This window comes from Lonchura striata, chromosome 23 (genome assembly GCF_046129695.1).
Source record: "Lonchura striata isolate bLonStr1 chromosome 23, bLonStr1.mat, whole genome shotgun sequence".
Taxonomy (NCBI): domain Eukaryota; kingdom Metazoa; phylum Chordata; class Aves; order Passeriformes; family Estrildidae; genus Lonchura; species Lonchura striata.
The window spans coordinates 1,037,127-1,261,762 of record NC_134625.1 but is presented as its reverse complement, the minus strand read 5'-3'; the positions used below and the strand labels follow the sequence as shown (position 1 = coordinate 1,261,762).

The window sequence follows — 224,636 nt, the reverse complement described above, 5'->3', positions numbered from 1 at the left end:
TTTGAAAATCCAATAGAGGGACTCTACAACATAACAAAACAAAAGCCATGTTTTTGCCAAAAAGAACTCTATGAAACCAACAATTAACACATCTATAAATAAAGTCAGAAGATTGTAGGTTCCACCAATGAACAAGGAACACCAGGCATGACCCGCGATTTCTCTCTTCGGCTCACGTCTGTGTACTTGCTTCTATGGTCTTGGAGTCATCAACACATTATTGGGAGTGATATGGTTTGATGTTTTGTGCAGGGACCCACTTAATTCCTGCACCTGTAGAGACAGAAGCATACCCTTTGCCCCAAATGATTAATCGAAAAGGACCTTCAATTTGTCCCGTCTCAGGGTTTCTAATTAAAACAAGGGGATTTTCTTTCCATTTCGCCTGTGTGTTATTTGAAAAATGCCTACAAATTGGAGGATCGGGTTCTGCAAGAGAGCTGTTTAAGAAATTAAAAACATATAAAACTTTGTTCAACCTCATCTGTGGTGTGGCCTCTATTCCCCCCTTTTGTTGATCATGAATGCGTTTTAATGTCTGATGTGCCCTCTCAACAATTGCTTGACCTGTGGGAGAATGAGGAATACCAAAGATGTGGTGAACACCCCAATCTTTTAAAAATGTGGTTAATTTTTGAGATATATATGCAGGACCATTATTGGTTTTTATTTCTTGGGGCACACCCAGCGAAGCAAAAGCTTGCAAAAAATTGCGACAGGCCTGATTACCTGTTTCACCTGTGTGAAGAGAAGCAAAAACTGCACCACAGAACATGTCCACTGAAACATTAATATTTTTAAATTTACCAAAAGAAGGATATTTAGTGATATCCATTTGCCATAACTGCAGGCTTTGCAAGCCTCGCGGGTTGACCACTCCTGTAGAAACAGGAGGCTGCACAAGCTGACAGTCAGGACAAGCACTAATGATAGCCTTAGCCTAACTTTTGGAAATTTGAAACATTTGCACAATTGCTTGCGCATTTTGGTGAAAAAAGGCATGACTCAATTTTGCTTGATCAAAAATGTTTGGTAGAGTGTTTGAAATAACCATTGTCAACTTGTCAGCTCTCACGTTTCCTTCCACTTGAAATCCAGGAAGCGAAGAATGAGTCTAATGTGAGAAACAAAATATGAATTATTTCTGTATTGCAAAGTTGTATAAAGACATGAAAGCCAACTATATAAAGTATCAGTACTAACATCCTTTAAAACTGATCCTTCTATTCTTTTAACCACATTAGCAACATAAGCAGAATCTGTAATTAAATTAAAAGGTTGTGGAAAGAGCTGAAAAGCCCAAACCAGAGCAGCAAGTTCAACAATCTGAGGAGATCCTTCTACTATTTGGACATCTGATTCCCAAGATTTAGTTGTTTGGTTCAACCAAGTTACAACTGATTTGTGACTTTTGCCAAATCCATCAGTGAAGAGAGTTATTGCATTTAAAGGTTCTTCACTTAACATAGGTTTTTCTCTAAAATTCAATTTTGCTTGCAATAATTGGTGAGCTGGGTAATGAACAGAACAAATACCTGGGAAATTTAATAATGCATATTGCAAATCATCAGAATTTTGCATTGCCCAATCAAGATAATCTTTTTTCAATGGTTAATAGATAACTGCAAATTCTTGACCTGCTAAAGTTAGCAATCTTGTTCTGGCCTTAATTACAATTTGTGCTATCATCTCTAAAATTGTAAAAATAGTAAACCTGTTGGGAAGAAAAACCCATTCTATTATCAACAAAGGATCTCTTTCAGAAGGATCCCATTCGAAAATGATACCACAAAATTGCAATTTTTTCTCCTAAAATGGCAAAAAGGAAAGGCTTTTCTGGAACACAGTGATGAGCTTGTCGTCTTTGGAGAGCTTCCACGACCTTGTCAAGACTGCATGAGCTTCAGGTGTTAGAGTTCTAGGAGAGTTGATGTCGCAGCTTCCTCTCAGTAAATCAAAAAGTGGACCCAGTTCATTGCTGGCAATTCCCAAAACTGTTGTAACCCAATTGATTTCTCCCAGAAGTTGTTGTAAATCTTGTAGATTGTTGACACTGGTCCAGAGCTGTATCCTTTGAGGTGTAATGGTTTTTTCAGTCATCTTTCATCTCAGATACTTCCAGGGTGGAACTTCTTGGATTTTGGTTATAGAAATTTCTTGGATTTTGGTTATAGAAATTTCAAGTCCAGTGTTTTGGATTTCAGTAACAGCACTAGCACGACTTTGCTCCATCTCTGTCAGTGTTGGAGCTGCGATGAGCAAATCATCCACAGAACTGGAGACAAAACTTGTGCAGCAAAATATTGGCAAATTATAGGTGAATTCTTCATTCCTTGAGGCAATGATTTCCAGTGGTATCTCTGCATAGGTTCTCTTCTACTGATGACTGGAACTGAAAAGGCAAATCTTGGAGTATCATTGTGATGAAGTGGGATGTGGAAAAAACAGTCCTTTAAATCAATGACAACAAGTGGCCAGTGTTTTGGGATCATAGATAAAGAAGGAAGTCTAGGTTGAAGAGGTCTCATGTCTTCAATCACTTCACTGATCTTTCTCAGGTCATGAAGCAACCTGCAGGAGTCCGATGTCTTCTTGTAGACGATGAATACTGGTGAATTCCAGGGACTGTTCGTGGCTGTGATGTGACCTTGCTGTAATTGTTCCTTTACCAATCTTTTAAGGATATTTAATTTTTTCTCTGTTAAAAGCCATTGATCAATCCATATAAGATGATCAGCTTTCCAGTTCAGTTTTAAAGTGGCAGGTTTTGATGTGGTTTCCATCACAGGCCTACTTCCAGTTTTGCTCCCCACTGGGACAGGATATCTCTCCCCCAGACAGTGAGAGGCTTCTGAACAACAAAAGTGATGCAGGTGGTGAGGGAAGACAAGCACACGAATTATCCATGGGTACAGTTACTGACACCAGTCTATCAGCATGAGCATTGCCTTCCCTTAAACCTTCCATCCACTTATGACTCTTGATGCGAAAAACCACATATGGAGCAGTTCTTTGTCTGATGGCAGACTGCAATTGTGCGAAAAGTGTGTTCAAGAGCTGGTTTTGCACTTCCCACAGCAATGCATCTTCAATGTGTTGCACTACTCCAACTGCATACAAGGAATCAGATACATTTATGGGGTCATGCATCCATCAACAAAATGCTCACACAATAGCTGAAAGTTCCAATGTCTGCAGAGTGTCTGAGGCCTGTCCTTCTATTAAGATGTGATTCCATTTTCCTTGTTCATTCCAGGTGAGGGCAGATTTTTGAAGTTTGCAGCCAGCATCCATGGATATGGTGACAACATTAGTCAGTGGTGTTTCACTATATTTTGGCCATGACAGCCATGTCTGTGAGGACATCCAGCGCAAAATGGGTGAAGACAGCGGAGACAATTGAATTTTTGCACCAGATTCTAAAATGCTGGCCTGCAATTCAGGAGAGTGTTGTAAAAACCAGTCCAGATCAGTCTGTTTTATTGGGACAAAGATTCTTTGTGGTTCTTCTCCAGTGACCTGTACCATGCGTTTCCGACCTTTTCGAATTAACAGTGCAAGTACATCTATACGTGGCTGAACAGAATTACAAGGCTGCATAGATCCAAACACCCATTCTAACACCTTTACATCCTGCTTATTTTCCCCTTTTTCTTTTAACTGCTGAGTGAGAACACCTAAAAGGTTCTTCGGATGGGACAGAACAATAATGTCTATGGGCAATTCAAGGTCTCATTGACCAACAACTCGCTGGGCAACAGAGGCAGCAATATCCATCACAATTGTTTGCTGCCTGTCAGTCAACTGAATGGGTGTAGCAGAATCTTGTGCCTTTCAGCAATGGTCATAATTCATGGAGATCATAATTAGTAATGCCAACAACCGGGCGGAGCCACTGAATGTCCCCCATAAATCGCTGTTTAGCATGTAAGTTTTGCAAGTCAAGGTGCAATGTTGTCTTTTGAGGGCGGATGTGTGTGTCAGAGATTGTCCAGCCGAGGTATTTCCACGGTGCAGATCGCTGAATCTTTTCTGGGGCAACACGCAAGTTGTGACTTTGCAACTGTGTAAAAATAAAGGCCTCTTGCTGGGCAGTAAATGGGACTTCCTGTGCAAACAAGGTGTCATCCATATAATGGTATATCAGCACGTCAGGATAAGAAGCACAAATGGGCAGCAGGGCAACAACTACAAACAGCTGGCACAGTGTAGGGCTGTTCTTCATGCCCTGCAGCAAGACCACCTACTCATATTGACTTGCTGGTGCTTCGCAATTCAAGGAGGGCAAAGTAAATGCAAATCGCCTAGTGTAATTTGAGTGAATGTTGATTGTAAAAAATCAGTCCTTTAGGTTCCATCCCACCGGTAACATAGCTGGGTTTGGGAGGCCAGGCTGCAGTGCTCCCATCGCTTCCATCTGAGTATTGACTGCTCACAAATCATGAAGCAAATGGAACTTCCCCGAATTTTTTCCTAATAACAAATATTGGAGTATTCCAGGGACTCATAGAGGTCTTGATGTGCCCTTGATGTAGCTGCTCAGCAATGAGAGCATGAGCTTGTTGCAGGGTTTCTCTTTTTAGCGGCCACTGCTCGATCCATACAGGGTCATTGGATCTCCAGGTTAAGGGGATCGGAAAAGCCCAAGTAGTGACCGCCACTAAAAATGATCCTTCGTCATGAGGCAAGCACCCAATTGCATGAGGATGTCACGGCCAATTAATGCTTCAACCTTGGGTGGGAATGACATGATGGTGACAATTGTACACATGTCTGACAATCCAATGACAGACAGATCTTATCCTTGCTCCAATAGACTGAGGCTGAACCTCCTATCCCCTCTACTCCAGTAAGCACTGGAAGTAGAGGCCAGCTGGCGGGCCATTGGTCTCTACTGATAATAGTGATGTTGGCTCTAGTATCGAGGAGTGCAGTCAGCTGCAGCCTTTGCTGGCCATTTTCCAAAAGAACAGGAGCTTTTGGTCATTCTTCCATAGGCAGACAAAGGAGAGCCATGCTGTAGAAAATAACAGGCTCCAGCATGGTGTAGATGAATTGAGGCAAGAGATCTCTGAAGTTTGCTCTTGGGGGATCAGGTTTATTGCGGATGCAGAAGGGTCCTGCCTCATGCTGCCAGATGCAGCACGTGGCAGGGCTTAAGAGGGTGGGGGGAGAGGAGAGACAAAAGGATGCTCTAGGAGAGGGGAAGCTCCAAGAGGCGGGAGTAGGTTCCAAGAGAGCATGTGGCCCCTCGAAGCCCCCTTTTCAAGGAGTTTCAAGGTGGGTTGGAACAAGGCTCAGGCCAATGGGTGTTGAAAATAGCAGGCTCCAGAACGGTGTAGATGAATGGAGGCAGAGATCTCTGAAGTTTGCTCTTGAGGAAAGAGGTTTACTGGGGGTGCAGAAAGGTCCTGCCTTGTGCTCCGAGACGCAGCACGTGGCCAGGCTTGAGAGGGTGGGGGAGGGGAGAGACAAAAGGATGCTCTAGGAGAGGGGAAGCTCCAAGAAGAGGGAGGAGGTTCCAAGAGGGGAGGAAGTTCCAAGAGCCCACGTGGCCCCTCGAAGCCTCCTTATAAAGGGTCTTCAAGGTGGGTTGGAACAAAGCATGGGCCAATGGGGTTACAGACACTTGATGTTTTAGGAGAGGGATAGAGGTGCGGGATGAACCATACATCTTTTGGGGGGTGAGATGGAACAGTCCATTTCACCCCAGGACCCATCTGAAGGCAGGGGTGCCATCCGGCTACCTGGGAGAACTGTTCTCATCCTGGCTGTATTATTTATGAATAATCATATTTGTCCATCCTTCCCAACAAATGGGGTTACAGGTACTTGATGTTTTAGGGGAGGGTACAGGTGCGGGGTGAACCATACATCTTTTGGGGGATGAGATAGAACAGTCCACTTGACCCCAGGACCCATCTGTAGGCAGAGGCGTTGTCCGGCCAGCTGGGAGAACCATTCTCATCCTGGCTGCGTTATCTATGAATAATCATATTTATCTATCTTCTGCAACACCATGCCTCCTGTAGATCCGAAGCCATCTGGTCCCCTTCACCACTGCATAACGGACGAGGCAGCCTCTGTCAGCTGCAACGTAGGCACCAGCTGGGTGATTTTGCTGCCAGCAGGGATAATCAGTGGCGGATAAAATGTCATAGCAACAATAAGGATCTTGCTTGTAAAATCATCATCAATGATGCCACGCAGCACAAAAAGGCCTCTCAAACCCGCTGACGAATGTCCTAAAAGAGGGGCACCACAAGATTTGTCTTTGTGCATCATTGGTTCTTTGATCCCAGTAGGGATCTTTACTGGCTTCATATCGATCAGGGTAATGTCTATTGTGGTTGCCAAGTCCAGGCCGAGCCTTCCGCTTGTGGATGGCTGGAGGGAGCTGGCTGGCTGTAGCTGTTTGGGGCATTCCACATGGGAGTCACCATTGGGGTCCTTGCGCTGTGACTCTTCGTGCTCCATGTCATGTTTCCCAATCGCCTACAGGCTTCAGTGGAGTGGGAGTTCATGGAGCACTTGCTACACCACACTGTTCCTTCTCTGCAGTTGTGATGAAAATGTCCCATTTTCCCGCATTGGAAACACTTTGGATGAGGTTGTTGCTTAGGCTTATTTATTTGTTGCAATGGAGTCAGAGCAGCAAAGACTTGCGTTTGGGCATGCACTAAATCTTTCCCTACATTCCTGAGTGCTTCAACTAATATTTCCTGGGAACCTGCAGGAACCCTGACATTCTCTCTAGCATTTCTTCTACTGTTGTGTCAATACTCATTGTAGAAAGAATACTTCTGGTAGAGGCATTACAATTTTCTAAAACACATTGTTGTAATAGGTCTCCCTTCATAAAGTCTTGTACATTGGCTTGGCTAATAGCTTCAGTTACCTTATCAAGAAAGGCAGTGAAGGACTCCTCCCTTCCTTGCTTAATAGACATGTAAGATGGAGACACTGGTGCTCTAACCCTGAGTACTGCCTCTTTAGCCAAGTGTATGGTGGTCTTTAATACTTTGGCCGCTACTTGTGCCTGCATTTTGATTGTGGCAAACGGCCCAGTACCCATTAACTGTTCAATTGTCACCCCATTTAAAGGATCATTTTGCTGTCGTGGAGTCACAGCAAAACAATCAATTCATGCCAGTGGGCTTGCCACAGCATCAACTGAGACTGCGTCATAATCATTCTCATTATACCCTTAATATCTTCTGGAAGAAGCAAACCTGAGCCCCATATGTAGTTAAGCATTTGCTTTGCAGGCTCCCTGTGTAACCCACAATCATTAACTGTTACTCTCAATTGTGAAAGAAGTTTCCAATCCAAAGGATGATAGGTAGCTGTCATCCCCACTACTGCATTTGGTGTATAAGTAACAGTGAAAGCCTGAAAATCTATGTCAGTAATAGCAGAGCATATGTCATAATCCTTATTACTTATTGCTTCTTTTTGGATACTTAACCAATCTATCCTCTGTATTGCCGGCAATCTTTTGGGATGTCCTTGCTTAGAAGGAGCACCAGCAGCTGTTATTAGGACTTCTTCTTGGTGGTACTGAATAGCCTCATCCTCCAGTTGCTCTCCCTCACTTTCCAGGAGTCCCTCATCACCTGTTACTGACTGTTCATTCCCAGGGAGGGGATTTGTGGCCAACCAAGCAGGACTAAAAGCAGGATTAAAAGCAGGGGGAGCAGTAGGTTGTATGTCACTTGGTTTGCTCCCTATCTCAATAATACTTCCTACTGGAGGACTGGGATTATAATCGGCTCCTAAAGAGTGCATTCCTGGTTTGCTACTGACTCCCTCCAAAGTGGCAGTTTCTGCCTGATACCTTTGCAAACAATTTATGACTGATCGCCAAGACCTCATTAGCTTTCGGGCAGCCTTATCATCATCAATAACCTTAAACCAAAGAATGTTTCCCAACTCACACCACTGCCTCTCGTCAAAAAGACCCCCCAAGGCTTTAAACAAGCCCTGAGCCCACCCATAGGTGTACAAAGCAGGTGGATCTTTATTAAGATCTATATCAGTTGTTTCATGCTTCTTTAAGAAACTGGTAAATAATTGAAGAGTTACTTCGCTTTCCATTATTAATCTATCCCTTAAGTGCAGCCTTTGTACCTTGCAAGCCAGCAGCTCTCCCTGGACAGAGAGTTTCACTCTGACTTAGGGGTGAGATGACTCCTTATGCCAGCATTGAGTCAACTTTCAGCCTGCTGATCTCTGCATTCTTTGGCGCTAGTCCGGTCTCACCACCTTAGGTATGAAAGAGGCTGGGGTCCCTGTTCGGGCGCCAGGTGATGCAGGCAGTGAGGGAAGACAAGCACACAATCAATATGATTGATAAGCAAGCTTCAATTTATTCAAAGATTCTGTCAGATTATAAAGGGTTTTATACAGGCATCTCCTCACCAACAAGCTGTCATTGATTATTGCATAAAGGTCATAGTTGCATATTTCTCCTACTTGCAGTTACAGCTGCAGCCAAGTTCCTCATCTCTCAGCTCGGTACATCTCATTTTGCTGGGTACATCTTGTTTCACATCCTGTTCTTGTATAACTCATATCTCAAGGATAGGCTGTCCTTGTTATCTGTACATGCCAATGTGTGCTGTTCCCAGGCCATGCACAGTGTAATGTTCCCAGGCCAGGCACAGTGTACTGTTCCCAGGCTAGGCACAGTGTACTGCTCCCAGGCCAGGCAGAGTGCTGTTCCCAGGCCTTGCACAGTGCCTGGTTCTGGGGCCTTAAACAGGGGATACTGGAACAGCTGCTCCATTGACCCATGGCCCTGCCCTGCAGCCATTCCCCAACACAAAAGAACGCACTGTTGCTGTTTTTCCTTCAGGACCTGTAATGTTAATCATGGATGCACTTTGCAAACACACAGTAGCACCTCCAATCCCTGTGAGGGAACCTGTAGGAGCTACCAAATCCCAGTCATTGGGCCAAAATATGTGAGAAATTACAGTGGCATCTGCACCAGCATCCAGCATACCTGTAATAGAAATTGTTTTACCATGATGAGTCAGGCTACAAGTCAATTTTGGTTGGCCGAGGCCCAGACATTGTACCCAAAAGACCTCAGGACCTGAGGTACTAAATGGCACAGACATAACTGAATTCTCTGGAAAGTTGTTTTGCTTGGGTGTATTAATGGGTAAAAGAAATGCAATGGCTATAGGGGTTTTTGGTGGTATAACCATAGGAACATTAAGTGCAAGAGATAAAATTACTAGCTCCTCGTTACAATTTATTGAAACAACAGTTGGAAGGCCTGAAAGTCCAAAAATTTTGTTGCTGACTTTGCCTAGAATCAAAAAATCTTGTCTTCATTGAAAAAAATTTATAATCCTAGTAGAAATACTTTCATAACAAAAAATATTTAAAAAGTGTATAAATTTTTAAGAGGCCAATTCGAACCTTGTACCTGAGAGTATTGAACTGGGACCATTTGAGGAATGGTTGACTGAGAGATAAATGACTGAGGTACCAATACCATTTGACTGGGTAATTGACTGTAAGGAGGAACCACCACTTGTGTCGAAGTACGGTGGTAATCCACACTCTTTTTTGAGTTTAACAGCAAAGGCCTGCCATCAATGTCAAATTGAGAGTGACAGTATTTAGCAACATGCTTCCCTTTCTGACATTGAGGGCAAATAGAAAGTTGTTTAGGTTGGATTGTTTTTGTAGGACAATCCTTTCTCATATGTCCTGGTTTACCACAAGCAAAGCAACAAGTCTTTTTATCAGTCTAACTGTACAGTACCAACAGATTTTTCAAAAATTTTTGGTTGTGTTTCTAGGGCTTTTTTTGGGTTTTCCATTTGTTGTCCCAAATTTTCTCCTAAAGCTTTTGCCAAATTATCCCCCAGTGTTTTTCCTAACTTTTCTTGAGATTCTGTAATTTGCTTTCCAAAAGCATTAACTTGCACATTAGCAAGATGTTGTGGAGAAGTGAGCTTACTGCAAGCTGTTAGCATCTGTGTCACAGTTGGAGGCTGATCAGGTAAAGTTAAAATAATTTTTCCACATTCTTCATTAGCATTGGCAAAAGCAAGGTTTTGGATAATACAGGAGTGAGCATGTTCTTCTGGACATTGTTTTTCAACAACTTGGGTAATCTATCTAAGAAAGAGCCAAAATATTCCAATTCAACTTGTCTTATAGTAGTAGAATCATTTACATGGGTACCAGCTGGCTCAACTGAAAACAAAGCTTTTCTAGCAGCATTCTTTAATATCTATGAGCACAGGCTGAGGCAATTCCACTGCTTGATTTTCTGGTCTATGGAAAGGTGGATCACCTGCTAGTTGGGCAATATGTATGCTCTCATAAGGAGAGTTTTCATATTTTTCAACCAACTTATTGAGAAGGTTTTTCCATAGTAATTCCCATAAAAGATATTGTGAAGTGGTTAAGATCAGGGAAGCCACATTTCGACAATCAGCAGGGACTAAGCCATAAAAATTAAATATACTTTTCAACACATTGTTAAAATAAGGAGAAAAGAACCCTCTGTCTTTCAAAGCCTGACGGAGTTCTTTTATATCATGGTGAGAAAGAGTTTCATATAGTGGGTTTATATCATCACGACCATACCTTACAGGTAAGGCAAGGAGTTGTTTATTTGAATCCAAATTTTTTTTCTAAATTTTGACTAATATTAGACCAATTAGGTAGTTGCAGTGGAAGGTTTACCTCTGATTTAGACCATGTTTTGTTCTTCCCTCTCATCACTCCTGTGTCTGACCCAGAAGAACAGGTAGTGTTGTTACAACAATCAGCTGTCCCAGGAACCCTGCCAAGGAGATCCAAGTTCTTAGTGTCGCAGTAGCATCAGGCCTCCCCGGGAGCCCTGCCAGGAAGGGTGGAGAAGGAGAGCTCCACATTTCCACCCTCGCCCCCCCTAGTGGAGGTAGCGGCCACGGAATGTGTTGTATCAGTTGCAGAAAGAAAGCCAGAGCCTGCTAAATGATGTCTCAATTCACTAAATTGGATCCTTTTAGATTCATACAAATTGGGCTGCTCTCGAGCTGCAGATCCCAAATTTGTATTTGTGACATTTTCCAATGAACTGTTACAGGTTCCACACCGTATCCCCACCCGCGGGGATGCAGCTGGAAAAGTCTCAGTTTCAAACTGCAATCTTGGCATGCTTTCCCCCCCACCCCACCCCCCGCCAACAGCGAATGAGACAGGCTTCAAGGTTTCCAAACGATCTGTCTGTATCTCCACAGAAACTTTCCTGAGCTCTCCCACCACCACCCCATCCATCTCTCTGGGCAAAACCATCCCTGCCCTGTCCAGCCCCTGGCTGCAGCCCGTCACCTCCGTCCACCCCCCTGCCAGCTCCCCCGCAAGCAGAGCCAAATCCCAAGCCTCCCCTCTAGCTACAACCAGAGGCTGAGGGGTTACAAGCGGTGAAAACCCCGGAAGGGGCTTGGGGGGAAAATTAACACGAAAAGAAGTCTCCAAACTGCAAAGCAATCTGTCCACCTGAGCCCAATCTGAGGAAGTAACTCTTGGGAAGGGGAAACTGTGGCAGGGATGACTCCACAGGCCCCTGGCCAGGCAGAGCGGATCCAGAGCCCCCCTCGGCAAACCCTGCCTGCAACACTTCCGAACAAGACCCGGCCGCAGCTTGCTCGGAAGAGAAGCAGGGCACAGAAACAGCAGCCCCTGTTTTGCAAAGCTTCCCCAAACTCTCACCTCCCGGACCCATCAGAATCCCAGACTCCCCAGAACATGATTGTGGACCCCCCAGATTCTCAGAACACAACAAAAATCCCAAACGCTTTCCCAGGTGTCCCGGGGCTGGATGATTTCACGGAGGGATGGGAGGACGCCCGGTGGCAGCATCAGTGACGCAGGGGATTCCAGAACAAACAGAGGACACTACTGAAGCTGGAAGCTGATCAGATTCCCCCTTCCCGGAGTTCAGGGTGTTGCTCACATTGCCTGGGGAAACCCTGGACATGCCAGGAGAAGGGAAGGAGCCCCTAACAAAACCCGACACACCCCCAGAGGAGGACGAAGACCCAGAACCACTCGGAATTAAAGTCTCTGAACCAGGTGTCCTGTTTTGGTGCTCAAGAAAGTCTCTGCCATGATCATTCGGTTTAAAACTTTCCATTAAAGCTCTGCAGACAGGCATTAGTAGTTTGACCAAAATCTCTTATTTTTTAAGAGAGACCAGATTGTAAATTTTCCAGTTTATCTGGTCCCAAAAATCAAAGGTAAAAGCAGACTTCAAGTCTATATTTTGATATATTTTGATATATTTTGATATATTAACCTTTACCCAGGTTAATAAGTCTTTTAGTTCATGTTTTGAGATATCTGAGCGTCCTTTAGCATGTAAAATTTTCTCAAGCTGGTAAAAGATGTCCCATTCTGTTTTAGATAGAAGAATTCCCATCACGTTGCCCAGGAGCCCCTAAAATTGCTACTTAGTACTTAGAAGGATATCAGCTACAGACGACGAAGGGGATGAACCATTCCTCCTATTAACAACCTGGGCCTCTGGCAACCAAGTAATCCACAATCTTATTTTTTATTCCACTAGTCTAACTGTCGTCCTCACAGAAGAGCACCATTTATCACTGGCCGGGGGCTATGTACAAGTCACAAACGGGACGGGACTGCTGAGGAACACGACTCGAGCTGTTTATTTTTTAGCATCAGTCTCATTACTTGCCTATGACAATGGGAAGATGCCAGCAGCTCACATCCCACGCAGCAGACCAAGAATTTAATGTTACAACTTACTTTAAAAGCTTTTTGACCAATCACGCAAAGCAAAAGTATATTGACAGTAGTTCTATTCAATCACTATAAATACAGTAGCTTTGGTTAAAACAATGCTCGCTTATTTCAAATACAATACTTGCTTGTAAGCCTCAAGATACAATGCACAGAGCTCCATTATTAAGCTTACATCTTCCTAATATCTCACCAGATATACTTTTCTGCAACTTAGGGAGTTATTTTACCCAAGCGTTAATACAGAGACCATTGATCTATTTGTCCTTTCTTTTTACTTCTCGTATAATTTTTCTGCTGACAACTCTTATAGCTACTGCTTAGCTCTAATCACCATCCTGCTGTCTCTGAGGCATGCCTTTTGCAACGTGCCCAAAACCCTCTGATTTTAAGGAATCCCACAGAAGGCTCCAGGCACTGCATCACCACCTGCTTGAGCTCATCATGGGCACCTTTAATCTCTTCCATGGGCCAGGGCTCAACGATCAAAACCACACTTCACACAAGTGTTGCTCTGCACATCAGAGACAAGTAAGGCTGGTAAAATCAATCCACCCACGTTCCATCCACTTGTTCCTGTGTACATCACAGTCCTGATGCACTGATGTTCATCACTCTGCCCTTGCAGGAGGGCTACAAACAGCTTCAGGAGAAGGGAGACAAACTGGCACAACACTTCCACTGCTCAGCATTCCCAAAGACCCCTCTCAAACCACCTGTTTCCTCACCAGACAGCTACACTGCTCCTCTTGAAGCACTTTTTCTTTAAAATCACTTTTTCTGTTGAAATGCAGCTCTCTACATGATGCAAGTCTTCCCCCAGCCAACCCCCCACTGTGCTCTGAATAATTTAATTTTAAGTATCTTATTGCCATGAAACTGCTGATATTTTCCCAAACTACTTCATCACATCTTTGCTGGGATCAGCCCTGTTGCTGTCATGCTGGCATGGTAGCGTGGAGGAAGGTTTTAGAAAGGCCTTGGGAATGGTAAACTGAGGAAAAGGATACATTCATGTATGCCCCATTGTTTTAGGAAGGCCTTGGGAATGGTAAACTGAGGAAAAGGATACATTCATGTATGCCCCATTGTATTAGAAAGGCCTTGGGAATGGTAAACTGAGGTAAAAGATACATTTATGTATGCTCCACTGTTTCAGGAAAGTCCCGCTTTAGCATTCCTCTGTAGACCCCCTTCTCCCCACCCCTGAGCAGTTCCCATTGGACCTGGCCCCTGGGGTGGTTCTGATGTACCTTAGCTGAACACTGTCTCTATTGTTTAAGACCTTATCTCTTAATTTTGCTGTATAAAACTGTATCTGGGCAATAGCCCAGGGCCTTTGGTCCCTGCAACGCTTCAGGCAATACAATCTATCTGGACAAGCATACCATTGGTCTCTCTTGGTCTCTTTATCTCGAATCCTAGCGGCGACTGAGGCAGCGCCGCAGCTCGGACCGTGCTAACCCCCACGCTGCCTGGTGAGCCCAGGGCAGCGGGACCACGGAAAACCCCGGCCCCAAGAGGGGACAGCTAGCCGGAGGGTCCCGGGGGGCCGGGGAGGGGCGGGGGACAGCGGCGAGAAACCCCCGAGAGCAAAGTGGCGGTCGAAAGAGAAGCAACAAGTGGCGCACCAACGTTGGGCTTTGCACTGGTCTGAGCAAGCCTGCCGCAGCCGTCGTGGACAGTGCACTGGCTAGGAGCTTTTCCAGACACTTTGCAGTGTCACCGCGAGCAACAGAGCGGAGAGCGGTGCAAATAAACCTCCACGCAGGCTGTCAGCTGTGCGGGGAGAAGCTCTGGGATCACGCTGGTGGTGGGGCATTTGCCTCTCCACACAGCCCAGCGGGACTGTTGCCGTGGAGACAGACACCGATTTATGTCCGGCGAGGTCTTCACGGGTCGGACGGCACCTCTCCACACCCGGGAGACCGCCCGGGGTTCGGGAACCGTTGCTGCAGTGGTGTCTAAGGGACGGCGGTGGGTGAGTTTCAGTACTGGGGGGCAGGGGCCCGGCCAGGAGACATCGGCTCCTGTGTGCCCATGGGGGGACACGCCAGCACGCAGGCGTGACGGGAGTCTCCGTCGTAGCTTTAGAACTTTGGGGTTTGCTGCAGTAATTGGTTGAGATTTGCTGTGAAGCCAGCCATGGGTGTTAGGCTGACTAAACAGCAGAAAGAGATTTATAAACAAGTTCAGGAGCCCCTGCAGAGTGCAGGTGTCAAATTTCCTAAGAGCCTTGTGAAAGAGTTTGTCAGATGGTTATCAGTAAGTTTTCCGGAGGTAACAGAGCAAGAAGTGAGAGAAAGATGATTTTGGAAGCGTGTGGGTGCAGTGCTGAGTGAAAGGACAAAGGCAGGAGATCCCTCAGTGAAAGAAGGTTTTATGAGAATGTTTTTGGTCGTTTACGATGTTGTGAAAGAGAGTGCAGACACTCAGGGTACCCGGGGAGCAGAAAAGAGCCCCGTCGCGTCCCCTGTGTCCCCCCGCGTCCCCTGTGGTGAGAAAACTAACCGTGCAGATGTAGATTTAGTTTCTAACCCTTCTCCGCCTCCTGCTTTTGCTCCCGCAGCTGAAAATCCATGCTTTGCACCCCCCATTCCCCCCCCCGTGCAGCCCCCACAAGATGGAGGCAGCCATGTGGTTTTCCCTTCTCTATCCCAGCATTACCTGCTCCCTGTGCCAGCCCAGAACACATCCCCAGCCCTCGCATTCCTCCCTCCGCCCGTCCCCGATCCCAACCCCTCCTCCCTTGCGGCGATCCAGCCTACATTCCAGCCCCCGGTCCAGCCCTCAGCTCCTCCTCTCGCAGTTCCATCACCACCCCCTGCTCCTGCCCCTGCCCCGCTCCACATGGCCCCGCCGGCTGCGGCCACTCCCACACAAGCTGGCCCTCCTCCCTCTCCCTCTCCCGGTCTCCCTGGCAATGGCAGCACCGAGACTGTCAGCGCGGAGAACCAGGAAGCAGTCAGAGAAACCAACCCTGCGTTCCTGGCCCCTGTGATTTATAATACCAGGGGACAGAACGCCAAATGGGAGCCCCTTTCGTATGATAGTATTAGGGAACTTTGCAAAATGAAGCGTGAGTTTGGGGAAAGAAGTGAATTTTTAAAGAGCATTTTAAAAGCTACTCTATGCTCCAAGACATTTGTCCCCGCTGATTTGAGGCGTCTTTTCAGTTGCTTGCTCCCTCAGTCTGAGTTTAGATTGTGGGAAAGAACGTGGAAAAGACTTGCAGCAGATCTCCTCCCTGAGATTCTGCAAAGTCCAAGCCATTCCACAGATATAGAGGATGAGGAAATCACTTTAGAACATCTAGTGGGTGAAGGTGATTGGAGCCAAGCTGAAAAGCAAGCAGCAGGCATTCCCAGAGCAGTGTTGGACCTGTCCAGGGATGCAGCAGAACGTGCATTTTTTAATATGCCTTCTAAAGAACCTATTGTCTCTTATATCACCTTGAAGCAGTGTGTTTCAGAACCATTCATGGATTTTGTGAATCGAGTGCAAGCCTCTGTGGAAAAAAGGGTGCAAAATCCAGAGCTCCAAGACCAACTTACATTAGAACTTGTCACCACAAATGCAAATGAAGTCTGTCAGCGAGTCATCCTATCTCTTCCATCATTGCCTCCCCCCACACTCGATCAGCTCATCGAGGAGTGCACCAGGAAAGCTTTGCTGGTGACAGAGGACTCAGTGATAAAACCACGGGAAAGGGTGGCTGCTGCAGTAGCAGCAACCCCGAGGACTCCAGGGTTTGCAGGGCCTCCTCAACAAGGGGGGAAAGTGGGAGGGTGGGGAATCCTTTTCCTTTATACTGGCAGAGCAAATTGTATCTTTTTCAGAGTTAGTTCACTTTATTGTATGATTTTATCTCTCTTTCAGACTAGCAGAATGTCAATTTCCACATTCCTGCTCATCGTTTGGTTCCAGGGAATGGCCATCTACCCTTCCACGGTGGATGCATGGATTGTTCCACAGCCCAAGAAAAATGTGTGGGTCACGCTAGCCCAAGCCTTGCAACAGGATCATATGTGTTTGTCCACTGCCTCAGCACAAAATCCAATGTCCACATGTTTAATAGGGGTTCCAAGTAAGGAGGATGAGTTTCCAATTGATCTGGTCCGTTTGCAAAAGCAGGTGAACGAAGATAAAATACCTAAAGGTGCAGGACAAGTTAAAGCACAAGTGCCAAATCCCCTCATTTTGTGGCAAGGGTGGGTTTCACATTTGCCCACTGCTGAGGGAGAGCCCCAGGAATTAGAACTCCTAGGCTCTGCAAAAGCTGAATTTTGCATTCAATTTGATTTTTCCCCAACCAAAGAAGTAAAATTATATGAGCATGTCAAAGAGTACAAGGTAGAATTCAGAGCAGGTCAATGGTGCACAGCTGTCTACAAGCTGAAATTTACATCCACCACTGATTTCCATCCACGCAAGCTGGACAAGGGAATGTTTCTTATCTGTGGGGACAGAGCGTACCCAGGAATCCCCTCTCGTCTTATTGGAGGTCCATGCACTTTTGGGCATCTGACCCTTGCTTCCCCCAACATGACCCAAATTCCAATTGGGCAAGCAAAAAGTGGGAAAAAATTTACTAAGCAGAGTGCAAGTCAATTTGATGAACATTGTAATGCAGAAATTTATCATTGGGCAAAATCCAAAAGAGTTGCCGTCTCTGTGTTTTTACCATGGGTTGCGGCAGCCAAAGTATTGAGTGAATTAGGCAATCTCGAATGCTGGGTGACAAAGCAAGCAAATTTAACATCAGCAGCCCTGAGTGACCTCCTAGAAGACGAGAAAATAACCAGAAAGGCTACCCTCCAAAATAGGGCAGCTATTGATTTCCTGGTGTTGGCACATGGTCATGGATGTAAAGAACTTGATGGGTTGTGTTGTTTTGATCTGTCATCTAAAGGTCAGAGTGTCCACTCATCCATTCAGGAAATGAGAAGCCTCATTGGAAATGTGAAGCAAGAAAATGAGGATTGGTTTAAAAATCTGTTCAAAGACTGGGACCTTTCTGGGTGGGCAGTGTCTCTTTTAAAAGACATCTTTTACTTTCTAGTTGCACTATTTTTAGTTCTGTTAGCATTCGGGATTCTGAAGCGAATCGTCTCCAAGGTTATCACCTCGAAGCCAAAGGCTTCCGCACTGGTTTTCATCGCTGCTGCCGCCACGGAAAGTTATTGGTGGGAAGATGACAAGCAGAAAGACACTGCAGTTTAAGAGCCACAGTTTTACCTTCTCCCAAGGCACCGTTCATCTTATTAATTGAAAAGTGGGGAATTGTTGCTGTCATGCTGGCATGGTAGCGTGGAGGAAGGTTTTAGAAAGGCCTTGGGAATGGTAAACTGAGGAAAAGGATACATTCATGTATGCCCCATTGTATTAGAAAGGCCTTGGGAATGGTAAACTGAGGTAAAAGATACATTTATGTATGCTCCACTGTTTCAGGAAAGTCCCGCTTCAGCATTCCTCTGTAGACCCCCTTCTCCCCACCCCTGAGCAGTTCCCATTGGACCTGGCCCCTGGGGTGGTTCTGATGTGCCTTAGCTGAACACTGTCTCTATTGTTTAAGACCTTATCTCTTAATTTTGCTGTATAAAACTGTATCTGGGCAATAGCCCAGGGCCTTTGGTCCCTGCAATGCTTCAGGCAATACAATCTCTCTGGACAAGCATACCATTGGTCTCTCTTGGTCTCTTTATCTCGAATCCTAGCGGCGACTGAGGCAGCACCGCAGCTCGGACCGTGCTAACCCACACGCTGCCTGGTGAGCCCAGGGCAGCGGGACCGCGGAAAACCCCGGCCCCGAGAGGGGACAGCTAGCCGGAGGGTCCCGGGGGGCTGGGGAGGGGTGGGGGACAGCGGCGAGAAACCCCCGAGAGCAAAGTGGCGGTCGAAAGAGAAGCAACACAGCCCCTCTGCTTGCACAGCTGATACCAGGCACACCTGGCACATGCCTTAGCATCCATCTTCAAGCAGTTAAGTTTCAGCATGACTTTTCAGAAGCTGTGGTCAAAATCCATCCTAAAGAATTAATCCCAAGTGCTTGGCAGTCTGTGCCAAAGCACAGAACTAATAGACTTTGATTCCAGCCTGATACATTTATTTTGCAGGACTAATAGAATTTATCAAAGGAAAAATCTGATACCCAAATTCAATTCTGGACTTCAGTCTGCAGCCTCTGTAATTTGTTTCACTTGCAGGTCACCCTACCTGAGGGTGCAGTTCAAGAATGGCATTGGGCTACAGATATGCTTTGGCATAATTTAAATTAAGTTCAGTTTAAAATCAAAACTCTTTCCCAAGTAGTTGTGACAAGCCAACAGATGGCATTTTCTAGGACAGCATCTGCTCTTTCCTCAGTGTCTGAATAATTTAGCCAGAATATGGAGGTTCCAGTGGAACCAAGGAGCCCATGTTTAATGAGAAACAGGACACGCAAGTGCTTCCTGTTCCAAATTGCTAAACCTTTTTGTATCCTCCTCTCCCTCTCTTCCCCCAGACCTATTGGGAACTGCACAGATCAATATGGAGGAAAATTAATTATGTCTATGGACCTCTAAAATGACATTCAAGTGACAATGACTCTTACAACATTTCGCTGAGATGAGCGAGTAGGAATATGTGCTTGAGGTCACACCTCAAAGGAGAATATCAGAACTCAAAATGTCCTTCAGACATTTTTGGATGTTCCAGGTCCAGGTCAGAAGCATTTGAGACCCTGGCAGGCAGCTGGAAACAGCTGTGATTTTGGGTTTGAGGCATGGAATGATTTACCAACCTTGCAGGAAGAACAAGAAGTCACAAAAGTTTAGTTATTATAGTAGAAGTAGTCACAAAGTAAAGGGAAGAATTTTTGAGTGCTGTACAGGGGGGTTTTAAGTCTTGTACAGGGGGGGTTTGATTTTGTACATGGGGATCAGAAGTTTTAAGATGGAGGGATCTGAGCCTGCCCTGTCCTCCCTCTTTCTTCTTCCTCACCTCCATGTTCTTGGTGATGTTGGCACTCACAGATTAGTTTAGAGTAGAAAGGCACCATTTAATATAGGTAATGGGCATTGGGGAAAAACTGTAAACATGTAACACGTAATGTACATATAAAAGATAGAAAATCACCATTTAATATAGGTAATGGGCATTGGGAAAAACTGTAAACATGTAACATGTAATGTACCATATAAAAGAGAGCAGCAGCCCTGGGCGGGGAGAGAAGAAGCAGTCGGGAGTCAGAGAGGATGTCAGGGTGTGTGTGTGCCTCTGCCTGAGCTGTGAGCAAACCACAGCAGCTCAAGAAGAAAATCTTTTAGATAACTTGCAATAAACTACCTTGAGACTGAACAACAGAGACTACTGAGCTTTTTTTTTTGAAAGCACGGGTTGGAGGAGAGATTTTTCCACCACATGGAGCCACCCACAACCTAGGGTGAGCTCCAGCAGAATAGAGAAGAATCCTGGGACCAGAAATAGCTTTGGTTTAAATCTCTCTTCCAGAACACCTAAAATTAAACAGTTATTTCTCCCTATAAAACAGCAGAAGCAGCGATACAGTGAGCGTTGACCTTAATTAGGTGATTCCTGCCCTGGGCTCTATGACTTTAATTATTTCAGATCTGGCCATCCACCAGAAGCAACCACAGAAACTGTGTCACTGTGAGGTCTTTTTCCATGCCCTCGCACCTAGCAATTCAAAGATTTCCTGCTGCCCCTCTGCCCAGCTCCATTTCTGAGGCATGTGGATGTCACAGGCTTTGAGCACACAAGGGTCTCTGTGGCTCTCAAGGAAGTGCAGGTGGATGGCCAGGCACAGAACAGCTCGTCACCGCAAAGAGCCTTGCCTCTGCTTGCTCCCACAGGCTGTGCCAGCAGCCACCTGCATCCTGGGAATGGGGAGAACCATCTGCAGGATCTTCCACAAGCAGCCAGAGGCAGGCCCAGCCCCAGCTCTCCCTGACCTTTACTCCAGCAACTGCTTTAACGCTACTCAGGATCCAACCACTGGTTTAGCATCCTGCCTCCTCCTTTCCACAAAGGTCATCAAGATCCAGAAATACCACAAAAGACTCCAGGCATGGTTATATGTCAATACCTGTACAGTCTTTCTCACTGTCAGGGAAAGGCTTTGTGAGTTCGGCAGGACACAGTGGGAGGAGGGGGAATTACAGCGAGCCCATGAATAAACAGAAGAAGCAATCTGGAAGTTAAAGTGTTTATTGATGTGTTTAAACTTTGTACATTCCCCACAGACCACACTAAGGAGTTTGCAGGTAAATCTGTGCATAGTGGGAAGAAACACAGAAAGGGAAGAAAAAATAAAGTCACAGGAAAAATAGAAAAAATACACCACAGGTTACCAGAACCCCCAGATTTAAAAAAGCCATGAGCATTAACACCAACTATACAAGCATTACAAAGACATGATGATGGTGAGTGGAACAACGCCCCTTTTGGTCTTCTTGGGGCCTATGCATCCTATTTCCCTTAAAGTAGGCAGCATCCCTTTCCCAATATGTCACTCTCTTCCCTTCTCAGCTAAGAGACCTCTCTGTGTTTGTCAACTCCCAAGGTCCCAGTTATTGCAGTGATTTGTCATTTCTGGCCCCACATCACCCAGGGAGATGCAAAGGCTCAAAAACCTGCAGCTCTTAACTACTTACCATATTGGTAAGCCATGAGAGCTGGGGAAATTAGAAAGTAGTAGCAAGAGGGGGCTGTTAATGTCAGGTGAGTACTGAAGGAAACTGGCTGAGAACAGAGGATTTCAATTCAATACCAGAACTTCCAACTCTAGAGCAGAACTGAATTTTGAAAGGGAATGTGCAGACCCCAAGTATGCACAAACCATGTTCTAACATTCTACTAGAATAACTATAAACAGAGATGCTAGAAGCCTTTTAACTCCTTGCCTCCAGGGAGTCTTGATTCCTAGAGCCCAAGCTGCTAAGCAGCAGGGTGCACACCACTGGCATATGAAAATGGGCTTTTTTCCTTTTTTTTTCTATTTTTCGGTTTTTTGTCTCATTATAAGGAATTTTGTTAAGATACCATTCCCAATTGCTTCCTTGCTTGTGCTGTAATAGCTCCTATCCCTAAATTAATCTCTTTGCAACTTCCAGTGAAATTCACTTAAAAAAAAAAAAAAAAAGGAAAAAAGAATAATGCTTTATATACAAAAGCCAAAATGACCAAAGAGCCACAACTGTCTCCTTTTTTTGAAGATGGACTGGTACAAATGACCCTCAATATACAGGTGGTCTATCAGAAATAAAAATCAACATTTTCCATTTTTATATATATAGAGCTTGTATCAGACAACAGTACAACAGAACTGGTATTTTTCAGATTATTAAAAAAAAAAAACTACATCTCAGTCAAATATCTGCAATAGATCCATTTTTCCCATTTAAGGAGATTTATATATCATATTGTTATATTATAATTTCTTCACCCATTTTAAAGAATGGAAATTGCAACTCTACAGTAGTAATAATAGTCTTAATGATCCAGGAGTTCTGAATGTAAGATGAAGTCCTCTTGAAGCAACTGTTGGTCAGTAGCTGATCTGAAACACTGGACTACTTTGGCCCTCTGCCCCGCACCTTTTCCCATCGGGGCTACTCCATCTTCATCTCTTTTATATCTGCATCTGCTCCAGGTATTTGTAAGTAGGATTCTCATAGCCATGGTTTTGCATCTTGCTCAGATGCCGCTCCTCAGGGGTGAGCATCGGGTCAACCTTTGAAAAAAACACATTATACTGGTCAAGGAGACACTTCCAGGATTGATTCCATAGAACAGGAGGCAACAGACAAACACTGAATGAATACCATGGTGAGCAGTAAATGGACAAAAGGGTAAACCACAAAAGGGGATTTTGATAGAATTGCTGGTTCAGGAGCTGATGCTGCCCCACCCAATCCCCTGTGGGGATGTTCTCACAAATCTGTCATTGCTCAGCCAACACTGCAAATCAGGAACCCACTTCTCTCATTGAAGAGGCTGTTATGATCTCCTGCATGGGTGGGGCAAAGGGAAAAGCAGCTTTATCTGGGCTCCATTAAGTTGTCATAGAAATGCGCAAGGAAGAAGGAACTGCTCTTCAGCATTTTGTCAATCGCAAGGATTCTAAATTGTCAATTAGCCAGGAGGACAAATTGCTATGGACTGACTGACTGCCCTGCTTAGGATACTGTCTGAAAAGCTGATTTACTGCTAAATGCAACCCTGAGCCAACCAGGGAAGCCTAAGTGAATCCTAGTGATAAGCAAATGCAACTCTGGAGTGGCAGGTGCCAGCACAGCACATTTGAGACTAGCACCTGCACACTGAGGAACAAGTGATGATGGTGTCAGCAGGGACAGAGTTAATTCCTACCCAGCCAGAAGCAGAAGTTCTCCATGGCCTAGCAGCTCCTGCCATTCTCTACCCCCACACACTTGTGATTCAACACTGACTATTTTCATCCTCATTTATGGAGCGAGCTGTTTCTCACCTCCACAATTCCATGGCTGATGGTCCCATACTGCCTCTTCCTCAGCATCACCAAGCTGATGACTATAACAGTAGCTATGGCAACAGCAATCACCAACAACCCAATAAGGGCACTGCTGCTGAAGCCAAAGTCATCACGGAGGGAGTTGTCATTATCCTGGAGGGGAGAAAACAGAGCAGGTTGAGGAAGAGCAATAAGGGAGATGCACTGCTGAACACAAACCTAAACCATGGCCACTAGAAAGGTCTTTGACCATCTGTGGCATTGAGATATGACTGATTATACACTAGACAGTGTATATATATCATCCTTAAGTATTCCCCCCCTAAATATTACACCTCTAAATACTCCATCAAAAGGATAACCAACGCAAAATTTTTTCCCCACTTAGTAGCTCTGGACAGACACTGGCCCACATCACTTCTCTATCCCACTTTTGCAGTAGGAGTCAAATTAATATATAATGTGTGTTCACTGTTTACATCTTTATGCAGAATGGCTGTACTGTGTTTCACTCTGCATGAGCCCCCAGGCATCCAGGCACCAAACCCCCAATTCAGTAAAAGTGGTCATAAAAATTCCAGCATTAGGAATTTGCCAGTCCCTGGATTCAGCAGCCACAAACGTACCGGCTCATCCACCAGCCCTCCGACACGCTCTGCGTTGAAAATCATCTCCTTCACATCAAGGGTTTCATCAATTACCTAAAAACAGCCACAAAAGCGTTTTATGGAAGGATCCATACAAAACAAGAAGAAGAAGGAAGACAGACAAGAGACCTTTAATGAACACTAGCAAAGGCTCAGAACCACTTACCATCTCCCCTCTGCTCTCAACAGCATGGAATGTTCTCCAACTCTTACACAGCCAGCAGAGATAGTATTACAGCTAGTTATTTCCAGGCTATCGCAAAATAAAGCCCCAAAGAAAAAAAAAAAAAATAGGTGCTAACTTTGGACCCAGCATTTCTGTTATGTAAGATTTAACCTGTGGCTTTAAAAAAGTATTGAAAGGAAATTCAAAAGCTGACTTTTAAATTTTTTTAAACCCATGGAACTGAGGCAAAGTGGCTGTTACTAGAACCTAGAGAATTCTTAACACTCTGGATAGAGACAACTTCTGCTGGGTTGCTCACCATCAGAGGAAGGTGAGGCCTCCCTTGCCATGAAAAAAAAAAAGTGGGAACACAGACAGAACCCACCAGCATTCGGTGTGTTCAGACAGGGAGCTACTTAATGAAAATAAAGGGACATCAAAGGGTCTCTGCTTGGGAAAAGCATTCCTAAATCAGAGAGTTCTCAGAATCAGACTGCCAAAGATCTGAAGCTCCTTCTTATCCCTTCCCACCCTTCTGATGCTAATCAGTATTAAGAGCCTACAACAGTCATCAAACTGACTCCCCCACACCATATGGATAATGAATATGCTGACATTCTGTGAGCTGGAAAGAGACATGGAAACAAGCCACTGCTATTAATTAGTGTCCACAGCAGGTTTAGCTTCACAAAATAAAGTTGGAGAGCTCACCACATTTTCATCCACCTTGTTCTTGCTGTTAATCACTTTTTCTTCAGCACCAATCAGCCCGTCCAGCTCAGTCATGCCAGAACCTGCACCAAAAGAGCAAGGAGAGCCCATCAGCCCTTAGGAACATTTTGGAAGGGTCTACCTACTCTGTGTAGAGCTGCCATGGATGGTGTGTTTAACTGCACAGTCCGCTGAGTATTAACCTATCCTCATACTGCTGTGTCAGATGGCAGCTAACAAGCTACAGTGACAAGTGATTAGGAGGGCTGTTAATGAGGGGAAATGAGGTGGCAATGAGAGGAGCAGACAGGACCTCATCACCAAAATCAGACTGAGGTGTCAATTCAGGCAAACTGCAGTTAAGTGCTTCTGTTAGATGGCCCCAGACAAGGCGTAACACACAGCGAGTGTAGTAACGGCTGCAGGTGGCACCCCAGGTCACCAACACCCCTCTGCAGCTGTGGACAGGAGTGGACACACATTAGTCTGCCAAGAGCCAGCACACAGGGAATGCTTTCAGCATTGCCCATTCTGCTGGAATCAGACACATCAGCAAGTTCCTCGGGAATGGGAATTCCAAGGTCACCCAGCATGGCTCTGTAATGAACTGTTGTTCCACACCTGGCACAAGCCCAAAAACAATAAATCCCAGGAACAAGGGAGGAGCACAGAACTACACCAGCCTTTGTACCAGAACACTACTACCCCATTTCCAGGCTGCAACCAGCACTGGCTCAAGAGAAGAATATCAATTTAACAGAAGGCTGTGCATAAATTGTTTTGATTCAAAGCACTTATAAATAGATCAGATCAGTAAGAGAGTCTGATGCAAACTGCCCTGACACAATATGGCATGTTAGGAGAACACCAGTGTTCCACTGGCGGTGGGAACAATGTAATCATCTGTGACACACTAGTGCAAAGGCAGGACAGTGAGGCCTCGAACCTGCAGTGGATCTTTCCAATGACGCAAGGGAAATTCCACTACAGCACTTCAGGCTTTGTTGGTGACTGCAAATCCCTCCCTCTGCACAAACTGCTGAGCTTGCAAGGTGCTCAAGACATGTCAACTGCTGCTGGAATTGGCAGCATTTTCTCTGATGAGATGCAAGGACAGGCTACATGGCTTCAAGGCAAGTTTTTACAGTGACAAGTTTGTATTGCCTGAAAACGCCATAGAAATATTTCACTATGAAGCATTTCAGGTTTTAGTGCATCACGTTTTCCTTCGGAGGCAGTAATCAGATTCCAAGCACAGCCAAGATTGCCAGTCTGACTTCTCTCCACTGTCAAAGCAGGCTATGTTATTATGGAAGTCAATGATTGGGATTTTAAGGAGAAACCAGCCACAAATAGTTTGTACAGAACTACTGTAACAACTTTTGACCTATGGTTGCTTTATTCCAGTCTCAGGAGCCAACCCAGTCTCCAGGGCTGAAAGTTCAGCTGCTGCACTGAGCTCTGCTATTTGTCTCAGTGTGCAGTACCAAGTAACAGACCCAATCCTATGTAGCTCAAAGGCTACAAAGTTTATATTGTATACCTCACAGGGAAAAAAACCCAAAAACACACACCTGCACAAAATCCCCTTCCCCCCCCCCCCCCCCCCCCCAATACTCCCTCAAAGCCCTTAAGCAATTCAATGAAAAGGGAAGGGAGAGGAGGAACAAATGTAGGACAATTGCTGTCCCCAGGTCATCAGAGACTCTTACATTTACCCAGACAGGTAGAACTAGCACAAATTTATCATCCGCAAGGCAACATAGCAGTTGTCCAAAAATTTAATAAATAAAATATCAAACTAAAATCTGTCCCAATTCTTCCCAGAGCAGCCAGCACACTGTACACTGTTCCACACCAGGGATGAAGGTGACTTAGATTTGCAGAGAAATGTGGATGATGAGAGTAGTTTCAAGCTATTTGGCCTGCACTGTGTTACAAAACCATGTGTGACCACATGAAACAGTTATTAGCAAAATCTTTTGCTCTCCTTTGAGATCTACACAATATATTTGGAACCAAATGCAGATTAAAACACTGGGTTTACTCCACACACAGCTCATGCAGCACTACTCTGCAAAAGCCTCCCTTCTCTACTGATCTTTCCCTGATTCCATATCACTAAGAGACATTAAGTCTAATATTTCTATACTGCTCTTAAAGCTGCTTTTTAGCCAGACACTGAGCTACTGCAGAATTAATCCTGAGTTAAAGGAGAAATGGAAAACCACACACACTTTGCTTGGTATGGAGAGATGCTACATGTGGGAAGGTGATGCTGAGGAAAGCACAAAGATGGAGGAGGAATCTCCTGATTTATCTGTCCCATACTAGCTGCACTCCATAAGGACATTTAGATTGGAAACAGCCTGTGTCCTGAAAAATACTCATTTCTTGTGTCATGGGGCATCAAGGACAGGTTCCACAGGAGGCAGAAGAACCTCTGGACAGCAGGGTTTAATCTGAGAAGTGTCACAAATGAAGAGATTCAAAGCACCACTGCAGACGATGGCTAAGGCCCACCTTCCCCAAGGGCTAAGAGCCACTCCAGGCACTCCGAGACACTTGTGAGCCCATCAGGGAGGAACACACACACAATTGGATGCTCAGGCTTGCTGCCTTCTTAACACTAGGCCTAAACAAGCAAAACTGAACGTGACTGATCTAAGTGAAAGCAGGGAAATGAAAGTCAAGGTGAGTATGGAAATAAAATGAAGCTATTTCACACTGAGAAGGTAGGAGAGCAATCAAAAGCACTGTGAGGGAGCAGCTTAGAACCAACCTTTTTTCATTGGATGGTACAAATCCGGCTGAGGATCTAGCAGGAGGGAAAACAAAAACAAAAATAGCAGAGAAAGGAGATTAAGAGAGAAAGAAAAAAAGGCTTGTGCATGATTTCTGACTCAGACCCTGGGAAAAGCTTTTAGTCTACAGCTTTAGTCTCAGGACTCTGTTCAAGCATTTTTAAAATAAATACACGTGCACACACCAGCTGTCAACATCCAATGATACAAAAAATATATACTTTTTTTTTAAAAAAGGGAATTCCTTCAGCCCTTCAACAGGTCACAGCACAAAGATTTAACATTACACTAAAATGTTTTTGTTAAAGACTGAAAATTAATTCCAGAGTCAAGATGCATTGTAAAAACATTTGCTGCAAAATGAAAAGAGAGGACAACTTCACAAAGAGAAGAGTCAGAAAATCATTAGAACAGATCAGCAGACATTACTCACAGCACTGTGAGGGATCCTGTCAGGATGACTGCTTTACTCTACATCACCCAAAGGGATGGAGCTTTATCTATTCCAGCTGAGCCTACTGTCTTAAGGAAAATCACCAGTGAACCTAGTGTTCAGTTCCACATACCTTCACTTTCAGGCAAGGCTGGGAAGGTTTTCACCTGGAACGGGTGGAAAGGTTTGCCATCCAAGGGAATTTCTTCACTCTCCTCAGAGCTCACTCTGACATCCACCTGGGACTCAGAAATGGAGGCTGTGAACTGATCCATGTCTGCACGCTGCTCCTGAAGCAGCTCATCTGAAAGGAATGAAGAGAATTATTACACAGGCTGCAGGAAACCTGGCAGCGACAGAGGTGCAGATGGTTTGAACCAGGCTGAGGCAAGACTGCAGGAGAACACTGCTCTCAGGGCTGCTAGGTTATTTTATCTTGCCTATTTCATCTGGAATTCTCAGTAAAGGCGCTGGTTAGAAATGCATTCAAATAAGGGCCAAGAGGTTTGATGTGGCAAGAGGTTTTGGCAAGATGAGACTAACCTATAAGGGGAGAAAGCATCTGGGGTTTTTTTTATGGATCTTTTTCATCTCCCTTAGAGAGACAGCTTTGATATTCTGAACATTGCTGACTTTTTTTTTAAACGGACAGTGAAAATTCTTGGAACAAGCTATTCTGACTGGCTATTTTGTAACATCCAGACAGTATCTTTCCTGAGCTCAATCCCAAGTGCTTGTTGTCCACCCCCTCAAAGGAGAGAGCAATCTTTTGGGAGCTCATTTGATATAAAAACTTGGAAGTCTTAACACAGCAGCATAGGGGCTGGCATACACACTCACCAATCTCATCCTGGATTTCTTCAGCCACATATGGTACCTTGTAGAGCAGAGACAAGCTTTGATTCATCCGTTCCTCAATTACATGAAGATGTGTCATCACCTGCAGATGTAAAAGAGTGTGTTGGAATAAGCAAAAACTGTCCATCACTTCACAGTACCAGTTCTTTCCTTGTGCAATAAAATATCTATTACTGGTGGATCTGCCATGGCAGGCAATAGGAGACACAGATCCACCCAGTCCAATTCTCTGACAGATGCTCTCACACTTCACTGGAACTGGCCATCTGCAGACTGTTCTCTCAGGAGTTTGGGAAATGGTGGGAGTAAGAGAGGATTCAACTGACTCTCACTTTAATCAGCTCTCCACTGCAAACACTAAAATGCCACCAAAGCTGGTATTTCCCATATGCCCAACACAGTCATAATTCATCTGCAGCAGCTTTATTAAATGGATTATCATTCCCGACTGCTAGAAAAGGTATAGGCAAAAGAAGAAGACAGGATATTTTATCAGCTCTGGTTTCAGAACAAAGGTGCCTTTCAAACCAACTGTGGCATTACATTTGTCCTACACCCACACTCATTGGCAGCAGTGTTCTCCCTTCCTTTGAGAAATATATTCAAGCTCTGGGTAAACTCAAATCACTCCTCCCAAGCACATTAAATACAGCGGTGAAGTCAGGCCTGACCTAAAGAGGGTGTTGCAAAATCAGGGATCAAGGAGAGCAAGGAAAACATTTATATAGATGGCCAAACATTGTAAAAAGCTAAGCTGTCAGATGGACCTATTTCACAGTCTGATGCGTGCCTGACCTTTAAGAGCAGGGATGAAAACAATTTAATTTTGCATGTGGCAGCTTGTCAATCCAAGAAATTGACTAAGGAGCTTAAAAGTGCATGTGAAAAGTAAAGGGAATGGAAATTGAACTGTACCAACCACATCCCTCACATGTTGATTTGTTGACACTGCAGCCTTCAGGATGAATTAAGAACTGTTAAGGTTTAGCTTAAGAACACAGTCCACACACTCTCTCCTAGGCTGTGACAGCAGCAGAACAAAGCACTGGGCTGGGCTGTGCTTGACATGCCTCTGAAAACGTGACCACAAATTCCACACAGAAAGCCAAGCATCATCATAACCACCACAGTTGCCACCACTCCTTTTGGGCATGTGCAGCTTAACAAGAATCCCACAGGCAGTGGGAGACCAGGAGACATGACGTGAATGTGCACTGCCATACCCAGAAATAAGGTGGAACCCATGAAGTCTGCCACCTCCCAGTGTGAGGTTTGCTTCTGGCACCACTCTGTCCTTCACCAGAAGTGACAGTAACAGGCTCCAGACCCTGTCCTACCTTTAACCCAGGATATTTCCATCTCCTGGTTATAAAGTTTTAATGTATTTTTTCCTCAGTGCCTAATTCTTCCTCTTGGCAGCACTAGATGTGTTCCACAGCACTGTCTCCCTGCAGCTCTCCATTCTTTCTTCTTCTTGCTTGTCTTTTGGGCATTGCAGAATTCAAAGACACTACAAAACAGCACACTATCCACAAACTGGGACTATGAAAACATTGCTAATGCTGCAAAAGGACAGTGGGTTCTCTCTGAATCTAAGAAAATGCACATCATTCCAAAGAGATTTTTCAGTGTTAACAGACTATTCTTGATCTGAATTTTGAATCAGACTTACAGCACATATTTTACTATTTTAAAACAAGTGAAAACAAGTACCAGTATAATTCCAGAGACTTCCAGAGTATCTGCAAATACTCATACAAAGACAAAAGACAGGTCTGAAGTAACATATTCACATACACAATCCAGCAGAAGGAAACAAATTTTCTGGCTGTTCAGAAGTAAAACACAGTGTAATGGTGTAGTGGGCTTAGTGCTGGTAAAATGCCAGCACATCCACTAGAATTACTCATTTTCTGCTTTGACAGTAAGGACTAGGAGGAGAGCAAAGCTGGCTCAGAAGTTTAAAAACTTGATTAACAGAATTAAAAGAAAAAATAATAAAAAATCAGAATAAACCTTCAGAACACTTCTCTGTCCCCCAGCTTTTCTTTCTTTTTCCCACTGACAATGTAAAGAGATCAATTTGGTAATTCCAGTTAGTTTACCACTTTAGGGTAATCTTTCTTTAGTCTACTTCGGGAGAGGAGTCTCTCCTGCCATGCCATGGAGACTTTTCCAGAAGAAACAGTTCTCTTGTGGTTTTAATTTTCATGAATAGCACCTTCCCAGAAATCTGCAATCATGAAGTCCCTCCCACGTTTTGGTAGTTTTCCCACAACTACCACCACGGGTCATTCCAGCTTACTGGGGTGCAATTCTGAGGATGAGCTGTTCTAGTACAGAAACGAAAGTTCTCCTCTTTTATCTCTGAGAACAGAGGTTTTCTTCTTCCATCCCTGGAGCAAGGTTTTTCATCTCTCTCATTTCTCTCTGTTCAAGCTTCTCATTGGATCACAGCTATTTCAACATCTGCTTGTGTCAACACAGGTGCCTCTGCTCATGGTCATGGTTAGAACGCTACCCAGATCCCCCAATGCATTCCATGAGTTACAGGGGAAAAAAAAGTCTGATGTACCAATTATATCCTCACCATAGCCTTACAAGAGAATTTCAGCCCAAGACTAAGGCATCTCCTCATTCTTCTCCCATCCGGGATTTGGCTCTTTCTTCACTGACCTCGATGTCTCCATGTTGCTTCCTTTACATGTCTTCACCCTTTCCTCTTCTCTCACTCAAGAGAGGATTGATGTCTGCAGATTTCATCTGTGCACTAACAAGAGTTAATCTCTCGTCCGGGCCTGCGGACAACTGTGTGATCTCTGCCGGGCAGGGCCGCTCTGTTTTCTGGCCCCTGCCGGGACAGTTCCAGCCACGGGACGCTTCCTGTGCGGGGCTGCAGGGCCGGCTCTGCTCTCAACTGCACCATTTGCCGCCGTGCCTGCAGAACGGCTCGGCGGCTCACGGCCGGAGCAGGGCCTGGCTTTGCCCTGGCCAAAGCCAAACGCAGCCGGCCTGACCCATCAGCCCTGGCTGGAACTCGACATGGCAGAATCTCAGCCGAGTCACAGGCTGAGCTGGCCGGGCTGCGCAGCGGAGCGAGCCCGGCCAGTGTCCAGTCACCTGTTCAAAAACCAGAAACAAGAGAGCTTTTCCTAGGGTTTGTTCATTTTTAAATGTGATTTCACAGAGGCATGTTCAGCTCTCTTAAGTGGTTTAACAGGGTGTCAGTGTTCAAAACTAGCCAGCTGATTGGTTCTGTCAGGTCAAGAGAAGCTGTTAGCTGTCCACACTGAGAATCACTGCTGTAACTAATGGATTTTCTCTTACAAATTGTACAACATAAAACCATCAAAACCAGACTTTCTGATAAAGCTAACAACACTGACCAGGTACTTGGAAAAGATTATGATTTATGCTTTGGACATCAGGCAGTAATGCTGCAGAGGCATAAGAGAATTCCCACAAACCCCAAACACAGGCAGTATGAAGACCAAGCGTAAGGAAGGAAACATGTAGACACTTGGAAGAAGTGAGAAAGCCTGCTCAAGAAAACCAAGTCCCCAGAAAATAAATTTCAGGGGTGCTTGATAAAAGGAAATACAGAACTGATACTGACCTAGGTCTAAGCCCCTCAACTTGTCAGTGTGAACAACAAGCTATAAAACAGAACTTCAATTTTTAACACTGAGTCAGGCACTAAGGAAAACCACACAGCAAGCATGTTTGGTGACAGAAGTAAGCACAGGAGACAGGGAGAGCTCCACAAGGATGAAGTTGCTGTAGTACCCAGCAACACACAGCTTCCACAACCTCCGACAACCCCAGGGCTGCCTTGACAGAAACCCCTTCATACCTGGGATTTCATCTGCGCAGCCTTCTCCGGATCCACGGCCAGGACGTGCTGGTAGTGGCGGATGGTGTGCAGCCTGTCCTTGTTCTCGGCACGGACATAGCGCTTCAGGGCCTGCAGGATGCGGTGGGGCTGCAGGATAGGAGCAGGGAATACGTCAAACCACTGGTGTCAACCCAAACCCGCAGCTGAAAACAGCACTTCAGGTGCGAGCCTACTTTGGTGCTGGATAGATCTATCACCTGCACTTACTCCCTGGACATTTTTTTTTTTAATTAAGTCTGTTTGATTCAGAACACTTAATTTTAAGTCTGTATGACTCAGAACACCACACTTTATGAACTGTGCCTTATGGACACCAAACAATGCAGAGTTTTTTTTCCTCAGGCAGGAAGGAATGGGAGTCAATTACAGACCCACTGCTAAGTCTGTAGCACCAACTTCGACAATGAAGAAGCTTTCCTAGGAACCAATTCCAAGTTTCTCCAAGTCACAGGCAATCTTCTCATCAAGGCATTCCCACCTGCCATCCTACCCAATTCTATCCTACTGGAAAACCGTGTTGAGAAGAAACTCACACGTGGTGGGTCAGCCTGCAGGGCAGCCAGGTAGTTCTCCAGGGCGATGCGACGGCGATCATTCAGCATGGCTTCCACTCGAGCCAAGTGAGTCTCCACCAGCTGCTGCTTCTCACTCGCTGCTTCTTTCTCCAGAGATTTCACCATGGCCTGGAAGTGCTAGAACAAAGAAAAATCTGTATGAAATGCACTGTGTGATCACTGTGTGATCAACACCATCTGAAACTCCTCAGAACTAATAAAGACTGTAAAACTCCATATCCAACCAATATACAGTTAGGAGAGAAAGGCATGGAAAAATGATGATGCAGATTTCATCTCTGCAAATTCAGTAGTGATAATCTGCCTTCCAAACTTCCTTCACAAGCCATTTCAAAGGTCTGAAGAGTGAAAAGGACCTTGCACATAAACACCATGCTGGGGATGGGAGATCCAGGCCATGCTGAAGAACTGACACAATATTAATTCTTTCTTTCAGTCCAGCAATATGAAAACAGGATTGATCCCTTCAGCCTGGAGCCATTAATTTGAACTTGCAGAAGTTTACAAAGGTATTGCATAGCAAATTTTCCATCAACATGCCTTCAGTTCAAATCTCTCTGTATTCTTTTACAAAGGTCATAACCCTCATTTGCAAACCAACCAGAATAGTCCACTAAATGTTATGTTTCAACAGAAATAATGACAAACTTTAGCATTTGCACACAGTTCCAAACAGTAACTTGTATTAAAAAATGCGGAGAGAAAACTGTGTCCAGGAAAAAATCCAAAGTGGGCTTAAAAGCTGGAGTAAATCACTTTGTTGCATATTGGTTAGAGAGAAATGCACAGAGCTGTCACTGCCAGAAGAGCCTTCCCCTAATGATCCTACACTGCAATCTCTCATTAACTTCACAGTCCAACTGAACTCTCCTCATAAGGCACAAGATTATTATTTTGGCAGCAAATCAGCTTTATCTGCTGTCTAAGCGGTTTTCACTAAGTCTGGTCAAGCAGGAAATGCATGCCAAGAGATCCAGAGCTGACTATGAACCAGGCTCTGAGGCCAGTATTAGTGGAAAACAGGCCAAAGGTCTGAAATTACAATTTGGCTCTACTGTTGCTACGCTTGAGGAGATCACTTTCTACTAGTGTGTGTAGGAAAGGACCTGGCATGTAATCAGATCATCTCCAGTTTTAAGAACAAAGCAAACAATTGAATCAAACCTTCTTTAAAAGGCAGCTGTTGACAGAGCAGGAAGGCTGTTATTGCATCTCAGTTGTCTTTTAGCTGTGAATATTGCCATGTCTCCCTGTAACTTTCCTCTTTAGGTCCTTCCACTCTTACCTGGATCAGAGTTTGCCTTTCTGCCTTGGGGAGATTAACAGCCTGGTGCTCTGCTTCCTCCCACTCCTTTTTCACCTGGACAGGAAAAGGACAAAACACATGAACAAGGTACAAATTTACATCTTACCTTTATGAGCTGATTTGCCTTCACAGGCAGATCCTAGCACAGCCTGGCTGGGTTTTGAAGGCACGAAAGAGCTATTGTGGGGTTTAAGCCTAGCACTTAATCCCTCTGAGTAACCAGCCAAGCTTCACAGAATCCCAGGTTTTAGGCTGGAAGGGACATTCAAGATGAGCTGGAAGGCTTATCTTGTTCCATGGGCAGGGACACCCTCTACTAAACCAGATGGCTCCAAGCTCTGTCCAACCTGGCCTTAAACATTTCCAGGTATGGGGAATCCACAACCTCTCCAGGCAACCTGTGCCAGGGCTTCAGAATCCACTGAGTTGTCGTCCTGTTTTTTTGAGAGTTTTAAAGTTCTTCTAAAAGTTTCTTATGCCTTCTGATGTTTACATATTTCTACTGAATCTTCTCACACTGTTCATGTAAATAATGATTGTTTTGCATTCTTCTTTGTGCATGGAGAGAATTGATGGACTGTTGGTTTGACCAGTGTACTTGGAGAGGTGGCAACTTCACCCTCCAATCCACAGTCACTTTTGGTATTCTATATATAGTGGAGTCAGAAAATAAAGTTTGCTTTTCCGTTCTTTGTTTCCCTCTTTTGCATCTAATGTCCGTGTGTGAGTTATTTCGTGTTGCACTGTGACACTGAGTAAAGAATTTCTTCCTAGTATCTAATGTAATTTCTCTCTCCCAACACTGGAGAAATATAAATCTGATTCCCATGGTGTGGTCATACTGAAAGAAACACACAGAAGACTGGAAACTGGAAAGCAAGTCACTTCAACAATATTTCCAGTAAAACAGGGGCAGCAACCCAACACATGAACAACCACACATCACGAAGTCTGAAGGCTGATACTCACCCGGTCCATGCGGTTGTGGTGCCTGACCTCCAGCTGCTCCTTGGCCTTCTGGAAGCGGGCATGCTCATTGTCATCAGCAGGGGTTTCAAAGTAGACATCCACATCATCAGTTGGCACTGGATGAAGAGGGAAGGGTAAGCAGAGTGTCAGAAACCCACAATCCTGGATTGCAGAGAGCAGTGACAGGAATATCCATGCCTGCCTAATTAATAGTCTGGCAAGCTGAGTCTACTAAACCACCACCTTCCAGATTCCACTTTTGGAATCTTTACAGTGCCAATTTTCTGTCCAACATCAGCTCCATCAGCCCAAATGGCAGCGATGACCACAGCTCCCAGCACTGTTTGGCCCATGCCGTACTGAGGTGAGCAGCACTCAGCTCCAGAAACACAGTGCCTGGTGTAACAGGATACTTTTCCCTTCCACATTGGCTTTGGATGGTTTAAGTGACATTCTGTGCATTAGCTGTTCACTGACAAGCTGGCTCCAGACATCATTAATATGATTAGGGAGTTTGACAATAAATCTACACAAAACCAGTCTTTTACACTTCAAATCTACCTTCCCTACCAGATGCACCATACAAGACTTACAGGCAATGATATTAGACAAGACAGCAACAGAAGGAGACTAAGTGTGACAAAGTGACTTGTCCAATACACTGGATGGTTTGTAACTTCAAGACATCCAAATTCAACAAGGGGAAAAACAAAGTTTCAGAACTGATAAAATTCAAGCATCTACAGAATCCACATCAGGGGCTCTGTATTCCATATACTGTAGTTCAGGAAGTGCTGAAAGTGTTCCTGTGCTATGGTTTTAGGAACTACACATCCCAGAGCCTTTCTGAAAGATCTGTGGCAAACATGATGCACTCCATTGTTACCCTTTGCCTGAGGGAAGGCACAAAGGGATAGTTAAGGCAACCTGTCATCCATATTAGTTATTTGGGTAGAAAAACCTCCAACATGTCATTAAAAGACAGCATGCTTCAGAAAAAAATTACCTGGCACTTCACCATGAACACTGGGTAAGAGTTCAGCATGCACGGCACTCACCAACCTTCCCTCTAACTAGGGGGAAACAATGACAATATACAACACAGGCACTATTGTTGCGTGCAAGGGACAATGTCATATACGTCCCATATTCTGGCCCTGCTTCTGACATTTCTGAACCAGGCTTGGAAACAGAGAACTCTTCCCGGCCCCAAATCCTTCTGTAACAGGACAATCTTTTATACAAAAAGCTCCTGACATCCACATCTTTTCTTTCACTGCCTCAGTTAGATCAGCCCAATCTAAACCACTTGCATGAAGCACATTTTGTAAACAGGATTATGGCTGTATAGTCAGGCTGCCAAGCCCCAGATAACACAAAAAGCCTTTCAAAAGCTTTAATGGTAGCTGAAGTGGAAGTGCTGGAGTTCAACAATAAGATTAATAAGGAGGTTAAAATGTTTTTTGTAGTTTTATCATCTGACATAAAAGCCAGTTGAAACTGGTGCCAAAAACCTTAAGCACTCAAAAACACAGGGATTTAGTTGTGATTTGTATTTCATACCAAGCTGAAAATGGGAATCTGAATTCTATACTACTGGTCTGGTATTTTCCAAAATTAAAATAGCAAGAAAATGCCTGCTACCACGAGAACAGTAGTCTCCTTTTCAGGACCTACTGTCAAACATGTGCATGGTAACATGACTGGGGAAAGTAAGGGCTTCCTTACATATATTTGTATTAAAAAGCCAGTTAGGCAAGAGGTCAGAGACAGGCCCTGGTCCCCGTTACAGATCTGGAAGAGGACAGCTGAGCCCTGAGCAAGAGCTGCAAGTCACCAGGAAACACAGCCAGCATATGGCGAGGGGCACTTTCCCAAGGTACAATCACCCTATGGACCTCAGAAAGTGGAGACAGGAGACTGCTGCAAAGGGACAGACACCAGAACCAAAGGAATAAACTACAGATGGGTCCTCTATTGCCCAAGGGAAGGAGGAGACACCACACGCCAGACAGACAGTGGCCAGCTGCAAAAGGCCAGTGGGAGGCAGGACTTACTCATCTTTTTACACACAGCCATACAATACTCCTCTGACTCAAAATTGTTCCTGTTGCCTCCGCAGCCTCCATATATAAAGCGAATGCATTTTCTCTTGTTAGGATCGAAGTACCAACGAGGCATCACAGCCCGGCAGGGCCCTGTCATGGCCTCCTGGGAGCAGACAGCTGTGTGGAGATGGGTGAGAACATGAGCTGGTGAGGAGCACAGGCCTTGCCAAGTGATTTATATGATGCAGAGGTGGCTCTACTTCACCCCTTCCTCTGAGGCACCGGCCTCAGCATTGCTGCTGCACCAACCCAAGGGCTTCTGTCAGTTTTGGGGGGGTTTAACATTGCAATGCATCCATCACAAGCTGGTCAAGGAGATGTCTGCACATGGTGCTTCAGAGATAGTGACACAGCTCACTCTGTCTCTACATGGAGCTCTCATCCATGAGAGGTTTCTCCATGAGCCAGAGGCTGGGACAACAGGAATCTGTTCTGCTGATGCCACAGGATTATGCCCCAGCTGCCCCAGTGGGAGACCCTCCACTCTATAAAACCAGCAGCATGAAAAGCCCATCAATTACAGCTGCTTAAAGCATCAAAGAATGTCCAGATCACTGCACTCTGCCTGGACTGACACTCCACATCTTACAGGGCAGGTGTAGGATAAGTGGAAAAGCAGGCTAAACAAAGGGATTGATCTCCATGCCAGCCTCAGACACTGAGGTTTTAAGGTTTGAAACATCTATGCACCAAATATTAAAACTCATGGTAGTTCAGGGAAAAAAGACTGTATACCCCCAAAACAGACACCCCGATCATATTCCTCCAAGCCTCTGACGAAATCTGCAGATCTGCAGCAGCCCTGTACACATAAGAGCTAAGCCTTGTTTCAGCAAGGAAAATTATCTGCAGCATGCTGGCATTTTACCAAAAAGACGCAAGATGCTAGCAATGATTCAGTGATCTGTAGCTAATTGAATTTCATTCCCTCTCTGCTCCTCCCTCCTCTGCAGACACTTCTACATGCAAAGTGTAGGACATCACATAATGCTGAGGCATCACACCATGAGCCCACTGCAAAGGCACCTACCACTCAACAAAAGCTACCACCAGCACAGTAGGTTAGACTACTGCCGAAAGCCTGTCTCAACACATTATAAAGTTGGGGCGCTTATGCTGGCTGACTTTCTTTTGTGGAAGAGAAGTGTTTTGCAAAGGCAGCACCAAGGATGTTCCTCACCCTTAAATGACCAGAAGGCACATCTGCAGAGTATGGCCCACCACTTTCAGTTTCCTCATTTTAAGCTGGTATAAACCACTAGATTTTAAATTTACAGTGCACCCCAAATATCCCTTTAAGATTTTCCAAAATTTGCAGATATGGCTTTTCTGACTCATCACTACACCTTCATCAGATGCTTATTCAACATGCCAGACACTGGGTTTCCCACCAGCAGAACTGCTGTTTATCTGGAAACATATGGCCCATGCTCTAGAGTTAATTTCAACACTTGAAAAAAGCATCATCAGCTTTCCTCTGTTTGCTAACTTATCTGGCAAATAAAACTTCCAAGTGGCACTTATTGACTTGCTCAAAACACCATCACTAACTGATAGCCAACAGGAATGATCTCAAGGGAGCAGGAAGCCTGTGGACTGGAATGTGTCTTACATTTCATGTCACTGCTCACTTCTTTTTCAGCCATAGCCTTGTCACTGCTGGGCTCTGTGGGGGTCTCTTCATTGTAGTCGTCAACCTTGTAGCTGTCATAGTAGTAATCGCGGTCTTCCACCACGTCCTCCTCCTCCTCTTCCCCTTCATCATCCTCATCTTCCTCCACAGCTGTTTCTGTGAAGTCTTCTACACCTGCCTCTGTAGGGAACTCACTAGAGGGACACAGATAAATTACGGAGTGAGGGTAAGGCTAATCATTTGGATGTACCAGAATAATGATTCTTTCCATCTGTTCTAGAAACATCAGAAATGGGAAAAATAAGTTTACTAACTATTAGTTAGCCCATCCCTCGCAGCAAAGGGACATCCCTCATTACAGACACTCCTGCTGCTGCAGGCAGAGTTCCTCCATTGCTCTGGCTTCATGTGGCCTCTTTCCATTTTTCAGTAAGTGAAAATCTAACCTTGAGTCAGGCTTCTACTGTAGAACCCCAGAATGGTTTGGGTTGGGAAGGACCTTTAAGCCCATCTTGTGCCACCCCCTTCTCTGGACAGGGACACCTTCCACTATCCCAGGCTGCCCCAAGACCCATTCAACCTGGCCTTGGACACTTCCAGGGATGGGGCAGCCACAGTTGCTCTAGGCAGCCTGTGCAGGGGCCTCACCATCCTCACAGGGAAGAATTCCTTCCCAATATCCCATCTAACCTTCTCCCTCTGGCAGGGTGAAACCATGCCCCCTTGTCCTGCCTCAGCAGGCCCTTGTCCAAAGACCCTCTCCAGCATTCTTGTAGTCTGTTTAAGAATTGGAAGGGGCTCTAAGGTCTCCCTGGAGCCTTCTCTTTTTGAGGCTGAATGACCTCAACTCTCTGCAGGTATGAAAGGAGAGGGGGTGTTTAGCTTCTCCAGTGAAAGTGGGACTGCAAAGTCATTTGGCCTATTCAGGCTTAGGATACTTCTTTAGGAAACACAGAAGCACAGAAATCTGCTCAATCCTCACTACAAGGGAAGTGCTGTGTGAAATATTCCCAAGCAGCAGCTTCATGTGCAAAGCTGTCAACATCTACACCAGTAAGAACTCTACCTCTTGTAAAGGTCATAGTCTTCATCCTCATCCTCTTCCTCTTTGGACACAGCCTCATCCACAACCTTAGTCTGAGGACAGCACACATATTCTGTTCCATGGAACTGGTCCACTCCACAGGGCAGCAGCATCCCATAGCTGTGCAGGATCATCCCTTCTGTCAGACAGGCCTGAAAGGGGAGCCCATTCACATCAGTTCAGCATCATGATCTTCCTTCGGATAATGCTCAAGTTTGCCTATCAGAGACCTCAAGAATGGTTTAAGTTTTACAGCACAAACAACAGCAACATACAACCTAAGTCTGAACATCAAAGGAGAGGGATTTGAAACTTGTAGCATTAAAAAAAAACAAACACAAAAGTCCCAGATGCAGAAACACCCAGTACTTCCTGGTGTTAACATTTCACATCCCAGCCCCAACAACTGCTGGTTTGTCAACCTGGCAAAGTTCAGAAAAAAAACCTAAATATTTTGTGTCGACTCAAGGAAGAACACCTGAAAGATCCAGAAAGGGTGGTTTTTTTTTTTCTGGGCTTGCCATTTCATTAAACGTTATCTATTAAACTCTACATTGGAGCAAGTGAATAGTCGCTCAAATGGACTTTGTGTCAAGATTATTTTACCATGCTTTTTTTTTTGATTAAAATCAATCAGATAATTCAAGAAAAAGTCAAATGTAAACTACACTTAAACATTATGTCTATCCACTTCTCTTAAGCTAAGGAAATACTTGGCTTAGAGTTGCCTGGTAAAGAATGAAGAAAAGCTTTATTATACCCATCAGAACCCTTTTGTGCTTTGCTTTGTTACAGCACTGATTTTAAATGAACCAAATATTGCTGGAAAAGTTCTCCAACTACATTTAAAGTAAATGATTTTTCAATTTTCTAGACATTAACAAGTTTACCCTCAATTAAAAGACAATTCCTCTAGTACAGCTTTATTTAGATGTATTTTTGCTCACATGATTTTAAAGAAAAAGGAATTTTCAGTGGAGCATTCTTAACCTCTTCTGGTTAACAACTGGTCTTTGTGTTGCTGATTCTACAATTGTTGTTTCTACAAAATGGAAAATATGCACATTCTGTCATCATCTTGTTTTTATTGCCCCAGCTTCAAATGGGAGTGCAGAGCTTTCGCAACAGTTTAGCTAGCCAGATCAAAAAACCACAAATCCAACCCCCAAAACCAGGGGCTTGATTTATTCTGAGAATATAATTAATCTCTTACGTAAAATCTCCACTAATCAGTCCCAACAAAACTCAGATTGCTCCCAGGCAAGCCCTCCCGACCAAATCCCCAGCAGCAGAAGGTACATTAAAGCAAAATGTGCAAGAAAAATAGGAACTATCTTATGCCCACTGTATCTCCCCGAGGAAAAAAAAAAACAAAAAAAAAAAGAAAAAGGGATGAACCATTGGTTAAAGCAGTATCCCAGAGAGCTGATTTCAATTCCTACCTCTGTGATATGGATAAGCTATGTAGGACAGCTTTGCTACACAGGTTTTTTAAGTCACTTGAATATTTTTAAATTTTTATTTCCTTGCTGTCTGCCTCAGTTCGTTGACTGGAACAGGGAACAGCAATACAGAGAGAAACACTGCTATGCTCCAATACTACAAATATCCAAGTGGACAGATCCAGAGTAAACATTCCGGTCCCAGTGGCTCCATTACCTCCTTTGCCACAGTGCGCCAGTGCTGGTGGCTTTCACACACATCCATGCGCTCCTTGTGGAAGAACCGGCATTTCTCAGGCACCAGCAGGACGTCACTTACAAACTCACCCACTGAAAAACACAATGGCCACAGTTGATGTTTGCCCAGCTTCCAACAGCACATAAAGCCTCCCAGAACTCCAAAGTGCACTCGGTGCAGGTGTGTAGCAGTTTTAATTGAACAAGACAGAAATAACAATTTAGGCGTAGCCATTTTGGTTCGCCAAGTTTCTTGGCCAATGCACCTATTAATGGGGTCTGGGGGGCCAAACCCCAGTGCACACACTAGAATTACTTACTCATTTTCTGCTTTGAAAGTAAGGACTAGGAGGAGAGCAAAGCTGGCTCAGAAGTTTAAAAACTTGATTAACAGAATTAAAAGAAAAAATAATAAAAAATCAGAATAAACCTTCAGAACACTTCTCTGTCCCCCAGCTTTTCTTTCTTTTTCCCACTGACAATGTAAAGAGATCAATTTGGTAATTCCAGTTAGTTTACCACTTTAGGGTAATCTTTCTTTAGTCTACTTCGGGAGAGGAGTCTCTCCTGCCGTGCCATGGAGACTTTTCCAGAAGAAACAGTTCTCTTGTGGTTTTAATTTTCATGAATAGCACCTTCCCAGAAATCTGCAATCATGAAGTCCCTCCCACGTTTTGGTAGTTTTCCCACAACTACCACCACGGGTCATTCCAGCTTACTGGGGTGCAATTCTGAGGATGAGCTGTTCTAGTACAGAAACGAAAGTTCTCCTCTTTTATCTCTGAGAACAGAGGTTTTCTTCTTCCATCCCTGGAGCAAGGTTTTTCATCTCTCTCATTTCTCTCTGTTCAAGCTTCTCATTGGATCACAGCTATTTCAACATCTGCTTGTGTCAACACAGGTGCCTCTGCTCATGGTCATGGTTAGAACGCTACCCAGATCCCCCAATGCATTCCATGAGTTACAGGGGAAAAAAAAGTCTGATGTACCAATTATATCCTCACCATAGCCTTACAAGAGAATTTCAGCCCAAGACTAAGGCATCTCCTCATTCTTCTCCCATCCGGGATTTGGCTCTTTCTTCACTGACCTCGATGTCTCCATGTTGCTTCCTTTACATGTCTTCACCCTTTCCTCTTCTCTCACTCAAGAGAGGATTGATGTCTGCAGATTTCATCTGTGCACTAACAAGAGTTAATCTCTCGTCCGGGCCTGCGGACAACTGTGTGATCTCTGCCGGGCAGGGCCGCTCTGTTTTCTGGCCCCTGCCGGGACAGTTCCAGCCACGGGACGCTTCCTGTGCGGGGCTGCAGGGCCGGCTCTGCTCTCAACTGCACCATTTGCCGCCGTGCCTGCAGAACGGCTCGGCGGCTCACGGCCGGAGCAGGGCCTGGCTTTGCCCTGGCCAAAGCCAAACGCAGCCGGCCTGACCCATCAGCCCTGGCTGGAACTCGACATGGCAGAATCTCAGCCGAGTCACAGGCTGAGCTGGCCGGGCTGCGCAGCGGAGCGAGCCCGGCCAGTGTCCAGTCACCTGTTCAAAAACCAGAAACAAGAGAGCTTTTCCTAGGGTTTGTTCATTTTTAAATGTGATTTCACAGAGGCATGTTCAGCTCTCTTAAGTGGTTTAACAGGGTGTCAGTGTTCAAAACTAGCCAGCTGATTGGTTCTGTCAGGTCAAGAGAAGCTGTTAGCTGTCCACACTGAGAATCACTGCTGCAGCTTATGGATTTTTCCATAACTAAAAACCAAACTACCTTAAACCACTACAATGTGCTTTGAGGGTTTGGTATATTCATAAGGGAGATAAGTCACATCAGCTCTAAAAATTATTTCTGATAATCTAAAGAAAAATAGGGTCTCAGAATCCAAGGTAAAACAATGAGCATTGGGTAATCCTGCTGACCCCAAAAGCTGAACTGAATGCAGAGTTTACAGTGCAAGTTCATAAATAGTTGTTCTTTCATGAAAGGATTGACTGAAGTGATTTCAGCCAAATCTTTGAGAAGACTGTGTCTGCACTAAGAAGTTTCAGATTACTGAATCACATATTTGGTATGATGCAGCTCATTTGAGAAGTTCCTGCATGCTGTCTGCTGCTGTAACAGCCTGAAAATGTTTATATGCTGAGTGTTATCTAGGTTTTCACTATTTGAGCAAGTCTTGTTTGGTTGGGGGTTTTTTTGGCTTTTTTTCCCCCAGTGGTTTAATTCATGATCAACCACAGCAGATTCACTGCCCTAACCAAAACACAGACAGCTGGAAAATAAAAACTATACAGCCTAAATATCAGAGTACAGTCAGAGTCAGCAAATACACTGCATTCCAGTATCTAGGTAACCACAAGCTAACTAGCATGAGGAAGCTTTGGCACAATCCTTGTGCCAAACCCAGATTTTTGCTTTTGAGGAAGATGGGAGAGAGAGAATCTCTCTGCTGTACAAACTCTACTTTAGTTGGACTTAAAAGCTATTTAGCCTAAATTTCCATCATCATTCAGCTTGGTACCAACACATATGAATTACAGATCAGAACTAAATGAGCATCACATCCTGTTCTTACCCAAGAAGTCCCATCAAACACTGCCACTGGAATCCAAACATGAAATTTTCTCCAAGCTGAGGTTTTTCTTTCTTGCAGATTCAAATGCTGCATTTGGTAATTTTAAAATAAGGAGAGAGCTAGATACTCTGAGAAGACCAGGAAAAGATCTTTAGCCCAAGCATTTCAAAGCAGCATTCCCTACACATATGATCAACAGCTTTAGGAGCTGTTTGTTAAAATTGGAGAAAAACTTTCAAGTCAAAGACTTTTCCTCATAGAGTCTCCACAAAGCAGAATTCTTTGTCGAACCAAACCTTCACACCATCTTTTCAAAATATATTTTAAATATTGTTTGCATGACCAATTTTTTTTTTTTGCAGGTCCTTACTGTTGATACTAAATGATCAAGGATACATCTACAAAGTACAGTGAAGTTAAATAGTTTGGCATTAGATTACCTGATAATTGAAGACAATGAAATCAAATTACCTTCATCATCCCTTTGCAATTGCTTACATTTTAAACTAAAAGAGAAATTGTATTTTCCTCATTTTCTCGCGTCAAAATAGGCCAGTTAGATTTTTTAGTTAATAATCTTTCATTCTACTCAGGAAAGGTTTAAATGCTTCTGGTAACAAAAGTAAAACTGAGCAAACTTTAAAACCAAGGGACTCTAGTTCTGGGGGATGAAGGCAGAAGATTCATGGGTTCTTCTCTTCACCTTTGAACTGCAAAGGAGTTTTCCTTGGTGGGGAAGGGGCAGGGAAGATTAAACAGGGTATGGAGACAGAATACTACCTTAAGGTGCCCTGTGTATTATTGCATCAAGGAAAACACAACTAAGAAAGGAAACAAAATCCCAGTTTGACTATAATCATCCATTTACAACAAGCAATTTGCTGAAGACAGAGATTTTATAGACATATGGACTCCAGACTTGCAGCTTGGATCTGAAAACCAAAGCTGCCTCACAGGCTGGGGCCTGCAAGTCATGAACACTGTGAGATACACTAACAAAAAATAATAAATATATTTTAAATATATTTATAATATATACAAATAAATAAATAGTTTAATGCTAATCAAATTTTAGGGCAGTGTTAAAAGCAGTGTCAGTAAAATCAGTTTATTTTTCAGCTGGAGAATGGGGGGAATGATTATTTCTAAAAGAGATGACTCCTTATAAATCCAGGGATCTTCCTTTCATCCTTATTTCCATCAAAAGTTCTCCTTATGATCAGGAGATGATCATAAGGAGATCCCAGTTGGGCTTGGTTGTTTCCCAAACTTGAGTTTCCGCATCTATACAGACAAGCACCTTTCTCCCAGGATGTGTTAGCAATAAATTTTATGTTTAATGAAGTGCTTTATGATTGTCTCACAGAAGGCATTACATAAAGAACAAAGCACAGACATGGTTCTGCTGCTTTGCTGGTATTATCCCCTGTCAAATCACATGGTAACCCAAGATAAAGACACAAATTATGAAAACTGGTTTCTACTGAATGCTCCCAGCAATCAGACTCTCCCAAGACCTCTTACAACTCTTTTCCAGCAGATAACTGAAAACAAAGTCAGCCAGCTGAGACTAAGCTCACTCCTAAGAAGACACAGTGCATTGGGAAAGCACAGTGTCATGCACAACCCACAGGTCAAAAAAGTACAAGTTAACCCGTTAAAAATGCTGCATAATTCCAATGAGTGGGGACATTCTGGAACGCACCATTAAATCCATCACAGTTTATCTCATATTCTTTCACAATTCAAAATGGGGACAGGGGATACAGCTGTAAGAAAAAGAGCCCTTTGAAACAGCAAAGTTTAAATATAGCCATTGAAATAAAATAGAGATCTCTTGCCAAGACCAAGCAGGAAGCCTGAGCACACTGAACATTTAAATCTCCAAGGCAACAAAATATTAAAGCTTCACAAAAATAGGATCAAAGTATTAAATCTCAGTGTCTTTGTGGCACTCAGATACAATAGCCTTCAGGTTTTTATGGCATTTGCAGAGAGAATGGGGATTTGTTTTTCATGCCAGGCACCATTATTCTACCACAGCTGTTACCAAGCTGTCGATCTGCTCCAGGAAGGCAAAGTTCCATCTTGTAGAAAGAAAAACATTTCAGAAAGAGAAACAGCAGAAGTAGTGGAAATGACAACCTGATACAAGACAAGTCTAACAAACTGAGTTCCTCTCTGAAAGAATCCAGGAGGCAACTCCTTGCTTCTCCCACAGGAATGCACAGCACACCCACAGCACACACTCACCCAGGCACTTGTACGGCACGACGATGTGAGTGTGGTCCTTGCACTGCTTCTTCCCATGCTTGCACCAGCTGTCAATGCTGACAGGCTGGTTGGCTTCTACCACGTTGGTGATCTGAAGGTCTGGGTACATCTGGGGAACAGCACAGATAGACAAGTTTCTCTCCAGAAAGGACAGAGAATGTGCACAGCAGCTCCTACCAGAGTAGTGAGGCTGATTCTCTCCACAGGAACAAGTTGGAGTTTGCACATGGACACACACTCTGCTCCGGATCAAGCTCAGGACAGCTGGAGACATAAAAAAGCTCCAGCTGTCTGTCACACAGGGCTTCAGAAATCGATGTGCCACTGCTTTGAGGCAGGAGAAAGCCAGGTCAGGGCAAGAGTCCTCACTGGCACTAAATGGAGAGGTCTGGATTTGCACAGCACTGGGGGAGGAACATTTGGATATTTGGGTTTGGAGGAGATGTAGCTGTTTATTTCTTTCTGAAGCAGCACAATACCCCCTGGAACAGCAAGCACCAACAAACAGAATTTAGTAACATCTTCAGCCTCTCTCATCACTTGTCAAGTTATGCACCCACCTACTCAGGTTTCCTCATGCCTGGTCCATTTATGATGTATTAATTAGATCCTTATGCCCTAGTCAAGTTCTCAAGTCCAGACAATGACTTACATATAGGCTTCTACCACATGAAAAAAATGCAGCCCCAAATATATCAGCCTTGTAAAACAGTTTAAAAACCTTTCCCCTCCAGACATGGTACATTCCTTTGCTTTCCCATTAAAAAAAATACATTCCTTGTGGTATTTTATGTGCCTGCCACCTCAGAGGAGCAATTAAAGGCACTGGACAAGACCAGTATGTTACAGTGTATCTGGAACACAGTAGAAGATGATTATATCTTTTTCAATAAAGTCTAAAAAGCTCAAAAACACTGACAAAATTTTATTAAAATATTTTTCTAACATTCTGCCTGATCTAAACACATCACTAAGAACAGCATAGTCACATTCTAACTAGAATAGGTGTCAGGTTCCATTTTATACAACAGAAAGCAGATACTGGTTAACCAGCTCAGGGCAGAACATTGGGGTAAAGCCCTGCAAACAGATAAAGATACCTCTGACTTATAGACCAAGGACCTTCTGTGGTAGTGTGAGCTGATCTGAGGTAGCTTCTAAATCCCACTGCAGTGTCCTCCCTGTCCTTCCTGGACAATAACACAGCAGGCCAATGCAGAGAATTGCACTAGGCAAAAGCAAGCGCATCTCCTACAGGGTTAATTTGCTACTGAGCAGCTAAATTGGAATCCAATTCCTTCACAGCAGTGAAGATTCAGAATTATACCAAAAATCTCACCTCCTGGCAGTACTGCAGAATCTCCTCCTTTCTTCCAAAGCAGCTCTTGGTCCCAGAAGTGTCAGGCTCCCATTTCCCAGTCTGGATGTTCACATGCATATTTAGCTTCCCGCAGAACATGGCGATTTGAGGTTCTGCCACTGCAAACCCTGTCCCAGCATTGGCTGCAAGGGCCTGTGAAGACAAAACAAAAAAGAAACACCTTGATTGCATTATCTGATCAAAGACTGAACAACTCAAACAACTAGAAACCCTCTGGAATCTTCTCAGACAGCTCCTGCTTGATTCAGAATTATCAATGGAGGAAACTATTTTGCAATGACATTCCTTGAGATGGTGAGCCCACCCCAAGTTTTCACCTGCAAGGCTTTTTTTTCCCCCCCAAACCCTGCTTTTATAATTGAAACAACAGCTTACCAAAACCAAGAGTAATTCCCACTAAAAGGCTACATGGACTAAAACAGATGTCTGAAAAACTGACCAAATAACTAATACTAGTAACTTCTGGCAGAAGGACCTCTGTGAGGTTACAAACAAGCAGGTATTACTACTAATAATAAAATAACTGCGTCCCACTGCAAGAATTTTGCCTTTTTGATTTTTTGCTCAAACATACAAATAAAGATAATTTCTACTGAATCAAAAAAAACCAGCTGTGACAACCAGCTTCTCAAAGTGTCGTGTCCCATTGAGTGCACTCTTATGGGGAGCTGTTTCAGATGTGTATTCTGTGCACTTCCCAGACTGCACCAACAGACAAGAACCTGACAGTCCAGGCCCACATTTGGGTCAAACTGCAGACTTGTCAATGATAACAAGGTCAGAGCCCCTTTCTCAAATCTTGCTGGCTGATTGAAAGAGGAAAAGAAGAGTAAATTCAATTGCAGACTCTTTTTTTTCTGAGAAGACCAAGTGGATACTGGGAGCTGAACATGCTCTCCTTAACTACTAGCCGCTGTAAAACAGAAAGAGGCATAAGGCAAAAAACCAGATGAACCCCAAAGCTCTTTAAGGTGTTTAGGGGGAATGGAATCCATTTCAACTTCTCCAGATAGAAAGAGCAATGCACAGAGTCTGCTGGCCTTAAGCTGCTTTGCAGGCAACACTACTCTGGGCTACCAGTCCTGCCTTCATATTTAACTTTGTGCACTGAAAAATGCATGAATTACTGTGGGCATTTGTGGTGCGTTTTGCTTTGAATCCATGTTCGCCCCCTGTCCTCCTCCCTAATCCCCTCCCTTTCCCAGTTGCCAATTTTCCCAAGCCCTTCCCTAACCACCTCCCTTCCAAGTTGCCAATCCTCCCTATCCCTATCCCTTTCTCCAGAGAGTTCTGTGTCTGTCTTGTTGCCCTCGACACCCCATTTGTTACTGTGTATTATCCCCCCCTCCCGTTTTCCCTGATAGGCTCATGAGCTATTTGCCCCACTTTATACTCCTCTCTTACCATATCCTCATTAATTCACTTTCCTACACCCTCCTCCTGAGTTACTGTATAAAAACTTCTGTTCAGCCCCCCGCCCCCAGCCTTGTCTGGGAGCCCAGGGGTAAATCCGTTTGGTTGTACCCGAGCCCCGTGTGCTCGCTGTGTGTCCCTGCCGGTAACTGGGATTGCAGCGCTCGCAGGGAACAGCCGCGCGCCCGCCACAGCCGCCCCGCACCAGGCACTGTTCCCTCCCACCTCCCTGCAGACCCCCATCAACTCACATCAATAGCTGTATGCTTAAAGGAAATAAAGGAGTAAAAAGTAGACTTCAACTGGACAACTTCTTTGTGCAGCTCTTAGTTACAGGATATTAGGAAAAAACTCTTCTTAAAATTATTACATTTAGCTCTTTTCCCTCATCCCTCTATCACTCTGCCTGGAGATAAGACATTTCAACACTCAAAAGGTCAAGGATTGTTTAGAGCTGAACAGAAGATTAGTGCTTGGGGGAGAAAACAACCTGAGGCACAAAAGCATAAATTCAAGTATTAACTGCAGAAAAATTATCCCCTGAGTTTTATGCACTATTCACCCCTGCATCATTTAAGAGAAAGTCTTATACAGTGTTACAGGGTTTCTACTTACTCTGACCCTTCCAACCAACACATACTCATGACAGGATGTTTTAGCACAGACCACAAAGTAATGGAACACCAAACTACATGTAAGAAATAGCAGCACTGATGTCCCAGTATCAAAATGCTGCCAAATTCACACATATTTTCAAGTTTACTGTGGGTATGTTTGTTGTACTCTGTTGTAAGGATAAAAGAGTCATGTAGTCCTGTACCTCCAGGAACTCTGAGGAATAGACTGAGGTTGGTAATATGGTACAGTAACTTGGCTCTTGCAGAAATCAAGCCTTTAATAAACATCTTACAACTGCACAGACCGAACCTGTGACAGGCCTTGCACCACCCTCCTCCCTGATGTCTTTTCAGAAGAAAGAAGCAAATGTACAATGATCCTTCAGAACCCCCTAAACACGCACAAACTTCTTAAGAGGCCATTTTTATCTCTCTCCAAACAAACACCACTTTGGTACCAACAATCATTTTCCAGAGACTACAGGACCTAACATGCAGGAAACAATCCTCAAAACAATTTTGTTTTGAAGACAACATCACAACCACATCCAAGTTCCACCCCTGGAAAAAAAAACTGAAAAGAAATGCAAGATCAAGAACCCAGAAAGCATTAACCCCTTGTAAGAATACAGGGCATCAAAAGAGAATAAATGTATGTGCTATGATGGCACTGCTGACGCCTGAAATCTGACTCTACAATAAAGGGAGCAGGAGAGGTGCAGGATCCATTGAGAGGCAGAAACGTCCATAAGTAATCCATTCATCACATTTCTTGCATGAGCAAAACGCCTGTTCAAACACATACCAACCTCCTGAAATCATGACTACCCCCTATTTACATACTGATTCGAGCCAGTGTTTGTTTTTGCTGCCTCTCCAGCTTGCTCACTGCAAAGGTATCATTCCTCCTTCTTGGATTGCTCACATAGCTTGCATATCAGTCGAGTGCTGTTGCCGTAGCTACCAGAACATGCTAAGTCCCAATTCACAGCTGAACAAATGAGACTAATTACATGCTTGATTTCATCACTTTTAATCAACCTGCAGTTCTCTTGAACTGTGCTGCTGGGCGAGTTAATGAAGTTTGAGATACCCGAGTTGATTCTTTAACGCCAGGACCTGCAAGGCAAGATTTCTGAGCAATGGACTTAAATTTTTCCTCCACTGGCAATCCACTCCAGCCCTCAATCATATCAGTTATTTAATTCAGTACTTTAATCTCATTTTAGCTGTAACAGGAATACAGCACCTCAAGCTTCATGGAGGCCACACTGACACTTAAATAGGGAAAAAGGTCACCTTTTGGGACCAAGTAACTTTCTGATGTTTCCTACAATTGCCTTCAGTGTGTGAGAACTGGAAACAGATCCCTCAGCTACACTCAAGCAAAAGGAAGGCTGCAGAACATGTAAACAGGCATGAAGCTTGGGATAAAGCCATGTCCTTAGTTAAGCTCTTTAGTACATCAGAGAATCCACCCATTCCACATTGCAAAGGGATGAACAAACCGACAGCACATTTTTCTCTGGGAATTTCCCAGCCATAAATGGAAGCAGCTGCTTCTTTTAGTGCTGGGAAGCAACTTTCAATCCCTTAAATAAGCAGCCTGACAGATCGGGAGGGGCAACACACACGATGGAAGAAAGTTCATCCAGTCGTGTATATCCTTGCTGAGCATTATTTGGGAAAAGACTGTTCCATAAGCCATTACTTTCCTCACTGGAACTTATATTTATTTACAAGATGTTTTGGGAGAAACTGGGTTCTGCCTTTTGGCATAATTCTGTAATCCAGTTTGCTTTCCAAGACCAAAGATGTTTTTCATTCCATAAACACATACATCTCTGGCCAGTTAATGTCAGTTAAATTCCTCACCCTGCCAGCCAGTGCCTGATTTATGGTCCCGAAACACAGGAATTCAAGCCTTTAAATCTTCTTCTGTGATGAAAGTGTCTGCCCAAGTATCCTGGATTTTATTTACTACTGGCCTCTTCAGTGTGTGGAAAAGGATTTGACTTGTAAGCATTACCCACCTGAAGGCCTGGGCACCAGGTGCTAAAAAGGGAAAATCTGTTCTTCCTACAAGTACCCCCATCCCAAAGAAGGGACACAAGGCTAGAGACTTTAGTAAGATAAAAAATGTTTTACATCTACCCCTGAAACACAAGCAGTACTGGTTTGCAGTTCTGGTTTATAAAGACAAACATGAAAATGACATCCATGTCCCTTGCCTTTTATTGCCAGAATCTGTTAAACATCATCACAACATAACTCATTTCACATACTGTCCATACAGCTCCCTATGGAATGCTACTCTGGAAAATCTTTCTGCATGCTGATGGGGACTTGAGAATTGAAGGGTGATTGGAACTTTTCTCTTGTGAAGAGAAGATGTTAACTGTAATTCACAGAAATGAGTTCCTGAGAACTTAAGCTTTCCTTAATAGCACAACGGTATCTGCAAAATGTCATATTTAACTGAATTTTTCATTTTCAGTGAGGTCAAACATGACTGAAGCCTCATCCAGCTGATCAGAGTCTCATCCATCTAATCAGATTAGCCAGAATAAACCTTTATTCCAACAAAACCACAGTGGATGGGAGCTTGAGAAGCATGGAGAGCCTGCAAAGAGAACCCACACCACCCATAGTTTCCATGAGGCTTCCTCTGCAGCAACACAAGAGTAGCTCTCTGCATAAACCCGTGGAAGATTAAGCTGTTTTAAGACTGACACTCTAGCCACTAGAATTTATGAGCTGCTGAAGAAAGCTCCGATAGAGAATCTCATTGACTTGGTGGCCAGAGAACAGATTACTGGCTGCTGAGGGCATACCCTACCTTAACTGACAAGGCAGGGCTCTTTGTAGGATTCTCTACAGGTCAGATCAGAATTCCTGCTCTTGAGAGTTGTATGTATTCCACAACCAGTTGTTGCTGCACTGACCAAAAAAAAAAAAAAAAAAAAACAAAAAACCAAACAAACAAAAACCCCAAAACAAAACACCAAACAAACAAACAAAAAACCAGCCAGGCAGCACTTGGAAACATTATTTGTGCTGTTGTTTTTAATTAAGTGAAAGCCCTTGAAAGCAATATGGTTATTAAATCATGGTCCACATGAACCACAACCTGAGGGACTTCAGAACTGGCTGTTCAGCACTGTCCTTATTCAGATATATCATGCTGCCCACCTTAAACTAAAGGAAGAACTTTTCCTGGTTTTTTTGTTTGTTTTGTTTAATTATATTTCCTACTCTATCTGAGCAACTCTGCAAATCTCCCTATGTCAGTGCAATACTCACAGATATGGAGGATATAAATTGAACACTTTCAAGACCACTGAGGATCTCTAACAGCTCCTTTGACACAAAAATAAGCCCTGTTACCTTACCAGCCGTCCTGTGAACACAATCCTCCATGGCTGCTGCTTTTGAATGTGTGAAAATTCTAATGTTTTGCCCTTTCTGAGCTGAAAAATTGGTGTGAATGTTTGTACAGGAACTCAACTGCTTCAACTGCACCCCCCATATTAGTGCTGCCTCCAGCTGATGTTCATAGGCCTTTTTCCTTCCAGAGGAAGGAGAGGCCAGTCCTTGGCAAAATGAAAATGAAGGAGAGCCATAGTCACAAACTAAAGCTATTGGGAGGAGAACAGCCAAGCTGGCATTGTAAAGCCCAGTCTTCCTGGATCACAACATGCCACAGAGCCTGTAAGTCTAACATTCATTGCCATGAATCTCACCTGGGAATTAATAGTAAGTCAGTATTCAGGAAACTAACACTTCAACTAAAAAGTGAGGGAAGTTGGCAGAAAGACTTTACACACAAGAACTTCCAGACAGAATATTTAAAATTCCCCTGTTTTGGATTCATAACTTGTAAATGCAAGCAGAGCTCTCAATTCATGCTTCAAATAGTGTTTCATGCATTGTTTTCCTTAGCTCCTCTTCCTGCTTTTATTCAGCAGATAGGTGGCTTGAACCCAGGAAGGCTAATGAATGCCTGATACAGCAGGCAGTAAATCTACAGACTAGCAGCTCATCCTAGCTTTATTGCTTTATTTTTTTTTAAATTGCTGATAATTACAATAATGCACATGGGCAGGGATCCAAGACAGGAAGAATTACTGTCTGCAGGCAAATCTGGTGTGAGCTGATAATACCAGCCTGGGTTTGGTTTTGAATTTAAATGGCAGAAATCTCACTAAAGCAGTCTTTGGCTTGCTTTAACTTGCTGGAAGGGGTGGAGTTCTCATCTGCTTATCCTTTATTGACTTTTGTGGTGGACGAGTCTGCACCAGCAGAGAACTGGGAGCCAAGGCAGGAGCTGCAGTGGTACCTGAGGTGCAGTTTATATTTAGATGCCTGTGTTTATGGCCAACATGAAGCCTTGAACACTCAGAAGTTCAGTCACAATAATCCATGTACTTCCATTGTGCAACCACAGGATTACAAAGACCTGCTGCAGCCTGAAGCATTCCTTACTAATTTGCACATTCCACTGATTTTCTACAAGGAAAAGATGAGATTTCCAAGTACTTTCAACTCATAGACAGCCGTTTTGCCCTTGGAATTTGTACTTAGGAGGTATCAGGTTATTTCCCCCTCCCCCTCTGGTTTATCATGCTCGATAAGGGCCCTACATGAATCAAACAGCACATAATCTGCATCTGAGACATTTGCACTGTGAACTGCTGCATTCAATAGGGAGTGCCACACTGCAGACAGTGCTAGGCCGGGGGAGAGGTGATCAAATCCAGGAAAACCACTCAGCACTGCCTCAGCTTCCTGAAGTTGTGTAACACGGTTGCCTTTGGCATCCTCTTTTCTATTCCTGGAGAGACAAAGTTCATAACAACTCCATTGGAACATTCCCTGAACAAACGTTACTGTACCCAGAACTGTGTCCTTTGAAAAACATCAATTTCAGGGCCTCAAGCTTTCAAAAGTACAGCTTGGGTGTAATGGCTGTGACTGGAACAGTTTAACACAAAGCCTCCTTAAAAATAAGGGCAAGGGAAGAGGAAAGAACAAACACTGATAATCCTCACACAGCTCACAGGTAAATCCAAATACGTTTCATCAGCCAAGTCCCCTTCCACGTGTCACAAGGATTTCAGGGACAATTTCCAAGCTGTGTCAGACAGACACACTCATGACCATTTCCCTCCTCTTGCAGCAGAACACTGCCATGGCGCTATTTTGAAGTCCCCTTTTTACAGCGCCACCTTAAGTCCTACCCCAGCCTATTTTATCACCAGACTAAAATGAGGCACAAAGTCAAGTGACTTGCCTGAGGTCAGCCAGCAGCAAGCTCAGCTCGGTTAAACGCAGTCTCCTCCTCCTCGCTCCAATCTGTGTCATCACTCTGTCCTGCATGGCCCGACTAATTACCACTCTCCCACATTAATTATTTGGGCATCTGAGGCACAGAGACCTAAGATGCCCTGCTAGTCAGCAAGTGAAAGCTTGAGAGCAAGTTAATGTTTTCACATTCACTAATATTCTACTGAAAAAATGGCCATAGGACAGTTTTGCCTTCCTGGACTACCAGAACAGAGATCCAAACCGAAGCCCAAGGACAGCAGCTATGGCTTAATGGTACTTGAAAAGTTTAACTCTCAGGTCTTTTGTTTCTGAGATGATTGTTAGTATGAGCCATACTGGTGATACCATAAAGGCATCATTGAAAGCAGCACGTGTGAAGGAGTACTGAAAGATGCTATTTTGTAACTTCTCCATGGTTTGATAGGAGAGTTCATGCCATCTTAAGGCACTTGAGTGACTCAAGAATTAGGGAATATAATCACTGTAGTTATCAGGATAGACATTCCATAATACACAGGAAAGTACATTCAGAAAATCTTACATCACTGCAAAGCAATTTGTTCAAGGCAAAAGTAACCCCTGGATGAAAACGCATCACAAGTCACACATCCACATGAGTTCTCCACTAACTTCCCTAGCGGCAAAAGCTGGCAGGAAAGGAGACAGAATAATTTAACATCAGGCAGAGAAAAATAAACCCCTTACTACTGATTCAAAGTGATTTAGCATTCCAGGAGGGAACAACCCAAAATTTCTTCCTCAAAACAGCACAAACATTTGTTCTACAGATCTTGTGAAGCTCTGGCAGTTGTGCAAAAGAGCCACTGCAGGAACCTGTGGCTCCTCACTCCATCTATTTGTCTAACCACTTGCTGACTGCAGATAAAAAGGCTGCACAGCACAGACTGCACTGCTATCTAAAACACAATGATCCAAAAGGCAAGCAGGAAACTGAAGGGTGTATTTTAACAGAGAATTTGAAGTGGCAAGGAAAAATTCCTGAGAGGAAAAAAAAGCAAGATAAAAAAAGGATAACAAGCAGAAATGTGGTTTGCAATGCAGTCTGAGCTTGGTTCAAGTATCCATCCCCTTATAGCTGTTTTTCAGCATCACAGATTGATTATTTATGTGCACAGACTGCATGTGTTTTCAAACATGATAAAATACTTGGAATTTTCAAGCCCTGCAATTAGGCTATAAAGCAACTTCCTGACAGCACACAGGAATGATTCAACAGGTCCTGCTCTGACTATGCTGGAGCTGAGGGTCATGCCTATTGCTTTCCACCTCTAAATTCACAATCTTTTGTTAAAAAAAAACCCCAAAACTCAACCCAATTAATTGGTAATTCTGTCCTCCAAACAATACAGATGAAACTTCAAATCTCAGAGGAAACCATGAGGTTTTTAATTCTTGGCTTTCCTAACCATGCTAATGACCACCTTTTCAAAATTGGAAACCTCTAAAATACAGGGCTGCTTTTATCCTTGCTGCTTCTCCCTGAGCTCCGCCAAGCTTATGCTGATCGAGAACAAAAATTAGGAAGTTACCAAAAATTATGGAATAGCCTTATTGTTTCTAGAATAAAAACTCTTCAACTTTAAGTCCATCCAAAAGCACATGTTACTTCTACAAATTTCAAGTCTATGAAAACAGTCAGCAGTAAGTATCTGTTACTGAGAATAGGCAGCAACTCTAGGTCTTAGTAAATATATTTAAAAATAATGGAAATTGGGATTTTAAACCATTTTCCCATACACCTCATCCTGTTACTTAGTCAAAGTTGTTATGGAGCATCTTTCAGGCAGCAGCTTACATGACTGCTCACATACAAAACAAAATCTTTTAAGAACCTTTATTTAATGTCTAGGTATGCAGAAATCAGTGCTTTTAAGAGATTCCTATATTGGCGCTGTAAGTTTGTTCAGCTCTGGAAAACAGAGCTTTTTTTTTCCTTAAAGAAAACTTCAATGTGAACACTGTGCAAAAAAGTTTAGTTTACAGTTAGCTACTGATTAGGAAAAGTTCCTACCACTCACACACACAGCCAACCAGTCCTCAAAAGATCCTGTGACTATCAGCAGAATTCAGGCTCAAATCTCCCAATTTATCTTCTTCCAAAGCAATGATGAAAAGTAGACTTCCATCCATTTTCAAACACCTGGACTGAGCAGTCTGACACATGAGAAGTCAAATGACAAAAAGCGTTTTGAAGTACCCCCAAAATTTGTCAGCAGCAGGGTCACAGAAAGTAAGGGACCTCAGAAATGGCTTAATGTATTTCCATTTTTTCCACTCTTCAAAAGCAATACTTAGTAATTTAGCAGCATTTTATTTCTGAAGCACTAATTCATCAGCTGGGGTTTAACAGTCACAGCACCACTCCACAGCTAGGCTTGCACACAAGCTCTAATGGACATATTAACCAGCTCCTTCACAGGAAGCAGCAGAGCTCTACTTAGAACAGCTGCCTAATACTATTAGAAAATTAAGTGGTAATTTATAGAACAGACTCAAGCTGGCTGTGCTGAGATGCCCGTTACTGATTTTGCTGATCCAGAAAGTAAAACTAGCTCCACAGAAGCAAGCCTAGAACCTCCAATATTTCAGGGCTATCACTGCAAAATATTTACCTGGCTTTTCATGTTGAACACCTGAATTTCTTATGCTGAATTTTATAGCTCTTCACTCTACTGAGCTGTATCAGTTTGTGTAGCACTGCATGGAAATAAACAAAATGAGAGAGGTGATTTTTATCTTTGATAAAATGAGATTTTAAATTCTTAATAGTCTCTCCTAGGTTTCAGTGGGAAGCATGACCCCTCTGTACACTGATAATTATTTCCTTGATGTTTCTTTATTCATTTTCTGAAAAATTTCAGGGTAGGGGAGAGAACACAATTCTTTTCAGTCAGCTTAGCTGAAATACAATTGACCATAAGATTAGTGGAAGAATTTACATGCTGCAGCTGCACCCACCAGATGGGCAGGTTCTTGATGAGTTTTAAGTAATTTGACATGTCACTGAGGGCTTCTAAGCACAGAAGAATCAGTTGCTGAAAGCTTTATTGCAAAGGTGGAAGCAAAAACTGCCTGTTCTGCAACAGCAAGGAAAATCACTCTCTGAAAAAGAGCAGACAGAACAGTTTTAGACAATCTTGTTATGCCTTAAAGAGGCACTATCCACTGAGAATTTTCATTACTTCAACTGATTTTCCTCTTCAAGGTCTCTGAATGTACTAGTATTTCTTAATTTGTTTTTTAAACCCTTTTCCCAGGCTGTCCATCATAGCAGCTTTTTTTGTAATATATAGACCAGCTGGAGGAACTGTAAAGAAAACTCTAAAGATACGTTATTTTGAACACAAGCATTTCAAACAATTCTTTATCTTCCTGCTTAGAAAAGACTCAGGCAGGGAAAGAAGTCACTGTTGACTTTTACTTAGAGATGCTTTTCTTTCTCCTGCTCAGATGATCTTGGAGACACGCTTGAATGAGAAAGAAATAAATGGTCAGCCTTCCAAACAAGTTTTGCTTTCCTTGACCCCACAAGCAGACGAGGGCTGTGATGAAAATGCTGACTTAACATGCAAATCCAATCACTGGGACAGTGGTTGGAGGGTAGATTGATCTGCCTACTCATGCAATTGGCCACTCACCATTTTCCTAGCCATGGGCTCAGTCATTTCAATAGTACCTTCTCAAAGTCAAAGGACAAAAATGGTGCATGAAGCTCTAACCCTGGCGGGTGGTGGTTTTATATTTCACTGGTTGACTCCAGGCATGCCCCACTAGGGTGTTTTTTTAAATTCAGAAACCCAGCTATGCACACATCTCAGCTACAAATATTAACTCTGCCAGAATCTGGCAAATACTTTATGTGGATTAGCCCCACAGAAACTACTCATATGTTTCAAACCATAGAGAGCAGCACACAAGAAAGCTATGCTAAAATTATCACCTGATATGCAATAGCATGAGACAGCCAGAAGCATACCTCTTTCTAGTATTATTACTTTGGACATCTTATAAAAGAAAATCCTTGAAAGCCCAAGTGAGTTCCATGCTTTAATTATCCTGGATGCTACCTCTCCCTGCACAACTCACAGCCAGCCTGGACAGCAGTGGGACTAGTACTACATGGATTTGTGTTATGAGGCTAGGAACATTCTGAGAAAATTGCACTAAGAACTTTTGTATCTCATTGTAGTACTTGTTGTAGGAGGAAAACTGGTTTGGTAACCAGCACAAAATGGATTTGTGGGTGTCAAGGCTGCATGGCAACTCTACAGTCCAGACGACAAAGGCAAATGGATCAACTCTTCAGTCACAGTCATACAATTGCACTAGAGGCTGTCTGTATTTTCATAGTTATAAGTGTCAATTAGAGGTTCTAAATGTTAACCCAGAGAGGTGGGAATAAATAAGAACAGTCCTCTGATTTGGGTTGTTCCCAAAGTTAATTCACTGCAGGAAGCATCCTAACAATAGTGCCAAACACACCATTTTAAGTGGCACTCCGGAGTCAAGGTGGGGCAGACAGGACCAACTATCCACTTAAACATAGAGGAGAAAAATGAGAGCAAGAAAGTGTCTCTACAGACAGCACTAGGCAAAGCATTTCCATACACAAACTAAGCCCTGGTTTCATCCTTCTGTGATACAAGCATTTCAAGTCTGGCTCAAGTTAAAGACGTTCCCATCCTGATGCATTCCAACAGATTGCATCACTCCAGCACGTTCAGTCTCTCTGTTTTGTACCTTACAGATATTTGGTGTATTCAGCAGCTTAATGACTATTTTAATCCTCTTCATCAGTGAAAAGCATCATGCTGGACATGTTGTAAGTAGACACTGTGAAATGGATGCTACTCAGAGATCTACCTGAAGAGCCACTCCAAGGCACAGCAGTCATTCCAAGGCAAATACTACAAAACAAAAATGAATCTCTGCTTTTAAACAGTAAAAATCAGCCATCTTTTATGGCCTGAGACACAGTTTAGAGCAGGTCAGAAGCATCCTCTTAAAAAAAGACAAAAGACTCTCAGTGGCAATGCATCTCCAAGTCAACACCAAGGAAAGAGCTGCTGAAAGTTTAGCACATTAAACCTTATTTAATGCTGCTGCCAGCTGTGGCTAAATGTTTGTTACGCCCCAGTTTTAAGATAAAAATAAGAATCACAGCCTAATAAATAAAAAAAACCAGAAAATTATGAGTAAAGCTATCAGCCACTTAGTGAGAAATAATGTTTCAAATTTTTGCAAAAATCTTTAAAGACGGTGACATAAAGCTTGAAAGGCCAAATTGAAATCAAGAACAACAAAGCAAATACAGTTAAAATCATCTTTGCTTTTGCCTAGAGCAAAGGCCATTTAGGGTCTTGGAAATGGGTGCTCCTCATGTCTCTTCTTGCAGCCCAGAATCTTCCCGGCTTCTCCATAATATTCTTCCTTAGAGCACCCAGTTTAGCAGGTTGCACACACACCACTAAAAGTATGACAGTGGCCAGTTCAGAACAGCACTGCTCCTGAAATCTATCAGCATCTATTACAAAAGGACTACAATGCTGCATTCTGCTCAGGGCCCTGCAGTGAGAGAATTAACATGCTGTAGATGCTCTGTGGAAAGCCTCTCATATAGTTATATTTTGAAAAGTATTCTCCTCATCACACTAAGACCCATGTGAAGCAAGTTGCAAAAGCTTGCTCAGTAGAATTGAGCACGACAAATCCATCCAAATCCAAGAATTTCAGCCGCAGCTTCATAATGCCTTTTGTCTGTACTGTGGATTTTACATTTTAGCAAATTTGAAAGAAGATTTCCTGTCATTTAAAAGACCTACTACGTGAGGAATCCAGCTGTTCTAGTTCCTCTTCCTAGCAGGCAGGATGCAAAGGGAAGGAACTGTTCTGCAGGGAGAGATCAGCTGGTTTATGTTTATTTCTTTGACTCTTAACCTGAGAAACAAAGATATACCCTGCAGCAAGACACAAGGATTTGAAATTAAAAACACTGCATAAAACACAGCCCTATGGATTACCCACAGGTAATAGGTTTCAGCTCTTGTCATAAGTGCAAGTTCTTATTCACAAACTCAAATGTGTACACCATGAAAAAAAGACAAAAAGTGCATAAGTGCATAGGCAGGAGGAGAGGGATGGAACAGTGACAAGCTGTGATCCAGCCCATAAAGACAGCTGTAGACAAGGCAGGCATACAGCAGTGCAAACCCTTTCACTCCATCCAGCCTTTGCTCTGGCAGGTCATTCATCTCTGCCTCAGCTACTGGGAAATTGCTTCCGAGAAAGTGGCTGTGCCCACCTACTGACTGGCTTTGTTGCAGGGCAAGTATTGATACAATTTGAACAAGACAGCATTTATCAGGAGTGACAGGGGCAGGAATATGCTTTTTCCCCCCCTTCTTTCCCCAGTCTTTTGCAGTGACACAATGCTCTGTCCTAAGCCCAAACTTCACACACACAAAGGAGCACCACAACTTTATTCTGTGACCCCCTCAAGAATTCCCTGAGCCACTCCTGGGATCTGGGTCTTGCCCACCCATGCCCAAAGGCCAAGCTCTAATACATCAATACAATGCAAATGCAAAATCTCCATTTTTTTGGCTGGTTACCAAGGGAAAACCTTCTCCACCACCTGACATTTCCAGCACTGAGGCTCTACTCAAAGCCTCTGGAAATGAAGTGCTTATTGAAACCTTGCAACTCAAACTACTTGGAGGCACTTAAATCTTATCCCAAGTCCAAATGGGAGCTGCAGGCATCCTGCTCCATTCAAGAGTAATAATCGTTTTCCATGATAACATGCACCCTCAACAATTTCTCAGTCTCTTTTTTTTTTCCTAGCAGGCAGCACACTTCAGTCCATGCACAAACACTGCTGTAACCGTGCATTTCAGATTTCATTTTTGACCAAGGCTGATAAGGCAGGCTCTGTGCTCTGCTTGGATCCTGACACCATTTCATTCTTCTTTAGGGTTTCTAAACATTTTTGTGATCTTGCAGCATAAAACAAAACACCTATCAACTTCAATTTCTTCAGTGAGGGCTTTGATAAATTATGCAGAGAAAGACACATTCAAATGCCAATACACTCTCTGGAAACATCAACCACAGGTTTGAATCAACATTTTGCATTTAATCTTTGAGAAGAATACTTATGAGATTAAAGGAAATCTGCCCCTCTCTATTTCAGGCCACAATTACTGTAAAATGGCCAGTGTAAGAAATCAAACAATGCTTGGTATTAGTTAATTATCCTAATTCACACAGATTCCTCTAGGACCATTTTTGGCAAGTTACTAGGCCTTATATGAATGACAGAAGATTAAATGCCGATTAAAAAAACAACTAAACTTAGACCTGGCAATGTGTCACGTCAAATCCAAAACCATATAGAGAATTTGGTCATTAAAAACTTTATGCTAGAGGGTACTGTACATCTAAGCAGAGACTAGCTTCTGTTGTAAATATGCAATCCAAATCCACTTGGAATCTAACAGGAGTGCATAATATTTATTGTAACAGATGGTATGGGTAAGATTTTTCTTTTTGTTGCTGTCATTTCACACCATGCAGTGACATCATAACTAGTGAGATTCACCAACACAAAATCCAAAAGAAAAGGAACAAAGCTTTTGGCAGGGAGCTGGAGCTAAAAATAACATAAGAGCCTTTAAAGAAAACCCCAAAGATTAAAAACGCAAATGTCTGGCTTTTGATTTAAACATCTCAGCACTGAAATTAGCATAAGACAACTCCTACTACCTAAACCTCTGTTTCAGCTCTGCAACATCATCACCAGATGAAGATTTTTGAGTTCACCTCACTGGCTCCATCTGGAGCTTTGTGGTTATGGGTTCAAGAACTGAAACACAACATCACGAGAAAACACAAGCCCTGCTATAGTAGAGCATTAAAAGAATAATATTTTCACTAATGCAAGAATTGAGAGAAATGAATCCCCCAACCCTCACCTCAGAACAGCTCACACATGTGAAAATATAACATAACCAGAAAACATTTGTTGGAGGACAAGACCTAAATGAGAACAGGAACTTTCAGCGTTAAACACTGCATTTATTTAAACATGAAGTCATCCATAAGGAGATGGTAATTAGCTACTTTTAAATAGAAACTTCGTTGAGTATCAGGCGGCTGTTAGAGTCAAGTAAAGCATGGCCTCAGCCAGCTTGTTGTACCTATGTCTGCCTGTCCCTGTCCTTGACCTGGATCAAAATACACTCTCCACTACTGTAATTTTGTTAGAGAGAAGCTTACTGTATGAAATTACCTAAATGCATCCCTGTCACAGAGCCAGAGCCTGGGATCTGACTGCTGAGGCATGTTTATCATCTGCTGCACCTCAGCACAATATGACAGGTTGGTGACACTGCCAACAGCTGTAACACATCAGTGACTCAATGCCTCACCCCAAAGCTTCTCCAGCACAACTGGGAACCAAAGCACAGCTCCCACCATCCGTGGGTTTTGTTGGGGATTTTTTTCAGGTTGCATGTAAGCTCTACTGACAATTTTAATGCCCTTCATACTTGGTAGTTTGAAAAACTTGAGCTCAAAATCATCATTTGATAATGATTTTCCATTAGTCTCAATGCATCCAAGCCAAACAATTATTGACTTGTCTCTTCCATAAGCTTCTCTGAAGCTCACATACTGCATGGAATAACAACTTCAGACTCTGCTTCATCAACTGAAGGCCTTGTCTAGCCACAGCTTTCTACCCACAGCTCACCTGTGCAGGAAATCTTGGCACTAGAAATAACTGGTGAGACTTTTGAAGGTCCAGAGGAGGAATCCCCCAAGAAAGCACTGGCAAAGATTAGACTAAGCTCTGTAAGCAGCCAACGATCACTGATCTGCAGGTTGAGAATTAAGAATTCCCTCAAACCACTGCTAACAGATGTTACTACACAGCCCAACACAGTCATCTTGAAAAAATAATCAGAAAAAAACCAGCTCAAATGAAGACACTATCCTTGCAGTAAACACACCAACATCAGGATAGCCCAGCTGCACCAGTCCTCACAGACTACTGGGCCAGTCTTGCCAGGAGAAATCTCTAAATCAGATGAAATGTACATGAACCAGGCGTGCCTGTAGTAGAGAACAAAAGGCTTTCTGGACTATGCCTCACCCATCACTGAGCTTCCCTCAGGAAACAGTGCCAACATGTGATTTGACTTCCCACTGTCGCTAGCGAAAATGGAAAGTGAAATAAATCACCAAATTCCACAGAGAGCAGCAGCATTTGACTGTGTATACTAATTGAGAGTGACTAGGAGGCTACTGAAAATATAAACTAAAATGAAGGTCTGCAATACATTCATTTGTATAAGAGCATTACCACAGCAGGCAAACACAACAACACAGAGTTAGAACTCAATTTGGTACATCTACAGGTTGATCTTTCAAGAATAAGGAGTACATCCTTTTCCCCACTGGCTGTATACAAAACATCCCTGTAATACCTCCAAATGGAAAGCTGGTAAGCAGCTTAGCCACATGTGCTCCTGATCAGGTGGACACCTGATTACATAAAGCCAAGCAGGCTGGGTTTGGCTGCTAGAGACATTAGTTTAACATCATTTGCAGACCATTGGTGTATTGATCATTCATCTCAGGTTGTAACTTAAAACTCCAGCAAATGCACAAAAAGACAAAATTTTGTGTTTTAAACATCAATCCTTCAGAGCAAGCATTAGAACCTATGGACATTTAAAAACCAGGCTAAAAGGTGGACTGCACTTCTGTAATCTTTGGTATGTACATTTTCCATGTTCTCACATAAGGTAGCATAGCATAGAGAATGCTCAATCACAAATATATATTTAACTCCAACTGAGAAGGCAGATGGAGGCAGAAGTAGTAAATCTAGTGCTGAACAAGTTTAAAAAAAGTGTCATTCACAATCTAGATCTCCATGTGAAAAGTGTGTGTGTGCATGTATATGTATCTCCCTGCTTACAGTTCCAGGTGAATTAAAAGAAGTCAAATCTAGTTAAGAAATTACTCTTGAAGAAAATCCCAGCCAAATTCTGTCTCCCAAAACACACTTTAGCGTGTGCAATGCCCCTCAGGAGTAAGAGTGCTGCTCCTACAGCACCAACCACTTGACCCATATAAGTAACAGTATTAACAGGCTAAAGTTACTTCTGTCCGATTGTATCTGAGGAAGAGCCATCAACCTCTCCAAAACAGAAAAAACATATAATTTTGGTTAATTCAAATTTATTCTACTCACATCTTCCTTATTACTGTTTTGTAACTCACACTAGTAAGCACACTAACTATGTAACTACATAGTGAAAAATTGTAAAAGTTTGCACAGTGTTGTCAACCCATTTCTCCCCACAAACCTGAGTCTTATTGGCACCTATAGGAAAAAGCTGAAAAGGAAAATACCCAAAAGCAAATGATAACATAAATATAGTTAATGCACAGTCAGAGTCCTAAACACCCCATTTAAGATACCCAGCAAGTAAAACATGTGGGAGGAGATGCCATTTCCCTGTGACAAACGCACTGCAAGTAGAGAAAGCAGAACATGCGCATAGTGGATGCAGACAACAGTTTTGGGAAGAAAAAAAAAAAGAAAAAAAAAAAAAAAAGGGCAATCTTGCAGTTTCAAGTACAGTTCTGAATTAGGAGCCTCACCATAAAAGTTTCTAGGCCATTGTGAGTATTCAAAGCCTTCCAATTAAGAGCAAGTATCTTAAATTAACACCATGTTTCAGAGGCACTGACTGCCTGAACTTAAAAACAATGGCACCAAGTTTTACTGCACAGAAGAAGCATAAGAGCAAGAGTCTGTTAAAGAGCAGAATGTAAAATGCCCAAGTGTAAAAAAACAGCAGGAAAAGCTTTGTCTTCTAAGAAGAAATAGACGGGGATATGTTGCATTGCTCTCCGGCAATGGTTGTTCCCTCCACACTGGGACCTGATAGTAAGATCCCCTCCTTCCTGCCCCAGTGGGGTTGGTGGAGGACCAAAGAGCTGTTCTGAGCCTAGATAAGGCTCTGTCCCTTCCTGGTTCTCTATCTTTTTGCCTTCATCTCATGGAATAAACAGCTTAACCACATTGGGGGAATTGAAGCTTCTTTAGAATCTTTGCCCAGCTCCTGATCTGACTCCTCTCAAGGCCCCTGTATATCTGGGCTAGCCTGGTAATTTGGGGATGCAAGGTATAAGCACATCAGTGATAGTGTATTTCTCTTCTATTTTCAGCTGAGGAACAAGGTTTTGGCTTAAGTGTAGAAGCAGAGGCTGCAGTCAAGGTGACTTACACTTCCAAGATAGAGCCCATATGCCTCCAAGACACACACAGGGAAAAGCAATGGCAGAATTTTACAAGGCACATCTAGAGAGAAGAACAACTCGAGTAGAGCACACAGAACTACATTAATCCTTCCCTGCACTCCCAGGTGCTGGGGGAGAAGCAGTGTGTAATCATAATACAGCTAAAGCCACCCACAGAACAGTTTTTGACTAACTTGCAGGTGATGCAACGACCACATTAACAGAAAAGTCATTCAATCCCTGGTAGAGCTATTAATGCCTAAATAACATTTAATAGAGGTGATAATTATTTCACAGGTGAAACAAGGAGAGCTGAAGGCATCCTCCAAACACGAGCACTTACCATCATGTGCCATCCTACAATGCAGCAGAAAATCCAGAGCCTCCCCGCAGTATCAGATTTGCTTTATTTCCATATCTTTGCTTCAGAGGACCTTTTATTGAAGCATAGAAGAGGCACTGCATATAATCACCTTCATAGGAAGCTGTATTTCCTAATACCAGGAAGCAAAGTTTTAGGAACTGAGCGCAAACTAAAGGCCACAGGCTCAAGACTGGAATTTTCCTGAGCTGTTTTTGCTCAGGACTCAAACACCAAAGTAGAAACTTCCCTAGATGGAATTCTTTGTTCGATGCTGCAGGCAATTAGAAGTCCCCAAGGTCTGCAGAAATGGTACAAGGCTGATATTTTTGTCAGGGAGAATTTAAGCAATTCAAATAACAAGACAAAAATAATAGCATGAAATTCTGCTGCAAAACACAGGGTTTTTTTTTCCCCCTTCCCCCAAATTCTAGTGACTCAAACAGGCAGGTAACACATGTAAGCATCCAAGAGAGCTTTGGAAAAATACCAAACATTATTTTAAAAAAGTAATATCAAGTCTGCATTGCCTTTGATTTGATTACACAAAAAGGTCAAGTAATAAAAAAAACTTTGCACCTTTAAAGGTCTTGAAGGCATAGCAGAAGTAGTTTATCATTGGAATACAGATCTAACTAGCATAGATTTATTTTCTTTTTCCAGTTGATATCAGTGTCCTGTTTGAGGTTCTTGGGGACTTCACATGCAAAACTAGCAAAATTCAGAAAGAAACACATTAGTTGCTAGGATCTATGATTTCTCTAAACTCTTCTATTCATATTCATTTGGAAGAGAGACTATCAGAGGTTATCAGCCATCCCCCACACTATCATCTGAAAGAGAAACCGACTGTCACCAGCACCAACCCTTGGGAACACCCTAGTCAAGAGTTCAGATACAATAATCTAAGAGAAAAAAATAAAGTGCCACTCCCCTTGCTCTGCGCAGGACAGAAAGAAAAACAGATTGTAGTTGATAAGATGATTACTGGGTGTTCCAGGGACAGGGAATGGGAGCTAAGATCAAGAGACAGAAAATCCACCTAATGGGACCATGCCAATCAACCTGAACTAATAACTGCAGATGTTACATGTTTTCCATAACTTTCAAATGACATCTTATTTAAAAAAACCAACTGCTTGCATATTTTTCATCACATTATCTGAAAAAAATCCAGTAATGACCACAGTGTAAGACCCAGAACAAAACCATTTACTTCCTAAACTCTGCATTGAGAACAGTTCTTGAGCAAATCTGACAGCAATAAAGACTTGAGAGCTGCAGTTCCCCCACCGACAAGACAATGGGAAAGGATGCAGCAAAAGTAAGGATTAAAATGCCACAGTTGACCTTTTACGCCAGCAGATGAAAGTGGCTATCATGCCTTCAGAGGATGCAAACTGAATTGCAGAAACATTTTCATTTTAATTCTTCTCTAAAAGGTCAGTGACCCCCCTCTTTCCGGGGCTGCTAGCCCCTCCTGGAGTGTCAACTTGTGACACAACTGCTCTCCCTCCATGCCAGTCCTGGCATGGACAAAACCCGGGTTGTTTCATCACACAGACACCAGGCTTTGGAATAAAATGACACCTAGATTTGTTTTCCAAGCTGATTTGTCATAGCACATGTCCTTAAGCATCAGATTCCAGAAGGGATGTGCATAGCAGCCAAAATTTGTCTCGGATGTAAGAGAGGAAGTGACTTACAGCTGGAGGAGTTGCCAAACAGGTGCAAGAGATTGGATGTAGCATCAGACAGTCCCCTGCCACCAAGGTAATGCCAAAGAACCTGATTTGGGCATTAGTTCCATGCCCTCAGAGCAGCTCCACCATCCTTCCTGAAAGATAACCTCCCCACGAGTTGTTCCACAAATAGTTATCAACCATGTTCCATTGACTTACAGAAATTTAACAGAAGGATTGGTACAAAATATGTGGAATACTATTCCTCTATAGCAACCAAACAAGCAGAAATCATGGACTAGACCAATTTCATACAACACATATTAAAAATATCCAAGTTGACTGCCAGCTAGGAATTACCACCAGCTTAGAGCTTTGGATTTTTTCATCATACTGAGGTAGATGTTCTGCTTAACCAAGCTTGCTAAAATTTACTGTAAAGTTTCAAATCAAGTCATTCACAAACAGCCACAAGCCTTTTCTTTATCCAGCCCTAAAGAACCCAGAATGTCCACAACTCTGATGCAGCTGTTTTGCATTTCCAAACTACATTCAGGTGTAGATTATTAAACTCTGTTTACCTGCCATTTCTGAAGCTCAGCACACATTTAGTTCCTTGTTTTGCTCCTTCCCTCTAATAAGAGAAGTTATAATATCAAGGTTTTAAACCCACAAGATTTTCTCCTACTCATCTTGTGGTTTGGACAGTGAGGTTACACCGAGCCTTTGGATTTAGAATAAAGCTGGAATTTCCTCTGTCCATTTTTTTTTCATATATGCAAATACAATACGTGTTTCATACATACAAAAGTAATGTATACTCGTTTATGTGTGCCTGCATGTGTATTTATACGTACACACACATACAAGCACAGACTCCTACGGGCATCTAAGCCATTTCTATATGAAATGAATAGCCTTTACACTTGGCTGAAGCATCTTCCCCGAAAGCCGAAGTACCAGTTCCAACCAAAAGATTTATTTTGGATCCACCAATAACCAAATGCATTCGTTTTAACCGAGGTTTTTCTCTAGGGAATGGCCATCTAACAGTCTTCAATGCTTCTAGACCCATCTGAAGCTAGCCGCTCCTGTTCCCGTGCCAAGAATGCCGAGGTCACGTCCCCGAAAAAGCAGCCTCGAGCATCCCGGTGAGACGGAGCTTCCCGTCCAGATGAGCGGCCTGAGGCATACGGCTTTCCCGAAAACACCGGTAAAACACGAACTCACCATCCGAGAAGGTCTCAAAGACGCTGGACAATATCCAAGGTGGCTCCACACCAGCCGAGATACCCCAAATCCCGCTTACGTCCCGCCTACGCATCGGGTACCCCGGGGCAGCCCTACCTGCCCGCCCCCGCACCCCTCACACACCTCGATGTAGCCGGCGAGCGCGGCCGCGGGCCTGAGGAGCGCCAGGAGGAGCAGCAGCGCCGAGCCCATTGCCGCCGCCATCAGCCGCCACCGCCCGTGCGCAACTGCGGCCGCTGCGCCCTGCGAGGACCCGCCCCGCCAGGCCACGCCCCCCCGGAGTGGCAGCCGCGCGCGCCAATCCAGAGGCCGCAGGTAGCCGCGCCCCCGCAACCACACCAGCCAATGGGACGAGGCGCATGGCGGGCGGAGCCGCCCCCAGCGGGAAATGGCGGCCGGGGCTGACGGGAGCCGCGCGGGGACAGCCGGGGCCGGGGCGAGGCTGCTCTTCGCCGCCTCAGGCCGCTACCGAAACCCGGCCCGCGGTGAAACTCCGCACAGCGGGCACCGGAAAAGGCTGTGGCCTCTATGGCCGTTTGCAGGCTAAACACTTCACCTCACCACTGCGGCGAGCAGGAACGTTCTGGGGAAATAAAAGTCTAATGAGACGTTTTCCTCATGTAAAAATAAAACTATGTTTCCCACTCAAAAAAACATCTCGAAATCTATCCCAGATTTCTCAAAGCTCTTAAGCCATGTGCAAGCATCAAGTTCCCAGCCATTTGGGTTTCATAATAAAACTCAACGCATACGTCCTTCTTTATTTTTGTTTTTTCCTTAAAAAGATACTGAACGATAAGAATGATAATCACTAGTGGCTTCATCCTGCTGCCAACACCGGGTGCTCACCTGACGCTTCTTGGAAGATATCGTATGTACTGCCACACAAGCAGCTCTGTAAAAACAGCACAGTTCTCCATAAACTTTAAATAACATGTACGTATTTAATAAAAAAACAGACACATCACCACCACCATCTTCAGTTTGTGTTTCTGTTGAACCAGAGCACAGCAGCAGTTCCTTCCAGTGCAGATGTTCTGCCACTGCTATTTCAGGACACCTTTCTGGCTTTAAAAACAGGTTTTTGGGTCAGATTTGCATTGAGGGTATTTTAATTTCACCATGTTACTTAAAAAATGGAAATTTTAAATAATTATAATTTCAAAATAAGCAAACCCTTCAGGAACAAAGGTGTACCAAGTGCAGTTGCTGATACCACAAGACCTTACACACCTGTGCAGAGCATTTATCAGCTCCTTTTTAGTACTTGCCTTGGTTTTCCCTATGGAAATGTAGGTCAGTGCAGGGATGACAAATGCCCACCTTGAAGACTCAACTGCTAAAGATCCCACTGGTTTCAAGAACACGATTATCTTTAAAAATACCAATATATTTTAGACTTCTTGGATTTTTTTCATACTGACATGCAGTGAATCCATTTGCATTAAGTAAGAAAGGCAGTATCATGGAATCACAGAATAGCTTGGGTTGGAAAAGCTCATCTTGTTCCACGCCCCTGCCATGGGCAGGGACAGCTTCCACTAGACAAAGATAGAATATCCTATACATTCCATATATTTGCTTTCATTTTTGTGTGAAGATATGTGAGGTGCTTAAATGAGATGGAAAAAGATCTTAGCACAAAATGTCAGTTACAAAACATTTCCATTCTAAACTTCTATATTCTCTACTGGCTCTTACAAGTGCTGTTTTCTGAAATAGTAATATTGCTGAAAGGTTGCAGATGGGATGAATCTGTACAACAGATCAATAAGCAGCCCAGTTTTAATTAAAATTGCTGTCTGGTCCACTGGCCACTTATTATAGTCTCTTTCTTACACTATTTGAAAACCCTTAAATCTCTTTTACTGCAGTCCTCTGGCATATATAATTCTCTTTTTAGCCTGCCCAAGTTCAGTTGAAAAACGGAGTAACAAGTTGCTTTTGAAAACTGACACATTTTAATATAAGTATTTTAATGTGCAATATAAATACAGGAGTATTTATAACTCCTGTTATACAGGAGTATAACAAGACATTCTGAGTTAAGCTTTCCTCTTTATTTAAAAAGGAGGTATTTTTTTCCTCCCCAGTCCAAAATGTACAAGTTCTTTATAAATCTTTGGGATGGGACTTTCATTTGAGGTTGAATTTATGTAGACTTTAAAGTGTTACATAAATTAATTTTTTTTTAATATTTACATAGTTCTTGGTGAGAATTTATGTTCACAGCGCTGATTCCAACAGTGTGATCCTTGTTTTTCTGAAAAACTTTAAATCTGATGACTCCTGGGGAAGTCTTTCTGATAAGTATGAGGTACAACCTTAGCTGCATTCTCACCTGTTCCTAGTCCTGCACTGTAGATACACCAGGGTGTAAGAGGTGAAGTCCTGCAGCAAAGCTACAACACAAAATATTAATTTCAAAAGCAAGGCCATCAGTGCTCAGTTCACTATCTAAGAAGCAAGTGAGAAATCAAAGTTTGAAGAATAACACATTCCCCTTCATGCAGAGACCAGTCCTACCCGGACAAAAAGTCCCCAGAAAAAAAGGTTTAATCTCCAGACCTTGGTCATTCCTTGGTGTTGATCAGGAGCTCTACATGTAAATAAATTATATGACTGCAGGATGGCAGGGAGAGAGATTGAGATAAGAGTCTCCAGCAAGATGCAAATGCAATTCCATCAGTTGGAAAAAACCCAAAGGCTTTCAAGCATGGAAAGTCTTTGGGGGTGGCTTTTTTCAGGTGCCTCCTGTCCACACTTGTCACTGCAGGCATGGTGACACAATGGCCATGTTTAATTCAGTGCACAGGTCTATTTCAGGTGAGCACTGGTTCTTGTCTGTTGCCTGTGACAACAGCACCAATTTGAATCAATGCTGCAAGACTGCAGCATTCACTAAGACACCTCTCCTGCTGTAAAACCTGTTAGGTAGGTGACAGCTTACATTTACTTCCAAGAATCCCATTTTACCCAAGTTCTGAAGCTCTTAGTGCCCTTTTCCAGGACATCTGTGCTAATGAAGCACTGAGAATCTCATCCTTACCTTTGGCTGCCAATGTTTATTCTGTAAGAAATGTTTCAAGTGAACATCTCTGCCCCTTTTCACTTGCAAGAACAAGATTGTGTAAACAAAAAGCACATATTTATGACTGCAAAATTGCGCTCTGAAAGAGTAATGTCAAATTCATGATAAAAAGAGCAAACAAAAATCATCAAGGAATGCATCTGTACCATTAAAGTCTCTCATTAAAGCAGCCACTTGAGCAAACTGATACATTGAGATCCTTTCAGTTCCCAGAGAATGAGTTCAGGAGAAGTGAGGAAATCTTTGAAGAGTCCCACCATTTTCTTAAATTCCTGAAATTAAAGTGTAAAATTAGTACAATTAACCAGTGAATTGTAATCCTATACAGCTCAACTTGATTGAAGATTTAAATGGGGATCTCATCATTTGTACTAGTTCTGTGTGACAGGTAGAGCTTGCAGAGGTAGAATTAAGTCAATCTGGGTTTTAGGAGGTAGAATGCAAACTGAAGTTAGAAACAACTAAAAAATATGTTGGGATTAAGTAAAGAACTCCCTATTGCTAATTATTGGCGTATCATCATCATACTCCACTATTACTACTGCTGAACACAATTCAACAATATAAAAAATACTAAACAGTGCTTCTAGGAAAAATACAGTGCACAAAGGATGTCCACCTAACTGCCCCAACTCATCTGGAGCCATCCTGCCCTTCAGACAAGACCTCTACCTATCATCAAGGCTGTGTACAGGGCAGAAAGCAATGCAAAACTGTTATGAGCCAACTCAAACTTGATCCAACATCCAGCTATTTAAGTGCTTGGGGAAGTATTATTTCTTCAGACTCATAAATAACATCTGAAGGTTGCCAGCCTCATCTGGAATTAGACATCTGTATTTGGCTGCAGCACTTCTATGTGGAAGCCCAGGGTTCCTGCAGCCTTGCAGCTCAGCCTTCCATCTGTGACTCAAAATGACAACACACTGGGCACAAGATGAAGGGAAGTCCAGCAGCAGTGAGATGAAGGAAACTGCTAAAGAAACTGGGCTTAAGATATACAGTGAGAAGATGCTCCATAGAAAGATGGTAACAAAAAATGCAGAAACCCTGAGAGGCAGACAGGAGCTTAAAAATAAAAAGGTGATTTCTAGGGGAATACAGTGAAGTTTAGAAGAGTGACAGGCTGGAGAATAACTAAGAACAGATGCATACCATAAAAACAGGGATAAATAGAATAACTGCAGATATGAGAAAAACAGCACAGAAATCTGTGAAAAGAAGTGACAGTAAATGGTGATTGACAGCAAGCCTTTTTTTCTGCTCAGAAACTTCTTTAAAAGGGGTTTGCAGGGAAGGGAGAAAATCTACCCTTCATTATACCTATAAACCCTTAACTCTTGATGGCCATTTTCCCACTGCTCTGGTCCATGCCTGAAACAGTGCTATTCATCTGGCTTCCACTGAGATGTCTGAAGTGGACAGATCTGCACAGTAGTTTGTGCTGTATTCACCTCAAACAGCACAATCCTTGCCTACAGCATTTAAGGAAACAAGCCTGGCATTACTCCTGTAACTGAAAACTTCAAAATTACCCTTCTCTTAGGTTTGAAGATATTATAGCTTTGCTGAAGAACCAGCACAGGAAGGTTCAATTGCATTGGAAAATGAAAAACGCATCAATCCAAGATACTTAAGGGCAGCACAAGAGAGTGGATGCTAATGAAAGATGCTGCTCCTTCAACACTCTGCATATGAATCTCAGCATCCAGAAAATGTGCTAAACCTATGATCTCCTCTCATTTCTAGATGGGGGGCAAAACCAATGGTAAACTTAATCAGACAATTTGTTTTTCTGAAGACTATCCAAGGCAAAAGTAACATCTGAGAGACACAAGGAATCCATTTTAGAATAGATCTGCACGTATGCAGGATTGACTTCCCAGGAAAAGAAATTACTTCTGATATATAATCCAATAGAATAACGAGCCCGCACTCAGACTCAGGATCCCAAATGCAGAAATAGCAGAGACCAACCACCTTTTTAGCTCATACACAAACTGGGAATTTATGCTGCTCATTTTCTCTCTCCAGATGGATCCAAGGCTTTAAGCACTGGCAGGACCTCAATGCAGAGCAATGCCTGATGCTTCTCCAAGGAACTGAACACAAATATTGAACCTGACACAGAGAAGTCAAAAGATTGAGGGTCTAGAGGTTTACAAGTAAAGGCCCAGTGAAGACATGGTGGGAAGAGAGGAAAGAGAAGCTTGCTTTGCAGAAAATATTCAGTGAACTCTCATCCTCTTGCTCAGTGAGACGTATCTTCCTGCAATGGCATCCTGTCTCCTTTATCTCTTCTAGTCCACTGTGAAGGCTGAAGCGATGTTTAACCTCTGAAGATGGCAGAATCAGTCGTTCATGAATCAAGGCAACCAAACCATTCCAATTTAAATAAGTTGAGCCCCACAGCTGTGGTAGAGAAGCCATCTGAAAGGAAAAAAGCCCACAATTAAAAAGAATCCATCAACAACTGATATTGGCTCATTATGGTGCTGAGATTTCTCCTGTTGTCCTCGGATGTTTCCTCCCTCACCCTTCCCCTGTTTGCCTGTCTCAGTCATTTCAGCAGTGTGAAAAGTTGTTCATTTTACAGAGGTCTTTAATGATAAAGATGAAAATTCAAATATGCTATAATTAGCTGCAGTTCCACATAAGTCAGTATTATTGCAGTTTTTATATTAGATCCTAATTTGTCCCACAAATGATTGTGTCAAATATTACAGCAGAATGATTTATAACATCAGACATAATGGAAAGATTAAGCATTGATACAGGAGACTTGCTTGAGAAGAATAATTTTAACTTCTTTTCACTCATATTTTATTTTTGTCCTCTACTGTAAAATAAACCTGAAATTTAAAATAAAAATGGCTTATGTTACTGGCAAGCAATGGAAGAGATCTGATTCATGATTTAATTCTTTATTCAGTATTCATTGGTAGATTAAAAGCCAAATCATCATAACAAATGGCACAGCAATGAACAACATGGAATGTAAAAACCTCAGGACTTGTCCTGCTGAATAAATGTAGAATTATTTGCATCTTTGAAGATAAGTGTAATTTAACAACAAAGAATTGATTCCTCCCTCTGCAATCAGGTCTGATTCAGCATCTGTTCATTCTATCAGGCATCACAGAATTGCCTGTGCTAACAAGCTGTTCCGCGACACACCAAAGTCACCTTTTGTTTCACCCCCAATCACTTGTTTGAGCATTTACTCAGTTTGCAAGAACAGGGTGTATGAGGAACGTATGACACAGGAACAGGCAACAAGGAATTTTAAATGTCTAAGAGACACATCATGTCTGATAATACAAATTACGGGGAACTGCAGCTTTCCATCAGCTGCATGGTATCTTTAAGTGCTTTTTTTCCTGTTGCACTTAAAACCAGAATAACTCCAAAAATGCCCTCCTTACTTTAATTTGGTAGCAGCACAGAAAGCTGCAGTTTGCATCATTCTATTTAAACAAATATTAAGACATTTCCCATCACAATCATCATTGGGGCCTCACAGTTCTCAAACACCAAGTCATCCTTCTTATTTCAACACAGGAATATTGACTTTAGGTGCTAGAAATGCACACGTGGAGACACAGGACCTGCAGCTTTGCCTGTGGCACTATCACCAGACCCAACATTGGGAAGGAGCTGTAGGGTCTTTTCTCAGCAGCAGCCTGGTCTTAGCAACTGCAAGTTGGAGGAAAATCACTGGGCTACAGGAATCCCAGGCACAGGAATTAATATTTACAGACCTTGCTCTACAGGTTTTTTATTTCAGTGCCACAAATACACCCAGAGATCTACAGCACTATTGAGTTACACGCTCATTCAAGAGAGAGGCTTCATATTGTGCTCCAGGGTTTTTATAACCTTTGAAGCGGAGTTCTTTGGAGGGCCACAAGAAATGAGATGTAGCAGTACTTTGGCAGGTTTTAAACTCCTAAGGCAGCAAGAAGTTTGAATATAGGTTCTCTTGGTGATAAGAAATAAAGGAATACATGTATTTGAGGTCAGTGTCAGTTGCATAAAGGCAAAGAGCAGGACACAGCTGAAAGGAACTAGGATATGTAAGTAAAAGCTGAATCCCAGTGTCTCCAAGGGAAGGAGGGGACTGCCTACAACTTCCACCCCAATCCTATGGCCTGAGGGGGAGAACAGCCTCTTTCTGAATCACATTTTTTCAGAAGATGAGTCAGCTCCCGAGAGATCTTTAGCGAAATCCCTGTCCTGCAATTTTCAAATAGTCTTTTCCCATATCTTGCAAGAGGCTGAATTTGAAATGGCTCCTTTTATTTTACCATTATTTTCCCTCATAGAAGAGAGAACAGCCTGTGTCTTTTGCCATTGCAGCTTGCCAAGGCCTGAAGATCCTTTTTCTCCCCCAACATTAAAGACATTTTGCCCCACAATAATGAAAAACACCATTTTGAAGGAGAGCTTCACATTGATATCAGCATATTCAGCATTTTTGGAAGCAAATTACAAGGCTTTCTCCAACTCTAGGCTTTCCTGCTTTGTCCCAGTCACTTGGTTGACTCCCCAAGGTCTCCACCAAAATGTAGCTCATTGGCTAAGTTACAGAAAAGGAGTCTTAAGTAGAGCACTCTATTGAGGTTTGAGTTTTCACTTTAAAATGCAAATGGCTGGTCGTTAATTCCCCTTTGGGATTTAAGAGCTGAATTTAAAATGGGAAATGATGATACAACAATATATATCAGAAAGTACTGCAGTGTGAGAATGAAATCTTCGCCACATGAATGCAGATTCTTAGGGTCAGCAGACATCTTCATTTATCTGTATTTTAATAGTTTCCCTCAAAACTGCTTTTGGCTAAATTCTTCCTCAGCATACTACTTGGTACACTCTCAGTGGACAATTTTAAGGGCAAAATTTGACCATATTTTCTATTTTCTAAAATCTCATAGATCAGCATATTTAAACACATCAATATTTTACTGGGTATGATAATACCCTCATTTCTGTTAAGATATCTAACAAGACCTTTTCCATACTTACTGAAAATATAGCTGGATGACAGGCCCATTTGCCAATTCTTTGTCAACTGGGAAGGCTAAAAAGCAACAACAACAAAAAAAAATAGCCGCTTAACATCTCCCTTTCTTTTTCACAACTACCATTTTACTTCTAATGGGGGGGAAATAAGCATCTCTAATTATGTTCTTAGATCAATTTATGCTTAAACACATATACACATACAGACACACTTCTGCAACCTTACAGGGACCTGGGGATGAAAGTGTTATAACTGTCGTTAAAATTCAGAGTATTTCCCTCCTTGAGTGATTAGGCCTTAAGTAACTCAACCAGATTCCTTCTATTTGTTCTGTCTTCTGGAATATATATCTTTACATAATGCTTCAAAAGAATCACTACTATGCACACAGACACTGGCAAAAACAAATCCACCAGTTTTCATAAGCTTTATCTCAGCAAAGGATGGAACTGCATCAGCATGAGATAAAAACTACATATCACAGCTGGCTACTGCAAAGTTCCTGGTCTAAGTTTAGAAGGGTGTAAACCTGGGATCAAGCTGATAAACTAGAAATTATTTGTATTTGGATATGCTTCCTTTGGCACATGGATGCAGAATTGTGGCCAGGAAGCACATGTGGGGGGTAAAAGGGGAGCAGACCTCAAGCCAGGCATTCCCCTGGCCATCACCATGTGCTGATCCAGCATTAGCTGGATCATCTAGAAAAAGCACAGGGGTAGATCTCTTGGCAGGGTCAGTAATTAAATATTTGTACCACCTCAAAAAAACAATGACTTATACAAGCCTTATTTCAAGCTTTCCCTCTGTCTGTACAAGAATGTATGAAATAGTAAAAACTTTTGGTTTTGCCCTTCTTTTTGTTTCCATGTTTTTCTTGCACATTGCAAGCTGTCCGAGTTCTCCGGGCTACCTTCTCTTTTTTTCTTTTTTTTTTTTTTTAATTAGACTGACTTCAGTCAAACCCTAGATCTGAAAGTCCCCAAACAATCAACAAAGAATGTATTTCAGTGTGGTAAATTTGAGAAGTCACAATAAGGGCTGTGGTATGGTACCATGATATCACCCACAGAGGACTGATACTTCACTGTGAATGGAAAGAGCATCTGGCACGGGGCAGGAAACGATTTACCAAAGGAGCATCCAAGAAGTACAGCAATGAAAAATAAGATTCAAATGAGTTTATGGATATGTAAGTTGTTGTCTTTGTTGGGAAGATGTTTCTTTAAAGTCAGGGAAGGAAAAATATTGCACATTATGTCTTTTTTCCACCTTCAACTCCAGTGTTTGCCAATAGCTTTTTAACAATTGCACGATTCACTATTGAGTATTCCACACTGAGAGAAGCCAGCATTCTGTACAGCACAGGGCTCTTTCAGTCCTTTTTATTTCATATTTCTGTTATCAACCAACATGTCAGCTGTGAAATAAAACCTGGAGAAAAACTTTGAAAGGAGATAAATTCCCAGCAGGTGTCACAGAAACAGTGAATTGACATTTAGTCTTAATTACACCTTCTGTGGGATTTTGCAGTGTTGCAGTTGCTCTATACTAAATTAAATAATATTATTTTAAAATGCTTTTTTCTACATTGAAAGAGAAAGTGAACAGGTAAAAATAAAACTAGGTAAGTGATGGGGAAAAAAGAAAAACAGGCATCACCAGCACTGTTCCTACAAGTTCTGCAGGGAATTAATGAGAAAATAGCAGAGAAGGGGAGCCAGGCAGTGCTAAGATGAATACAGCAAATCACAGAATCCCAGAATAATTTGGATTGGAAGGGACCTCAAAGGCCATCTCATTCCACCCCTTCCATGGGCAGGGACACCTTCCACTAGACCAGGTTGCTCCATGCCCCATCCAACATGGCTGTGAACATTTCCAGAGATGGGTCAGCCACAGATTATCTTCTCTGCACCTTTACAACCTTTTGAGGTTGAGGAGAACTACTAAGATGTGAAGCAGCTCATTCAACATTTAGGGTATTCTCAGGTGAAACAGAACTCGTCATGGAGATGAATTCAGCCCATATCAAGCTGATCCAAGTAGTGAAAAATGACCCTGTCATCTTAGGCCTATTCCTGTTCTTTGCCTTCCTGAATACCTCAGCAACTATAAGAATACCTTTCAAGATAATCTTATCACAGTGGCAAAGACATTTCAGTGTAAAAATGAGCTTCTGAGGGGCTGGGCCTGCAAGATGGCAAGTCTCTTGATTAAAAATACTCAACATTTGCTTTGAGAAATGCCATTGCTATTACCATGCCCTATTACTCAGGCAAACTCACTAAGCAGCAGATTTTCAAAATCAGGGATCAAAATCTTGGCTCTTTTGATAAACTTGAAGATTCCAGATCCTAACTGAGCTCCCAGTGGGGTGTACTGGCTTTAGAGACAGTCTTCCCAAGCAAACAGATTTAAGAGCCCTGGGAAATACCAGTTGTACTTTAACAGCAAAACTCTGGAGACAAGTCTCCAGGGGGATCCCTGCAAAATGAAGGCAGAGCAAACCTGACATGATGCACACTAGCACTATCAGCTGGAACTGCAGCAAATATTTTATTGTGAATTGCAGCCTCATGCTCAGGCAAGCAAATCTGGAATTCTTCCACTATGTGCAGGCTGGGGTTACAGGAGTTCAAAGCAACAGTTTACAGTTCCATAATAACAGGGAAATGCAAAGTCCTCTCATAACTTAATAATGTACATCTGCTGCTTTGAAAAAAAACACCTTTGTTTTGGGTCAGGCTTGCCAGGTGCCTCGACACACCTGAGTACATAACATCTGGGTTATCACCAGAACTTTGACAATTAGGATTATTTCCTGAAAAAAGACTGGCTCAAAAGGTTATGTTCTGTTCACAAAAAGATTTTGGGGAAGCAAATTTGTTATTTCTTCCCAGGCTACAGTATCTGCATCCTTCCTCCAGTGTTGTTTCACTGAAGAACAGCAGAAGTCCTACCAGCATTCCCTGCTCTGGGCAGCGTTGTGTTTTTCCCCTGAACAGCACATTCTTATGCTTTTCCTGTCTGTGTGACTACAGAAGTTTCTTACTTGTAGACATCTGCACACAGGCAGAGGCTGCAGCTTCAATCTTAATGGCTGTCTGGAATGATACCATTCTGGTTTTATCAGCTTCAGAGATAAGGCAGCATTAACTCCCTGAAAAATCCTGGCACTTGCTCCATTTGATTCCTCCTGTTCTCCTAAACCAATTGTTTTCAAAGGCATTCATATATCTGTCTACAGTGTGGGTGGAACATACTTAACTTCCAACTCAATTAAGTTGGAAAACATTCCCTCCTTTTAAACTAATCACTCACTAAACAAACATGTCTCTTCTACCCAGACAACTACCCTCTTGAAGGCCATATCTGACAACGAAGAACCACACTACAAAAATATTTTGAATGCAGTCCAAAATGACATCAGTCCCAGGGTCTGCTCAGACAGCACCTGCTGCAGGGTCAGGACTCACACAGGAAACCCTAGACCCCAAGGTGGTGACAAGCAACACAACCCCACCCACATGCCATAAGGGAGAGTTCTTCCACTTAAAATCTCAGAATGCTGTAAGAAAATGTCAACAGTGTTTTTCTTTCCAAAGACCTAATTTTTAAAATGTTATGATAAAAAAATTTAAAATAACTTAAGACTGTGGTAAGTAAAGGCTTGAAATTAAGGGGAAAAAAATCCAACCACAACTGTATTTTATTTTGTGCACCAGTCTTAAAAGCTCTTAACAAATAGGGTAATAATACAAATACTATATTTAAGACAGACTCAATTTATACCTTTACAAAAAAAAATCCAAACCAAAACCAACTTCTCCAAGAACCCATGACTAAATCGGGACTAAGATCTACCTTTAGCAACTGAGCACCAGTACACCACTAAGTTAGACTTCAGAGTCCACTAATAAATCCTCCTGATCCTAAGCAGCTTCACTTGGGACTACCCTCCATCCCGCACAAGCCCAGGAGTCCTATTTAAGCCGAGCTTAGGGCTGCTGCTTCTCGTCTGAGTAATTCTAGAGGAGTACTGGGTTTTAGCTTAGTATCAACTATAACCGTCTATGGATCTTACATCTGTGCTATTGCTGTAGATTAGGTAAATTACTAATGGATTTTGTCTTACTTTCATTACCAGCCTACATCATGACATGCAAATTTGATTCTAATTCTGGACTCAGGTCTGCCTTGTCCTGTTGAACTTGCCTGCTGACCTCTATTTTTGAGTGCTTGCTGGATGTCATATCTAGATGAATCTTAGTTATCTTCTATAGGTGCTGAAGGATGGAAGAGGAACTGGTGAGTATTCCACAAGCTTGGACATCCAGACATTTAGATAAGAGCTGGAGCTATCCCAGGGGTTGTTTTTTTTTTTCAATTTCTAAAACTGCATCAGCTGTAATGAAATCTCTGTAAAAGCCCTGTTGCCCCACTAGAACAGAGTAGGCAGCTGGGAATGAGGAATGTGCTAGAACAGGAGGAAACAAAAGAAACAGTTTGTGTAGTCTGACAAAACAAACCTCGGTGAGGATGTGACTGCTGTCTATAAACACATCAGGAGGGTAAACACTGGGGGTAAGGATAAAGATCCTACTCAAAAGGTGTAAGTAGAAGTAGCCTTTAGAAAAAAGAACCAACTTGTCTTCCATTTTGTTTTTAGTCTCTTGTTCAAAACTGCAAGAATAAAAGTCTCAGTTTCTCATCAGGGAAAGCCTGCTCAGGTTATATACTGAGGTGTCTGGATTTGGTAGCTTTGAAACCCTCTGCCAGCTCCTACATCCATCAGAAGGTCAGACTTCTAATTTCTAACTTCTGCAGAAGAAAGACTGACCATGTGACAGAAAAATATTTTTATCCTTATACATACTGAAAAAGGATACAATTTTTCCAGCTAGGAAATTTACTTTTAGCTGTTCTATAAAAAGCCAAGATAAACAGAGTATAGAGTTAGTACATGTACTAAATTAAATTTTAAAATACAATTTTTTTTAAAGAAAATATGGCTGCTGTCTAGACATCTACCATAAGTTATCACTGAATGTGGTTTTATGTTACCTCTTTTATTTATCTACCAAATGTATGTAGAATCAGGAGGAAGATCCCTTCTTTCCTGACAGGTGGAGGAAAGTGTCATCTCATCACTACATTTTGAAAAAGGTTGTCAAAGGCTGTATCAAATCCTTTCCCAGTGCTGGAGACAAATCTTCTGGAAAAATTAGTAATCTTGTATAATGCACTATAATTTTAATAATTATTTTATAATTTTAAATAGAGTAATAATTTTAATAGAGAATATTAAACCTTTATTTGACTTAATAAAGAATATTAAACCTTTATTGACCTTCACTATTTCTAGTGAACTCAGAAATATCACAAAGCATGGAGAGCTTCCTGAGTCATTCTGGCCTGATTAATGGAAAGGAAACCCAAACACCCTCTGTGTTTACTCTGCAGTTGATGCACAAATTACTTCCTACTAATGGCAATGCTTCTACATAACCAGGGCTGGGTTGTGGAGACATCTGAACTCCAGTGGGAAACCAGCCAGTAGTGTTGGGTGCTAGCAGTTTAGTGCTGTCAGGATCTTGGTAGCTGAGATCCTTCCCAGAGAAGAAATGTGTGCACTAAATTAACAGTAATCCCAGCTAAAGAAGTAGCTGGCCTGGATTTGAACTACATCTGTCCAGCACAGATTTCTGGGAAATGCTCCAAGAATGAACAAGTCTGGCAATGCAAAGAACTGTGTTGCACTGGAGTTACTGTACTTGCCTAAACTGGGCTGGCTGGAACAACATGTTGCCTGCAGAAAGGCTGGGGCTCCACAGGAGCAGCTGAGCACAAGAAGAAAAAATCAATTTCTAACCCTGCAGAATCTTGCAAAGAGACAATTTGCAGCAAAAGCTGTGAAATGCCAAACTCCCAGTTGATTTCCATCTCCTTAAAACATGGATGACTCCTTAAAACCATGGGATAATCAGGAGCAGCAGCTGCCCTTATAAATATTGTTCTAATGGAGTCAGGGAGATATTGGTGTGTAAGTTCCAAAATATTTTCCCTAAAGGCATTTTGGCATCAGGACTTACTTTTTCTATCCCAACACCCCAGTAGAGCTTTGCTAAATAGATTTTCAGTCAACTGAAAAGCTGCCTTTTCCTAAAACTTGCTCTATCTTTTACCAAATGACCAGTGAAAATTAGAGGGCTGGGGGGGGGGGGGGGAGGGAGGGGGGGAAGGGGTGTTGGTGTGATGATGCAAGTTGTTTATTGGCTTATTTTTGTGTCTCTTTATTATTAACAATTGCAGGATAAATGCCACTTGGTTGGGGACAAATCAAGCAAAAAGAAAGCCAACAGTGAATGCATGAGGTGAAATGCTTCAGCTAATGGTATGTTTTTCATTTAAATTTTTGAGTTGATGTAGATACTATTACAATACCCTCAAACTTGTTTTAGTCAATTTTTTTCTTGCAGTTAAAGGGATTCATTCAGCATGTTTGAAAAAAACAGACAATTTTTTTGGGGGAGGAGTGATCCTGAGAATCAAAATAAAACAACTTTATTGTACTTGTATGTGTTTTATATAAGGCCACTTAAATTTATTGTGACTTACACTAAACTAGTGAATTCATGTTTTGCATTCTCTGTGCAGGATGAAAAGTAATTACATTTCAGTTGCATTATAATATAGCAGGTTGTAACAGACATGGGGACAGAGCTAAGTTTTTCCATGTTATTGATTGGAGTTTTAAATCACAGCCAACTGCTGACTTGCATGGGGGTGGGAAATGGGTACCACAAAGCATAGCTCAATTCCATGTGCAGTTTAATTTGGGAATCTAGACCTAAGTACCTACTTGTCATACACAGAATGAGACTGGGAGGTCACCAGGGCCAGGGAGGCAGTGGCTCGTTCGCCAACTCAAATGAGTTTAGAGCACTTAAGCATTTTTCTTTGTCATATTTAATCTATATGTTCCTCAAAATGGGATTATGTCATGGAGAAAATGCCAATAACCCAAAGAAAACCTGAAACATCCATATAGATAGGGAAAACCAGATCTTTCTAGGGGTCTGAGAGAGGGTTGGGGAGCAGCATTAGGGATTAGGGTCCAGGTGTGGGAAGCTTGTTTTTATGGCAGAGACTTAGGAGCGGTTTTTCTAGGTGAAAGGAAGGGGTGAGGAGGTCCAAGGGAAAGAGGGCAGAAAGATGTTAATGAATAAATTAAATGCGGTAGAGTTCCAGTGTGCTTTTCCACAAGGAATCTGAAAAGGGGGGAGAAACCAGTCAGTACACTTGCTTCCATCTGGGAGCTAGTGGAAAAATTAACGGTGGAGTGACCAGAGGGAAGAGACAGAACAGGCAAAATGAGAGAAATTTCTGCAGCAGCAGCATGCAAATGAGATGATGCAGGGATGGAGACATGGATCTGACGGCCTGGGTGCTCAGCAGGGCAAGGCGGATTTTCAGGAGGGTTACAGCACCTTCCAGACTGCAGATGAAGAGGGGTAGTTCGTGTAGTTCACATGAACTATGCAGATTAGAAATAAATAAATTAACTTTGTGTGAAGGCTTCTCTCTCTGCCAGCACAAGGCTGTGGGGGAAACAAAGCCTGTGCTGGAGCATCAGAAACAACACATCAAATGTGGGAATTACAATAGGCATTGCATCAGATGCCAGATACTGCAGGGGACGAATCAGACCAGCATCTGGCAGCTTTGGTGCATCCACAGCAAACTTGCACTGATTTGACTACAAAGGGAAAAAAATAACTTTGAGCCCTGTTTTAGGAAAGGGCACTGTTCTATATTCCAATGTGGGACTACATCTCTTGTGGTGGAGCCACCAAGTCTTCAAAAATGTTAGGGAAACTCTTGGAAAACACAAATAAAAATGCACTTTGATATTTTTTTTTTAAGTAACACATGCAGGTTTTAAAACCTGTAAGAAATAAAGCAGTTTAGTTTGGTTTTATGTATTTCTTGTAGTACTTGTTCTCCTGAAGTTTTAGCATGGTATAATGAAATTGAAGATGGTTCTATGGGACAGAGAAATACATTGGCTCCATGACTCCCATAATTTAAATTAAGAGAACTGCCCAGAGATGTAAAGAAGTATAGTTAAGGGGGGAAAAAACCAAACAAACTTCTAAATTAAACTAATTGTGCTGACCTGAGGTTTAAAACTCATATCTAACATTTTAATATCAAGATAATAAACACAATTTAGAAAATTTGTATCTCTGTGGGCTGTTTTTGAAATTTTGATTGCTCATGGAAGGGGGTCAGTACAACAGGGGATGATTTCAATTTACAACAGCAGCTCTTAATTTAAAAGACTAATCCAGGCTTTAAAAGGACAGACCTAATGGAGTTACACTAAATGGCACCAGGATCTGACCCTCTCGCTGTTCTCCCAGCACAGGGACTGAGCAAAACCAGTTCTGTAAAAGTAGTGATTAATATTTAACCCAAATTTCCCCCATCTGTCCTCCTGGGCTTTGGTCAGTCCCCCACAATGGCCCATTGTGGGATCTGCAGCTGCCCACACTGCAGTGAACAGTGGTTTACACACAGTCAATGAAGCCATTTAGAATATAACTAAAAGGTCCTAAACACAGGGATCGTCTGGCTTAAATATCTACTGACCTACTTGATTAAGGAGCTACCTGAGTGTGTGCTAATGGCAAACAAGTTATAAGAAAGGGATGTTTTTCCTTGCCACTATAATACAAATAGATAAATACCAAACAAAAATATGGCACTAACCACACTGGAATGTTACATTTTTGAACAATAGTAATTGTTATCCTTCTTTGAGCAGACATTTAGGACTCAGACACATGTACCATGAAAAAAATTAAGTTATAGCACCATTTAGGCACAAGGAGCCCTTTTGTGAGCATTTTCTCATGTGTTGACCTTCAAGAGATATTAATAGCTCACATTTCAGCTTTTAGTTTATCAGCTTTAAGCAAAATTCCTGTGGAATCCATTGTTTTTGACACCATTTTAGGTAATTATGCTCCAAGGGGCTGCCAGATAGCGCCAAAGGCGCTGCGGAGAATTGCAGATGGGATCCCACGAGAAGTTTGGGAGTCACCTCCAGGAGGTGCAGGAGGGAGTGGGAGATGGGCGCAGCCCTACCTGTCCTTCAAAATTCGGAGTGAGGGGTGGCGGAGGTGTCGCTGCCCTGCCCCTCCCCACCACCAGGGGGCACCCACCCTCCCCCCCAGCAGGGGGCTCTGCCCGCGGCGCCCACAGCGCCTCTCCCAGGGCGGGGGCGGAGCGCCGCGATGAAAAGCGCGCCCTGATTGGCAGAGATACCCCTAGCGCGGATGAGAGAGGGGCTCTGATTGGTCGCCAGCAACCGACAGGGAGAGTAAAAATCTGGGCCAAGAACCACACCCCCCCTCCCCCCCACCCCGCTCCCCTCCCGCGGATCGGGGTGTGTGCCCCCCTCCCCCACCCACCCCCGCGCCCCAGCCCCCTGACCTGGGCGCTCCGAGTCTCGAGTGCTATGCCCCATGGTGGCTGGCGGAGGAGTTTCAGCCAATCAGCGCGCGACGCCGCGGCTTGTTGCCAGGCAGATTATGGTAATGAACCCGGCCACCACCCCACCCCCCCCCCCCTCCCGCTCTGCAGCTACCATTGTGAGGTGAGGACAGGTGGGGGGGTTCGAGGCCGCCGCGGGGCCGGCGGCAGCGGCCGAAGTGCGGCACCCGCACGGGACCCCCTCAGGTAACGCGATGGGACGGTCCGGGAGGGCAGCGCGGCCCGGGGACGCCGCGGGGACCCGCCGGGGGTTTTAGACTTGTTGTTTTAGTCGCACCCAAGATGGCGCCCGGAGCTGGCGGTGCGGGGCCGGGATAAACCGTTCGCTCCCGCCCGTCGGGGGGGGGGGTGGGCGGGGGGGGGTAACGGAGGAAGAGAAAGGGAAGTAGGGCGTACTCATTCCTTTCCCCCCCACACCCCGCGGGAAAGGTACAGTCCGCTTCCCCCCCGCCCCGGCCGGGATCCTCAGCCGCCCCGGACACGGGGAGAAGGGGGTGCCCCCACCCTTGTTCCCCCTCCCTCCGTGGTACGGTCCGGACCCCGACACCTGAGCGGCGGGGGGGGGGAGGGGGGTGCCGGAGCCATGTTTTGCCTCCCCAGCTCTGTTGCGGGGGGGCGGGGGGGGTCTCATCTCTCCACCATAATTCTGGGCCGCGCTCAGCCCAGCTACCCCGCCCTCGGTGACCTGCCCGTCCCGTTCGCTCAGTCGCTGCCCCGGTCGCCCGCCCGTGTCCCTCCTCGGGCCTCAGTGGTTGAGGCAGACTGGCCACTGGGTGCTCTCACGAGGGGCCGATGGCGCCGCTGCCCTCAGGCGGGGGCGGATGGGGAGGTTGCGGCGGCGGGAAGCGGGCAGTGTGAGGGGGCGGGGGGGCGCTTACGCCTGGTGATTGGCCGCATGCCTCGCGCCCCTTCCTCCTATTGGCCTAGTTAGGGGAGGGGGCGTCTCAGCCCGTCTTCGGATTGGCTGTTGGTGGCCGTGGAGCCTATATCAGGGGTGCGGGTGGAGGTCCCCTAGTGTGCCCGGTGAGGGGCAGTACTGCGGTGGGCTCTGGGAGCTCCGCTCTCATGAGGTTCTCTTCCCCCGGGGGACCTGTTGGGCACCTCTGGCCCCAACAGGACAAGGCTCATGGCTGGGTGGCCCTGAGGCTTGGTGTTGAGGGAAATTAGGCCCTTCCCCACTGCCCTGAGGGAGTTCCATTCGTGAGGGTCCTGATATGAGTAGCAGCAGTTGCTGCAGGTGGATGCCGTGAGGTTCACCGGTCTCCTGACAGTGGTCTTGGTTCCCAAGACCCTGTTCCTGTGGTCTTGGGTATGGTTGTAGCAAGTGGATGCTTGATCTTGTGGCTCTCTTGATCTGTGGGTGTTGGTGTTGAGTTGTCCCGTTTCTTCCTCTCCTGTGCCCTAGTTCCATTAAAAGTGAATTTATGCAAGTTTGTTAAATAGTTGAGTTGGGATGGAAGAATGAGGTCCTGATGCTGTGCCTTTCAGAATTACTCATCCTGAAGGGCTAATTCACCTTTTTTGAGTTATTTCTCTGTGCAAGGGCTATGTGTGGTCACCTTTTACCTTTCAGCTGCACATTGCAGAGCTTGAGGAGGGCTCTTACAGGGTCCCTAAATTACAATTTAAACTTGATCTAGGCTCCTAACAGTAGTCATAGTCCTGAAATGAAGGGTCAGTATTTGTGATGCACTTTTTGGGACCTTGACATCAACTTGCCTAGTGCATTACTACATAGTTATATAGTTATGGTTCTTACAGGCCTTTAAAGAATGATAAGTGCAAAGCTGGGTGTGTGAAACGCCTGTCAGTGTTTCCCTGTGAGTTTCAATGGGAATAGAGACTATACTGAACTTTTACTTCCTTCTGTCAGATTTTTAATAATTTAAGTTTCTTTTTCTTGTAGTTCAGTTAGAAGATGAGATGCTAATGAATCACCAACTGATTTTACAAGACGATTCTTTGCATCTTTCGTGAACACAATAAAATAATTGGCAGTCTTGAGCCTTCATTTCTAGGAAAAGTAGTGCAGGAGTGTGTATTGTTCTAGTCTGCCCTTAAATGGAAGACTCCTTTCTGAAATTGTGATGACTTTTGGCATTTTGCTTCATGGATGCTTCTCTTGTGCGAAGAGACAGCTTTATTATCTTGTTTATTGGATGAGATACCTGAGTAATTGCTATTATTGTTATCTGATAGAATAATTGACAATTTGATTTTAGAGAGAAATGGGCCTGTAGTATTGTCTGCTCTCCTCTGGCACCCTTAGTCCTATCCTTTGCAGAAAATTCTTGGATGAGCTCTCCTGGGGTAAATTGCTCTGCAGTGAGCAGCCACTTCCAGTGTGTTCCTCACCACCTGCATCTGCTGTCAGCTGTGTACACTGAATTCTAATGGACTTCTAAGTTTATCTAATAAAGTGGGCTGGCTTTTTATGGTGGATTTTGTTTGGACTTGAACGTTAGATTTGGTCTATTTACAGCTTTTATCTCCTGCTAGTAAAACATGCAGTTGTTGTATCGTAGCCCTGAAATGGCTCTATATGTCAGTCCCCACCTGTTTGAAGGTGCAGATAGTCTATTGGTTCTCTGGGGTAGTGCAGAGCAGCAGCTATTCTGAAGGAGTTATCTCAGGTATGTGTTTTTGTGTGCAGAAACAAAGTCATTTTATTTTTTTGAATTTTACAACAGGTGATTTAAATTCATAGGAGAGATGGGGGGGGGTGCGTGGAAGAAGGAGAGAGGAAGCAGCACCACCCCCTTGTAGGAAGGGGAAGAATCCCCTCTATTGTAAATGCAGGCAAACCCAATGGGAAGAAATGACGATGTCTGACTCAATTCAGAAGGCTGAATGATTTCTTTATTATAACTATGCTAAAATACATTAATATATTATATAAAAAGGAAGATACTAAAAGTACATACTACTTTCTCTAACTCTAACACAACTTGTAACCCTCTCCCGAGAGTCCAGACACAGGTGGGTTGGATTGGCCACCAGGCTCAAACAATCCTCACCAGAATCCAACCAAGCATCACCCCAGGTAAACAATTCTCCACACACATCCCACATGGGAAAAACAAGGAGCAGAAATAGAAATTGTTTTGTATTTCATTTCTCTCTGTGCACCTCTATGAAAAATCCTGAGAGTGAGAGAAATGTGCTTGCCACACCCCTCCAACTGACAGTTCTTTTGGAAAGAGTTTACTGAAGTAGGAGAAGGGATGTGAGACAAAAATTTGGCAGGAAGAAGCTGGAGGGGAATGGTTTGTTTTCTTTCAGTTATCCCTAATAGAGCCATCTTGAAGGTTGTGTGGGCAGAACTGTAGAAGACACTGATACAGGCATTTATTTTCCTTTTGTTTCACCCTATACTTTAAATGCATATATTCCGTACTTCCTTGCTTTATCAGACTTCTCTCCCTGAGATTTATCAACCAGATCCTTTAGGAAGGCATGGTCACTGCCTCAAGCAGCTGGAGCCCAAAAACTGCAGTATGTGTTTCAACAGCCATGGTACCACAGGGACCTTAGAGGACGAAACATTGGGAAGATAAGAACATGTGGAACGTGGCCATAGATTCAGGAAGCTGAGGGTGGGAGGAAGAAATTGGCTGCTTGAGTGGATATGTAGATGTTGAACAAATGGGAAGAGAGGTGACTAAAGAAGAGATTTGCATATGTAGAATTGAGTCTTTGCCCACTGAGAGGACAGTGCGAGAAATACTTCATTATACAAGAATTAGGACTCAAGAGCAATGTCCTTGGAGAATCTCTTAGTAGGTGTCTAAACACAGCCTATGTAGTCCCCAGGAGGATGTTAACCTCTGCTCAGGCTGGATTCTCTCCTGTATTCTGTGGTAGAAATGGATTTTTAGCTACTTACCTGATAAGTTGTGAGAGAATAGTTACATCAGACTGATGTGCTGTCACCTTCAGCGCCTGGGCACTGTCCCTTTAGGAAAAGGACTGTAACATGTGATGTCTAGCCTTGGTCTAAGAGATCTTTTCCAGCTCATTGCTGCTTTGATGGTGGATGTGCCACAAGGAGATAGATTCATTATGTACAATGGCAGCAAAGAGTAAGTTGGTGTTTGGCTGACCTCTTCTATTTATTATATGACAAAATAAATTTAAGCTAGTTTTCCCTTTGTGGAGATAAATAATTCTTGCTGTCCCAGCCCTAGTATGATTTCTACTTTTAACTCACCAGTAAAACATGAATAATGTGGTTTTAAATTACGTGATTGATAATATTCACATAAAATGCACCAGGGCCAGAGTTCCTTGAATCAGTATGTTCCTGTGGTGAATGGGAATGCAGACAAGGTGATGACAGTCCTGACTCAGTCCTCAATGAGGTTACAAACCTTATTGCTGCAATGAAAGCATGTTCCTGCTAAAGGACTCCCAGGAAATGCACTGACTCTGCCTTCTAGGCAAACTAGGATAATTAACTTTAAGTGTGGATGAAGCTCTTTGCACACAAATGTAATGTTCCTTTTGAGCATAATAAATAATTTTCATATTAAAAGCTGGAGGAAGACTCAGAGTCGTAAAACCCCTTTTGTACCGATCTTGTTGCCCTTCCACATGGCTGGGGTGACACACAGTTTCAGTGAGCTCAGTTGTGGGAGGAGCCAATAGTCCCTGCTGTTACTGCTGCAGGCAACTTCAGGCTATGGCAAGGCTCTTTTACACTGGGAAGTAAATCACATTAGCTGGTTTATATACTGTTATTGTAAAGTGGATTCTAATTTGAGATACTGAGTGGCTTTATTCCTCCCTGAGCAGGGAGGTGGTTTTTTCTTCTTGCTCCATTTTAATATTCGCCCTTTCTCATCCCGGAGAAGGGGCAAAAATGAGTGTTTGGCAGCCAGTGGCTTGGATTTTTCAGCAGAAGATCCTTAGTGAGCCTCACAGAGGTTTTGTCTCTGTATATTCTTGTGTAGTCACAGCATTGAAAGAAATTGTCATTCTTTAATAGCAAGTTTGCCAAGAAAAACAATTTGGTTATTTTTGATTCTAGTTTTTTTTTTTGTGGTGTTTTTTTCTGACTTTCAGAGCTTACCTTTGAAGCCCTGGGTGAGTTCACTGGGTTTAACTTGTGTTTAAAACACTTAGACATCAAACACAAAGAACAGTGACTTTGCTGTTAGTGGTTTTCTCTTACAGCACTGTTCACTCTTGAGCCTTTTGAGGGGATCATGGATGCACCTGTGAGGGGACATGTGGAGTTGTGGTGGCTCAGGGTGTCTAATGCTGAGGCAGCAAAGCTAAGAAGGAGATTGCTGTTGAATAGGTAATGAGGTGCTTTGCCCCTTTGAGCAGTGCTTTCCCATCCTCTGGAGCTGAATGCAATTCATAGGGAAGCTGCTGGTTTAATGATCACAACTCCAGAGAAAACACCATCCCACAGGAACAGGAGGGAGTAGTTGGAAAAAAAATGAAAACTGTCAGACAATGACACCAAGATGCTTTTGAGGCATCAGGAGCAGCAGAGAAGTTTTGTCATTAATGACATTTTCTGGATTAGATGTAAAATGCAAAAACTAAAGAGAGATGGTTGTAGGTCTGTGACAACAGCAGGTTGCAGAAGGTGTTGATAAAAGGAAGGTAAATGTGAATGGTGTTCTGAGACAAACCTGTGTTGTCCTGAAGGGATGGTTAATTTACTTGCAGAGCTCAGAATGAGCTAATATTCCACTAGAGGAGATATTTCAAAGTCACAGGAGCTGTACTGGTTCTTGGATCATGTTGTGTCGTGATTCACACAATATATAGCGACACAGGAGTGTCACTGCCTTATCACTGCCATACTGGAGTGGTACTAGACTATATTTGTACTCTTTAGTTATGCCTGTTACTGTTCAGCTTGTGTCATCATCTAGCACAGACAGGGTGAGGCATGCCTGTTATGTGGGGAGGAAAATGCTGTGTCTGCAGTTATTGTAAATGCTTTAACATCTCCCACTGGCATTGCTTCTTGCTCATGTTTGTGATGCTCATTGTATTGTATGAAAGCATTGGGGTGCTGGTGGAATTTTGGGTGACTATTGGGTGATGTGTCATAATTGTCTCATCTTTCAACTTCCAGAAAAGTAAGAACTTACAAAAAAAAAAAAAATTAAGCCAGGCCTCTTATATTTTATAGTGGAGGGAATATAGTTGTGACATACATAACACATACATTTAATATGAGTTTAAGCAAGCTATTTGGATTACTGTTTAACTAAACCTCCATGAGGATTTTTATTACAAAATGTAGCCTACTTTATGGATACTGATAGGATAAACTCAGTTTTTTTATCACAATGCCTTTTATCTTTAAATATCTCTTTTTCTTTTAGGATTTCTGCACTTGAGTTTCAATTTCTGTAACACAGATTCTTACAGTAATCCTTTGGACACAGCAGAGCTTCCCATTGAGGTATATGTCTTGGTGTTTATTTAGCTTGTCTGAAAATGTCTGATGTGTTCAATACAGTGAGAAAAATCAACAATTGAAAAGGATAATCCATGGGCAAACAGTGTGGAGAGCAAGCAGAGAGCGTTCCCTGCATGCCAGTGATTTGGCAATGCTTATGTCCTCAGTTTCACATTTATTTCTCCTAAAAAGCTACCAGAGCTGGGAGAAGACCACAGGGGAATGGTTAAGATTTCAAAACACCGTAACTTGTCAGTGTCAGGGCTGTAATGGGTATTGAGAGCAGGATCTAGGGAAGGAAATAAGATTGTGCAGGATTCACGAGGAGGAGCATCCTATGAAAGATTAGTGAACAAAGTTTGTTTGATCTTCTTGTCATCAGCATCAGAAAACTTGCTCAGGTGTTGGTGTTTTGTGGCAGTTCTATTATCAGTGCCTTTGGGTAAGATTTTTTTCCAGCTCCTGGCCTTGACTGCAGGGCTTATTTCACAGCTGAATTTCAACACTTGCTCCTGCCTCCTGCCCTCTGTACTGCCAGCCCCCAGGACCTCTCTGGGACATGGCCTGTCTCCTCCTGCATTGTCTTCTTTCTTTGCACATCCATGTTTCCAGGGAAATGTGCTTTTCAGTGTGTTTTCATGATTACAGATGTACTGAGGGGAATGCATACCAGAGGTCAATCCTGGGATGAATTTGGAAGTACAGAATTTGAAAGCATCAGCAAATCCTGCAGTTCCTACTATTGTCCCTTATTGCTGCGCAACTAGTTGGGCTGAGCTGTTTATTCTTTTCATTACTGTCAAGAACACAAATAACCGGACTGTTTATAGAATCTGCATCATTGGGGCACCGAATTTGGTTCAATCTTGCTTTATTTTCCCCCAAGATTTTAAGTTAGTGCTAACTTTCAGAACCATGAAATGACTGTCTTCTGCTTTAATTTCCAACTTTTTGGTACTTCTTTTTTCAAAGATGAATCTTAGTTCCCAGCTTTGTCTTTTAAAGACCCTGCCTGAACCCTTCAGTCTCCTTTGTACTCAAGTTGTAAGTTATCTGTGCCAAAATGACTCTGCAGGAGTGAGTCAGCATCTTCCTTCAGACCTTCAGTGTCTGCTGGTAGGGAAGGTCAGCCAAAAATCCTGCTACTTGTTGCACCATGTGGAATTAGCCAGAACTGTGCCTTTCCCTTAATTCAATTAGTAGGTAATGTAATTGGTTTCTTTTTAACAGGATAATTATATTAAAAAAAAATCAAATCGCTCCAAATTGAAACCTCTAATGTTTGTTTTTAATTTTTAGTTTTCTAAGTAGTTAGATAATTGATTAAACTATCGGGTACTGTTAGTGCAATTACCTGAATTGGCTCTTGATTAATACTGGCAGTCTAGGAAAAGAGCTGCTGTGGATAAACCAGCTGAAGAATATCAATAGGATAGATGTTACATTTTGCAAAGAAGTTGTTCACAGTGTATTGCTGACATACATGCTGTCACGTTTCGCATGGGTAGAGGTTATCATATACCTGATGTGTGTATATATTCTGAATAAAGAACATATACCTGATAAAATGAGTGAAGGAGGTCAGTGAATGAGGTAGGATTAGATCTGAGAAAATCTCTATTTTAATCCTTAATAACATAATGAATAGGTAAGAGAAAGGTTCTGTGTAGGGATGGATGGTATTTATTTATAGATCAGAGCATGTGTGCAATATATAAATAAATAATATTTATCTGTAAGTTGCCCTGACCTTCCACACTTTGAGAACAAGGCTGGTGTTTATCACTTGTGTTTGCTGCAGTTAATTTGTTCATACTAAGCTCAGGAATTGAGTGCTGGTACATGGATTTAATTTTAATTTTTCTCATAAGTGCTTTTTGGTGATGTTTTGTATCAAGTAATGTTAATGAAGATGAGGTTTCTGTCCCTGTATTCCCATAACTGGAGATGTTTGGATATAAGAGAAAGTCAGAACAGTTCCTCAATGTCTGCTTTTGTGGGGCTCATGTGTGCTGGGTTGCTCAGCGTGAGACAGCAAGTGTTAACTCCATTCACCAGTAACAGCAAGACTTGGTGTCTAGTGATGCCCAGAAATATCTTTCCCACTGTTTTTCTATGTCTATATGTAATTAACTTGATTTTTTTCTCCACCGCACAGTTCAGTGACGTTAGCCTGAGACTTCCCTGCCCTGATGATTTATCCATGCTGGCCAGGCCCAGTGGAACAGTCAGTGCTCAGGTCTGCACATCTTAGTCCTTGCTGGCAAAATTAGGAGGATTCAGAAAGTACTTGCTGCTTTTTTTACTCCTCCTTATCTATTTTTCAGTTTGTCAATGACAAGCCAAATGCTAGTATTTATAGGGATAAATTATGACTAAAATAATTTGCATTTAAAATGCAAATGAATGAAAGCATCAGCAAGGAGCCTTTTGCTTCCTTCCTGGTGCACAGATGGGTACTGGTGTTGGATCAGCCCAGCAAGGCACTGGATATAAAATAAAGTTAATTGGAGTAGCTGAGAAATGAAATGGGCTCAGCCTCATGCTAATTCCTAGCCTGTGATTTAATACAACATTAGAGATGAAGGATTGGGAAGGTGCTGAACCACCAACTCAAACAATCACCAGAGCTATAAATTACCCTTCTGGGATCGCAATGACAGATTGAGAGGCCCCAGTAAAATTGCAAGAGGTGAATAAAGTCAAGCTTGGAAGCAGTTTGTCAGGATCTTTGAGAGTTTAAGTTTCATTATTCCTTTTTAGTAGTTGGCTATTGTAACACTGTACTAACCTAGGACTGGGGTTTTGTCCAAGGTCAAATCTGTCTGTACATGGAAAACCAGTTGGTGCTCAAACAAAACCTCATTCAGGCAAACTGAGGAACTGATGATGCATCTCTGAATATAGTGTTTTCTTGTTGGAAGCCTCAGGTGCATTTTTTGCATTATTTATTGATTTCTAGGCCTGTAGGTGCCAGAAGGACAATGAGTGTGGATGGTCTGTGACCAAGGAAAGACATGCAGGAAGAATTCAGTGTAATCTTGCAGTGCAATTGGTGCAATGGTTGATTTGTTTCCTCCTTAATGGGATATGGAAAGTGGTGAACCAGTAGGACTTGACCATGCTCAGTGAGATAAGATTTCTGTTCCCTTGTTCCCATAACTTAAGAGGTCTTGTAGGAGGTGTTTGTAAAGCCAAACCTGCTTTACTCTGTGTTACTGAAGTGTGGTAGTGGATAATAACAAATCCCTCATAGTTCCATGCCATGTGTCATGCTGGTTTTAATGTCTCTGTTCCCTGTTTTTTTACAGGCATGTTGCTGAAGATCACCTTGTCTTCTGGAAGCAGAAACACAATGAACGGATGAATCTCTTCAGCCAGATATTACTCCAGTAGATCTTCCCCTCATGGAGCACACAGGCAGGGAGGAGATGGATCTGAAAGAGGAAAGTCCTCAGGTGTGGACTGAGTCTGCCGGACAGGACCAGAACACTACTCAGGTGATTAGCCAGGGCTCTGCCTCTGCTTGGGCTGGATTGGGATTGGTGGGGAGGGTTAGTTCCCATTTGGCCCTGATTTAGAGTCTAGAAGCTGAGCTTTCATTTGAGCAGAAATACAAACATTTCTGTGGTGATTTGAGGTTAAAGCTTCAGAAACTGAGCTGTGCAAATGCAGCAGTGGAGACACAGAGCTCTGAAGTGAGCTGAACAAAACTAAGCAGTGGCTATAGAAGTTTCAGCATCCAAATACATTTATTACCATGTGGGAGAGTAAAGGGTGTTCAGAATAATGAACAAAATCTGTGCTCAGCAGCAGCTGCTTTTGATGGCATCATTTGAATCAGATGGAACTGTGGGTGGACCCTGGGGTAAGTAATACGAGTAATTTTTTTCCAGCCAGACATCTGGGTAATGAGGAAGGGAGAAATATTAATTGTAAGTGACTAATGCAGTCAGGTTCTGCTGTATACAACTTGTTCCTCTGCCTCTGAGACAACACAGCTGGGAATTTCTGGCATTCTGTAAATTGATTTACTCTTTTAAGTATGGTAGGAAAAGGGTGCTGCATGGTATTTGACCCACAAGCTGAGAAATCCTGCCTCTCTTAGTAATTTCCAGCTTTGAAATTTGCAAAGAAAGGCAGTTCTCAACGGCCTGTGTTCCCTTCTCTTTACAATGGGATGACCATGCTGCTGTTTGCACCAGGCAGTTTTAAGGCTTATTGAGTATTTACAGAGTCCTCTCCAAATGTGAAATTGTAGTGTTTGTGAGAATATTTATTGTATGCAATCAGCACTGAGCATCCACGGGGGAGTACCAGGTGTCTTCTGAAGCATAATCTAAAAAACGAAACAAAATGTGTAACTGTGGTATCATTTTATGTGAAAGAATTTTATGTGACTATGAATACTTGTATTCAAACTAGGTTTTCTGCTCACTGTCCAGTTTTTCCTATGCATTGAAAATGCTTTTCAGCATGTAAAGGATGGCAAAAGCTAAAGATATTCCTGTTTTCACTGGAGTCTGGCTCATTTAATATAGTCCACTGATCATCAGTTATGATCATGATGTTCTGGTAAAACGGACTTGTTTAGATTTAAAGTGCAGCCCTAGATATAACTTGTTCCAGTAGTCCTTGGAATCTGTGCTTAATGTTTTTAGGTATAGGTTTGTTTGTTTAAATAGTTGAATTTTCTACTGATGCTGCACATACACACTGTAGGAAAGCAGTCTAATATGCTCTGCTGCTGGCTCTGAGAACTGCAGTACTATAACTTGAGGAGTATCAGAGTTAATAAATTCCGTTAGCCTCTCATCAGACAGCACAAATTGCCTCTAACTACAGAACTATCTGAATGAAGTAATTATCATAAATCCTGAAAGGGATATAATCATAAAGGGAAACAATATCCCAATACATTTAATAGATACATCAGTTAAAATATGAACTTGTTCCCTTAAAAATTTTCAAAGCATCATGCAAGGACTAAGTATGAGTGGGTGCCCTTTGTAGCAGTTACATCTTGAGTTGCAATGCAGAGTAAAGCCAGACACTGATGGGAGTTGTGTCCAGATTTCTATTGGTAGAATAATTGAGTCAGATTTGAAATATATGTTTTTCAGTGCATTCAGATTAGTTGGGACACAAGTTCTCTCTGCTTTCCAAGGCACCCTGTGACTCTGGTGCTGCGTCCCACTGGCCTATGTTGGTGCGAGTCCAGGATCTGTTTGTTCCCCAGGTGCACTTTGTCCCCGAGGGGGGGGCAGTGGCCCAGATCATGTACAGTGACGAGCAGGAGCGCGGCCCTGCGCAGCAGGTGGTTTACACGGCTGATGGCACCTCCTACACCTCTGTGGACACCTCGGAGCACACCCTCGTTTACATCCACCCCGTGGAAGCTACACAGGCATGTGTGGTTCTGAGCTCACCCTGTTTTTGGCATCTAGAAAACACAACAATCTTGTTTGGGATGAAGGCCAGTTACCAGCCAAGTGGTATGACTGGAAAATAGCAGGCAGTCGCTCCCAGCAGTTTTCTCTGCCCACTGCTGAGCAGGGACTTCATGCTGTTCATTTGTCTGATGTGCAAATCTGCTTATCAAAGGATGGTGAGGCTATGAATTATGAAATGCTGGTTACTTCACTGAAGGTGGATTAGATTATGATTTACTCAAAGGTGTTTTCCAAAACAAGGATCCTCTCACCAGAAGTTCTGCCTCTTTTATCCAGTAAAAAGCTAAGAGCCGTATATGTTCCTTCTGGAAGGAACATAGTCTTTGTTTTTTGTAATACAGTTGTCATAATTGATAGTTACAGTAACAGTCATGTCTTTTTGCAGAGCACCTCTGTTTATTCAATGTAATTTTGTGGTCTCTGCAGGGTTGCTGATTTTATAGAACTTTTATATTCATTTTCTTCTGCATAATCATATAAAATAGCCTTTATTCCCTTGCAGCACATGTTCATATGGGGTCAATATGCTATGCATCTCTGCCTCTGTGTGGACGGATTAAAAAGGAACAGGCTTGCTTTGTCCGGAGTGTTTTATAATATCTACTGACAGGGGAGATTAGCTGTGCTGCGAAGTGCATGTACCTGACACCCCTGTCATGCTGGCAGGGCCTCATGTGACACAGTGAGTCTTGTGCAGCTCTCAGCTGTCCCAGAAAACCAGCTTCTATGTGAAGGGATGTCCTAAGAGGACATCTCCCAGGAAGTTACTGGCCAGCTAACTCCAAAACTTTGAATGCTGTCATTGTGTCAAAAGATGTGTAATACTCAGACACTCTTCTGCATCTAAGATGAAATTATCACAGCACTAAAGGAATTTGTATTGCACCATGCTTTATTTTATTGTAGCCAGGCTGCTGCAAGCTCGGATTTTTCAAGTTTTGGCTAAGTAAGGCTGGCCTCAGTCAATCCTTAGTGTTGCTTTTCCTGGGATTCTGTCAAGGCTGTTCTTGCTGAATATTGGAGTTGGCATGGCTTCTATGAAATTAAACAGCATCTTGGCCATATCAAAATCCCATATAGGATGTGCATGATAGTTCTTCAGAAGAAAGCATGCAGCAGTCTTGTGAATTTTCAGGAAGAAAATGCTCACAGTTACCTTCTATCCTGCTTTTAAGTGTTACACATTGAGGGCTTAGATAGTGCTATTGAATTTCATCCTGTAGATTTTATCAAATCAACAACTGACAAAGTGATTTTGGTAAATAAAAAAAAAAAACCAAAAAAACCTGTGAAACACTTCAGCTGTACAGATGCAATGTGCTGCATAAATATATTAACTCTTTATGGAGCATTACCTAAATTTTAATTTCTGTGTATGTAGGTCTACTTGGGTAAGTTGAAGTAGTTTGCTGTGGTAACAGGCAGGTTAGAAGCTGACAAACGCTCAAATGTGGGTTGTTTTGTAGTGGCAAGGTAACTTTTGTGTGAGTTGGGAGTAAAAACCCCCATGGCTGGTTTGATAAGCCTTTTTCACTTTGTCTAGACTCTGTTTACAGATCCGTCCCAAGTGGCTTATGTCCAACAGGATGCTACCACCCAGCAGGTAAGGAAGAGATACTATTCATTTTGGGCCTAAAATTATGAGGGAGCAGTTAGGGAAGGTAAAGGGACATTCATGTGGTGCGGCAGGGTAATGAGCTGGGACTTCCAAGTTGTCCAGTGACAGTCTTGTGCTGTCACCCTGATCAAGACCAATGACCACCTTCAGCATGAATGACAGTAAAAGTTAAGATTTTTTTTTTTAGTTAGTTTTCTTTAATTAATACAAGAATTTAATTAAAACAAGAATTCTAATTTACTGCCCCAGATAGCATGAAAAAATCTTTCAACAGTGTCCCTGCAGCAGATATGGCTGATGTCATCTGAATGTGCCATTTTGGAAAGGCGGGGTTTTCAGTTGTCCTCATGCACATTCTGATCCAAATGCCTTGGAGTCCACAGAAGGCTCTTGAGGGATAGAAAAATTGGATTAAATTCTAGGTTTACTAAAATGTCACAGGAAATTAAGTGTGAAACCTGAAGTTCAGTGACTGGCTCCCTTATCAGGTGTGCTGAGCTTGCCAGTGTGAGGTGGGCTGGGAAGAGAATAAAACTGCAGCCTGTGTTTATAAGGTTATGATAGTTTTTCCTTATTCTTTTTACATCCATCATGGATGGGGAAGTTTTTTATTAACTCTTACTGGTATCTCTGGGGACTGTGCTGTGGTAATCAGCTCTAGACAGGTGCTTTCAGATCTGTGTTGCTTTCAGATCTCTGCTTGTCGTAGACTTAAAATCATTACTGCTTGGTGGGTCTTTAATGACATGTGTGAATGGATGTACTAGATCCAAATCATCACCGAAGCCATCATTAAAATGTGTGTTTATTGACAGTCTTGGGGCAGAGTGCGGGATTGAATCTGTGCTGAAAGCAAATTTTCTTGCTAAAAAAACCTTCTGAATTGTTGGGGCACAGATGGGAAACAAAGAGTGACACAATAAAGGTGTTACCTGTCTTCTCATTCTTTTCATTCTCTGAAGTTTTGTTCTGGAATTTTTTTACTCCATCAATTTCCCTGCATTAAGAAGCCAGAAATCCCTATTTAATTGTCTTAAAATTCATTTCACAAATATAGTATTAGTTAAAAATAGGAGATTATTTGTGCACAGTGCAGATGGCAGTTACAACAGAGGTGATCTGCCATTATTATTCCAGAAGTACTTGGCTCTGTGTCCTCAGTCTGTCTTCCATTCTAACATAGTCTGACAGCAGTCCTAACATATATATTCATTTTCTGGTGAATAGTTAATCTATCATTAGATCAACTCCTGCCTTTGCAGCTGTTTTTATATTGGCATTTCATGTGAGACATCCCTGAACTGACAACTAATGATAAAATAATAATTAAAGCTCCTTTTGTCTTTCAGAAGAAACTTTATTGTAGAAAGAGTGAGAGGTTTATAAAAATAATGCCCATAATCCATGCAGTGCCTAACATGGAAGTGCAAATAAGGGTATGTTTGGTGTGATTAATAGTAGGAAATGCTAATAGGGGTACAAATAGATCCAAGTCTATGTGACCCTCTCCTTGCTGGCACACTGGAGGAATAATGATGCCTCTTGGTTGTCACTTGGCTTCAGAAATGTCAATGCCAAACTGGCATGGTGGTTTCCTCCTCACTGTGGCACCATTCCCTGAAGTCTTTTTGCTGTTGTTTTTCAGGAGTTTCATAAATTGCTCTTAATGCCTCTTTAAACAAAGCAACTAGTTTGGAGTACTAAGACTGAGTGCTTACATTATGGATTTTGTTTTCTGCTCCCTCACTACTGGCCTAATTCACTGTTCTCAGTTTTATCTGATATTTATTAAGCACTCTGCAGAGAGGCAGGAGCTTGGATTTTAGCATAAAAGCTGCTTAACAGTCAGAGACACAAACCAGAAGCCACACGATATCAGCTGTAGAGAAGGATGGAAAGTCACGTGAAATAATGGTGCAAATTCCTGTTTCGATAAGCAGGAAAAAAAAGGCAGGAAAGGTGATTCCTAGGGGATTTAGTTGTGCTTTGTTTTATTGCTGAATGGATGAGATGCATTAATGTGGTTGTTACAGCACAAAAAAAAAGAGTATGTAAACAAAAATGTATAGTGACCAGATGTAAAGAAAAATAATTGTTGGGATCCTCTTGTTTGAAAGCTTGATCTTTTCATGAGGTCAATACACCATCTTGGTTTTTTTTTTGGATCCTGGATCATAGAATCACAGAATGATTTGGATTTGAAGAGACCTTAAAGTTTATCTAGTTCTAAACCCCTCAGCCTTCAGCAGGGTTTGCTTGAGGAAAGAAAAAGTCAAGAAAAGAGGAAATGCTTTTCAGTCCTTCTTTACCTTTTCCCTTGAAAATGAAAGTAAATTTGAGCATAGAGGAAAAGAGACTGGTTTTACCAGTCTTACCAGTCTTTAACCAAATCACTGGTTTTACCAAGATCTAAAGAGCTCCTTTTAGTGCAATTGAACACATGACCTTAATTTAAAAATGTGTAATAGGTAATTCAGAATTTGTGAAGTCTATAGATTTGAAGTCTTTCCCTTTGTCCCAGGAGCTGCAGGTTCTGTCCAAGCCCATCAGCCCTATTTGAATCCCAAAAATCATGGGAATGATTTTTGAGTAGAGTGCAGGCCTCAAGGAAGCTATGCATGCTGGTCCCTGCCCATGTGTTAAGTGACTGATGGAAATGCTGCAGTGCTAAAATGAATGCCTGTGATTTTAGGTAACTGTGCTCTTGCCTGCTGCTGCGCAGAGCATGAATCCCACCAACCTGTCTGTGCTCGGCAGCGTTGCTGACCCCCCCCAGCCAGTGGCTCTGGAGCAGGGGCCACAAGCAGATAGAGTAAGTTGCCAGGCACCCCTTCCTTTTTCATGTACGAGTGTACTGATTCCATTGCTCCATCACCTCTGGGGATGAAATGTGACTAAGTGATATGGGAGGAGATGTGAGAAAGCTGTAGTGCAGATTTGTACTGTATTCCCTAGTCTCACTGTGGAATGTGGGATATCTCACTGTGTGGTTTAGGATATCATATATTTAATATACAGAGAAACCTGTTTCACAGATTCACAGGTTCTGTGAGCAGCCACCTTAAAATTCTGTCAGTGCTGAAAAGTGAAGTTAACAGAAGGTGCAGTGCTGACTGTCACAGCAACATCCACTGGGTTTCCTTGCCAGTATTTTCAGGCAGCTCTGCTGTGTGTAATATTTCATGTTCTCTACCTGAGAATCCTGTGTGGGTGATGGAATATATGCCATACTTCAAATGTTGCAGTTCTTTTAAGGAAGGAAAGGGCTAAACTTGAAAATTAGTGGAAGAATGCAATGCCCTCAACTGTTCTTCATGTTCTGTAGTTTATATCTAGTCTCCACATTACCTCACCCCATATTGACCTTTACCTTTGTACTCTGGAGATTGGTTTTGTTGGATTGTAAAGAGAAGATTGTATGCCAAAGTGCAGGATTCTCTACCTTGTACAAAAGAAATTAAAATACAGCTTTAGGCTCTAGGTAATATCTATAGAGCCTGGACTTGGTTTTAAACTTTCTGCAAGGGTTGAGAACTTCTTCTGAGTTCAGTTTCTTCTGAGAACCGAGTCCTTGGCAGGGTCTAGCCAGGGAGTAATACAGGTATTTTGAATGAGGCCATCAGTAGCAGCCAGCCATGGAAAACATCCCTTGGCAGTCTTTTAGCACCTTCCCTTGTCCTCCTCTCTATTACTAGATGCAGCAGGAAGGGTAGACTAGCAATAACCTTCATTGCTTGTCCTTGTGGTTTTCTTCATGAATCAGCTTGAATTGTTTGTGAATTCTCTCTTCAGGCATCATTACCGGTGCATAACCAGGTGTTACCTCCTATGGAGGCTGTGGGTGGTTCTGATCCTTTAGCACCTCTGCGGAATCAAATGGAAAGGATAGAAACAAAGGAGGAAGAAGATGATGATGAAGATGAGGATGAAGATGGGGAAGACACTGACATGGATGAGTGGGATCCAGATCCACCTCGACCCTTTGATCCTAATGATTTGTGTAAGCATGTGCAGTCATATGTAGTGTACTACCTGCTTCCTGTACTACCTGCTTTTTTTCTTCCCTCTCCATTAGACCTTTAGTAAAGAGAGGCAAAAACCATTCAGATTTTAGCAATAATGAGTAAGTGTGAGTCTTGATTCCCAGAAATGTGAATTCAAATTGGGCTGCTTGACTGAAAAGACAAAATTCTGTCTTTAGTGAAGTCTCTGAGCTGATTTGTTCTTATTTTGCTGGACACTGGCCTGTCTGATATTTTAAAATGTAGACAGACTATTGACATAAATGTTTTCCCACAGCTGAGCTAAAGATTTTTAGAGAGAGATGAGGCTGTCTCTGTGCGGGTGTGTAAGTGTCTGCCTAAAAGTCATGTCCTCTCTGCCTTTGTGTTGCAGGGTGTGAAGAGTGTAATAATGCACATCCCTCAGTGTGTCCGAAACATGGACCTTTGCATCCCATCCCAAACAGGCCTGTGCTGACCAGGGCAAGGGCCAGCCTTCCCCTGGTACTCTATATAGACAGGTTTTTGGGAGGTGTGTTCTCCAAACGGCGCATCCCAAAGCGTACACAGTTTGGGCCTGTGGAAGGACCCCTGGTCAGACAGACTGAGCTCAAAGACTGCTATATCCATTTGAAGGTAAGGGTGGGAAAAGGGGAAATCAATTTGGGCCTAAGCCTTTCTTTTCATTAATCTGTCACTCTACCTTCATCAATTCACTAGAGATATTTTATTACTTCCATCTCTGACTATAACTAAGATATACCCAGATTGTTTTGGCTTCAAATCTGCTGTTATTCAGGCTGACACACTAATCCTGGTGAATGTTCTGGCATTATGGTGATGGGATATATATATATATATATATATATATATATATATATATATATATATATATGCATATATTTAGGGTGCATAACATGGAAGGCTGTGAATCACTTTCATATGAGCTGAAGCAGCATCTGGACGTAAAAATAACAGCCACTTCTAAGGATGTTCTGCAGCCATTCTTTTGTGTCATGGTGTAGCCTCAGTTCAAAATATTTTTCTTACCTTTCAATTCATAAGATGTTGGGGAGAGGAAATATTTTTATGCCTTTCCTCTTGCCAAGTAATTGGTATGGGGTTAAATGGGTTAGAGTGACTTTCATCCATTTATTTACTGGTTTCACTAGAAAAAATTGGTCCTTTATGTGTTGGAGTTTAGATCCACAGTCTTAGGAGGGCTCTGGACAGTGTCTGACAAGCAAGTTGTGACCATAGGCAGATTCAGCAACCAAGAGAAGTTCAGCTAAAGAAATGCTGCTTTCTGCTTGAGGGAATGTCATGACTCAAGAAATGAAAGAAAGTGGGTCTGCCAGTTAGAAACTTCCAACTGATGTTTCTGTACCCTACTAAAGCTACAGCTACATGTATGTTATTTGTTATAGTCACTTGTTCATACTATGCCTGACCACTTTAATGAATGATTCTTGGTCCTGAAAGCCTTGGAAGGATCCATTGTGCCTCCCTAGTTACCTGTTGCTAAATATTTTTCTGCCTGTTTTTGGATCTGTGTTAGTAAAGAGAGAAAATTAGCTATGCCTTCATTGCTTCCCTAATGTAACTGTTGCAGGGGCACAAATTAGTAACTCAAATTATTTTGAATGTGCTGCCAGGCAGTTACAGTCACATGTAATTGGATTTTGCTACAGGTTTCTCTTGATAAGGGTGACAGAAAAGACAGAGACTTGCAAGAGGACTTGTGGTTTGAACTTTCCAGTGAGGCTCTGTGTAACTGGATGATGTTTGTGCGTCCAGCTCAAAACCACCTGGAGCAGAATCTGGTGGCCTATCAGTACGGCCACCACATTTATTACACCACCATTAAAAATGTGGAGCCCAAGCAGGAACTCAAGGTATGGCATTGCTTGTGTCAGGATTCTCTTTTTCTACTGATTAAATAGTACCTTAAAAGTTGATCCCTAGTAAGTGCCAAAAACTACTGATGTGAATAGTTTTAGAGCTTTTTTCCTCTGAAAAAAGTCTGGCCTGAATTGAATGTCACTGAAGTCAGTAAGTAGTTAGTCACCAACATATGCATTTTAATGAGCTCTGGCTCATGAGGAAGTTTAAAATAAAAATAGGTAAATTATTTGTCTCTCCCTGTAATGCTTTACACAGCATATATTTTGCTGATACAGTCTAACTTTATTGCAGCAGTCGTATTTTTTAAATTCTGGATGCCCTTTCCAGTTAGTCCTGTGTGTTTCTGGCTTGTTTTCTGAGGCCTTAAGTGAATGTGGTCTCTCCTTTTATCTGGCTTTCCTGGAGCTTTTGAGACTTTGCATGTGAAAAATGGTATTGTGATTTCCCTGTGGTTTGCCTTTTGTTCCCTCTAAAAATTGATTACGTTGAGCTCAAAGCAGTGTGGCTGGCTGAGATGGCCTTAATTTTCAACATTTTTTGGGGCACTGTTGGGGGACCAAAAAAATTTGACATCAGGAAATTTTGTTGTTCTTCAAATCTATTCTTGCATGTAGATTTCAACAATTTGTCTGGAAAAAACAATTGTTTAGTAAGTGCACTTACTAAATCAGGGCAAAAGCCTATTTATACCCTTTAAGAGCAGGACTATCTGAAATCAGTCCTTAACTTTCTTTAAGCTGAATTACTAGAAATCTTACAAATCCATTAAAAGTGTATTCAAAAACCATTTTGTCACACAGTTTTAAATCTGTGCAGACCTCCCTGATGGAGCATAAATTTTCTTGCTTTGTTTGTTAGTAGTGTCTTTTGGGATATAATGGCTTGCTAACTGAAAGGCTTGGTAACTTGATTTCTTCCCCAAGTGGGCATTCATGCACATTTTGTCCATAGATGAAAGTAGCTGAAGCTGGGAAGTTCTGATTTGCCTGCCAGGTGTGTAGTCCAGGAGCTCCAGCCTTTTGTCTTTGTTCAGCTGGTGGGATTTTTGCAGAGTGACACACCTTCTGAAGAGTCCTTGAAATCCTACTCACCTTTGCCTGTGGCCCACTGCAAGCTTGTTTGAGTTTTTTGTGATAAAAATGTTAATAGCTTCTTTAAGAAATACTTTCTGAAATCCACTCTTTTTTTATCAAACAAATGAAATGATGGAAGAATTCTCATCTAAATGTGAGCATCTGCTTTTAGGCTTTAATGAACTTTGTCTTCCTGCCTCTTGTGGTTGCCTTTGCTGAAGGCTTGAATTCCTTGTATGACAAAAGTGGGTCTGCCATGCTGGTGGCTGGCAGATTTTAGTTTTGGGAAGCAGGACCATATTGCTCCAATCCTTCAGAAGCTCAGAAGCATTTTAAATGAGTCTATGTAGATGGTGCTGCCTACTGTCTATGTAAGGAGAGCGGGAAAGAAATGGGAAATCCCCCAAATTAATAGCATTTCCATTTCTCTTGGTACAAGTATCAGTACTCTGATGACATTCTTCCTTTACAGTCATGTAGCTGGGTTTGGAGAGATTAATCTTACTTCCTTTAGAGCTACTGGAAACCATGTGCGAGATAAACATTCGTGTTAGGAAGCTAGACCTTAAAATTAAATGGATGTACTTCCTGAATAAAGCTCTTTCATTCCTCAGTGGGGCCACACTGATCTTACCAGACTTTATTATTGAGGATGGAGGGAGCAATAAGAGTTAGTGGTTGAGACAAATGAAGTAACTGTATTGCTTAAAACCCATTTTCAAATAAATTTCCGTTATTTTTGGCTCCACCTCAGTGTCCTGTTACCTTGTGTTCCTGCTGCAGGTGTGGTATGCTGCCTCCTATGCTGAGTTTGTGAACCAGAAGATCCATGATATAACTGAGGAGGAGAGGAAGGGTAACTTGGGATCTTCTGCTTTCAGTGTGGTGGTGGTTGCGAGTTGCATTCCGTACTTTCAAGTATATGGCCTGTATAGTGCTCCCAAATTTCTGCTTGGCTGGGAAAAGTTAAACCAGATCTACATTTCTTGGGGCTTATTTCCAATAACTATTCTCACGAGACTATTACCTCAATTTAAGCCTTTGCTTCAGTTACTGGGAAGCATTAGGTTGCTTCCTCCCAGGAAGAGTTCTGTTTCTGTACTCACTGTCTACTGTGTGACTGCCTTAAATTTAGAAATTTCCCTTGGTCTCCCTTAACTTACGCCAGAAGCACACTCCTGTATGTGCTCTTCCATACAAGGGTGAATTTCAGATCCCCCTGAATTTCTAACAGTGTAGATACTCCATGGGAATTGTCCTCAGTGATCTTTCCATGTCTCTGTGATGAGCTATGATCATGGCGCAGTGCAGAGGACATAAAAGCAAAGACCAGTAGAGCAAGGCTGGATATTCTGCAGCCTGTCTAACCTTCAGGGAAGAAATTTGGACCACAGAGGACAGAGAGGCTGGGGGCAAAAAAATGAAGTGTTTAATTTGCGATAAGTGAAATGGTGTTACTGATATTTCTGACAGTGCTCAGGGAGCAGGAAAAGAACTGGCCGTGTTACGAGTGCAATCGGCGTTTCATGAGCTCAGAGCAGCTCCAGCAGCACCTCAACTCCCATGACGAGAAGCTGGACTTCTTCAGCAGGTACTGACAGCCTTAGCTTCGCTTGTGGATCACTGTGGTGCTTCACCAAACATGCAGAAAGGAGGGGCTTTGTCCTGCAGATCTTAGTGACCAACTCAGGAGAGATCAACTCAGCATCAAAAGGAAAAATCATGGCAGCAGGAGGCTGATTGGTAATAAGAGACTCTGTGAAACAAGTAGCTTGAGAGAAATAAATAGTTTGTTGAAATTAGTGAGTTTTTTGTTTTGTTTTTCTTTTGACAATGACTTTAAATATTTGTAATGTTTCATTATCACGGTATTGAAACACTTTGTTTCTCAGGGATATGGAAGTACAGAGCTTGCAAAACAAGGCTTCTAGTGCCTCACTGTACCACTGGCAAGATAATTTACCCTGACTTATTAAAAACTGAATCTACAAACACCTGTCACAGAGCAGAAGATATTGGTGCTTTCTTTCCCCTGAAATGTAGCAAGTGACTCTGTTTTGACACAAAATTGTTCCCTTCTGTTTGGTGCCTGACATCAACGGCTGAGTGCTTTTTGGGGAGGAATGTTATGGCTTCAGATTTTAAATGGGTTTCCTTGTGCACTTACTCCATCATGCTGAAAATGCTTCCAGCACAAAATAAACTGGGGTGTTAGAAGAAGTCTGCTATGGCAGAGGGCTGGATGGAAGCAAGTAGTCCTCTTGGTCCCAGGATTGCTGATAGAAATTTTAGTGTGTTCTGAACCTTGGCTTCTCATAATGCACAAAATAAATACATATCAGCCAGAAACCCATTGTTTTTTCTGCCAGAATTTATTTTGTTTTTATTATTTACTGCATTATTGTTGCTGAGTTGAATGGGTAAATAGGAATGCTGAGAAAGAAAGCATAAAATTAGTGGAGAATCCAAATCAGTATTGTTTTGTATCTAACCTGGAGCACTCCTGTATTCTTCAGAACCAGAGGTCGAGGTCGCGGGCGAGGAAAGAGAAGATTTGGACCAGGCAGACGCCCTGGGCGCCCTCCCAAATTCATGCACATGGAAGTAACCAGTGAAAATGGTGAAAAGTGTGAAGAAGGAACACAGGTATATTTTTGGAGATGGGGGGAAAAAAACAGCACATGGAATGTAAACACTTGACTAAAAGAATTTGGGGCAACAGTGCAAACTGAGGGTGTGCTTTGGACTTACACATGAGTAATTCTTGGTTTCTAGCTGGAATTATCTGCCAGGAGAGCACACTACTTCCCTATTATAAAACCTGTAAAATCACTTGGATTTCTGCAGCAAGTGCTTAGTAGTGAGTTAGGTTATTGTGACAGTTTAGCAGCCTCACAGAAGTAATTTAGACAGTAAAACTGTAATAGGAATTTAGGTTCCTATTTGTCTTTTATGGAATGTGAGACCAGCCTGCTCTTATAACTGTTGCTGGTAGAATTAAATCAATTTGAGATATGGTTCTCTATGATGTTTTAATAACAGAAGGGCCTCCTGTAGGCAGGCTTATTGCAAAATGTTATTTTGCTTGTAGCTGTTGGTTATATTCTGCAGGGATGTATTATGATGCATTTAAGTAAAAAACTAAATTCTCTGATGCTGACCATGCTTAGGTTACCACTAATTCCCTTTATGAGCAGTGGCAGAAGGGATCAGTGCTCTGGTTTATGACTTAGCTGAAAGCTGATATCTGGAGTGGTAATTTTCCTCTGGCTCTTCACTGGGTCATGGCTCTGTGTTGTCTCAGATGAAGGAATGTATACTCCGCCTGTGAGTTCCTGATGCAATGCCCTAAATGCTGCATTAGGTGCAGGCAGTTGTGAGCTTAGCCTCTCTACAGGCTGATATGGCACATGCCAGCCTCATTTAGACAAATAAACCTAATGCTGGTCCCAAACTCTTCACTCTGAGGAGATGACACTTGCTGGGCGCAGTCCATTGTGTGAGTGGTCTCTGGACTGGAGGTGGCTTGTGTCCTGCCAGCTTGGATCATGGCCCAGAGCTGGCTCATGTGTGTCTGTGCAGTGGGATAGGATGATGCCCCAAGCCCTTGGAGGTCTGCTCACCTCGCTAAAGCTGGGCATGAATTCTGCCTGGGAACTGGAAAGTCAGGATGCTGAGAGCACAGCTGAGTGTCACCAACGTGGAAACTTGCCACCCAGACCTGGGCTGGACACTGAGATAGTGTAGTGTTTACTAAGGGTCTCTTTGGGGTAAGCACTCAACAGTTTGCAAGGGCCTCATTCCTTGGTTTTCTTCTCCCACACCCACTTTTCTGTTTTGACAGTGCCAGCCTTCAGCTGACATAATTCAAAAATAATTCTGGTGCTCTGTTTCCTAGCTTGTGCTTTTAAGTTTTTTCAGTTGCATTACATGGTGTAAAATAAGGATCTGTTTGTGGGTTTTTTTGTAATAGTAGATGATTCCATTCCAGAAGAGTTATTCCATTCCAGAAGAGTTATTCCATTCCAGAAGAGTTATCTCTGGATTCCATTCCAGAGAACTCACAGGAAAAGAATATAGACTTTTGGCATGTGCTTCCTGCTTACAACACCTCCCTTTTATGCTAATGTGAAAGGGGAGGATAAACAGCTTTGTGGGATACATGGAAGTGATGTGTGCAGAGCTGGAAACTGGACAAAAAAAACCACATAGCACCCAGCATGATCACCTTGTTTGTCACTCTCTAGTTTGGCACTCTAGATAGTTCCTTAGAAAGGAGAAGACACTGCAAAATGACACACAGTGTTTCAAAGTGACAACAGTTTCCACGAGACAGAAATTCTCTCCTTTTCTGGGTCTGCAGTAGTTGCTTTGTTTAAAGTGGAAATAGTCTAAGGGCAGAAGAACCTTGTTGGCCATTGTCTGGCTAATCAGCCGGGTAATGCTAATTGTCTGTGGCTGGTCAGAGAAAGGGATGGCCCAGGGAGAGTCACCTACCTGCAGCACTGCCTCTCTGGTGCTCTGGGTGACGCTCCTGTAGGTGCCAAAAGCAGCAGTGGACACAGTAGGAGAATTGTAGGAGTTAGTGTAGACACTACACTACGCTGTTTTTGTTTATAGTTTGTGATTGAATATCTACAAATCTTGTTGTCTGATGAGTATTATCAAAGTGTTTTTCAGTGGGTGGGGGGAATAATCACTGGTTGTATGATTTGCGATTTCAGGACTTGCTGCATTTTTCCAGCAAAGGGCAGTTTGATGAGGCCGGACAAGCCCCACTGAATAGGCTGGAGCAGCAGGAACAGACTCCGGTGCCAACAGAGCCACAGGCAGCATTGGAGCAGCAGGAAAACCATGTGCTCCATGTACAGCCACAGCACGAGGGGAACACGGTGCCCACGCAGAGCACCATGACAGCAGATGACATGAGGCGAGCAAAGCGCATCAGGGTAAGCACAGAGGATGGGGGATCACATCCACTGTAACCCAGGAAATGCCAGGCCTGCCTGCCAGGGTCAGCTGGTCTTCCTTTCACTGTTGTATCCATTTCCAAATGCCAAATAAAGTATCTCATTCCTAGCAGTTTTCTTTGCACTGAGGGGAAGACAAATTTCACATAAAGGACCAGTATCTCATAGGTGTTAGTGAGAACTGGTCAGGAGCTGGAGCTGATTGAATTCCATCACAGTAATTCTTGCATGGAAACATGGCCCATCCAAACTGGCAAGCAGGGGTGCTTCAAACAACTGGCAGAATCCTGGTGCTGTGGCACAGACTAATGACTTGCTCACAGCACCATCTGTGTCTCTCAGAACTCTCTTGCAAATAATTGCCAAAGAGGAACCACAACGTCAGTTTGGATCCACTTAGATGATGATGATACTTAGTGATAAAGTTCTTCTTTGGGGTAGAAAACCCTGCCTTTGAGAGCAAAACCTGTGTTAGCAAGAAAACATTTTGAGCCTAAGCTCCATGTCAACTGGCTGAGCTGGTTTTTCCCTACTATGTATTGGAGGGAAATGATTCAAGCAAATAATCCTTGAAGCTTTGTAACTGGGGAAATCAGTTTATTTAGTTTAAAATCTTTTTCTTCCATGTGTTAACTTTGGATTAAGGAAAGAAGCAGTGGGATAAGAGTTCAGTTTTAGGAGATGAGGAAGGATTAGAAAAGAATTGAGTAACTATTCTATATAGGAAGACGTTGAGCCAAATTTTGCTTGCAGTTTACAGTAATACATAAGTAAGACCAATGGTGGCATTACCCCAGAAATACTGTGGCATGTCTTGAAGGAAGCTTGGGCCCATTAAGATTGCACAGTTTTTAATGATACAAAGTGCAATCTCTGAATGACAAGTTTCTACCAGTGATTTCCTTTTCATATGTTAAAAGCTTGGGGGATTTTTTACTGAATGTATTTTGAAGGGTGTATAATAGAGTACAGAGAGAGATGCTGAAGTTTTGACAGAGCATGGAGATGTAAAGCTTACAGTGTGCTACAGCATCCTCAGTAAGAAAAGAAAGCATTGGCCAATTCCCTGAACTTCTGAACCCAAGATGTGAACTTAGGATCCTCTAAAAAAATTAATGTAAGAAGAAAAGTACATAAATTCTGAAGTTACTTCTTTGTCTTGTGACTTAGCTTTTGTTCTTTGTAAATTCATCACAAATGGATGACAGCTCAGAGGAGTGCAGTGGTGGTTCAGTGATATGTTTGTATCTCAAGTCTTCAGAACTTTTCATTTATCTGGCAGCTCATGTTCAGGAGAGTCCTGGATATGTTTCAAGCCAGAAGCACTGGCAGAATGGCAGATGGATGGTTGCACAGACCTTTCCATATTGCATCAGACTGTGAGCAATGAGCATTTGAGATAAGACTAAACCAGCAAGCATCTTTTTTTAAGCACTGAAAAATCACCCTCTGAACACTCACACAGCACCTGCCTACAATAACATGCACTTCATAATAAAAGCTAGCAAACATTTGGGTTTTAGGTATGTGATGCATTATTCACTTCCAAAGAATAGGTAGAAAGTCCTAACTCCAAGTTATGATTCTGAAACCTGTGTAGCTCTTATTCTTCCTTATTACTTAGATAGGATTTAGTTTTCAAAACCAGTGAATTTTGTGAATTGCTTCAGCTTTTCTAAGGCTTAAGACAGTGGTGCTCTGAGACTGTTTTCATACTAGCTGGAAGCACTGATTTGTCCTACCCCAGGATTCAAGTCCTGATAGGATCAGTTAATTTTTCAGCCTCTGCTTTAGAATCTGTCGGTTTTCCTTGGAGATCAGACCTTAACTATGGCAGCTGGGGCGGGGGAGGTTCCTAGTATTGAAAAGAGATACACACACCCTTCAAGAACTCTTATAGAAAATTAGAGGAACATTGTGGTCCACAGCCAAAATGAATATTTGTTTTTAGTTCAGTTCTGGGCAGTATGCAGGGTGTCTGTGTGCTAATGCCAGAATCAGGAGGGATAGGAATATTATTTGGAAAGCGCAGTCATTTCCTTTGTGGTGAAAGAAATGCAAGTGGTTGTGTAACAAGGAGCACAACCAGTAAAATGAGGTTAGAAAAAGTCCCTTCTCCTTAACTTTTTTACTCTTCTTATCCCTACCCTGTTGTCATCCTGCCCTAATTATTCCCTTCTGCTGAAAGCATTCTGTTCTCTCTATGGTTGGGCAGTGCACATTGCATCCCTGTTAATTAGCCCTAGGAAAACAGGAAAGGTCACAAAACACCTTCAGGATTATCTGTGGTTTTTATCTTTGCCCTTTTAACTCCCCTTGAGCAGTTACTAACTACAGAGTAAATCTGGAAAATCTGTTTAGTGTTTCCTGAGGCAAAAACCTCAAAGCAGTAAACTCTAGTTGGAAAAGCCCTTGTAGTGTAGAAGTCAAGGCTTCTGTTTTCTCAAGTCCATTGCATAACATAAGTATTTTTTCTCTCTCAATGCTGCCTGCTCAGCTGGAGCTGCAGGTAGGTTTGGGTTTTTGTTTCATTGGGTTTTTACTGTATCTAATCCAATGGTACGTATCAACACCACCTTCCATTTTGTTTGGTCCAACTCCTGTTTAGTGTTTCCCTGACTGACCCTGCACCATAAATTGCCACATTCATTCTTCTTTAGGTAACCAATGTCTAGAACTAAGTGTTACCTGAATAACAATTTGCATTTTCCCAGTTCTTTTCACACCAGTTCTATGTAGATTTAAGGTGGATTTTATGGGAGTAAATTGCTTGGGTGAAGAGCTGTAGTATCAGTCTTAAAATTTTGGAGGATTTGTTTGCGCAATTGTTTGTGCCGGATCAATGCTACAAGTTAATGAGACAACACTTAGTTCTTTTGTTCTGTTTTTATAGTTGATTAACTAGGCAAAGAGTAAAACATTTCACCTTCTGTAGCCCTTGAGGGCTATGTTGAGTCTGGCCTGCTGGATTAGCGGTCAGCTCTCTGCTAAGGTACCAGCGATCAAAACTCAAATGAATAGTACAGTTCAGGACTTGAAATGCATCTTTTCACCTATGTTTTATTAGCATCTCCTTGTGGTTAAGGGGACAGTTATATCCTTTGAACTCCAAGCAGCACATCAGATTTTGCACAGCACGTGGCTGTCTTTCCAATTCCCAGTGTGACTTAGAGCAGATCCCTGTGTTTCCCATTGTCTCCACTTGTAAAATGGAGAATGATGATGATGACAGCTCCTGGGAAGCCCTATTTGGAGCTCCTGTATTAAAGTGATCATTTTTTTTGGTAGCAAAATATTTGCTCTCTTGTTCTTTCCTGGAATGAGAGTCTAGGTTTCCCCCTGCAGTTCAGATGGTGAAAAAGGATCTTTGAGGTTCACAATTTAATTCTTAGCACAGCATTTCACAGTATTCCCAAGCTGCTCCCTCATTCCAGCAGAAGAACTCATAACTATTTAATCAGTGTCAGCTGTTGGTGTGCACTTAAAGAGATACAGCAAATGTCAGGTGTGTCAGCTGCCACATTCCCACAAGCAAAGGGGACAGGAAACCAGGGAAATTTGTTTGCAGAAGTCATGAATGGGTCTCATGAAGAAGTGGGTCATACGGAACCCATGTGAGCAGAAGTGTCAGCAATATTCTAGTAGAATCTTAGTGGTTTGGGCTGGGAGGGACCTTAAAACTCATCCAGTTCACCCCCCTGCTATGGGCAGGGACACCTTCCACTATGACAGGTTGATGCAAGCCCTGTCCAATCTGGCCTTGAGTGCTTCCAGGGATGGGGCAGCACAGCTTCTCTGGGCAGCCTGTGAAAGGGCCTTGCCACCCTCACAGCTGAGAATCTTCCTAATTTGCAACTTAAATTTGTGCTCTTCCACATTATTTCTCTAACTATCATGATGTAGATTCTGTGTGTGATGTGAAAAAATACATCAATAAATAATGGTTTATAGAAGTATTTGCGAGAAGAGTGGATATTGCTTAGACTTCTTGCAGAAGAATGAAGCATTGCAGTGTACTTTGAGTGCAGTATGGGTGACAGTGTGCTGGGGGATTTCATAGGACTCAATTCCAGCTTTGCAACTATCCAACATGAAAGTTCTCATTCAATATTAAAATGCAGGTGCAGGACCCTCTTCCCTCTTTCTACAGGCAGTGCATCCAGCAGCATCTGTTCCTCCAGCAGAAAGTGAGATGGCTCTATAACATTTATCTGAAGGGTAAGAAGAGAAAACAAAGATAACGATCATGAAATGTTACAGAAAAGGCAGAGTGAAGACAAACACACAGCAAAAGAAAAAAAAATGGGCTGACAAGAGACCTTGTGCACAGTAGGAGTGGAGAGTTGCTCACAAGTTCTTACATGCTGCTCATAAGGCTGCCATTCTGCCCTTGTCATCATATTTTGAAATTCCGTTCTTTGTGGCAATAGTAAAAAAGTTCAGACCACCATTTCTTGGATGTATGTTCCACTAGAAGTTCTGCAGGCAATGCTAAACCACTGCTGCACATCTCTGTGGTGATTTTTGATGCAGAGGTGATCTTGTAAAGGGATGTGGAATTTCATAAGCCCTGCTCCTGAGGGGAACACATGGTGCTGGCTCACTATTCCTTTATGTGGTGGCTGAACTTATGACATGATGCCAAATAATCGGCTGGAATTGCAGTTTTTCTCTGGCCCAGGTCTGTGCTTCAGAGAAAACTTCGTTTTATTTTACAGAAAAATGGCATGCTTAAAGAAAGTCAGCTAAATCAGAAGAAATCAGGGATGGAGAGGAAACTCCTGCACTGTGTTCCACTAACTCAGGTTGTAGCTGCAGGTGTGTCCCCTGATTTCTGCCTGTCACAGCCTCCCCTGCTGTAAATTGGAGGCCACATATGATGAAAAATAATTTCTTGAAGTTTAGGTTCACTAATCATCAGGTATATTTAATCCTGAATATGCATGGATATGGAATCCATACATGTTAATGAAAGCTAATGGTCTCTTGGATGCTTCTTTCAGAATGCAGCTCTGCAGCACCTGTTCATCCGGAAATCCTTCCGCCCATTCAAATGCCTGCAGTGTGGGAAGGCCTTCCGGGAGAAGGACAAGCTGGACCAGCACCTGCGGTTCCATGGGCGGGAAGGGAACTGCCCTTTGACCTGTGACATCTGCAACAAGGGCTTCATCAACAGTGGTGCCCTCGAGAGCCACATGAAGTTCCACATGGACCAGAAAACATACTCCTGCATTTTCTGCCCTGAGTCCTTTGACCGCTTGGATCTGCTTAAGGATCATGTGGCCATCCATGTCAATGATGGTTATTTCACCTGCCCCACCTGCAAGAAACGCTTCCCAGATTTTATCCAGGTGAGATTCTGCACTGATCTGAAGCTCTGCTTTGGGGGTTTCTCACAAGGCTGTGGGTTTCTCAGTGCTCTCCCTGTGTAACTGCACAGCAGTTCATTCTCACAAGGTGCAGGGGTCCACCTCAGTCAGAACTTGAAAAGGAAGAGTGACCAACCACTGCTAGATGTTGTCTTATGACACTGAAGTGCGCTGTCCACTAAATCATCAGATGTGATGCTTCAATCTGTCATTAGAAGGTGTGGGAGGATGGATTGTAAGAGAATAGAGATACTGCTGAAGGCAATCTCGCCCCTGAGGAGTTGAAGCTGTACTAATAACCAAAGACTAGGAACAACCTTGCCCTTAATAGGTCATAGCTGTGTCCAATAAGGATGGGTGTTACAAAAGAGAGGATTAGCTGGTGAAGAGGCAAGTTAGAGTTAGTTGGTTGTGCTGTGAGGTGTAAGGATCAGGCAGTCATGCAAGGGGCAATATGGGTTAGTGTGTGCTGCAAGGGATGCAAAGGGTTAAGTGGCTGTGCTATAGGGACAGGAAGAAGTCAGCTGGCTGTGTGGAAGAAAGAGGAAAAAAAAGGAGTCAGTGTTGTGAGAAGCTGCCTGTGAGAACTCACTGAGAGAAGGTATGAAAATTTTACAGTAGGATGATAAACTGATAGTGACAGTTCCCATCCACCATTGACTGGTGCCAAACACTGACGCTGACAAGAAGGCACTGTAGTGCAGAAGGGTGAGTTCCTTATTCCCAAAAAATTCCTGAAGCAGAGGTCTTGATCACTACATTTCCATGGCACAAAAAATAATTGTCTTTTGCTGTATTCAGCTTGTACTTGAACACACCTTGCCCTTTGTCATTACAACTCTGGACAAAAAAACGAGGAGTTTTACATCTTTAATCCCTTGCCTGCTTTCTGTCAGGATAATTCATTTGAACAGCTCAAAGAAGTGCCAAAACAGATCAGGATACTCTACTTCCTGACTTCCCCCCTTAGCTGCAGCTGGGCACTTTATTCTCCTTCCTTGCACACTGCACTGGAGCAGTGAGTAATGCAGTTACTCTGCACTATTCTGAGCACTTGGACAAGGTCATTAGTAGAATTTAAAGATTCTATTTCCATGTCCAGTAAGAAAAAACTGAGATGGACCATGCACATATTCATTATCCTTCTTAGGGACAAAGCAATTCATGTGTCTTACTGAGCTACCTGACTGAAACTGAAATGTAAAAATCCGGTTTAGATCAGTAATAGGAACAGATAGACTATCCACTAAAGAGGAAAGGATGAGGGAAAGTGATTTTACTAATATAATTCCATTCTGGCAGAAGTCCTTTATCTTCTGTAAATGTTCAACAAGGAAGAACATTAATGATTCAGAAATGCTGTACTGCAACTTAATTCCCAGTAAACTTTCCCATACAAATGACTGGAAGTCCCATGGCTTTTTTTCCAACTATTCAGTTGTATTTTTGACATTTAACAATGATTTTTTTTCTTCTTGCTGTGTGGATAATTAAGACTAGACACTGCTGCCTACTGAAATACTTCTGTGTGGAACAGGTAGACAAGCCAAGTTGTTCTGTGTATGATCAGTATTAGAAGATGGTAAGGATTTAATTAGAGATCCATTTCTTGAATAGTGATTTCATTTCAGATGTCAAACTTCATTAGTTCCTTTACTGGGGGGAGGAAAAAAATACCCCTCTAGATATTTGAAGAGGTGAAGAATAGTCCCAGAGTATGGAGAAGTAATTGCCATTCAGGAATGGTGTGCAAATGCTGTTTTGCATACGTTTTTTTTTTTTCCTTTGCCAATTATAATTACAAGTTCATTGTGTCTGATTGAAAGGCATTAGTCCCCATGTTTTACTTTCTTATAAATGAAAGGAAGATAATAAACCTCGGATGAATGTGTTAACTCAAGGATGATTCTGTGCAAATGGTACATTGTAGACTTTCGCTGCCCATTAAGTGCAGTTGTGCAATAGCTGATGCCTTCAAGAATCATTCTTGAGGAAACCAAATCACCTATCCAGATGAGTAATAAAGTTGTTATGGCTTTATAGAAACTATTGCTGAGGTAGCAACTGTTCTGATCAAATACTTTTAAAACCAAAGTATATTAAACACCTTCAAAACTTTTCTCTTTCATATTGCAAAGAGTTTCCTAGATGGTGTTACCACTTACTTCTCTTTTGAATAAACTTCATTTTTCTGTGATCTGCCATTTTAGGTCAAGAAACATGTGCGTAGTTTCCATTCTGAGAAGATTTACCAGTGTACAGAGTGTGACAAGGCTTTCTGCCGCCCCGACAAGCTGCGACTCCACATGCTGCGGCACTCGGACCGGAAAGACTTCCTGTGCTCCACCTGTGGCAAGCAGTTCAAGGTGAGGTGGCTCTTGGCTGGATCATTACTAGTACAAAAACCACTATTCCTTACCCTCCTTCAAGGAGATAAGTTCATGTTCTCAAAGGTGAAAGAAAATAACACATGTAAGCACACTAGACTTGCCTGCGAGTTGCATGCATTGCTTGGTGTCCTGTGTGAACTATGGCATCCATTTCTGAAGGACAAGGGGCAAGGTCACCTCAACATCTTATTTCAAACAGATCTTATTTCTAATAATTTAATAGCAAAGGAACTTTCTATTTGCTTATTAAGAACTGGGACATCATCCACCTCCATTGCCAAATGTTTGGGTTACATTGCTTATAACAGTTCAGTTACCTTGCTGGTGCCAGTGCATTAATAATGTTCCTGGCCAAGATGCCTGTGTCCATAGCATCTGTCTTGTCAGCACATGTCATCCAGATGCCTTTCCAAATCTCATTGGAACAGATGAAGCAGACTGTGAGCCACGTAAACTCTGGTGGCAGCAGCCTGCTCCCTATCACTGAGTTTGTGATGGGACGCTGAGGGACTGGATACTTCTGGGTGAAGGAACACATTTTTCTGAAAGTTTCCCTCTCCTGGAGAGAGGATCTCTGAACAACTCAAACTGTGGCTCTTATGCATAACAGGCAGTATGGCAGTTTGTTTGCTATTGCTGACACTTTTCTCCCCAATTTCTCCTTCCCAGAGAAAGGACAAACTGCGAGAACACATGCAGAGGATGCACAACCCAGAGAGGGAGGCCAAGAAGGCTGATCGGATCAGCCGCTCCAAAACCTTCAAGCCCCGGATCGCGTCCACTGACTATGAGAGCTTCATGTTCAAGTGCCGCCTCTGCATGATGGGCTTCCGCCGCAGGGGCATGTTGGTGAGTGCCTGGGTGCTGTTACAGCCTCTGTACTCTATTCTGACGAATAGGTAAGGAATAAAGATGGAGCTCCAGCATTGGAACACAAGGATCATGAAAGGGTTTGGGCTGGAAGGGACCTTAAAGCTCATCTCATTCCACGTACTGGCCATGAGCAGAGACACTTTCCGCTAGACCAGGGTGCTCCAAGCCCCATCCTGTCTGGTCTTATCCAGCCAGGATGCTGTGAAACAAATTTTGGCACATTTTGTAGCTGAGTTGAGGTGATACATCTTTTTTTAAACCTCTGTGTTTTATTTCTTCAGCAAATTTGCATGTTTACCGCCTGCACTGTACATCTGGTTGTCAGTACCATAATTCAACACTAAGTAATGCTGTCTGATGTGTACTGTATTTAACAGGACATGAGATTAAAATACTGCCTTGTTCAGCCTTACTGCCTCTGTTTTCCAGGCGATCTTTCCTGTTTTTTGTTTCTCCCCCTTCTCGAGGGCCTCTTCTGTTCATGTCTTGTCATTGCCTCTGGCTGTTCTGCAGCAAGAGATTGTTTGCTAAGGTTTCATGGGGGTTCTGATCTGGGCAGCCTTTCACACTACCTCACTCTCAGATAACAGCTACAAGGCAGTTCTGGCAAACTATTTCACCCCTTCCAATCTCATTTTGGTTAGAGAAACTGTAAATGAGACCTAGCAAGACCACATGTACGTTCAGCAGTTGAGTGCACAATAACCCTTGCAGCAGAAAAAGCTTCCAGTGCTGCTGGCTTGCATTGTTCAGTTTTGGTTTGGCTGTTACCCATGACTGGAAGAAGCACCAATCATTTGGCTTCCAGTGGTAATATGTTCGTGTCCTCTGTTTCTCCTAAGGTGAATCATTTATCAAAGAGACATCCAGACATGAAAATAGAAGAGGTGCCAGAGCTCACGTTGCCCATCATAAAACCCAACAGAGATTACTTCTGTCAATACTGCGATAAGGTGTGTGGGAAGTCACCCCTCGGAGGATAGCTCAGTGCCAGTCCTGGATGCAACCAATTTGTCTCTTCATAGAAATCTCTGGCAGGGTTTGTAGCTTTTCTGAGGTACTTGCCAGCAACATTCCTGCAGTACTGTCAAAAAAAAAATACAAAATGCACTTAGGCCAAGGCAGTGGACTGCTAATTGAAAGCTGCAGTTTTCCCCTTTCTGCTGTGTTTGGCATTGGAAAATTTGAATACTATTATCCAGCAGACAGTCACTGACCCTTAGTCTTGTGTTACCACAGGACTAAGTATGCTGTCCGTGTATAATTCTTGGCCAGTAAGTACTTTAGTTTCTGTATCACTTCTAAAAGTTAGTCTTTAGCACCTTTTAATTGTAAGCTGCTAGATCATATCCCAGTGCTCAGTGGAGCCTGAAGCTGCTTCTGCAGTGCCTTTGGGTTCTTGCTCTTATTCTCTTTTGCCTTTTATTCCTGAGGGCCTTTATTTACTGGGGAGTGTATTTTGACTGTTCTTATCTTCAGTACATCTTTCTGTGATGCCTCTTTCCTTTTGTTTAAGGGGAGAAAAAATAGTTTTAATTATTAGATAGTATTTTTTTGTTGATAATGAACAAAATAACTAAAAGGTGTGTTGATCACTAAACTAGAACAGCTTGATGCTTTGTGTCAAGTAGAGACATCAACTATCATAACAAATTAACATTGGGCATTTGATCTTCAAATATGGCAAGAAGAATTTTCCTCTTACCTCCTTGTCCTGCTTTGGTGTTTGGTTGTGGCATACAATATGTTCTCAAAAGGCTTCTCTGCTACACAAGGAGTCAGTTGCTTTTACAGGTTGGTGAAACACTGGAAGGTGTATGTTCATGCCTTTTGTTGTAACTGGGGATTTAACTAAATGTACTCTAAAGCAACATGCAGACCTTCCAGATCAAGATAACCGGTAGCTGTTTCCTGTGCAGACACAAGGGTTGCACTATTTTAACTTTAAATCTTTTCCCTGCAGGTGTACAAGAGTGCCAGCAAACGCAAAGCACACATCCTGAAAAACCATCCTGGTGCTGAGCTACCTCCAAGCATCCGGAAACTTCGTCCTGCAGGCCCGGGAGAACCAGATCCTATGCTAAGCACCCACACACAGCTGACAGGCACCATCGCCACCCCTCCAGTGTGCTGTCCTCACTGTTCCAAGCAATACAGCAGTAAGGTATGGGGGGTTCTGGCCTCAGACAGCCTCTCCCTGGGGATGCTCTTTCACCATGGTCTCTGTCACCTGTCTGTCCACAAGCAGAACTCTTTTTTTCTCAGTCAGAGTGCTGGTTTTGTGGTGTGCTGACTCTGCAGGCACAGTCTGGTTGTTTTAGGGCCAAAAGATTCCATGAATAGAGGGTTTATGCTGAAAAGTTACCACAGTATGATCATGAATGGAAGGGCTTGGAAACTGCTCTCTGACAGTTACAGGGGAGATGAGCAGGGAAATAAAAACACAGAAAAGATGACCTTTGGGAAAAGTCATAAAACACTTGGTGATATTGGGGTAAAAAGCTGTTGAGGACTGTACGTCAGTGAATCAGCAGCAGTTTGTGATACTTGTTTTCAACTTTGTTGACCAGAGGATCTCATATTGTGAATCTCGATGCTGTTTTACTGAGGGAAACCTAAAAGCTGTGTTTGGCCAGGCTGTTGGATTTCACATGGCCCTGAGCAGAGTTACTGACGTCCTTACAACACTCCTTTGCTTCTCTCTGCAGACGAAGATGGTGCAGCACATCCGCAAGAAGCACCCAGAGTTTGCTCAGCTCCCGAACACGATCCATGCACCACTGGCCACAGCCGTCATCAGTTCCACGCCAGCTGTTCTCACCACTGACAGCACAACCGGAGAAACCGTTGTGGTAAGGACTGGAGGCACACAAGGGCAGTGCAGGGAAACACATAGAACAGGAGCCTTCTGGTATTAGTAACCCTGGTTTATTTGGCAGACATCACTTTAAAACCTGTATTAGGACATTATTTAAGATCACTTCTGGTTTTAAGCCTGTGTGGTCCAGTTTTGCACTGTCAGGAGTTAACTTCTTTCTATTAATTTCTTTCTGTAGCTTTAAGGATTTGTCTTTTATCCCCAAATCCATTTTCTTCGTTCATTCAGACCTACTGACTCCACATAATTAACTCAGGGATACATATCTCATGGATTTTCACTGGGAGTTTTCTCCTAAAGTGAGAGATGCAGTTCCTGGCATCAAGAGGACAAGTTTAACAGTGACTAGGGACTGGATCAAACTGTGTTCAGGGAGTCAAATCTTTTTGTAATCCTTTGGACAGCACAGCACTGAGCAAGATGAATCTCCAGTAGCTGATCTCTCTACTGTTAATACATCAGCTGCTGCTCAAGTGAAAGCTGAGACTAGAAAATGTGTCCTTCAATGTTGTGGGATACGTCGTTTTAAAAGTCCTATCGATCACAGTTTAAAACTTCCTATGTAAAGACTAACTAGATAAAAGACTGTTTTGCTCGAAAATTGAGAGGTTTAATCAGGATGCTGTTGGCTTCATAAACCTGATTGTTATGTACTAAATGTCTTCACACATTAGAAACAAATTTGTGACTCTGACAGGGGAGAAAGAAAGGTGGAATATATCCACAAACCACTTTTTGACTTGGAAATCAAGTCAGCTCTTCACAAATACAGGACTTCCATTGTTTAACAGAATACTGGTGTGTCACAAGATGAAAATAATTATTTTTATTATGATATGTTAAGCTAGTCATTACTGGTCCTGACTAGGATTTAGGCAGAAGACAGTAATTCTAGTTGATGATCCTTGGTGACTACTTATGACCCCAACCTCTGGACACATTAAGCTCTTGTGAAAAAATGACCAGATCCACCATAAATGTAGACAAAAAAACTACAGCCCTGACAAAGTACATCAGTATGATGATGATCTGTAGCTCTCTCTCTCTGCCTGCTCAGACAACAGATTTACTGACCCAAGCAATGACAGAGATATCCCAGACCCTCACTACAGATTACCGGACTCCCCAGGGAGATTACCAGCGCATCCAGTACATCCCTGTGTCTCAATCCACAACTGGCTTGCAGCAGCCTCAGCATATACAGCTGCAAGTTGTTCAAGTGGCCCAGGTGAGTAACCTGGTGGGAATCTTGCTGTGCTTTTGATCTCTTCCCTCCCAAGCCTGTGTGTTCTTGGGGCTCTAGCACACAGAAGTGTAGTAAGGAGTAGTTACAAAAAGTGCTGCAGCTACTTTTCACAGGTAAATCAACTGAGAAGGCATAGGGTTCCCTTCATAAGCACTTGTACCAGGCATAAATAGTCCTTCCAGCCTTGATCAGCTTGCTGGAGACACATCGACACAATCCAGACTTAGTTCTACCCATCTGAGCAGCTTTGCTCAAGTCTGCTCTAGGAATGTTTTCCAGCTACTGGAAAGGTGAGTCAGTGGGTGACCCATTTTCTGCAGTTCAAGACTGATTTATACTTCCTTGTCCTCAGTGAGTCAGAGCCAAAATTTGGGAGTATAGAGAGTGGTTGCTTCTTCCCTTCATAGCATTTTCATTCTCTTGATGCTCAACAGCCTCCTAAAAATGAAACCAGAGTGTAACTAGAGTAACTGGTCTTAGGAAAATATCTTAGAGTGCTGTAATAAATCTGTTACCCACTTGAGGAAGCTGAAACTACCATGTGTTTATATTTTAATCTGAAATTCCATGTTATCAAATCACTTATGAATTTGGTTAATAAAGGCCTAAAAAATGGCCTCAGTTGATAGTGACTGTGGTTATCGTAACAATACAAGAGTATGAACACTGATTCCTGCAGGTAGTATTAGCAAGATCTTAATGTTGTAAATATCTAAGACTTGTAATTCAATTCCTGCAATTGGTATCATTAGCAGGGTTGTTCAGAAAAACCTTTAAAAACCTCTAACCATTTGTCTTGATGCAGAGCTACAGAATTGGATATGTAGATCTCGAGTATGTATATGTTGTACAGAGTGATGCTTACAGAGAAGGAGTTAACACTAATCCTGGCTTTTGGACCCTTTGGTTTAGTCCAGTCACTGCCACAAACAGCTTGAATGATGTTAGGCAAGTCCTTTCCATTGGTATCACTGAGATAGAACGATCTCTGTGCCATTATATCTGTTAAATATACCTTATCTCCTGGGGTGCAAAGAAATTCAACAAGGCTCAACAGGTGTGCTCCACTAAGGCTCCTACTTCATTATTCCAGACCTTGTGTCCCAGAAGAGGTTTACATGGCTGCTTTTGTAAAGAATTTGAGGTAAAGACCTCTGCTTAATTTTTTCCCCAGGCTACCTCACCTCACCAGTCCCAGCACTCCACAGTGGATGTTGGGCAGCTCCATGACCCCCAGACATACACCCAACATGCCATCCAGGTGCAGCACATCCAGGTCACAGAGCCATCACCAGCAACTCAGTCATCATCACAGGTATTTCCCTTTTCTCTTCAGAAAATGCTTTCCCTACCAGCCTGCTCAGCTGGCATATTGCATGTGCTGATGCAGGGGATAGTGTTTTCTTTGTCATTTAAAGGACCACACATGAAATTAGTCTCACATTGAGATCATCAAGCAGTGCCCAGATGTTCCAAGGTGTATGGGAGTGTTTTGTTGTGGGTTTGTTTGGGTATTTGTTGTGTGAATTTCTTGGTGTCAGGTGTTTTTTTCCCCCTCAACAGTATGTACAAAGGAGAGATAAATGATTGGAAACAGATATATTTGCAGCTAAATGAAGTTTGTCAGTTGGAAGATGTAAATGGAAACTGGCATTCCTCAAATATTTGAAGTGCGACTCTTCCTGCTCTTGGGTACAATTCAGCCTCTAATCTCAGGTCCCTGCCATGGGCTCACTTTGGCAAGCGACAATATCACTATTTCAGTTTCCTGGTCTGAGCTTATTTACTGTGAAGTGAAGCAAGTTGGAGGAGAGAAAGTTCAGTTCTTGTATCAATATGCTCTAGAACCCATCCTGTGTTTTCCCTTAATGAGAAGGCTGTAGTTTTGACAGCATAGAGCTGTGCAATCCTTACTACACCAAGAGCATTTGCACTTTTTTTTTCCTGTAGGCTGGGGGTCAGCCTTTGAGTCCCTCCTCGCAACAACCTCAACAGGAGCTCAGCCCATCACAGATGCAGACAACTACATCAACACAAAACCAAGCCCTCCAGCAGCAGCAAGGCTCCTCAGTGCAGCACACATATCTCCCCAGCAACTGGAACTCATTTCGGAGCTACTGTAAGTGTCAGCAGTAGCCCTAACTACTTGCCTGGCAAGTGTGTCTGACTAACAAGTACCCCATGTCTCCAGCTGCCAAATGGGACACTGTTTTCAGAGTTCGTTCAGCTTTGTGGTTAATATTCATAGATACAAACAAGATAAAGCTTCAGATAAATGTAAATGGTTGTACCAGTTCTTCCACTATCATCCATACTGATCCAGTACATAGCTTGGGCAGGCACACTGGGCTCCTTTATTCCAAGGAACTTGCATACAGCAAGAATCCATGTGTTGGATAGCTACTTGTTCAAATTTGTGTGCATGCTTGAAAAAATTGTGTGGAAAAGGAGCGTGACATGAAGATGATGTCTCATGCCCTTTCAGTTCTGGATAGTAATTCTGTGATGATTTGAGTGAGAACAGGATGCGTTTTCCCTGCATGAATTGCCTAATCTCTATCTGGTGTTAATTGGCATAATTCTACTGAGGCCTGTAGGGTTCTACAAGGCCTTATATCAGCTGAATTCTATTCAATACCCACTGTTTCAGACTTTAAATCTTTCTGACATAAGACTTGATCTTTGAAGGTTGTCTTTGAGTTTGACTGAAGGTCTTGATTATCCAATTTGCAACTTTTTAGCATCAGAGATTCAGATGATGACCATCCCCCAAGGGCAGTACGTGATCACAGAGACTTCTGTGGGTACCCCGGTCACCACTGTCAACACAGGGCAAGTGAAAGCAGTTACTCAGGTAAGGAAAAGCCATCATGGCTTTTTTTTTATCCAGAATATTATCAGGTATAAAGCTCTTCAGCTTGAAGGTTTAAAGAATGCCCAAATAACAACTGGGGCACAGAGTGGAGTTACCTAAAGAGGTGCAGACTGCACAGTATAGTCTGCATTGTAGCTATTTACAAGGCTCATGTTGTCTGTCTCTTGTAAGTATGACTCCTTTCAGTTTAAAATCTCCACTTAATCACATTTGCAGAACAAAATTATTTAGTGGTACTGCTTAGTCTTAAATATATTTATGATTAAGCTGTATCCATTAAACCAAATTTCAGAACAGCTTCTGGAAACATTTTAGTAGCTTTCTGTTATCTGTAAGATAAGAAGGTTTCCTGTTCGTAAGCAATCCAGCATAAAAAACAGGTCATGGGCTTGTGTTGATCCTGGTCGTTGGGAGTGCAACTTCTGATAGAACGTGTGGAATACAGGAAAAAACCTTTCAGAATAGTACAGTTGAAAATTGCTATTTTATTCTGTAGTGATGGTTTAACCATTTGTAAATTAACCAAAAGCCAAGTAAGTCCAATGTCCTTCAAATCAAAGACAGGTGTTATGTTGCTCTTAAATACATTTTAATGAAATAGAGCTTATTTAAAACTTCCTTGTTCACACTAAAATGTCTGGCAGCAGACTTAAAACAGAGATGTCACAGAAGGTAGTGTTTATTAATTATTTTCTATATTCCCCATGCAGACTCACTATGTGATATCTGAAGGTCAGCCTGATCTGGATGGTAAACCAAACTCTTCGCTCTCCAGTGAGGTTCAGGTGGGCATTTCCCAGCCTACAGTCCACACGGATCCCTTGGAATCCCAGACGAGCAGCCAGCAGCAAACCACCCAGTACATCATCACCACCACCACCAACGGGAGTGGTGGGAGCGAAGTGCACGTCTCTAAACGCAGGACTTTCTCATCAGCGCATGAGTGAAAGAGCTTCATGGTGCCATTTGCTTGTCCTTGTCACCTCCCAGATATGGGGGTACCCTGGAACTCTATATGTTTAATGTATATGCTCACTTACCTTCCACTAAAATCTTGGAGCTCTTGTTAATGCTTTAAGAGGGTTTCATTCACAGTGACCATGAAATACCCTCAAAATCCTTTTGGGATGCTTTTTATGCAGCTTTTAAGAAAAAGGACAAGAGAAGTGAAACCTCTGCTGGCTCTGGACTTTATTTTTGGCATGTCTGCTGACCCAGCAAACAATATTATTTTAGCTTTGTGGGAAAAAGCCTGCCTAACTGAAGGCTTCCTGGCAGATGTATGTATATTTTTAATAGGAGCCATTAAACATGAGAACATCATGTACATTGTTAGAATATGGCAGAACTGATTTCTGTGGCTTCTAGCAGCCACAGTGAAAGGGAGTGTCCCTGCGCCATATGAGCAGACTGCCTGCAGAAAAGAGAGACAACAGCCAAGTGGTGGTTTGTGGTGTCCCTTTATGGGGATGGATTGAACAATGAAGCTGTGAAGATGTGCCGAAGCAGTCCATTAAATTATTATTTTTCCGGCCCTCCAGAACTGTTTACATGCTGTCTGCCCTGCCCTATTTTACCCAGCAGTTTCAGAAAGCAGGAAAAGCACAGTCTTAAACTCATGTTGTTTGGAACAAACTGATTGAAGTCCTCAGAGCACCTGAGAGTAGTAGAGAGTCACTGTTACTACTTTTCCCTCCAGTTGTGCCAGGAGAAAACAAGGATACAGAGGATCCTCTGAAGGGACAGGGTCATTATCTCTGTGGCCAGCTCAAAGTAAATCTATTTCTCCTCTTCAAGGCTGGATGGAGAGTTGGTTTCTTTGAGTTTTTTGAGTTTTTTCCAAATAACCTTGTTAACAATGTACTGTAATTCCATTGGACAGTTCCAGAAAACAATCAGCCCTGGACTCAGGAAACACACAAGAAACATGCTAGTGGACCACTATTTATGAAACATGGAAAGACATCTATGAGAGTTGCCAGATGTGATGGACCTGGTTTACATACAGAATTTATGTTGCATTTAGGGACCAGGAGAAAGGGAAAGAGAAGGTTTTTTTTTTAAGGCCATGTAATATGTTTTTCCTTACATAGTTCTCCTTCACAGGTTGTCTTGGTTCTTAAAGGCATTCTCGTGGTTGCAAAAACATGACTAGAACTCCATTGACTTCTAATGGGATATACTGTGTATGTCTGAATTTCCATTCATTACTGGAAAACTCATCCCAGAACATCTGTGCATATCAGGATACATTTATTTATAAAACAAATGCAAAGAAGGATGCTGTGTCTTGACGGTCCTTGAGACAGAAGAACTTGAGAGATTTTTTTATTTTTCTCTTGTACTGCACTGAGTGTGAATGTAGGACTCTTCCATAGATATTCCCATGGATTCACGTGTGGATTACCCATGTCAGTAAGCACTACTCATTGTGGTATCAGGTTTTATGGAGTTAAAGCTCTTTGATGTGAGGGAACTCCACACTCAGGCTGCACAAGAGCAAATCTGATTCCTTGTGGGCAAAGCTTTGTAGCAGGTATGGCTTTGGTAATTAACTTACCTGTTAATGTGGCATGGAAAGAATATTGAGATAAATCAGTTGGCCAATACTGGCCTGCTGAGAGGTGTTCTGAGGTAACTCTGAAGTGACTTGCCAAAATGTGGATTACTTTGTTCTTGGGATTTCTCTTCTCTTGCTGTACCTCCATACTGGAGCACTAATGAGCTGGGTAGAATTAACATGGACCAGAGCTCCCATTTGATCAAGTGCAGTGATGAGTGACCTTAAATTCTGTGGATTTGGCAGCCCAGCTACTGTGGCAGTGTGGAGAAGTAACCACAATGCCCAGTAACTTGAGTTCATGTTGCTGAGGTCTTTGGAATTACAGTGTTGGGCCTTGCAATGTTGTTTGTGTGGGAAGAGAGTAGGGAGAATTTTGTCTTGGCTTTTTTCAGGCTGCTGCTAATTTAATAACAGGGCAGAAATGCTATAAGTAGTAGGAAAATAGCAGACTTGGAAATGGGAGACTGGGAATACTGGGATACTGGAGGATTGCAGGAGCAATTTTAATAGTCTTAAAAGTTTGACAATAGATGAACGTCAAATATGTTCCCATTATTGATGCTGCAGATGTGGGGTTTAAAAACTTCTTTGCTCTATTCACCTTTGTTGGAACGGTCCATGAATGAGGACAGTTGTACCATTTATTTAAAACTGAAAACTATTTAACACAGAAAACCATTTTAAAACAGCCTTTTTGAACTCAAATCTTCCTCATCAAAGTTTCTCTGCTCCACAGCAGCAGCACCCTTGGGCTATTGGCCTGACTCTAGGTGAAGTAATTCCTAGTGTCACAAGCTGAATAAATTGTCTGTGAAAGAAGCATGCCTGGAAATGGAAGTACCACAGATTTTCTTTCCAAAATAAGGAACTACAGTGATTGCACAGATGGCAAAGGTTGCATGGATATTTTTATCCATTTTTGTAGCGCAGAAGGTATAGGATGTATTACTGTTTTTAAACGAGAGCAACACAAACATCTCTCTAAGTTGTATCCCACAGAAGTGTAAATCCAGAGATCCAGAGTCCTCTCAGTTGCCTGGAAGATCTGTTTTGTTTGGAGATGCTGTCCCTTGGAGGTGTTCTGGGTCAGATTCTGTATTATCCTGGAGGAAAGAGAAAACAGCCCCAGCTGGCGCACCCTGATCGTGCATCTCTTGGACTGCTCAGGCCCCATCTATTATTTAACTCTGTATGTTTAATGTACATTTGGTGACTGTTGTTGTGTTCAGAGTCTTGTGCAACTTGGCAGGTGTAAAAAAAAAAAAAAAAAAAGAACAAAAAACAAACCAACCTGAAAATAATAAATCTGTTTCTCTTTTTTTTTTTAATCACTCGCGATGACCAATCTGTTCATTGGGCTATGGTGTTCAGGTGGGGTGTGGATAGATGGGATGATAACAGTATAGAAATAACATGGGGAAATACATTTGCTACTCTCTGGATGGATCACAGAATTTCCGACCTCCCCCAACACAGTCCAGGGGGCAGGGGGAAGTGGAGTGGAGCCACTCTGTCTCTGTTGAAACCCTTGCAAAGTAAAAAATTTTAAAAACTATTTTTAAATTTAAAAGGTAGTTCCTTCTAGCTGATCAGCCGCATAGCATCTGAAAACAGGAAATTAAGGATGATGTCTGTTAAATCAGCAAACCATGACAAAATCCCTGTAGGAGTGACTCATGTCCCCATCCCAGCGTTATTTCAGGTACTATCCTGACATATCCACTCCCAAGGTATGACCATCACTCACTAAGATACATGACTCAAGTTAAACCTAAATTTAAGTTAAAAACGGAGAAGTTAGGGAAGAGTCCATTGTAACTTCTGCACTGACTCTGTTCCTCGCTGATTGGCTAAGACCTGCACTCTGTGATTTATGATGTGCCAGGTTGTGTCACAGATTAGAGCTTCTCTGTACATTGCTTTACTCTCACCTGCAATCCTGAACTTTAACCTATCAATACTTTATTAAATGAGTGTCATTCTAGAAACTATTATTGTGCGTCCTTGGCGGGGCTGGCAGTGGGTAAAGGTGTGGAGACACAGTTAAGAACCTCCGCGTGCTGTATGAAAATTTGCTGCATTAAAATTCAAAATACTCAGCCTTTCAGCACTTCATTGTAATATTAGCACAGTATCTCAATGACTAATCCACTGCACAGGACTGCAGTCAGGCCGTATGGATGTGTGACTGTCAGGTGGCTGCAGCATTCTACAGCTGCCGTATTTCCAGTGGAGCTAACACAGCTCTCCTGGAGGCCGCGGCGCCATCGGGGCCGGCCGCCGCTCGGGGCCGCGCGCAGGCGCAGTTCGGGGGGCGGGGCGTTCGCGCAGGCGCGGCAGCGCCGCCGCCTTCCGCCTTCGGCCGGGCCGCGTGAGGGGTATGAAATAAACCTGTTTTTCTGTTTTCTTCTCTGTCCCACCCTGTTTATTGTGGCGTTTTATTGCCCTTTTTTTTTTTTTATTTCGCGTGTTTTATGCGTTTCTTCGCAGCTCAGAGCGGTCCGGCTGTGTCGCGCCGGAGGGGACTGGGCTCCTGGCCCTGTCAGACCTTCAACCTGAGGCAAACCCCACCTTAGACCTGACCTTCGGTTCTGCCCCTTAAAACCGCCTTCAGGACTTAAATGTAGTCTGTCCTGCTGATTAGCAGTGTTGAAAACAGTTCCTGCAGGTGGGAAGGAAAGTGTGATGGGTCAGCTGTACTTCCCAACCTACCTGTCTGGAAAAGCACTTCTCCATTGGCATGACCTGTGTTGTAATTGAAGAGTAAATGCTTCTATATGAATGTTTTATGTATATATATGTGTGTGTGTGTATGTATAAATTTGATATATATATACATGTGTATGTATGTATACATGCATACACATATATATACAGATATATACAGATATATATGTATATATATGCATGCACAGGCCTGCAGGCCAACTCCATAGCTTCAATTTAAACAAACACCCATCAAAAGTGGGTCTTCTGTCACTCCTCACATCAGGATGGGTTTATCTGATGTATCTGGGTTTGGGATTTTTGTTTGTTGAGGGTTTTGCTGTCGTTGTCCAGGAGCAGAAGGGCTGGAGGATGGATTCCCTGGATCACATGCTTACAGACCCCCTGGAGCTGGAGGGCAGTTGCACACGGATCATGGAGGACTGCATGCTGGGCACCACACGGGTCAGTCTGCCCGAGGACCTCCTGGAGGATGTGAGTAGTGCTGAGACACTTCACCTTATCATAACAACATGTTTAACTTTCTTTTTGGAGCTCATGGAGCAAACTGGAGAGGGGAGGTGTTTTTGACTACTTTGGGAAAAGTGTCAAGTGTTTGATTAATCTCAGGACAATCTCTTTTAAATCAATTCTGTTATGTTCTTATTACTTTTAAATTGCCTTTAAGAAGATTGTTACAAGCTTTGAATTTGTTTTCTTGTTAGTAGTATCAATTTCTTGACTTTTGCTTTTATACTCTACTGTTTCCTGTGTTTTCTAAAACACTGTCTCATGACTGGTGTTACTTAAAAATCGTCAAGGGCTAGAAAATGATCAAGGACATGGCTTTCTTTATTTTTTTTTCTTGCTTTCTTTAGCCTGAGATCTTCTTTGAGGTTGTCAGTTTGTCAACGTGGCAGGAGGTCCTGACAGATGAGCAGCAAGAGCACCTAAAAAAATTCCTGCCTCACTTCCCTGAGAACAACCGAGAGTATCAGAACAAACTTATCTCAGCACTGTTCAGTGGGGAGAACTTTTGGTTTGGAAACCCTCTGCACATTGCCCAGAAACTTTTCCGGGGTCAGTCAGCCTTGTGAGCTTCCCTGTGGGTTTGGGGCAAGTTCTCAGCGAGCAGTTGAAAACCCAGCTATGTGTTTTGTTTTTGTTACAGATGGACACTTCAATCCCGAGGTGGTGAAGTACCGGCAGCTCTGTTACAAGTCACAGTACAAGCGCTACCTGAGTGCCCAGCAGCAGTACTTCTACAGGCTGCTCAAGCAGATCCTCTCTTCCCGCAATGTGAGTGTGCTCTGGTATTTATTAAAAGTGTCTTTATTAAAAGTGCAGTCACAGTTCTCTGAGGCCTTTCCTTTAATGAACTGAATGAGTAATGCTTCTGGATTTTCCAGTGGGCCAGAGGGAACTCCAGACCCGTTGCTATATTTTCAGATTTTGGGTTGTATAATTCTTGTAGCTCTTATTTGTGTGACCCATCTTCTTTTCATGTCCACCTTGTTCCCACTTCCTGCATTTGCACATTTACACCTTACTATTTTCTTAACAAGTCATTCTGCCTTTGTTTGTTTACCATTTCTGAAGCAACTACAATTGCTAAATACAGTTAGAAAATATGTGGATCCAAACCTCTGATTCTCATTCCTGCAAATCCCTGGTAAAGTCTTCCTCTATGGATACTTCTGTGAGCAAATTTTTGCCAACTGAAATGTGTTTGTTGCTCATTTATCTTTCATTACACGTAGACATTGAAACATTTAGTATGTATGGATGAAGAAGATGTCTTTATAAAATGTCCTACAATGTTGGGGGAAATAGAGACTCCCAGAATGATTTGGGTTGGAAGAAACCTTAAAGCTCATCTCATTACAATCCCCTGCCATGGGCAAGGACACCTTTCACTAGACCAGGTTGCTTCTGCCCTTGAGCACTTAACAGGGATGGGGCATCCACAACTTAATTTGGCAACAGTATGAAATACATAGGAAGTTATTTTCTTTGTAACCATGAGAGGTAAAATGGTTTTTTCAAAGGACACATTGTTACATTGTTTGTGTGGAAACTATGCCTCACACCAATGATTTAAGTTCTTGTCAACACATCATGTAAAATGACAGATAGAGTTACATGTGCAGAAGAAGGTGCAGAAATTTCACCTCTTTTTTTCCTCCCCTTTATATGATAGTATAAAATGCTAGGTTTAAAATCTTGTGTGTGGCAGATACTGATCCTTCCTAATGTTCCCGTTGCACAGATCTGAGGTGCTGATGGCACCACATGGTAACCTTGCTGGAAGTTATCTGGGCTGGGCTTACCTGTCCTGGCTTACTGCACTGTAGCTGACATAGCTGTTGTCACATGAGTCTCTCCTTTCAGCACTTGCTGGAATTAGCCAGGAAAGGAGGCCCTGACATGACCCTAAGGAGAAAGTACTTCCCACCAACATACGACTCAGAAGAACGAGACAGACGGACGCATCGGCGCTACTTGAAGATCCTGAGGGAAGTGAAAGAGGAGTGTGGGGACACTACCTTGTCTTCTGATGAAGAAGGTAATGCCCTGGGCTGAACTGAAGACTCCAGGTGTGCATGGAAAAAGACACATTTTTGATTCTGGGCTCTACTTCCACTGGCTGGGATCTAATAAACACATGGTAATAGTTAAACAGATTGGTGATAGATCTTGCAGAAGTAAATTTATACCTCTGTTTTAGATCTAATCTCTTGGCCTCCAAGTTCTCCAGCACGTTGTTCAAGTCCACCAGTTCCACTGAGAGTGATCCCCACGTTGTCAACCTTGGACATGAAAACTGCAGGTGAGAACCAAACAAGGGGTCCATATGGATAGAGGGGGGAGAATTACCTGGAGACATTGCAGGAAATCACCTTTAAAATCTGTTGTTTGATGGGAAATCATGTGATGCTTCATTTTTGTAGTCTCCAGAATAGTTGGCTCTTTTCCCAATTTTATAATTTTCTTCTTCCAAGGCCAGTATTTGGACACAAGAGTCCTGGTTTCTGTAATATTACTGATTCCTCTGTCATATTTGGCCTTCAGTGGTTGAAGCATTAGCGTAGTCCAGTTCAAAATACTTAAGAATCCCTCCTATAGTGACTGTACTAAATTCTGCAAACTCTTCAAGCTGGTACTGGCTTCTTTTTCCTGCTTGTATCAGCAGTGAAGTCTGATGACTGAATGAAGCACTGGAATGAACAAATGAAGGAAGTTCATAGATGGAGAAATTTGTTACTGAAATTTGGAGGTTGCTGGAAGTGTAAATGGATAGAAAATGGCATTCTAAGAAGTGTGGACGGTAACAATAGTGGAAAACTGCAAATAATTATTTTCATTGCAGACAAGATAGAACTTGGGGAAAGTGATTTAAAGATGATGTTGAAGAAACACCATGAGAAACGAAAACGTCAGCCTGTAAGATGCTAAAAAGTCTTGGGGGGTGGGACCACATTTTAACTTTGATGTTTTTGTCTCTTTGCCATAAAGATCAGGGCACTTCTGAGTGACAAAATGATTGCTATTTTCTGTGTGCACCCACCCATTAGCTCTTTATTGCAACCTGGGTTCAATTGTCAGTGTATAGATGCAGCTCCTGGCCATATTTATCTTGGTAGAAGGATTTTGTAATTTTAGTTAGGTGTTTTGGAGGGACAAAATTTTAGATTAGAGTTAGAAGACTTCCAAATTTTATTGCAGTAAATAATTTAATAAGCTGATCCTGGTTGAGTTTGGTGCATTTTAGTACTTGGGTACTTCTTCACCTTGTTGCTGTCTTAAGACTTTGTCCTTTCTCAGTTTAATTTCTCTACCATTTTCCTGTGTAGGATCACCCTGATCTAGTCACAACAGACCTGACTCTTGAGGACATCATGACTCGAGTGAATGCTGGCAGGAAAGGTTCCTTAGCAAGTTGGTGGATCCTTTGCTTTTTTTATTTCACATATGTTGGTTTAAAAACTAGAGGTTTTCTGTTGAGGGGGAAAGTGAAGATTTATGACAGCAGCTGGAAAGGTGGAATGGTTGAGGTGTGAATGAGTGCACACAACATACATTTCTAGATACATACTTAAATAGTTTATGACTCTCAATAAGGTGTAGTAAGAAGCTGTCTAAGTATTCTTTTTAACTTTTATCCTATCTGAAGCCTTATTTGACATCGCAACCCTTAAGAAAAAGGTGAAGGACAAGGAAGATAAGAAAAAAAAGAAGCCAAGGATTATTAAATCTGAGGTGGAAGATTTGGCTGACTCTCTTGGCAATGCAGATGGACTCCCATCAATGTCTCAGGACTTTTCCCCTCTCCCCCTGTCATCTGTCAAAGAAGAGTAAGTGTTCCAGAGGGGCCTGAACACCTAGCATGTATGGAAAAGACATGTTTTAGCTCACGTTTTTGTGGGACTCTGGCAGGCTGTGTTTTCATGCGTTTGGGATGTGTAAAATATGTGATGTTCATCTTTGTATATGGAGGTGAATATTTACTCAGAGGACTTACTCTGCATTCTCTTTCTTTTGAAGACCTCTTGAAGATATGAAACCATGCCTTGAAATAAATGAAATATCATCCAGCTTCTTTTCCCTTCTTTTGGAGATACTGTTTCTGGAAGGACCTGCTATTCTCTCTGTGGTAAGGAGCCACCCACTTACTAGGAATCTTTGCAGGAAGCAAAATCAAAGAATAGAGGAGCTTATAGCTTTGTAATAGTGACTTTTCTTCAGACTTACTTTGCTGTAAATTACAAGATTTAGATTGCATATTAAAGAAATTAAACCCTGGGGGAGTGCTGCTACATTCTAGTTTTAACATGTTTCATGAGTTTAGTCAGTGGAATCTGTGAGTCTTTCCATTCCCATTCTAGAGATCATGGTTAGATATATTTTCTATATTAAGGGCAGAGATGGGGAAGTGTTTTCCCCTTCTTTGGTGCTGTGGTTACTTGAAAAAGTCAGGTGATTATTTCATGTACATGAAAACCTTTCTGTCCCCTGCATATGTTCAGCTGGTTTGCTTTCTGTGAAGACAGTCTTGTGAAATCATTAATAAAACTATTTTCTTTCCTCTTCAGCTTGAAGACAAAGTTCTTGATTGGCAGTCTTCTCATGCCAGTGCACTAAATAACTGGTTCTCCTTTGCCCCTAATTGGTCTGAATTGGTTTTACCTGCCTTGCAGTATCTGGCAGGTGATAGCAGAGGTAAGAAGAGATGTTAAAAATACTAATTGTGCTTGTTCCTCTGTTCTAGTCAGTGCTGGTTTGCATTATAGCTTGAATCAATTTTTCATTCATTGCCACAAAAAATCCTTGTATTGTTGGCAGTGTTTCTGTGAGAGGCTGTTTGGCTGACATGTCTTGGTTGTGGTTGACTTGTTTTGCATGTGGATAATAGATAAGACCCAGCATGATTCCCAAGTATGAAATTTCCTCTAGACAGTCAATTTCTCATGTTCTGATCATGGCTTCAGGTAGGGTGTTTGAAGCAGGAAGGAATTAGTCTCTTGCCCCACAGTGTGAAGTTGTAGTTGTCTTTGGAGGTAATAAAAATCAAACTAGATGATGCCCTGAGCAATCCACTGAAACATGAGGTTGACCCACTTTGGGCTTGGGCCAGCTGAGTTTTTGCCATTCCTTTCAAACTGAATTATTCTGTGGTTCTAATTTGCTTAGTGGGAAGTTTTAAAGGCAGAGACAGATTTTGGTGGCCTTGCAGCATATTGTCCATAATGCTGGTGAATACTCAATAAATCTCAAGTTCTCTTCCCGTGAGCCCATGAATTTTCACTGTACAATAACAGTCCCTGGGGCCTCATATTTCTTTTTCCTCTTCAGCTTGAAGATAAAGTTCTCAACTGGCAATTCTCTCATCCCATTTTCTCATCTGAACATGGTGAACAGCAGGAACAGGCTCTGCGCTGACAGCCTGTTGTTGGAAGGCTCATTATCCTGTTCTGTTCTTTCCTTGTGATTGCCCTTACACTCTGAGATGCTCACCTTCACAAGGTGATAAAGGGATCCTATCCCCTTCCCAGGGGCAAGGATAAATTTAGAGATGCACTTACATAATCATTTAAAATGCTCTCTGTCACTGTGAGTCTTTCACTTGACAGTTTGCATAACCACAGTAGGATTTTGAGGTTGGACAATGGTATAATGTCCCGACATGTACATTTGTCACTGTAGATGCTCCTTCCAGCTTCTCACCTTTTGTTGAATTCAAGGAGAAAACTCAGCAGTGGAAATTGCTTGGTGAGTACCTTGTGTTCTTCTATGATGTGTACTATAGTAATGGTTTATTGTTTTCTCTAGGACTTTACTTTTCATCTTTCTGCAGCCTGGAGAGAAACAGAGCTGTTAATTCCATGGTTAGGCATTTTCTTTTCTTTCAGTTGAGGTAATATATGTTTTGGATTTGAGGTGTTCATAAGTATTGGCAGCAGACAGAGCATAAATGAACAAAGGCACTGGGCTGTATTTCTTTCTGTTGCTGACTTAACTATGTTTGTCAACCTTTAAATTTGTCTGAACACCTTCATATTTTCCTTTCTGTAGAGCATGCCTTCTAATGATTCAGAGTAATTGGTAATTATTACAATTGCAAAGGAATTAAGCTTTTCTGTAGAGCAAACTGATACTATTCTCATTTTTAAAAGTGGGAACCAAAGAGCAACTTAATGATCAATGTGCTCAGACTCATACTGATTGAACTACACATGATCTGTGTTTATGTTCATTCCTTTAGTTACTACACAGAATTTTTCATTCTTAACTGTGGTGATTCTAGTGGTTATATTTGCAGCTTCAACCTGGAGATATATGCAGTCAGGAAGCTTTTCCTCTGATCCCCTTTCACAGTTTTTGGTGGAGGTTATGTAGGCAAGTGTTTCTGCTCATGGATTCAGTAACTGGGATTACTTTGGAGAGTGGGAACAGGTGACTGTATCCCAAACAGCATCTTGCCTTCTGTGCTAGGAGTTGAAGCACCATCTTTTGTACCAGCACAGGGGAATCACTGGGATTTAGCATTTCCTAAGTCTGGAGGTGTTCAAATATTGCAGTTTGAACATCTGTGACTAGTGATGCATTGAGGAGATAAGGGGAACAGGAGAGGACTGCGAATTACAAGCATCTGGCTTCCTAAGAATTAAAAGAGTTCTGTTTTTACATTTTTGTGGTTTCTTACTAGGAAGTTACCAAGATCATGAGAAGGAACTGGCAGCACTGTTTCATCTCTGGCTGGAGACCAAAGACCAGACCATTTTCAAAGTGCGTGAGATAAAAATTACCTTCTTGGAGCACAAAACCTGACTGTGTTTTACCCAACATTGACATTTCTTTCTCAATAGGAAAATGAAGACAGTTTGGATGCCATGCCACTGCCCAGAGTGTAAGTGTGTAACACTGAAAGCTTTTGCAGTGCTGCTGAAGCTGTGAGATTTGGGCCTTGTGCCTCTGGATCTTAAAATAAAACAATTCTACAGGGACAGGAGAAAATTTGATAGTTTGGATTTATAAGTGCAGTAACTGGACTTCATGAAATTGACTAATTTTATCCAAGTTCACATATATTATCAGAGCAAAGCTGCAGTCTAGCTTGCTTGACTTCAGGTAGTGCACACAGCATATTTTAAGATCTCTTTGGGGCTTACTTTTGTTACCATAAATGCTTTAAGGATTTGTTTGGAAGAATATGCAGAAGGATGAGGGGATTAATTGTTTGGGACTGTTGTGGACTTCTTGTGCTCAGAACTGATGGTGACCTTTGTTTCAGAAGGACTGACTATGTAGTCCGGCCTAGCACTGGAGAGGAGAAACGGGTGTTTCAAGAGCAAGTAAGAAGAGAATCTTCATTTTAAAGGCACTTGTTAAAACAGTTGGCCACTAAATCAGGAGAATTTGTGTAGGATGGCAGTTTTATGCTCTAAACAAATGTAGTTAATGTGAAGAATTGATATGTTGCTTCTGCTTTGAAGTCAGTATCTTGGCCTTGCATAAAAGTTGCTAATGACATAGCCTTGTTTCAAAACCATCAGTATTTCCAGTGGGTAAAATGAATTTGGTAAATACTAATTGGGTAAAATTAATGAAATTTATAGTGTCAGTTGGTTGTGCCAACCCCTCGGTCTCCTTTGCCATCCCTCTCCATCCCCCACTTACCTCTTTATTTTTTGGGCATGTATATGTGCAAGCAAAAAATAAGTGTCAATAAGTGCACCCATCCAGTTAGTTATCTTACCTGTTGATGCAAGTGGGAATTAGAGGGAAAGCACATGATGGGGATTCTTCTCCCATCTCTCCATGTGCTGTCTGCAGAACTTATAATTTAAATTTTGGACATTTCTCTTCAGCCAGATAAAGGGAGGAGGGGGACAGAAGATGCATCTCTTGTATTTCTGGCACCTCTCTAGTCTGTGCAGCTGCTTGACAGTGAATGTGTTGCACCTGCACACCTTGCTTAGGTGGAGTGTTGTACTTTGCATGAACTAGTTTGTGATTTTCTTGATCCAAAATAAGTTTATATAGCGGTATTTGAGCGTTTAGTTTAAAAAGGCTTTCTCTAGAGAATGAAAACTTACTTGGTAATATGACATAAGGCTTTGCTGTATGTTTCCTGGTAAAGTCAGTGCTCATTTGTCCATCTCCAGGAGCGTTACCGTTACAGCCAGCCCCACAAAGCCTTCACCTTCCGGATGCATGGCTTTGAGTCAGTTGTTGGTCCTGTGAAGGGGGTGTTTGACAAGGAAACCTCTTTAAACAAAGCCCGGGAACATTCTCTCCTGCGCTCAGACAGACCAGCATATGTCACCATTTTATCCCTTGGTAAGGTCATGGCTAGAAAAGCTTTTCTAAAGAAGAAAATCATTCCTCTGACCCCTATAACACCTACTTCAGGAATCTGTATTGGGGTTGAAAGCTTTTCCTCAAATTCATCACTATTAGCACAAAGTTGGCACAGTTGATGTATTTTTAAATGATCCCTTATAATCTCTCCTTCTATTTTTGAGGGACTTTTGGGGCTTTTGAGCAAGTAGGCACTGTGACAGCAAGGGTAATAGGGCAGTCCCAGATTTCATCTGATGGAGTACCTGAGTACTGCTGTCCAGTTACAGCTGGAAGTTTAAGCTCTGGTTTTGTGTTTCAGTTCGTGATGCTGCTGCTCGCCTTCCTAATGGGGAGGGAACTCGAGCTGAAATCTGTGAGCTGCTCAAAGATTCCCAATTCCTAGCTCCAGATGTCACAAGTGCACAGGTAAGTTGGATGTCATGTCTGGCCTCAGATTCTCATAAAATACACTCCGGGCAGTATTCAGTGGCAAAGGCCCAATAGTTTTTATGCTGCTGTGATGAGCAAAAGGAAGCTAGCTGTATACTACTATGATGAGCTGCTGCAAATCTGTGCCAACTTTGGATGATGAAAAGCCAGCTAGAAAAGCCACAGAGTTAACAAAGTCATAGAGCTGCTCACATTTTAGATTGAGGAACCGTCAATTTTCAGAGCTTTGGTGGAAGCTCCATTTAACCCAAGGTGGCAAACACCATCCTGTGCTGCAATATCTGCCCTCAGTCACATCTCATTCAGAGATTGTTCACAGCTTACTCAGGTTTTATACCAAATAGGATCATGTTTCTATTTGTCAGTCTTGGCTAGTCCAGCAAAGGATATCTTGTAATCTGTGAATTCTGAACTTCAGGTTAACACTGTTGTTAGTGGTGCTCTGGACCGATTGCATTATGAGAAAGATCCCTGTGTGAAATACGATATTGGGCGGAAGTTGTGGATCTACCTGCACCGGGACAGGAGCGAGGAAGAGTTTGGTACGTTTGGGTTGGTGATATCTTAAGAATTAAAAATGTTTATAAAAATGGACAATGAACATTAATTTGTCAGTGTAGCTTTTTTTCTTAGTCAGTTTGCTTATGTTGTTAACTCCTTCAGCACTTAAACCCAGTCTGAGAGAGCAGTGTGTCACTTTGAAGCATTTGTTTGAAAAATACCATCCCAAGAACTGCAGATGTATGTTCTTATGTGTCTTATTTTCAGCCTTTTTGGCTAATTTACTAGATGTTTTTCTTTGCACTGTTACATGACTGTGTGTTTAATCCCTTGTCTGAAGAAGAATCCGCACCTCTTACCTAGCCTCTTCCTTAAATGAGTCTGCTTGTGTTCAGGAGCTCTAACCATTAATTTGTCCTTGCAGAACGGATCCATCATGCTCAAGCTGCTGCAGCAAAGGCCAAGAAGGCTCTTCAGAAGCCAAAACCTCCAGCTAAAACGGTAGATTTCTTTGCTCAGGGTTGCACAGCTGCTTTTGGGATTGAGAAGGAGATTAGTTTTAATTTAATCCATAAATTCTGCATCCATAGCAAGTGATGAAAATTACCACATTTGAGTTAGCAATTTATGATGTGTATGAATCAGTCAGTGCACAAAATGAACAGGGAGAGAGGGAACTTTCCCTCCACACAGCTTCTACTGCTAGCCTCTCATCTGTGCTCCCTATCAAAGGGATGGTCTTCCAGATCTAGTTTTGAGGTTAATTTGTAACAGAGTGTCTGGAACACGTCTGTTCTCCTCCTTGCTTTGCGGAAACCGTCAGGGTTTGGATGTCTGATATTAAATATTTCTGAAGTACTTGTCTATTGACACATTAACCAAGGTGGAAGTCTGCATGTTCTGAATGTTTGTCACAACTCAGGTGCACTTTTCCCTGAGAGCAGGAGAAGCCAAACACACCAATTCATCCAGGACTGTAGCTGGGCAAAGGCAGTCAGTCATGTTTGATATGATTTAACAGCAGAGCCATTCACCACCATACAGAAGTCAGGTTGAAGTACTCAGCCTACTGTAAGGTGCAGCAATTAACCCCAGATATTGTGATGCTGGATGTGGTTTCTTTGTAGAAGTCAAGTAGCAAGGAGAGTACTGTGAAAGCCCTCCCCACCAGCACAGCAGAACCTAGTCAGCTGAGCCTCAGTGACTCCAGCATGCCACCAACTCCTGTGACTCCAGTGACACCAACTGCCCCTGCATTGCCAGCAACACCCATCTCACCCCCACCGGTGTCTGCGGTTGGCAAGAGTGTATCTGGTGCTGGGTCAGAGCCAGCAAAACCCAGCCAGAGGTACTGCTTCTGTCCCCTATGTCACTTGGGAATGCTGCTGGCTGTTTTTCAGTAATTTGTATAATTCAGTAATGAGGGAGTTGGAGTTATTTAGCCTGGAGAAGAGGAGGGTCAGGGGTGACTTTACCACTCTCTGTAACTCCCTGAAAGGAGGTTGGAGGCTGGTGAGAGTTGGACTCTTCACCCAGGAAACAGCAGCATGACAAGAGTGCATAGTCTCAAGCTGTACTAGGGGAGGTTCAGGTTGGGCATCAGGAGAAGTTTCATCACGAAGCATGATTAGACATTGGAAGAGGTTGCCCAGGTAAGTGGTAGAGTCTCCATCCCTAGAAGTGACCAAGGACAAAGTGTTCTGGGCTGGGTGACAAGGTGGGATCAGTCACAGGTTGGACTCAATGATCGCAGAGGTCTTTTCCAACCTCAGTGATTCTGTGGTTGTGTGAATTTCCTACATCTTTGCTGACCTACAGGCTCTGTCTTTCTGCAGCCTTCTCCTGGTGTCTTCTCCCACCATGCCCCAGCTGGGGACATTGCTGTCCCCAGCTCAGAGCTCACAGGTGCAGCCGGGGCCAGCACCCACCCCGCGTGTGGTCAGTCACAGCAGCTCTTCAGGCCTGCCACAGGTCCGTGTGGTCACTGCCCAATCCAGCCTCCCAGCTATGTCCCAGCAAGCCCCAGTGGTCACCCAGCAGCAGCAGCAGCAGCAGCCCACGTCAGTGCCTCAAATCCGTATTCCAGCTACAGCCACACAAACCAAAGTGCTCCCTCAGGTGAGTTGGAAGGGGTAGAGTATCTGACATCTAATCTGACTTGTGGTGTTCTGGTGTGATACACAGGCATTCTGTGCTTATTTGGAGCATGCGCTAACTGTAGGCACGAGCACAGAAACAGTTTTACATATGCAATACTGTTCAGTGCTCTGTTTTTCATGTAGTTACCTGGCGTCATTAAATTGTGCATTACATAAAAAGGCCATAGAACTTAGAATCACAGAATCATTAAGCTTGGAAAAGACTGTCAAGATCATCAAGTCCGGCCATGAACACAGCAACACTACTATGTTCACTACTAAACCATATCCTTAAGTGCATGGTCCACACATTTTTTTGAATGCTTCCAGGGATGGTGACTCCACCACTGCCCTGGGCAGTCTGTTCCAATGCTATACAACCCTTTCCATGGAAAGAAATTTCCTAACATCCAAGTTAAACTCCCTGGTGCAACTCGAGGGTAATTCCTCTTGTCCTGTCATTTATTACCTGGAAAAAGAAACTGACACCCACCTTACTACAATTCCAAGCAGTTGGAATCCTTGCAAGAGAATTCTTGTGAACTCCCCTGAACTTGCAAGCTAACACAATACCAAGAATCACTAGACCGTTCCTACTGTGGTAGTCTGCCCATAGTCTTCCTCCTCTCTTCTATAGGCTGTGATGACTCTGCCTGTAAAAGCTCAAAGTAGCCCTGTGCAGGTGCCAAGAGCAGGAAGCTCCATGGCCAGCCAGGCAGGTATCACTGTAACAGGACTGCCTGCGATGCCCAGCCCTGCTGTGAAGCCAGTGACCAGCTCTCCAGGCAGTTCTGCTGCCAGCACCTCCTCCACCACTATTATTCAGAATGTGGCTGGCCAGAACATCATCAAGCAGGTGAGAGGAAGGGAGAGACTTGGAATTGGGCTCCACAACCTGATTGTTTCCTGTTGTGCAGATGTGAACATTTGGGAGCTATAATGCTGTGTGAGTTGATGGACTGTGTGGGCTGACACAGTTACTGGTTTTGTTTTCACATGCAGGTGAAAAATATGTTTGTGCAGGTTCTTTAGTGATCTCTTCTTCATTTTGTTTGGAAAAGAAACCAGTCCCACCAGTATTTCCTATTTCAGATGGGATTTGGAATGCCATCTGATAAACAACCAGACCCATTTTCATTAGTGTACTAACTGCTAGTCTTATTCCACTTGCATTCTAGTGGGAGCAAATATCATCCTGTTGGGAAGTTCTGCTTTGAGTGTGCCTTGGACCTTGTCCCAGTTTAATGGAACCATTTCTCTGATCTCTCACAGGTGGCTATTACAGGACAACTTGGCGTGAAGACCCAGGCTGGAAGTGGCATCCCACTCACAGCAACCAATTTTCGGATCCAAGGGAAGGATGTGTTGCGCCTGCCCCCATCCTCCATCACCACAGACGCGAAGGGACAAACGGTGCTGCGCATCACTCCAGATATGATGGCCACCCTGGCCAAGTCTCAAGTCACTACTGTCAAACTGACTCAGGACCTCTTCACAGCAGCTGCAGGAAGCAGTGCTGGTGGGAAAGGCATCTCTGCAACTTTGCATGTGACATCCACCCCTGTCCAGACTGCTGAGTCTTCAGCCAAGACAAGCACGGTGTCTCCTGCCTCTACCAGCTCAGCCGGAGGCACCGTGGTTAAAGTGACTCCTGACTTAAAGACTGCAGAGCCGACAAGTTCTGCTTTCCGCCTGATGCCTGCCCTGGGTGTGACAGTGGCAGACCAGAAGAGCAAAGCCATAACCACGGTGGCATCCACAGAGGCCAAGCCAGCTGCCACGATCAGAATTGTGCAGGGGCTGGGGGTGATACCCCCCAAAGCCGGGCAGACCATAACTGTAGCCACTCATGCTAAGCAGGTGCAGTCGTCCTCGGCGGTGAGCATTGCTGGCACAGGCCACACCTCCTTACCCACCGTGAGTGCCACAGTGTCCAAAGCAGTTGCTGTGGCCTCAGGAGCTGCGGGAACCCCCATAAACATTGGCACAGGAGCCACAGCTGTGCGGCAGGTGCCTGTCAGCACCACAGTGGTATCTACATCCCAGGCAGTGAGTAATGCCGAGTTCTCACTGGGGGTGGGGAAAGAAGGGGGGTGCCAAAATACAGTGATGTTCTATGGCTGAAAACTGCTCTTTGCATCCACAGAGACTCAAATTAATATGGCAGTCATACAATGGTTGTATTTAGGTAGTAAATTTTAGGTTGTAAAGGACATTAAAGCTCATTCAGTGCCATCCCTTGCCATGGGTAGGGATGCTGCCAACTAGATCGGGATGCTCCAAGCCTCATCCAACCTGGCCTTGAACACTTCCAGGGATGGGGCAGCCACAACTTGTATTCTGGGTATGAATCTGCAACTCATTTCATGGTGTTCAAATTGCAGCTAAATGCCCCCAAAAAGTCAGATACTTCCCTTATCTCCTTTTTAAAGTGAATGAAATAAACTGCACATCTGAAGTCCTGCCTCATGCAGCTCTGTGTCTCATGCAGCCCACACCTTAGCAATAATTTCCCTTGGAATGGTATCATAGAACATTCAGAACTAGAAGTGCTTGTTACTTAAGTATTAAGTTTTTTACTGATTTTGCCCTTTAATGCTATTTTAGTGCCCAAATCTGAAGGCACCATAAACTGTACTGTGGTTACATAAGCTAAATGACACGATTGTTTCCTAAGGATGAAAATCATAGATCCTGTGGTGCAAAGATTATGTGGATTCTCAGGGTCCAGGCAGCTGCATAGTGAATGAGAGGGAGGTGAATTTTAAGGAGCCTGAACTGGAGCACCGATTCCATCAGCAAAGATGCTGCTGGTTTCTGCTCACAGGACTCCCACAAAGCAGCAGATGTTGTCAAGCAGCTTTTCTGCTGAGCTTCCCATGGCTCCTCATGTGTTCTTCCCATTCCCTAGGGCAAACTTCCAACACGGATCACAGTACCCCTGTCAGTGATCAGCCAGCCAGTGAAGGGCAAGAGCGTGGTCACTGCCCCCATCATCAAGGGCAACCTTGGTACCAAGTGAGTGCTTTGCATCTTGTAGTTTTGCTTTAGAAATCAGCTGAGGAAGGTCTGTGGAGCAATCAGACAGAGGCTGGAATAGGATTCCAGTCTGTGAACAGGCCCATCAGCTGCAAGAAACTGAGTGGATATGGTGTCTGCAATGAGATTGCAATTTTTAGTTATTTATTTTGGGACACGGGTTCTAGCAAATACACCGAAGAAGAAACATTCTGTGTCTTGAAATCAGCTGTTCAATTCTTTCTGTGTGTTTGAGCAAGAATTAACACACTGAAGAATACGTGTAATCTGAGGCCATCTCTCCATTCAAGAGAAGTTAACTGCCTTAGTGAGAATTCCTCTGGCATTCAGATATTGAAGGCTTTTTGTTAATTCTTCCATAAATTCTGATAGTGTCTCCCTTAGTTAATATTTCATGTACTCAGCTGTTTCCCGCATTGAGAAGTGTTCAGGTCTGATCAGGCTAACCCAGTGTATGCATGGTCCAGAGTTAATGGGTGTGATTTGTGTGCTAAATTAATTCTCTGTCAGTTATAAATACTGACATAAGCTTTTCGCTAGTACATTTGCCAGTTTTATGTGGGGAAAAAAAACCCACCACTTAAAATGGTTAGTACATGTGGTAGAACTATAATCTACTAGCAATTGAAGAATGGTTTGGAGTTGGAAAGATTGAGCCTCCTGTGCTGTTTACTAACCTTTCAACAATTATTTTTCCTTAGCATCAGTGGATTAGGCAGAAATATTATCCTGACTACAATGCCAGCAGGGACTAAACTGATTGCTGGGAACAAACCTGTGAGTTTTCTGACTGCACAGCAACTACAGCAGCTGCAGCAGCAAGGCCAAGCCACACAGGTAAGGGCATGTAGAATGGTCATTCTATTTGCTTTTTAATGACCTAACATCTTCTTGAGGACTTTACACTGGATACATGGGGTTGCGGAAAAAAACAGGCACACATCTTGGTCGTAGTGCCTGCATTAAGCACATGGAATCCATCATCACCTTTACATTCTCTACATCCAAATAAAGTTTTAAAATGCTTTTGAAGCATTGCCAGTATAAGGAATGTAAAACCAAAGTTCCTGTCAGGATTTTTCTGTACAGTCTTTGTAGTGCTTTGTACTTTGGCTTTTGTGGGTTACTTTTTCTTGAAGAAATCACATAACTGCTTTGCATATCCATTGTTCTGTCTGGAAACTTAGTGATCCATAATTCCAAATAATTAATCTGCATTGACAGCTGATATTGACAAGTCTGTAGAAGTGAGATATTCAATGGATCCAAGTCCTTCTTCTGAAAATGCATAAAGGCAGCTGACATACAGGTTTTTATTCAAACTAGTTTTCAAGCCTTCCTCTCTAATCTGGAAATCTCCTGTCACCATCTCATGTGGGCAGTGGATGAAATTATCTTCTTATGACATATTTTGTTCTGGCAGTGTTTTTGGTGCTTGATGTCATTCGAGTAACTGAGTTTTTGTTGGCAGCAGAGGCAGGTACTTCACCAGAGTACAGTGTAAGTGCAGTCATTGTGTCACCAGGTTGTTCCTGAGACGAGTTATTTCTTTCAATTTCACACAGGTGCGAATTCAAACAGTTCCAGCCTCCCATCTCCAGCAGGGAACAGTCTCTGGCTCAACTAAAGCAGTGTCCACTGTGGTTGTGACAACAGCTCCATCTCCAAAGCAGACTCAGGATCAGCTGTAAACACTGGTTTGAACATGGATCACTTTCTAAGAACTTCCCTGAGCCTGTTGTCATCCTCTATCCAACCAACCACCTGTGGCTGCCTAACCCCAGCCATGGCTTGGAATTGGACTGGGTTCTGCCCTTGCTTCTCCAGGGTCAGCACTGCCATGTCTGGGTAGAAATTCCACAGGAAAAAAAAAACAAAACATGCTGTACCTGCAAAACAAAATGTTTCAATCCAGATGTGTAAATCCAGGTCCTGTAGAATTGATGATGTAAGGAATGTCTTGCTGTTCTTTGTACTTTTTTCATCCAAAGGACTTCCAGCAAATACAGTTCCTGTGCACTTTCAGTTGTAGACAAATTAGTTATCCTGGATCTTCATTAAGCTGGGAAGGTTGCTTGGAAGGGGTTATTCAGTGGCTTTTCAAAGTCATTGAGAAGATATCTGCTTTTACTGGAGTCTAGCTGTCACTACTGTTACCTAGTGACTCAGGATGGTGTCTTTTACACCAGAGTTACTGTAACTCACATTCATGTCAGGTTACTGTCAAAGACAGGGTGATAGTCAAAGTGGTTTTTTTCTGTAATAGAGTGAGTGACCATGGAGGAGAGGGAAATGAGATACAAGTCTGTCAGCAAATGGGACTGTATTGGAAAAGAAAAAGTTGATGTTCACAAAAAAGATCCTCTTTTAGCTTTCTTCAACATAGAAACCTTTTTATCAGTGGAAACAAACTGTACCTTGGTTTAAAAGGTTGGAATATGTTTTAAAATACGCCCAAACTGTTGTCTCTTGGGTTCTGAAGAAATACTTCAAGCCACGACCCTGGCTGTTAGTTTTGGTTTTACTTTTGCTGTTTTATCTGTCTATGTAAATATTTTTGAATTTTGCACATACTGGAGATGAATTCGTGACTGTTCTGACATGACCTTGAAACTGAATGAGATCAAAAGATGTGCTGAATGAGATCAAAAGATGGAGAAGAATAAAAGTGTAGAAAGTCTTACAGATCTCTGCCATATCATTTGGTTCTCTACAACATGTTTTGGTACAGTCATTGTCCAGCTTGCCAAGGGCTAATAGCCTGTCCATCTTCTTGATAATATTGTTCTTTTTAACCTAGTCTTTTTTTTGTAGGCTTTTTTTTTTTTTTTTAAGATGTGGTTTGCTCCAAGTTATATATTATAGAATATAATATATTTAAAGAACCCAGTTGTACAGTTAAGGACTGTTGTGGTTGGAGCTCTGTGTGTGTTTCTCTGGCCGGGCTTCAGGCTGGGGTTGTGGATCTTTCTGTACTGTATCTAACCCACTTCCCACTTAGAAGGAAAACGGGTATTTCAGTAAGAAAAGAAGTGACAGGATATAAATACTGAGTTAGCAGGACACATCAGTTCAGTATTTGAAAGCAAGTGCTTGAATTATGGTTTATATGCTTCACAGTTTGGAGTGATAAAGGTTGTCTGTCTGCTTTGTCGTGTTTTGTACGTTTTGCACGTTTATCAATCAGGAGCCAGCAGAAAGATTATGGTTTGGGAGGGAGGTGAGGACATTCCAAAGTCCTTTTAGTTGTGAAGTTAAAAGACTAAATTAAGCAGGCAACAAGCAATTTCCTGCTATTGCTTATGTGAAAGAGCCTTTAAATTCAAAACATAATCAAATCGTGCTATGTTCTGTTCATAATTGATAAATTATTAATTAACCTACAATCAATTGCTGAAAGATGGTTCCATTGTGAAGACCCTTTAATTTCTGTCAGTCCTCATGACTTTCTTGTTGGACACAGGAGGCTTTGCAAGTATTAAGCTTAAGAAAACAAGAAACCTGCATCTAATCCCAGAATCTTAGTGTGTCTCAGGTGGTTGCTGCTGATTTTAAGTGTCTTGCTGTTGATCACTGTCCTACTTTTGAGCAACCTTTGCATCCTGGCTGCTTCTCTTAGGTTCCTGCTCTTTTATTTTGAAGTCTGGCTTTTGGGGAAAAAGCATCAGATACTGGATGGGCTTCTCATTTTGAATGGCCATGTTCTGGATTGAGTAGGAAGTGTTTATCCTAGCGTTCAAGAACAAAGTACAGCCTGTTATGATTCATCTACCACCTGTCTGATGAGCTGTTCCACTCTGGTTGAAAAATAACCCCTAACCTACTGCAAATCAAGAGCCTTTTTTTTTTTAATAAATAACTTTTAACTTCTACACATGAGGCTGTCGTCGTGGTTTAGAAGAGGAAAATTTAGGGAAGTGATGCAGAAGCTTTTTGTGCAACTGACAGTGTTAAATCAATGAGAAGCTGGACACGCCTCTGCGAAAGACATGTTAAAGAGGAAAAATCCCGGGAACTCTCTTTCCCTTCCGGTCAGAAAGGAGGTAGCACGGCCCTGCCGTGGGGCTGGGCTCCCTTTCCCCGGGCTGCCTGCCCGCTCCCCCTGCCTTCCCCTGTCTGCTCCCGGGCAGGAAGAGGGGTGCTCACACCCAGCTGCTTGCTACATCTCCCCAGCCCGGGCCCGCCGCACCCGCCTGTTATAAATTGAGGCGAATAATTTGATTCAGCCTTTTAAGATCAATTAATAATTTTATTAATTACAGCAAGCCATAGCAAGCAAAACAGCACTGGGTTCAGCTGGGAGCCTGGCTCCGCCAAAAGCTGACAACCTTTCCTTCTCTTCAGTCCTTTTTTATCCTGCATAAGTGAGGGTGATGGGTCTCCTTTCACCATGGTTATCAGTTCTAGCAACAATGGGTTTCACAAGTGGGGGTGGTGAGTCTCCTTCCACTGCGGTTATCAGTTCCAGCCAGTCCTGCAAAATCTTTCACAATCTTTGTTTGTGGTTACTAGTCAAGCCTGCAAATTCCATGTGCCGACTTCCCCCCCTTTTATCCTAATTTCATACTTTTGATGAACAAACAAGTCAATGTAGTTCTTCACACTGCCCTTCTGCCTTGTAGTGTTTTTGGTTTGCCAATTTAAGATTTCCCCAATTTCGAGATTTTCCCGGCCAACACACCAAAGAATGTGGTGGGTTCAGTGCTGGCCAATCACCAATACATTCACATTCTGCTGTGAGACAGCATTAGAAGAAAGGCAAAGCAGGCTCAAAACTTTAAAATGGTATAAAGAAAATTTTATTAAAAGTAACTAGAGGGGAAAAAAGTAGTAAGAATCAAACTCTTCAGAACACTTCTTCCCCCACAACCTTCTCTTTCCCACTGCTATGTAAAGAAACCAAACCTAGGCTCTCCAGTCAGTTTACCACCTCTAAAACAGTCTTTCTTCTGTTCACTTAGGGAGCGAAGTCCCTCTTCTAAGGTTATGGAGACTTCTCCACAAGAGGAAAAAAACAGTTCTCTCGTGCCTCTCAATTTCATCACAAATAGCAGCTGCCTGGGGAACCCTGCCATCATGAAATCCTTCCCATTTCCACAAGCCTTCCCACAGCTTGTCAATGGGCCATGTCGATTTATGGGGTATTGTTGTTGTTTTACAAATGAGCTTGTTATGAACAAAACAGCCTGGCTGGGACACTTGGCTCGAACTAAGTACTGACATTGAAATATTAATTAGCTAATCGCTCCTGGGAATCACCTACACCCCCACCCAAACTAGGACTAGGATGCAAAATAAGGCAGTGGAATCATGGGGGGGGGGGGGGGGGGGGGGGTGGGAATGAAAAACACCCCTAAATGAAAAAGAGGGGCACAGTGGAGGCAGCTGGATGGGTGTGCTGGTTGGGGAAAAGGGAACCCCATCCCTAGTCTGTGTTTAACCTGTCATTATAACTTGCAGAGGACCAGATTGGACTGGGCTGTGGGAAGCAGGCACAAGGAATGAAATACTCTACCTGGTGTTACCAGGAAGGCAGGAGAGGGATAGCTGGTGCTGGATCTCGGCAGCAGGCTCTGCACATCCCCCCACCCTTCGGCTACCATTGTGCCAGGAGGAAAGGAGAGAGGACGGTGTGAGGAACTACATTGACTTGTTTGTTCATCAAAAGTATGAAATTAGGATAAAAGGGGGGGAAGTCGAGACATGGAATTTGCAGGCTTGACTGGTAACCACAAACAAAGATTGTGAAAGATTTTGCAGGACTGGCTGTGTTATGTATAGTAAATATAATTCGCGCCATTCCTTGTATGAAATATGTAATATTGGATGCTTGTTAAATCATGCCCGTTGTATTCCTTCCCCCCGCCTCCCCCCCCCTTTTTGTAGGTGAGACTTGAGTGTATACTGGAAACTGATTTACAAGTAAACAGATGTGGGCCATTGTCTGCTGATTGTCTGTGCTGATCGTCCAAGATGGATATCATGGAAATACTCAGACAGATCCATGTGAATGAAGCCTTCCCGTAAACGCCCAACACTGAATTTTTCTCCTCATCACCAAAAAGAAATCCTTATTAGCATATGGACTCCGAATAGAAGAAAGGACTGATTGCTAAAACCTTGGCCTCAGGCAGAATTTTCCCTATAAAAACCGCCTGTGCCAGGATGGAGGTGTGTGGGCATAGGGGAAAACCTCTGCTGAGGCTGACTCCTTGTTGCACACCCAGGGTCGACCCCGGGCTCGGCTCTGTCCTTTCTGTGTGGCTGGCTAGATAGAATTTGACCGCTAATAAAATTATTATTATTTTTTAATCTGGCTAAAATAAACTCTCGTTTATAACAGCTGGAACTGATAACCGCAGTGGAAACCCATTGTTGTTGAAACTGATAACCATAGTGGAAGGAGACTCACCACCCCCACTTGTGAAACTCATTGTTGCTGGAACTGATAACCACGGTGGAAGGAGACCCATCACTCTCACTTATGCAGGATAAAAAGGGACTGAAGAGAAGGAAAGGGGGTCAGCTTTTGGAGGAACACAGTCCCCGCAGCTGCACCCAGCGCTGTTTGCTTGCTATGGCTTGCTGTAATTAATAAAATTATTAATTGATCTTAAAAGGCTGAATCAAATTATTCGCCTCAATTTATAACAACGGTCTGCTGATCGGGACATCAGATACAGACTGGACACCTCTTCACCTCTGGCTACCAGCGTGCCATGGAGACTCCAGGGATAGACTCTGCACACCTTCTCACCCTTCAGCTACCGGAAGAAGCTACAACACCCCCCCCCTGCCGAGCTGACTTTTTAATAAAGAGCTGAACATTAATACCTGTTCATTTCAAGCTGTTCAAAGGCAAAAGTTCTCATTGTCTATTTCTAAAAACATCTTCATCCCTGGGAACAGAGATGATCTTCTTCTTCTCTGGGAAGGACAGTGTTATAAATTGTGACACGACAATTTGAAGTGTCTTAATTCAATAAAGCAATTTTATTTAAAATAGCAAGCGAGTAAGGCAGGCAAAGCACAGCGCTGGGCGGCCGGGGAGTCTCCTGCTCCACCAACAGCGCACAAAAATGTTCTGTCCCAACCTTCCTTTTATCCCCCCCCTTCTCCTTGCAGGCGTGACTCTCCAGATGTAGTCTGAGTCTGGTCGTTGTGATAGCTTCTAAGTCTCTTCTTTTGAGATACAGCAAGCAGACCAGATACACACACCCAGGACTCTAATCTCAACCTCCTTATCACCTTGTAAGCAAATAAGCATTTCAAAGACACACCAGTACATTCTTATGCAAACCAAGGTAAGCGAGCATATCACAGTGAACAAATGATCTTCCACTTATCTCAATTCCCCCCTTTTTCTTGTTCATCTTTATTTTGTTCACTGAATCTTTGTACTCTTGGTGACTTAGTATTAGGGTCTCATCTACATCGTGTATGGGTTCATATTTTGCCCTAATGAGCATTAAATGTGCTGCCTCTAAGCGTCCCTTCACTATTTTTATTGCCTTGTTGAAGATGCATGGCCCAAAGGTCAGTCCCAATATTATCAGTATCAGAGGTCCTGCAAGGGTGGATAACAAGGTAGTTAACCAAGGAGATTGAGTGAACCATGATTCATACCAACTTTGCTGTGCCTCTCTTTCCCTCTTTCTCTGCTCTAATCTTCTCCTTAATTCTGCCATGGTGTCTGTAACAACTCCAGTATGATCAGCGTATGCACAGCATTCCTCCTTCAGGGCTACACACAATCCCCCTTGTTGTAATAATAGCAAGTCTAAACCCCTTCTGTTCTGCAACACCACCTCAGATAGGGACCTTAATGATTTTACCAATCCATCGATGGCCTGCTCAATTTTACTCAGATCTTCATCTACTGAAATTCTTAATGCTTTAAATTCCTTTTGTTGATTTACTAGGGATGCCACCCCAGTTCCAGCTCCTTATAACTCGTGAATCCTCCCATCTTCCTAAAGTCCACTTGAAAGGTTCATGAGTTGTTACTTACGCAGTATTACAAGATATACAAAGGAAAATCACAAGCAGTAAGCAAATGGCATGTGGGGTCTGGTTTCTCACACTGCAACAATTATACCCTTGTGACTTCTTTCCCTCTATTAGCTGGTTATCACCAAAATACCCTTGAGCCCAAAAACTATTTCTGCCTTTGTTAGTCCCAGTCCCGGGGTAGTTCCGCAAATATTGCTTGCGTATTCCATCCTGAGGGCTCCTTCCTCCACAGCTGTTTACTCCTCTGCCTCGCCCGTCGACTCGGGTGCTTCGAGCCACAGGGTGTACCATCTTCTTGGCAGCAAGAGTATTCTTCAGGAGGGGATTTATGCCCTCTAGTGCCTTGCCGCATGCAATAAGAACGCCAATTCTGATCTTTTACCTCCGGTGCAGTACAACTGACCCCTTTTAGGTCTTTCCTACAAAGGCCTTCTATGATCTCTGCCACAAATGGGCTCGGCTCGTTTGTATGGTAGCAGTAATTTGAGAAAATTTCCCACCACTCTTTAGATTCCAATCGGATTTCCCCTCTAGTCACTTTACAGGTCAGTACCCAAGCTGTAGTCTCTCTTTGTACGTTCCAACAGGAATTGCAAGTTCCTCGTGGAGGATACCCTCTGTTGCAATGTGACCACCACCGTTCCCCACACACCTTACAGATATAGCATACAAAAGGATAGCAATTACAATTTTGATTTTTACACTTTACTCTAACACTTGAATTACTAATTAGTCCACTATCTAAGTAATATAAGTCTGATGTGTATTCAATCTGATAAGAGTCCATTAGTTTCTCTGTAACTTCAATTTCAGGTTCCCAGGAGGACTGGTTACTTGCCACACAGTGTTGTTAACTGGTCCTTTTACTCGACTGGCATGTGTCCATCCTCTTTCTGCAGTCCGAATTGCAGTTTCTGTAGTGAGTAACACAAGATAAGGACCTTCCCATTGTGGGGTTAGTGTAGATTCTTTCCAGGATTTTATTAACACATAGTCTCCTGGGTATATTTTATGTATTTTTAAATCTAAAGGGGGTCTTTGCGTAATGATTCCTTTTTCCCAAAGTTCATTGCGGCGTTTCATTAAGGCAATAATATATGAGGTTATTTTATAGTCCTTCAACAGGGGGTGGTCTCGGGGTTCCTCCAAATCATATGGCATCCCGTATAGCATTTCAAAAGAGGAAATCCCAACATCTGCTCTGGGTCTTGTTCTTATGTACAATAGGGCTAAAGGGAGACACTTGACCCATGTCAATTTTGTTTCTATTATTAATTTGGTTAATTGCTTTTTTAGTTCCCCATTCATTCTTTCCCTCTTCCCGAACTTTGGGGATGCCATGGGGTATGGTATTCCCACTTAATTCCCAGAGCATGTGAGATATCCTCAGTTATTTTGGACACAAAGTGGGGTCCCCTATCAGAATCTATTGTTTCTACTATCCCATACTAGGGATTATTTCTTCTAATAATATTCTGACCACTGTCTGAGCAGTAGTCCGAGTAGTGGGGTAAGCGTCTACAAAATGGGTGAGATGATCTACTATTACTAACAAATATTTATATCTACCCACTTTAGGCAATTCAGTGAAGTCTATTTGTATTTTGGCAAAAGGCCTGTGAGCTAATTCCCTTCCTCCCATGGGCCTTTCCCTAAGATGTTTTCTGTTTACTTTTTGACAGATCAGACAATCTCCCACTACTCTTTTAGCCAAATCATAGATTCCAATACTCATATATTTAGTGGCAAATTGATCTACTAATGCCTGAGTTCCCCAATGAGTCTGGTCATGCAATCTTTGCAAAATTTCTGAGGCCTTGCTTTTAGGTAAAACAGTTCTCCCATCTGGGAGCTTCCATTGCCCTTCAGACCCCTCCTCAATTCCCATCTTTTGTAATTTTTCCTTTTCTTGAGTGGTAAAACTATATATTTGCCATTTTTCTTTGGGGGAGTCCACAGATACAGTGTTGCTCTGCCCCATGTCCCCCCGAGTTCGTAGGGCTGCTTTCTTGGCTTCTTGGTCAGCTAAATTATTTCCCCTGTTTCTAAAGTCCAATCCTCTCTGGTGTCCCCTTAAGTGGACCACAGCAATTTGAGCCGGGCCCCTTAAGGCATTTAAAACTTGGACAATTAGCTCTTGATGAATTAGATCTTTTCCCTGTGAGTTTATAAGTCCCCTCTCTTCCCAAATTTTTCCAAATGTGTGCACTACCCCATATGCATATTTAGAGTCTGTGTATATTGTTCCAATTTTTCCTTTTAATAACCTTAAAGCCCTGAGTACTGCATATAATTCACAAGCTTGTGCAGACCAGGAGTTACTTAGTGGTCCGGATTCAATTACCTTTAAATCTTTTTCCCCAATTATAGCATATCCTGACTTTCTTTTCCCTTCTACAACCCGAGAAGAACCATCTACAAACAATCGCTCCCCTTCGTCCAATTCTTCCTCTTCCAGATCGGGTCTAATTTTTGTTTGACTTTCAATAGTTTGAAAACAGTCATGTGCTAACTTTTCATCACAGGGTTTCCCATACAAAAATTGGACAGGATTTTGCGAGGTAACCACTTCAAGTGACAAATTGGGGGAATCAATTAAAATACCTTCATACTTCAGAAGCCTAGAATCTGTAATCCATTTATCAGCTTTCTGTTGTAAGATTCCTCTGATATTATGTGGGGATAACACTTTCAATTTTCCATTAAAAGTTATTTTATGAGTCTCTTCTACCAAAAGGGCAGCGGCTACTATAGCCTGCAAGCATGTAGGCCATCCTCTGCTCACCGGATCCAGTAATTTAGATAAATATGCTACAGGCTTCTTTTTATCCGCCCATTCTTGGGTTAAAACCCCGTATGCTGTTCCTCCCTCCGTATTAACAAACAAATAGAAGGGTCTTTTTAAACCAGGTAGGCTGAGGACTGGCGCGTTTACCAAATCATTCTGGAGCTCCTGGAGTCGCTGATCATCCGTGGGGCTCCATTTCATTAAGCTATCTTGGCTTAATTTATCATAGAGGAATCTGACCTTCTGACTGTAATTTTCAATCCATTGTCTGCAATATCCAATTAACCCCAGTAGCTGACGAACTTGCCTTTTATTTCTGGGGGCTGGAATCGAGAGGATTCCTTTCACTCTTTCAGGATCAATCTTCTTTACCCCTCCACTTAAATAATGCCCCAAATACTTCACCTCCTCCTCTACAAACTGTAATTTAGATTTGGATACTTTTAGTCCTTTTAGGCTTAGGAAGTTTAGTAATTTAATACTTTCTTGCCTCACTGTTTCTTCTCCTGTCCCAGCAATAAGCAAATCATCCACATACTGAATCAGGGTTGTCCCTTCATCTACTTTATATTCCTGAAGAATTTGTTCCAAAGCTTGGCCAAATAAGTTAGATGATTCCGTGAATCCCTGCGGCAAAACCGTCCACCTTAATTGCTGCCGCCGGTGTGTTGCCCGATCCTCCCATTCAAATGCAAAATAATCCCTACTTTTCTCATCCAGGGGGCATGCCCAAAAGGCATCCTTTAGATCAATAACACTATACCATCGATTTTCAGGTCCCAGACGGCTCAACAAAGTATATGGATTTGCAACTACTGGAAACCGGGCCAAAGTCCTCTTATTTATTTCTCTTAAATCGTGCACCAATCTGTAGGACCCATCTGACTTTTTTACAGGCAGGATGGGAGTATTGAAGGGAGACATACAGGGCTCTAAAAGCCCTTTTTCCAATAACCTATCTACTTCAGGTTTTAGTCCTAATTTTCCCTCCCTAGGGATAGGGTATTGTTTTATTCTTACGGGTTTGCCAGGATCACTTATTTCCACTGAGAAAGGCTTAATCTGCAATTTCCCCACCGTTTCTGGGGTATACCACACCTCAGGATTAATTTTCTTTTCATCTTCCACCCTTAAAGGGCAGAGCTTTATCTGTAATTCTTTATTTACAACTTCTAAATTAATACCCAATTCTATTATCAGATCTCTCCCTAATAAATTGTAATCTGCTTCAGGTACCAGTAGTAAAGAACCTATACCAAATTTGGAATCAGTTTCTACCATCACATGCTTGATAACAGATACCTCAAAGGGCTCTCCTTTTGCCCCAATTACATGTACAGTGTCAGATGACTTTTTACATCCAAGCGGCAAGGCTTGCACCGTGGATCTTTCAGCCCCGGTATCTGTGGGATGAGTAGGCTCCTCTGCACGGTTTGGGTGTATAGAGGCAGAGATCTCTGAAGCTTGCTCTTGGGGAGAGAGGTTTATTGGAGAATTCAAGAATGCCCAAGCCTCGTGCTCTCAGGCGTAGCACGTGGCTGGGCTTAGGAGGACGGGGGAGGGGAGAGAGAAACGGAGGGTTTAGGAGAGGGGAAGCCCCAGGGAGAAAGGGAGTCCTAGAGAGGAAGGAAATCCAAGAGCGGGAGGAAGTCCAAGAGGCCGCATGGCCGCTCGGAGCCCCCTTATCAGGGGCTCCCAGGTGGGCTGGGACAAGGCATGGGCCAATGGGGTTACAGACTCTGTTTTAGGGGCAGGTACAGAGGTGCGGGATGAGCCACAATCTTTTGCGGGGTGGGATGGAACAGTCCATTTCACTCCAGGATTCATCCAAGGGTAGAAGTGACATTCGGCTAGCTAAGATAACAATCATATCTATCTATCCTCTGCAACAGGTATCCACTAAAAATTCCATCTCTTGTTGGGGTCCCACTTTAAGCTTTACCAAGGGCTCCTTATGATGTTTCTTCCCCAACAAATAGAGCCCTTGACACCCCTAATCTTCCTTAAAGGCCTTCTCATCCGCTATCCGTTGTCTGCATCCCCTCTTCATATGTCCCTTCTTTCCACAGTAGAAGCAGACAATTTCACGACCTCTTTCTTTTCCTTCCCTAGAAATATAACTCTGCTCCCGATTCTCCCTTTGTTCTACATTCCTTGCACGTAAATTAGGGTTAGGCCCTTCCCGCACAACTGCAGCCATAATCCTCGCCTGTCTCTTGAAATTCTCATCCTCCCTTCTCACAAAAACCTTCTGCGCTTCCCTCAAGAGCTCCTCTAATCCTCTAGTCTGCCCTCCGTCCAACTTTTCTAGTTTCCTCCTAATATCTACCCATGCATTTGCCACAAACTGCATTTTCAACACCGCCTCTCCCTCCTGGGTATCAGGGTCTATCCCAGAATACAAGCGGAAGGCTTTCCTTAAGCGCTCTAACCATTCCGTGGGATCCTCATCTTTTTTTTGTTGTAATCCAAAAGCCTTCTTCACATTCTGCCCCCGCGGAACTGATTGTTTTATTCCCTGAATGATGATGTTTCGCAAATCACCCATGTGAGTGCGATGCAAGGGATCCTGGTTATTCCACTGGGGATTTTGTAGGGGCCACTTTATATCTGCTAAGGGTCCTTGGTGGTGTTCATCATCCCATATCCTCATACCCATTTCCCTTATCATCCTCCTTTCCTCTGCCGTGAACAAAATCCTTAGTATTGACTGTAACTCCTCCCATGTGTACACATTGGGCCCCAAAAATTGGTCCAACCGTTCTGCCACTCCTAGAGGATCGTCCAACAAATGTCCCATTTCCTTCTTAAAGTCCCTGACTTGCCCAGAGTCCAAAGGCACAGTTACATAGGCAACCCCTGCTATTTGGGGTGGCTGACCTTCCTGTCCCGCTTGGGGATTCAGGATCATACCAATGCTTTGTTCTCTTAGGGGAAACATCCCCAATTCCTGTTCCTTTTTCCTAGTCTGACTTCTAGTTACCCTACGATTGTTTTCCCTTGTTCCTCCACTCTCTGCCTCATCATCAGAGTCTGAAGGAGCCGTGGGGACCCCGGGGCCAACCGGGTCCGCAGGCAGCTGGGGATATATATTTTGACTAGCAGGGGGTGGGAGTGGAGGAATATATGGAGGAGGAACGTAGGGGGGCATATTATCTTCCTCCTTGTTTTTCTTGTTCTTTTCCCTGGCTGATAAGGCAAATAGTTTTGTCCTTGTCTCCCCAACTGTCCACAGGGAAGCATATTCGCTCTCTTCTGAATCAAAGGCTTCCTTTGAGTTAACATATATATTTAGAGCCTGACAAATCCAATCCTCAAAGGACCCGAATACCGGCCAATACAAATGGTCTCCCCTAATTTGTTTCCCCCCCACACACTTCCATACAATAATGTATCATTTTAACTTTGTCTTTCCCTTTTCTAGATGGGAAAGCATCCCAATTAATTATCATCAAACCCAAGGGGCTATCCCTGGGAATCTGGGGAAGCTTAGCATGGGTCCCCTCTCCCATGGGACCAGAGGGCTTGCTTTTCCTCTGTCCCATCTTCCGGAGTGCACTCAATTTCTCACACACGTGCTCCCCTGGTTCGTGGCCCAGCCCCTCGCGGGGAATGGAAAACGCACTAATACAGAGTCCGCACTCACTTGGTCTTCACGAGACCTCTCACACACAGCACTCCGGGAAAACCACCCCAAACCGAGCGGGAAACCGGCCTATACTCACGCATCCTGCGTCTTCGCTGGTTCTTCGTGCACAAAGATTACAGGGGTAACCGGTTCTCCTTTGCCCGTTACTCAATTTAGGTTCGTCGGTGGAGAGTGATCAGAAAGCCTGGGGCAGCCGGGCCGCCATAAGGGCGGGGCGCCTCCCGATCGTCCCGTAGCGACTGATCTACTTCTCCATCCGAGTCACGGCACCAAATTGTTATAAATTGTGACACGACAATTTGAAGTGTCTTAATTCAATAAAGCAATTTTATTTAAAATAGCAAGCGAGTAAGGCAGGCAAAGCACAGCGCTGGGCAGCCGGGGAGTCTCCTGCTCCACTAACGGCGCGCAAAAATGTTCTGTCCCAACCTTCCTTTTATCCCCCCCCTTCTCCTTGCAGGCGTGACTCTCCAGATGTAGTCTGAGTCTGGTCGTTGTGATAGCTTCTAAGTCTCTTCTTTTGAGATACAGCAAGCAGACCAGATACACACACCCAGGACTCTAATCTCAACCTCCTTATCACCTTGTAAGCAAATAAGCATTTCAAAGACACACCAGTACATTCTTATGCAAACCAAGGTAAGCGAGCATATCACAGTGAACAAATGATCTTCCACTTATCTCAGACAGGACTGCTCTTCTCTCTCTGTTCAAACTTCTCATGGGATCACAGCTATTTCAACATTTGCTTATCTTAGCATGGAGGCCATTGTTCGATACAAATTTGAACACTTTAATCTCCCCATAATTTCATACATTATAAAGAAAAAAAAGTCCTTTTACCATAGCTTACAAGAAGATTTCAGCTCCAAAAACAAGGCATCTCTTCCTCCCTCCTATCTGGGACTTAACTTCTTCCTCACTGACCTTGATGTCTTATAACAGGCAGAAAAGGGCTATACTGGTTTTGTGGGGTGTGAGACTGGGGGAGGGTATCTATAAACTACACTGTGTTCCAGGTGGTGTATGCTCCCACATCCTCTTGTTCTGCAGCTTGAAAGCTGTTCTGGATGAGTCCTGCAGTAAGAGCTGCAAGGGCAGCATGCAGGGGAAGAAGGCCTAGAGAAAGTATTTATTACTGACATTACCTATTTTCCACCTGTCCTGCCTGGAACTAAAGGGGCTTTCAGCCTGATGAATATTTGTCATTACCTTTTCTAGTTAAAAAAATAAGTACAACCTGTTTTTGTCACAGTGAGATGTTCACTAGTTATCAAAGAGCCTTATTTATCTCCTAAAAGCTGTGGATTAGGAGTTTATTTCCACCAAGAGATTATTGTGTAAAACCTGCTTAAAAAACTAAACATGCTGCACAAACAGCCACAGACCATTTAAAACCATTCTAACCTTTATTTTTGCAACTGCTTTGTTTTATTTAAATCGTGGGGGAAATCTGTATTGACATACCTCAGTAGGATGCCCTCATAACCCTGTGAACTTGGCTTAAGGTTATTACAAACAAAACAGCCTTGCTGGCTCCCATGTCAATACGGGGACACTGCCGGCTTGAGCTAAGTACTGACATTGAAATGTTAATTAGCTAATTGCTCCTGGGAATCACCTACACCCACACTACCATTCTAGGACTGGGATGCAAAATAGAGAGACCGGTGGAATCGTGGGAGGGGTTTGGGGGATGAAAACACCCCTAAATGGAAGGCTGGGCACAGTGGAGGGGGCTGGATGGGTGTGCTGGTTGGGGAAAGGGAACCACATCCCTGGTGTGTCTGACCTGTCACCATGACCTGCAGAGGACCAGATTGCACTGGGCTGTGGGAAGCAGGCACAAGGAATGAAATACTCTACCTGGTGTTACCAGGAGGGAAGGAGAGGGATAGCTGGTGCTGGATCTCGGCAGCAGGCTCTGCACATCCCCTCACCTTTCAGCTACCAGTGTGCCAGGAGGAATGGGGAGAGAACAGTCTGCTGATTGGGACTGCAGATACAGACTGCACATCTCTTCACCTTCAGCTACCAGTGCCACAGAGACTCCAGGGACAGACTCTGCAGCCTTCTCCCCCTTCGGCTACTGGGAAAGCTACAACAGTTGGGGTGAGCTCTGTGTCGAGCCCCCTGCCTAGCTGATCTTTTTAATAAAGAGCTGAACATTTATAAAGGCATAAGCCCTGTTAATTTCAGAGGTTACCTCAGGTGTTCCTTTCAAAAGAATCATTAATTGGACATGTTTTAACAGCTGATCTTCATTTTTCTAGTAACTTTGAAAATCCTGGCATTGTTTTTAGTAAATGCAAAAACCTTGTTACTTGTTTGTCACATGGCAAACCTGAACCACCTCACAATAGACCCAATTCTTGTGCCTGCCACAAGTTTGATACGTGGTACCCAAGCTCAGGACCCTTCTGGCTGGGTGCTGTTCATCCTGTAGGATGGCAATCTGGAATTCAGACTTTGCCCCATAGCCTAAACACTAAACACAGCAGTTTGTTGCAGAGCTGTGGGGAAGGGAGAATGTGCTGCCTGGTCCGTGCTGGAAACAAGCTTTGATAGAAAAATGGTTTAATCCTGTACTTAGCCCCTTTGCAACTGACTCATCTCAATCTGAGATTTATTGGACCCTAGTTATGTGGATAGACCAGATGTGTGTAGATCCAGACGTGGTAGGCTGGAATCATCTTTCTTGTGCTTTGAATTTCTCAATAGATAAACCTGAATTTCTCACCCCAAGGCTGCATTTGCAGCTGCTGATCCTCTAGAGGGACAATTAATTTGACCTCCCTCCTGTTCCTGTATGGCGAATCACCCTCTGGGATAGAGCCATTTGATCTTGTGTACTATTAAAGAAATTCTGCATGAGTAGTGCAAATTTGAGCTATTGATGATTTAATTTAGAGATGTCACAGGTTATGTCAAGTGACTCATTCAATGTGGATTAGCTCATTTGGCCCTGGATTGATCTTGTACACAGCATCCTGCATTGAGGCCTGAAAAATGAAAAGCAATCAGAGGTCAGTATTTTAAGAAGCAATTTGTTTCTTTATGTCTGGAAGTGCTCACTGGTGAGCCTTGCACCCATGTCTCCTAAAGTTACTTTTTCCCACTGTCCTCCAGTTTGCATCTGGAGCAGAATAAGTCACTTGCCAAACCCAAGATCCTTGAAGCAGAAACGTGCTGGTCCTTCAGAGCTCCAGGACTACGTAGTTTTGCAGTGACACTTAGAGAAGAGGCCAACCAAATCCCGGAGGAGCATCAGTAAGTGGCTGTGCTGACCCACAGCAAGCTTATCAGGGCATGGAAAATAGAAGAGCAAACCTGCTGGAGGTCACGGTGCTCTCCTGACGCTGTTGAGGCAGGACGGTATGAAATGACTCCAGATCAGAAGATGAGAGAGTAGAACTCTGATTTATTTCAAATGCATCTCATTGTAAAGATAAATCCGTCATTCCTCTCAGTATTTACAAGACATGCACACAAAAATATGATATATATATATATATATATATATATATATATGCTTGATTGCTCAAAAAAAGGAATTTGCAGAGGGCTTGGCTTTTAAACTGCTTAAGCAAAGTGCTTCTAAGTCAGCCTGTGGTGAGAATTATTCTTGTGTACTCAGTTATACAGTGAAATTATGGGTATGAGATTTTCACAAGCCCTCGAGTCACTGCAGATTCATGAATGACCGATCTCCCTTTACACTCCCTTTGTGTAAGGAAGTAAGTTCTGTCTCACGGCTAGGAATGTTCTGAGTACCTTAATAACAATCAGTAAATTGGTAAGCTGAGCTTTTGCCTCTGTCAGTGCTCCTGTACTGAGAGTGGCTTCCAACTTAGGATGGCCCCTGAAACGGCTGTGAAGGTGCTGGTGCAAAGGCTGTTGTTATCTGTTATAATTGCAGTGTCATATGCAGCCTCTGTACTTTACCAAAAATCCTAAACATAGCTGGGCTGTTGTTCCAACCTCTACTAGGTCAGCTGGGAGGAGAGAACGTGTTAATGTGCAAAGCTGAGTATTTCCCAAAAAGCCCTAAGTGTTTCCTTGGCAGAAGATTAGCACCCTGTTCCTTTGAAGAGCAACAGGAAAGTTTAGTCTGTTTTCAGGCAGTTGTGACCAGGAGAGCCCCCAGTCAGAGGGATGAGTCCTTTGTAATTATAATTACAAAGCTGAATTAGGCTAGTTGTTAAGATTTATTTTATTCTTATTTTTCAACTTGTGTTGAGGTGAGTAAAAAAATGTGGGGGGGTGTGAAAGGGCACAGTTTCAGGCAGTCCTTCCAGGGGGAAGAAAACTTCCACTGACTGTGTCTAGGCATTTTAACACTCTTGTCAAGAATTGCACAGTTTGCATTAGGACTGAATTTAATCCCTGCTTATCTTTTTCCTGACTTTTTATGCTCTAAGTCAAGCATCATAGAGAACAAAAGTGGGTAGGAACAGTGGTCCCAGTTCATAGATTATTCAAGGGAAGTGCTGTCTTCTCTCAGGGGTTGAGATGGGTTGCAAGATGAGACAGGTTTCCCAACGTTTCTCTGCCATCTGGTGGAAGGAATCCGAGGGCTGTCCTACAGCCCTTGGGAGTCAGCAACAAATATTTGAACTTCAGATAATTGCCCGGTTCATCAACTTTTCACGCAGTGTGAGAAATGTAGTTTGGATATTACAAAAACTCAAAAGACACCTTAATGCTAGAATAGATTTTTGTGAGAGGAGGGGAGTTTCCAGCAAATATTATACCCAGACACGGTGCTTTTGGGGTGGAAGATGGACTAGAGTAGATCTGCAAGCATGATCAAGCCAGCACGGAGTTCTAGTACCATCCAGAAGAGCACAGATTGATTCTCACCTCTGCCAGACTAAGATCTGGGGAAGAACTCACAACCTGTTTTCCTGCTTTAGGTGGGCACATCAACAGCATGTGCAGTTTGTTATCTAAAAGACAGCAGGAGCTGGACCATGAAACATCACAAACCCTCCCCTATGTACCCACATCCCTGGTCCTGTGTACCAACAAAGTGAGGGAAACAAGGGGAGTTGGTGAAAACTTCAAGCTGCATGCTTTGTCTTTAGTTGTAAACACCCACACAAAGTCTGAGCTTGTGGAAAATAAGGAGGCAAGGTACGTAAACTGAGGCAGCTCTGCCTGTTTGTAATAAACCAAAAATAAATGGACAATTCCAGCGCATTGTCGGCATCTCTCTGCTTTAAGCTAAGTTAAGGCCTCAGTTTACACATTCACGGCTCGTTAGAAGACAAACTTTACCTGACTTGGAGCCTTGGGCGTGCCCAGTGGTTTCAAAATGCAGGATGCCAGAAACCAGGCGGTCAGGCCTGTCCACTCTTGCATTTGCAGTTTGGCTGGCAAACACTGCTGCTGCTGATTCAGAGCTCACAAAAGAGATTCTCTGCTTTCACGAGCTTTTGAAGAGTTCAAGAAGGAGACCTGTCTGTCTTTATAGTCCTGGCAGCAAGGTTACATTCTAGTGTTTCCCCAGTGCTTTGTATTCCTTTGGGAGCCCCATGACTGACAGGTGGCTGGCACCAGAAGCACTAGAAATGACCGTCCTGGATTTTGGAAGTGAGTCTAGGAGCTGTCTGGGGTGTGTTGGAGGCTGCCCTCATGCCCATGTCATTCCTGGGATAGAGCAGGGCACTAGACCTAAGGTTCTGGCCAGCTTTCATGATCTCAGGAGGGCAAAGCTACTTGTGATCTCTGTCAAAATAATGTTTTGGGAGTAGGGTTCTTATTCCCGAGCTCGTGAGAGAAGCATTTGAGATCAAAGGAGAAGTTCCCATCCAAATGACACAGTAATCCTTGAACAGCTTTGGGAAGAGGAGTGCCACCTCCCTGTTCGGCTCCAAAGCAGCATGTGGCCAATTGAGGGCAACTCACTACACTTTTACAGCTCGCATTCTCCACAATCAGTAATTATTCCCTTGCATTGCAGATGGAGAGGCTGGATCAGCCCAAGGTGACTGTGCCCATCCCCAGCGGTATACAGCCTTTGCTCTGGGGGCTGTGTGTTCAGATGGAAAGCACAGCGCTACTGGATGACGTTTTCCTCTCCTCCCACTGAATCAGCCTTTTATTTACTCTTTGGAATGCAAAGTAACAGGACACCCTGTGAGTTTTATCTCTCTCCCTGTCTTTTGTAATGCTTAGGAAGTTGCCAGACCGGATTAAGCTTTGAGATGGGGTGGTTTCGGGATTGCCTGGCTGGAATCTAGGTGGGAGGGCACTGTCGCTGAAATTTGAATTTGGGAGTCGCGCTGAGAGTACAATCCTTGAGCCATGCTACGGGAAGGAAAAGCCTTTGTCCCTGAGTGAATCGGGCCTGTCGCTGGTGTGGATGGATAGTGCTCCTTTGCTCCTGGCAGCTGCCTCCACCAGAAGACTCTTCCCCCGCAGGCAGCCGACCTTCATTCCTTATGTAAGCAGTTCTTCCCTTCTTTCACGTGCATGGCATTCACAGGGCTGGAAGCTGATGCGGAAGGATCCTGCCTGCCCCGACAGTGTTTGCTGCTCCTGCAGCTGATCCTTGTCTGGGGTTCGAGCTCAGGGCGATTTATCTCTTGCAATTTGCACAGATTCTGACCAAGCCGGACTTGGTTCTCAGATTTCAGGGCTCGCCTTCATCCCAAACCTCGGCTCTGCTCTCAAGATGCTGTTGTGGCAACGCTGAGACAACGCAAGGAAAAGGAGGTGACAGCTTTTATTGGATAAACTGGTTCCAGTGGGAGCAAACAGAGGCTTTGCGGCTGACTGTTGCCATTGCATGAGGGTGAGTGCCTTGAACTTCATGCTTTATTGGGTTTTCACTGTGCCTCGGCTGGGCTCAGCATCTTTTAGTTAGACATGGAGATCTCTCACCAAAAAGCACGTGGCAGACAGGTTGGGAATTGTTGTTGTATGTTTTGGGGCTGTACACTGCCCAGGAGGAGACCTGCTCCCACCACGGTGACTTGGCTGCAGTACAGCCACAAAGGAAATCCCTGTGCTCCAGCAACAGAGAAACCAGAATCCTGGTATTGAGGCCTCGAACCAACCGCCTCCCAGCTATAGAATATTTACATTTTGTACATGTATTGCTTGCTGGTTTTCCCCACGGTGATTGTGGTCCCTTATTCAAAAAGGGCTCATGAATTAGTTTGTAAAATGTCAGTGGCTTGAATGGCAAGAAACAGTGAGCATTCATAGCTTTGTGTCGAACCAGGGATTGTGGATCTTCACATTTTGCTCTCATCTACATCCCTGAGCATGGGTGCTCGCCTGGCATCAGCCTGGAGGAGATCAGTGGATGCCCAAAACTGGAAGGATGTGTAGAATGTAGAAGCAGTGGTTCATCTGAAAACAGCTGCTTTGTATCCAGAGTATGCTCTTTCACGGGGTTGTTACGGCAGGCTGCAGCCAGGCAGGTAAGGGAGTGGCTGTAAAAACAGCGCTGGGCAGGGCTGGGCATCAGCGGGAGCGCTGAGAGCTCCTGACATCAGCAGCCTGACTAACACGACACCTTTTCAAGAGGCGTACCTTAAATCCAGGGATGCTGCTTCCTGTGCTGTGTTCCGCGGTGGGTGGAATTTTGGCAGCTGCTGAGGGGGTAGGGAAGGGGTGGTTTGTGTGTTTCTATACCACAGCAGGATCAGAGACCTCACTCCATCTCTATTTTTAGTCCCCCGCAAAAAAAAAAAAAAAAAAAAAAAAAAAAAAAAAAAAAAAAAACCACTTGCAAAAAGCCTGCAAAACTTCTGCTCCGCAGGAGACAACATAGAGCAAGGGAAAACAAAGGAGACTCTGCAAGGGATTTTCTGCGTGTGATCATCAACTCTTGTTTTACCAGAACAAGAGTTCTGGGAAATTTTAAGTGTTCAAATGTTTTTAAAAAAATCCAGTTTCAGGGCTGGATGCAATTGGTGCAAAAATGTTTGGATCAGCAGTGGGGTGGCCAGTTCAACTTTTGATGGGCATATCACATATTCATATGGACTGTCACATGTAAGGTGGAGAAAGGAAGAACTTTTACATTAAAAAGTGAGTTTGATCTAGCTATTTTAATCCTGGCATGCTCTTGAATGTGAGAAACCTAAATATTGGAGTGTGTGTGTGTGTATGAATCATCTTTTGAAGAAGGGGTAAATGGTGAAGTAAAACTAAATGCAGGTTTCAGTGTTACAAATTCTTTCAAACCTGCATTAGAGTGTTCTCAGAACCCCAGTTGCTCCTTTCCCTCTCTGTTAAATATTAAACCACACAGGCCCCAGGGGCTGTTGGGTGTGAGCATCGCCTGAATGACACATTTGGGTGCACATCCAGTTTCTGCAGCACTGCTGTGTTGTTCACTTTGTATCCTCTCTGTGTTAGTCAAAAGAAAGCTCATTCCTACAGTAGCTGTAGCCTTGCTGAGGGCAGGTTTCAGGCTGGGAAAAGGGAGTATTTTGCTTCCGAGTGTTTTTGGGAGCATGAGGCTTGTCCCTGGGGTAAACTGTCTGTTCATGCTGAGAATGCCCTTCTTTGCAGCAGGGTTTCATAGCACAATAATGTTGTCACCTGAGGAGGGATGAGACCCTGGATACACAAAGCTTTTCTTTAGGAATTATGCATCTTTGCATGCCAGCCAGCCCTCCTACCGATTGCAAGACGTCTTTTCTTGGTATGAGACAAGATTTTTCTGGTTTCATTGGCTAAAGTAAAGCTTGTGGCAGAAGGATCGCTTGGATGGTGCAGGGCTGATGTGGGGCTTTTTGGGCACAGTGTTTTCCCTTATTTCCGTGGCAGGAGGGGCGGGAGCGGCACAGACCTGCGGGGCGGTTCCGTGCCCGCACCTGCGGGAGCCCCGGGAGGAGGAGCCGGGCGCCGTGCCGGGCCGGGCCGTGCCGGGCCGCCGCCGCCGCGCCATGGCGGCCTGAGGCGCGCTCTGCCCGGCCATGGAGCGCGGCCCCCCGGCCCGCGGTGCCGCCGCGCGCTACAGCGCCCAGCTGCAGGTGAGCACACCGGGCGCCTGCCAGCCTGTGCCCAGCTGCCGCGTCCTCTGCTCGCTCCGGTTCCTCCAAGCCTGGTGGGTTCAGGGCTGCTCTGGATCCCTCAGGAAGGAGGGATTCCAGCTCACCCTTGGATAAGGTTAGGATAAGCTGTTTGGGGGACGTTGCTGAGCTCATCAGAGCAGAAAAAAAACCCCAGCTTTGGGGAAGTGGAGATCACCTGTCTGTGCCGATTTTGGGTCTCCTCGGTGTCAGTGCTGCCGTTGCTCCGCGGGTTTTGGTTTCAGCTGAGGGCAGTGGGTTTTGAGTAAAGATAAACTCCGTGCTAGTGAGTTGTGTGCAGAGTCTGGCTCTGGGTTGTTTAGCAACAGATCCGGCTAAACCTGTTCAAGCATCGTAAAGGACAATTTTAACCGAGAGCTGTGGGGCTTCATTAATTAACCGCTGCATTATTTATCAGTGTGTTCTGAGACCTGAGTGAGCTTCTTGTGTAGATCTTCCCGGCTGAGGGTTGGGCAGGGACGGCTGAGTTTGGGTTGCACCTCCAGAGCCTGTTCTGTGCCACAGAGCTGTTCCAAACACAGGGTTTTGGGTTAAAGCAGGACAGCAGCATTTCCCACCCTACCTGCAAGGTGTGTGGTGTCTGTCTCCAAGGCCTGGCTTTAGTAGTTATTATCTCGCAGCAACATAGGAGCTGCTGGTTCTGGCACTGATCAAAAAGCTGGCCTACAGCAAGAAATTTTCTCTTGCCTTCAGTTCCACTGTCCAGTGTGTGCCATGACTGGGACTGGGAAGGAGAGGCTCTCGCTGAAGCAGTTCAGCTCAAGCTTCTTGTCCCTAGCCAGACTGGGGTAACACTTGTGGGACATGATCTTCCCTGCCTGGCTTGTTCTCTTGGCAGAAGGTAGCTTTGTGCTCTGATTTGTTTTTATGCAGGACTGAGGCCTCAAGTGGGTCCCTTCCATGGTTCTGGATCAGTTTTCTCCCTATGTCAGTTCAAGAGAGACTGATCTGAGCCAGAGCAGCTTCCCTGAAGACAGTACCTGCTCTCCTGGCAGGAAACAGCACAAATATTTTGTCACCCATGGACTGTTGTTGGACTTGGCCCCTTATTCCTCCACTTATGAGAGTGGAGGAAATTAGTGGTTTTGCAACGTCTTGTGTCTCCTCCTGTGCTGGTAAAGGAGCTGCCGTAGTTCTTGGGCTGAGGAGAAGCTGCCCCTCTTCCTTAGAAAGGTGCAGAGTGTTTCCTTGGGGTAGTGGCTGGCAGGTGAGCTGCTGCTTGGGCCAGTTTGGCTGCTGTTGCTGCCAAAAGCAAACAGGGATAAGGAAGACACAATGAGAAAAGGGCTGAGGCCAGACCTTTGCTCAGCAAATGAAAGATCACTGTGTAAAACCTTTGAGGGAGCAGCAAGAGTGTTTGGAGGGCCTGGCTTGTGGAAAGTATCAGGGCAAAGGTTCTCCCCTTGCCCAAGGTAGAATGTATCATTTCCATCCAAAGGCCGCCTGGGACAGACTGGGAAATAATGCCCTGCAATATCCGGACCATGGGCTGGGATGGGGAGGGAGCAGCCAACAGGGATGGGGTTGGCAGACAGAGACCTTCCTGGTTGGAGGTGCTTGTGTTTTCCTGGCTGTTGGCTTCAAACATTGAAGACTCATGATCCTGATCCATCTCAGAACTGCAGGAATGAGTAAAGTGTCAAAAGGATTGTGGAGGTTGAGGTCTGGGGCTCTGCTGCTTTGGTTAAGCTGCTGGAGGCAGTTCTGTTTTCCAGGCAGTTCTGTCTGTACCAGGAAAGACATATGAGTGATTTAAATCAGCTGTTTGCATCTGTGGCATGTTTCTCTGCTGCTCTTGGGACATCAGTGTGTTGTAAGGAGGAATTTCATGGCCCATAGGTACACAGATCAGGGCTGTAGGGTACGTTTATTCCCAGCTTCTCCCCAAGAGTTGCTCAGATTTAAGTATAAAATTCTCTGCTACCACAGACACACAGAAGCGTGGTAGCTTTTTCTGAGCTGCTGTGATGCAGGACAGAGCTGCACCCATCAGCCTGGATGGGGCAGCAAGCCAAGCCTATGCTATCTCTGCAAACATTAACATTAGTTTCTTCTATAATAAACCTAAAGGAATTTGTTTTCTTGTATGACTCAGAGCGGTCACAAGACAATCTGCTGTAGAGGGTTAAGCTCAAACTTGGTATGTGAAATAGGTGTGTGTGACCTGTATCTTTCACTATTGCACCTGCCCTCTGTGCCTGAAGATGCAGTCTGTAGGACTCTGTCTTTGAGCTCTTGCCCCATATTCCCTTTTTAGTTTTGATGTCATAATTTTATACCTTCATTGTCCTTAATACAGAACTGAAGATGAAAAATAATGCACTGGAAAAGTTTCTTCAGTACTTTGCTGCCTGTGGTGAGGCAGCACAGCACGAATACATGTTACATAAGTTTCACTTCCCATGTGTGCTGTTTCCATGTATTTCTTATCAAGAGTAAGAAGAGAAGTGAGATGATTCTTATCAGATCTTTTTCCCTGTTTGGATTTGCAGCAAGAATTGGTGCAAGAGTTGATTTAAGGATGGTGTAGCTGTACTTGAGCGACTTGGCTGAAATAAGTTGCACATGCTGTTTACATTTGTTTTACTTTTCCGGATGGGTAACAGGCTGTTTTCCCTCATACCAGCATCGCAAAGCTGATGTTGGCTTTCAACATGATTCAGAAATTCTCAGCTTTTGAAAATACAACTTTTCTGGCTCTTTTTGCCACACAAGCCCACCCTGTTGGTCTCCTGAGCTCTGAACTGGCCTGCTGGCTATGTCGTGAGACTGTGGCTCAGTTGATGGGTTTCATTCCTCTCGTTTCTCATGTGGTATTTGTTTTAGTTTTTATTGAACACCACCCGAGGCAGGTGTCGATAAAAAGGGGGAGGTGGGAATTGCCACTTAGATACACAGCCTCGGATCTCCAAGTTCTAATTACCCTCAGGAGTCTAACCATCCACTCCAATGAGTCTGCTTCATCTCTGACCTCCCTATGCCTCCTCCAGCCTGGTATTTTATGGGTTCTTTTTCTTGGTGGTTTACATTGGTGTCAGATGGTGACGTTTTTTTGCTGTGAGATTTTATTTGGTTGCACACCTGCTCTTACCTTGTATGATCTGGGGAGCTTTGGCCCTGAACAGTGCCATGGCAGACCAGCAGAGTCTGAAGTTGGAAAAGTCAAAGGAAGTAGGTAAATCTCGTGTCTGGTGCTGGATGAACAAATTAACTGGTGGTCATAAAGGACTTGTGAAACTAATGGCCAGGAGCCCAGTCCTTCTGTGGGTCAGAGTCCTGTGAGCAGATGCAGACACTGAGGGAGAGATGAAGCGCCTGTTCTGGAGGAGAGTGGAACAGTAAGGGGTTTGGTGACTGGGACACGTCACCATCTGGGGGTGCCAAACAAGGCAGAAACCAGCCTCTATGTGGGATGCTGATTCCAGTGGGACCCCTGCTTTGCACACATCATGGTGGAGAGCAGTATTCTCTGGCATATCCCAGCTTTTCCATGATCCCTCACTGAGGAGAATCTCTCTGCTTTCCTGTGAGATCTCCAGTGAAGAGCTGGGTCCCACCGCCCCCTTGTGCCAGCTGCATTTCCTGCTGACAGAATTAGTCACCTCTGCATCTGGTTTGTCCAGTTGGACGGAGCATAGTCACCGTCTAAAAATACATCGTGTGGCTTACGGAAGGAGGAGTGGGAGGTCTGCTCTTCCCAGGACTGAGCTCAGACTCTGTCCAGAAGAGCACAGAGTTCTATAAATCCATCTATGTGCACTTCCTTTCCAAGTTTTTTCATGGAGTCGGTACTCCAGGGGAAACTGAGGCATGAGAGATCTGGGGCAGTGCCTGTCTGAGCCTTTCCCTGGATTGGCTTTTCTGCCACAGCTGATGCTGTGACCAGTGTGGGTCATACTGCCTGTGTGGGGAGCCTGGCCATACCGGCAAGGACTGAGTGAGGAGGAGCAGGAGGAAGTAACTGCTGCAGTGACTAAGGCAGAGAGAATATCAAGGGAGGTTTTCTGTTAACAATGTTTATTTGAGCAGTTTCCTTGAGAAGGATGAGACAGTCAGACCTTGAGTCACTTGGGGCTAGAGATGGTTTCTGGAGGAGCCATGGACAAGGTGAGACTAGAATGTGTTCAGCTACTCTAGTTTACAGCTGCTAATGTTCAGAGCACGCGAGGGAAATGTGCAGCAGCCATCAAGTAAAGGAGATTATCATTGCAGTTGTCTTTTTCTTGATTTAACTGTGATCTTTGAGTCTGTCTTTCCTGTGATTTCATCTGGTTTCCATCTAACTTAGAGGATGGTGACAGGATATTTTTCCTCTCAAGTGTTGGATGCGAAGGGGATATGGAGCACAGGGAGTGAGAGGGGCAGAGGCTGAGCTGCACTTGTGGGGCACAGGTGAGTCTGGTCCTCAGGTCAAACGGGTGGTTTTTGTGCAGTGTTGCAGTGCATTGCAACTGGGTTTCTTGTGTCCAGGGAGGGTGCAGCTGCCGGTGCCGGGCACGGCAACGAATGAGATGGGTCCTTGTTTCGGAAAGCTCGAGAATACATTTATTACCTGCGGGGAGGAGGGGCAGGATGGAGAGGAAAGACTGGGCAAAGGCAGGGTCATGGGGTTTTTATAGGGTATCACAGGGGTAGAGTCAGGGTTCGGGTCAAGGGAAGAGTTACTAGCAACAAAAGAGAGGTAAGATCAAATTCCTGTCTCTTAGGAACAGGGGCATTCCACAGTGCAGAGTGTGGGCAGGGAGGTTTCAGCCTCTTAGAGTTCAGCACACGGTTCCTCATCTGAGACCTTCTGCAGGGCCTGATTCATCATTTCAGCAGTGCTTGGGGGAGGCTTCAGATTCTTCACTGGGAAGAGTTTGCAGGAATGGCTGTTGCTTACCCAGGCTGTGATGGGTGAGGGCTCTTCACACAAGTGTCTGTGTTGGCTGAGGAACATAATGGCACCCATAAGGTGTGGGAATGGGAGAGGATGAGAGCTGGAATACAACACAGAGAGCGAGGAGGAAGGGAAACCTCTTTGAATGATGCCGCCTATCTGCTTGTAGTCACGGGTAACTTCTGGCAAGTGACTGTCAGTTGCTGCTTGTGCACCGTGTGCTGGAGGAGAAACAAAAGTGACCTGCCCGGAAGTCCCTGCACTCCTGTCTGCTCCGGTGTTGCTGCTGCCTCAGCTTTGGAGCAAGAACGAACTGACAAAGGCACGCTGTAAACTCTCACAGGTTTAACATTTTTCATACCTTTTTTTTTTTCTTTCTTTTTTTTTTTTTTTCTTTTTTTTTTTTTTTTTCCCCGAGGGAGGCAGATGGTAAGTTTTCCTGCCTAATTTTCTTGCTCCTAGGAACAGTCCGTGTGCCTGTGTGTGCTGGAGGCAGAAGGGAGCTCTGTTTACCTTCTGATTTAATCACACCCATTATTTTCTCCCTGGGAAAGTTTTCTTTCTGCAAGGACCCAATCTTTAGCTTAAAGGGAATGTTGCAATGCATCAGCCACATTGTTGTGCAGTGTTGTACAGCAGGAGCTCCTGCTTGCTGCTCACCCTTTTTTCTGACAGTTTGGTGAAAGGAAGTGTATGAATTCTGCAGATGGCAGAAGATCCCCGATGCTGAAGAGTTTTCTTATGGAATATAGGTTTTCCTTGCAGTTCTTCCTCGCTGGCTCCAGAAAGTCTGGGGAAACTGATAGATCATTTAAGTGCCTGAGAATGTGTTCTTGCCATAGGCCCCTTCAGATGTTAATAAAGAATTAAATACTTTGGAATACTTTGCTTCCTGCCAACAGCAGCAATGTCTTGTAAGTCCTGAGAAGGCTCAGCAATGTGAGCAGCCCTGTGGAAGGAGGGAGGATGTGCGTGCAAGTTTTGTGAACAGTTTCTTCTCTTTACCAGGTTTTGGGGGGTTTATTTCATTATTGAAAAACTGGTAGGAGCCAGTTTGGTAGACAGTGTGTCAAACTCCAGGTAGTTTTGACTTTGATTAAAGAATTTCTTGATTTAGGATGTCCCTGTGTATTTAAGCTTTATTTTGTATGTCATCTGTTTCAAAGTTTCCTTGGGTAATATCTGCAAGGTTTTCCTGTATGATCAGAAGCCAAACTATGATTAGAAGCACTGAATCAAAGGATTCGGAGCATTGCCCATGGAATTGTCCTCTGCAGCCCTGCTAGGTCTGTTTATTTTGGAGGTGGGTGGATTTTGGGGACAGAAACAGTTCTTTCTCTCTATTCTTAGGCAGTAAAACACAAAAATGAACAAATGCTCCCTCCTTGAACCGCCAAATTATAAAGTAAGAGGATTCTGAGAGCAGGTGATATGAAAACTGGTGGGTTGCTCTGGTCTTGGTGGTCTTCTGGTGTTTGGAGAATATTAAACTTACAGAGTCGTTGACAAAAACTCAGAGTAAGGTGCCTACCACTTCCCTTTTTGCTGTGAAGGGCCCTGGGCAAATATCACAAGGAGGAGAGGCTGCAGTGGGGTGTGGAGGGTGGGAGGAGAGCACAGGCATTGGGTGAAGAAAAGGGCAAAAGAAGTAGGGGAACGGTTCAAGGGGGAGCTGGGCTTTCCTGACAGGCAAGGATGAGGAAAGATAAGATGAAATTCAGTGAGGAAATGCAGTAAAGATGGCTTTTTCCTTATGTCTGTACAGCAGACTCGGAGATCCCTCTGTTAGCAGGATCCCCTTTGCTAGTTGTTTTTCACAGAATCCCAGAGTGGTTTGACTTGGAAGGGACCTTAAAGCCCATCCAGTCCCACCCACCTGCCATGGAAAGGGAAACCCTCCTCTAGACCAGGCTGCTCCAAGCCCTGTCCAACCTGGCCTTGGACATTGCCAGGGATGGCAGACATTGCCAGCTTCTCTGGGCAACCTGTGCCAAGGCCTCACCACCCTCAGAGGGAAGAATTTCTTTCCAGTATCTCATCTAGCCATGCTATCTTTTCATTTCGAAGCCATTCCCCTGTGTTCTATCAAGCTATATCCCCCTTGTTCATACTTTTCCCAAATTTAGGGGCTTGTGGCATTTGCATCAAATCAACCCAAGCTGTTGGAGTAGGTTTGTGTGAGCCTTGGGCTGAGAGAGGACAGGCAAAGTCTGATCCCGTGTTTGTGGAGACAGCATTACCCTTCTGGAGCACAGGGCATGTGGAAATGCTGCAGATTTTTGCAAGTCAGCACTTTGTGTTGTGGTGTCCATGCTGAGGTTCCAGAGGCCAGGCAGCTGCTGAATGCCTGCTAAGGAGAAAATGGGAAGGTGGTGAGCAGAAAAGTGTAGGATCCTCCTGTTTTGGGCCTTTGCAGCATGTGCAGAGCCCTTCCTGCCCAAGGGAGGCACAGATCCGAAGCAGATGTGGTGAGCTCTGCCCACATCACTGCCAGTGCTGGGAGGAGAGGATCCTTCAAGGTAGGTGTGGATTTGGGCCCCCATGATGTCCAACAGTACCAAGGATGCTGTGTGGGATCCTCAGAAAACATCTGGGTCTGCAGCTGTCCAACCTTCCACCCTTGCCCCTGGGTGGGAGGTACAGATACACAGGGCAAGGATGGAGGAACAGAACTGAAGGTGTGAGAAAGTGAAACCTTGGGGCACCTGTGGTTTTACAGCTGATATAGAGCTCAATGCTTCAACACATCTTCCACTTCCTCACCTAGCCCATTATGGGGTGGTGATGACAATGAGAGCTGTGTCATTTCTCATTCCTCTCTTCCACGTCTCTTGTGGGTGGTGGGGATGTTTGGTGTGTTCATCTTGGTTTTTTGGTTTATTTCTTTTAACAAGTATTTGTGCTGGATGAGAGATTCCAAGCAGAAACACAGGAGTGCTGGTGGCTCAGGAGGCATGACAGAGAGCTGTGAAAATGTAAAGGAAGGAAGCAGCTTGGTTTCTTCTTTTATGGAAATGCTATTTATAGCATGCTGTGCCCTGTGAGCTCTGGGTGACACACCAGCGCACAGTGAGCACTTTGTGGGGGTGAATTTTTCTCTGCAATTTCATCTGCTGAGGCAGATCTTGGAGCTTGTGGGCTTGTGACCTGCCATGGTCACAGGACAGTGTGTGGACTTGCCCCTGAGTTTGCTTGAGCTTGTTATATTAGGCCCAAAAAGGAGTTAGGTGTGTGCAGAAGAGAAAAGAAGAAACCTTCAGGATTTGTCCTGCTATGGCTGTGGAGCTGCCAGCACTGAGGTTTGCTCTCTGCTGCATTCCTTGTCCCCAGACCTGCTTCAGGCTGCTCTGTGGCTGGACCTCCCCAAGCCAGGCTTTGAGAACAGCTTTCCCACTGTCCTGCATTCCCTCCTCTCCCAGGACATGAACAACCTGGATGAAGGGGTGGAGTTTCTCCCTGCCATGAATTCCAAGAAGATGGAGAAGCGCGGACCAAAGCGACAGGTGGTCGTCACTGTCCTGATCATTATTTTTCTGCTTGTCTCCCTCACCACTGGCCTCCTGTTCTGGCACTTCAAATGTGAGTGTGACGTCTGGTGGGTGGTGACATGTAGGGTAACACCCTGGGAATGTATCAATCCACATGGAAAAGTTTTGTTACCCGGTCTTGCTCACATGTGCCCTCTCAAGCTCTGGAGACACAGTTTCCACCTCCCTGCCCCAAGTGGTGTCACTGGGGGTATGCTGTGACACCAGTCCTAGCTCTGACTGGCCTTCCTGACCCTTAGCTGTTCTCTTCCAGACAGGAACACACCTGTCCAGAAGGTTTTCAATGGCCACTTGCGGGTTCTGAACTGGGAATTCCTGGATGCCTATGAGAACTCCAGCTCTCCAGAGTTCAGTATGCTGGCCAAGAAGGTGAAGAGCACGGTAAGAGGTTTCTTGCCTACCTCCTTCTGCAAGGAAGGAATTCTTCTCTTGCCCCATGGCCATGGAGATATGCCATGTAAGATTCCTTGGAGCTTTCTCTGCTCACTTGTCACACTGGCTGGGACAAGGGACCTTCTTTGGAGCTGGATCTTGACATCCCAGCTCCAGCCCAGTGCCATGGCATCTCCCAGTGCCATAGGAGCTGCCAGGGCATGTCCCAGAATCACTGGATGAGTCAGGGACAGGAACTGACACAGACAAGTGTCTAAAAGAGGCTGAAGCTGTGTCTGGTCTTGCCTCTTCCCTCAGGCTTGGGGATTCACTTCCCCCAGGGAGGAGTGGGTGAGCTGAGTCAGAACAGGCTGTGATGGGCAGCTTTATATTCTTCTGGGGCTCTCAACTCTCCTTCTTTCTTTCTTTGGCTCTGCTGATTCCTGTACACAGGGATGCTAGGTATGTGCCCTGGTTTTCCTTTGCAGGCTTGAAGCTCTGTCTGTCTTTAGCCTTTTCCTTTCCCTCACTTCCAGACATGCTGAATACCCCTTTTTAACCCTTTCAGGTGGAGGAGATCTACAGGAATCATGCTGATATTGGTCCTTACCACAGAGAGACAGTAATCACTGCCTTCAGGTGAGTGTTAGGCACTGCCTGAGCCCCATCTAGGATACCAGGATATCACATCAGCCATTTACCCTCCTTCCCAGGATGCTGGGATAGAAGCACCCCAGTAGTCACCCTCAGTGGCACAAGAAAGGGTGAGCAGTAAAAAGTGACCTGAAAATGCATTTTGTTTTCTGCCAGATGTATTGGGAAAATCAAGGTGTGGTGCAGTGAACTGCAGTGGGTGTTGCCTGGCAGCATTGAGAGACTCCTTAGGCTGGCAGGGGCATTTGCTGTCTGCTTAACTTGTCATTGAAACTCTCCTTTTCCTGTGCCAGCCTCCAAAACTGGCTAATCAAGTAGTCTGGCCCCTTATTCTAGTGGTATTTGAGTCCTCCCATGTCTGTCCTTGCCCTCATCCCACAATTACCCTTTCCACAGTGAAGGCAGTGTCATTGCCTACTACTGGTCAGAATTCCTTGTGCCCAAATACCGGGAAGGGAGCCTGGACAGGGCAATGGCTGACAAGCAGAGCCTGGTGCAGAGGTGGAACCCCCGCCTGAGAAACCCCATGCTGAAGGTGGAGTCGGTCATTGCTTTCCGTGAGTATTGGTTCCACTGTCCCTGGGCCTCTGTATGGGACCAGGTGGGATATTTCTCTAGAAGGAGAGGGTGCTGGTCACAGCCCTCTCATGGGAAAGCCAGCCTTGAGGCTGGTGTAAGGACGTGGATGTCACAGCACAGCTTATTGGGGTTTACAGCCTAAAGGGGGGCTACATGGACCTTGCTCCCCTTTGCTCAAATGCTCTGTGTTCCCCTCTGAGTCCAGGGAAGAGGGACAAGGATGAGTTCTCCCTCTGCAGAGGGAAAGTTTGCTCCTTCAGCTCCCAGAGGCCAGGAAGGAGCAGCCTCTCCTGCCAGTGTGCAGGGAGAGATTCTGCAAGTGAGGCCAGATCAATGACAGTCTGAGGAACAACCTCAGCTTTGTGCCCAGGGATTTCCCATAGCCCAGAGGGTGATGCCAGCTCTGTTTTCTCCTGCAGCTGTGGACCCCAGCATAGCTCACTCCGCCCGGGACAGTAAGTATAGTTCTTCCATCTCAGTGGTCTCTTTAGGGTGGTGTTTCTCTTGCAGGATGGGGAAGGGAGGGTTCGGAGAGGTGCTGTGCATGCAAGGCAGACTCCAGTGTGCTTCTTGGAGCTGGTTTGGGGTTGGACAGACTGTGGCATAGGCCTTGCTGTTATCCAGGAAGAGCCATCTGCCCTGGGATAGCCTGCAGCAATTATTCTCTGCATCCCAAGGAAAGGCAGGGCAAGGCTTCTTTGCCTTTTAACTATTCCCTACTCTCTGGGCAGACAGCTGCATGTTCTCCCTTCACGCCAAGGAAGGGAAGGTCACCAGTTTCACCACGCCGGGCTTCCCCAACAGCCCATACCCCAACAATGCCCTCTGCTACTGGGCATTGAGGGCAGATGCCAGTTCCAGCATCAGTCTCACCTTCAAGACCCTGGAGCTGGAGCCGTGCAGAGATGACAGTGACTACATCAAGGTGTATGACTCTCTGAGCCCTGTGGAGCCCCACGCCTTGGTTAGGTGGGTATTCCTGTATGGCACCAAGTCCAGGGTGATCCTGAGATGTCCTGCTCCTGCCCCTCCTCAGAGCTGAGCTGTGCTGCTTGAGGCTTCCTGTGCCAGCAGTGCCTTATGGATTCTGTCCTTTGCTTCCTAGGCTTTGTGGGAATTATGCCCCATCCTACAACCTGACCTTCCTGTCCTCCCAGAATGTCATGCTAGTCACGTTGGTTACCAACAAGGAGGGGCGATTCCCTGGCTTTAAGGCTGAGTTCTTCCAGCTCCCAAAGATGAAAGGTGAGCAGAGGCCTTGGCCTGTTTCCCCATGTCTCATGGGCAGCTAAACAGGAAGGTGGCTGTGGCTGTAGTCAGTTTTTCAGGGATGTTTCCAGGGCTAGAGCGCCTGGAAGCAGGTCACCTCTTGGCGCTTGCCTTGCCTACAGTGTTCTTGGCTGCAGTGAAGATATCCCCAAGCAGGCAAAAATGAGATGTTGGATTAGACATGCAGATTGATGGAAGCACCTTATTGATCTCCTGGGTTCTCTCAAGCCTTGGATCAGAGCTGCTCTCTCCAGAGAGTGAATTAACCTTATTAGAGACTGTTGTCTCTGCCTCCAACGACAGCCAGCTGAGCCTTGGAAGAACCACATCTAAATTTCTAATTTGTTATTACCTTCCTGCTTGTTTTTAGCCTGCGGTGGGATCCTGAAGGGAGACAGTGGCACCTTCACAACTCCCTATTACCCAGCACACTACCCCCCAGACATGGACTGTGTCTGGAACATTGAGGTGAGATGGGCCCTCTCTTTCTCTTAACAAGTCTGTTAAATGACCTTGATCATCATGGTGCAAGGGAGCTCAGAGCAGCTGGGGCTCAGAGGCTCCAAGTCTGGCATGACTGAGGGAACCCTTAGGAGCTGGAAGCAAAGGCAGAAGAAGTTGCAAGAGGCCTGAACCCCACAGGAGACCATGAAAAATCCCGTAACTTCACACAAGAAGGATGAGAGTATGGGATTTGGGACTGGCCAGTTACTGGCTGTTGACCAAAGGCCTGGCTTCCACTCCTCTGTATGCCTGTTCCACTGGGGATTCTGGAGCTAGGGTGACTCCATGACTTTATGAAACTGTTTCTTTTCCTGCTGGAAAACTGACTTCCCCATTTTAGTTATGTTCTGTCCTCCCCCCAAGCACAACCCTCTTCCTGTGAAACTATTCCTTTTTCCTTGCTCCAGAAAGCAACATGTGCTTTCTTTTGCAGGTTCCCTCTATAAAGAGCGTGAAGGTGCGTTTCAACATGTTCTTTGTGCTAGAGCCTGGGATCCCAGTCAGCTCCTGCACCAAAGACTATGTGCAGATCAATGGCACAAGGTGAGTGTTGGGTGGCTGAACCCATGGAGTGGCTTTATTTGGTTAGGAAAGCACAGAACCTTGTGCTTTCCTTAATTTGCTGTGGGAACAAATGTGCTAGTGCTGTCAGGGCTGGGAGGAGGCAAGAGGGTACCCAGAACTGCCTCATGATGAGTGGGGAGCCCCATACTTGGTTCTGTGGTGTGCTGCATCTGAACTACCCCTCAGATACTGTGGAGCATCACAGCACACAGCTCAGGTGTCAGAAGGCAGGAACATCTGGGGTGGGTTTGCTTGAATGAGCAGCTCTCCATTCTCAGAGCACTCATATCCTGGAATGCTTTTCCAGATGCATTCCCTGGCCTGATAGAAGCTGGGCCAGACAGAAAACTTAGTACCTCACAGGGAGGTGATTAATCTTGTTTCACAATGTTTTGGACAAGGGAGCTGACCCTGCCTCAGAGAGAGGGCTTCAAAGTCAGCACCTGCCTCTGCAGTGCTGTTCATGTACATGATCCCACTTGGCCATGGTGAGATGGGATCCTGCATGAGTCTAGTGTATCTGAGATCAGACACATGGGGCAGGCAGAGTTGTGGAAGAACTTGTTCCCAGTCATTCCTAAAGTCACAAGTTTTTGTTTACAACTGGCCCAAACCTTCTGCCAGCAGCAGCAGAATTCAGAACCTGAGGCCCAGTAGTCTGTGCTGGAATCAGACTTGCTCCCTGCTCTCCTGCCCCCTCAGCTCCCTGAGTGTGCAGGGAGATCAGGGATACAAGGAAGTTTTCTTGGTGCTGACTTCCAGCCCTTTGACTCCTCTTTGCTCTCTCCCTGCAGGTACTGTGGGGAGCGCTCCCAGTTTGTGGTGGCCAGTACCACCAACAAAATCGAGCTCCAGTTCCACTCAGACCAATCCTACACAGACACAGGCTTCTCTGCAGAGTTCCTGTCCTATGACTCCAGTGACCGTGAGTTGAAACCCTGGGGCTGGGGTGGGGAAAGTGGTTTCCCTGAGATATGGAGCTGTCCCTCCTCTCTGTTTACACTGCCCTGTAAATTGGGAAGCAGCCTTTTCCAGGGGAATAGCAACATGCCTTGCTTTCCTGCAAACCTCCTGGTCTTCCTGCTGTGTTCTGCTGTAAGCAGGCATAGGGAACTCTGCAGAAGGGATGTAGAGGGAGCACCAAGAGGGCTTATATGTGGTTTTATCCCTCTCTCCCTCTCAGCCTGCCCTGGCAAGTTCACTTGCAATACTGGCCGCTGCATTGACAGGAGTATGCGCTGTGATGGGTGGCTGGACTGTGTGGACGGCAGTGATGAGAGGTCCTGCAGTAAGTCCGGCCTTGGTTTCTCTTTGGCACAGCATGGGAAAGGCCATGTTGCCCTGGGGTGGTTAGGCTTGTTCTGGGTAATGTGACTTAGTTCTGGCCAGAACCAGCACTGCTGCCTTCCTCCAGGTTGGAATGAGACTCGGTGTGCAATTTGGGATCTCTTCTCAGCATAAGAGCTGTGGGCTCCTGCAAATCCAGCCCTCTCCCAGTGACATCACTCTCTCTTTCCAGTTCCTCCCAGCTGGGAATGTGTTTTTCTGTGTAATCCTGCTGGTTGTGGGTTTGGCTGAGCTGAATGGTATGGAGGTACACATTTCATTACCCAACTGGGTAGGCTTTTCAGTGATTCTTACTCTGCTCTTCCAGCCTGTACCGAGCAGCAGTTCAGATGCCAGAATGGCTGGTGCAAGCCAAAGTTCTGGGTCTGTGACAACGTGAACGACTGTGGCGACAACAGCGATGAGCTACAATGCAGTGAGTGACTCACCCTGCAGGCACAAAGGGCTGAGGGCTCAAGCAGGCACACAGGGGTAATGGAGGCTCATGGGATGGAGGGAAGTGCTGTGCTGGAAATGAGCAGGCAAAAAAACCCAGGCATGGTAGGCACTCACCTGATAGAGGTGAATGAGAGCACAGAGGAAAGAAGGATGAACAGAGGTGTAGGATTAGAAAGGGCTGAATAACTGAGTGGTGGTGTGTAGTTTGAAGAAGAGACTGGAGATAGTATTTTGGAGCTGCAGAGGCTTTACTTGTCTCAGTGAGAGGAGCTGGGCTCAGCTGTGTGCTGAGGTGCTGCAGAACTTATGCCCAGCCCTCAGGAGCTGCTCTCTTGTCCCCAGGCTGTTCAGCTGACAGCTTCAAGTGCAACAACGGGAAGTGTGTCCCCAGCACACAGAAATGCGATGGCAAGGACGACTGTGGGGACGGGAGTGATGAGGGCAGCTGCAGCACAGGTGAGGGTTAGCTGCTGTGAGACTGCCAGCAAACACAGCCTCTGATGGAATTCCTTGGGCTGGGCACCCTCGTGTGTGTGTGTTTGCATGGGGTGTAAATGCCATGGGGTTGGGCAGAAGAGGTGGACGTGATGTGACCTCCCCAGAACTGGGGCTAACCCCTGTGCCTTCATCCTGCCTGCATCAGGCCAGACCATAGTCCCCTGCAAGGAGTACACGTACAAGTGCCGCAGTGGACGCTGCATCAGCAAACAGAACCCTGAGTGCGACGGGGAGCAGGACTGTGAGGACCACTCGGACGAGGACAACTGCAGTGAGTGCCTGAGGAATGGGGGAGACATGGGATTCTGGACTAGGTCTCTCAGAGAAACACCCTAGTGTGGCAGAGAGAGCCCCTGGATGTTTCTGTGCAGGAGCTTGATCTGGAAATATCTAAGCCATGTTCTTTAGCAGCCTGTGGGGATATCTGTGTTATTCAGGAAGGCTTAGATGGGTAATACAGGGGTTTATCTCCCCTTTACAGAGTTGGCTAGTAAATGTTGTAGCTAATTTAGCATCTGTGCAGAGAACATCAGCCCTTCCTGACATGGGTAGCAGGGTATTTGTGCTGTCAGATGTCCTGGAGGAACAGAGGGGAGGCGTGGGGTGGGAACAGGAGAAACCAAGCGTTCCTTCTCTGCTCTAGACTGTGGGCTCCGCTCCTACGTCAGGAAGTCACGGATCGTTGGTGGGCAGAACTCGGACGTGGGAGAGTGGCCATGGCAGGTCAGCCTGCACGTCAAGAGCCAGGGCCACATCTGTGGGGCCTCGCTGGTGTCAGCAAGCTGGCTGGTGTCAGCAGCACACTGCTTCCTGCCACTGCAAGGCATCAGGTACCGGCCTCACATCCCTGTGCTTCCAGGTATTTCAGAGAATCACAGAATAAGCTGAGTTGGAAGAAACCCTCAAGGATCACCGAATCCAGCTCCTGGCCCTGCACAGCACCATCCCTAAGAGTCACACCATGTGCCTGAGAGTACCATCCAAATGCTTCTTGAGCTCAGTCAGGCATGATGCTGTGGCCACTGCCCTGGGGAGTACCTGACCACCCTCTGGGGAAAGGAGCCTTTTCCTGATACCTAACTTAAACCTCCCCTGACACAATTTCAGGCTATTTCCCTCTGGTCCTGTCACTGGGCACCACAGAACAGAGTCTGCCCCTCTTCTCTCCCTCACAAGGAAATTTTAACTGCAATGACGTGTCCCCTCAGTCTCCTCTTCTCCAGGCTGAATAGACCAAGTGCTCTCAGCTGCTCCTTATACGGCTTCCCCTTCAACATCTTCATTGCCCTTCTTTGGAAGTTCTCTAACAGTTTAATATTATTCTTATATTGTGCGACCAAAACCACAATATTCCAACCCTGACTCTGAGAGGCATTCCTCAAGGAAACTGTTTAAGGTAGTGAGCAGTGCTGTCTCCAAGATAAGGTCTCACCCTGTGTTTCATGGGCCCCATGCAGGTACTCAGACCCCAGCCTATGGACAGCCTACCTGGGGCTGACTGACCAAGGTGACCGCAGTGGCCCCAATGTGCAAACCCGCAAAATCAAGCGCATCATTTCCCACCCCTTCTTCAATGACTACACCTATGACTATGATATTGCTGTGCTGGAGCTGCAGAGCCCTGTCACCTTCACAGCTGTTGTCCAGCCCATTTGCCTGCCTGATGCCACCCACAACTTCCCTGTGGGCAAGGACCTGTGGGTGACTGGATGGGGAGCAACTGCAGAAGGAGGTGAGCACTGGCATGTGATTTGGGGCTGCATTGATGTATTTTAAACAGGTTGCCAGAAGAAGCTGTGGCTACCACATCCCTGGAAGCCTTCCAGGCCATGTTGGACAGGGCTTGGAGCAACCTAGTCTAGTGGAAATTGTCCCTACCTATGGCAGGGGGTGGAACAAGACAGGCTTTAGTTCTCTTCAAATTCAAACAATTCTGGTATTCTACAAGTCTATGATTTCTGTGTTTCTTGAGGGAAAATACGGGGACCTGCTTAAAAATGTGTATTTTTACCTAAGATGCTCCTCCATCTTGGCAGGCACGGGAGCCTCCATCCTGCAGAAGGCAGAGATCCGGCTCATCAACCAGACTGTGTGTAACCAGCTCCTGACAGATCAGCTGACGCCACGCATGATGTGCGTGGGGATCCTGACCGGTGGTGTGGATGCCTGCCAGGTAAGGCAGCACCTGGATTTAGTGTTCATTAGTGGTTATTAGGCAGGGAGACAGGCCTTTGCTCAGCCATGCTCATTCTGGTACTTCCATTTACATTTACATTTTTAACATAAATCTGTGGGAATTCTCCTGGATTCAGACAACGAACAGATTACAGTGGGCACCAGCAGCAAGTGTGTTGATGCATGACTTATGACTCCAAAACTACAGCCCAAAACCACAGGATTTAGACCCCATCTCACCAGCTAGGACATACAGCCGTACTCCAACTTCTGACTGTTATTCAGAGTCTTAGTTAATAAGCCAGACTCGTTGACTGGTATTTTATAGTTTTTTGTTCTGGCACTGTGGCTCTTATTGCCATGCTTTAATTTTTGTTTCAGGGAATAGCCAAAAAATTGTAATGACAGCTGACTTAAATGGGGATTTCCTGACTGATTATTTCTTGCTCAGTTTTTGTGATGACTTTAACACTGTGCACAAGGGTGATCTATGGAGTTGGTGCTTATGCTCCTGTGTGGTTCTGTGCAGGGAGACTCTGGGGGGCCCCTGGTCAGTGTGGAGCCCAGTAGTCGGATGTTCCTGGCCGGCGTGGTGAGCTGGGGTGATGGCTGTGCCCAGAGGAACAAACCTGGGGTGTACAGCCGGCTCACAAGCCTGCGAGACTGGATCCAGGAGCACACAGGCCTCTAGGGATGGATCCCTGCCTGGACACTCTTGGACAGCAATGGCTGGAGGCACTTGGCAGTGCCAGCCATGCCCAGCCTCTACTGTGAACTTGAACCCTCCCTCTACCTCGCTGAGAGCACCTGGGACTCCACGTGCAACCAGAGCTGATGGTTTGGTTTAGCCCTTAGTCTGAGAAGTCCATGTTTGGAGAAGTTTCCCTTCTGGGCGGGGTAAACTAGTGCAGCTCCCGTGAACAATCTGAATGAGCCATCACTCAAGATTACATATAGTAATAAACTTTTTAAAAAATCTAATTAAAAAAAAGACAAACAGTTTTGAGTTTAGAGACAAACTTTATTGGACAAGTTCAAAAACAAGGTTTCAGCATATATACTAAATTGTGCATTTGTTTTCAAATATCCATCCATACCCTTTCTCTAGTGTTCAGCCATAGTGGGGTTGAAGGGAGGTCTTACATCGTTTTGGGGGAATTCCGTTTGAGATCCCTCCCTTGTCCCACACCATGGTCCCCTCCTTCTGTCCTCTGTCCACCTCTGCTTCTGGCATGGCCAAGTCCAGGATTGGGGGCTGGAAAGAGAGATGTTGGGCTGAAACACCACCGCTCATCCTGAGGAAAGGCACAGGCAAAGATCAAATGCCATCACTCACCCCAAAGAAAGCCATGGGCAGGGCTCAAACATTATCACTCACTGTGAGGGAAGCCACAAGCAGAGCTACTGGCACACGTGGAGACCTAGAGCCCTTGGCATCACTGGATTGTGCCTTAATGTCACACTAAGCTGAGCTGATGCAGCTTCTTCTGAGCCCCAGGTGCCTGGAATCACTGTGAAGAGCACAAGGGCTGCACTGAATTCTTCCTAGAGTGCTCCCCACAAGGACACCACCAGTCAGCTGTGCACACCAGCCTTACACCTATCTTACTTTTGTAAAGAAAAATGTGACTTGTGAATGTGCTGATTTTCTTCCTTTTTCCTCTGTAGTCTGTTCCTGCCCCAGCAAAGCACACTGCAGCTGAGTTAGTCCCTTCCTCACCTGTAAATACATTGTTTTGTAAAACTCTCAGAACTGAGATTCTGCAATAAACTGGGATATTTTCTAATACTGTGGCTGTGTGGTTCTTTCTGAGGCTCTGTGCAAGTTCCTGGAACAGAAACCTACAGCACAGACCCCCAGTGCTAAGGGAGAAGCTGAGCCTCTCCCAGTAAAACACTTCACTACTGTTTTGCACAGCAGTGCCACTGTGGTGGAGAGACGTGCAGAAATCTTCACAAGAAACAACTGTAAGGGCTTGTCTTGGTTCGACAAGACAGGAGTCTGTAAAAGAGGGCAAAGCCTCCTGTGCAATGGAGAACGGCAAACCCCCCTCCCTCTGAATTACCAGGATCTTTAAATTAAAAGGCTCTCAGGCAAAGATATGGGAGTGGGAGTAACAATTCTTTACTAGGAGAAAACTAGACAACAATTTAAAAAAAAAAAGGCAAATGCAATCGGTACAAACAAAACCAGTGAAAGAAAAAGTCCAGAACCTGGGGAATGCCAGTATCAGTTCTGCTGGGACAATTGCTTCCCTTGCAATAGTTGATGAGTTGCAGCTGCAGAGGTGATCTTTAGAAGGGTATAGTTTTCCTCTGAAGATCTGGTGGCAGTGGGGCCGGTCTTCCTCTGTGCCGGGGTTGCCTCTGAGCTCCGCCGCCGTCGGCTCAGCGCGCGCCGGCTGCTTCGCTGCGAGTGCCGCCGAAAAGAGAGCGAGCGAGAGCTGCTTCCCCAGAAATCCCGCAAAGAGAGAGAGAGCTGCTTCTCTCGGAGTCCCGCCCAGAGAGCTGCCTCCTCTCCCCAAAAAGCTACCCCTTTAAACAACAATAGAGTGCTTGGCTTCCCCCCTCTGGGTGGGACCCCTCACGGTGTTACATTTACCAGCCCTTCATTGAATCAGTCAATGGTGTATAAACAAACCATTGCCTCTACAGGGCAAAACCATTGTCTCTGAGAGAGATAACAAAAACCTGTCCAACCGGTTTTTTCTTCAACAGATGGCAAATGGAATACAAGCTTATCTTACAACCCAGGACATTATCCACCCCTTATTCTATTTCCATCTGCACACCATGAAATCTTACACCCAGTTCTCTCTTAAGACCAAGTTTCCCTGTGGTACACAGCGGGTCTCCCCATCTTCCTGCATTACCCACCAAGTGTAACCAGGTCCTTGAGCAAAGACAATCCCACAAATGGGTTGGTCTTTGCCTGAGGTGGGATTAATCCAAACAGTTTTCCCTAAAATACCTTTCATATGTACTACAGGGACCTTATCTCCATCTACTGCGTGTAAGGGTTCTGACTGAGCAGGGCCAGCTCGATTGACAGACCCCCGGGTGTTGACCATCCAGGTTGCTTTTGCCAGGTTAATTTCCCAGTTTCTAAATGTTCCCCCACCAAGTGCCTTCAGGGTAGTCTTAAGGAGTCCGTTGCACCGTTCAACTTTGCCGGCAGCTGGAGCATGATAGGGAATATGATATATCCATTCGATACCATGTTCTCTGGCCCAGGTGTTGATAAGGCTGTTCTTGAAATGGGTGCCGTTGTCAGACTCAATTCTCTCAGGGGTGCCGTGTCTCCACAGGACTTGCTTTTCCAAGCCTAAGATGGTGTTCCGGGCAGTGGCATGAGGTACAGGGAAAGTCTCCAGCCATCCAGTGGTGGCTTCCACCATGGTCAACACGTAGCGCTTGCCTTGGCATGTCTGGGGCAGTGTGATGTAGTCAATCTGCCAGGCCTCCCCATACTTGTACTTGGACCACCGCCCACCATACCATAGGGGCTTCACTCTCTTGGCCTGTTTGATGGCAGCACACGTCTCACAGTCATGGATAACCTGGGAAACACTGTCCATGGTTAGATCCACCCCTCGGTCTCGTGCCCACTTGTAGGTGGCATCTCTGCCCTGATGACCTGAGGCATCATGAGCCCATCGAGCCAGGAACAACTCCCCCTTATGGTGCCAATCTAAGTCTATCTTTGACACCTCTATTTTTGCTGCCTAATCTACCTGCTCGTTGTTTCGGTGCTCCTCATTAGCCCGACTTTTGGGGACATGGGCATCTACATGACGGACTTTCACCGTCAGCTTTTCCATCCGAGAGGCAATGTCTTTCCATATATCAGCAGCCCAGATTGGCTTTCCTCTACGTTGCCAGTTGGCCTTCCTCCACCTTCCCAGCCAGCCCCACAGAGCATTGGCTACCATCCATGAATCAGTATAAAGGTAGAGCTTTGGCCACTTCTCCCTTTCAGCAATGTCCAGAGCCAGCTGGACGGCCTTGAGTTCGGCGAGTTGGCTCGATCCACCTTCTCCTTCGGTAGCTTGTGCAACTTGGCGTGTGGGGCTCCATACGGCTGCTTTCCACTTCCGGTTCATCCCTACGATGCGACAGGAACCGTCAGTGAAAAGAGCGTAGCAGGTCTCCTCTGCTGGTAGTTGGTTGTATGGTGGAGCTTCTTCAGCCCTTGCCACTTGTACCTGCTCCTCATCATCAGTGAGACCAAAGTTTTCACCTTCTGGCCAGTTCGTAATTATCTCCAAAATCCCAGGGCGATTCAGGTTTCCAATATGGGCGCGCTGAGTGATGAGGGTAATCCATTTGCTCCATGTGGCGTCAGTGGCATGGTGGGTAGTAGGAACCTTTCCTTTAAACATCCACCCCAGCACCGGTAGTCGGGGTGCCAGGAGGAGTTGTGTTTCTGTGCCAATTACCTCCGAGGCGGCTTGAACTCCTTCAAAGGCAGCCAAGATTTCCTTCTCTGTGGGAGTGTAGTTGGCTTCAGACCCTCTGTAACTTCGGCTCCAGAATCCCAGTGGTCGGCCTCGAGTCTCCCCAGGCACTTTCTGCCAAAGGCTCCAAGACAACCCATGGTTCCCGGCTGCAGAGTAGAGCACATTCTTGACCTCTGGTCCCGTTCTGACTGGGCCAAGGGCTACAGCATGAGCGATCTCCTGCTTGATCTGGGTGAAGGCTTGTTGCTGCTCAGGGCCCCAGTGGAAATCATTCTTCTTTCGGGTAACCAGATAAAGAGGGCTCACAATCTGGCTATACTCAGGAATGTGCATTCTCCAGAAACCTATGGCACCCAGGAAAGCTTGTGTTTCCTTTTTGCTGGTTGGTGGGGACATAGCTGTGATCTTGTTGATGACCTCAGTGGGAATCTGGCGCCGTCCATCTTGCCATTTCACTCCCAGGAACTGGATCTCTCGGGCAGGTCCCTTGACTTTGCTCTTCTTGATGGCAAAGCCAGCTTCTAGTAGTATCTGGATGATCCTCTCACCTTTCTCAAACACTTCTGCCGCTGTGCTCCCCCACACAATGATGTCATCAATGTATTGCAGGTGTTCTGGAGCCTCACCCTTTTCTAGTGCAGCCTGGATCAGTCCATGGCAGATGGTGGGGCTGTGTTTCCACCCCTGGGGCAGTCGGTTCCAGGTGTACTGCACGCCCCTCCAGGTGAAAGCGAACTGAGGCCTGCATTCTGCTGCCAGAGGAATGGAGAAAAACGCATTAGCAATATCAATGGTGGCATACCACTTTGCTGCCTTGGACTCCAGCTCGTACTGGAGTTCCAGCATGTCCGACACAGCAGCGCTCAGCGGTGGAGTCACTTCATTTAAGCCACGATAGTCCACAGTCAATCTCCATTCTTTGTCAGATTTGCGCACAGGCCAGATGGGGCTGTTGAAGGGTGAGTGGGTTTTGCTGACCACCCCTTGGCTCTCCAGCTCCCGAATCATTTTGTGGATGGGGATCACGGCATCTCGATCCGTCCGATACTGCCGGCGGTGCACTGTCGAGGTCGCAATTGGCACGCGTTGTTCTTCCACCCTTAGGAGTCCTACTGCAGAGGGGTTTTCTGACAGTCCAGGCAAGGTGTTCAATTGCTTAATGTCTTCTGCCTCTACAGCGGCTATTCCAAAAGCCCACCTGAGTCCCTTTGGGTCTTTGTAATATCCGTTCCGGAGGAAGTCTATGCCTAGGATACACGGAGCATCTGGGCCAGTCACTATAGGGTGTTTCTTCCACTCCTTCCCAGTCAGGCTCACCTCAGCTTCCACCAGAGTCAATTGTTGTGATCCCCCTGTCACACCAGCAATGGAAACAGGCTCTGCCCCCACATGTCCCGATGGTATCAGAGTACACTGTGCACCAGTATCAACTAAAGCATCATATTTTTGTGGCTCTGATGTGCCAGGCCATCGGATCCACACTGTCCAGAAGATCCGGTTTTCCCGTGCCTCTCCCTGGCTAGAGACAGGGCCCCTCTAACACTGGTTATCATTCCTTCCCTGGGCATACATACTAGAGGTCCCTTCAAGGGGGTCTGACAGATCGTACCCACAAGCTTGGTCACGGGAGGTTGAGGCTACCTTCACTTTGGTGGAGCTCCCCCGGTTAGAGTTTCCCTCCTTGAGTTGACGGACCCGTGCTGCCAGGACAGAAGTGGGTTTCCCATCCCACCTCCCCATGTCTTCCCCATGGTCACGCAGAAAGAACCACAGATTAGCCCTTGGGGTGTACCCTCTCTCTCTAGCTGGGGATTGTTGGGTGCTGATTCTGGGGCCTGTGACTCTCACGGGTGCTGTATTAACCTTCCTTATCTCCTCCCTCATCTCCTCTTTAAACTCCTTAATCACAGCTGAGATATGAGCCTGCATTGGGCCATTAATCATACTCTCATAATTCCTAAGTTTGTTGGCAACAGAACCTATTGTCTCCCGGTGGGTGTCAGCATTGCTTGTTGCAATGAAGGTGGCGTATTGAGATGGCCCAAGATTTGCCAGACTCCACAGCATTTGTCCCGTACACCTGACCTTGTCAGGGTCATCATTGTGTCGTCCATCCCTCCCAAAGAGTACCTCCAATACTGCCACTTCCCTCAGCTGTTGGATCCCTTCCTCGAGGGTCTTCCAGCGCATTCTATGATGGTGCTCTTGCATTCTCTCTCTGTGGACAAACCTCTCCCTGACACTCATTAAGAGCCGCTCCCAGAGAGAAAGGGACCCTGGTTCCCTTACAAAAACCTGATTTATACCCGAGTCCTGGGTCAAGGGTCCCAAGTTCCTTGCCTCACCACCGTCCAGCTGCACGCCTGTACCCATAAGATCCCAAACCCGGAGTAGCCAGGTAGCATAAGCCTCACGCCCTCGTCGCACAATGTCTTTATGCAGATTGCGAAGACTTTCATACGTCAGGGACTCGGTGATGATAGCAATCTCTGGCTCCCCTGTGGGTTGTGAGGTTCCTCCATTCCTGTCCCTATCTGCAGGGTGCTCTGCTTTCACCTTAGACTTCCTTGTTTCTACCGGGGCCACTGCTGCTGACCGTGACTGCCCTTGTGGTTCAGCTGGAACCTGGACAGTTGTAACATTAGTGGGTTCCACAGCTGTACTATTAGACTGTCCCTCCTCAAGGCAAAGGGCCGGTTTCTCACCAGCTGGGGAAATGCACTCCTTCAGCATCTCTCGTATCTCCTTAACCAGAACCCTCACCCAATCTGGGCGGTTCATTTCTGAGGTGGGCTGTGGGGCAGGGTCAGGCTCTGGAGCAGCAGCATCTCGAGTTGTGGTGTAGGTGTGAGGGTAGTTATCCAGGTTAATCTTCCCTTATCTCTGAATGCTAAATATAACAGGACTATCAGCAACACCACCCATTGTATGGTATCATTAGCACTTATAAAGGATCTTAACCCTTTGAGAACTGGTGGAGCAGACCCAAAAAGATGGTTAAAAGGTTGAGAGAAAGTTTGCCCAGGTGCTATTTCCTCGCAGTAGGTACCGTTATTAAAGTAACCCCAAAAACATACACTTAACGTGTGGTAGCTATGAATCCATGTACCTGCCTTCCAGAGGAAATTAAAGATCCATGAATTCCTCACCCAATTAACCCAGAAGCCAAACTTGATAACAGACACCGTAGCCTTAGTTATAGGACCCATTTTTAGATAAGGGTCTGCAAATGGGAAAAGTATAGCTACGATCACATGCCACCCAAACCAAGGTAAACTAGACCACATGGTGATGCTGAAGATGTTTTTACACACAACAAAAAACCAAATTATTTAAGAACTGTTAATCCTTTTTCCCTCTCAATGCCCTCGGGCCTCACGTTGATGCGCCAAATTCTGTCTTGGTTCGACAAGACAGGAGTCTGTAAAAGAGGGCAAAGCCTCCTGTGCAATGGAGAACGGCAAACCCCCCTCCCTCTGAATTACTAGGATCTTTAAATTAAAAGGCTCTCAGGCAAAGATATGGGAGTGGGAGTAACAATTCTTTACTAGGAGAAAACTAGACAACAATTTAAAAAAAAAAAGGCAAATGCAATCGGTACAAACAAAACCAGTGAAAGAAAAAGTCCAGAACCTGGGGAATGCCAGTATCAGTTCTGCTGGGACAATTGCTTCCCTTGCAATAGTTGATGAGTTGCAGCTGCAGAGGTGATCTTTAGAAGGGTATAGTTTTCCTCTGAAGATCTGGTGGCAGTGGGGCCGGTCTTCCTCTGTGCCGGGGTTGCCTCTGAGCTCCGCCGCCGTCGGCTCAGCGCGCGCCGGCTGCTTCGCTGCGAGTGCCGCCGAAAAGAGAGCGAGCGAGAGCTGCTTCCCCAGAAATCCCGCAAAGAGAGAGAGAGCTGCTTCTCTCGGAGTCCCGCCCAGAGAGCTGCCTCCTCTCCCCAAAAAGCTACCCCTTTAAACAACAATAGAGTGCTTGGCTTCCCCCCTCTGGGTGGGACCCCTCACGGTGTTACATTTACCAGCCCTTCATTGAATCAGTCAATGGTGTATAAACAAACCATTGCCTCTACAGGGCAAAACCATTGTCTCTGAGAGAGATAACAAAAACCTGTCCAACCGGTTTTTTCTTCAACAGATGGCAAATGGAATACAAGCTTATCTTACAACCCAGGACAGGGCTCATAGAGGATAGTTTGTGCCTCAGCCCTCCCTGCAGAGTTAAGGAACATTCTCAGATCTGTGCTTACACAATGCTACAGCAACACAAAAGGAAGCATTTACTGTGGTTGTTCTCTTGCCCAGGGAGCATTAGCAGCACTTTCATAGCACTGAGCAAATAAAAGTACAAATGTTTTCATTCCAGTGCCCCACAGTTTGCAGTTAAGCTCCCCAGACACTAAAAGCTTCCCTAAACATGAGTTGTTATGGATGATGGTCCTCAGAAGATGTCTGCAATAACAGGATGCAAAAGGATGAAACGGTTAATGAAAAGACTCCAGCAGTTGGGTCCCAGCACCTGCACCCAAGGGAACTGCAGTGGGCTGTTCCATCACCTGAACACCAGACCCAGTGTCTCTCTCTCTTGTGCCCACATGCAGTTTGGGGTTCCTGCCACAACCTGCAGGATCACGGCCAAGCAAGAAGAGGGCAGAAGATGATTTTCCAAATCAAAGCCTGAACCTTGTGCTACCAAATCCACAGAGAAGTGTGTTCAGACAGGTTTTGTTTTACTGAGCACAGTGTCACCTACCACAGCACCTTTCTTCCCACAAAAGCCCCATTCCACAGTCACTTCCCTGTGACCGCGTACAAAGAGAGAAACAGCCCATGAACTGGCCACCAAAGGTCCACCTTGCCACCAGGCCACCAGGACCATATAAAACCTCAGTTCCTGCTCCTTCATCAGGATTACAAATGAATAAATAGAAATGCAAGAAACAAAGACAAACCCCAGGTCCCTGAGCTCCAGCCCCACTAGATGTCCCTCTCAGCCAAGGCACAAGGACTCCTGAAACAGAACTGCCAGGAAAGAGGTTTGGGAAGTGGGAAGGAACAGGCTGCAAATCCTAGATCTCTCTGGTGAAGTCCAGAGGAAAGGGAGCTAACGGGAGGAAGCAAGAATGAGTGGGCAGGGAAGGGAAACAAGTGTAGGCAAGATGGAGAAACTGAGCCAGGCAGCTCAGAGCAACTGGTCTTGCCTGCAGGGTGCCCAGGTGGGGTTCTGTGGGGGAAGAGCAGTTCTGAATCACCCTAAAAAGTTCCATCCCTTAGGAAAAGGTTCAAGAGTTTGCTGAGAGCCACCAGTCCACTTGAGTTTTATTTCCCTCATCAGTCTATCAGCAACTCACTGGATTTCCCCCCTGTGCCTCAGGACTCAGGCATCAGAGAAAACTCCTTTACTTGTTTCATGTGAAAAGAAACCCCTTGTCAGACCTGAAAAACTGCATTTCATGTTGATGCAGCACATTTCTGACAACTCAGGATTCTGGCAACACAAACCAGCCCCATTTTGTGCTCAGTTCTGGTCAGGGCAAAATATCACTGAACTGGGAATGGGAAACTCAAGAGTCCTGTCAAATTATGGCAATGCCAGGGGTTTGTGTAATCCAGCAACAGGTCAGATTTGTCCCCCTGCACAGAGTACAAGCGGCTGACATTTTTGTCTCATTGCACCCATCTCCTTAGAAACTGTGAGAAAAGTAAAGAGATCAGGGAGCCCCATTAGCAAGAATATACCAACTGCTCAAGAGAAGTCCAGAGAAACAACTCTGGGACACTGCTAAGTTGTTTGCTTACTGTGAGCATTTTAGTGCTACAAACAACTGCAAGGCTGGCAAGTACCTTCTCTGGCATTAATTCTTCCTGAATACCTCACCTCAGAAGAAATCTGCAGTGATCCCCCTGGCAGAACAGCTGGCTGCAGACACAACACACAGGGATAGGAACAAGCAGGAGAGGTCTTGTGACATGAGGAATGGACTGGCAGCATATCTTCAGCAGGAAATAAAAGCACTGCTCCTTGGAGCAGCAGCCACCTGGTCTAGAGCTCATTGGCACAGATAAGGCCTTTCACACCTGCTGCATTTACATCAAGAAGGATGACAGCTTCTTTAGGAATACACGGAGCTTCCAAAGAGCAAGGAAAAATTGTTGCCTTGTAGACTGCAGTAGGTGCAATGCTGCCAGATGTCTGATCTTACACCACAGCAGTCTCACACCACTTGCCAAAAGGGTGATCTCAGGTGTGTGTGTTCTGCATTATTAAACATTCTTGGAAGACAGAGGGAAGCTGTGCAGGGATGGGGTGAGTCAGGCTGTGGAGGCTGGTTCTCTTTTACCCTTGGTACTCTTGGGCTTTGCCCTCCCCCTGCCACAGCCAGTCAGAGAACTGAAAACTCCCCAAGGAAGCAGCACTTTCTTCCTGTGCACACAGAGGTTGGCAGGACAGGTGAGTGGAGTGAGGCTGTGAGGAAGCATCAAGTAACCTCCTTCCACTTCCCTGACAGAGGTGCAAGGGGAACACCCTTCCCTATGCCTGCTCAATGCTTGTTCTCTACCCAAGTTTGAAGAGCCCACTGCTCATTTCAGATAATCCATGAACCAGCTTCCCAGGCAATTCAACAAAAAAAGAGCTTCCCATCCCACGATGTATCACTGTTGGGGGTTGAGTTTTTTGGGTTTTTTTCTTTCCTTTTCTTTCCTTGTTACTTGTGGAATTTTTCCTCTGAATTGCTAAGAAGCACTGATGGCTGGGTGCTGAGAAGGAGGGAGAACTCCTCGGTTTTTTTTGGGAGTTTCTCTCGAGGGGGACAGAGATACCGTGAGAATGGGGGGCAGGTAAAAAAGACCGGCTTGGGGGACAGCCTCGCTCTCTCGCTCTTTGGCATCAGAGGAGGAGGCCAGGCTGTCGCTTACTGCGAGATGAATTCACCAGCACCACTGGAGCTCAGCCCTGAGGGACTGATCCCCATCTGCTTGTGTGCCCCGGGAATCCTGAACTTCTCTCCCTGCCCTGCTTGGAGCTGGGCTGCCGCTGCCCCAGCCCCGCTGTTCTCTTCAGTGCTGTTCTGGGTCTCTCTGCGCTGTAACCCGCACCAGGCTGCTTGGCCAGCATGTCCCCACAGTTCCAGCTACCACCAAACTTTTGATACACCTCTCCCACAAGTCTGGGATTTTTGCTTGTTCCTGCCAGCTGTGATGATAACTGCACCAAAGGGGAAAGTGCCTGCAGTCAAGAAGACTGTTACCAGATCCCTGATTGTGTTTGTTGTTAATGCCATAGTTGTTGTTTTGTTTGCTTTGTTATACATACCAGTAAAGAACTGTTATTCCTATTCCCATATCTTTGCCTGAGAGCCCCTTAATTTCAAACTTACAGTAATTTGGAGGGAGAGGGTTTACATTCTCCATTCCAAGGGAGGCTTCTGCCTTCCTTAGCAGACACCTGTCTTTCAAACCAAGACAATTACCCTACCACAAACATCTTAACAACTACCAGTTTTCCATCCTGTCCTAAATATTTCTTGAATTCTCAGTGGTGGACATTGGATTTGCTTCTAGTTTTGTCTCCTGCATGGCCACACTGAAATAGAGGTTTTTTGAGTTCACTTAAGTTAACAAAATGAATTAAGTATTTATATTTTAGCTTGTAGAGTTATGTGTTAAATTTTAACCTTTTACTTAAGAAATCTCTGCCATAGTACAAAAGGGCATAAGAAAATACAAATTTATGAAGCTTATTGCAAAAAGAACAATGCCTAAGGATGCAAAGAATCCAGATAAATAAGCTTTCCTGTCTCCAGGCCTATCAAGACTGACAGATGTACACAGATAAGCACTGAAGGACCGAAAACGCACATGCAGAGAGGAAGAGTTCAAAAGTTCAACCATGAAGAAGACCAAAATCTTCAGCCTCAGAACACCCCAAGAGACCGCCGTACAACACCACAGCAAACCATGTGTGCCCAGAAGGGCGTGGACCTATTTAGCATGAGAGGCAAGGATAGGCGGGGCCAGGGGTTGAATATACATAAAAAAGTTGTGTAACATATTGCATATGGAATGCTTTTGTGAATAAAGTGTAGGTCAGACTGAGGCTCGGCACACAAGTTTTTGGAGAGCAATCTCACTTGTGCTGGGCGCTGACAATACATACCCACTTCATAACTACCCCAGGTTGTGGAGTCTATTTATTTATTCTGCATATCACTTCAACACTTTGGAATTTAATTCTCCCTTCTTGTGCTGAGTCATTAAAACTGAAGATCAAGGACAAAGACTCTCTAACTAGTCTAAGTTATAAAGTAGTATGTTTATTAACACCAGCAGGCAGTACGGGAGTCATTCCCGAAAGGCATGACCACACTGTACAAGGTTCTTTGTCCTCTATTTCCTGAGATCTTACGTACAATACATATGCAAAATCCCAGCACCTCCCATCCCTGCTTTGTATTACAATTACGTTATTAGTCCTTCACGTGTGCACAGTTCTTCTCTTGAATTGGGTCGGTGGTCTCAAATTGGGTCAGTGGTCTTAAGGGATGAAGTCAGGAAAGTCTTTGTTAGGTGTCTGTGACCCTCTGGCATGATCCAAAGTCCCCTGCTTTGTGATTAATTGACATAAAGCCCAGGTGCTAACCTTTGTTCTATTGGTTTCAGTATGTTCTTAAAACAGTTCACTTACTCCACTTCCTTCTACAAACACACTCATAATGGCAAACAATATAACAATCAGGTATAGCTTAAGCATCTAGTAATCATTAACCTATCATCTACCTATCCAACTTACATCCTGATCAGTATTAATTGCTTCTAACCCTCAGCTGAAATCTCAACTTTTTGAAATCATACTTCAGTGTGGGATACATTTAAGAGTATCCAGGGTCTGATAACACTCATCTTTCATGGAAAATGGCTTTATCCTGTCATGACTGATCTATTTTGTAGGTGATATTTTAGTAATTACTTCAGAATTACAGTCAAGCTACTGGTTATGCAGCATTGGCAGCACAGACAGGATAACAGAGAAATAAATCCTTGGGAAAATCTTCAGCTTTTTAAGAAAAATCAAGCTTCTTGACTCAGTTCTAGGTGCAAGTAAAACGTAAAATAAAATCAGCACTTGCCGCATCTAGTTGGGCATGTAGTTCAACATTTCAGCTGAAAAGGGCATCACTGAAGGAATGCTTATATTCTATAGGTTAAAGCCTTCCCCTATCCTTTAAGTCCTAGGGCCTCAGTGGTCACATTTGCCAATCTTCAAGTGACTATGACATTCTCCTTTCAAGCCTTTTTCTTCAGAACATGAACCAAAGTAACCCAGAAAGGGTTAACCAGTACTCAAGTACTTAATTTGATTAGCATCAACCCCCTGCAGCTTTTTGCTGACAACTCTTCCAGTTCGAGGCTGGAATCAAGGAGCAGAACACACCAGCGAGAGGCTTAGGAAAGCATCTCATGGCGAGCAGTCTGACAGGCTCCCAAGAGAAACAATGAAAACCTTGTGCTTGAGTCACTGAACACTGGAGCCAGAACAGGAAAATTTAGTGGAGGGAACAAGATTTCCCCCAAAGAGAGGGAAATGGAGAATTGAAAAGAGCTGAGGTCATCCCATCTCAAATTTTTGTTGTTCCAGAAGTCTGCAGAGGTGGTGGCTTACACAGCACAGCACAAGCAAGGCAGATGACTAACAGATGCTATCAAACATGCCAGAGTGAATCAACCCCACCAACACAGGTCATATAACAGCCTTTCGGCCCTGGTCTGCTAGGTTTGCACTGAGGTGAGGTGAGGTGAGGTGAGGTGAGGTGAGGTGAGGTGAGGTGAGGTGAGGTGAGGTGAGGTGAGGTGAGGTGAGGTGAGGTGAGAAACAGCTTCCAACTAGAAAACTATTATTAATATCTTCAGGAAAACCCACAGTCCACGAAGCAGCCAGGATAACACAGGACCACAAGGTTACAACAGCCACCTTGGCGGCCTTTAGCCTTGGTTGGTTAAATCTCCAAGCTCAAACACTTCAGACAGAAGTTATTGGACAAGAAATTTACACTTCACATAATGAAAGTGGTAAGTTCTTCCAGTTATTTACTAAGTCTGAAACCCCCCATAAAAACCCCTAATAGTTTAGGAAACTGTCCCAGTACCTCTATACTGGTTGTCTGGTGGTTGTTTGGGAGCCACTTTATTCAGAAACACCCTTACCTGAGCTGGAATGAGAAAGAAAAGCTAGAAAAAACTCATTCCTTGAGTAATGTCAGCCTTGCTGATTTCATTAGGAGACAACTGCTACTAATGCCTGTAAAAAGACAGATCATTAGTCTCCTCACAAATCCCAGTACACAAAAGATAAGTTGAACACATGGTTCATCCATTAGAGACATGTCGTGGCTGCTGCATTCTCCAGCATGCTGGCAGAAAAACACAAAGAAAAACCAAACTTCTGAGCCCTCCTTGATGTCTGGAAGGCAGCAACTGCCCATGCACGTGAATCATTAGAACCAGAAATCACCAACAAAGACTCTCTAACTAGACAAACTTAGAAAGTGGTATGTTTATTACACCCTCAGGTGGCACCTTGGGGATTGTCCCCAAAATGCAGCACACAAGGATTTTTGCCTCCTCTTTATTTCCCAAAATAATGCATATGCACAACCCCAGCACCTCCTATCCCTGCTTGGTATTAAAATTAGGTTATTAGTCCTTCATGCGTGTGCAATTCTTCTCTTGAATTGGGTTGGTGGTCTTGAATTGGGTGAGTGGTCTTAAGGGATGAAGTCAGGAAAGTCTTTGTTATGTGTCTGTGACCCTCTGGCATGATCCAATGTCCCCTGCTTCATGATGGATTGACATAGAGTCTAGGCACTGGGCATTGTTCTACTGGTTTCAATATGTTCCTCTAATGGTTCACTTGCTCCACTTCCTTCTACAAATGAGCTCATGGTATAACAATTAGCTTTAGCTTAAGCATATAATAATCATTAACCTATCATTGGTGTATCTAGCTTCAATATGAATTAGTCCTAACCCTCAGCTAAAATCTTAACCCTTCAAAATCATGATTCACACAGACACCTGGCCTGCACAGAGGCCTTGCAGATAAGCTGGGAGGTCTGTTACTCTTGTCATTGGAGAATAGAGCCTGCCTGCCTGTTAGTACAAGGTATTTGCATCATGAAGAATTCTCATTTCAAGAAAATTTACAGCCTGTCTTGGGCTGTAAGATGTGATTTGGGGGTGTGTATTCTGTTTCCCATCTGTTAGAGGTGGGGCAGTTATCTTCTGTTAATTGGGCAATTTACTTTATCTCTTCCATTACCAATCCTCCCTCTGGGGAGATATCTTCTGGAATAGGCCATTGAGTCCTACTGCATGACTGATAAAATTGCATCATCCCATTGTGAGATGCTCCGCCCAGAGGGAGGAGCCAAGCATTCCTACCTGGATCCAATCTGAGATTTGGAACACCAGAAGCAGCCTTTTCCCACTGGATGCCCAGAGGAAGACCAGGACCATCTACACCACCACTGGATCTCCTGAGGAAAACTCCAGCCTTCTACAGGATAACTGCTTCAATGGAACCACATCTGTCACTCCAGGAAGACTGCAGCCACCATTTAATGGGACTGCTACCAACACCCTGACCCACAGGGTGTCAAGTCGTATTCTGACTCTGTCAGTGTTGTATTACTGCATTTTTAATTTTTATTTTCTTCCCTAATAAAGAGATGTTATTCCTACTCCCATATCTTTACCCAAGAGCTCCTTAATTTCAAAATTACAATAATTCGTAGGGAGGAAGTTTACTTTTCCCATTTCAGAGGAGGCTCCTACCTTCCTTAACAGACACCTGTCTTTTAAACCAAGACACAGCCTTAGTGAAGAGGCTTAGGGCTGTTCAAACAGTCAAATATGACAGCCCTGGGCAAGCACATGCACATGTAGGAACAGAGGAGTGGGAATAGATAGAAGAAGACATCAAGTACAATTCAAAAAACTTCCCATCACTTATGGAGAAGTTCTTCTGTGGGAAGAGATAAGATGGAGTTGAGCTGTAGGCTATGGCATGACCAGAAGAAACTTTTCTCACCTACTTAGTGGGGATACCCTTGAATGGCACACAAAGTACACAAGAAAGACAAAATGCTGTCAAAATGCAACACTCTTCCCAGAGCAGTTGCAATACCACAACCCACTGTATGGAACCATGAGATCTTTGGAATGATAATTTAGTTGTTGCTTCACTTGAACCCCAAGAGTTAAGAGATTTTAGGGACATTATCAGCAGAAGAATGTGTATTTTTAAATTATACACTGGGACATGATATGTGGGGCTGAATTGGAACAGGAAAGCAAAATGTTACCCTTGATAGTTTCTGAATTAAATAGATTGGCTTGCTTTGTAGCAAAAAGAGTAAATAAAACTTCCTTAATTTTGAGTGCTTTAGCTATAGTTATAGATAGAGTGCAACATGCTACCTTGCAAAATCCTGCTGCCACTGATTTTCTTTTGTTAGTTCAGGGACATGGTTGTGAAGAGTTTGATGGCATGTGTTGTATGGAGGATTTTCTGGGACAGATCACTGGCTGGAAGGGTTAGGTTTATCAAGCTGGGTGAAGACCCTCATTCAAACTGGGCTTATTATTTTTGTATTATATTCATTTCACTCATTATACCATTTTTTTATCCTATATGCAAAAGGGCTTGCAGAAGAGGATAAAGACTGTCTTTACAGTTGAAAACCAAAAATGTGGATCTGTGATGGCTAACAGCTGGCCTGAAGGCATCACAGACAAAAGTAACCTTGACCTTGACTTAATCAGCCTGTACCCATGAGGAAAGGAAGTAAACATCTTTAAGGAAGAAAGCTTTGAGGAGCAGAAAGACTTAACTGCAGGGAACAGATGCTGGCCAATCTTTGGCAAGCATGTACGCAGGCAGCTATTGGACAGTGAACTGGGTGGCAACAATTTATCAGCAATTGGGATCAAGCACGTGATTTTTGTAAACCATATAAATAGGACCTGTGAACAACAAAGATTGCTATTGTCACTTGAACCTCTGAGTGTCATGTCTGTCTTCACTAAAACATGCTCCCCCTCTAAGAAAATTACACCTCCCAGTCCCCCAAACACAGCTCTCATTCACCTTTCTACCCACATATCCATGCCAGAAATCCAGGACTTTAATATGAAGGGGTTATCACATCACCTCTCACCATATGCTTTTTTTCACCTCTTGATCCAACTTGCTGAAGATGAGTTCACTCCAATTTCACTCCAATCTTACTCTAACTGTTAAAGTAAAAATTAATCAAGCCAGCTCTGGACCCAGACAGACAGGAGAGCAAACAGCAAATCCACTGCAGGTAAAGCTGCAATGGAACCAGAGAGTCTAAAACAAGGGGCATTAAATGGCTTCTCTTTATGTGTTTTCAGAACAATGTTTCCAGTATTGCAACATGGTTATTTGTGCCTAGATTAGTCAACCAGGACAGCAAGACCTTACCACTAAGAGTCATAATGGCAAGTGTGGCTGCAAGTGTCCAAGGGAAGAAGATGAGATGACATGCTTTGATATTAAACAGATAGCGAAGCTGCTATTGAACCCCAGTTCAATACATGATATTCGAGTCCACCTGGTGGCGATATGCAGATGATCAAGAGCAACAGAATCTAGAAGTACTGCAGCAAGATCCATTCTTTGGGGCTGGGGCTTCTCATCTTATGGGAATGCAACCCATTGGCAACCCACAGTTGTGCATCCTTTAATTTTAGTGCAAGCAAGAGACTTGGGAATGCAGGCCCTGCTTAAAGTAGCAGACATGGTAACACCAACACAGAGGTATTCCACATTCAAACAGTGTCCCCATGAGCCATACCTCCAGTTTATAGAATGATTATGAGGTGCCATGGAAAAACAAATATTAAACAATGACCCAAGAAATCAATATTGCAATTGGCTTGAGATAATGTAAATGAGGGCTGCAAAAGGGATATAGATTTGTTATCAAAAGAAGATCCATCCTTAAATGAACTACTTGATGCATGTGCTAAAGTTTGGATTAAATCACATAGTATGGCTTTGTTAGCTGATTCTTTTAAGTTAACACTCCATTGTTATAGTGTGCAATAAGGTCACATGAAAGCAAACTGTCCTCATAAGTCTAACCCACAGGGGACATATCAAAAGCAAAGAATTGGAACCATAACGAGAAGTTGTAGCCAATGTGGGAAGCCTGGTCATCTGGCCAAGAAGTGCAGGTCCAAGTTTCATCTTAATGGACAGCTTCTCAATGAGCAGGGAAAGGGAAGCAGGAGACCAATGGGGAAACGCGTGCAGACATAAGCATCTTCCCATACCCTAGTGCAAGTCTATGAAACTAGCTCACCAGAAGAACAAGAAAGGCAGTGGGTATGGATGTTTATATCACCATCACAGTAATCATAAGCTCATTGCAGGTGCATAGAGTTCCTCTTGAGGCCTGTGGACCTATAGGGAGGGGATTAGGTGGTCTGTTGTTAGGAAGATCAAGGGCAACATTACAAGGTATTTTTGTTCACCTCAGTGTTATAGAAACTGATTACACAGGGCAGATACGTGCCATGGTGTCAACGCCTACTCCTCCTGTGACAATCCCAGCTAAAACTTGTATCACCCAGTGTTGCTATCATGCTGGCATGGTAGTGTGGAGGAAGGGTTTTAGAAAGGCCTTGGGAATGGGAAACTGAGGAAAAGATACATTTCTGTATGCCCCATTGTTTCGGGAAAGTTTTGCTTCAGCATTTCTCTGTGAACCCCCCTTCTCCTCACCCCTGAGCAGTTCTCATTGGACCTGACTCCTGGGGTGATTCTGATGTGCCTAAGCTGGACACTGTCTCTATTGTTTAGACCTTATCTCTTAATTTTGCTGTATAAAACTGTATCTGGGCAGTAGCCCATGGTCTTTTGTCCCTGCCACCGTTCAGGCAATACAATCTCTCTGGACTGTACACAATTGACCTCTCTTTGTCTCTTTATCTCGATCCCTTGTGGTGACCGAGGCACGCTGCCGCTTGAACCATGCCAACCCAGCTGGTGCCTGGTAAGCCCAGTGCAGCGGGACCGCGGCAAACCCCAGTCCCCAGAGGGAACAGCTAGCCAGAGGGGTCCTGGGGGACCGGGGAGGGATGGGGGACAGCCGCAAGTGACCCCTGAAAGCTGTAACCCAGCTTATGTCTTTCACGTCTTGTGTTCCCAAAACAGACCCAAGGACATGAGGAGACCGAGGCTTTGGATCAACTGGAGAACCTCAGGTGTACTGGACTCAAGCCATCTTTGACAAATGTGGTTTGTACACTTAGGTAAGTAACTTTGTACACTTGCCTTGGGCAAGTACATCTCACATAAAGGTCAGTGGTATGGTAGATACTGGAATAGGCATTACCATCATTTCTGCAGACAGATGGCCTCAATCATGTCCTACCACAACTGTAGGATCTGTTGTTGCTGGCCTTGGTGGTACCACACAGAGTCATCTATGCAGCAAACCTGTGCTGGTTAAGAATCCTGAAAGTCAGACAGCCACTATACGCCCCTATGTTACTGCTGCACCACTTAACTTATGGGGAACAGACATCAGCATGGGGAGTCTGGGTAGAAACAGATTTTTAACTGGGGCCACTGTACTAAGAGGTGTAAAGCAACCTACACTAGCTTTGAAGTGGCTTACTTAGTGTAAGAGACAGTCTGAAGTTTCCTTCATTTGCCTCACAATCGTTACAAGGACCCTGAAGACCCTTGACAGGAGTTCTGGCCTAGCTGAGATGGACACTTGCTAAGTGACTGTCTTCAGGTGCACTCACTACAGAACTTTGCATTCAAACAGGTTGTGACAAACAGTGGCTTTTACTTGCATGCCTGCACCTGCTTCACAGACCAACATGCTCTTCACAATGGCCCATCAATCTTCCCTACCTTCTGGGCAGATGCCACTTGCTTTGGCTAAAGACTATATAAACTGTAACTTTTTGAGAAGAATTTGGTGAACCCCTGTGGAGTTGCGTTATGTATATGTTTTATTATCCCTGTATTATGTATTGGTTTATTCCTTTGTACCCCCGTGTGCAACTTGGTTTATCCCCAGTTTTCCCGCTTTGTCCTCCCTTCCCGCCTTCCCAGTATCTATCCATCACCCTGAAAGAGGCATTTTACCCCCCCCGGGTGCCTTGTCTATCACTCAGTGCCCCTTCCCATCCATCCAGAAGCTTCTACTCAGGGCACCGGGTGATTGGGCGAGAACCTGGGGCTCCCTCCATATCCTTCCCCCATTGGACCCCACCATATCCCCCCATCCCGGAGCCACCCCCTATCCCTATCCCCATTGGTCGTTGGATACCCCTCCCTTACAGTTTATAAGCCAGTGCAAGCACCTTGTGCTTGTTCCTGTTGGCTGGCATTGTTCTAGGATATTTGGCCCCGTTGGGCTACAATAAACTCGGACTTAGCCCCCAGCAGGATCCGCTCTTCATTTACCACCGCGAGGCTTGCTAGCGCTGCCCGGAACCCACAAAGGCACTCTACAAACCCCAGCTGGGAGCGGCGGAGGGTGCCTCCATCGCCCACTCTCGCCCCAGAGAAGAGCTAGCCGGGGCTGAGACAAAGGGAACCGGGGCGGGAGCGCGGCAAACCCCCATGGATGATGACGAATCCATGTGGCTGGACCATTGAGGACCTCATCTTGGCGGTGATAGCTATTTCTCTTTCCCGTCTTTTCTCTCTATCCTTTATTTCCTTTTCTGTCCCCTCTATCACATTTGCTGTTGGTACCACAATAAAGGTGCATTTGTTGTGATTAAACTGTTAGTCCCCTGCTGTTTGCCTTTTTGCAGTTTTGGGATCGATTAACGAACCATCACAACACCCCGCTCCTCTAAGTGGATCGTGAAACTGAGCTACCTGTGTAGGTTCAACAGTGGCCCCTTGAAAAAGAAAAATTAAATGCCCTTAAACTTTTGGCTCAGGAACAATGACCTCAAGGTCACATCGAGCCTTTGACAAGCCCATGGAGCACTCTTGTATTTGTAATCAAAGCGAAATCAGGTAAATGGAGGTTACTCCATAATTTAAGAAAAATGAATGCTGTTATGGAGACTATGGGTGCTTTACTGCCTGGATTGCCATCACAAACTATGATACCCACTATCTGAAACAATTTAATTATTGATGGCCTCCAACTGATGGACAGGCATATATCCAAGCCTCACAGTCCCAGAGAGTGGACAGCTGTCCCATCTCTGGACGAGAGAGAATTCCTAGTAGCGGCAGGAGATAGTAGCTTCCCTTTCTCCTATTGTTACCAGCTGTTAGGGGGTACCATAGAAAAGACATCTGAGGCCCTAGAAAGCAGCTTATTAAAACAGAAGAGGGGAATATATAAGGCCACACCCCAAAATAGGTTCAGCAAAGCCCCATACGCATACAATTTTTCAAATTGCTGTATAGGACAGCCTGACATCCCCATTTACAGACACTTCCTGAACAACAAAAACGTAAAAATAAAAGTCTTGATCAAGACCTCAGTCACAGGACAAATAGAAAGCCCATGCAACCTCGTAACATGGGAGAGAGGGTTTGCTTGTGTCTCTACAGGCGAAGGACTCAGATGATCCCGGCAAAAATGTAAAGCCTTACCATACACCGAAATCTGGCAGTGCCCTCACCAGTGGCAATGACTTTGCAGGTGCAAACCAAGAAGCAAGCGCTCAGATTTGAACTGTGCTAAGACGAGATGAAAACTACCTGCCAAAAACAACTCAAGACTATGGACATTTGTTTTCACATGCATGTTACTTTTATACCCTTGTTGTTACATTTGTTCTCTTATTTCAAATTTTTGTATTGAAGTTACACCTATAGGTGAACCAAAGACAAATGCCTGGGTTACTCTGGCCAAGACTGCAAGCTCTGATACCATATCTCTAACTGATACAAAGCTCTAATAGACTTTCTCAACCTAGTCAATTACAGAACCTTCCCCAAAAGGTTTTAATAACACTACCTCAGTTAAATTCTTCCATTAGACTAAAACAGTCAAAAGGTTAAAATGCACAATCAGTAAAGAAATAAATCCCACCTCGATTACAATTAGCAATCTAGCTAAACAATTTATCTGAAGGTTTGAGCTCTGCATCTTGGCTGAAGGAACTCTGTAAAGTAAGCTTGATTGTTTTTAGAGTAATAAGTATAGTTTCATTAGCAATATGTTATGTACCCCAAGTTGTGCAAAAATAGTAATTAAGTCTGTATTTACCTTTTCAAAAGTTTAACGAAAAGGGGCAATTGTTGCAGAGGATAGATAGATATGATTGTTATTTTAGCTAGCCGGATGTCACTTCTACCCTTGGATGAATCCTGGAGTGAAATGGACTGTTCCATCCCACCCCGCAAAAGATTGTGGTTCATCCCGCACCTCTGTACCTGCCCCTAAAACAGAGTCTGTAACCCCATTGGCCCATGCCTTGTCCCAGCCCACCTGGGAGCCCCTGATAAGGGGGCTCTGAGCGGCCATGCGGCCTCTTGGACTTCCTCCCTCTCTTGGCCCTCTCCTCCTCTCTTGGACTTCCTCCCCCTCTGGGGCTTCCCCTCTCCTAAACCCTCCGTTTCTCTCTCCCCTCCCCCGTCCTCCTAAGCCCAGCCACGTGCTACGCCTGAGAGCACGAGGCTTGGGCATTCCTGAATCTTTGAATAAACCTCTCTCCCCAAGAGCAAGCTTCAGAAATCTCTGCCTCCCTACACCCCAACCGTGTGAAGGAGAATACTCTTCCCACAGACTGTTCCATCCCACCCCTCAAAAGATGTATGGTTCACCCCGCACCTCTATCCCTCCCTTCAAACATTAGTGCATGTAACCCCATTGGCCCATGCCTCATCCCAACCCACCTCGGAGCCCCTTGATAAGGAGGCTTTGAGGGGCCACGCTGTCTCTTGGAACTTCCTCCCCTCTTGGAACTTCCTCCACCCTTGAAGCCATCTCCCTCCTTTTGTCTCTCCCCTCCCCCACCCTCTCAGGCCCAGCCACGTGCTGCATCTGGGAGCACAAGGCAGGACCCTCCTGCACCCCCAATAAACTTCTTTCCTCAAGAGCAAACTTCAGAGATCTCTGCCTCCATTCATCCACACTGTGCAGGAGCCTGCTGTTTTCTATGCCAAACAACCTTCACCAGAATCCAATAAAGCAATTACTTCAGGTAAACAATCTCCATACCACATTCCACATGGGGGAAACAAAGGAGCAGAGATAAAGATTGTTTTTATTTCTTCTCTCTGTGCTTCTCCTGAGAGACAGAATTATGTCTTTCTGTCCAGAGAATGTGAATGTCACACAGGGATGTCCCTTCTTTCTTTACCTTTGGGGGGACCACTGGTGGTCTCCATTTGGCTTAACTTTGCAGGGGGGTGGGAGGTGGTCTCCTTCACCCTCATGCTTTAGGGGGGGCCTCAGAAGTCTCCATCCTCCTCCCATTTAAGGGAGGTTGAGGGTCCCCATTCTCCTTACCTTTGGTGGAGGCCAGGAGTGGTCTCCAACCTCCTGACTCCATGGAATATCCTCAGAGGGGTTCTGCATCCTCCTAACTTTTGGGGGAACCAAAGAAGTGTTCATTCTCCACTGTGGGGGGCCTGAGGGTCTCTGTACTTTTCCCCTTTAAGGAGCGACCCTGGGGCAGTTTCCATCCTCTTCTGCTATGGAGAGTACAGGGAGTTCTCTGTCTTCCTCCTCTCTGTGGGGGTGTGAAGGGTCTCTGTGTCTGTGCCCTGGGTGTTTTTATCCATCTCACTTGGGTGTCTCTGTTGCTTTTGCTCTGGGCAGTCCCAACCTTGTCCGTTCTTTTTGCCCTCAGGGAGGGAGGCCTCTGTCCCTCTCGGTTAGTTCTCGGTTAGTGTGCGGCCGCTGGTGTCCGGCCCGCACACCCATTACCCATAGTGCAGACTGGGCAAGTCTTAAGGATGGGGGAGGTGCCAAGTATGGGGGCAGAGTCAGGGACAAGGTGGGGGAGGGATGGGGAAGGGGTCACGGTGAAACTGGGATTTGGGCTGGGTTAGGGTGGGACTGGAGCTAAGATGAGGCTGGGGGTGGGGCTGAGGGTGGGGTTATGAAGAGGGTCCCACAGAGAACCACCCAGAGTAATGACACTCAAACCAATATGGCTAGATGCCATCCTCCCTTTATTGTCTAATTTTTTCATGTTTTATACCTTTATCGCCTTACATAATATAACAGCTACTTAACATTCATTGGTAACATCATATAATTACATATACAAGTCATTTATTGATTGCCTGTTATACTACAAGCGTCTGATCAAGTTATAGTACATAACAGTTTTCATATACTACTCAGCATCTAGCATTGACTATTGTGTTTGTACAAAGCTTACTGTCTTTTCAAAGATGTCCTAAATACTTTAAATTAACTAAAGTAACTCTATAATCTGCAGGCCAGAGTTGTCCAGTTCCTGCAAAGGAATAGCATCAAGGATAGCATGTCCTTGTTCCACGAGAAAGTCCTCTACACGGTAAGACCTGTGACTGAAGTCAGGGCTAAATGTGGGACTGGAGTGAGGGCTGGGGCTGGAACTGAGACTGGGATTGGGGTGAGGGCTGGGGCTGGGATTTGGGCTAGAACTGGGGCTGAGATTCAGGTTTACCTTTAATAATGGTATGGAGTTTTGGCTGCAGCTGGGGCTGGGTTTATTTTAGAACTAAATGTGGGACGAGTGTGGGCAGGGGCTGGGGTCAAGGCTGGAGTTAGGGCTAAATTTGGCAGTGGAGTTGGGGTTGGGGTTAGAGTTGGATTTGGGGCTAGGTTTGGAGTTAGGGCTGAACACGGGGTTTGGGTTATAGCTGGAGGCTGGGACAGGGGCTGGAATTGCAGCTGGTATTGCAGGTAACACAAAAGTGGGATTTGGTTTGCAGCTGAGAATAAGAAGGGGCTGGAATTGAGGCTGGGGCTGGAGTTAGGGTTGATATTTGGATTAGAGCTGGGATTTGGGTTAAGGCTAAATGGGGGATTTGCTTTAGAGCTGGGGTTGGGATTGGGTCTGGGACTAGACATGTCTATGACAGGGATGAGATTAAATACGTGACTATGAGTGTGTCTAAATGTGAAGTGAGATTTAGATCAGTCCACAGGATCTGTGTAATCCCTCATTCCTTCCCCCTCAGGGAAATCCCCAGGGCCTTCCCTTGGAGAGACTTACCACAGAGTTCCCCCAACCTGAGCAGACAGAAAAGTCTTCCTCATGGACTTTTGCATAACAGTGATCAATCCCATATGTGTCAACTTCCCCTGGTTTCTCCTTTACCTGTTTCCTCATTGGTTGTGGTACCCCTGGTGGCCAGCCCCTTCTTCTCTGAAAGCCAACTGCACTGCCTCTTGGTACCACCCCTGTACTCTCCCCTATTTAATCCTTGTGCAGAGCATATGGCTTTTCTTTTGTCTCTGGTTCTTCTTCAGTGTGCTCAAATAAACCTTGGTGGAACTGACCATATAAAAGGTCTTTCTGCCTCTCTTCACCAAGCTTGCTGTGATGAGTGTGGTGTGTGTCGACTTGACTGCCTTGCCTGAACACTTAGCGTCTTTTCCACAGGAAATGGTTATTGGGAAATAGGTAGCAGAAACCACCATCTAAACACCCACGCTGCTACAAGGATCAGGGTTAGCTTTGGGACTGAGTGCAAGAAGAGTAGGACAAGGTGTAAAGAATAAAACCCTAAAGACACAAACTCTTGATTAAGGTGTTAGTTTACTATTGAATATCAAGAGTTGATAAGTTCTTAATTAAAATGTCATTTTGCTGTTGAATGTTAAAGGTTAAAATTCTAAATTTACCTTTTGTTATCATTGTTAAGTGTTAATATCACTTGATAAGTTAAGACACATTCTACCGATCCTGTGTTTGTATTACTTCCCATTACTTACCCTGTGTCCATGGCCCTTTCTGTCAGGGACCACTTCTGCTGCTACTGAAAGAACTTGCACACAAACCATAGGCAAATGAGGGGCCTTTGGTGCAATTTGGACCCCCAAAACAAGAAACCAACATATAACAAAAGAGTAAAAACTGTAACTCTAGCCCAGCAGAGCTGCAGTAAGTGATATCCCATCAACTAGAGCCAGGTTCCGTCCTGTCACCATAACTTTGACAGTACTCAATCTAAATGACACCCCTAGGCCACAAGTCATCAAATGCCTTCTTAGGGACTCTTGCAAGGACAGAAGCCCCAGCTCTGCCAGGAGACAAAGCTGTCTACCTCCTCCTCAGCCTTGTCCAGAGGGAGCAAGTGGCGGTGTGCGTGACTCCTCGGGCTCCCCACCCAGAGCTGTTTTTAATAAAGGCCTTTTCAGATGAGCTGGTTTCCTGGCCCGTTTCTTACAAAGGGAGATGTCATTGCAGGATGTCCCTGGCATTGTCCCAGCCATCCTCAGGCACCTCCAAACATGGGGGGCAGCTGGGTGGTCCAAGATCCCAGTGCTCCCATGCTGCCCCTCAATACCATGCGAGCATTCCCTGAGGGCAGCCCTGAATGTGACCCTTGGGGCTCTGGGATCAGCCCTCAGATCCCTGTGGGAGCATTTACAGACATGACAAGAGATTTTTTTCACCTCTTGTTCCTATAGAAGGGTGAAGCCCAGCTGCCCTTTCCTTCTGGTGCCACCTCATCTCCTTAGCTGAGGATGTTAAACTCAGCAGAAGCAGGAAAAACCCCATCCCATGTTTCCTTGTGTCTGCAGCCTGGAACATTCACTCAGAACCTAGCACTTTCTGAAAGCCCTGCTGAATGACATCAAGAGGAGGTTTGTGAGAAATGGAGGGAATTGTATTTTGATAGGAAATAAAAGTTGCAAAATTATTTCTTTCTGTCCCATTCATTTTCAGTCAGTTCCAGTTATGTTTTCAGAGTGCCACCTTTTCAGCTGATTGTATTTGTGTTCTCCTTTCTCTTCTACCTTTCTTTTCCTGCTCTGTTTCTCTCACAGTCTCTCTTGACCCAGGGCAGCTCCCACTAAAGACCCTCCCCTGATATAATTTCCAATCATGAGCTAAAACAACCATGGGTGAAGTTATGAAGGCTGGCAGTGAAATGGCATTGTAGGATCTTGTTCCACTTAGCTTTTGGACCCTTCTTAAGAGCTTTGTCTTCAAGGGCAGGAACATCTTTCCCTGATGGGAACTGGAATTCCAGACCCTTGGAATGTCCCAGAGGAGCATTCCCAAGGCTCCCAGGGTGCTGCTACAGCCGTGCGTCCCAAGGAGCCGTGCAGGGCAGGGGACAAGGTGCAGCAGCTGTGTTGGTTCTGCAGTGTCACAATGGCCCCTTGGTTCCATGAGATTCCTCAGTGTCAACATGGTCTCCTTGGATCCACAAGGTCACAATGGTCAATTGGTTCCATGAGACCTTGTTTTATCACAATGTCCCCTTGATTCCATGAGTTTCTGCACTGTCAACAGCAGTTCCTTGGTTCCAATGATGCCCTCCTGTGTCACAATGGATATTTGGTTCTGTTCAGTTCTACAGTGTCACACTGGCCATTTGACTCCAAAAGGCACCTTAGTATCATGAGGATCTCCTTGGTTCCATGTTGCCCAAAAGTGCCACAGTGATCTCCTTTTTCCTAGAGAGTGACATTGCCCCCTTGGTTAAAAGAAGTCCCACAGTGTCACAAGGGTCTCCTTGGGCCCAGGAGGAACACAAGAGTTTGCATAAACACTGAGCAACCCTTGCCTAACACACCTGGGCACATCTGTCTGCATCCCAAAGAAGAGTTAAGGGTGAGAATGGCACCAGCAGCTTCCATCTGCAATAGAGCAGGGAAAGGACAGGGACAGAGAATTCTACTTACAGAAACAGAGAATTCTGCTTACAGAGATAATTTCTGGTCACACTGTCCCTTGCAGAAAGGTGACACCATTCCAGGCAGCTTGTACTGAACATGTGGATCCTGAGTGGGATTTGTTGTTTAGGAAACCTGCTCAAACTTTTCCATTCTTTCCTTACAAGCAGGAAAACATCTTCTGGGACTATGTGCAAACACAGCCCTGAGGAGAGCAGGTGGGACATGGTGCAATGGGCTGGGACATGAAGCTGCAGAAGTCAGGGGACAAGGTTCTGATACAGGGCACAGGGATGTCAATCCCAGGTGGATGATGTCAGACATAGTGAGGTTGGGGGTGAGGAGCAGGTTGTCCAAACATGGTCAGCCCACCAGGGGTTCATTCTTCTACGTGTCCTACTTGTCTGAGCAACAAGATCAACTGCAGAATGCTTCTATCAGCTGTTCTCTGAACTTAAAAAAAAAAAAAATACTCACTTGATTAAAACAAAACTCAAAAGGTGCACTTTGAAATCTTCTTCTTCAACAGAACTCCAAACTGACTCAAATCAGCTGTACAGGCCCAGAGGAATTTAAGACAACTGAAGGAAGACAAATAGCCACCTAGGGCTTTCTATATTTTAATCAGACTCAGGGTGGATTTGGGGCTCAGTCCATGGCCCTCAGGGACAGAGAGAAAGCTGAAGAAGCTGCTCAAGGAGTCAGGAGCAAAACACCAAGTCACTTGGAGTATCCCTGGGCCCCAGTGAGGGCCGAGGCTGCCAAAGGCTCCCCAGGGACTGGAGAGAGCAGATCCTTGAGGCCAGGACTACAGGGAGCCCAAGGCTCAGAGCAGGGAACTGCAATGCTGAGCAAGGCCTTGGCTGGCTGGGGGAAGCAGAAAGGCCAAGCCCTGAGCCCAGCCTGGCACAGCAGGGCCTGTCCCTCACGGGTGGCTTGGGGCTGTTTGTGGGGCAGGGGGATGTGAGGGGCAGCAAGGACAAATGCCATAAACCTGCAACCCCTGCCAGCCTCCTCAGGGAGGGGCAAGGGAGAACCAAAGTGCAGCCCCTCACAGGGAAGTTCCTTCTGTAGGGCTCCCAAGGCGCTGCCCGAGCCCAGGGACAAAGGCCTGGGTGCCTCTGGCCCTGACAGCCCTGCCCAGCCCTGCCCATCTGTTCTGTGGGTGTGCCCCCTGTGTGCGCTGCTCCTCTGCCCTGGCTGGCTGCACTCCCCCATCTCACTGTGCCCCAGCATTTCTCAGTCCAGCATTTCTCAGCCTAAGATATCTGTGCCCTCCCTGGGGTCCCTGCACCCAGCGCTGCCAGCTCCTGGCACACAGAGCCAGGGCAGGAGCCAGTCTCACAGTGGGACACCTCATGGACCAAAATTCTACCCTTGGAGGGACATTTCTTTTTCCTCACCTCTAGTCTGAGCTCTCCAAGCTGCACTTTGAGGAGGCTTCCTTCTTTTCCCACTACCAAGAAAAGCTCCGTCTCCTCTAAAACCCTCCTTCAAGCAGTTGCAGGATGAGCCTATGGTCTCCTCCTCCGAAGGTCCAGCAGCCCAAGTCCCTCAGCTTCTCTTCACAGGCCCAAAGCTCATCCTGTCAGTCATGCAGAGCCTCTCCAGCTCCTCCTCATTGCCCAGAACAGGGAGCCCCAGAGCCAGACACACCAAGTTCTGATGTTGCCCCCTGGCCTATGGTACCTCTTGCAAGGAAGCAGCACGAGGCACTGCAGGAGCCTGCAGACAATTCCTGCAGCACTTGTGGAATGATCCTGCTTACCAAGGGACGTTCCCATGGTGCCACCTCAGGAACTGAAATGGGGAGTGGGGCCAGAGAGGAAAGGACAAACAGAGATTGGCTGTTTGCAGGGCAGGGGACAGGGATGGGCAATAGGAAGAATTCTGGAGCAGGAGAGAGAAAAGAAAGCAAAGGTGAAGCAGAGGAAATGCTCAGGAAAGTATGGGAGTGGCTGCCAGGCAGCCCTGGCTCTGAGCTGTAACACCATCTGCAGTGGGACAGGAAACTCCAAGTTTATGTGAACAAACCTTCTTATGGATATTCTCAGTTCAGTCAGAGAGAAAAGGAGAGAGATTTTGCTAGGCTAAGCCTGGGAAAAAGTCTGAGAGGAATGTAAACCATTTGTTATCTCTCTTTCTGTTCATATTGTTTATAGATATGTTCTGCCACTGTGTGCTATTCATAGTGCACAAATGGTGTGAGATGTTTTCACTTTGAGACCAATCATATTTCACCTTAGCGATCCTGGTTATAAAAGAGGAATGTTAGTTTTTAATAAAGTTTGCTTTCTTGCCTTTTGAATTGGAGTCATCATTATTCCCATCCTGCCTCAACAGTGACACTTTCCAGCTGACTTCAGAGGCCATGACAAACCTGAGTGATTTCCCACCTGTCTCTCAACCCTTCCTGACCCCCAAGGGCTGATGGCATTTGTGGTGACTCAGGTTCATCTCTGTGGAGGCTCTCAGTTCAGTCGAAGAGAGAACAGAGAGTTCTTTCAGGCTTTGGCCTGGGAAAGTTAGGAAAAAGAATTCAAATTATTATTATCTCTCTGTTCATGTTGTTTATAGATATGTTCTACCACCATGTGCTATTCATAGTGCACCAATAGTATGAAAGGTTTTTTACTTTGAGATCAATCATATTTTACCTTAGCGATCCTGGTTATAAAAGAGATGTGCTACTTTCATTTTAATGTTCTTTTCCGCCTTCTGAACCATGGAGTCTTTTTGTCCATCCCCGACTTGACACATCTTCCCACACCAGCACCATGGGGATGCTCACGCCTGGTCTGTGCAATGCAAACAGGGGCTCCTAAGCCCCCCTAAGTCCTGCCATGTCTGTGACTGCAAGGCCAGAGCTGTAGAGGGGGGATGTTGTTGGCAGGTCCATGAGGAGGCTCTGAGACACTGCCCTGGGGCAGTGGGGATGGATCAGCCCCTGCTCTGCTGCTCCTTCCCATCTCCCCCAGGGACCTTGCAGAGCACCAGTGATGCTGTTTGTCCTCACCCTGCCCATGGCCACCCTGGGGCTGCTAATGGGGGTTTCTGTGCTGAGCATTGGCCTGGGCATGTTCTTGAGACACCCCAGATCCTGCCCTGAGGCATCAGCGCTGCCCCAGCAGTGCCCATGACCTGTCCCTGCTGCAGCCCCAGCACTGCCACCCCCAGGACTGTGACCAGCCCTGAGAGCACTCAGGCCCTATGTCACAGTTTTGGAGACAGACAAGTGACAAGACACACTGTGTTCATGCCACAACAGCTCACTTTATTGAGATCTTACTTCCTTATATACCTAAGAAGCCCATGAGGTTAGTCCTCATTGGCTGAGCCAGTTACCTCCTGGTCAACCAGCCAATAGAAGCCCGAGTCCCCAATGGCCTGGGCCTGCTTTTACCATTTGAATTATATAAGTAATGTAATTATGTAATTGATCACATATTTCCATTACAAATTTGTAATTATTTATACTTTGAGGCCTACAAGCCAGCTGGAGGCCACCGCAGCCCTACAGCAACCTGAGGGGCAGGAGAGCAGCAGGGTAGTGGCAAGGGAGCAGCACTGACATCAAGTGCTGCTCTTCCTTGGGAGAGCTGCTGTGCCGGAACTGATCTGTCCCCACCTCTGAATACAGACATTGCTGCTGCAGCTCCAGAGAAGGGAACAAAAAGGGAGATCTTTGGTGAAAACTTTGCTGGGAGATCTTTTAGATCGTTTAAAGACACCAAGAGCACAACTTCTCATCGACAGTGAAGTTGGAGAAAAACAAAATGTTCTGGTTTGAAAGCAAAACCAGTGAGAGACTCCAAGTCAGAAATACAGTTTATTGGGAAAAGGGAAAAGAAACAAAATACATGCAATAATACAAAAAGAAGACTACCTACAAAGTCAGAATACAACCTGACACCCCTCTGGCCAGTGTGCTGGTAGCAGTCCAAATTGGAGTGGCTGTAGTCCTCTTGGAGTGGCAGATGTGGTTTCTGTTTGAACAGAAAAGGTGTAGTTGGTCCAGTGGAAAACCCAAGCTGTGTCCTCTTGGAAACCTGTGGGAAGGTTGCCTCTCTGTCTAAAAATCCCAGAATGTATCTAGGTGGGAATGCTTAGCTCCTCCCTCCTGGGCAGAGCATCACACCATGGGCTGATGTCATTCTGTCATTCTGCCCTTGATCGCCTGTTAAACAGAAATGGCTCCTGGAGGGAGTTATCCCTGAGTCATGTGGGAGACATTGATGGGCCCATTAACAGGAGATAAGGAAAACTGCCCATAGAACAACTGCTACACAGATGGCAATAGAAAGCATCTTGCCTCAGTCTCGGGCATAAAATGAGAAATGCATCTTGCCTTTTTGTACAAGAATAAAAAAATAAACACAGGGAAAAAAAACCCACAACCAAACCAACAAGAGCTATCAAAGATAGTTACAAGTTATTAGATCATTACAAGTGATTTTCAGAAATTGGCAAGTAGTTTTATGTTTCTGAAACCATCCAGTTATCAGTCCCTCCACTGCAGCCTTGAGCTCCTGGTTCCTCAGGCTGTAGATGAGGGGGTTGAGGGCTGGAGGCATGATCAAGTACAGAACTGACACCACCCAATCCAGGGTTGTGGAGGAAATGGAAGAGAGCTTCTGGTAGGCAAATGTGGCAGTGCTGAGGAACAGAGAGACCACAGCCAGGTGAAAGAGGCATGCAGCCTTCTGCCATCCCTGCTTGGAGGGGATCCTCAGCACAGCCCTGAAGATCTGCACATAGGAGCAAACAGTGAACACAGAATAACCTAAAAAAAAGGAAAATAGCAAAAGTAAGAAGCCCAAATTTCCTCAGGTATGTGTCTGAGCAGTAGAACTTGAGATCTGGGGAATTTCAGAAGAACTGGCCCAGGCCATTGTACTGCCACACGGGCAGGGAAAATGTACTGACCATGAACAGCAGAGCATTGAGAAAGCCACCAGCCCAGGCAGCTGCTGCCATGTGGGCACAAGCTCTGCTGCCCAGGAGGGTCCCGTAGTGCAGGGGTTTGCAGATGGACATGTAGCGGTCGTAGCACATGATGTTCAGGAGATGATATCACTATGTCTCTGCTGACATCAGAAAAAAAAAGAGGAAATCTTGAGCAGCAAATCTTGTGTAGGAGATGTTATAAATGAGAATTTATTCAGCCAGATTAAAAATAAGGAAAAAAAAATTTATTAGTGGTCAAATTCTATCTAGCCAGCCACAGAAAAAGACAGAGCCGAGCCCGGGAATTGGCCCTGGGTGTGGTACAAGGAGTCAGCCTCAGCAGAGGTTTTCCCCTGTGCCCACACACCTCCATCCTGGCCCAAGCGGTTTTTATAGGGAAAATTCCTCCTGAGGCCAAGATTTCAGCAATCAGTCTTTTATTCTATTCAGAGTCCATAGGTTAATAAGATTTTCTTTTTTGGTGATGAGGAGAAATAATTCAGTGTCCGGAGTAGGTGAATTCCTGATGAGATTTTACGGGAAGGTTGCATTCACATGTATCTGTCTGAGGATTCCCATGATATCCATCTTGGGCCCTTTATGTGATGATCAGCACCCGATGATCAACACCTGGAGTCCTGATGGTCAACACCTGGAGTCCCGATGGTCAACACCTGGACTCATGATGGTCAGCACCTGGAGTCTGGACATAGCCCATCTCCTGGCCAAGCCACACCCTTTTACTTGTAAATCAGTTTCCAATATACACCCAGTCTCGCCTGCAAGGAGAGGAACTAATACAACGGGCATAATCTAACAAGTATCCAATATTACATATTTTATACAAGGAATGGTGCAAATTATATTTACTACACATAACAGAGATGTGCCTGGTGAAATTGTGCATGGCTTTGGGGACAGTGGTGCAGATGGAGCCCAGGTCGCTGAGGGCCAGGTTGAGCAGGAAGAAGAACATGGGCGTGTGCAGGTGGTGGCCGCAGGCTACGGTGCTGATGATGAGGCCGTTGCCCAGGAGGGCAGCCAGGGAGATGCCCAGGAAGAGGCAGAAGTGCAGGAGCTGCAGCTGCCACATGTCTGCCAGCGCCAGCAGGAGGAAGTGGCTGATGGAGCTGCTGTTGGACATTTGCTGTGGCTGCATATGGGCACCTGTTCATGGAGAAAAGGACAGGGACAAGTTAGGAGGGGCTACTTTGAGGTAAACCTGTGCCATTCCCTGTAGACTGTCCCACTGGGACTCATGCATACTTGCTCTTGCTCTGGGAAAACCTTCACCCAGGTCCCTGATTGTGCTTCAGTTGTGCTGGCTGGGTGTATCAGGAGCAGCCAGGCCTGTCTGTGGGGACTCTTAAGGAGCCATCCGTGTGCTGCTGCCCTTGGCTTGTGGCCATGTGGCCAAGGCTGGATAGTCAGGATTTGTCTGTGAATTGAATTGTTAAAACCAGAAATCACAGACAAAGACTTTCTAACTAGTCAAAGTGGGAAAGTGGTACGTTTATTACGCTAGTGAGCAGCACTGTGGGGATTGTCCCCAAAATGCGTGACCATGCTGTACAGGGATTTTTGCATTCTATTTATTTTCCAAAAGAATACATATGCACAACCCTAGCACCTCCCATCCCCGCTTTGTATTAAAATGAGGTTATTTGTCTTTCATGTGTAC

General features: G+C 44.3%; 5 protein-coding genes and 1 long non-coding RNA gene across 21 annotated transcripts; 4 read left to right on the top strand and 2 right to left on the bottom strand.

Moving 5' to 3' along the window:
• The first annotated feature begins 14,670 nt into the window (after window positions 1-14,670).
• LOC144247421 (uncharacterized) lies at window positions 14,671-18,456 on the top strand. The gene is made up of 2 exons (XM_077788058.1): window positions 14,671-14,758; window positions 16,657-18,456. The coding sequence occupies exon 2, from the start codon at window positions 16,666-16,668 to the stop codon at window positions 17,998-18,000; it is 1,335 nt and encodes a 444-aa protein (XP_077644184.1). The 5' UTR covers window positions 14,671-14,758; window positions 16,657-16,665; the 3' UTR covers window positions 18,001-18,456.
• A 3,273-nt stretch (window positions 18,457-21,729) lies between these two features.
• APLP2 (amyloid beta precursor like protein 2) lies at window positions 21,730-70,623 on the bottom strand. Of its 5 annotated transcripts, none has more exons than XM_021531080.2 (18): window positions 70,470-70,623; window positions 48,316-48,489; window positions 46,956-47,085; window positions 42,121-42,233; window positions 40,444-40,613; window positions 39,357-39,571; window positions 37,694-37,861; window positions 35,637-35,752; window positions 34,647-34,721; window positions 33,320-33,478; window positions 32,745-32,873; window positions 28,874-28,973; window positions 28,167-28,337; window positions 27,579-27,614; window positions 24,797-24,879; window positions 23,899-23,973; window positions 23,270-23,425; window positions 21,730-22,513 (listed from the first exon to the last, which is right to left on the bottom strand). In XM_021531080.2, the coding sequence occupies exons 1-18, from the start codon at window positions 70,548-70,550 to the stop codon at window positions 22,412-22,414; spliced, it is 2,253 nt and encodes a 750-aa protein (XP_021386755.1). In that variant the 5' UTR covers window positions 70,551-70,623; the 3' UTR covers window positions 21,730-22,411. The 5 variants fall into 5 exon arrangements, with proteins under 5 accessions (XP_021386755.1, XP_021386756.1, XP_021386758.1 ...); XM_021531081.2 differs by having other exon boundaries at window positions 24,800-24,879; XM_021531083.2 differs by lacking the exon at window positions 27,579-27,614.
• A 1,661-nt stretch (window positions 70,624-72,284) lies between these two features.
• On the bottom strand, window positions 72,285-88,189 carry LOC110470977 (uncharacterized). 5 transcript variants are annotated; one of them, XR_002465510.2, is made up of 4 exons: window positions 87,965-88,068; window positions 82,687-82,749; window positions 78,463-78,517; window positions 72,285-75,867 (listed from the first exon to the last, which is right to left on the bottom strand). It is a non-coding gene; the product is annotated as an uncharacterized LOC110470977 (long non-coding RNA). The 5 variants fall into 5 exon arrangements; XR_002465509.3 differs by lacking the exons at window positions 82,687-82,749; window positions 87,965-88,068 and adding an exon at window positions 88,119-88,189; XR_002465507.2 differs by lacking the exon at window positions 82,687-82,749 and having other exon boundaries at window positions 87,965-88,077.
• PRDM10 (PR/SET domain 10) lies at window positions 88,106-130,168 on the top strand. 4 transcript variants are annotated; one of them, XM_021531074.2, is made up of 24 exons: window positions 88,106-88,210; window positions 94,375-94,454; window positions 97,763-97,951; window positions 99,691-99,858; window positions 101,448-101,507; window positions 104,215-104,334; window positions 105,315-105,522; window positions 105,918-106,159; window positions 107,215-107,418; window positions 109,285-109,357; window positions 109,975-110,092; window positions 111,018-111,147; window positions 113,226-113,450; window positions 118,475-118,822; window positions 121,051-121,206; window positions 121,900-122,079; window positions 122,946-123,056; window positions 124,067-124,267; window positions 124,812-124,955; window positions 126,039-126,209; window positions 127,402-127,542; window positions 128,178-128,346; window positions 128,969-129,081; window positions 129,813-130,168. In XM_021531074.2, exons 3-24 carry the CDS (start codon window positions 97,859-97,861, stop codon window positions 130,047-130,049), a joined length of 3,612 nt encoding a protein of 1,203 aa, XP_021386749.1. In that variant the 5' UTR covers window positions 88,106-88,210; window positions 94,375-94,454; window positions 97,763-97,858; the 3' UTR covers window positions 130,050-130,168. The 4 variants fall into 4 exon arrangements, 3 of the variants coding, with proteins under 3 accessions (XP_021386749.1, XP_077644088.1, XP_077644089.1); XM_077787962.1 differs by lacking the exon at window positions 94,375-94,454 and having other exon boundaries at window positions 88,109-88,210; XM_077787963.1 differs by lacking the exons at window positions 88,106-88,210; window positions 94,375-94,454 and adding an exon at window positions 88,435-88,453.
• Window positions 130,169-133,975: 3,807 nt separating this feature from the next.
• Window positions 133,976-152,028, top strand: NFRKB (nuclear factor related to kappaB binding protein). 4 transcript variants are annotated; one of them, XM_021531067.2, is made up of 27 exons: window positions 133,978-134,043; window positions 134,156-134,333; window positions 134,726-134,866; window positions 135,250-135,451; window positions 135,543-135,670; window positions 136,763-136,937; window positions 137,100-137,201; window positions 137,742-137,815; window positions 138,226-138,310; window positions 138,546-138,726; window positions 138,917-139,025; window positions 139,465-139,591; window positions 140,576-140,641; window positions 141,579-141,658; window positions 141,739-141,779; window positions 142,164-142,224; window positions 143,038-143,212; window positions 143,535-143,641; window positions 144,084-144,207; window positions 144,591-144,667; window positions 145,294-145,514; window positions 146,002-146,284; window positions 146,942-147,160; window positions 147,577-148,353; window positions 149,216-149,322; window positions 150,045-150,180; window positions 150,909-152,028. In XM_021531067.2, exons 3-27 carry the CDS (start codon window positions 134,744-134,746, stop codon window positions 151,032-151,034), a joined length of 3,906 nt encoding a protein of 1,301 aa, XP_021386742.1. In that variant the 5' UTR covers window positions 133,978-134,043; window positions 134,156-134,333; window positions 134,726-134,743; the 3' UTR covers window positions 151,035-152,028. The 4 variants fall into 4 exon arrangements, with proteins under 4 accessions (XP_021386743.1, XP_021386741.1, XP_021386744.1 ...); XM_021531068.2 differs by lacking the exon at window positions 134,156-134,333 and having other exon boundaries at window positions 133,976-134,043; window positions 142,167-142,224; XM_021531066.2 differs by lacking the exon at window positions 134,156-134,333 and having other exon boundaries at window positions 133,976-134,043.
• Window positions 152,029-170,529: 18,501 nt separating this feature from the next.
• On the top strand, window positions 170,530-191,463 carry ST14 (ST14 transmembrane serine protease matriptase). Of its 2 annotated transcripts, none has more exons than XM_077787961.1 (19): window positions 170,530-170,592; window positions 181,148-181,307; window positions 181,530-181,657; window positions 182,217-182,287; window positions 182,699-182,859; window positions 183,301-183,336; window positions 183,613-183,850; window positions 183,987-184,126; window positions 184,521-184,618; window positions 185,088-185,197; window positions 186,013-186,143; window positions 186,402-186,506; window positions 186,873-186,980; window positions 187,346-187,459; window positions 187,647-187,772; window positions 188,145-188,331; window positions 188,959-189,233; window positions 189,538-189,674; window positions 190,206-191,463. In XM_077787961.1, exons 1-19 carry the CDS (start codon window positions 170,587-170,589, stop codon window positions 190,365-190,367), a joined length of 2,493 nt encoding a protein of 830 aa, XP_077644087.1. In that variant the 5' UTR covers window positions 170,530-170,586; the 3' UTR covers window positions 190,368-191,463. The 2 variants fall into 2 exon arrangements, with proteins under 2 accessions (XP_077644087.1, XP_021386737.1); XM_021531062.1 differs by lacking the exon at window positions 170,530-170,592 and adding an exon at window positions 172,691-172,789.
• The last annotated feature ends 33,173 nt before the right edge of the window (window positions 191,464-224,636 follow it).

Bases quoted from the DNA above. Each gene is read 5' to 3' on its own strand.
- NFRKB (XM_021531066.2), top strand. From the start codon at position 134,744: ATGGATTCCCTGGATCACATGCTTACAGACCCCCTGGAGCTGGAGGGC. The intron at 135,452-135,542 runs GTCAGTCAGCCT...TTTTTGTTACAG, and splicing joins TGCCCAGAAACTTTTCCGGG to ATGGACACTTCAATCCCGAG. The intron at 144,208-144,590 runs GTACGTTTGGGT...TTGTCCTTGCAG, and splicing joins CAGGAGCGAGGAAGAGTTTG to AACGGATCCATCATGCTCAA.
- APLP2 (XM_021531080.2), bottom strand. From the start codon at position 70,550: ATGGCGGCGGCAATGGGCTCGGCGCTGCTGCTCCTCCTGGCGCTCCTC. The intron at 37,862-39,356 runs GTAAGACACATT...ATCTCCACACAG, and splicing joins AGTGAGCAGTGACATGAAAT to CTGTCTGCTCCCAGGAGGCC. The intron at 28,338-28,873 runs GTGAGTGTGTAT...CATTCCTTTCAG, and splicing joins AGAAATCCAGGATGAGATTG to ATGAGCTGCTTCAGGAGCAG.
- ST14 (XM_021531062.1), top strand. From the start codon at position 172,733: ATGGAGCGCGGCCCCCCGGCCCGCGGTGCCGCCGCGCGCTACAGCGCC. The intron at 186,144-186,401 runs GTGAGTTGAAAC...TCTCCCTCTCAG, and splicing joins GTCCTATGACTCCAGTGACC to CCTGCCCTGGCAAGTTCACT. The intron at 187,773-188,144 runs GTGAGTGCCTGA...TCTCTGCTCTAG, and splicing joins CTCGGACGAGGACAACTGCA to ACTGTGGGCTCCGCTCCTAC.
- PRDM10 (XM_021531074.2), top strand. From the start codon at position 97,859: ATGGAGCACACAGGCAGGGAGGAGATGGATCTGAAAGAGGAAAGTCCT. The intron at 109,358-109,974 runs GTAACTTGGGAT...TATTTCTGACAG, and splicing joins AACTGAGGAGGAGAGGAAGG to TGCTCAGGGAGCAGGAAAAG. The intron at 118,823-121,050 runs GTGAGATTCTGC...CTGCCATTTTAG, and splicing joins GCTTCCCAGATTTTATCCAG to GTCAAGAAACATGTGCGTAG.
- LOC144247421 (XM_077788058.1), top strand. From the start codon at position 16,666: ATGTCAATTTCCACATTCCTGCTCATCGTTTGGTTCCAGGGAATGGCC.